This window comes from Xiphophorus couchianus, chromosome 7, assembly GCF_001444195.1.
Source record: "Xiphophorus couchianus chromosome 7, X_couchianus-1.0, whole genome shotgun sequence".
In the NCBI taxonomy this organism is placed as follows: domain Eukaryota; kingdom Metazoa; phylum Chordata; class Actinopteri; order Cyprinodontiformes; family Poeciliidae; genus Xiphophorus; species Xiphophorus couchianus.
In genome coordinates this window covers 34568399-34856756 of record NC_040234.1, presented here as the reverse complement: position 1 = coordinate 34856756, position 288358 = coordinate 34568399, and the positions used below count along the sequence as shown (strand labels likewise).

The following is a 288358-nucleotide window of genomic DNA, read 5'->3' as shown; positions in this document are numbered from 1 at the left end:
AGACGGATGCCTCTCTGTGAACAAAACGACGCAGTTTTCGTCAAGCGTCATGACAAATGATTTTGGCCCTTTAGATGGAGAATATTGAGACCTTAAACGGACAGTATCATGTAAAATAGACTTTTTTAGCTTTACATCATGTTATAATGTTGTTCCCTCATCAGAAACAAAGCTGGAGTGTTGCCTTGATTATTTTATACATGTTTGAGAATCTCCATAGTAACCATTCAGCCTTGCAAAACGCCTGGATGGACTTAGCCCCGCCTTCCAGACGCAGCTCCTCCTCTGAGCTTCACACTCTGCTCCTTCAGACTAGCCAGCAGCACTTAGCATCTGCTGAGCTCATTATAGGAGCTACTTCTCACTTCAGTGCTGTTAAAAATGTTGTTTAAGGGATAACGAAGGAGCCATGTTGGGATGACTTCCTGGAGGCGGAGCTTCAAAAAGAGCAGGAGTTCCTTAAAGAGACAGAGGCTCAATTTCTAGATGTAAAATCAGGAAATAATTTTTTAAAAATGTATTTCCTGTGTTTGATACATACCGAATTTTTAACAACTGAAGGTAATGTAGTTACTTCATTATAATATAAAACTATAATATCCATCCATCCATCCATTTTCTGTTCACCCTTGTCCCTAATGGGGTCGGGAGGGTTGCTGGTGCCTATCTCCAGCTACGTTCCGGGCGAGAGGCGGGGTTCACCCTGGACAGGTCGCCAGTCTGTCGCAGGGCAACACAAAGACATACAGGACAAACAACCATGCACACACACACTCACACCTAGGGAGAATTTAGATAGACCAATTAACCTAACAGTCATGTTTTTGGACTGTGGGAGGAAGCCGGAGTACCCGGAGAGAACCCACGCATGCACAGGGAGAACATGCAAACTCCATGCAGAAAGACCCCGGGCTGGGAATCGAACCCAGGACCTTCTTGCTGCAAGGCAACAGTGCTACCAACTGCGCCACTGAGCAGCCCAAAACTATAATATGTGCCTGGAAAATACAGAATACTGCCCTTTAAATGTTAGTGGATTTTTTTGTAATATGAACTCTGTTTTGGATTAACTTGTAAGTAAATCCTTGTAGAGTAAAAGAATGAAGGTCGTGATCTTTAAAAGTACTACAAAGTATAAAAGCACTGACTGTTGAACAGGAGATGTTCAGGCTCCTTGAAGGACTCACCTTCCCCCATCTGCCGCTCTGCGGATGGCCGGGGTCCAGGCTTGTTCTGGTTCAGGTTCGCCAGCTGTGAGCCCTTTTAAATGGCACAAGGAGCACCATCTGCACCTGCTAATAGGGATGAGATGGGATGTAATGTAGTGCTAAATAATGGTGCTGGGATATCTGGCATCCTCACCTCCCACCGCATTAAAGCGCCATCACTTCCTGGAAGCCAGAGACGGCGCGGCCTCTTCGCCGCGTTCACGCTCCTGTGGAAATATCGATTTTTTCTTCTTTAATCAGCCTTTCAGTCATTTTCTCTGTGGAGGAATCTGCAGTAATCTGTTGTCACATTTCACTTTGCCTCCTTTGTTATGCAGATGTTGTTCTGCTGGGAACCGCTCCAGTTCCCCCGAGACCCGGACCAGGCAGGAATCACACGGAGATTGGGTTTTTATCCTCGTCTTGTAACATGTGTCGGATGCTGCAGCTCCTCTGGTCGGGACATCAGTTTACATGTTTAGTTCTCGTTTCGCTTGGTGAACTGATTACTGTCACTGTGTTGTGTTACGCTGTCAGAATCATTATTTAAACTGCAGTTTAATCTGAAAAACCATCAAAAAGTCTCTATTTTACCAAAACATTAGAGATGAAATCCAGTTAGATATGGATTTACTGTTATAAAACTCAATTATATTAAAACTAACAAGTAGGGCTGGGCGATTTGGACTTAGAATTATATCAAATATTTTGTGGTACTTTTGTGATAATGATAAAAAATGATAATAAGAAACAATTTATTGCGTTTTTTATGGTTGTGAACGGATGGCACAGCACTCATGGAGCCACAAACACAAATACTGATCATTTAATTTGACTTCTTCAGGATTTATTTCACAAAACTGCATAAACTCACTAATATGTGGAATCATATTTCCACATTCAACTACATTTATTGATCCTCTTTGGAACAAATAGTAAAAATAAAATTTCCAATAATATCAAATTTAGTTTTTTAACATAATTAATGGAAATGTATTGAAATGATGAATCAAAATTATCATGAAAAGAAATTTTGAAAATAAATGCATTGATTGGCCCAATTCAATTGTGTCAAACATGAGGCCCAGGGGCCAAATCCGGCCCACAATAGTTTATCATGTGGCCCACTAGACTTTAGAGGGAAGCATAAATAGAACTGTCAAAATAACAGTGTGCTTAAATATTATTTTATTGATCAAATAAAATAATTTTTTTTCTACTTCCTGCCAGATTACATCAGATTATATCAGATTACATCTCCAGTTTCTTCCAAATTTTTGTGGAAAACATTTCAGACATTAAAGGAAACCATAAAACTGAACAATAAAAGACGTGTAATAAAACACGCCGGAGGTTTCCATGTTGTTTCCTGTAGTGACTCTTGGCGCAGCGCCCCCACAGGTCTGGAGGGGAACAGGCTGCTGAAAGGGTTTTGGTTGGTTTGACTCAGTGCAGTGAGAAATAGAATCTGAAAATGTAACAAATGCTGTAATTTTGGTCCAAACACCCCAAATCTCAGGTTTCCCACGTTCACACGCAAATACAGGGTTTTCTCAAAGCTCCACTTTGTTTTATATAAATAATCATTTTTAGTGGTCTAAAGCAGACTTTTCATCCTACAATGCATTTTGACCTTTGGATGAAAGGTCAAAATGCATAAAAATATTTATGTTTTCCCGGATTAGACTAGAGCTGAGTCAGCCAAAAGTGTCCTGATCTCTAAACAGGTGAGTATTTTGTTGTCACTTATCGTACTTGCAGCCACTCCAGCTGTGAATCCTCAACTCTCCTCGTCTCCATCTTTCCACTTCCTGTCGGCCATCAGACCCAGTGCCATGCGAGGTCTGATCCATGGCGCGCGAGGTCGCGGGTTTACGAGTCCTGATGACCCGAGCGGACCTGCAATGGTAAACAAGGGGATGGACACTTCTACATGACATTGGGAAGAGGCAGCCAGTGGCCCGTAGCAGCTTCATTATCGCTGGAACATTAACTGTAAATCCAGGCGACGCCGGAAAGAGGCCTCAACGGCAGCTCGTGAGGGTCAATCTGCAATAAAAGGCGTCTCTTTTCATAGCCTGCGGCAGGAAGACTGGAGACCTCCCTCCACTCTCCGAGCCATTAACTTCACCCTTTCACGCCGGGCAGAGCGGCCGGTAACTGAGCTCCCATAATCCCGAGCGTTACCTTCACCTGACCTTCGTATGCCCAAGGAAAGAGCAAGGATGGATGAAATGATGGGACAGCTGAAGAGAGGCAGCAGCTGTTGGGAGATAATTCAGTGGAGCCGAGGTAAAAACAGAGCTAGCTTGAGTATTTTCCAATTTAAGGGAAGTCGTCTGAAGGACGAGGATTAGTGCATCAAACGGCGACCCCTATCAATCCTGGAATTTTAATCATGCTGGAGTTTTGGACCACAGTATTTTCAGAATAATGCCCGGGCTTTTCACTGCAAAGAAAAGTGTTTTACGTAAGAAAAATGCACTGAAGTATTAAAATAAACATGTGGACGGTCCAGTTGTGACGTAGATCCTAAGTTGTGCCTATTGTGTGTGTAGTTCAGGGGCAGCCGCCTGTTTCCTGCTTCTTTTCTTCTGCATTTAGCTGCACGTCTTTGAGACGAATTGAAATTGGTTTGATATGGAGCTGGTTAGAAGGGCGCCGCATCAAGAGCCACTGAAGGAAACGACACAAAAACCTCTGAAGAAGAAACCGAGAGCAACATCCTTCTTTATGAAATGGGAACAAAAATGGAGTGGAGTCAGATTTTCTCTTTTGTCATAAGTCATTTCTCCTGCTAGCGTCAGGCTGCCATGTTTGTTTTGGTTGTATTTACCCAGAATGCCCTGCGCTGTAGTCCACTTCCTGCTTTTGGAGCAGCCTCTGGTCCGCTTGGCGTTCACATAGACATTCAAACCGCACCAGAGTTCACTTCAACCGAATCCACCGTGAGGTTTTTAGTCGAACCAGAATTTAGTGTTTTGGTCCTATTAGCGTTCACACTTGCACTAACAAAACCGACTTTCTAGTGAAACGGACTGGAGTGGGATTAAAGTGGATTAAGCTTTAATCCACTTTAATCCAAGTTTTACTGGGCGATATATTGTCCCAGACCATATTCAATCAATCAATCAATCACTTTTATTTATATAGCACATTTCAGCAACCTGGCAGCTCGAAGTCTTTTACATGATAAAACCTTCATACAGTCACCAATTATGAAACTATTGTTTACTGTGATAAGCAATAATATTGTTGCTTTGAGACCATTTTCCAGTAATATGATGGTAATATTGGCATAATAATGCAAGAACACATTCTCAAAGATCAATAAACTTGAAATCCTCACAAACATGTAACACTGGAACTGGAAGACATTTTAAATATCCAAAATAAATCAATACAAAAACAACAAATAAAATGAATCCTGAAGTCTCTGGAAACAAACTTGTCCTTCAAAAAAGACCAAATCACCAGATTGAAAACGTTTGTCATCTAGTTTTTGGTAAAAAATAAAAATAAAAAAAATATCATAAATCCTGCAAATAATTATATTTATCTTGTGATGAACTGGTTTCTGTCGCTGGATTTTCTCTAAACTTCTTCCTGTTTGAGCCTTGAGTTTGGGTCTGTAATATCGCATGTTTCCCTGCATGCGGTCCCGACTCGAGACGCAGCGGGCCGCCGCGGCACTTAGTTTGATCCTGAACGCTCCGAAGGGAAGGTGCAGGAAAAAGCAGCCAGAAAGAGAATATAATTCAGCCTTAAGGAAGAATATGGCCGTCCTGCAGGGAGGACCGACCGGAGGCTCTCTGCTCACCTCGTGTTGTTGCTCTCACAAACAGAAATGCATTAGAGAGACGCTGAGTTTGCTATTGAGCCGTGTGAGAACAAAGTCCTGCTGCTCTGCAGAATAAGGAAAAATCTCCACCGCGTGTTTTGACCTTTTATTTTTGAACAATTGTTTTCTAATTATGTTTGGGATTTCAGTTAAAGCTCCACTATTATGCAAAATTCAAGTTTTGCATGTTTGGGTGTCCCCGAGTCCAGCCCCTGACCTGGCAACCCAAGTGAAGCTCCACCCACTTCATTGCAAGCTACCGCTGCATAATGGCTGCTGGAAAAGGAAAATCCAGTGTTTGTGGAAACATGTTAGACCCTGGGACATTAACGACACTGTTTTCATTTGTTTTTTACATGTTGAGAGAAGTGCTTCTCCTCTAAGCTCACAAATATGTTTTTTTAAAAAGTTGGCATTTTGTGGTTTTCTGGCAACTCCAAGTTGACATATGAAGTTTTCACTAATAATTATTTTGATTGGATAATTTCCTTTCTCCCAATTCATGAAAAAATAAATAATTAAAGACACAGTATGTAACTTTTATGAGAAAATTACATTCTTATTGAAACCAAATATAACAAAAGGTAAATATTGTTTCATTGTTTTACCAATTTATGTATAAAATTATTTATTTTACTTTGTAGATTGCAATACAATGACGTCAATATTGTCCCTGTCTGGTTTATTATTTTTATTCCGACATTTCTCATTGTGTTGAAGATTCTCTAACTAATGTTCTAAAGAGCCCAGATTTCACAATAAAAGCCCAGATTTAAATGCATTTGGCCATATTAACCCCCTTCTTCGTTAGCTGTAATGATTGATCGTAACCATGGCAACAAGGTGTTTGCTGAAGCAATCGAGGTGGATTAGCATATGATATGTAGCTGTTAGCATATCATGACTCTCATACAGCAACAGCTTCAGTCAGAGGCGTCTTCAGATTCACTGCAAGACTGACTGCTACTGGAGATGCTTCCTGCCCGCAGGAATATTTCTGACCTGCTGCGGGAACCAACTGCTGTGACATTTAGGAGGTTTTTTAAAACAACTTTCCACGGAAGTGAAGAAGAAAACTCACATTTTTCATGAGCTTTCGGTTTCAGATGAAATATTTTTTCCCCTCCAGTCTACTTAGCTCGACGTCACGCCGGAGAGCAGAGAGAACAGAAGTGATGATTTAATGATCAGAAACGCAGTTAAGTGGATCCAACTGCAGAACATGAGATGCTTTATGGGCTGCAGCGGATCTGTGGAGGTGCAGGGATGTGCTGAAACGCTGAAAGGGGGAAATATTGTTTTTATTGTCGTGGGAACACAGTCGTCTCACAGTATTAACATTCATTTCTGTGACATGAACACGGAGGATAATTTGGGCCGCAGTGAATCACTTAAAATCATTATGTTCGTAGGAATGGCGGAGCTGAACAGCAGAGCCACGGCGCCCTCTGCAGGTGGAGAGAAGAAGCGTTTTTATCTCCCAGATTCTAAAAGAGAAATTCACCTTCAGCAGCTCTTAAATGTTTTTGTTGATGTTGTTAGGAAGGACTGCTGGAACATTTTCTCTCCATCAGCTCTGTTGAGACATAAACTCCAGGTGTAGAAACTGGCTCCCAAACCTGCACAGATGCCCGTCTGTGGTGGCGAACAGCAGCTTCACAGCAAACACCGTCATTAAAATCCCTGAAAGAGACACAAGTCTCATTTCCTATCAGGAGAAAAACAGAGAACATCTTTTTAAACCCAACACTTCCAGGTGTTTAAATGAATTTGGGCTTAAAGAAAGTTAATACCAAACAATAATGTCAGCAGCCTGTGGCGTTCTGTTTGTAAAGGCACACTGTCAAAAATTAACAGCAATAATTATTCAAATTATTGCTGTTAATTTCAGAAGAGAAAATGAGGGTTCATCTTTCAAAGTCATATTTTCACCATGTTATTCAATCATTTATAAATGCCACAGTTTCAAACTAATTAAATAGAAAACTAATTATCTTGCTAAGTAGCAAGCTATCTAGTTAACTTTATAAATAAACAATTTAGTTAGTTTGGTAGCTACATAGCTTACTATTTAGTTTGTTAAATAGTAAGCTATTTAGTTAGCTTGCTAAATAAACTGTTTAGTTAGCTTAGTAGCTACATAGCAAACTAATTAGCTTGTGTTGTGGAAAAAATACTATTTCCAATCACTGTTCAGGTGAAATCACTCAGTCAGGTTTATTCATATATTGAGCACAATACAGAGAAGCTTGTAGGACAATCAGTAATGAAGCAGGTCTGGATGAAAAGCTGCCAGGCAGAGAAACACATGAGTTTTATACCAAAGATAAAGAATTAACAACAAAGGCGAGACAGTCTGGTTCTGGTTCTGATGCAGCTGCAGAAAACAACTTCCAACCTTCTACATGGAACCCAAATAGTTCTTTTGGTGAGAGTTCACAAGCATTCATTTAACATGACTAGCAGATGTGACCGTATTGTAATTTTTTCATCACACTTGATAAATAGCAAGCAATTTAGTAAGCAGTAATTTGCATACTAGCTTAAATATTTAGCTAATATGCAAATTACTGCTTACTAAATATTCGAATTTGACCAAATTAAGTTTAATCTAAAAACTTAAACTAACAAAGACGATTCAAAATATTTAAAAAACTGTTAAAATATAAATAAAAATGTTTAAATTACTCTGACCTTGAACACATTTTTGTTTTTCAGATCTCGAGTTCAAAATCTGACATTCAGTTTCAAATAGTTTTTTAGAAAAATGCCGTAATTATGACCCTATTTTGGCTCCATAGTGTTGATCTTCACAGAAAACCTCCAGCTGAATAAAAATCTGCACATTTCAACACTAAAGATGATCTTCCATGTGAGAGGAAGTAAACTAACTCAAAGAGATGCAGAGGATCCACTTCCACAGAGGGGCTCTTTCTCACATACTCTGTAATCAATCACATTTTTTCCCCTTTCATTCACACAACCTTCACTGCAGCTTTACACTAAAACCTCTGCGCCATAAAAATCCAATAAAGGTTATCGTCTGAGCAAACCCTGATGAGTGGGAACCTGAATGCACCACGAGAGGCTTTTCACTGACGACTAAATGTGCACAGAAAGTGTCTGTAAATTAGAGGAAGCAAAAACACACAAAGAGATTGAGAGGGAATTATTTTTGCTCCTGGAGTGAACGAAGCTCCAACAGAATAAGAGGAAAAAAAATCTGAAAAATATCTTCAGTTTGGCTTTTAACTGTTTCTTGAATGCATTTTGATAAACTAACAGATGTTTGTTTTCAAATAATCTAAAAAGAAGCAAGAAAGCAAATGTATGTGGATGTAAAAGTAGGACAGAAAGCGAGAGTTTTCTTTAAAATGCTAATGTTGTTCCATATATCAATGTGACTGAGTGCATGTCCGGTTCAAATAGGACACAGGTGTTTCTGTTCACCTCAAACAGCTCAGATTCTGTGAACTGTGCAGCCGCAACACGAGTTTTCCTGGATTTTACCCCTGAATTCATGAAAAGGTTCTAAAAACACAAAGGCATCTCCTCGTGTGCTGCTGCTTTTTCACTTTCTGGATCCAACTGAAGCTAAATTCACGGCAGCTAAACGCAAACTGACTCTGATTTATGATCCATATGAACTGGTTCACTGCAGTCTGAGCGGTCCATTTCCAATCTTTTTACCCACCAAAAAATCCAGTTTATGCCACTTCCATCTGCACAACTAAACCGGATACGTGCATTGTGTTTCTTTAAGTTTCACCAACTCAAATTTAAGACTTTTTAAGACCTTTAAACACCACAATAGGTGAAATTTGAGGCCTGTATTTCCACAGAAATGTACCGACTTTTTCCATTTAGTTGTTGACACATTACCCATGATAACCCATGATAGACACAGAAAAGTTAGCTGGCTATCTGGCTAGCATTAATATGTTAGCAGTTAATTAGCAGAAGCCTCAAACTGCTAACTCCTTCCCTATGCGACCCTAAACTGGATACATACGTAGGATTTTTTTAGGTTTCACCAACTCAAATTTAAAACCTTTTACGGTCTTTAAACACCATTAGGAATTAAATTTAAGACCCTCATCTCCACAGAAATGTACAAACTTTGTCCATCTAACTTCTGATAACTAGCTAACCTACCTGCTAACTATGTATGTTAGCAGCTAGTTAGCGGGAGCCTCAAACAGCTAACTGCTTCCATGTGCGAACCTAAACTGGATACATACGTTGGGTTTCTTTAGGATTCACCAACTCAAATGTAAAACTTTTTAAGGTCTTTAAACATTGTCCATCTAACTGATTGTCCATCCAACTGCTGATAACTAGCTAACGTACCTCTAACTATGTATGTTAGCAGCTAGTTAGCAGGAGCCTCAAGCTACCGCTAACCGCAAACTGCTTCCATACGCAGATCTAAACCAGATGTTTATGTCAGGTTTCTTTACATTTCAGATTTAAAACTTTTTAAGACCTTCTAGAGGCTATTAGGGATAATAAAGTCAGAAATTAGAAAGAAACGCAACAGAAATCCTCTCGATTGATGTGGTTGAATTATGAGATGCACATCTGGATATTTTTTTATTTAATTGTTATTTTACCACAATAAAAACCCACTGAGATTAAAAACATCTTTTGCAAAGGAGGCCTGGCCAAGAAGCAGCGAGAAACAAACCACAAAAAAATTATACATTTAAAAGAAAATGAAGGGAAGGCGGAATAACTGTTTATTTTCTTGCAAATTTCCAACTTTACAACTAATGAGATTTACTCAATTACTTTTACTTGAGTGGTTTTATTTCAAAGTATTTCTACTCTTAATTGAGGAACATTTCTGGGTTTCCTACCCACTGAATGGAAAACAAACATGTTTTAACCACAAATCCACCTGCAGCTTCTGTTAAAGTTTCATCAGTTTTCTATTGAAAGAAGAAACTTTTTCTTGTTTTTTAAATATTAACTGATTGATTATATGATCAGTTCCTCGGTACTTGAGTAAACTTGTTACCAGACACTTTGTACCTGAGTAACTTCTTGGATGGATACTTGAAGTATTTCGACCTTTACTTGAGTATAAGTTTTGGACACTCTGCCAACCTCTGATTTCTTCTTGAAATTAAACTACAAATTTCTCAGTTTTTTGCAGAAATTTGCTCCTTTTATCTAGAATCAATGACCCTATTACTCCGTTAAAGTATAAAGTTAAATATTAAACATCTGAGCAGCTCCAAAGTGTCTCGGTTTTGTTGTGTGAGAAACTTCAGTACTGAAGTCGGATCCGTAGCTCGGCTTGTCCTCCGTCTCCCGTCTCCGTTCTTCACTCAGTTTATTCACAAACCATTTGTTTGTCAGCGTGCAACAAAAACTTCTCTTTCATGTCAGTGTCATAAATCCTCTTTCTTTTGCTTTTTTCCCTCCCCTGACAAAAAGAGAAAAACCTCAGGTTTTTGGATAGTCTGCTAGCAGTATGTTTTTTATTTTTTGTGCCATAAAGGTAGCTTTATATTCACAACAAAGGCGAGTGTCGCAGTCTCCAGAAGCCCTGAAGGATCTGTGGCGTTTTATTGTTTGTGTTTTTACACGACATACCAGCGGGGTTCGCCGAGACTGGAAAGGCGGTAACGTCAGGGAGTCGGAAGTGGCAGCAGCAAACACTCCAAACCAAAGAGAAAAGGCCTCGGGGGGAAACAGGGAGGCTTTTTCCAGCCAGCGTCTGATATCTAACAAACTCAGGTAACCAAATATTAAAATCAGCCACTCTGACACTTCAGACAGGAACAAAACTCTGATTCGGTTTCCACGCCGCATAATAGTTCCTTTTGAAGAGCACTCAGAAATCCCTCTCTGCTCCGGAAGTTTCTATATCCACTTTTCAAACTTGTTCAAAGCTTTTTTTTTCCAGCTTTAAAGTCGCTTTAGAGCATTTTCTGAGATTCATCACAGGAGTTGAATCATATTTATAAATAATGTGACCATAAATACGATCATTAATTATTTAAATTTCACTAAAAAGCAAAACTAATAACAACAACAACAATATATATATATATATATATATATTTATGTTAATTTATTTTGGAATTTATAAAAACAACAACAAAAACAGAAATAATCTACCGTCAGCGCTTCGTCTGGGATTTCCCCGGTAGAATCTCTACCCGGCCAATCAGCGAAGAGAATGACACGTCCTGAACGATGACGTCGATTTCCTGCGCTGTTTTGGATTTGTAGTCTGCTTGTAGTTTTAACACTGCCAGCGGAGGAAGTGAACGAAGCCGTTCAGTCCGAGTTTTTAAACGCTTTTAAATACTGAATTACAACATTAACCGCCGCCTCGTTCGGCTCGGCGCTTCTCTCTTCGCAGTGGAGGACGGTTTTTCCGGTAACAACGGCAACTTCCGGTAAGCTTATTAGCGTCAAGCTAGCGCAGCCGCTACGTAAGGCAAAGTTTTAAACGTTAACAGACTGTCTGTACGAAGCAAAGCGTTTTTACCAGACTGATTATTTCCTAACACAAAATTAAAATATGTAATTCCTCATTCTGTAACTATATGGACCACTGGGTATTTGAGATAAAAGAATGATAAAGATAAGGAAAAAAGATGCTAGAAAAAAAACCATACATTTTTTTTCTTGCCGATTTCCCTGAAAGGCAAGAGGACTTTTTAATTAAGATGTCTGATAATTTTGTGTATTTGAATAGTTACAAATATTATCGTATAGAAAGTAGCTTAAAGATCTCTGTAGTTATTTACTTTTCACTTCTTTTACATTGGAAAGCTAAACAGTTTTATTGGGAGGTTAGAGACCTGGGTAATTAATTTTAGCCTAAATTAATTCAAATTATTCTGATGGATTCAGAAAGAAAACATCTCTTAAGAAGTTCTCTCTCAATTCAGATGTAAGAATTAAGGTTTTGTTTGGTTTGTTTGATTTTGGACAAACTCATTTGTAGTTTCATACTGAAAACTGCACCGAAATCATCCAAATGACGACCTTTTTTTATTCTTAAGGGTTTAAAATCACAAATTGTTGCTTTGGGCTTTTTTCGGCAGCATATTTGATTTCTGTGTTTTAAATTGTGCTTTTATTTGATATTTATAAATTTGCATTGCTATTAAAACATGGATGTTAAATATTCAGGGCTAATCTGTTGACTATTTTTGGATTGACGGCTCAATAATTTGACATATTTTGGAACATATTTATAGACAAAGAAGTTTTATTTTTTTACTTTTAAATACAAAATCTTTTTTTTTTTTTTTGTACAGTTTTGGTTTAATTACTGCTCTGGCTGTGTTGTTCTTTCAGCAAATCACCTGTTTTTGAGTCTGTATGCTCCAGTTAACAATTAATGAATGACTAAATTAGTTTAGTCATTATTTCGATTAATCATGATTAATCTAAATTGTTTCAGCCCTACAAGATATAAGAGCCTGTTTCAAGTCAATTATTCCTTAAATTTGTAATTTATTTTATGAAATATAGTCTTTATCACTGAAGGTTGTGTTGTAGCCTTTCATATATTAAGTTTTTGCTCTGTTTATTGAATCAGAATTCAAATAATTCACATTAAATATGGTCAGTTTCCAGCTGGCAGCAAATCCTCTGAATATGAATGAAGCATTGAAATGTTCACACCGCTGTAAGTCTTCTGGAAGGACAGTAAGGATTGATGAAACTGGAACCAAACGAGCACATAAAGCAGCATTAACGTCGCTCCCCGCTCCCCGCCGCCTTCCATCACCCACCCCGTCTGTGGCATATTTACTGTACCTCATCTTATATGCACTTTAATAAACACGCACTTCATCACGCTCACACGTCCATATGCAGCCGACAGCCTGCGAACGCCACATTGTTCCACCAGCTAACGGAGCGGGAATGGCTGACACCATGTTGACAGCGAAGGAAAGAAATAAAGATGTCAATATGTTGAGTTTGACTTCATTGAACATAGTGTAATAAAAGAAAACAAAGAAAATGTATACATGTGTAATGTATACAAAAGAAGATCAGTAGTAACTTATACTTACATCCACTATATTACTATTAAGGTCAATTTAGTTATAATGTTCCTTCTTACACTAAAAATGATTGTGACATTTACATAAAAACTAAAATCACAACAGAAAAATACTGTGGAAAACAAAATGTTTATGCTGTTTTTACATCAACAATATGAGAGTAATCAAATGTGTTTGTTGAAATAAATCAGTAAATTAGAAAATGTGATTAAATGCAGTTACTTTGTTTAGTTTACTTTTAAAAAATTAAAATAATGTTTTTCAATGCAATATTTATGTCACAGCCATAAAGTTACCTTAAAAATAAGTAATAGTTTCTTTTGTTTTCATTTTTTAACATGATCACAATAGTAGTACAGATAAAACGATAAAGTTTTATTGCCCAAAAGAACCCATCCAATGTTTATGCAAAATTCACTTTTTAGACGTTTATGTACTTGTGTTTGTTTCTCTACTGCTTCCAGAAACAGTCCAACCGCTTTACAAAAAAAAACATTCAGCTATTTCCTGGCAATAAGTTAATGTTCAAAAACCTTCTAATATTGATGTAGCATTTGGCAGGCAGTGCCCCGTTACCTAGCAACCGAAGCCCTGCCCAGCCCATCACCTAGCAACCCAAGCCCAGCTCAGGCTATCACCTAGCAACCTCAGCAGAGTTCCGCCCACTTTGTTAATAGAATGGTGTGTACCTCATGGTTTTTAAAGATTAACGCATGAAAAACACACTTTTATTAGTATTTGAATGATATTTTGTCAGTTTGCTTCCAAATATTCTTTTATTTTCTTGATCTATGACTGTGAATCTTTGCCTGTCTTAAAATAAATCTCAGTTGAAATGAGAAATGTCACATTTTAAACTGAAATTTCTTGATTAACCAGAGAAATGCAGGTGTATTTTTTAGGTTTTGTGTTTTTATTGGATAAAAGTAGCAAAAACAATGTAAAGTCTCGTAGCAATTAGCTTGTAGCATGCCTCTAAAAAAATTTGTTTTGAGCTGAGAATCTGTAAAAAGCTGGAAAAAAAATAATTATGAATCCATTTAGTTTAACTCGTCCTCCTTTTGCGGCTTTCACATGAAATTCTGGAAGTTTGTAGGTTAAAAACATTCCTTTGGGTTTAGGAAACGTTTTTGAGTTCTTAAGTGTTTTAAAAATGTCAAAAAGACAGCACTGGGATTCTTTATTAAGCAGCAGGAAACAAATGAGGATGGAGAAAAGCTAAACTGCTGGGAATATCAGCGTTTCACTATGATGAATGAGGAATGATTCCTATATGTAAATTGGGAAGTACATTAATAAGAGGTGTGAGGTTCGTTAAAGAAAATGTTTTGTTTTTTTTATGGTTTGACTTAACCCAGTTTCAGCCCGCAGCATGACGGATGCTGCAGTTAGCGCTGCCAGAAGACGCTAATCAGCTGGAACTGCAATATAACAGCTATGCTGGAAAAAATGGTGCTGCTGCTTGTGTTCAAAAATAAAAACTGTTTGGCAGGATATTTTTTACCCCTTGTAGCTCAATAATAAAAATAAATGCGCAATGCAACACATTTTTGATAACCAGGCCTGCAGAGACTTTATTAGATAAACACATTATAACCAGAAATATTTAAGCATTTGTTTATTAACAACTAAACAATGTGAGGTGTGGACATTTACCTCATGTTTGGTTTTAGTTTAGGGAATGAAACTGAAGAATCAGGCAACAAATAATAAACAACTGTAGGAGCTTAAATGCTGCTAGCCCGCTAATAGCAGAGCTAACTTATCGCTTTTGCTAACTTTAAAAACGCTTGGCGCACTCAGCTTCCCCTAAATGACTTTTTTTTCAGAGAAAGTCTAAAGCGATATTTTACGTGGCTGTTTTGTAAACTTTCAGTTGAATAAATTTCAATTATTTGTCCGTTTACATTCATGCTCTTACTTTGAAGGGGGCGAAGACTGTTTACCAGGACTATAATAGTTTTGGGTTTTTCAGTATAGTTTAGCTTTATTTCGTTGTGACTTTTTGTTTGTCTAATTCAGTTAGTTTTAACTAGTTTCAGAATGTTTTTATTAATGAAATATTGTTTAGTTTTTATTACTTACAGTAGTACTTAATTTGTATGTGCAGAAAACTGTGATGATTGGCATTGACATTGATTGGATAATGAATACTGAACAGAAGATACCATTTTCAAAAGCTGCAGGTGTGTGTCTGGGAGATTTTTGGTTAAAACATGTTTTTCATTCAGTGGGTAAAAAACCCAGAAGTTTTACTTAAATAAAAGTAGAAATACTTCATAACAAAATGACTCAAGTAAAAGTAAAAAATAAGATACTCCAAAAGTACTTTTAAAAAGTTACTAAAGTAAATGTAATTGAGTTAATGTAACTAATTGTTTTTAGTACAATAACTCTGGTAGTGGTAGGAATGGGTGACGCTGCCCTTTGACCTTCTGAAATGACACATTTCCTTCTTCTCCTTTCTGTGTGGCATCATGCCAGAATCACAGCAGAACGATGGCTTTAAAGAAATAGTTGGAGCAAAACTTTCCCCACTGATGTGCTTCTGCCCCAGTTTCCATGGCAGAGAAATATTTCAGCGACTCAGAGCTCAAAGAGAATCTTTAAGGTTTTATCTTTTTCTTGTTCAGATCTACGAAGGAATCCGTCTCTTTTCTTTTGGCATGAAGACACAGAAACATGAAAACTCAACATGGGCATTTGAATGGGGTATAAATAATGATAATTACGCCTCCAGGATCTTTGCATGTGCCGTTTCTCCAGGACGTGTCGTACAGTAGAGCGAAGGGCAGACTGAGACGTTGCTCCTCAACGACTCGTTACGCAGACAGCCATCCATCTCCGGCGGAGGATGAGTTGAGCTGGAGGACACTGCGGGGCCATTTCCCTCATTACCCAAAATCCTCGGCTGGTCTCAGAGGAACCGCGTCCATTTTAATAACTGGTTGTCAGACAAGTTTCCAAAGGCTTTTAATGCATCTGCTGTAACGAATGACAGCTGTGACCTTCTGACTGCTGCGAGCGCCGAGAAAAAGTGAGCAGCAATTAGAGCAAATTTACCTTCCTATTGTCCACTTTTATAATGACAGCATGATTTATTCTTATGTTGCTAATATTTTCTACTGAATAAAGTTTAAATGAGGCTACAGAGGAAGATTAGAGTCTGATTCTTATTGCGTATTATTGTTTTCCTAAATTTAGGAGTTTTTTCAATCATTTTTCATTGATGATGTAAAACTAGGTCAGTAAAAGCACCACTAGACAAATTTTCCCATTTTCCCCATGGTGATGTTGTCTACCATTGGAGTCCTTCTTTATCAATATTAAAGCTGCAGTATGTAACTTTTATAATTAAAATAAAATCTGCATTGGTCCCAACAAAAAACAACCAATCAGAGCCAGGAGGAGGGATGTAGCGCTGTCAATCATCCTCATGAACACATTGCTAAATGTGCTAATGACTGAGAAACAATTTACAGTTACAGGAAAACAGTTTATCCACCACTGTTGGCAGCTATGCTAACTGGCCTTAGCATTTACAGTGTGCTATATGGAGGGTGATTGGCAGCACTAAGCCCTGTCTCCTGGCTCTGATTGGTTGTTTCTAGTTAGCACTTCGAGCATTAGGAAATGGCAGACAATCTTTTTTTTCCCTGGTTATACTGTATGTCTCATTCCATACAATCACAGCATAATGAGTTTAAACAAATTTGTAAAAAAATATATTGTTATATATATATAAAAGTTGGATACTGCAGCTTTAAGAAATTATTGACTTAAAACAACTTCATATATCTTGTAGGGCTGAAACAATTAATCACAATTAATCAATTACTGAAATAATCATCAGCTGATTTTGTTGTTGACTGCGGTATACAGATTTAAAAACAACATATTCTGATTAGTAATTAAAACTGCACAACTATATATTTAACATTTAAGATGAAAACATCTTTCTAGCGTTAGCTCTGCTAGCATCTGGTTGGAAAAGCAGCTACATAAACCTACGGCTGCTTTACTCAAAAACTCCCTGGACTTTTTATGATGTTTTTATTATTTTTTGCTAGAATGACCCAAACACAAAGTTATAGTGGTGACTGTGTTCTGAGGGTTTTACTGCTGGCTTACTCATTTATTTTTATCTTAATCCTCGTTGTGTTGTTTTTATGTGATAGAATAAAATCAGTCTGATCTGCCACAGAGAGAATAACTACATTTTGTAAAAAATATCTCACTAATGACCAAGTTTCGCAAAGCTGAGTTATTATTTTTGCTGCATTTTATGGTAAGTGCCTCCCCGCCACTAATTAAAACAAATAAATCTATAATATTCATATACTTTTAAGCTGTTGTGTATTTTTATTGCCGGAAATAAAAATCAGCCTGTTTTGATTTGGTGCGAAGAGATACATTAGAAACCAGCTGACTGCGCCCGACTCTCTGCTGTCACAGGAATAAAAGCAATATTTAATAACACTGAGTAATAACATTTGTTTTCCTGACATGCGAGTCATTAAAGCGAGCTGGGGAGCGCTCTTTGCCTGGCCAGAAACGATCAGGATGCATCATGAAACGACATTAGAGCCATATTGATGCCAGCCATTACCAACTAATCCAGGCTTTGCTTGTGTGTGCTTTTTGTGGCCTCTGTAGAGCAGAGAGAACGCAATAAAGAGCCATCTCAGAGATCTATGCTCACAATTTCAATTATTTTATATTTGTCCATTCTAAGTGCTCAGGGATAAAATGCAATTTTTCTGAAAAGACACCAAACAAATTTCTCTTCAACCTCTAAATGAGTCTGGAACGTTTGGCACTGAGTGCTGCCAGCATTGATTTCACGTATCTCTGATTAAGTTTTAATTTCCACGTGTTTGTGGCTGTGTGTCAAACGTGAGCATTGATACAAAGTCAAGACCTTTTAAGAGCATTATGAATTAAATTTAAAACTTGTATCACATCAGAAATGTACTAAAGAAGAAAGGCAAAGCTAGCTGGCTTGTTCACACATTTTTAAAGCTTGCTAGCTAGCTGCAGGTTTTACCAACTCAAATTTAAGGTTTTTAAAAGATATTTTTAAGGCCATTTTGAATTAAATGTCAGACCTGTATCGTGACAGAAATGCACTAAACCTTGTAAATAAATCATAGAGTTTGGCTAGTTAGCTTTATCCTTGATAGTTACCAAAGGTATATTAGCTCACATGGTTTCTACAGTGTTTCACTCAAAACATTGAGTGTTTTAAGTGCAGAGGAAGATTAGAGTTAAAAATCTCTGATGTAAAATTTTTAAGAAATTTGTAAATGAAATGTAAGACCTGTATCACAACAGAAATAAGTTGTATGGCTTGGCAACAGACACTCACATTTAAGACTTTTTAAGACCACTATGAATGAATTTTAAGACCTGTATCACAACAGAAACATACTTAAGAAAATCAGAAATAAATAAATCGTGTGGTTTGGTAGCAGACATGAGTCAATGGCTAAGAACATTATCACCCAGCCAACTAGCGATACATTTGAATTTACTCATGATGAACATAAAAAAGCTAGCTAGCTTTAGCTTTGCTAGCTAGCAAGTGTAAATCAGCTCACAGGGTTTCTGGAGGATTCACCAACTCAAATTTAGGACTTTTTAAAAGACTTTTTAAGATAACTGAATAAAAATATACGGCCTACAGTATATCACAGCAGAAATGCACAAAAGAGCAGCGAGAGTGAGTCTGGGGTTGCCTTCTCCCGGCAAACCAATTTCAGATGGATGGATGTGTCATTCTGAAAGGTGTTACACCTTTAAAATTTATGCCATTGCTTATGATAAAGCTAATCTCAATCTGCTTCTTCACAACACTTTGTTTCTTCTTTTCTTTGCTGAAATTCACTCAAGCAGTCAGCTAAAACTTGATTTAGGAGACCTGGGTCCCGACAAAAGACAATAAGACACAAAATATTCAGAGCTTAATTAAAATACTGTTTACATGCATATATTTAACCCAGTTCATCATCAGTCTGGATGAGTAAATGACATTAGGATCTTTAAGTACCGCATTAATCCCATTTATAGCACCGACCAGATGCTACGTGAAGTTAAACAGCATTTGAACCTACAAGCCCCTGCAGAGACGAACATCTGACCGACACCCACCCACAGTTTTAAGGAGGATTCCCATCAGATCTTCCAGCTCGTTCCTGCTGGATTTTATAAAGAATGACATCAGAGAGGCAGTATACAGCAGTGTGCATCAGATCTAAGCAAATCTTACTTTTTCTTGAGCAAAATGGATTAACTTGAACGCAATGATGCTTGAAGATAGAGCCTACAACACTCCATGGCTCATTTAATTTGTAATAAGATAAGGCAAATATTTAATATTTTTACAAACCTCAACACTGAAAAAGGTTAACATTATTCTGCTCAGCTCTGCATCTAAATCTGATTAAACACCATATTCACGCGATACCTCCACTGCACTGAAAGCAACAAGAATCCACGAAAATAAAACGTTTCACCAGTCAGAGTTTCAACCTGTGTTTCCATTACAAATGTACGCAAAACTGTTGAAATTCTTCTGCCTGATGTCTTACCAGAAGTTTGTCCTGTTGGTGGAAGTGGGTTGTATGAATTATTAACAGATAGGGAGCCAATAAACTTGGATTTTCCTTTTCTTTGTAGTTTCCTGCTGAATTATTTCACTGACACTGTTGCTACAGTGATCCACTTCCCCCCAGGGCCCAAATTAACTTTCATAATATCTGTTCTGTCACACCTCATCTCATTTGTTAAACCCACGTGTCACCTCTGGCTGTGCAATGATATGCAACATAAGCACAATACCACTTCAATTTGCTTTCTCTAAAGAGAAATCCATCAGTTTTTCACGATCTGAAACAATGATTGCTTTTAATGCGAGGCGTAGCGTCGCCAACGTGAGTCAAATCAAGGGCAACAAAAGGGGCTTTTTCAAAAAGAAGCTCTATTGTTCCACACAACGGCGTGAGCTTTGGGTTTGTGATTAATCACTGTGGCAACACTATTAATAGTGGCATTACAGCCCGGGTCAGCTGGGAGGCATCATCTGGCGAACAGAGACGGCGTGGAGGACTGAAACGGAGGAAAATGAGGTCTCCAGACAGTCGGCCGTAACGTTTTATGGGAGCCCCGGACACCGGGCGAGGCCAGGCCAGGCATTAATCAAAGACTTGCCAGAAACCAGAAGAGCGCTTATTGTTGCCACACATGCCCAGCTTACCTACAAGTGATTGATTGGTTTTCATTATCCAATGATTGGAGCTTTTTCCCAGTAATATGTCATCTGTGGATCCGTCATGGCCTGATTGTTTTCGTGTGAGGGGACGGGAGCTGTAAGAATAAAACACGAGGGACTCGGCAGCAAGCTGCTCACCAATCACTGACATGCAGACGACTGCGGGAATAATTCAGTTTGGACAGCAAGCAACTTCATCTGAGCATTAATGCCACAAAATACGTTAAAAAAAGCGTTTTTATTTATTACTTAATAATTATTCCATTCATATACCATAAATTTTGTCTCATACCATCCGATTTTAGATCTCCACGATTTCTGTGGCAAAAAGTTTTGACTTTACTAAATAATAAAATTTTTCATCACAATCAGCTATTTTGATTACAAGAAAATAAGATTTTATTTTTATCACTTTAAATTTTATTTTGTTCCCACAGTTCTTGTGGTTTTTTACAAGCAAATGATAATGTAAATAAATAAGCATTAGCATAGCAAGCAAATGCTAGCATAGCAAAGAAGTGATCGAAATTGTAGCAAATGGTAGCAAAGCTCTGATAGCAATGCTTCATGTGCTACCAAATGCTAGCTCGCTATGCTAGCTTCAGGAGTAAAGTAGATGAATTTTACTGGCAGCCAATCACAAAATCAACATCAGAAATAACATTTAAACCAATTTGAACTTATATTTTATTTTTAGCAATAGCACTGCATCACAGCTAGCTGCCATAACTAGCTAACTTCAAACAAACTCCAATAATTTTTGATTTATTGTATTGGTTTGTGTTGCAACAGAGCAGCCATTAACCAGATCACTTTATACTGATTACTTTGCAAACTGGGTGTAGTGGGAGGTGATTAAGAGATACTATAGATGACATTTCTTCCAGAAATCTTTTCTTTATTTAAATTTGTACGAGTTTCAGCAGTTTTGATGAAATTGCACTTTATATCTGAGTCAGGAAAGCAGTAAATAATGAAAAGCAAACCTTTACTATTCATCCATCTGACGTCATTACCTTCACATTGTAATGTTTGTGTTATGATAATAATAATCTGCTGCCTTTTTTAGTTTATTAAACTAAATGTTCATGCTGTGTTATAATTTAACTTCATTTTCAAGACATGCGATAATGAACTTTTCAAAGCTTTAATAACAAAAAGCTAATTTTCCTTTCATTGACAACATCACTAAAAAAGGTTAAACATTTTTGTAAGAAAGGTTAATTAAAGCTCTAAGAACAGGAAGAAGCTTCGGTTTTACAGTAAAACCAGCTGTAAGAATCGGCGCCGAGTTTCATCCGACTGATGAAAATGGCAAAAATATCTTTGCCTCCAATCTCACATGAAGATTAAGCCGAACAGATTGTCCTCTTGTTTCTCTGGCTGCTTCTTGTGAGAGTTTTCAGAGAAAATCATTTAAAATGTGCTGTGAACTTGTTAATTAAATGCGGGCGAAAGTTTTATCTTTCCATACCAATTTAAAACATATAAAAAAGAAAATTTAATTTAGTTTCATAAAATTTTGATTATGTTTTTTTTGAGTAGTTGTATTTATGGAGCTGCTCCTTCTGGCTGCATATCAATCCAAAGTTTCAGATTTATTCCCCAATCACAAATATGATTAAACAAAATTCAGGATTAGTTCAGGAGATATTTTGACTTTATTGCGTCTTTTATTTTCTGATTAGTTCAGATCTCGCCTCCCTGAAACTAGTTATTTACAGAGTGTCGCCTCTTTCTGCTGGTTTATTATCATTTTTATTGCCAGAGGAATCCTCCCTCTTTCCAACCCGGAGTCCGCCATGAGTCGCTGTCTGTTTAGCCGTGTTCTCACTGCATGAATGAACGAGCTGCGTTTGAAACTGACGGTTTTTATGGCTCTACGCTCCATTTATCTCACGTCCAACGGCTCCAGAAAAACGAGCGCAGATGAGAAAAGCTTGTTTTATAGGAAATCTCTGCACTCCAGAGCAGAAAGGAGGAACGCATGTGTGTCCTTCATTACCAGCATTTTAAATTGCATGAGTAGGCTTTTGAACTTTATAGTGGTGTTTGATATTTATATGTCATAAATATTAAAGTATTGCTCAGTGAATGCTTTTGCGACATGCATCAAATGGGACCTGTTATGAAAAATTCACCTTTTACTTGCTTTTAAACGTTTATTTGGGTTTCTACATCTTCTAAAAACAGCTAAAAAACAGCCGTTGTTTTTTGGTGATGCTTAGTTCTCATGTGATGTCACACTTAACTGGCATCCATGTTGGTAGGTATCCCTAACTATCAAGGCAGTTGCTTTGACAACAACAAACAAGCTACAAGTTTAGAACAAGCTCTCTAACTTACAAACAATGTAAGTCCATTCCACCTGTTTTGAGGAAAACCCTTTGAGATGTAGCATTTCATTTCCTTGCAAAACATAAAATACACAACAATAACACAAATAGTAATAAATAAATCTAAAATCTGAAAAACAAAACATTTAAACACAAGTCTTAAACTGTTTTTGTTTCTTTTTGTTGGTCTGGAAGCCATGGTTCATCTACTTTGTGCGCTGCGTTTCCTACCAAGATGGCGGTTCAGTGACGCGGATCCCTTCCGCTTCAGACATGTGGCAAGGTTTAAGTTAATGTGTTTTAGTGTCTGGAAAATGAGCTGTTTCAAAAGCTTTTCAATTGTTGAGTCACATTCTGCTGTTACTATAGCAACCCCAGCGGAACTCAACCCGTTACCTAGCAACCCCAGCGGTACTCAACCCATTACCTAGCAACTCCAGCGGAGTTCCAGCCCATTTGGCTGGAAAAGACAAGTGTTTTGTTGTTGACTTTCCATCCAGAAACCACTTTCTGCTTGGTTGTGCAGGAGGCTCCACTTCTGCTTTTCAAAGATGTACGGTTGCATAATTGCGCACTTGTCTGCAGCCATTTTCATGTGTAAACGTTGAGTTGGGGAGTTTTTGGATTTAAAGTGACAAAACACCCTGAAACAGGTACAATCTCATTACCAAAAATAATTTTGAATGTGGTTTGTGTCGACCACAAACCAACCTGTTCAAGAAAACATCATCAGTCACCATTCAGGGTTCTCCTTGGCATTAGTACTGATTGTTTTATCAGTACTACATCGATAAAGGAAGCCATGATGTTTTTGTATCCAGCTAGAGGAACCAAATTCAGAATAAAATGCAGGAAGGAGCAGTTGGAAAATAAACTTTATCTCTCTGCAGAAAAAGGAAGAGACGGAAAATGAAATGACAAAGAGCCGAGTAAAAATAATCCGAAATTTATGAAAGTTATGAAGGAACAAAAATAACACCCAAGGGCAAACGGAGAACATAATGTATGCAAATATGCATATTAACAGGGATGTGAATAATCAGCAAAAATAACCAAGAGTTGAAAAAGATAAATAATAAAACCCACAACAGTAGAGAAATTCACAGGTTTGCTTACTTCTCTTCATTTCAGCCTCCATTTGTTTAAAAATCCTCTTCATTATCCTGGAGCGGTACAGTCTGAACTTAAGACTCTTAGACTGCAGAAAAGGTTTATTTAGTCTCTCCCAGTGCTGCAAACACATTTTTGTATTCTGTTAGCGCCGTTTTTTTCAGGTCTTCTCTAATTCCTGTTATGTTTTCTGAACTATTATGTCACAGAATTTACTGCTAAACATGTCATAAACTTCTGCCTAACCGATTCCTCAAATCCGCCATCTTTACTTCTGCTAGCGGTCAGAGAGAGTTGTTGACTTTTACATTTGTGATCAGCTTGGAGTTGTAAAGAAAGTTTGTTATCCACAACTGTAGTCATTGTGAATTATTGAGTTGCTCCACTTCTCGGCCGTTTGTTGGTCTGAATCCAGACCCAGATGCAGCGTCTTCCAGCCTCCGTCCCAGACACGGCTCTTTGGCTGGAGAGCCTTCAGGGCTGCTCCTCCTGCACTCTGCAACAGTCTGCCAGTGTATATCAGAGCAGCATCTTGTAAATCTTTAAAGACTTATTAATTCTCCTCGGCTTTTGATCTGGGTTCTATCTATGTATCTTTTATTATTTGTGTCTATTTTGATAGTTCAAACTCAAAATATACTTTTATATGCATTAGTATGCACAGTAGAAACCAACTTAGCACCACTACAGAAGCTAACATCTACAGTAAATTATCTCACTCAATCATCAGAAAGGAAGATTAATTTCCAAACACCAACCAATAGAGTTAAAGGGACAGTATGATGTATGTTCCAGACACATAGTGTCATTTTATAGCACAATCAAGTAACAATGTTGCATTTAATTGTTATGAAAACAATGTACAAATCAAAAACAGATTAAAATAAACATGGCTTTACTTCATAGCGTTATCTGAGGCCTTGAAATTGGTCTTTGTCTCTTTAAGAACTGACACTCTCCCTTCATGATATCATCACAACAGTGCTCCTCCGTGATGCTATTTACAACCGTTCTTTGGAGGTCAGCAGACATGCAGTTCCTCCAGGTGTTTGCTAACTGCTGCTGCCACTAGTCTGAAGGGATATAAGCAGAATTGTTCCTTAGTATTTCAGCTTCTCAAACTGCACTTTATTTAGAATAATTTAGATGAGCTCTATGAAAAAATCTACAAATAGGCAAATAGATGTGCAATTACTCAACCATACATTTTTGAAAAGCAGAAGTGGAGCCTCCTTCACGACCCACAAGAATGCATTAAGTGGTTTCTGGATGGTAAATCAAGAGCAAAACACTTGTTTTTTCTAGCAGTGCATACAGCTGTTAAACCAGCTGACCAACGTGCTCGAGTTCCTCTTGGGTTGCTAGGTAACAGGCTGGGCTTCTGGTGTTGCTAGGTAACGCCTCATGGAATGTGAGTCAACAATTGTGATGTTTTTCAAATGGCTCATTTTCCAGACAGTAAAAAACCTTAACTTATTGTTTTTTTAATACATAGACTGTTGAGACAAAAATTGAAGTTAACAAATATGCAAAAAGTGAATTTTCCATAACAGGTTTCCCTTGAATTCATGGATTATCCAGCAAAATGAAGCCATCTTTTCATTTTTAAGACACTGAGAGAAACATATCACTGGAAATCTTCTAAAAGTAGCACAAAATAAATCTATGGAACTAATTCTGTAACTCCTTGGACACCCTATTCTTTATATTTCTGAATCATCAATATCATTGTACGGCAAATTGTCTCCCTCTATCCATTTGGTAATAAAAGCATTCCACATTGTTAGCCCGCTCTAATCTGTTTTCCTTATAATTTAATACTTTCCGAGATGGCAGGCGGTGAAATATAGCAGAGGCGTCAAGGCAAAGTGCGTTCCACAAGCCCTGGGTGGCGATTTGTTGCCTAATGAAGCCATTAACCTCACACTACCAAACCTGATACAAGCAAAGTAATGGCTTCATTAGAGGGAGAAATTGCGGCCGCGTAACAGAATTTCAATGCACGTGTTGGTGGTGCGAAATGATCCGGCACCCAGGAGAACGGCGCCGACAAACACAAATCTTAGTAGTAGTTAATGACGAGCCGTGCATGAGTTTCTGCAGCTGCGAGCGGCGTTCAGGAGCAGCTGCTGCACGCGGCGGCCCAAACTCTCACTCATTCATTTCTGGATGCTGTAATTATTTTGAAGTGACTTTACCCGATAATCTGGTTCATCTTCGGAGAAAATTGCATCAGGGTATTTGCTCACGATGCTCATTACAGATGCAGCTGTTGTGCGTGGCTGTAGAAGAACCGCTGATGGAGTAGCAAGCCTGCGAAAAGTGTGGGAGAAAAATTACTTTGACTCTAAAACTATGAAATATTTAGCTAAAAAATATAAAAACATTAACGGAAAAGGATTCATAGACCACACAACGTGAACCTTCAAAATGTTACGAGGTGAAAATAGTTTTTAGAGTATGTTTGCTAGTTTTATGAGTTATTATTAGTAAAATATTGTTTAGTTTTTAATTTGTTTTAATTTTTTCATACGTGGTAAATTTCTAAGTGCAGAATTCAAAAAAGGATAAACTATCCTTTTTTGTTTATCCTTGTTTTTTGTTTTTGTGCGATAACCACTTTGTGGTTATCATACTGTGATATACATAATCACAGTATGATAAACTATCATACAGTGATTATGTATAAATTGATTGGGTAATGAATACTCAGCAGAAGATGCCATTTTCAAAACCAAAAATTCAATTGTTTTGAATGATTAGCCTGAGCAAAAGCATTTTTTTCACATTTCAGAAGATGTTTGTAAAATTGTGTAGAAAAAAAATTGTCTTTAGAATGGATTTTTGCTGGTTTTTATGTAAAAACAATCTGTAAAAGTCATTTTTTGCAATGTTTTTTTTTTTTACTTACCTTTTTAAAAGTGGCACTTTTGACCTGCCATAGGCAAAGATGAGTTTGAAGACTTGAGCGCGTGCCAGATCATGGTTTGAGTGAGATTTAATATGTTTAATCATCCCAGAGGGAAAAGTGTTAAAACAATCGCATTCCTCCTGGGAGCGGCGGCCAGGTGATGGCCTCAGCTGGCAGCCATCTTCCCGCTCTGCATGGACCATCAGCTTGGTCGTTAGCATTAAGACGTGTTAATTAGCAGGAGAAGAGTCGGCCTTTGCTTTCAGAAGACAGCCAATCACAAAAAGCGCATTAGGATCTGTTGGGGTCACCATTAGTGCAGCAGATAATTGAATGTTTCAGCAAAATCTTTCACATGTGGATACAAGAATGTTCACTCTTTTGAAAAGTAAACCCATTACAAAATTCAAGATGGCCACCAAGGTCGTAAAGGAAATTTTATTTATTCACTGAAACTGCCAATATTAATCACAAATGAATACTTTTGGTGTTAAATCATAAAAAACTGGACCCATACACAATCATATTTATCAATAATGTTTTGATCTTGAACTTAGTTTTGCTGGCAGACAATTTTTCAAGATGGACGCCATGCTTGTGCTGGAATGTAATGTGTTTGTTGTCAAACCATGCATATTTATAAAGGTTTTGAATCATAGAAATCTTGTTTTCTTTATTTGGTAGCCATAATTCAAAATGGCCGCCATGGTTGTAATGGCAGTTGATGTTACTATTGGTGGGCAAAGCTAACCAGCAAGAATCTTAGCTCTGCTAACGTTAAACTGCTAAATACATAAAAACAACTAGGAGAAGCAAATGCAAACTATGAAGATGATTGTTGCTCAACTTGTAAAACGCTACATTATCACTTCAAAGTTTTATAAATACAATGACCAAAGTTAAAAACATATGATGTGACATAAAGTTCATCCAAACTGTGAAAATGAGTGACATTTTATGCCAATAAATCCTTTAAAATTAGCAGAAGCTAACGCTAACAATGAAGACAACTGTTGCTCAGCCTGTAAAATGCTACATATTGTCACTTTAAAGTTATGGTGTGACAAAATTCCTCCAAGCAGTGAAAATTAATAACATTTTCTGCTAATAATTATCTTAAAATGCTTGAAAATGGCAGCCATTTTGAAATATGACTGTCATGCTGAAATTTAAGTGGCAAAAGGGAAATATGAAGAACATACATGATTGGTGAGCATGGAAACTTTAATGCATGTTTCTACATTTAAAATATTTTTACAGTATTTAGATACAAGAACCTAAATTTGTACTAAAAAATTCAAGATGGCTGCCATTTTTGTAAAGGAAAATTTATTTTTGCACTAAAACCGCCTTTTTTTTTTAATCACTCAAATCATGCATAATTGGACCCATACAAAATCATATTTATGGATAATTTTTTGATTTCAAACGTATTTTTGTTGGGAGACAATCTTTCAAGATGGACCTCATGGTTGTCCTGTTCGTCCTCTTGTCCTCTGTCCGTCACGCAGGTCAACAGTTCCCGCAGTAAATTACTTCTGTTCGTCTCTCCCCGCTCGTCCCCTTTCTCTCCAAGGTTCCCGACTCCGTGTAATACATCATTCATTAAATTATGGAAAAGCCATTAGAGGAGAGATTGGGAACTTGCAAACTCTTTGTGGCATTTCGCTTAGCATATAAAGCAGAACGCAGCGGCTTTTATGCCCAACTAAATACCAACGACGGTCCTTGTTACGCTTGATGGATGAGCTTCATAATTAGATGGTGCCACCGCTTTCGACTATTAATGAGGGTCGCGAATGGAGCCCTCCTCTTTGTGCTGCACATAGCTCATGTTTGGCAGCCAGACCTGTGAACAACAGCCCGTCTGCAGCATCACAGCCTCCAGGAAGGCAACAGGTTTTCCCGCAGGAAAATTTGATTGGAGATGACATGACCTGGAAAAAGGCCTCACAAATACTGAGTCACTAACAAAGGCAAAGATTTATACTGTTACATAACATGTATATCCTGTGAACTGTATTATTACCAAATATACAGATTATGGTGACTCCTGTACTTAAAAAAAAACTTTCCAAACAACTTCACTTTTCTACACAATATATTACAACAATAAATGATATTATAAAAATAGATATATCAGAATAAATTCCTAATATTATGAGAATAAAGTAAAAATATTGCTAGAATAATCACAATATTTTCAAAATAAAGTCATAATATTATGACAGTAAAGTCTTCTTCATCATTTCCGCCAGTAGTAAACGTCCTGTTGTTGATCATGTGACTCGTGATGTGAAAAAAAGGGTTTCCATTCCATTTTTATGAAATAAATAATTTTAGAAATGGCTGAAAAATCACCTCATCCGAGCTCAAAACTCTTTTCTTTTTCCCACCCAAAATTTGTGTTTTCTTTAAGCAAATTTATTTCTGTAATTCCAGTTTGTGAAATTTTGTGGTCATTATCTGAGTTTCCACCACAAATGTGCACAAAACTTTGTCAGTATTATTCTGTCAAAAAAACCCTCACATTTTCGTAATTGTAGTTTACATTAAAGACATGCAAATAAAATCACACATTAACAAGTTTAACACGATAAGTCAACAAAAAACCATGCCACACCATCACCTTCCTACCACTTCCTGTCGTCTTCTTTGTCGTTTCTGACAGGAGTAACATCCTGTTTTAGAAAAATCACCGTTTTTTTATTGTCGTGTTTCCATTATTTTTTAATTCCAAATTAATTAAAAATTAATTTAATTAATTAATTTTTAATTAATTAAATTAAATTAAGTAATTAATTTGTGTTCCATTATTGTCAATGGAAACACAACTAAACTGTGTAAAGTAAACTACTCAGAACTAAAGATGCTTACCGTAATTTTCAAACTACAGTTGTCACTGAAAACATGTTGAATTTAGAGAAATCACTTCTGTTACTCGTGTTGAAGCATTTAAACTTGTTTTCCTGTTTGTGCATTTTGGGTAAAAAAATAAATAAATAAAAAAATTACTTCTCAGCTGAAGATTGGACAATTTTTGTTGCAACTTTAAAGAGTCAAACTGAGCACAAACAACGTCTGGAGTTAAATCGTTAAAGTGGAAACAAGTTTATTTATTGCATTGTTATGTTGGAGCCACTGCTGCTGCTAGACTGGAGATTTTGGGTCGCAGCGCAGGACTGGAGGGATGAAATATTTAAAAGCTTGCTCTTGCTGTTACTTGGTGTTTCATTACTTATTCATGTTGGCCTAAAACGCTTCCACAATATGCACAGAGGAGAAATGCATCCCTAACGGCCCAAACATGCCGCGCTGAGGGTTACAGGAGGTTTCTGCTCTCTGGGTTCACTTCTGGAACTGGTTCCCGCCCAAAACCATTCATAAGCATGGAAAATATCAGAGATTACAGTTTACTCAGCAATATGTGCTCTGGTTAACGTACATGTTAGGTAAAAACACAAACATTTTAATTAAACTGTCCAATTTCTATTTCTTATTTTGACATGAAACAAAACTAACTTACAAGAAATTTTCAAAAAGGTGCATAGGAGCTTTTTTTAATGTCAGTTATTCTTTAATATTGTTAAAAAATATTAGTCCCACTGGCAGTTTATTTCACTTATGACCTTTTTTTGTTTTAAAGAAAAAAATCAACTAGTATTTTAAGTCAATAATTAAAGTCAATAAGTATTGACTTAAATGATTTATGTAAGTCTCAAATAAAAAATAAGTCATTTATTTATTTCACTTAAGAAATTATTATTAAGTATGTCAAATAACCGACTTATTTAAGTCAATTAATTGACTTAAATAATTATTTACTTAAAAGTTTCATATTTTGAAATGTCTGTCAAAACACCAATAAAAAAATCCCCAATTTCAATAACTTTTATAAGATTTAAAATAACCTTTATTTCGGTTACAAAGATACAAAAGTAATGAAGCCATTAGGAATAATAAATATTTATTACGTTGCACCAATCCTGCTTTAACACAATAAAGTTACAAAAGAAAATTATTTTCTTTTATAAATGCCTTGAGATGAAAAATGTTGTGAAGTCACAGTCACATGTACATATTTAAATTACTTTTTCAGAAACATCTAATATTATAAATCTACATTTTCAGCAGACAGACCCTCAGTCTTTCAGATTCAGACATTCAGACACAAGTGAGGCATTCAAGTGTTCTCTGTAAATATCAGCGCCCTGGTGTGAAGGGAAATCATCTGACCCAGAGACTGTAAAAAACTCGCTTCTGTTTCCGTCGCAGTCAGGATGTCTGCTGTGGGCGGGGGGCCGTTTACTGTCCCTGGAATGATGTCATGCGGCCCCCAAAGCACGATTCAAGATGGCCGCTTCTTTAAATTCATACCAACCATTTACACACTTATATTTCTTTAGTTTAATTTTACAATAAGTAGGACCAGAAACATTCAGTCACTTTAAAGGTGACCTGTTAAGCTTCCTTGAACAGATCAGGATCGATACAAAACATGTTTGTTACATTTTCCCACAAAATGATTCTTAGATAATCAGATTTTCACTGTTTTAGAACCTCTTGTCACTTTAAATCTACATAACCTTCTGCTGGCCACGTCTCCCTACTTGGCATTTAAAAAATGGCTGCAAACAGACGCGCAATTAAACAACCATTCATCTTTAAAAAGCAGAAGTGGAGCCTCCTGCACAACCAACAAGAATCCAGCAAGTGGTTTCTGGATGGTAAGTCAACAACAAAACTCTTATCTTTACCAGCAGCATACAGCGGGAAAACTAGCTGACCAAATACACTGGAGGTTGCTAGGTAACGCGCTGGAGGTTGCTCGGTAACGCGCTGGAGGTTGCTAGGTAACGATGGAATGTTACATAACAATCCAGAGGTTTTTAAAACAGCTTATTTTCCAGAAACATCAACGTATTATCAAAAAAACAACTGGATGGTTTGTTTTAAGCGCTTTTGTTGTTTTTAGAAGCAGTTGAACCAACATCGAAGAACAAAAACTTTGCAAAGATTTTTGCACAATTATCCATAAAATTATGATAAATTAGATTCAGTTGCAGTTTCTGTTTCTCAACTAATTGGATAAAAGTCAAATAAAATAAAATCAAACCATAAAAATATTAGGAACTTTTGATCTTTCTTTTGATGAGGCATTTGTCCTTAATTTTCAGATAAATGTGATTATTATGAATATAGCAGACTACTTTGTTTATTTCATGAAAACATAGCATGTCTAGTGTTTTTGTAGCCAAACCAAACTCAATAAAAACACATTTTTAATTAAAAACTAAGAATTTTGTTGCCCTCGATTAATTTTAACTTGACAATTTTGCCCCAGAAGTCATTAAAACATTTGGATACTTCTCATCTGTGTTGTATATTCTGGAAAATATTCATGTATGGAGTATAAATGTCACTATGATTTTTTAAGTAGCTGTGTTTTCATGATGTTGAAGAATCACAAGGATTTATGAGCAGCATTTTGTTGCACTTTATCTATAATTTACTACTTTCTGTTCCAAGTACACTTCTTACAGTCGTTTTTCTGCCTTCCAGCATGTAGGAAAGCTTTTTTCTTGACTTGATTCTGGTGCATTTTAGATTTTTCCATCCACTTGGTAATTGCATGAGCTTCTCTTGACCTTTTCCAGGAGATAACTTCAACTTATCTGCCTTCACTTTGAGTTTCAGACTTTATTATGTACTCGAACAGAGAGCCCTTTGCCTCTTATCTAAATGTCATCAAGCCTGGAGAAATACTGGAGAAGCTATTCCACTCTGGAGGAGTTTAAAACAACTTCTGTGTCCTTTTCTGCAGTTTTGTTCTTCCTCTGTTCGGAGAAGATTTTACTTTGGGGGATATTCTCTGTCTGCTTGAGGAGTGAAGCAACCAAACTGCAGTACAAACAACCTCTGTGCAGTCCTCCATCTGTACTGGTCATTTAATCATTTAAAGGGACAGTATTTTATATTTTACATAAAGTCATTTTATAGCACAATCAAGCAACTGTTATCTTCAGCTGTTATAAAAAATGCTACATATATCAAATATGAATTTTACTTCCTGATTTAACGAGTTGAAATTGGGTCTCTGTCTCTTTAAGAACTCCTGCTCTTTCTGAAGCTCTGCCTCCAGGAAGTCATCACCTCTGTTAACCTTTTAGCAAAGTTTCCACCAGCAAAGTTTCTCACTGAGAAGTAGCTCCTATGATAAGCTCAGCAGATGCTAATTGCTGCTGGCTAGTCTGATGGAGCTGAGTGGGGGAGGAGCTGCATTTTGAAGGCGGAGCTACATCCAACCAGGCGTTTTGCACAGCTGAATAGTTGCTATCGAGATTAATAGGTAAATCAAGAATATAAAGGCAACACATCAGAAATGTTTTTTGATGAGAATATCATCATAACATGATGGAAAGCTCAAAAAAGTAAATATTACCTGATCCTGCCCCTTTAAAAGATTTTGATAAATGTTTCCAGAGGTCAATTTAGTTCACAAAATCAGACCAGATTGACCTGAGTGAAGTTGGCCCCCCCACCTTCTTCAAATTAGACAAAATTGGTGTCAATCAACTTTCTCTGAATTTTTGCAATCCTGACTTTTCCGCAGTTTTTCTCGGAATTTTTTTGCAGAATTCTGAAGATTAACACCAGAAGAGGAAAAAGTCCAAATTATTTTTTCTTCTCCGTCATGTTAGTGGGTTCCGGTGCCGGACGGCTGCGTTTAGCAGCTGAGTTTTGGGTTGGAAGAGAAGATGTTTTCGTCTTGCTCTGCTGCGTGACATCTGAAGAACCAAACATGGCCGCCTTATTGAATAATTGCAGCGATGCTTGTGGCTAAGTATGCTGGTGATCTCTCAAATTAAACTGAAGGATGGTGACAGCGTTAGAAAAAAAAACAGATTTGTGTTGTCAGCGTGGAGCCGCCGTTCGGTCATCAGACGACCGCTTTCCAGAACGGATGTGACAGAAAACTCATAAAATTATGATAATGATTGGGAAGCGTAATAAAATCTGTATATGTGTGAAAGTGAAGCTGAGCTGCAGGCTGTCTGGAAAACACAGAGGAATTGGAGAGAAAGGCGAGAGCGTTGCTTCGCTTTTCTTCAGCAGAATAAAGGACGCAGATATCTGCAGCGTGTGAAATCAGCCTGTCAGCTTTATTTTCTGTTATGGCTTGTAAAACACCATCTGTCCTTTTTCACTGACAGAGATATGAAAGGCAGGAAAAGTTTTTCAAATTAAGATTTTCCACAGTTTCTGTGAATCGCTGATAGAAAAGGAGTCGAGATCATAATCTCACGTTTGGCTGAGCAAATAAAAAAAAAAAGTTAAAAGAATAAGAGGCAAAGAATCCTGAATCTGAGGAGAATCTCGTTAATGTTTCTCTCTGATCTCTGCCGAAGAGCAAGGTGTCCAAATTCTGCTGCATCAGCACAAAAAAACCAGCCAGGTGTCAGAAACGTGTTCAGGGCGCTTCCTGGCTCAGATTATTTAATGAGCGGAGGAAAACTCACTGCAGCACAGCAGATTGTAAAAGAGGTCCAGGGATTTTCATTTTTTACTTTTTAAAAAAAAATAAAAATCTGGTAACTAGGAAAAAGATTTGGGCCACTGAAAATAAATAATTTACGTTTTTCAGAATTCTGACATTTTATTATCAGAAATTTTAGTTTAATCCAACTTTTCTGACTTTAATTTCAGAATTCTGACTTTTCCTAATGTGACTTTTTACTTTAATCCCACATTTCTGACTTCTTATAAGCACAAATTTGAAATTAATCCCAAATGTCAGACTTTTTAAATCAGAATTCTGAGATTAAAGTCAATATACTGAATTTTATTTGATGGTTAAATAACTTCAAACTGTGTGGTTTCTCTTTTGGATTTCTTTAATTCTATGTTTCTGTTTAGTGATTTATATATAACTGATATACGTATTTTGGCCTTTTTTCCATTTTGTAAAGATTTGTGAAGGGATCATTTAGTTTAATTTGATGAGTAGATTAGACATAAATATTAGTTTGCTCCTTTCCAGTCAGGTTATGTAATTTGGTGACTGATTGAGTGAATAAATAAATAAAATAATCAATTACTGCAAAGCAGCAGGATTGAAATGTTCCTCTGACTAAAGAATTAGTCTATTTCCTGCTTTCTATGAAAATACCCAACATAATCTGAGTATTTTATCTTTTAGCATCACATTTATGTACTACAGTCTGTGTAATGGCTCCAGTTCATTTCATTTCTATCGTTAAAATGAATTATATTTTACTTTGAAATGACTCTGCTCTGCAGGAACTTTTGAACATGTTGCTTTTATTTGATTATTTTCTCAGCCCTCAGAAATGAGAGACGCTGCCCTTGAGCTGGATTTAGAAAATGTCAGAAGTGAAAGGACTCCTGTGGGTTGAAGGAATTAAACTCTCTTACTGTGAACAATGGACCGGGTCTCGACTGGACAGGTCACCAGTCCGTCACAAAGCAGAGAATCATGATGCAGATATTCACATTGGTTTTGGACCTGGGGGACACAGAGAGAAAGGACCCTGCTCCTCTCTGCTGCTGCCGGTAGCGAGCTGATAACACATTCACCTGGAGGCTGAACAGCAGCAAACGTCTGAAATTCCTGCGTGAAAAACTCATGTGACGCTGAAATTCCTTGATGCTCTGACTTGACTTTGCCCAAGTTTGGATGTAAAAACAGCAGAAATTAGAGCCAGAACGATGTTGGCTTACTGGTTTCTTCTGGAAAAGTATCTAAGGGTCTATTCACATCAGCCATGTTTGATCCGCTTTAATCCAACTCCAGTCCATTTGCCTAGAAAGACCAGTTTGTTTGGGGAGGTGTGAATGCTAAACGACCAAAAACCCAACTGGTCCGCCTAGAAATCCCCGGTCTCGGTTCGATTGAAGTGAACTCTGGTTCGGTTAAGATACATATGTGAACACCAGGCGGACCAAAGCCAGGAAGTGGACCACAGCGCAGGGCATTCTGGGTAAATACAACCAAAGTCTACCGGACAGTCAGGGACCTAAAAGCTCAACAGCTTGATGAAGGCTGGTTCTATTCTGGGGACGACTTTGGAACCTCAGGAGACGAAGAGGCAAAGAAGGATTCTTCATAAAATCTAGAACCACATTTAATTTCCTTTTGGCATCAATAAAGTATTTTTGAATTTGAAAACAGTCAAAGTATCACCTAGTGATGACATCTTACGAAAATTCTTAGAATTTGTGGAATTCTGTAATTTTTTGTTAGCTCTTGTGTGACTTCTCTCTTCTGGGAACTTTGCAGCTGGCAGCCATCTTGGTAGGTATCCGTAGCTAACCATCATGACAGTTGCCACGGAGTTGCTATGACAACAATAAACAAGCCACATTTTCTGTCTCATTTGGGTTTTGTTGATATGTCTTTCACTACCTCATCGGTGAAGCGTGTCAATATATTTTAATTTTGCCATGGTTCATCTTGCCTACCAAGATGGCGGCTCAGTGGCGCGAATCACTTCTGGTTCAGATTTGTGGGAACTATGTATTTCACCTCAGCTAATGCTGTAGTAAAAGTTTTGCACTGTTCATTTCCACACAGAAACACTTTATAGCGCCTGGACGCTCCCTGCTGGTCACATCGATCCAGGGTGTGTGAGCTGAAACTCAACACCCGGTGTTGGCTGGTGGGGGTGGACGTGTGTGTGTGTGTGTGTGTGTGTGTGTGTGTGTGTGCACGTGTGTGTGTGTGTGTGCACGTGTGTGTGTGTGTGTGCACTACTGCTTTGGCAGGTACAACAGACCTGAGGTGAAAACAAGCAGTTACACTCGGTTTTTCTTTTCTTCTTTTTTTATATATATCAAGCTCCACCTGATTGCAGTGAATGAAAAATCCATGAGCGCTCATTACAGAGGTCTACAGGTGGCTAATGAGACGATATTTAAAACGTCTTGCATGCTGGATTTCTCCCTGTCCTCCTTTTGTCCCTTTTCTTCTGTCTGTCTTTGGCCGCCCTCCAGGCCACGGTGCCGGTGTTGTGCCAGAACGGCTGTGTCTCAGCAAACTGTGCGCCAGGAACATGAACAACGACACACAAGTTCCACATTACAAGTCCCTGATGCACATTTCCTCCGGCAAAAGCACCCATTCAGGATGGATGAGCAGCTCTGACTCGAGTAATGTGGCTTCCTAATTAAGAAGGAGAGTGAAATAAAACTGTTTCCTCTTGTGTCTCCAACCATTGAAAGATCATAAAACATTAGGTTGCCGTCAATGCAGCAAAGTACTGTTAAAATCTGTCAAATGTGAAAACAAGCATAAAAGTTAGCATGGTCACTCCTCATATTTCCCTTTAGCCACTTAATTTTCAGGATGACAACCAGTTTACAAAATGGCTGCTGTTTGTGAGCTTTTTAAAGCAATTATTGACATAAATTGTGAATAATTTTTGCAACTTGGGTTAACTTTATGCCACACTATATGTTTTTAACGGTGGTTACCATTTTTATTCAACTTTAAAGTAATGATATGTAACAGGTGGAGCATCAGTTGTCTTCATGATTAGCGTTAGCTTCTGCTAATTTTAAAGCAATTATTGGCATAAAATTTTACTTATTTTCACAGTTTGGATTAACTTTATGTCACATCATATTTATTTGACTTTGGTAATCATATTTATACAACTTTAAAGCAATAATATTTAGCATTTTACAGAATGAGCAACAGCCATTGTACTGATTAGCGTTAGCTTCTTCTACTTTTTTATGTGTTTAGAAGTTTAGCGTTAGCAGAGCTAAGATTCTTGCCAGCTGGCTGTGCCCATCACTTCTTAGTACAAATATGTTTTCTCCATTACAACCATGACGGCCATTTTGAAAATGGTCACCAGATAAGTTTGCCAAACTTTATTTACATTTGTTTAACATGACAACTTAATATTTTTACTTCATTAGTTCTAATAAATTAATGAATGATTTTTTAAGTTAGATCACCTGTTTCAGTGTTTGGCTCAAAAAATTAATAAATATGCATGATTCGACACCAAACACATTCATCTAATTCCAGGACAACCATGGAGTCCATCTTGAAAAACCCATGTTTGGTTCTTGTGTCCACATCTCCTGCACTAAGTGAATACTTCCAATTGTTATTCTTGTTAAAAAATTGCCCTTAATTACAAACTGTGTGATTTTAAAAAGGCAGGAATCAATACGGTAGTCAGAGATTCATTGGTGAAAGCCTCACCAGACCATAACCGCTTTGGTTGCAGAGTAGGAAATATTACATCTGTAATCTCTACAAGAGCCACTCTAGCAGGAAATGGCTCCCTGTGTATATATGGTCAGGCCTGAGTGTGGCTCATAACTCAAAGTGGTCATTGGCGCTATTCATCGTCTGTCTGCTGAGGCAGGGTACCGCCTAAATGACAGTAAAAGCCACAGTGGCACTTTCAGCATTGCTTTACGGCTGGCAGGAACCCTGGGGCATCATGACTGGAGCGCTGAGTGAGAACATGGCTGCCAATCACTTGGTATTAATCTCCCTGAGATCAGGAGAAATGTGTCGGGAGGAAGCAGGAAGGAGGCCCAGCTGGACAGAAATTAACTCGGTGTTTGGTCTCCTGGTGTCCCACTGCTTCACACACACACACACACACACACACACACACGCGGTGAAAGTCAGCTCCTCTCACTGCAGTCTGAACCATAACACATAATTCATTCAGACACAAAGTTTCAGAGCAGATCGTCTCGATGGATCCCTGGGAGCATTGTGGATGAAATTACTGATTGCTCTGACACTCTGCTAAAAGTTCAGACGCCCACTGAAAGAACAATTACGGAAAATGTGAAGAAGAAACAGGAGATGTATTATAAAAGCAGTGACAGTTACAAGTAGGAATATTTTCCTTATTTTTTTACACTTCAGAAGGCGCTTAAGGCTGATTTTACACATGATAGTCCAGTAGATGTGGTTTGATTTGGGACCAAAACGGCAACATTTCATTTTTACATTTTCAGCTGCACTGAGTCAAATCAACCAAATCCTTTGAGCAACTTGTTCCTCTGCTCGCCTGTGGGGGCGCTGCACCAAGATCCACTGCAGAAGACACTTCCTTCTTCACAAAATTTGAACAAAAATGGATTAGCGTCAGCTTTTAGCAGTTGTACGATTTCTCTTTGGTCTTTAGTAAAAGACCACAAGCCATTTCTAATGCTAGCACCAAGCTATTGCATCTGTTTTGGTTGTATTTACCCAGAATGCCCTGTGCTGCAGTCTGCTTCCAGCTCATTCCCACCAACTCCAGTCCATTTGTCTAGAAAGTCCAGTTCATTGGTGGAAGTGCGAATGAGTAATCAAACATTTCTGACTGAAAAGTGAACTGTGGTCGGCCAACAAACCTCGTTCTCAGTTGAAGTGAACTGACAAACAGACTGGAGACACTCTAAAAGCGGGAAGCTGACTACAATGCATTCTGGGTAAATACAACCAAAGCTAACATCCTTCAACCACTGAAATCTGATCCACTCCATTTTTGTTTACATTTTGTGAAGAAGATCTTAAGAGGTTTTCATGTTGTTTCCCTTAGTGGTTTGTGGTGTAGCGCCCCCACAGGCGAGGAGGGAAACGGGTTGCTCAAATGGTTTGGATCGTTTGACTCAGTGCAGTGAGAACGAGAACCACACCAGCTGGAAATGGAACAAATGTTGCAATTTTTGCCCCAAATTGAACCAAATCTACCAGACTATCAGGTGTGAAAACATCCTAATGGTGCGTTCACACCAACCATTTATGACACAAAATCAAACTCTGTTTCCTGTTTGGAATGAACACATCCCCACAACATGATGCTATTTGTCCTTCCACAGTTTGATTTGTCACCTGTTTGTTTTCAGTGGCTGATATTACTCACGTCCTACTGTTATTATCTAAATGTAACACATATTTAAAGATTTGGTAGCAGGTTTTAGAGGCTTTAAACGCCTTTACTCAACACTTGACACACCTTAGCCACAACAACATGTTTTTTCCTCTTCAGTTTCAGCAGATACAGCACCTTATAGTGCTTGTTTCTTCCTGTTAAAACATAGTTTTTCCTCTCCACTGTCACCACAGGCTTGCTAAGGGTAATTTATTGCAAATTCAATTGGAGAAGATGGAGAACAAAGTATTTTACATAAAATCAAAAAGATTATGGACAGCCCCGAGTGTGCTCTTTATGTAAAACAGTGTTTTCAGTCAGAGGTTTATCCACTTTTGCTGTAACACAGACTGCTACAGGAGAATCTTGAATAATTTGAGGCACAACATTTAAATTTTCCTTTGCGATCAGTAAAGTAATTTTGAATTTGAAACATAAAATACCTGAACTAAAAAACAAATCTGAACAAGAATTACTCTTAACTATTATTGTACAATTAACCTAAATCAAGTTTTATATATATATTTCTGATTAATTTATGTAAGCATACAGAACGGTTATAAGCTGAAATGTCTGAGTAGTTGAACAAAGATTTATCACCAGTGTAAATAACTATATTTTCAATAAAACCAATGTATATGTTTGTTTTGCTGTGCTCAGAATTTCTGTATTTGTTATTTATTTATTTATACAAAATATGTACAACAAATTACAAAGATGAATATATGATTGTGTGCTGAGGATTAAGGCAGGCAAAATAAAGATTACAAACACAAAACTAAACCAAGTTTTGGCAAATTACATTATAAATATGATGATGACATATTAAGGTAGGCTATCATAATAAAACGGAGTACATTTATTCCAAAAAACCTTTGGAGATTAATCTCAGAAAGTTTCTGGGAAAAATTCGAAAATTTTATACTTTTGAAACTCATAAATTTCCAAGATGTTTTAAAGAAAATTTCTATGTACAATGTCCTTAACACGCCGTCGTAGTGAAACTACATGTCCATTTTAAATGTACTTTTTTTCTCCTGTAACGCTGCTGCGGTTTCAACACTACTTCCTCATTTCAATCACGTGACGTCTCAGACAGTCAGGCGGAAGAGAGTTTCTACTTCTGCGAAGACTGCGCAGGCTAACGGCGCACTCCCGCCATCTTTCTCGGAAACAGCGTAAGTGCGGTTCGTGAAGGGGCTGAGCTGTAGTTCCCGAACGTAAACCCTGCGCAGGATTTTTTTGGTACCGAGCGGAGAGGAGATGCACACGGCACTCGAGTGAGGTAAAGCGTTTGTTTTCATTCACTCCCCCAACATGGACTCTGGTAGCCGGAGTCACGGAGCTCTGTTAAGCACATTTGGAGCGAAACAGAGGGCCGTAAATGACTCGCCATTCCCCGCGGACACCGGGTTGATTCCCCGGCGGTCATATGCTAGCTAGCGTTAGCTGGTTTAGCTGTTGTTGGTGAAGGTTAGCGTTAGCATGAGGCGAGCCATGAGGTTTGCTGCTTCCTTTGGTTCATAGGAAGCTGAGAAACTAACCGGCGATGAAATGAGGTCAAATATGACTATTTATCTGTGTTTATGTTACTCTGCGTCCGCTGTAATTTTGTGTTTTATCTGCTGGGATGTGTGGGAGTTTTTTTTTTTTTTAGTTTGAAGCGGAAGAGATTTGCTCAGTTATGCGCACCACGTGTCGCTCCTCTGTTGGTCCATTGATCATTGATTGGCTGAGTTGATTGGAGGGAATGCCTGCAGTTGGTTTACTGTGATTTCTCTGTCATGTTTCACTGGGACAACAAACCATCCGAACTGGTTTGTGTTCATTGAACCGATGGAGCTCCACCTCCTGATACAAACACCGTCACCGTGCAGAGGCGGCGCCTGTGGAGGAGTTCAATTATCCACAGGCTGTTAAAGCTCAATATCCCGACATAAGAGTAATAATTAATATTTAAGTGAATAATAATAAAAAAACATGTCCGTGAGTCGACTATAACTGAGATTGTACAAATAAACACATTAAAACCATATATTTAAAAAATATATTTATTTATATCTGTTGCATAAAGATACATTTTTATCTATTTGCATATATATCTATGTATGTATAGGTATAGATATAAATGTGTATGTATGTGTGAGAGAAATAGGTTATATATATTTTTTTCTTTATACATATATAACTAATTTCAACCGTATATATATATATATATATATACTGTATATATACATATATATATATATAAAAGCTGAAAAATACTGACTTATGCCATTTGCTGAAAGAATAACACCCTGAGAGCAGCACTTAAGCCGGGACTGCACAAAAAATATAAAATTAAGATCAAAATGATTTTTGTTTCTGTAAATATATGCACCATTACACAAATAATATTGTAAAAAAGAAGTAATTGCTTTTCTTTTGGTGAATCATAACAAGCCTTTCAGTTAAGGTCAGAGTTTATGGTTCATCAGTAAGTAAGAGGCTGGCCTAAATCGTTCTAATGTTCTGCGGACCTTCAGTGATGGTGTGATTTCTGCTGGTTCTCCTCCTGTGGTTCTGGCATAAATCACACCCTGAAGCACAGCTAGCTAGCTCCATAAAGGGTTTCATTTGATGCTACCCAGTTTCATGGTGTGAGATCTGGGTTGGTTCAGATCTACATGAACACCCGTGTTTTTCTTACTGCAGCGTTCTTGCCAGTCGGAACCGTTCTGGACGTTTCTGCTTGGAGGTAGGAATTTCAAAGGAGTGTGTGCAGGTGGGAAATCACTGAGCGTGCAGAGCAACAGCTGCACACACGTATGAACAGCTGCTGGGAGAACGTCTATATATACAGAGAGGCGTATGGAAAGAAAATACAACAATAGATCTGATGTTTCTCTTTGTAGTTTCTCCTTTCATCTTGTTGAGCGGTCCCCAAGAAAAAGTTTGAATTCAATCCAATAATCTCAACTGCAACAATAACAAAATTTTGCCAGACAATAAATTGTCCCAGTAATTGTTGCGATAAACGATAATATTGTTCTTTTGAGACCATTTTCAAGTAATATATTGATAATAGCAATACAATATAAGTTCACCCTTTCTGAAGACCAATAAACTCTAATTTTGTAACTGGAAGATATTTTATATAACGTGAGGAAAAAAAACGCACTTACAACCAAAACCTTAAATGAAATGGATTCTGAAGTTTCTGTAAACAAATTTACCTTTAAAAAATATTAATAATCAAAATAGAAATTGAGCTCAATTTACTTTATTATGTGATTTGAATAATTATAAGAATAATAATGTGACAGGATTAGTAACAGAATACTCTGACAAGTAATCGATTGATTGGATAAAAAACAGGCTGATTCTACAGATTGTTCATTTAACCACTTAAGCCTTTTTATATAACATTAAAAATACATTAAGATACAAATAAACAAATGAATTATGTTTTGAAATAAGAAAATAAGTTTTTTATTGCCTCCAATACAATAACATAGCATTCCTTTAGCAAATCTAAAGGAGTGTTTACAGATGGTGTTTTTCAATCTTAAATACAAAATTTACATAATTTTTGTACATTATTGGCTTAATTGCTTCTCTGAATATGTTGTTTTTCACCAAATGGCTTTTTTAATTCACTCCAGTTAACGATTAATTGGTGATTAATCGATCCAGCCTAAAGTTGTTCACTTGGTAAATATGGGCGACGATGTAGATCGTTTTAAAAGAAAACTACTCACTATTAACATTGATTTTAGAAAATGTGACAAAACTTAATGAAAGGGCTCTGATTTCTTTCATTCAAGATTTTAATAATTATTTTTGCTCTTGTTTTCTGAAAAGAAAATATTTTCAAAAAGTAATTTTTTCCTCCCCAAAGTTACTTTTGTTCGCCTTGAAAGTTCGGTTAATTTGGGGGAAGTTGACAATTATTTCAATAATCGATTAATTGTGATTAATCGTTTGAGCCATAATCTCAGCTGTAACCAGCGTCGGGACGGTGAATAATTCAAATCTTTCCTCACATCCTGCTTTGCTGAGTTTCCTGTGAACTTGCAGGAGTTGGGCTCTGCTTGCAGCTTTTCACTGATGTAAAATGGATGAGCTGAAGGTTTGCTTCACTTCTTGCTCACTTCCTGCTAAGTCGACTGACAAGGCAACCGAACCCGGAGTTTTACACATTACAAACCTCCAACACCAAACTTGTGTCAGTGCCTGCTTACTGACAGCTCTTCTTACATGAGTAAAGCCTGTTTCTTGTTCTGAAATGCCACCAAGCTTTGAATAATAGATCAGTGTTGTTTGAGGAGGAGTGGATTCATGTTTAAAAATGAAACATCTTGTGTAAATGAGACTCTGTGAAAGGAAAACTCCCATATCTCACTTTAACATCGATTTCAGTTCCTGTAGATTTATGCTACAGTTCGCATTATTGCTTTTGGTAATTGTTATCATACAGAGAAATTTATGGTGTATTCACACCAGCTCTGTTTAGTTTGCTTTAATCCAACTCCAGTCCATGTGTCTAGAAAGTCTGGTTCAGTTGGGGAGGCGTGAATACGTAATCGAACCAAAAAAAGTGAACTCTCGTTTGTCTACAAAACCTCGGTTTGGTTCAGTTGAAGTGAACTCTGGTGCAGTTCGAATGTATATGTGAATGCCAAGTGGACCAGAGGCCGCTCCAAAAGCAGGAAGTGGACAGTGCAGGGCATTCTGGGTGAATACAACCAAAACAAATGTGCTAGCCTAGCACTGGCGGGAGAAATGGCTTTGGTTCATTTGACAAAGTGCAGTGAGAAACAGAACCACAGCAGCTGAAAATGTACCAAATGGTGCAACTTCGGGCCCTAATCGAAACGAGTCTACCGGACTACCAATATTGTCATAACTTGTATCATCCATGTATCTTCAGAGTTGCTGTTGATGGGACAGATCTCTGGTTGCAGTCAATCTGACTGAGGCTTCTGATTTATTGTGCTTCCATTGCAAACATGAGCAAAACTTTGTCAAAGAAAAAAGACAATTTCGCAATTGCAGTGTTTCCATTAAATAAAAAACAATTAAAATCAGATTAAAATCATGCCACCACACTCTTACTACTTCCTGTCGTCTTCTTCATCTTTGACACAATTGGTTGTTGGCAAGCACTGCTAATCCACTTCTTTTGCTTTTTCCACTCCTTTTTGATTCTCCTTCTGGCTGTACGGTTAGAGATGCTGGAGTAGGGGATATGATGCTTGCCCATTATGATTGATGGAAGACATGACATATTTTATTTAAAATGGCTTACAGTTATTACTATTGTCTTTTCTAAAGAGGATATAATGGAAATCCTATAATTTCATGTCATACATTTTTATCGTTTTATGATTTATTTAAACCTTTCTGTTTCCATAAAGAAGTGATTGTAAAACACAGAACTGTAAATGTTTTTAAAAACAAGAAATAGGAGCTAGTTTATGATCTATAGATGGTTAAAATGATACATATGGATTGAAATGAATATTAATAAGGATAAAAGAAGGATATTAATAATTAATAATAATCTGAATCTGTTAAGTGGTTCTGAAGATTTTAGAACAGGGTCTTGAGAGACTTTACTAGCAAAATTGTAACTACGTCATTAAAATATCTTAACATTTTTCATATAAAAAGCCCCCCAAAAAAACTATTGACCATTTTGGATGGAAAAAGCAGGAGAAACTGTCCACATTCGCCAACCTCACCCCAGATCAGAGGACAGTTTCACTTCGTGGACTCTAGAAAACAACATTAAATTCCTCCGTTAACTGAATTTATTTAGTTTTTCTCCAGTTATATTGACCACTAAAAGCATTTTTACACTCTGTGTGTCACATTCACCTCGGACTGCAGATGTTATTACTGCCTTGGCAGAAATCTCCACAGCCGTAAACGTTACAAGGGCAGACTGCTCTCTATTAATAAAATATACACACTAATATTTCATTTAAATTCTGAGGTTTCACATCATTATAAAGCAAAGAAAAACATCTTCATATCTGTCTTAAAATGAAGCGAATATAACATTTGGTGAACAAATTTAAGCTAAAAAATTGCATTGCAAAATAGCAATTTAAATTAGCATTTTGATAACTTACTTTCTTTTTCTGTGGTTTACAATGTTTTTTTTTAGATTAATTTGCAGTTTTTTCTCTAATATTCAATTAATATTACAATAATTAAAGAGGACGACAGAAAACTGAAGACTGGGATCCTTATGTAGGAAGAAGGTAAATGATTATCAACAAAAATAGACATTCCTGCAAGAACACAGAGTAAAATTAATGTAGAAATAAACAATTTTGTAGTTTATCAATTCAGATTCGAACCTTAACACACTTTTGCTTTCAAGAGTTTATTTGTTGCACTTTGGAGGCGTGTTCCCCGGGGGGTAGCATGACGTTTGTGTTAATTTAGGGGTAGAAAAACAGTACAACTGGATATCAAGACCATTGCAGCTAGAAAACATGAGCTAATTTTTACATTAAGTTCAGACATTTTCTAGGAAAAAAACATGGAAATTTCTGATTTCCAAAAGTCAGACATTTTCAAGAAAAAACTTGAGATTAATTACTTGAAATAAAATTTTTATTTTGACTTTTGAAAACAAGGTTTCCAAAAGTAGAAAATTTTTAACCTTAGAAACTCAGAAATAGAAAAATTTCGAGATTAATCTAAAACTTTCTGAGTATTTTAGCAGAAATTTACTGGCCCTAATAAACTGTCAAACAAACAGAAGAATAGTCGGGATTATTTCCTTTGATTTGAGAAATTCCTATAAATCCCAATAGAAATTGATATTTTGATTTATTAAAACAAAGCGTTTTGTTACAGGATGAAACAGTTGGAAGTGTGCTTTTACATGAAATAACCGTAAATCTTCATCATCAGATGGTATTTACTGCCTCAGCTATAAACACCTACAGGACTGAATGAAGTAGCGATTCCTTTGTAAAGCAGGAAAATACCTCAGTTTAAAGACATAAATCTTAACAAGTACGACGCTGTGACTGGAAGCGCTGGGAACCAGCATCTGGGTTCAGCAAACACAGATGGGACCCCATGAGTTCATCTGTTGCTCTCACACTCCTGTTTGCTATAGCTCCACATTATGCTCACGGTAAGATGATTAAGAATAGATATGTGGGTATAGAACAGCTTCCCAGATGGTTTTATGGTGCTTTTTGTTTATTGATTGCAGCAATATGATCTAATATTGGAGAATTTATCAGAATTGAGCCAGGACTGTTATGAGATTATAATGATCTTCAGCGAAAATATCATTTTTGTCATACATTTAAGCAGAAAAGTAACACAAATTTCTACTTCTGCTTATTTTGTCTTTAGCATTTATTTATTGTTTCTTGATTTTCATACTGAAATTTGATCAGGAAATAAAATTCTTGATTTTCTGATGCAGTGTTGAAGTAGTGATATCTTCATCAGAGGGATAGGTGGCGCTCTTTTAGTTTTCACTTCCTGACAGTCTATTTGTTTTATGGGTTTTCTCATTCAGAGAGCAAGATAAAAGTGTAGCTAGTCAGTAGCTTTCAGCCAGCTGACTAGCAGTGAGTAGCTGCAGGTGAAAGAGGGTGTCCAGTTTAAAAAAGCTAAAGTAGTGTGAAGGTTTTTAAACCAGAGCTTTTAAAAACCTGATTAACCAATCGAACTATAGATGATCTATTGATTTTGGGTCCTTGTTTGATCAAAACTCTCCCCTGTTTCCCAAAAATAAGAGATTATGATCCCACATATTAACAAAAATACTCAAATTGTCACTGTGTTTGAAGAGGAAAACAAAACTTTGATAAATTAAAGATACTGTTGTCTTAGTATCTAGTTAAAACCTGTATTTTAATGAGTCAAACCCAGTTTAAAATCAGTGTTGGTGACAGCAGCTGGTTCCTAATGAGCTCACCGCTAACAGAGCTGTTTGGTATATTTGTTGTTCTGCTGCTAATGGTCCCAATCTGCTCTCCATGTAACACCATCCCACACTAATGCTGCTTATGAGACAGTCATTTATGCAGCTGCACAGTGAGGCAGTGTGATATTTATATCTGCAAGGCTTTATGGGGTAATACTCCAAATGGTCAGGTCAAAGCCACTGATTTGGTTTTAGATGGCTGCCTGCAGCAGAAGCAGCTTCAGGTGAGTCAACCTGTTTCACTTTGAGCTAAAGTTGAGATCACTGGCTCAGCCATCTTCTGTTTTTATTTAGAAACAGCCTTTATATTCTGATGTCTGAAAAATACACAAACAGTATTAAGTGAATGTTTGTTCTGGTCTTTATTGGGTGTTTGTGTCTGCATTGAAGTTGGCAAAAATCACATTTGGTGTTCCACAAGGCCCCTTATTGGGGCCACTTCTATTTACATAGTGCTATCAGTTCAGATTGTAACAGATGATGAGATAAGCTACCATAGTTATGCAGATGATGGACAACTTTACATTACAATGTCACCTGGTGACAATGTTAAAGCCAATCAGTGCGTGGAGGTGCCATTACTTTCTTCAGCTGAACAAAAGCAAATTGAAGTAATTATTTTTAGACATAAAGAGGAACAATCAAGAGTAGGGGTGATGAGTTATTTATTTATCGCAGCAGTCTCTCTACAGATTGGAGAATAGACTTTAAAATACTTTTGTTAGTTTTATAAATCACCGAATGGCTTAGCGGTAAAATACATTGAAGATCTGCTGTTGTTGTTTCAACCTTCCAGACCTCTCAGATCTTCTGGTTCTGGTCTGCATCAGAACCAGAACCAAACATGGAGAAGCAGCACTCAGCTTCTATGCATCACAAACCAGGAACAAACTTTCAGAAAACTGCAAAGCAGCTGAAACACTGAAATCCTTTAGCTTTAGATTATTAATAACAGTAACATCAATAATTTCAGTCTGTAGTCAAACTTTCCTTTTCTTTATTAACCTCTACAATGTACTCTTTTATGTTTTCATCAGCACTTTGAACTGAGTTGTTGCTGAAATATTGTTTTGTTAGCGCTTAGTACTAAGAGCTAAAGTTTGATCTTCAGGCTCATCCATATATTTCAGTAAACTGTGTTTGACTATTCCTAACTTTTTAAGCTGAATATAGTCTGATAGTAGGAGGTGTGGAAAGAAAACAAGTTGAAAGTGGTCTCCAGGAAAGTCTGTTCTTGTGAATAAGTTGGTTGAAACGTTCCCACATTGTTAACATTTGGGTAAAACACAATAATGCGCAGTAAACGCTGAAACTGCCTGAGCCTGATGAGTCTGGTCAGGTGGTTTCTGCTCAGCCCGCCTCCCTCTGCAGATGAGTTCACCCTCCAGACATCCAACCTGTTAGTCTGCCCTGATCGCTCACTCAGGTTTAGCTTCACTTCTTCTTTTTCCTGATTAGAGGTAAGCATCACATTCGCTCTGCTCCAGCGTGTTAGAAGTTTGCATCTACGTTGGATCTGCTCAAGGTAACTCTTGTGGTTGTCGTGTCCTGTGATCTTAAGCTGTTGTGTGCTGCCATGGACGTGTTTCCAGGCCACAGAGCATCAGGCCTGCAGCTGGGACTTCACACAGCCGTCTAACAACATGTCACACCGCAGATCTCTCTGTCTGAGGGCTGAGAACCTTTAAAGTCAGAGCAGGAACCCTGGACCTGGTGTGGCATTTGATGTTATAGAGAAGTCTAATCATTGGTACTTGAATAAAAGCCAGAGGAACGTGTTGAGTCTTCAATAGATAGATGTGTCCTGTGTTTGTTGTAGTTGTGATTCACCAGTTGGACGTCTGCCTCTAGCCTGGCTGTCCACAGATATAGATCTTTGGTACCAAGTCAAAGAATTGGATGTCAACACATTATGTGCTAACATTTGCGTACTTGAGGTCTCTCCTGTGGCATTGGGACTGATTTTGACCAGGTCATGACAAAAAGAAAACCTTTAACAATATTTGCCCACGAATAGCTGGAATCTGTGAATGTTTGTGACTCCATCTAAAAACCTTTAAAACCGTCTATTCTGACAGTTCAAACACAAAATATAGCTTAATAATCATTAGTATGCACAATGGAAACCGTCTTAGCAGCATCACTGAAGCTAACATTGATGTTCTTCCCTATTTACACACTTGTAGGTTACAGCCAATCAGTGGCAAGGAAAATTAATGCCACTTCTGAATTGGCTGCTTTGCGAATGCCAGCCAATAGCATTTCTCGTATCATTGTGTCTTGCTGTTCCAGCTTCAAAGTTGTAATTTCTACCGAACAACTTGCAAATATTTTGGGGGGTCCACTGTACTTTAGGTCTGTGCTGCACATTGGGATACAGATGGTTCCCATGACATGATTTATTGCTTGCAAAGGAAAATACTGAATATATTCAGTATTTTCTTTTTGTGGGACATTTCTGTCAGGCAAAAATCTGAGTCTGTCAAACTTCTTCATTGCCTTCTGTGACTTGAGACGTTTGAGGCTATAGCTAACTCATTGCTAACTTCCTTGGGCTAGCCAACTAGATAGCTTTGTCTATCCTGGTAAGTGGAAACTTATCGCCGATTGGATGGACGAAGTTTGTATATTTCTGTGGAGATGCAGGTGTTAGAAAGTCTTACATCTGAGTTATTTTTTAAGTTTCTTAACATTTGTTAAGACAAAAACATGGCCGCTGATGAAGTGCCCTAACCTTCCTGTAGCTGAGCTTAGCTCATTTTAACCCTGCCTGAAAACTTGCATCTTCTTCAGTGAATCTGTTTTTATTGAAGTAAAAACAGATTCAAGCAGATCAGTAGTTGTTGGAGATCCACTAATTGCTGTTCTGAGCAGACAAAGTGACGGACCACCGCTGACTTTGTGTGTTCTGCAGTAGCTAGTCAGCCCAACCTTCAATCATCTGTGGATAATCACATGCAGCAACATCATGTCTGTTCAGAAAGATGTAATTTTCCAACTTGTTGTGATTATCGTTGAACTCGAGTCAGACGACTCGTGCTTGTTGCTCTCCTGAACTTCGCCTTTCGTCAGCAGATTGCAGTCTTTGCAGATTTCTAGACCATCTGTTAGGAGTTGGGTCCATGTGGCGGCCGGCATCTGCCCTCCCTTCGGCCCTTTCTAAGAAAAAACACTCCTCTGACACTTTTCTCAGAGATGCAAACTGTTGCAGGCGTCGGGTTTATGTGGATCACAAACTCCAACTTTAATTGTTATTGATCTTAGATAGTTTATTCAGTTTATTCCAACTTGAATTGTTGAAACAACCAAAGTTATTTTATTAACAGAATGAAATAACATCAAATTTTTACTCCTTTTTTAATATAAATCAAAATACAGAAGGTTTTACTTTACTTTGTTTGAATTTCGACAAGACAGCTTAATTATATTTTATTTTTTAACATCCAAAGGCTAAAAAGTAATTAATATCAGCCGGTACTAATGTGCAACGGAGTTTTGGGGCCTTATAGGAAAATAAAAAAAAACTATATAATGAGCATAAAGTAAATGTTTCGAGAATAAAGTCTAAATAATATGTGAATAAAATTGTCGCATTATGATTTTATTCTCGCAATATTACAACTGTATCCTTGTATTATTTTGATTTTATTCTCATATTAGTTTATTCTCATAATATTATTCCTGCAATCTTATATCTTTATTCTCGTATTTACTTTTTTGTATTTGATCTTTTTCTTAGTGTTGCCGTAACACTCTGCCGATGTAAATCATCCAAAAAATAAAAGAATAGTTGATGATCAAAATTCCCTCTCATGTTTTAGTAAAACATGAATCTTGTGCTGAGGTTTCAGCTCCTGACTTGTGATGAAGAGTCGGTGCAGGATGAAGATGAGGAAAGAACGACTCCTCACATTTACGCCGAGGGGAAGTGATGCGAGTTTCCTTGGCTGATAATTTATAACTTCTTCCAGAGCAGCGGAGTCGAGAGTCAGCGCTCACGATGCCGCTCAGCGCTTCTTCTGGACGACTTGCTGTTTCCACAAACCGACGGGCTAATTCAGAAAAAGGGGCACACCTAAAACATTCAGGGCCCCGAGTCGAGTCGGACACCTTTCAGAAAATATCTTTAGTTCATTGGATACTGTTTTCCTTTTTGGTGTGTTTGTGAGCGGCGCTTCCTGAGTTGTGCGTTTGCCTCAGAGTTTGGCTTCGATCCTCAGCGCGCGCCCTGCAAACAGCCGCCTGCTGCGGAGATGGGAGGGATGTTTTCACCGTGTGAGAATCATATGAAGCAGCTTAGAGGTCAAAGCCGTTGTTTTTCTGCTTCTGCGAAGGAATGCCAGCCTTCCTTCTCATGTCGAATACCTAGAAACAATGCTGAAAAAAACTTTCCTCTAACAAAATGAGCAGAATTTGAGCTTTATTAGTGTGGTAATTAATTTTGTTACATTTAACAGCAGCTGTTTAAAGAGGGTTTCTAGAATAAAATTATGTTTTTATCTTTAACTGCTGTCTTCCATGTTATTCAGTAAGAGTTAACATATTTTACTCAAGTAAAGTAAAATAAAAAAGCAAGTCCAAGAAATTACTCAAGTACGAATAAAAAACGTATTTGGTAAAAAGTCTAATCAAATACTGATCAAATTATCAATCATTTGGTATTTAAAAATTACCTAATCAGACAGACCAATAACAATTAATATTGTTCCAGTAATATTAATTAATAAATTACAATACTGTTGTTGTTTTGAGATCATTTTAAAGTAATATATTGTTAATGTTGAGATTAATAAACTTGAATTTTCTAAAGAACACTTTACGTTTGAACTAGAAAAAATAAAACAACCAAAGACAGCAATAAATTAAATAGAATAAAACCTGGAATCATAAGGAAAATTAAAAAAAAATATGATTGAGCTCATTTTAATTTAATTAATTGAGCTTTATAGAAAGTCTTTTGTGGTTTTCAGCCTGATGACGGGATTATTGTCTCGTCTTAATCAGCCCTCAGTGTCGTTGTGGTGATTGCATCTCTTAACTTCCATCTCAATTAGCATAAAGCGAGTTAAAACGCTGTAAAACTGCTGCAGAATAATATTTTACAGTCAAACCAGTTGAACTCGGAGTGAATAAAGATTTTCTTGTTCATTAAATACCAAACTCTACAACAAAGAGTCGTGTCAGGAAGTGGCTGCAGGGTGCTGCTAAGAGGGTGTGTTCTTAAAAATAGGCCCTGGTTGGGTTCAAAGGTCAGTGCCGCCTGGCCTATAAACACAGAGCAGTCTGCAGCGGTGAAGAAGCTCCTGTGTTCCAGCAGCTGAGGTTTGTTTTTGGTCGGAGTGAGTTTCACTCATTCCTGGGGTTCAGGTAGGTCCATCCCATTTTATTTTAATCAGAATTAGGTTTGTTTTTAATAACTAAAGTTTTTATTTTTAAATATTTGCAACAGATCAAATCTTTTGAACCAGATTATGTGATAATAATTATCAGAAATTGTCTGTATCTAATGTGAAAATTGTTTTAAAGAAGTCAAACTGTAGAGAGGAAGGAAGTCCTGGATGATCTGATCAGCTCTGATTTAATTGGGTCAATGATCGATCAGTCAACAAGGTGGCCGTTTCCTACCCTGTTGATGGGAATGAAACGCCGGTTTCCATCTTATGTTTATTCACTGGCTGATGTTAGCTGTTCTTCTGCACGAAGTGAATTTTGTAGCCACACCAGAAAGTATTCATATCACATATTTACATCAGAAACTTTTATTAGACCAATTTGAGCACATATGTGGTACAATGTGAAAACACACTTTAGGACATGAAAAGTTATTTAAAAATGTAAGTTATGTATATAAATATTCACATCTAGGTCTGTCACAATAACAAACTCTGCTGGATGATAAATTGTCCCAGAAACAATATTATTGTTCTGAAAATATTATCAAGTTGTTTAATTGTGTAATAATGTAATAATGTAAGCCAATAAACTTAAAGATCAATAAACTTTTAATTCTAGTGAACATTTAACACTGGAACTGGAGGACAATTTAAATTTCCAAAATAAATGAACAAAACAGAAAAAAAAGTTTTTTAGTCTCTGAAAATGAAATTGTCCTTCAAAAAAGACCAAAGCAGCAGACTGAACACTCTTATTGTCCAGTCTTTGGTAGAAAAGAGAAAAACAATAAATCAGGCAAATGGAAATGATTCAACTCGATTTAATTTATTTTGCAATTAATTTTTTTTTTGCATATTGCGATAAGCATAACCACAGGTCTGGTATAGCCAGTTTTTCTCCCTCATGGGAAAAAATGTTTATCTGGCAAAAGTTTAAGTCGCACTCAAACTTCTTCACTGCGTTCTGTAACTTTAGACGGTTGAGGCTACCGCTAACTTATTGCTAACATACCTTTGCTAGCTAGCTAGCTAGCTTTTTTGCATCTGTCATGGTTAAGTGGAAATTCATCGCCTGTTGGATGGATGAAGTTCATGTTTTTCTGTGGAGATACAGGTCTTAGAAAGTTTTAAATTTATATGTTCAAATTTCATGTCAACATTTTTCTAAGACAAGAACACAGATGGCCGCTGGTGAAGTGCCCTAACCTCCCTACTCCTAGACTTGGTACAACATTGTTGCGTGTGATGATGGGTTGTGATGTTGCAGTCGTTGCCCAGTGTTTGGTTTCTGAATGTTTGTCCAGATTCAGATTTATTTGTTAGTTTGTGTAGAGTGAGAAATCGATGCTGCTAAATATTGATGGTCTAGTTGGTGTTGAAACTTGACTGTGAGATGAGGATGAAACATCTTCCTCTTTGTTTTTAACAGTCCTGAGGCAGGAGAGCTCCGCGATAAACTTAGTTAACAAGCTGGCGGCCTAAAAGTGTGTGTGTGTGAGTGTGTGTGTGTGTGCTGCCTCACCTCTTCATCTAACCTCCCTTTATTTCCCTCTCTCCATGCCACCCACGGGCCTCGGCAGAGACCTTATGAGGATCATTTGACTGGAATCATATTGCTGCTTCAGGCTTTTTAAAGTGGGAGAAAACAAGCAATTTGTTTCTCAATCCTCTGTGGAGTTTGTTGGGCTGCAGAACGTTGGATCTGTTATTCCAACATGAGAGGTGCTGCAGCTTTGAAAGTACTGTTTGTCTACAAGCTTGTTATCTTAATTCTCCTGCTGGATCCATGAAATTTTGCTTTGGAGACTCACCATCCTGCAGTGCGTTGGAGTTAAGTGCAGCACTGGATCAGTGTGTCACTGCATTAGTGTGTCAGTGTTTCAGCGAGTCACTTTATCAGGGAGGCGATTTATTACTGAGTTAGCGTGTCAGCGATTCATTGAGTAGCTACATCAGTGAGTAATAGTTTGGTGAGTCAGCTGTGTTTGCTCTGCTTTAATCCAACGCCAGTTTGTTTGTCTAGAACACAGGTGTCAAACTCCAGGCCTCGAGGGCCGATGTCCTGCAGGTTTTAGATGTGCCACAGGTACAAACCACTGGAATGAAATGGCTTAATTGCCTCCTCCTGTGTAGATAAGTTTTCCAGAGCCTTGCTAATGACCTAATTATTCTATTCAGGTGTGGTGCAGCAGAGGCACGTCTAAAAGTTGCAGGACAGCGGCCCTCGAGGACTGGAGTTTGACACCCCTGGTTTAGAAAGTCTGGTGTGAACCCGTAATGGGACCAAATAAGTGAACTCTGGTCCGCCTATAAGCCTTGGTGGATGTTTGGTTGAAGTGAACTCTGGTGCCGTTTGAATGAGTATGTGAACACTCCAAAAGCAGAAATCTGTGACAGCATGTTGGGGCCATAGTGGATAGAAAAATAAAGAATGAGTAGAAGATTTCTGCCAAAAAACTCAGAAATTTTCAGGAAAAAAATCTGAAATTTCTGAGCCCCAAAAGCTGGAAATTTGCTAGGAAAAGAACTCAGAAATTTTGAGATTAATCTTGGAAATTTTAATTTGTAAAGTCAAAACATTTGCTAGAATAAACACAGAAATTTGTAAGCTCAGACATTTTCTAGAAAAAGCTTGGAAATTTGGAGTTTATTTTAAAAGTTTAGCATTTTTTACTTTTAAAACCTTGAACATTTCTCCTTTTTTTCTTGAAAATTTCTCAGATTAATATAAAAAAAGTTTTTTGGTGGAAGTTTTTTTCCCCATCTACAATGGCGCTAATACTCCGTTGTAGAAAGCGAACTTTGGCTCAAGGCATTCTGGGTAAATACAACCAAACCAAATGCTCATGTCAAGCGCTTGCTCAAGACTTGGCTCATGGCTTTTTACCAAAGACGATCGCTAAAATCTTACAAATTAATTTTTGATTACATTTTGTGATGAAGGAAGTTTCACTCAGCGTTTTCTTCAGACTGTCGTTTCCTTCAGTGGTTCTTGGTGCAGCGCCCCCACAGGTGAGGAGGGGAATAGATTTTTCAAAATATTTTGTTGGTTTCACTCAGTTTATTGTGAAAGAGAACCAAGCAGCCGAAAATGTAACAAATGTTGCAACTTTGGTCCCTAATTGAACCGAGTCTACCTGACGATCAGGTGTGAACCAGTTTTCAGTGTTCCAGTGAGTCTGTAGCTCTGTAGTTCATTGTTTTGGTGTGAAGCGTGTCATCGTGTCTGTCCCTGAATAAACATTTCAGTGACTTGGTGTTTTAGCTTGTTGGTGTTTTAGTGAATTATTACCTCTGAATTTAATTTCAGTTTTGCCTCGTTAGGCGCCTCTGTGGTTATTAAGTGACTCTGTTTTTGTTGCAGGGGACCAATAACGAGGACACAATGCGAGTGCACGTACACACCAAATTCTGCTTCCTGTGCGTTCTCACCTTCATCTTCCATCACTGCAACCATTGCCACGCGGACGGACATGACCACCCAGCCGTCGGACATCAGCACAACGACCGGCAGATCTCCGAGGCTCCGTATGTCCGAGCCACCACCAAGTCCGACGCTCAAGAAGGGGGACCTCTAGAGGAAGAGCAGCATTTCTACATCCAGAAGCTGTTCAGTCACTACGGACAGAAAGACCGCTTGGACTTCCAGGGCTTCCAGAGTCTCCTGATGAGTCTGGGTTTAGGTGAAGTGAAGTTGGTAGGTGTGGATCATGAAGATCTGGGTCATGACCATGTAACCCACCTTGACCTGCTGGACGTTCAGGAAGGGCTTCACTCACACTCATCCTCTAGCGACGGCCACAATCATGACCATCACAATCATGACCATCACAATCATGACCATCACAGTCATGACCATCACAGTCATGACCATCACAGTCATGACCATCACAGTCATGATCATCACAGTCATGATCATCACAGTCATGACCATCATGACCACAAGTCCCGTCCTCCACAAACAGAACAGGTTCCCACACGATGCAGCCACACCACTCCTTCCAGTGCGCCTACTGGTGAGCCGAGTCGGAACCAGGAACAGTCTGATCATGATAGGCGTGGTTACAACCGGGATGAGGACCACCCACACCAGCAAACAGAGGTACAGGCCAGCCGCAAACATCTGACCTCTGTGCATCGTGACCACAGAAACCACAGCCATGACCGACACAATCACACCGATGGACAGCTGGAGCCGCCTGTCGGTCCGACGCAAAATCCAGCCAGGAGGACCAGGAGGCCGGGAAAGGTCAGAGGCCAGCGGAGGCCCAACAAGTTACCGACACCTGAAACACCCCAATCTGGTGGTCATGACCACGCTCATAAAGACAAGAGAGAGGCTCCAGGTGTGGCTGCTGCAGTTCCAGCTTCACCAGTGCTTACAGAACATCCAGGTGGAATGACACACCAGCATGAGAAGGTAGGACCTCACCTGATTGATTTACTGATCACTAATTATTCAGAAATCATTTTTGGATGCTCCTGTTTTTGTCTTTCTACTCCCTAAAACGTTAGCTGATATGATTCTGGTATTTAGGGCTGAAACGATTAATCATGAATAATCATGAATAATCGTGATTGGTCGATTATTAAAATAATCAAATTAAGTCAGCAAATTATTTAAATACTTGATTAATCCAGATTAATTTGATTAAATAAGTTGACAATTATTTAAATAATTGATTAATCATTATTAATTTGATTACCTCTGATTAATCATGAATGATCATGATTAATTGATGATTAAAATAATCAAATCACTGAAATACTTGATTAATCAATTACTAAAATTAGTTGATTATTTCAGTGATTGATTAATCATGATTGAACATGATTAATCAATTATTCAAATAATCGTCAACTCATTTAGTAATCGATTAATTGTTAACTGGAGTATTAATTGGTTACTCAGTTAGTTGGTAATTTAGATTATGAATATTATTATGTTTTCTTTCATGATGCATTTCCTTACCAGTGATGTCACTCACCATCACCAAAACTACATTTTAATGGTGTATAATTCATTAGTATAGTATCATATGTATCTATGCTTTTCAGTTATGAATAAAACTATATTTAGTATTTCTATTAAGGGTATTTTGCAAGATAAACGATGAACACTTCACCAGGTTCAAATTCTGTTAAAAATAATCTATTAATCGATTTAATTAGATTACTAAAGTAGTCATTAGTTTTCTTCCTTTTTAACTCTTTCCACCTGCCCAGTGTTTGAACCTGACTCAGCTCCTCACCGACTACGGCCTGCATCCCGACTCGGTCATCTCCCCCAGCGAGTTCACCTACCTGTGCCCCGCCCTGCTCTACCAGATAGACAGGCGCCTCTGCATCCGCCATTTCCATCAGGTGGAGGTGGAGCAGGAAGCCCTGGAGCCCATCAGTTCTGGTAAGCAGCCAATCATCGACCCGGCCCACTGAGGAGGCAACAGCCGACCTCTGAGGAGAACAGTAAAGGAGCTCTGATTAATGCTGATCGGATGGTCCGATGTGCAAAAAAACAATCAGGCATAAAATTACACTTGAAAAATCCAGAAGAAATTCTTCTGGATCATAATGAAAGTTTTGTTTCACGGTTTGCTCCTTTATTAAAAGATTTAGCTGTAATGGCGGTTTCTGTGTTTACATTGTGGCAGAAGGAGCAGATATAAGGAAAGTGACTTGGAGTGGTGACCTTCTTTGGGGATTTATTAGCCTTTAAAACAGGAAAGTTCAGCGTTACACAGTTAATGAGTAACAAGTTCCAGAAATAAGACCATAAACATTTTATACCGATAAGACCAGTACCAGTAATCACCTGATTAAGCCATTTATTAAGAACGTACGCAGCCTACAGTTGCGTTAAATGAAATGTTTCTGGTATTATCCTGGAAGTTGTGAAACCGTCACTGTAAACACTGAGCAGCTTGGTGAGTGGAGGGGTCAGAAAATGTCCCGCTCAGACTAATTCAATGAGAATTAGTGCTTAAAAGGTCTGCTTCCTCCATTTCAGCTGCAATAATTTAACTTTAAAGATGTTTTTCTTCTTCCCGGACGGAATAAAGTTCAATTATTAAACATGGAGGAACCTGCGTCACATGAGCCCCATGCTGCCGCTCATAATAGTCATAAAAATGGAAATGATGACGGTAAAACAAGTCAAAAGGGCAGCGATGGCTCCTCATTAGAGGGAAACTAGAGGCGCTAGACATCAGGAAGCGCTGCGGCGCTGCCTCTCATCTACCTCCTGCTGGCCTTCATGGGGAGCTTCCCCCCCCTGCCGCCGCCGCCGCTCACACCTTCTCTTCGCCGAGCCAATTAGGACGCCGTCGGCCATTTCTATGTGTAATTGGAGAGAAGCCTTCGTCTTCTCTCCTTTGTTGCTGCGCCGCAGCGCCACACCTGCATTAAGGTAACGAGCTGCGTGAGCGTGAGGGAGCGGCGGCGACGCACCGCCCGGCTGATGTACAGCCGCCGCTCAGGGCGGCGAAGCTCCAACAGCGACAAATGGGAACGCAGCGAGCTGTGAAACCGTTTCCCTGTACGGCGCGGGAAAACAGGAAAACATGAGAGAGAAGGTTATCTGTGATGTTTGTCCTCCATAATGATTCGTCTGCATGATATTTACATCCTGAAAACTGCAGCTTAGACTGACAACACTATGTCTCTTTTCTTTCTTTGTTTTTTGTTTCTTCTGATTGTTTTCTTTTATTTACTTTTTTTTAGCTTATTTTTTTCTTGCATCATTTTCTTTTTCCTTTTTTATTTTTCTTTCTTTCTGTCTTTCTTTTCCTCTTTTTCTCTCTTTTCCAATGTTTCTTTTTCTTTTTTCCCCCTTTTTTTGTTTTGTTCTTTTTGTCTGTTTTCTTTATCTCATATTCTTTCTTTCTTTTAGATTTCTATTGTTTCTTTAGCTTTCTTTGTTTGTTCTCTCGCTCTCTTCCTGCCGCCAGGCTCTAAACCAGGGGTCTCAAACTCCAGTCCTGCAACTTTTAGATGTGCCTCTGCTGCACCACACCTGAACAGAATAATTAGGTCATTAGGCTCTGGAAAACTTATCTACACAAGAAGGAGGTCATTAAGTCATTTCATTCCAGTGTTTTGTACCTGTGCCACATCACAACTGAAGTTAACATAATTACTTTATTGTGCTATCAAATGCCACTATGTTACTGGAAAATACATAATATTGCCCCTTTAAAAACTTGTGGGAATTGATAAAAATTAACCAACGTATGATAAACACTACTATAACTAACAAAAACTAAACTGAAACTAAACAGTATCTAACTAATAATATCTAATTGATAGTAGCAAACACACAAAAAAACTAATTAAAACTAATTGAACAAAACAACACTAAACTATAATGAAAAACCCAGAATTATTGTAACCCTGGGGAGGAGCCGTCATGCAGAACTGATCAGCCAATCAGATGCTGACTTAATGCCACACTAAGAAAAATGTATGCTATTATTTCTTCTAGTGTTTTTAATAAGAAAGGGAGAGCAGGTATGTCAGCAAAAACTACTTCCAGTGTTTGTGTTAGTATTTTCAGCCATCAAATGCAACATTAAATATAAACTTAATAAGCATTATTTTCTAACGCTGTGCGGTTTTAAGCTGTGATTCAGGTTTTCTTTGCCTCTAGGTAAAGTTTAACTCACCATCAAAATGTTTGTAGTTAAATCTGAGAATAATCCTTTGCTGAAGCAGACGGAGCTGCAGTCTGTTTTAGTTTTGGTTAAAGCTGATTCTAAAGGACGAACTCCTGCGCTGGTTTTTACGACGCTGCGTCTGGAGTTACGGCCGCAGCGCTCCGCCGGGTTTATGAGCTTCAGCTGAGCCGCCTGGGACTCCACGCGCCTCCAGAACTCACCTGTCCTCGGCGCCGCTCTCATTTACTGCAGTACAGATGAACGTAACGGGAATCCAGAACAAACGTTGGACCGAGTGTGAACCAGTAAAACTGCTGCAGTAACTGGTTTAAATGGTTTAACTGGTTTGGATTTGAGATTCGAGTTAATTCCAGTTCCTCGGGTGAATGTGAGCGTTGCTATGGCAACCAGCATAGACTCGCCGTGACGTTCAATTTCATCCGACATTAAACTTTTGGTCGTCTCCGAGGAGAGGGTCACAAACGTTTCTCACCCACGACTCGGTCGGCATGGCAACAGCCGACAGGCGGGGGACACGTTAAATAATATTGTCTTTCTTTTTTTCTCTCTCGCTTTCTTTCTTTCCTTCTTTCTTTGTCTTTGTCTCTGTTTGCTTCTCTCTTTCTTTCTGTATGTCTTTTGTTTCTTTGTTTCTGCCACTGCAGTGACTCCCCCCAGAGGGGGGCCAAAGGGGACCATTGCCCCAATCAGAAAATCATGTTCAATTCATACAAAGGCATAAAGAGTCATATTCAATCAAAACATAAATGTAGAACCCAATAAATTATATATAATGAATTAATTACATACACATTAACATGTTACAAATTTTAGTGCACTTTATTTATTTATTTATTTTTTTTACATCCAAAAGTCTGGAGCCAGAACCTTCGTTTTGTGTTGCTCTTAGACACATAAATCTGACGCACAAAATACCTGCTGAAAGCTTGTCAATTTTCAAAACCCACTTTTAATCTGATAAATGAGTTTTATTGGAGCACATATTACAGTTTATCTGCAGTTGGTAGAGTTGATGATTTAATGACCTAAATAACATTGAAAACAATAAATATCTCTGTTGTTGAGCTGACGTGTCTATTTATCCGATAATTTAGCAGCAAAAAGTGTTTTCTGAGTTGAAAATGTTGCTTATTTTGTTGATGTATTGATAATATGTGAATGTTTACAGCCGGTGTTTTCTGATTGGTGGTCTGTGCAGTGTGGGTGTGGATCTGGGGCTTCGTCTCCATCACCATCATCAGCCTGCTGTCCCTTCTGGGGGTCGTTCTCGTCCCCATCCTCAAGCAGTCCTGCTTCAAGTTCCTGCTCACCTTCCTGGTGGCGCTGGCGGTGGGAACGCTCAGCGGAGACGCTCTCCTTCATCTGCTGCCTCACGTGAGTTCAGCCCGACCCGAAAACTCACGACATCCGGCTGGAATGAAAACCTTCTGGGTCACAAAGACTGGATCCAAACAGCAGCTGAATAAAATTAAAAGGCTCAGAGCTTTTAGTGGAGCTGCTAATAGTGGAGCTAATTTTTGACTTAGCGCTTTTACCAACTAATATTTAGCAAAATGTTAGGCTCTTAGCATTGCTAAATGTTAGTTAGGGTTAGTAACCTTGTGATTATGACTTTTATTCTCATAATTCTACTTTAAAATGCCTAAGAATGAATTTAAAACCCATAATTCAGACTTATTTTCATAATTATTACTTTAAAATTTTAATTAAAACATAAATTTTTTATTTAAAACTTTAATTATTATGATTATCACTTTAAAGCTCATAATTATGACTTCCTTTGGCGTTTTTTTAACTTGTCTTTTCTGCTTGAAATGGGCTTTACTGTTATTGTGACCTCATAACTGTTGACAGAGTATATTCTGCATAGAAAACATTGGTATCATTTGGACCAAACTCTGGAACAACCTGCAGGATATTTAAAAGTTTATTTTCTGGAACTTTTTTAGTCATTTTTTTCATCTAAAAATAGAAAAATAACGCCAACGCCGTGTAATCCGTCTGGTCTTCTCTCTGCAGTCTCAGGGCCATCACGACCACGACCACAGCCAGCACGACCACAGCCAGCACGGCGCCGGCGCCGATACCGATCTGCTCACGGCCTTCGACGGCGTGTGGAAGGGCCTGACTGCGCTGGCCGGCATCTACCTCCTCTTCATCATTGAGCATTGCATCGGGATGTTCAAGCATCACAGAGACAAGAGGGTGAGATGGGTCGGCCAATCAGAACCGACGATCAGAACCGCCCATCAGAACCGCCTCATACCCGCTGTCGTTTCCCCGCAGGAGCTGAGGAGGCAGCACCAGGAGAGGAACATCGGCAGGAAGCTGTCGGACCATCAGCTGAGCCGCCGCTCCGACGCAGAATGGCTGAACCTGAAGCCGCTGGCAGAAGGTGAGAACGGGGTGTACAAACTTTATCACATCGGCCAAAAGGCGAGAACGGGGTGTACAAACTTTATCACAGTGGCCAAAAGGCAAGAACGGGGTGTACAAACTTTATCACAGCAGCCAAAAGGCAAGAACGGGGTGTACAAACTTTATCACGGCGGCCAAAAGGCAAGAACGGGGTGTACAAACTTTATCACGGCGGCCAAAAGGCAAGAACGGGGTGTACAAACTTTATCACAGCGGCCAAAAGGCAAGAACGGGGTGTACAAACTTTATCACGGCGGCCAAAAGGCAAGAACAGGGTGTACAAACTTTATCACAGCGGCCAAAATGAGGAGTCAGGATTACTTCAGCGTAAAAGTAATGTAATTACTAAGCAAATAAAAACAAGGAAATTATGAGATGTAATAATATGAGAATAAAGTCGGAATAATAAAACTTTGTTTACATATGATTTCAACTTTATGTTCATACTTTTACGACTTTATTCTCGTTATATTATGACATTATGTCTCATAGTTGAACTTTATACATGTAATTCAGTTTATTTTTTATTAGCGTAGCTTAATTCTCCGTCGTAGTAAATCGTGTTATAGCTAAAATTTGAATGTGTTTTGAATGGTTGTCTGATTAAGTGATTTAAAACTAAACACTCTCAGCTGAGGTGCCACATATGGCCCACGCGCCCCAGGTTTAGACACTCAGGTCCATGTTTCTGCTTCCTGGTTGTAACGTTTCCTCCTCTGTCGTTCAGACCCGGAGAGCTCCGCCGTTTCCTGCGACAACGCGCACAACGACACGCAGCTCAGCGAGCTGCAGCCGCCCGACTCCCCCACCACCAAAAAGCCGCTGGCGCCCGCGGGCGCCAGGCAGGACCGGCCGGCGCCCGGCACGGACGGAGGCCGCAAGGCCCGCAAACACGGACACGGACACTCCCACGGAGGGAACTGCCACTCGGACCAGGAGATGAAGGACGCCGGCATCGCCAGCATCGCCTGGATGGTCATCATGGGAGACGGGATGCACAACTTCAGCGACGGCCTGGCGATCGGTGGGAGACGCAGAGACACCATCAAAACAAACAAACGCACAGCTGGCAGCGCCAACATTTTAACACATCATCCTCACACTATTACAACTTTATTTTCATATTATTATGACTTTATTCTTGTAATATTAGACTTTTTCCACATATTATTTTAACTTTATTCTTGCTTTAGGTTTATTTAAAATCTTTTGACTTTATTCTTTTAACACCAAGACTTTATTGTCCTTTTATAACGTCATTCACATATCATTAAGACTTTTTTTCTTTTCTCGTCACTTACTTTTTGTACTATTATTTTGTCACGATATTATGACTTTTATTCTTATAATACAATTTTCTGACTTTTTTCACGTATTATTGCGACTTTTCTCGTATTGAGGTGCCGACAGCGGCTTGTTTTTAAAGCACTTTAAATAGCAGCAAAACATAAAGTTTAAATGGAAATAACAGATTATTGACTCAGTAGACTGAAATGATGAAAATTGTAAATTTTTTTGTTGGTTTTGGTGATTTTTATTTTTTCTTTATGTGAAGTTTGACTGAAACTTGTGTTTTGCGGTGCAGGCGCGGCGTTCAGCTCCAACATAACGGGAGGCATCAGCACGTCTGTGGCCGTCTTCTGCCATGAACTACCTCATGAACTCGGTGAGTTCAAAATAATCAGAAATGATCGATTAGATATTCCTGCTGGGAGATCAATCGATTTCACCCACTAATCAGATTTTTGGTTGTTGGAGATTTATTTTTTGGAAAATCTGGATTTTGTCTCACCAAGAACTGCTTGGGTTCATCTTGTTTTACAGCTTCTACTAAAGACATAAAATTATGAGAAAATAGTGGTAATATTGAAACAAAAGGTCATACAGGAAATGTAATATTATGAGAATAAGTGGTAGAGCAGCAATTTGAAATAATGTGAGAATAAAGTTGTTTAACAAAAAGTCAAAATATAAGAATAAAATTGTTATAATACAAGAAATAAGTCAGAATAATACAAGAAGTCATAATATTGCAACAAAAAAATTATATAAAAATTGTCATATGATGAGAATAATAAGTTGTACAATAGTAAGTTGATATAATGCAAGAATAAAGTTGTAAGATAAAAAGTCATAATATAAGAACAAAGTTGTAATAATATGAGAATAAACTCATAATATTAGAATAAAGTAATTAATTTATGATAACTTCAACACAAAAAATAAAATTAAAAACAAGAAATGTTGAGTGTTTTGTGAATCTTTCCTTTGCTTTTTTTCTTGTAACTTTAAAATGTTTTTTTTTTTCCTGGTAAAATTACATCGTTATTCTGGTACTCTGGTCGCATAACTCAGAATAGGAACGATTAAAAAAATGTTTAAAATATGTAATTCCTATTTTAGAAAAGAAAGCAACAAATAGAAACCTTAGAGGAGCTGATGTGTGTTTCTCATCGCCTTTATCTGCTTTTAGTCAGTAAATATGATCTGGACGCCGTAGAAACGTGTTGAGCTTCCAGACGTCCAGAATTCGCTCTTCGGTTTCCTGTAGAGGCTCATCAGACGCGTCGCTTCGAGAGCGGCTCGTCTTCCCGCGTCTGGGCGGGAAGACGCCATCACGGCGCTGAGGGCTCTTCAGCCGCACATGGAGAAGCTAATTTGGCAGTGACGGGTGTGTTAATTGCGGTAGACGATGCGGCGGCGGCGTGTCTGAGGCAGGAGGAAGTGGAAGTGAGGAAGAGCGCGAGCCGGCGCTCTTCCTCCTGATTGATGAACGAGAGCAGAGCGATAATGTATTCATCGCGGTAATTAGCGAGGAAAAGAGGACGCTGTTACAGGAAATGTAGGCCAACCCCCCACCTCCAAATCCAGGGCGTTTCCACGGAAACTCGGCCGCTCCTCGCGTTTGGGCCGGCGATGATTGAAGAGGCTAGACGCTGCGGCGGCGCGCAATCACAGAATCACAGAGAAAAACTCCAGACGGATCCAAATATCAGAAATACCAGAACCTTCCCGGGTTTTAGTGATTTTGCTGCCTAAAATCACCTTTTAAAGTTTTATTTTCGCTTTAAAGAAGTTGAAATTGTTGCATATAAACTTCCCAAAAATATAGGATTTTAACATAATTCATATTTAAAGGGGAAATAATATTTCTTAGTAGCTTCTTGATATAGCTGCCATAACTTACAACAAATCAGATCCTGAGGAGATATTAAGTGCCAAAGATTAACTCCATGTTGGTCATTCATGTTAGCATAGGGCTGAACAAGATGGCTGAAAAACTTATAGCAATATAAACGTTTCATATTAGCTGGTATTAATAATTATTGATTATTTTTTGTTTTAATGATCTGAAATTCTGCCAAACTGAAAACAGTTTTATCCAGTTTTTACTCCACTAAGCTGTTTTTTATTTTTAAGCCGTCTTAAGGCGCAATGGGGAAACTTTGCCAAGTTACCCAGCAGGTCGTTGCTAGGTAACCAAAGTTAGGGGGAACTTGAAACTGCTTATTACCCAGCAGGTCGTTGCTAGGCAACCAGAGACTGAGTTGATTCCACCCACTTAGCTTAGCCAGCCGCTGATCGGTTGAGTTTCCTCTGCCCACATCTCCCAGAATGCCTTGCGGTTCTGGATCTGAACTTTTTGAAACGGCTGAATATGTTATCACAAGTATTATCTATTGATATTGATCAACTATTGATCACGATAGATATTTTTATTGATTTATTGCCCAGCAGTAAATTAGCATGAACTGTTTTCGCAGTGTAAGTAAATCCCACCAGGAAGTTGCCGCGTTGCAATCGCAACTATTGGTGCTACTTCACTCATCATTTGCTAACTTTCCATGGACTTGCAATTTTCACAAGTCAGTGCAACTTTTCCACAAATCTGATCTAGTCTAAGCTGATCTAATATCACCCAGGACAAAAGATCAGGGCCACTGAAAGAAAAAAAAATTAATTTGGACTTCAGTCTCAGAATGTCTGAAATGTTTAGTCTGATTTAGCTTCAGACAGCGAGGAAAAAATGTGTTTATGTTTTTATTTGGTCTATATAAATATCTGGTTTCAACCGTGTATAAATGTTCACAGAAAGTGACATATTTTCAGCTGTGACTGGTAGTTTATCTGGTAGTTTGACTGGTTATTTGTGGTTCCAGGGGACTTTGCGGTCCTGCTGAAGGCCGGCATGTCGGTGAAACAGGCCATCGTCTACAACCTGCTGTCCGCCCTCATGGCGTACGTCGGCATGGTGATCGGCACCGCCGTGGGCCAGTACACGCACAGCGTCACCAACTGGATCTTCGCCGTCACCGCCGGCATGTTCCTCTATGTGGCGCTGGTGGACATGGTAAGGTCACTCTGACCTCTGACCTCGAACCGGGGTTATTATAGTTTTCATTAGAGTTTAGTTTTATTTATTTGTGACATTTTGATTGTCTAATTTTGTTTGTTTTTATAAATGTTTTGAGTGTGTTTTCTAGTTTTTATTAGTTATTGCTTAGTTACGGTTTAGTTATTAGTTAAGTATTACTTAGTTTCAGTTTAGTTTTTTAGTTTAGTTAAATATTGTAAATAATAGATTCATAAACACAAATATGAAGGATGTTATACCTATAATTTTAGTATGTTTTTAGTTTGATAAAGACACAATATAGTTCCAGTTAGTTATAGTTTTATTTATTTCAGTTAATAAAATTGGTTTCATTATTTCATTAGTTAGCTATAATAATCCTGGAGAGGAGCCGTCATGCAGAACTCATCAGCCAATCAGATGCTGAGTTACTGAGAGTATCTGATTGGTTGATTAGAGTAGCAGAATGTAGCTATATGCTGTTACATGATGCTATATGCTGCAATGTGATGCTACATGATGCTACACGATGCTACGTGTTGCTATATGCTGTTACATGATGCTATATGCTGCAATGTGATGTTACATGCTGCTACACGATGCTACGTGTTGCTACATGATGCTACGTGTTGCTACACAATGTTACATGCTGCTACGTGTTGCTACGTGATGTATAAAATGGATGCCATCATTCTGACGGTTGTTGTCGTCCCCAGCTGCCGGAGATGCTGCACGGTGACAGCGAGGAGCACAAGCGCTGCCACCTGGGCCACTTCGTCCTGCAGAACGTCGGCATGCTGACCGGCTTCGCCATTATGCTGCTAATCGCCATCTTTGAGGACCGCATCGTGTTCGACTTCGGCTTCTAGCGGCCGGACGAGCCTGCGTCCATCCTGCATGCGCTCCGTTCGTCTGCGTGTCGCGTCGTGCTGCTAGCGATGTTTACGAAGCACGTCTTGTCCTTCGTCGAGTCCCACCTGCTGATGTCATCACTGCGTCCTGACGGGAACAGAAACATTCCTCCGCACAATATGTCGTGTTTTTACGTCGTCTGGGTTTGTAGGGAACCTGGATCGGTAGAGTAGCCGCCAAACAGGGCTGGGCGATAAATTCAATTCACCCTTGAGTCGGTTTCTTGGTTTATGAAGAGTATTTTTTGGAAAATCTGGATTTTTTTCCACCAATACATCCTTTGCTTCCAGAGTTCAGTGGACATTTTGTTTCGAAATCATTTTTTACAGCTTCTGTTTTTCTGGACTACACTTGATTTTAGTTTTAAATTATGAGAATAAGTATGTACAACAATAGTTAAATAATACATTAAAGACGCAAGAATAACGTTGTAAAATTACCAGAATATGTTTGTGATATTAGGAAAATAAAGTCGTAATTTTATGAGAACTCCAATTTGAGGAATAAACAAACATAATATTTGCTGAGCATCTTGTGAAGTTATACTTTTGTATCAGTAAAAGAAACATTTTTCAACTCATCAGCATCAAATTATTATCAGTAGCAGGACTTTGAAACAATTGTGCAACTGAGTTTATTTCAAATAAAGGACAAAATAAACTGAACTTGATCATGTTAAAACCTTTTTCCTTGAAATTTTAACAAGTTTTTCTGGTAAAATTGCGTCTTTATCTGCTATTATGACTTTATTCTCAAAGCCCAGCTCTCACAGAAAAAATTAACTTTTTGAAAATATTTTCTTCTGTCCTTCAGAAAAAAAAGGGAGCAAAAAAATCTGTTAAACTTGGATCTGGTATGAAGAAATAATCACTTTTATTTTGGCTTTGTGTCGCCCAGCCCTGCTGCCAGAGCCTGTTAGCTTTAGCATGTCCAGCTGTCCGCCATGTTTCTGAAAGGATTCAATGATCTGGAGCCAAACTGCAATGATTTCCACGTCAGACATTTGTGTTTTAATGAGATCTACGGAGATACATAAGAGCCATAAAGTTTGCACCAAAAAAGTAAAAATAAAAAAATTGAAGCCAGAAAAAAAAATATAGAAAACTGAAAAATTAAACCAATAAAACCAAAAATTTATTTGAAATCAAAAATACATTTTGATACAAAAAAAATTTAATGGAAAAAAATAGATTTAAAACTAAAAAATTTATTTTGAAACGGAACAAAGAATAGAACCTAAAAAAAATCAAAACCAAAAAGAATTTAAACTAAAAATTATTTTGGAACTGAAAAATAATTCAAACTAAAGAACAATTTTGAAATTGGAAAATGAAGGTATACTTCTCAGATTAAACTGTTTGATTATTCTTTTGTTTTTCAGCTAAAATAAAACATTTTTGGTCAAACTTTGTGGCACCAATTTATCTCCATAGAGAACCAACCTGAAGCTGTGAACTTGTCTCTGCTGCGGTTCTGATCTATGCAGATTTTTTGCGTTTCTGTTGGACGCTGAAGCCGCCAAGAAACGTTTTGTTCATTCCAGGCTCTTCTGTTGGAGAGCTTCGCCGGCTGGCGCCGCCATCTTCATCACATTCCACTAGCGCGTAAGCTAACGCGGCGTTCATGACCGTATCCTGTCACTGTGTGACATCAGCGTCTGGTCCCGCCCGGCGGCGAATCATCCTCATGCTGTTTGAATCATGGAGCGTGAGACGTTAACGAGGTCCGACTGGACTCGTCATGTGAAGGCATTTTTTAATAATTTCATCAAACGTTCATGTAGTTTCAGCAACGGCCTTTTCATCCTTTCATCAGTTTTTTTTTTTTTTAATTATAAATTTACAGTGGCTCTCAAATCAACACAACTAATTTAAAGTATCAGATTAATGATTTTTATGACTAATCTGCACAATTCAATTAAAAAACAGAAAAACATCATGCACACAAGTGAACACGGTGGTGGCAGCATCATGCTGTGTTGTTGCTTTTCCACAGATGGAGCTGGAAATTAAAACCCAGAGGGAGTTTGTTTCTCAGATTCCTACTGATAAACAAAATGTGGATTTAAAAAGAGGAAAATTTATTTTTTCAAGATAGTTCTGGATGAAAACTCAAAAATGTTGAAAATTTTAGGTCAATTTGACCAAGACAAAAAGAGAATGTGAATTCTGTGAATTCTCATTTTTACATCAAAGTGTAAAATAAAAATAAAAAAGGGTGTGTAAACATTTGAAAGCCACTGTAAAACTGAATGAAAATATGTAACAGACTTTGCTTTATGGAAGCCAATTGCTGCCATGAAAAACATAAATGCCCAATAATGAGTTTTAAAGTCATAGATACAAGAATAAGTCAAAATTATGACTTTATTTCAAAATTGTTTCAGAAAGTTGAAAGTATGACTTTTAAAGTTGAAATTGACTTAAAATCTCAAAATTGACTTTCAAAGTCAAAATTATGACTTTTTCTCCCCAAACTGGCTTTAAATCTCAAAAATTATGACTTTGACTTTTGAAATTCAGAATTTTTTTTTTACCCCTCCAGGGGGGCTTTTGTGGGCTCTAGTGTCCCTTATATGACAGTAGGCTGACAGGAAACGGGGCAAATATCGTCGGGTCCGGGAGTCAAAGCCGCGACGGCCGCGTTGAGGACTCGAGGCCTCCAAATATGCGTCGCGCTGACCGCTACGCCACCACGGCACGCCCCGAAATTCTGAATTTTTATATCAAACTTTTGAGCTCCTGTTGGGCTTTTATTTTGTCATTCATGACAGAAATGGCCTTCCATAAGAAATACATTAAAATAGGTAAACAGCCGCAGTATGGGTTAAATACTTGGGTCCAAAATGGAGGTAAGGAGCGACTGAAGTGACGGTGTGAATTAGTGAACCGACCCGGATCCGTTCCAGCAGAACCTGAATGTTTTACTGTAATCTGGAATCGATTCATTTCGTCTCATTCTGTTGGACAAACATGGACTCCGCTCCAGGGATTCCTCGCTGCTGATTGGCCGTAAGAAGAAAACGCTTTGATCATTATTATTATTTTTATTATGTGTATTTTTGTTTTTGTAAGGTATAAAATGTAACATGTCGCTGTTAGTCTGTTGGTGCATTTTCCTGAAGAAGAATAAAGAGAAGGGAAGATGCTGAATTACGCAGGTTCTGTTTTATGACGTTAAATATAAATCAGTGTTTTTGAAAGATACGCCTCCTAAAATATTCACAACCCTTCAACTTTTTCTCACATTCCAACCACAGACTTTATTATAAGGGGATTTGATGACCGACAAACAGAATTGAAAGGAAAATTGTGAATTAAAAAAAATAAAGATCTGAAAAGTATGGCATGCTTTTTTATTTGGCCTTTTTATTCTGATATCACTAAATTAAATATTTAATGCTGCCAGAAGTCACCAATTGACAGAGACCTTGTACAAACTTACCCTGTGGGTTTGGCATATTTATAGTAACGCTGAGGGCCAGATTTGCTTCATGTGGACGAAAACGTTTCTGAAAACGATCCTGTATGTATGATATTATTTTTTAAAACGACAGTGGAGTTATTTCATAAGTTTGTACAAGGTTTGGTCTTCATGAATGCCTTTGTTTTCTGCCAACTGGTGATTCTGACAGCATTAAATATTTAATAGACTTAGACTTAGACTTGTACTTTATTGATCCTTTGGGAAGACTCCCTCAGGAAATTGAAGTTACCAGCAGCTCCCAGGCAAAAAACAAAGATAACACACAGTAAGTTAAGTGCAAAAGAATACAAAATACAAATTAAATACTAAGGTACACACCAAATGTGAGTAACCAAAACCTTAAATTATGCAAGAAACAAGGAATAAGAATATAGAATATAAGAATATAAGTAAATATAAATACAACACAAAAAAGTATATATATAAGAATTTGGCGGATAGATTGACCAGTGATATCGTATTGCACTATGTGGTTTGACCTGATAAGTATGGAGAAAAATACAAGGGGTCACTACTCCTTCCACCCTCTGTCCTGTGTCACCTCCCCCCCCCCAGTGAGGAATTGTACAGTCTGACGGCATGGGGGACAAAAGAGTTCTTAAATCTATTGGTCCGGCACTTGGGAAGCAGCAGTCTGGCACTGAACCGGCTCCTCTGGCTGCTGATGACGGCGTGTAGAGGGTGGCTGCTATCGTTCATGATGTCCAGCAGTTTGTTCAGTGTCCTCGCCTCTGCCACCGTCACCAGAGAGTCCAGCTTCATGCCGACCACAGAGCCGGCACGCCTGGTCAGTTTGTCCAGTCTGGACGTGTCCTTCTTGGATATGCTGCCTCCCCAGCACACCACGGTGTAGAAGAGGACACTGGCAATCACAGACTGGAAGAACATCCAGAGCAGTTTGCTGCAGATGTTAAAGGACCGCAGTCTCCTCAGGAAGTACATCCTGCTCTGCACTTTCCCATACAGGTGGCTAGTGTGTTTTGACCAATCCAGTTTACTGTCCAGCCACAACCCGAGGTATTTGTAGGCGTCCACGACCTCAACCTCAGTTCCCTCTAATGCAGGGGTGTCCAAAGTCGGTCCTCAAGGGCCGGCATCCTGCATGTTTTTGTTCTCTCCCTGGTTGTAGTAACAACCTTCTCAGCTTGTCAATGTTCTCCTAAGGCCTCTAATGAGCCATCATTGGATCCAGGTGCGTTAAACCAGGGAGAGAACTAAAACACACAGGATGGCGGCCCTCCAGGACCGACTTTGGACACCCCTGCTCTAATGTGACTGGTCTCGGCTTTGGTCTGGACCTCTCAAAGTCTATAACCAGCTCCTTCGTCTTAGCGGTGTTGAGTTCCAGGTGGTTTGTGTGGCACCAGAGAGCAAAGTCCCTCACCAGACAGCGATACTCCTTCTCTCTGTCGTCCCTGATACATCCGACTATGGCTGTGTCATCAGCATACTTCTGTATGTGACACAGCTCCGAGTTGTAGTGGAAGTCAGAGGAGTACAGGGTGAAGAGAAGAGGGGCCAGCACTGTGCCCTGGGGGGCTCCTGTGTTGCTGACCACAGTGTCAGACACGGTGTCCTTCAGCTTGACATACTGCGGCCTGTTGGTGAGGTAACTATGGATCCAGTTGACCAGGTGCGGGTCTACTCCCATGCTGTTTAGTTTATCCTGGAGCAGAAGGGGCTGGATTGTATTAAAGGCACTGGAGAAGTCCAAAAATAGGATCCTCACCGTGCCGCTGCCCTTATCCAGGTGGGAGTGGGCCCGGTGCAGCAGGTAGAGGATGGCATCCTCCACACCAACATCTGACTGGTAGGCGAATTGCAGGAGATCCTGGGCATGTTCCACCTGGGGTCTGAGGAGGCCGAGGAAGAGCCGCTCCAACGTCTTCATCAGGTGTGAAGTAAGTGCCACGGGCCGAAAGTCATTCAGCTCGCTGGGCCTGTTCTTCTTGGGCACTGGGACGATGCAGGATGTCTTCCAGAGGGTGGGCACTTCCCTTAGCTGCAGGCTGAGGTTGAAGATCCGCTGTAGTGGCTCTCCCAGTTCAGTAGTGCAGGTCTTCAGCAGCCTTGGACACACCTGGTCCGGCCCTGCTGCTTTCCTGGGCTTGAGCTTCCTCAGCTGTTCTCTGAATTTGAAATTATTCTGATAATTTGGTGATATCAGAATAAAAGAAGCCAAATAAAAAAGCATGCCATACTTTTACATATTTCTTTTGCTTGATTTTGTTACTGGGTTGCACATTGGTGCAGCCCACTGTTGCCTTGCAGCAAGAAGGTCCTGGTTTCGATTCCCGGCCCGCCGTCTTTCTGTTTGGAGTTTGCACGTTCTCCCTGTGCTTGATGGTTTCTCTCCGGCTTCCTGCCAGGCCAAAAACATGACTGTCAGGTTAATTGGTCTGTATAAACTCTGAGGTGAGAGTTGCCCTGTGATGGACTGGCGACCTGTCTAGGGTGACCCCGCCTCTCGCCCAAAACGAGACAGGCACCAGCACCTCTCCGTCTTAGCCAGTAGATAAAAGCTACATATGCTAAGCTAGTTTGGCAGGAAGTACTACAGTAAATATCCAAGATATTTATCTTAGTTTTACACAGAGGTCAGTAGAGAACTCAAAAATAATCAAGTAATAATTGTACTCGTATTGTTTACAAGTTAGATAGGAATGAGGTGAGCTAGTGCTAAGCTTGTTTATTGTTGTCATAGCAACTCCTTAACTTTTGTACGTTTTTAAGTCTGCTCTGGTGTGGGGGGAACACTGAACACATCCATGGGGAGACGGTCTGGGTTTGTTTCTAAGTTAGCCATTTCCAACTAGGTTTGCTACTTTCTCACAAAAATTAGCTTGACTTCATGGATATATTGACAAAAACAACTTGGGGAAATAATCGCAATACTCCCGTCCTTCACTTCCGACATCATGGCGCCTCAATGTGACTAACAGTTGCAAAGGGTCGATACTGTGAATCCCGTCTTCAATAAAGACAAAGACCAGATGGATCTGATTAACTGGATTTATTCAACTTTTATTTACACATTGGAACTGAAACAAAGCTGCAGCTACGCGTTGAGCTGGCAGAGCAGAGCGACGCCTCGTCTGATCCAGTGCTCTGCGGGGACGTCGGTGTTCAGCGTCATGGCGATGACGTAGTTGGTGGAGTGTCCGGTGGTGGACAGAGTGCCGCGCCGCTCGCTCGTCTTGTAGACAGGAGACAGGTAGCACATCCTCTCAGGAATCTCCACTCGCTTCATGGGCTTCAGCCACATCTACAGAGCAGAAGACGAAGACGTGAGGAGTGCGCTAACGAGGGGCGTGGCTAAAGGGGGCGGGGACCGGCTAGCCTTGAAATCTGGTGACAGAAATGCTGCCGTTCATAATGGAGAAAAAGGGGTAATTAAACTGTTGTTTACAAGTTATAGTTTGTAACAGCTCAACATGTTTCACTTTAAGTTGAGTTGAATAGAGTTAGCATAATGGTGCTAACAAAGTTTTATACAGTTAGGCTAATTGTTAGACTATAAACATTAGCATGTAACCAAAGATCTACAGCAGTTCTCACTATGACTGTGTGACGCCATCGCAGGCAGAAAAAAAATTAAGAAATTTATGCCAAAAACCTGAAATTTTGAGATTAATTTAAGACATTTTCAAGAAAAAAGTGGAAATTTCTGAGCCTGCAAAGTCAAAAATTTACGCCGTCGAACTAAACAGATTCATGGATTTTGTTCTTAAATTACAAAGAACATTCGGCCAAAACTTGAGTAACAAATCTAAGACTGCAGTGCTTTCAGATGAAATTGATTTCAGTGTGACACCACGCTGCAATTTGTGCCCCATGTGGGGTTTATTTCCAGTCGTATTTGCCTGGTGGGGTAATTCAGTGAACCTCGGGGTCTGGACGGAGCAGCAGGGACTAACCTGAATCTCTTTGTTATCCAAACACAAACAAATTGAAACTTTGGGGACGTGAACTTGTAAAAGCACAAACCCCCTGGAGTTATTATGAAGTTCTGCTTATGCAAAAGAGATAAACTGGGCCAGTGAAGAAAAAAAACATCTTAAAGAGAGTAAAACAAAAGTGGTTTGTTGAGCAGTGCAGAGCGGGGGCCTTGGCGCACATTTACATTTCAAAGTCTCTGTTCCTCTTTTTTTTTTTTCACCCGCACAAATAATAAACACATTTTAATGAAGTTCTGTTCTTGTTAATAAGACGCCCTGAAATGCCTGAATATTTAACAAGGGAGGCTGGTGCATTATTCATATTCAGAGAAAGGAGAGAGAGGAAAGAAGAAGTTCTAAGCTTCGTCTTTCCGCTCTGATGATCCATGTCGGGCTGAACCGCGAAGGGATGGCCGGCTTCCCACAGGCTGGGAGACAAACTGTAGAGAATCAGGAGACGCAGCGCTGCAGGTCCAGACTCGGCGCCGAACCCAGGGACACTAAGAACAGCAGAAAAATAGACGTCCATCCTGCAGCTTCATGCAACGTCAAGCTGAACTGCTTTTGTTTCAGCGTTTCTTTTCAGTAACACTGAAACACCTGGGGTGTAAAAACTTTTCCCACAGTAAAATTCTAACACCTTACAAGCTTTAACCCTAAACAAACCGTATCACCAACCACAGTTATATTTCCCACTACCAATCTTACAACAAACTCCATTTCCAACTTCATCATGATCAACAAAATGTGGCTTTTTTGACAAACAAAAATACAGAAAATAATTTTAATGTCAAACCTAAAACTAATTGAGCATAACCTAAACCTGGAAAATATGCAATAAACTCAAACATGAATTAGCAGGAAAAAATGTGAGGTAATGTTGATTTTCTGTGAACGTCTGAGGTTGTAGAATCACGTGAACCTGGAGGGCCTGAACGCCACCCGGTGAAAACACGCTGCTAACAACACGACCACAACGCGGCGACAACACAAGATGACAATTGCTAAGAGCATTCTTTGCAAACCGGTGTGATAAATTCAGAAGTTTGTTGATCTGCAGAACCTCAGCAACCTTAACTCGGATTCAGGTGTGTGTGTGTGTGTGTGTGTGTGTGTGTGTGTGTGTGTGTGTGTGTGTGTGTGTGTGTGTGTGAGCTCCTCACCACTGGCATGGAGTCGTGCAGCACTTTGGGGAAGGACTCTGCCAAAAGGTTGGTGTCCCTGTTCCAGCGAGCGCCGTCGAGAAACAGACCGTGGACGTAAACACCTGACATCAGATCAGATCAGATTCTACGTTCACACAGCAGGAAAATGTGACCTAAATCCACATTGTTTACCCAGGTGTGACTTTTTCACGCCAGTCTAAAAAGATCAATTCCAAAAAAAATCTAATTATTGATGGACAATAATCATCTGTCATCATTGGTGGCCATGCTAACTAGACTGAGCATTCATCACAGGCTATCCTAGCAGTGCTACAGGAGGGTGATTGACAGCTCTAAGGCCCGCCTCCTGGTTCTGATTGGTTGTTTCTAGTTAGCTTTGGGAGCATTGGGAGAAGGCAGAGGAGCAAAAACTTTTCACGGGTGACCCGTCTCATTACACGGTGGCAGCTTAAGAATATTTTTTGTAAAAGTTGCAGCTTTGCGGAGGCCTTCAGCCTGCGTCTAGCCGTCCTACCGTCCTCTGGGGGGTTGGTGTATTGACTGTCGTCCAGGACCTGGAAGTCGAAGCCCAGCAGGTCGATGGGAATCGTGTGTTTCCTGGCATAGTTCTGCTGGCTGCCGGTGAGGAAGGCCTGGGTGAAGTAGAACCCGGAAATCCAGAAAACAGGAGGCGTACCATGATCATACCAGTCCTGAGAAACAAGGAGAGGAAACGCAGTTACACGTTGGATGGACTCACCGATCAGCACTGCTCAGGGTTTAACCGCCCAGTTCAGGGGCGACGAAAATCATTTTCATTTCAGGCCGCATCGAGATCAAAGGCTGTGGCAGAATGTTTAATTAAAAATACTTATTAACAAACTGCTAAGAGATTACAGCTTTCTCTGCATTAGATTTGTATTTAAGATTAAATACTCAAAATCTGTTCTCAATAATGTAATTTGGTTTAACTGATAAATTAATTTAAGGATAAAACTTGAGTCTGCAGTAGGCAGAAGGCATGACGGTTTAAGTGTTTCATATCAGTTGATATCGATTATTATTGATTCAATTTAAAAAAATGTTTAAATACTGAAACTGTTGGTGTAACATTTACTGCTTTCTCCAGTTTTCTCTTCACAGCGTTTTTCATTTTTTAGCCGTTATGAGGCTCTGTGAGGAAACTTGAAACTGCTGCTGCGCCAGTTACTCAACAGCTTGTTGCCAGGCAACCAAACTTAAGAGGGAGAAAGAGTTAGTTGATTCCACCAACTTTTCTAAGCTAGCTGTGACCATCTAACGTCTTTCTTCTGCCTACATCTCCCAGAATGCTGTGCGGTTCTGGATCGGACTTCAGTGAATATTTCAAATATTGAATATTCTATCAGATGTTCTGACCAGGCATCTATTCAGATGTATATTGACCTTTACCCTCCACAAAGAAGTTTAATAGCTTTGATTAAAAACAATAAAGAAACAAAATTTTAAAACTACATATAAAAATTAATTTCAATTAAACCACATTTAACTCCACAATGAAATTACACTGAAAGTACTTTTATTTTTTGTCATTAAACTGGAAACTGTGCAAATAACATCTTTGTGAAAACATTTTTTCTTCTTTACTTTAAAGCCTAAAAATAGGAATAAAATAATTATTATTTAAAAACAGATTTTCTGTAGTAGATATTTATAAAAACATTTGTTCTTCAAATGGTCGGGTAATATTTGCAGCTCTAAATCAATTTTATTCAGCTGTTCTGTAAATAATCAGTAAGTTTATCTTGATCTTCGGACACATTTGTCCAGCCTTTCACCCAAGCGAAGGCGTATGTAAACTTCTGACCCCGCTCAGCTGAGGCATCAGATCCTGATCTCCCTCATTGTCCCCCCGACGGCGGCAGCAGCAGCGGTTCTGTTCGAGGTAAGGAACTCGTGACTCTGCAGTTCAGCGGGTCAGGAGTCACGCAGACATTCCTGTTAGCTAACACACACAGGAATCCTTTCAGCGTAACGGTCCCAGATGGAAGCAGGGAGGATTTCTGCTGTGGGAATGAAGCGATGAACCGGCTCATTCCTGGTCATGTGGCTTCCTGAATGGTACATTCCCCTCTTTCATAACGGCTCATGTGTTGCATCCTTAAGCAGGTTCAGCTTAGTGCAGCATTTTACTGTAAAAATAATTTCCCGTCTGGATACAAACACAAAACGTTTTTTCATTATTCCCATTATGAATTTAAGTATGATGGCCGTTTTTTGACCCTTTTAAATCAGTTATTGCAATAAAATGTTCCCTGTTTTCATGACTTGGTTGAACTTTATGTCACATTGTATGTTTTCAACTATGATCTTTGTTTTTAAAGAAACAAGATGTAGTAAAATCTGCTTTTGAATCTCACACCAGTCGATAACTGGATTCAGATGAAGATGTGTGACAGAACGAGCGACAGTCGTCTGAAGACACCTTTTTTTATACGGTTAGCGGTTTAGCATTAGCAGAGCTAAGATTCTTGTTTACAAAATTAGTGGAACATTTTGGCTAGTTGTGCCCACCACTGGATGCAACCATAGAGTCTTCATTACAACCACGGCGGCCATCTTAAAAAACCCAAACATCACCAGTAAATATGATTTCTATTTGTCCAGTCATGCATGATTTGACTTTAAAAGTATTCATGTGTGATAAAAATGGGCAAATTTGGCGTAAAAATAAATCTTCCTTGACGTCCATCTTGAAAAATGGTGGCCATCTTGAATTTTTCAGTGGCTAATATTTTCTTTTTGTTTTGGTGAACATCTGAACCAAGGTATGTTCTTGTATCTGCATGTGAAAAATTTCATTATCATGCATCAGAAGAAGCTCTACAGTAAATATGAAACAACATTATTCCCAGAGTCGAGTACAAACGCCTCACACTGCTGTTCCTCATTCATTATTAACACAGAGAAAATGTTTTGCCTCTGCTGATGCCCCGGGGTCATCTGTTTATGCTGATATCACAACTCTATAAAAAATATTCCTCCTGTTAACAGAAATAGTTGTTGAGCTTTCAGGCACCTGTAAGAACTTGAGTCTCTGGAGGAAGTCGTTGACGTAGCCGCCTAGTGGCTTCAGGCTGGGGTACGACTTGTTCATCCACATGCCGGGAATTTTACCTTTCAAGATGCTGTTCACGACTTCCTCCAGCTCTGCTGACATCACCACCAGACCCTGCAGGACGACACACACACACACACACATACGGTTCTGCTGTGGAGCTACTAATAAACTAGCAGCAGAGCTAATGTTTCTCTTAGCGTGGCAGCATCTTTGCTAACTTTTGTAGCTTCCCCCAGATTCATGTTTTCCAGATAAATTCTAACACAATAATTTACTTTGGTATTTAGTAAACTTTCAGTTAAATAAAGTTCAACATATGTGTTGAAGTTTTGGTTAAGAATTCTTCAAGTGATTAGACGTTTATGTTCATGCTCTTATTTTGGCGTTCCATTTCCTCTCCAAAAAGGTTAATGCACTGCTGTAGATCTACAGTAAAGAGATTTAAATGTTTCTGACCGAAACCCTACTGTGGTCAGTTAGGCAAAATCTGCAACAAAGTTAGCGATAATCAATAAATATAAAACTGAAACCAGGGGTGAAAGGTCAAGCCCAACCGTTCAGGTAGGTACGAACTAACAAATTTGACCCAGTTGAGAACGATGTACTACGTTACAACACATGTTGTGTGATTGATGTGGTCGTATTCAACGCTATAGCATTAGCCTCCACTAAATCCTATGTTGATGTACCTTTTAGCATTAGCCTCCCATGCATACAATGTTGCTGTAGCGGTTCAGTGTTATCGTCCGCTAAACACAATGTTGGTGTACCGACATTTTGTATACTATGTGCTACAGCAACATCCATCCATCCATCCATCCATCTTCTTCCGCTTATCCGAGGTCGGGTCGCGGGGGTAGCAGCTTCAGAAGGGAGGCCCAGACTTCCCTCTCCCCAGCCACTTCTGCTAGCTCCTCCGGGGGAATCCCGAGGCGTTCCCAGGCCAGCCGAGAGACATAGTCCCTCCAGCGTGTCCTGGGTCTTCCCCGGGGCCTCCTCCTGGTGGGACGTGCCCGGAACACCTCACCAGGGAGGCGTCCAGGAGGCATCCTGACCAGATGCCCGAGCCACCTCAACTGGCTCCTCTCGATGTGAAGGAGCAGCGGCTCTACTCTGAGTCCCTCCCGGATGACTGAGCTTCTCACCCTATCTCTAAGGGAGAGCCCAGCCCCCCTACGGAGAAAACCCATTTCGGCCGCTTGTATCCGCGATCTCGTTCTTTCGGTCATGACCCAAAGCTCATGACCATAGATGAGGGTGGGAACGTAGATCGACCGGTAAATCGAGAGCTTCGCTTTTTGGCTCAGCTCTCTCTTCACCACGACGGACCGGTACAGCGCCCGCTTGACAGCAGACGCTGCGCCAATCCGCCTGTCGATCTCCCGCTCCCTTCTTCCCCCATTCGTGAACAAGATCCCGAGATACTTAAACTCCTCCACTTGGGGCAGGACACCCCCCCTGACCCGGAGAAGGCACTCTACCCTTTTCCGGCTCAAGACCATGGCCTCGGATTTGGAGGCACTGATCCCCATCCCGGCCGCTTCACACTCGGCTGCGAACCGATCCAGCGAGAGCTGCAGATCACGATCTGATGAAGCCAAAAGGACCACATCGTCTGCGAAAAGCAGAGATGAGATCCTAAGGCCACCAAATCGGATCCCCTCAACACCTTGGCTGCGCCTAGAAATTCTGTCCATGAAAGTGATGAACAGAATCGGTGAGTCCAACTCTCACCGGAAACGAGCCCGACTTACTGCCGGCAATGCGGACCAGACTCTGACACCGGTCATACAGGGACCTGACAGCCCGTATCAAAGGGCCCGGTACCCCATACTCCCGGAGAACCCCCCACAGGGCTCCCCGAGGGACACGGTCGAACGTCTTCTCCAAGTCCACTCCCCATCTCAGCGCCTGTACGTTGGGGTTTACCCCGGTGAACGAGAGGGTAGCATCCCTCCGCCTACGGGTGGGGGGACGGGTTCTGACTGTCGTTTGTGCTTACGGGCCGAACGACAGTTCAGATTACCCACCCTTTTTGGAGTCCTTAGAGGGGGTACTGGAGAGTGCTCCTCCTGGGGACTCCCTTGTTCTGCTGGGGGACTTCAACGCTCACGTGGGCAACGACAGTGAGACCTGGAGGGGCGTGGTTGGGAGGAACGGCCCACCCGACCTGAACTCGAGCGGTGTTCTGTTGCTGGACTTCTGTGCTCGCCATGGATTGTCCATAACGAACACCATGTTCAAGCATAAGGGTGTCCATATGTGCACTTGGCACCAGGACACCCTAGGCCGCAGTTCGATGATCGACTTTGTCATCATTTCATCGGATCTGCGGCCGTATGTCTTGGACACTCGGGTGAAGAGAGGTGCGGAGCTGTCCACTGACCACTACCTGGTGGTGAGTTGGCTCCGGTGGTGGGGGCGAAAGCCGGTCAGACCTGGCAGGCCCAAACGTGTTGTGAGGGTCTGCTGGGAACGTCTGGCGGAATCCCCTGTGAGACGGAGCTTTAACTCCCATCTCCGGCAAAACTTCAAACACGTCCCGGGGGAGGTGGGGGACATGGAGTCTGAGTGGACCGTGTTCCGTGCCTCCATTGTCGAGGCAGCCGATCGGAGCTGTGGCCGCAAGGTTGTCGGTGCCTGTCGCGGCGGCAACCCTCGAACCCGTTGGTGGACACCTCCGGTGAGGGATGCCGTCAGGCTGAAGAAGGAGTCCTATCGAGCCTTTTTGGCCTGTGGGACTCCGGAAGCAGCTGATGGGTACCGGCGGGCGAAGCGGCATGCGGCTCGGGCGGTTGCTGAGGCAAAAACTCGGGCGTGGGAGGAGTTTGGAGAGGCCATGGAGAAAGACTTCCGCACGGCTTCGAGGCGATTCTGGTCCACCATCCGGCGTCTCAGGGGGGGGAAGCGGTGCAGCACCAACACTGTTTATAGTGGGGATGGTGTGCTGCTGACCTCTACTCGGGACGTTGTGGGCCGGTGGGCAGAGTACTTCGAAGACCTCCTCAATCCCACCAACATGCCTTCCACTGAGGAAGCGGAGCCTGGGGACTCTGGGTTGGGCTCTCCAATCTCTGGGGGCGAGGTCGCCGAGGTGGTTAAAAAGCTCCTCGGTGGCAAGGCCCCGGGGGTGGATGAGATCCGCCCGGAGTTCCTTAAGGCTCTGGATGTTGTAGGGTTGTGTTGGTTGACGCGACTCTGCAATATCGCATGGACATCGGGGGCAGTTCCCCTGGATTGGCAGACTGGGGTGGTGGTCCCCCTGTTCAAAAAGGGGGACCGGAGGGTGTGCTCCAATTATAGAGGGGTCACACTCTTAAGCCTCCCTAGCAAGGTCTATTCAGGGGTCCTGGAGAGGAGGGTCCGTCGGATAGTCGAACCTCGGATTCAGGAAGAGCAGTGTGGTTTTCGTCCTGGTCGTGGAACACTGGACCAGCTCTACACCCTCAGCAGGGTCCTGGAGGGTGCATGGGAGTTCGCCCAACCAGTCTACAGCAACATAGTATTCAATTAAATAAAATGTTGCTGTAACACTTTAGAGTTAGTTTCTGCTAAATACTATGTTGTTGTAGCACTTCAGTGTTTCCACTACATGCTATCTTGGTGTAGCGTTTAGCATTAGCTTCCACAAAATAATCTGCAATAAATGAATAAACTGCAGCATTTTCTTTGTTTGCAGTGTTTTTGTGTTGCATTTGTTTCATATTTGTCTGTTTTTGTGGAGTTCTCATCATTCATGAGTTTTCCTCCGATACATCAGTGGTGGACAACTTCAGGCCTGAAGAGTCTGGGTCCTACATGTTTTAGATGTTTTTACCAGGTGATCTGATAAACACGCCTCAATCAGATCAATGGATAACTTGCAGAACCTGATACATTAAAGAAGAAATTCAGTATTTGGATTGCCAGTGTTGGATAAAGCTGAGACATGCAGGACTCTAAAGCAGGGGTGTCAAACTCCAGTCCTCAAGGGCCGGTGTCCTGCAGTTTTTATAAGTGCCACAGGTACAAAACACTGGAATGAAATGACTTAATGACCTCCTCCTTGTGTAGATCAGTTCTCCAGAGCCTTAATGACCTAATTATTCCATTCAGGTGTGGTGAAGCAAAGGCACAACTAAAAGTTGCAGGACACCGGCCCTTGAGGACTGGAGTTTGACACCTGTGCTCTAAAGGATTGCAGTTGGTCACCCTTGTAATTTTTTAGCTTGAATGCTTTTTAATTTTATTAGCTTTTGGATAAAAATGTTATTTCTATAGAGGAATTTGCAGCTAAAGTTTCATAATTATATTTTAGGATAAATGAAGTATAATTTAGCTTCTGTATGTTCCAACCTTAATCCTGTTGGAAATGAACTGAACTCTCCCAGTGAAGAGTCCAACCCAATATTAGCCAGAATGACGGCAAAAACTCACTAACGGCTAAAAAAATAAAGCTTGTGGTTGAGGAGCAACTTGTTATTAGACATCTAACCAGATCAGGTTTCCTGCTTCACTTCAACATGTTTGCTCTGTAAATACAAAAGTAGCTTTTCATATTTAAATATGAAAAGCACGCTATATGATAAACATGCTCATATGTAGTGTAAATAACAAGGCAAAGAGAGATGACAGAAAAACCCACTGATGACTTTCTGTCGGCTCGTTTAATAGCATAACTCTGATGTCTAAAGCATCCTCTGTTCAAATCTTTATTTCGTAGCTTTTGGCTTTCAGAGACATTTTGAAAGCAAACAAAAGGCCTGATTAAAATGACGGATCCGCTAAATTAATTAAGCATTGGAGCAGCTGTCAGTTCTAACTTATTTCTGAACAATATGCTGATTATAATCACAGATGCTGAAGTATTCACACAATAGTTAATGCAGAAGTTGAACCAGAATCACAACATAATAGGACAAACAAGCAAACCTGATGACGTTTGTTCACCTTTCATTCCCAACAGGACAGATGTTGCTTATTATTTACAGAGCGGCGCACATGGAGACTCTGCTTTCTGTTTATTAGACATTAATAAGCTTTTCAGGGAGGTCCAATGTCTTTGTAGCATCTGTCTTAATCAGCAAACTAAGCGTACAAAACTGCAGCAAAAATCACATTTCTTTAATCTAAACAGTTAAACTGTAAATAATTACTAATAAAATGCGATTTCTCCTTCACTAGCTGCCACTGCTGACTTCAACTGAAACTGATTGTAGATGATTGAATGTGTTTACAGAATCTGATTTTCAGCAGAAGTGTTGAAATAATGAGAAAATGTTAGCTTAGTGGTTCACAAATTTAAAATCAATAAGACGTAATATTTGGAGCCACTGTTTATACGGACAACAAGAATCTTAGCTATGCTAATGCTAAACAGTTGAACAAATAAAAATATTAGCAGAAGCTAATGCTAACTACTAACGTTTTAAAAATGACTGCGATGGCTGTAATGGAGTATGTTTGTACTAAAATCTGCAGCATTGGGCACAGCTAACCATAACGTTCCCCTAATTTGATCAACAAAAATCTTAGCTATGCTAATGCTAACCATTAAGATAGCTGCCAACCAGTCTGTGTCACAGCTTCATCTCCTTCCAGTTGACAACGGGTGTGAGACTCGCAAACCACAAAGTCCTCAGTTTCAGTTTTTGCTTCATATTATCACTTTAAAGAGATCAACATGTCACACAGCCATGCTAATGGGTAACATTTCATGACAATAATTGGCTTAAAAGGGTCAAAATGGCAAAAGTCATCCTGGAATCCACGTGGCTAATGGGAAATATGAATAACATGCGACCTGAGGAGTGACCAAGCTAATTTTCATGCTTGTATCCACACTTGAAAGATTTCCACAGCAATAAGCTGGAGTGCTGTGTACCTTTATGGCCTTCTGGATGTTGATGCAGGAGCTCCGGATGGTGCAGAGCAGGTTGTTGAAGCGGCCCATCTCCTGCACCAGCACGGTGTTCATGCTCTGCTTGTAGCTGGTGGGGTAGCTCCGCAGCGCCGCCTCCAGGTCGAAGTCCGGAGGCAGCTTGCTCAGGATGTCGGCTGCCACTTCAAACACCATGTCGTCTGTGGATTTGGCGTCTCCGCCTCCGGAGCGCGACTGATCAGAGACACAGAGCAGCGATCAGAACAAGGAGGCGTCTCATTAAAAATGACAGCTTCCTGGGAAAAATGATCATTTTTCGCTTCTCCTGTGTCACACCATGCATTTCTCTTCAAATACTCCAAGGTCTAACTTCTATTTCATCACAGTGATGATTGATTTAATCTAAGACATCTCAAAAAGAAACAGACTGGGGATGCAAGTTATTGATTAATGAGTTAATCTAAAATTGATTCATCTTATTGCTAAGCGGCTATTTTCTTAAAAACCTGACTTTTGTTTTGTATCAAGAAATAATCACCTTTGCAGGACAATAAATTGTCCCAGAAGTTATTTTTATTCTAGTTTCTAGACCATTTTCAAATGTTTTAATGGTATTATCATGAAAAAAATTACTTTTTCTAAGAACAATAACCTTTAAATTCTAATGAACATTTAACACTGGAACTGGAACACATTTTAAATATCGCAAAAAAGAAAGAAAGAAAACAAAAGAGACAATAAATAAAATGAATTATGAAGACTCTGTAAACAATTGTCCTTAAATAAAAGGACTTGTTGAGACCAAAGCACCAAACTGAAGGCTTTTGTCATCCAGTTTTTGATAGAAAGAGAGAGAAGAGAAAAACAATAAATCATACAAATGGAATTTAACTTGTTTTAATTTCTCGTATGATTAATTGACTTATTACTTATTGCAATAGATAAAGGCTGGCAGTCTTTCCATAATATAAAGAGTTACATTTTTCATAATATGCTGAATTTAAGAAAAATCATCACATTTCAACATTATTTTGTGTCAGCTGTACTAAAAACTGATTGAATAAACAGAAAATATAACAGGAACCTCTTAAGCTGCTGAACAGAAAAATAAAATATGTGAAACAAGCAGAAAGATATTAATACTGAAATATTGTCTGTGGTTGGTTTTGAAGTAATATTAAAACTTTACTCGTTCAAAATCTGCCGGTTTTTATTCCCCCATCATTAGTTTTTTTGTAATCCTCACCTTCGTAGCACATCGGTAATTTTCGGTTGATAAAGTTGATGCTGCTCCGCTACGTATCACAGCTAAATGACGCGTTATTCAGGTAAAACTTCAGCACTTTGTTGAATGTTTATATTTCTAAACAGAACCGCATAAAGTGCGGTTTTTTGCATCCCAAACCGGACTCATTTTGGACCGTTACTCTTTACCATTCAAGAATCTCTCCGCCATCTTTGTTTCTGGCTCCGCTTAAGGATGAGCAGCGGCGCCCCATGCTGGATACCATACCATACCAACTTCATTTATAAAGCACTTTAAAACAACCACAGCTGATACAAAGTGCTGTACACCAAAACACAACATAACAATAAAAAAGCATTAAAATAAAAACTTACAGTTTAAAAACAAAAAACATACAATTTAAAACTAGATCCCGCTAGAGTTGAAAGCCAAATAAAATAGATGGGTTTTAAGACGAGCTTTAAAAGTGGCGGCCAAACTACAGCACTGCAGGTCTACGGTTTCTGTTCCGCCTTTGACAGAAGGTCTAAGGTTAGACCTTCTCTAAACCAACAAGCAGTAAAGAACTCCGATTTTATAAAATTTACTAAATAGATATTTATTGTAGATCAAAGATTTTAAATGGATTTTTTAGGCGGCGTATTAAGGCCATTGTATATTTAAAAAAGGAATACATTTTCTGAAATTCAGAAATGTTCTGGAAAAAAAAAAACTAGGAAATTTCTCAGTTGGGAAAAGTTAAAAATTTACTAGAAATTTTTAGATTAATCTCTGAAATTTTCTAGAAAAAATATTTTTTTTAAATCGACTTTTGGAATTTTTTTGAGTTTCAAAAGTTGATAAATTCCAAGTTTAGCAAATTTTGGGCGTTTGCTGTATTTAAAGAAAAACGTTTAGGTTTTAGTTTTTCTTGGGCTCAATTGAACAAATTTATTTTCAGTAATATGTACAGGATTTGGGTCAATTTCTTTTCAAAACGCATGCTACATTTAGTTTAGTGAATTAAATCAAAGCTGATTTGAATCAAAGTTGTCTTTCCAGTATAAATCTCTGGTTGAACTTGGTTCTACCTTTTGTTAAAGCTTGGTTATAAAAACACTTTGTGTTATTCTTTACATTTTCCATTGTTAGAAAATTATATCTGGGGTAATTTTTCCTTTTGTATCATTTTTGAATTGCAGCTGAGGGCCCGGCTAAATCAGTCTAAAGGCCACAAACGGCCCCTGGGCCGCACTTTTGGTCACCCTTAGTGCAAGAAGACGTTATTAGTTAATCAATTTAAAGAAATTTTAATCTAATAATAAATTGATTAATTGTTTGCATCCTAAAACAGATATATTATGAGATTCTTCCTAATTTTAACTTTATTTTCTATATTTACAGACGGAAGTCGGAGCAGAACGGCTTCACATTTTCTGTCCAATTTCTCCCACACACCAATTTGACACACTCTCGTCAGCCGTTCTGAAGCTCATTCAAGCTGATAATTATTCACTCTAATCTGCGATTCTTCCGCTTTTCGTCTTATCCATTCACCTACACGATGTTCAGCCAGCGGTAATGGATAATCACCGGCTAATGGCGGCCGCGTTACAGTAGCAGAATGACAAATAGCTACCTCATTCCGCTTTAAGTGCGTCGCTGTTTATCGATCATTGAGACTGATGAGAGCGTATTAGATGCTAATGAAGTCCACACATGACTGACGCCAATATTAATCTTGCTGAATAATATTAATAGGAATAAATCCCGGAGTCTGTGGAGCTCTAAATTTAACTTTTAATGTGGGAGTCGCGGTGTGTCTGGAGATAATTGTCTATTTATCTGTTGCAACCAAAAAAAGTCTGACGCTTTGGAAGTAAGCTGCTACTGTATAGACAGAGCTGAGAAACACACACACACACATACAAACACACACTCAGCTGTGAGTCTGAACACATGGATGTAGAAATAAATCAGCTAGAAGTGCACAGGAGGAGCAGCGACTCTTTCATCTAGAAGTAGGCGTTGATGTGAAATCTTTGGATTTGATTTGCAGTGAAAGGTTTAAGAGTTCAGAGCTGCGGTATCATGATGTGGGATCACAGGAACCACCAGAGCCAAAAATACTGAAAAAGTCAACTGAAATATTTATGTTTGGTTTAATGAGGTTTATTTTAATGTAGTGGAATGAAACTAAAGGGGAGGAAATGATTGGCGATTAATCGGATTAATCAAAAAAAGTATAAACTATGAATTAAATCCTGAACACAACTCGACCAGTTTTGCCAAGAATTTCCAGCCAGAATAAAAAAGAAAGAAGATCTATATAATTTGACCTTTATTATATAATCACACTACAAAACCACAGAATCTCACCAAGTACTTTTGGTCTAGTTTGGTGCAAATATCTTATTACACTTAAAATAAAACAAATCTAACAAGTAACTTTTCAGAAAGAAATATGAGCTTTTTTAAAGTAAATAATTCCTTATTATTCCTTAGTATTGTAAAGTTCTAGATCTACTGGTTTAGGTGATCTGACCCTCAGCGGGCCGTGGCGTTACCTGTGTGAGCAGGATGCTGTCAAACAGCAGCTGCGTCTCGGCCTGATCCTTGGTGATGTCCGCGTTCGCGTTCATGCCGAAAATCTCCGGCGACGGGTTGAGGGGAAGCGACTTGGTGAACTCCAAGTAGCTGTTGTACTGCGGCAGAAACGACGGCGGGGCGGGGGGCGAGAGGTTAGACATTTTTAACGTAACATCGGAAAACATCTGCAGTAATAACCCTCACTGAAAAACAACTGTGCTCCAAAGATTGCTGGCATTTGTTTTAATGAATATGTAAATGTGACTTCATGAATAAAAGATGTGATTAGAGGGGGGTGAAGTACGGCGGAACAAAATGCCAAATAAAATGCTGCTCGCCGCAGAACGCGCTGCGTTAACAAATCCATCAGCAGTCGGTGACAGCGGCCGCCTGCTGCGCCTTATTACACACATTTTATCTGCTGATGACTTTTTAAAGGTAGCTCATCAACAGTTAGAGCGAACTCTGGGTCAGGGACTGCGGGTGCTGGGGAACTCCAGAGTTTATGGAGTTTTTAAAGCGCCGGCGCAGCCTGAAGCGCCGCTTACCCGATGGTCATTAACTGGCTTTCTAACATGCTTCAAACTGGGATCCAAAAATTCAGCAAAATGCAAGGTTTTATAAATGTAAAAACAACAAAATCCACCTTTAATTTAGTCATTTAACCTTCACAATTTAATAGAAATATAAACAAATGTGATATAGGGTAAAAAAATGTTACAAAATCAAGTTACATCCTTAATCTGTTACTTTACTGAATTATCTTTTTCTATAAAACATATGAAATATTAGAGGAGTTATTGTCAGGAAGGAGCTGAACAACAGACCATTACGCTAAGGCTAAGATCGTTTTGTTTTTGTAATTACAATAAAACAGTCTTTAAATTACAAGGAAAAAGTTGCAAAAAATAAATTTGTAAAATTAATAGAATAAAGTTGTGAAAATACAAGAATAAATTTTTTAAAATTCCAAGAATAAAACCTTAAAAATGTAAGAATAAAGTTGTATTATTACGAAAAAAAAGTCGTAAAAAATCTGACAATAAAGTTGTAATTCTCTGAGAACACCTACATTTAAAACAGTCTGCGCTAAAATGAGGATTATGGAGCAATTTAAAAAGTTATATTTTGATATCAGTTTTTCAAATAATCAAATACTTCAGCTATTAACACATCGGCATTAAAACATTATCAGCATTCAGACAGACTCTGAAACGATGATGCTAACAACTGAGTCAACAGAACCAGACGGAGGTACGAAGTGGGTCTGACTTACATCGCCATCTGGTGGCACGTAGTAAAGCCCGCTGGAGTCAAACATGTAGTCGGGGTTATCGATTAGTTGTGTCGTGTAGAAGATGGAAAGGATGGTGCGCAGAGTTCGTCTGTCCCAGTCGTCTGTGACGCGTCCTCCGTAGTTACACTCTCCAGTCATGTAGCGCAAGGCATCAAACGGGACTTCCTGGAAACACAAGTCAGTAAAAGGTTTTAAATTTAAAAATATATAAGATAAGATAAATCTTTATTGTGACAATGACAATAAAGATTTATCTTATCTTATATATTGAGAAAATAGAAAGTAGGTCAGCTAGCTTGACTATGACAGATCTAACATGTAGATGTGCTGTGGAATTCGACGTGTTTTGCTTTATTTAACTTTAAAATAAAGTGAACCACACACCAACTCTCTGAGAGATGATCAGTTGCACAGGTTTAAATGACCTAATTTACCACTGTGTTCACTTTATCACTTATTAAGAAATTGCAAAATAAATATCAACCCTGAAAACGTGAAACTGCAACAAACTGAATGTTCTGTTCTTTGTGTGGGAAGTTTTTCTGTGTTGATTTCTGATACACTTCTACATAATCTCTGCTGTATTGCCTGGTATTGGTTGGTTTTCAGCCTTATGTTTCCCCTCTATTGATGAGATCTTCAGCTTGTGAATGTTCAATAGACGACATAAACTGGACTAACTGCCTCATTTCTTTGTATAACGCTGAGATATTCACAACAATCATCAAACCCCATAATAAACTTCGAAAATGCAATCATTGGAAAATTTTATCAACTTTGAAAATATGAAAAAAAAACAGACAAAGTCCAAATTTTCTGGGTCATGGATTGTTTTCTCTTTTGTTTACCATTCCTCACTCGAGCTCAGGGGCCAAACAAGTTCATTTCAAGGGCAACAAATGGCCTCCAGGCCATATTTTGGACATTCTTGCTTTAGCGGCTTACAGAGAGACTCGAGGAGAGTTTCACTGACATGCTGAAAATGTCACCATCTACAAAAAAAAGATCTCCCCGGCTCTCGATTTCCGCCGTGAATGTTGGAGTGTTTGTGGAAAAATGTCAAGAGGAGCTTGGAAAATGTCTCATGAAAGAGAATACTTCATTAAATCAGAACCAGAGGCGTCGAGATAATAAAATGAGTGTAGGACCTGGTACTGCTCCAGGAACATGTTCAGCTGCTGCACGGAGATGCGCAGGTCCGTCTCGTTGAACTCGTACGGGATGTTCCAGCCTAACGGGCCGAACTTCCTCCTCTCCTGCGTCAGGGCGTGGAAGAAACACAAACCGAACAGCAGCTTCTTGAACACAACCTGGGATGAACACAAACAAAAGAATGACGGTTATTATGGAGCCCCTGCATGTTACTGTTTACATCCGGAAATTTTGCACATGCGCACATCACTGGAGGGCAGAAAGACGATTTGTTTTACATGCCGCTCCGCCGCGGTAGAACAATTACATTAGCCAAATGAAACCTGGAGATGTAGGTACTATTAACTTGCGCCACAGCAAAGGGAAAAACAACTCAAAACCTGGTATTCTTTCTCACTGCATGCAGGCTCGTTGCCATAGCAACTGACAACAATGCCACTCTATGTATCAGGATTCAACGCCAAAAAACAATCAAACATGTCCCACACAAAGAACAGAACATTCAGTTTGTTACAGTTTTATGTTTTTAGGTTTGATGTTTATTTCGCGATTATTAATTAGTGATCGCTGTAGTTGATTAGCCACCGCTGTTATTAGCTAAGCTACGACAACGGCGGTTGATTAGCTAATTTAAACATCTGAGCTATGGATGATCTGTCAAAGTCAATGTGTATTTTATAAATGAACCAAAACACAGAATCCTGCAGCACATCTACATGTTAAGGTTGTCATAGTCAAGCTAGCATAACGAAGCTACTTCCAGCCCCCTTGCTATTTTTTTCTTAATTAAAACTTTTTCCTGCCCTTGTTATCTGGTTGTTATAGTGTATCAAAGCACTGCGTCCTTTTTTCTTCAATATGTCAGGTGTAGATTTCAGATTTAGATTGTTACATTGATAACTTAACAGCTAATGCTAGTCCTCGTCGGCTAGCAGCTTTTTGCCCTCCAGCAGGTAGATGGGGACGTGACGTCATGCTGCAACTAGTTTATAATAGAAAAACTAAGCTAAAGCTAAATAATATTTAACTAGTAGTAAGTAATAAAAACCAACAAACACTCTAAAAACTAATTAAAACTAATTCAATCAGACAAACAACAAGTCACAACGAAAAGAAGCAAAACTGTAATGAAAAAGTCAGAACTATTATAACCCTGATAAACACCAACGAACTGACCGGCTTGTTGGAGCTGTTGAAGAACTCTGGGTCAGAGATGGGGTCCATCAAGTAGGAGCGGCCGATGTTGGAGCGGAGGCCCTTGGGAGCCTCGTTCGTCATCTTCACGCCGTTCTGCAGCACGGTGACGGGGAAGGTGGGCGACGGGTAGCTGGTCAGCCATAGCCTGAAGTCTGGGTGGGTGGTGTCAGGCAGCAGGCCCTGCTCAGTGACAACACACCAACATCCCACCATCAGCTGGTTCGGAATACAACTACGTCAGAGACGCGATTGGTTGTTTCTACCTCACAGACTCTCTCCAGTATCGGCATCCAGGAAGTTGCTAAGTGGCAGTTCTGCAGGACGACCCAGGTGCCGTCGTTGACGCCTGTCTGAATCATTTTCATGGCTATTGGACCCTGACCTTGGCCCAGAGACAGGGAGGTGAGCTTGCCGCCTGAAAAGCCCTGAGAGAGCAAACCAGCAACACATTTCATGGCTCTGTTGCAGAGGAAGGGGTTAAAATTATTCTACTAATAGTGTACAACGATCTGCAAAAACACAAAATCTTACCAAGGATTTTTGGTTTAGCTTCTAAATATAACAAAACTAACTGATAAATCATTTTTCAATAAGACACAGAAGCTTGTTTTAAGTCAATAATTTCTTAATATTGATGAAAGGAATGCTACTATAAGTGAAAAAATCCTCCACTGGAAAAATACAAATTTGGGAGCAAATTGTATCATCCCAACTTATGGAGCTAAATTGGTGCCACAAAGTTTGCTCAATTTTTTTTAATTGAGAAAAATAATTTAAATTGAAAAGAAAAGATTTTAAACAAAAAATATCTTAAAGCTGATAAAATATATTTGAAGCTGAAAAAGTTTCCACCTGAAATAAATTCTAACTGAAAAACAAACAGAAAAAAAGTGAAAAATAAATGTTAAACTGAAAGTAAATATTTGAATCTGAAAAACTAAGAAAATTGTAAAACTCAGAAAAAAATCTAGTGAAAATGATTTTGCAATTGAAAAAAAAAAATTTGAAGTAAAAAAAAAAAAAGATTTGAAACTGAAAAATAATTTTAAAACTGAGAAAAAAAATAGAAACTGAAAGCAGTTCAAAATTAATTTTAATTTTGAAGTTCTGTTTCTTCTTCAGTTTTAAAAAAATTTAAGCAAATATTATGGCCCCCATTTAGCTCCGTACATTAATTTTAGATCATTTGGGGCAAAACTGTGTAAGATATATTTTTTAAGTGTGTCTTTTATCTACAAATTTGACTAAATGATTTGTCACCCTGACTTGAACTTCAGTTATTTTTGCACCAAATGTGGCTCCAAATGAGGTTCCCTCATCAAAACGAGTGCTTGTTGAGACTTTCCCAGTGTGGTTATACCATTTCGTCTCCGAATTTCAGCAGAGCCGCCATGGGGTCGGAGCCGGGGGACAGGATGAAGATGAGGGGAGCGCAGCAGTGGCTGTCTGAGAAGGCCGTGCTCAGGTTGAAGGGCGGCGGTTCGATGAAGGGTTGGCCAACGCTCTCTGAAACAAACTCCTGCACCATCGGGACAATCTGGGGCAGAGCAACGTCTTCAGTGTTCGTCACTGTGAAACAAACTCACAGTAATCACCGTCGGACAGACCTTGTCGGGTCGGAGACATCGGATCACCATCATCTTCTGAAACTGGGACAGGTGATCCTGCCACATGCCTGGGAATGGAGTCTGATGGGGGTTCTGCAAACATTCACAGCAAAAAAACCAAAAACACTAATTTAAAAGATATCAAAATATCGTACAGACTCTGAACACTATAGTCTAGATTCTGAACACTAGCAAATGGACACTAGGGACTAAACTCCAGACTCTAAAGATTGGACACTGGAGACAAGACACTCTGCACTAGAGATTGGAGATCAGAGACTCTTGGCACTGGACACTAAAGGCTGAACAGATGATAAACTTTTGTGTGTGAAAAGTATAAAGTCTGTACATGTCAAACAGAAATAACAGAAGGTAGGCTGTAGAAAACTGAGAATGTTAATGCCGTACCATGGGAATAATGGTCCATCCATGGTGGGGATGGACATATTTTTATTCTAATCTCCTAGGATTTCTGTAAAACTATCCATGTGTGTGTGTGTGTGTGTGTGTGTGTGTGTGTGTGTGTGTGTGTGTGTGTGTGTGTGTGTGTGTGTGTGTGTGTGTGTGCGTGTGTGTGTGTGTGTTGAATTGAACAGCTGCTCTCACATCGAGATTGAATAAATGTGAATTTTACAACTGGAACAAACTAGAACTAATTAGACAGAAGTGTTGTGGCTGATTGTGTTGATTATACATCAAACCTGGAGTGTGTAAGGATGCATGTGGGTGCGTGTGTGTGTGTGTGTGTGTGTGGGTGTGTGAGTGTGCATGTGCAGCAGCAAAAGATAAGTTGGTGTGCACCAAACATTGATTTAACAGCTGTTCTCTCCTCTAAACTGCATAGATGTGACTGGCACAACTGAGCGAAGAACATTTAATGAGATAAAAATTCAATTTTAGCTCTTTTGTATTTCAAAGACATGTCTATGAGCATCATGTCCTCTGAATCTGGCAGCAGATCTTCTTCTCTTACTGCCTGAACTCAGCCATTTAAAACAAAACATGATAATACAAAAACAGATCCTCGCTTAATTAGTACTCAGATACACAACATACATAATTAAATTTAGTCATACCCTGAAATAACACAGTAAGAAACAAATTTGGCGGCACTGTGAAGGGCCTGGGTGTAGAAACAGGAAGTAGCAGGCAGATCACAGAATAAGAGACAAACGACTCTACGAATGACAAACATTAGAAACTAGAAACTGGACATTAGAGACTAGACCAAAATACATACTTTTTTGGCACTACTGGAGCTCCATACAATGGCTTTTTGTTGAAGGTTCCTGGTCATTCATGTCTGTCCTGCAGCGCTTAGACATAAATTCAACTACTAAAATGTTTTTTATCAACTTCCAGCCTAGAGTCTGGCGTTTCCATGGATACCAAACCTGTCTCTGTTTAACCCATGTGACGTGCTATAATGAACGTAGGGGCAAAAAGTACCGGGCTGATTAAACCAAGACCGAGCTGGGCCTCACCGGGCTGTCGTAAACCTTCTTCCACTCTGGGAGGAGTCCCTTAAAGTCCTGCCGGAAGCTGTGGAAATGTTCGATCTCATCCAAACGGCAGAGTTCATCCCAGGACGTCTTAGGAAGCCAGCTGCAGGGGTTGGGGTGAGGGTTGTCCAGGCCCACGCCGCCTGTGAGCAGGAAGCGCCAGTCCACCTCATCCACCTGAAACATTCACATCTATTCAGGCATTTAAAGAGTAAAAATGTCGGAGCTCATCATACGAAGTTATGTCGTCCATAAAATGAGGATAACTTGCTCGTCTGGTTGCCTAATCACTCAGTGAAAAACATGATAGGAAAAGCCATCAGAGACGTTATGCTCATGTCACAGATGTATGCGCGTGTGAGCGTGCACCCACCAGCTTGTCGTGCATGAGCAGACTGACACTGAGGCAGAAGGAGAAAAGCAGCTTGTCCTTCTCAAACAGGGAGCGGCACACGTTGACATACAGCGCGTAGGTAAAGTGGTCCCTCAGGATCTGCAATCTGAGGCAGGGACATGTGTCACAGTTTTAATCAGCACGATTATTCCAGCAGAAACCAAACCGAGCGGCGCTGCAAACCCAACCTCATGCATTAAAATCACTTCAGATGTGTTTTTAAAGGAGATCTATTATGAAAAAAAATCACATTTTTTTGCTTCCATTTGGGTCTCTACTGCTTCTAAGAACTTAAAAAAAAACACCCGGATGTTTTTGAGGAATAAGTTAAAACTTCAGTGTGTAATTTTTATTTAAAAATATATTTTTTTACATATTTGATAAAACTGCCACCATGTCATGACAGTTTGGTATGAGACAGACAACCTGAACTTCTACTGCTGTCCGAAGAAATGCACTGCTCCCAACCAAAATCAGCCAATCAAAGCCAGGAGGAGGGTGCTGGCGCTGTCAATCAACCTCACATATGCGCTGCTAAATGTGCTAATGGTGGAGAAACAGAAAAACCATTTATCTGCCGTCATTGGTGGCCATGTTTGAAAAAATCTTCCGAAAATAATGTAACCATCTACAATAATTCTTTAACTAAATGAGTTACAACAACATTTAATTTCTCTTTAGGATCAATAAAGTACTTTTGAATTTGAATAAGCAGGCAATGCCCGTTAACTAGAAATCCCAGCCTGTTACCTAGCAACCAAAGCAGAGCTCCAGCACATTTGATCAACTGGTTTTTCCTCTGTATGCCCTGTACAACATGTTGGTTATGCAGGAGGCTCCACTTCTGCTTTTCAAAGATGTATGGTTGTATAATTGTGCATCTGTTGTCGGCCATTTTCATGTGCGAGTGTAAACGTTACGTGGCCAGCAGCAGCTTATTTGGCTTTAAAATGGCAAGAGGCCCTAAAACATCTCATTTTAAAAGAAAACCTCATTATGTAAGAATAATTTAAAAATATAATGAACATGTTTTGTTTTGCCCATAGATCCTATTCTAAGCATAATATGTCACCTTGAAGCTACGCGGCAGAGTTGGAGCGGCTTACCTCTTGTCCACCTCCTCACTCTTCTCTGAGCTGTCGATGGAGTTGATGAAGAGGTTGATGAACCAGGTCAGGGAGTACTGGTACATCGGCTCGATGTTTGCCAGGTCAGCAATGGAGAAGAACAGGATGGCAGAGTGAATGGCGATGGGTTTGTAGCCCATCCGGGTCTCGTCGATCTTCTGCTCTGTCACCTCAGCCACCGCCTGCTTCTCAGAGATTTCATTGGCTAACACCTTGGAGCAGGACAGGATCTTGATGGCCGTTTCGTCCTCCAGAATGTTGCCCTCGGAGGAGGAGAGCACCTCCAAGATTTTATCCTCGATCTCCTTCAGTTGTCTGACAGAGAACCACAGTTTGGTTTAGGGTTGGAGTCTCCAGGCAGCTGGTTGGACGGGACACCGTGGAGGAAAACCACACCTTTTGTTTTCTGCACCCTGTAGGATGAGGGCTTGCTTCTCCTCCTCCAGATCGGGCCGTTCCCGAGCCACCACGATGCCCAGCAGCTGGTCCTCGATGCCCTCAGGCGTGATCATGAAGTTCAGCAGTGTGACCTAAACAGTGCAGCACATAATTTAATATTACAGCAAAATCTTTCTCATGTAGGAACCTAATGAGGCACCGATGTTCTAAAGGGCTTGCTGTTTAAAAAACAAAATTCAAGACAACCATCTTGGCAGCCATCTTGAAAAATGGGCGCCAAGATGGTCGTCAAGGAAGATTTAATTTTGCACTAAATTTGCCCATTTTTATCAGAAATGAAAAGTTTTAGAGTCAAATCACACATGATTGAACCAACAAAAATCATATTTACTAATAATGTTTTGAGTTTTCAAGATGGCCACCGTGGTTGACATGGAAGGTGAATTATTATTGACATGTCTAACTGACAATAAAATTGTCAATTAGATGAATGTCTGTGGAGTCAGATCATGGTTACATATCTCAAACCATAGAAATCAGATTTATTTTATTAATTTTGTCTCTTTTTTTCTTGTGAACGTTTTTCAAAATGGCCGCCATGGCTGTAATGGAGAAAATATGTTTGAATTAAATCAGTAAGTAGTTATTGTCAGTAGTGGCAACAGATAAACAAAAAGTTCCACTAATTCACGAAACAAGAATCTGAATATGCTGATGCTAAACCACTAAACACAAACAATTAGCCAAAGCTAAAGCTAACATTAACATTTTTGATAATGGCTGCCATGGTTGTAATGGAAAATATGTTTGTACTAACATCAGCAGTTGTCATTGCCGACGGTGCGCGTTCCACTAAACTGCCGAACAAGAATCTTGGCTATGCTAATGCTAACCGCTAAAGACATAATAAAATTAGCACAAGCTAATGCTAACCACTAAAATGACTGTCAGTCTGCATCAACCATCTTGAGGTCCTTCCCATTGACGAGTGGTGTGAGACTCAAAAACAGCTCAGTTTCAGTTTTGAATTTTTTGAGTTTCAAAAGTAAAAATTTTTCTACTTTTGAAATTTTTAAATTCCCACGTTTTTCTAGAAATTTTCTGACATTAATCTCAAAATTTCTGAGTCTTGTGGAGTAAATTTATTCCTTCTTTTGTCTATTAACAATGTTCCTAATGCGCCATCGTAGTTTAAACTCATTAAAACTGAAAGCAGAATAACTGGCATTGAACAGCGCCCCCTGTCAGACATCTGGGGCAGATTGTGGAAAAGCCAGAACCACTGCAGTCAGCAGAAGCCGTCGTCTCTTTGAGGAATTTGCAGGTTTCCATCCATAAGGTGAAATTGATACAAATATTGCTTCATCCCAAACGCCACTACAGATCTCAACCAACTTTAACCAAACGTGTCACATTTTGAAGATTTTTGAACATTTGTTTTCTATTTTTTTGTCATTGAATGTCGTATTTGTGTTGTCTGCAGCTGTGGAATCATAAAGTACTGAACTGAAGAGTTACTATTGCTTTTGTAAATTGCTGTGCTTATCTCAACATGACATTTCCTGTGTAATCACTAAAGTTTGTTGGTTTTCTCTGTTATAAATCAGTTGCAATGATCAGATTGCCTCTAATAAAGCAGCCGTGTGGTGAACTCGCTCTTTTAGTGTGAAAAGGTGTTGCAGTTTCTTAGCTTTTACCTGGAGGTTGTTCTCTATAACCTAAATAAGAAGTGTGCTTCTCTGGGGTTTAATTTTATTTCCATTGATGCACTGAGGCCCACTCTGCTGGTGGTAACAGCTTGGATCTCATATAAATCTTCAGTTTGTCCTTTTCACACATTCACATTGGAAAAGAGCCGCTTCTCCAGCGGATCAGCCCTCTTTTGCATTTCGAAAAGCGGTTTAATGGGCGTAATGGAAACCCTCACATAATACACTGTATGCCAAAAAAAGATTTAGACAAAAATGGAAGAGAAAGGGACTGAGCCAGTTGTGAAAAATGAGCTGAATCAATCTAATAGCCGGCCATAAAGCGGCGAGCTGCTACAAATAGATGCTGGAAATGTGATCTTCTGAAATGCTTTCCAACCTCTTCCTTCTCTGTAATGTGATTTACTTTAATGCTCCTTTTCCTGAAATACTTTTTCAGATTATGGAGGGTGGGAGAACAATGATCCACTGTGTGATTGGGGTAAAAATGATCGGTGTAATCGAATAACAAACATCTTCCTAAAAGGAAAAAAATATTCAAGCTGTGAGACAGAAAGAACAGAGACTTTCTGACAGAATCGCCTGTTTTGTCGTCAAAATAACCCACTAACACGAGGTTTTTCACTTACTAATGAAACGTTTAAACAGAATATCATGTTTCTCTGATATTATGAACATAAATGAAACATTTTCCAGATAAAGATTTGAAAGGAGAGGCATGAACACTGCAAAATCACAAAATCTCACCAAGTATTTTTGGTCTCCGTTCCAGTGCAAATATCTTATTACATTTGAAATAAGACAAAACTTACTTATAAGTAACTTTTCGTCATCCAACCATTTGGGTAATTTGTGGTTGCCTAGCAACAACGTCTTGCTAGGTAGCCACCTAGCAACATTTCTCTAGTCAGATAAATTTACTTACAACACAGGAACAATTTCCTGTTAAATAATCTGCCAATGAAGCTCCTACTTTTTAAATCAAATTATTAACTTAAAACAAGCCTCCATGTTTGCATGTAAGTTAGTCTTGTCTTATATTTGCATTAGAAACTGGACCAAAATTACTTGGAAATAGACTTTGTGTTTTTGCAGTGCAACAACCTGTGCGGTAGCCGTGGTCTTTTGCCGCTACTCCAGTGGACCAACCACAAGTTGCGTAACTTGTGGTTGCCTAGCAACGACCTGTTGCGTAGCTAACGCAGCAGCAGTTTCAGGTTTCGCCTCGTAAGTGGTTAAAAATTTTTTAAAAAACGGCATGGAGTGAAAACTGGATAAAACAGGAAAGGTCACGCCATCAGTTTGGAAGCATTTCAGATATTTAAAACAAAAGCAATCAGTAATGATCAATATCGACTGTTATGAAAACCTTGCGTCATGCTAGGTTTTTCGGCCTTATCGTCTGGTCCTACAGGAAAGATTTTAAATCCAGAGTTTTACCTTCACTGAGATCTTGGGTAAGTAGTGAGGGTTACGCAGCTTGGTGGTGATGTAGAAGCGGAAGTCGGGCGCGTACTCGATGGTGGAGTCTCCCAGGCGGATGCACAGCGCCCCGCCCTGCTTGAAGGTCTGCTTCAGCAGCAGAGGCTCCAGGATGGGGTCCAGATCCTCGCCGATGTTCTCCAGCAGCACTGGAACACAAAACCCGCCTCATCTTTACAAACCATCATCATCATCATCATCCGGGTGTCAGCCGCTACAACGGTGAAGCTGCACCGTTTTAAATGGTTCCAGTCAAAGCGAATTGTTTTCCTCCACAACATGTCAGCGTTATCGCTGAACTGATTTCCAAAATGACTCTCACTCAGAGACAGAGCAGCGTAACGCTGCCAGGTCAACGGAGAGAAAAACATCCAGGAAAAGCTCAGAGGCTTTTGTCCCTCATTTCACTCAAACTCATATAGATTCATTACACAGAGAAAAACATACATAACTTTTATTTTCTGTATTTTTGACTTACAAGAACAAACATTTAAAATTCAGCATTTCAGATCACTAGAAATTAAAGGATTTTTTACTGGGTTGGGGCTCCTTTTGCATTAATTACTGACCAGTCCTGAATACTCCAGAAGGAAAATCTGGACTATTTGAAGCAGCCTCTGACAAGCTAATAGTTCGCTTAGCAATTTACCCAGATAATAATTTAATTTAATGCTTAAGATCAAGTATGTCCTATTTGCATCTTGGTAGAACAAGATGCTCAACATTCCTCATTTTGATTTCTTATTATTTTTCATGAAGGATTAAAAAAATTCTTACTAATATTACAAGTTAATTTTTTTAGCAACATTCCAACTTCATTTACGTATCATTACAATTTTATTCTCATAATTTTATCAGTTTATTCTCGTATTATTCCAACTTTTTTCCATATTACTTCAAGTTTATTCTCATAAGATTATGACTATTTATTACGACCTTTTCCTGTATTATTATAACACTTTTGTTGTTTTATTGTGACTCTTTTTTTCTCGTATTATTACAACTTTATTCCCAGATCATTCCAACTTTTCTTCCATATTATCACCTTTTTCTCACATTGTTACAACTCTATAAGCGTTTTAGCATTAGCTTCTGCTACTGTGCTGATGTAGTGCTTTAGTGTTAGCGCAGCTAGTGTTTTCGTTAGCGGTGCCTACCACTGGCAGCTACTTCCTTATTTTAGTTATCAGGACGAATAAATCGACCAACATTAACTCTTCCTCTGTGGAGCTCATGTGAATGACCAGGAAACCACTGAGGCTACAAACGCCGGACTCCCCTAACATCACAGCTAATGTGATTTCACATTAAGTCTGATAATGCTGCTCTCATGTTTCCAACGCTGGCCCGTTTGTAATTGATGTTGCTCTGTCAGGAGGCAACTTGGCTCCCAGAGGCAACTGGGAGCGGCGACCTTTTCCAAACACAAACCAGCAGCAACTTGCTAATGATTACGTAAGAGAAACAACAGCTCCGTCCGGCCGGAGGAGCGAACAGCGGCACATCGTTACGGACTGCGACACAAACACATAGAAAGTGCAAAAGTGTGAAATAAGAAAAGAGGCCATCAGGGAAGGAGCTGTTCCCTCTGGGGACAATTTTACAGAGACGTTGCTCTGCCAGTCTGCTGGTGAGCGAAGAGTCAGGTCGTTACTCAGATGTCCTTTTAATGCCTCTGTTTCTCACTTTAAATACGTTGCCTCTGAATCCAGTCAAATGGACGTTTTTTTACTGTTTTTCCTCCTCAGAGCAGCTTGTTCTGCTGTTTGGTGGATCATTAGGCCACATCCACTAAGAAGGTTCTACTTTAGCGCTTCAGCATCACAAGTCATCCCACACACTTCAATCATACCCGTCTCCCGTTTTGTTGGGGAAAACTACCGTATTTCACCCGATTCCTGAGATCAGCTCATTCAGCCCGACTGAGAGTCTCGTCGAGTCGTTTTGAACGACTTTCTCTGTCGTTTACTTCTTTTAGGCAAATTATGTTAAAACCACTAGCATAAAAGCTTTACGCTCAAAGGTACATTAAGGGTTCGTCTCGTTTATCATTTCTTGCCCAATGAAAAGCATGAAATGATAGATAGATAGATAGATAGATAGATAGATAGATAGATAGATAGATAGATAGATAGATAGATAGATAGATAGATAGATAGATAGATAGATAGATAGATAGATAGATAGATAGATAGATAGATAGCATTTATTGTCATTGAACAGAATTCAACGAAATTTCCATTGCAGCTCCCGTGCAAAAGGTCAAATATATACAGTAAAAATAAGCAAACACACAATAATAATAATAACAATATATACAACTAAATTAACTAAAGGCACTCAACCACACCAAAGAAGTAGCAGCAGGTCCAATTATGGCAAAGTACAGATGATGTGACAGTGCAAAGTGCAGAACAATATGGCTGTGTGGGGGTGGGGCTCCACCACGCTCAATGAATGACGCTCAAAGGAATTATTTCACATAAATATGGTTGTGTAACAGGTAACAAAAAGTTGTTTCTCCAGACATTGTTGACGTATTAAGTTCTGTTAGGCTGGTTACCGTAGCAACCGGTAACTGTCAGCTCCGCCCCTTTTTTTCTTTCTGTTGCCGTTTGAAACTGGATTGTATCAGGATCAGCTCTGTTTTTTCTTTTCAAGTATTACAAGTATTATAGTTCAACATATATTTTATACAAATGTAATTATATACAGTGTTTTATGAGTAATATTGCTATGTTTTGTATGTGTTTTTATCTGTTATTATTAATGTCCATTTTAGCTGTTTAAATTTACAAATATCAACTCCTGCTATTGTTTTGTTTAGGGTTATTTATTATATTTTATTTAATGTTTAGGGGCAGAAGCTGCTGGACTGATATTAACCATAAACATGATTTCCTCTTTTGTTAGAATAAATAAAGTGGATCCGAGTTTTTCTCTACAGTTGATGAAAATGTAAATAAATGTGCTTCAGTGGCTTTTTGTGTTTTTATTTAGGCTGTTTAATGGAAATTACACTGGAATTTCCTCAGCACTTCAGTGTTAAAGGCCGGCCAGATTCTGAGTGGCTGATGGTAGTTTGTGGTTAAATGGTAGTTTCTTTTTTTTTTAAAGATTTCTTGTCTTATAATTTAGGGAATACTGGACCGAGGTTGGGCTGGTGGGACGGCTCGCATCAGGCAGCGGAAAATGTCCCTTTATTTTAAATCCAAAACTTGACTTCAATCTGACTGCTGAGGACGCTAGCAGCTGTTAGCAGATGCTAACAGCTGCTAGCAGATGCTAACAAATGTAGCTCTCTCTCTGCGGCGTTAATGTGATTCTCTGCTGTTTTAAACACAGCAGCCAGAATCAAAGCCCATCTGAAACAAAACATCTCAGTGATGTGGCTGATTTCAGTTTCCCTCTGCAGAGACCAGAACAAAGGAGAGCAGCAGTCTGGGAGGTGAAGAGTGACACCGTGTGGCCGGGGCTGGAACTGCAGATATAAATGAGGGGAAGGAGAGACCTGGGTTCCCGAACTGGATGCAGTTCTCCAGAGTGCGGACGAAGTCAGAGTCGCTCAGCTTGATGACATGGAGGCTGTTGGCTTTCTCCATGTTCTTCACCCACTTGTTGGCCTGACCCTGGGGGTCGATCATCAGCGGCCATCGCCTGGCGTTACTGGAGGCAGGGAGGGAGAAAGAGAGAGAGAGAACAAGAGAGAGGAGCAGAACAAAACAGAGAGAAAACAAGACAGAGAGAACAAAAAAAGAGAGAGAGAAAGATAGATTCATACACAGGACAATGTCTTGCAAAAATATTCGCATGCCTTTATGAAATAATCCAAAAATGCATTTTTATTGGGATTTTACGAGTTACATGAATACAAAATATTGCGTCCGTCGCTTTAAAATAATATGTGAACAAGATGGCTCCTCAAAACAAAGACAACCAATCAGCTACTGGAAGACAAACTGAGCACTTCCACTCACTCTGCAAGACGATTAATCGTGATTAATCGCAGTAGTGGCTTCTGGATTAATCACAATTAATCGTGATTAATCGTCTCACTGAAATAATTGTCAATTAATTTAGCAATCAATTAACCATTAATTGGAGTAAACAGGCTCATAAAACTGGCCTTTGCTGCCAGAATAACACACTCAGAGCAGTAATTAGACCCAAATAAAAAACTGTCTTTAAATATTAGCTTAACTAACCTCCTAAAAAAAATTCCTATTAAGCAGTTATTATTTTCCAAAGATTGATCAATTAATAAAAAAGTAATCACTGGATTAAGTGAAGCAGAAATGGCTCCGATTTTCACATGTAGATTTTGGTAGAATTATTTCAGCTGCAGATGAATCGTTTACATAAAAATATCTGGAAAAAAGTGCAAATTGCTTTACCCGATTAACTGATTAATCATCAGAATAATAACTGTCAGATGCAGCCTTAATTTGAATAATAATCCAACCTAATTGCACTGTTTGATAACTAACAACAGTTGGAATTTAAAATTGATTGTATTGATATTAGTACTTCGTAAAATGCTTTAAGACAATATTTGTAGTAATTTAAATAAACTGAATTGTTTAGAACCAGAAAAATTGACATTATTTCCTAAAGGAAGAACCTGGACTAGACGCACCCTGCAAAAGTCTGTTTCATTTTGCTTTTATCTGCCTTCCAAAGTTTGTAAACTATTAAAAAGAAAATCCCATCCACAGATTTGTTTTGCATTTCAGGTTTATCAGTTGTTTCTTGTCACAATTGTTTCTCCGCCTCCGTTATCAAACTTGAATATTGCTAAGATACAACCTGGTGTGTTTTTCCTCCAGACTCAGATAATATCTGTGGGTTTTTTTTGGGGGTTTTTTTGCAGAATTTAAGCTTCTCTCACAGTTTGCTAATAGCAGCAAACAGCAGGCGTCCAGCAGAAAAGTCTTCATCTCTGTACTGCTGCAGCTTTAACGTTTTTGGAAGTCAGGAGCAATGAAGATCCACGTTTTGATTTCTCCAAGTCTAAAGGAGCTGAGTATTTACATCTTCATTGTTTTTATTTCACTTTATATGCTTGAAACAAAAACCAAAAATGATTGAATTGAGATTTTATGAGGAAGAACACAAACTAACATAAGGAGGAAGGAAAATTATCCAGTAGACCGAAAATTTTCCATCAGTTCTTTCAGAATTTTAGATTTTGTTTATTTTTATTGTTGAATCTTTTGTATAATTTGCTTCCACTTTACATTTCCACTTTACTTTGAGTTGATCTGGGACATTACCCAAAAACAGCATTAGCTTGCAGCTAACGCTACAAAATATGTCAAGAAACATCGACTTCTAGAAAGTTTTAGCGTTGAGCTCTTAGGGGTTTCTTTGCAGTAGTGGCTTCTGGACAGTTCTTTCTACAATTTTGAAATTAATTTCAGAAACAAACCCTCAAACCTGAATTTGAAAACTCAAAAAATTGCTAGAATTTTTTTTTTTTGGATTAATCTAAAAAAAAAATTCTAGAAAAAACCCCCAACTTTTCAGAGCTCCAAGTCAGATTTTCTAGAAAAAACTTTCTGAGTTTGAAAAGTCAAAAATTTGCTTGAAAAGAAATTTGATTATTCTCAGACATGTTCCAGATTTTCTTTTTTATTTCTATGCTTAAAAAGTGAAAAAAAAATCTCAGTTCTTTCTAGCAAATTTCCAATTTTTAAACTCTTATATTTCCTTGGTTTCATTTTGGCGGAAATTTAATTTAAGCAGGAAGATGAGCATGCCAAATAATATTTCAACGAATCATTGTAAATGATATTTTAGATTTTGTAATAATTTTTATTTTAAAGAATTTAAAAAATTCTAATCTTCCCTGCAGCTTTCCGCAGGCCTCTAACGCCCTCTGGTGGCTGATGTATGACATAAAATCCCAGTAATTTGTGTGTTCAGTGTGTTGAAATAATGTGACTAGAGGTGGGAATGTCTTTGTCTGCTGAACTCACGATATCATGATGCCGTTTTCTATGGAGAAGCTGTCTGACGGCAGGCCGGCGATGTTCCACGCCTGGATCTTTACCGGTTCGCCCAGAGAGCTGGTGAGCGACATGTTGGAGGAACACGGGATCTCCATGGCCCTACACATTTCCAGCCACTTCTCCGTCTGATCCTGGAGGAAACGTTTCAACAATAAAAAAAACCACACACAAAAAAAACAACAAAGATTTGAGCTGGACGCAGAATGCTACGCTAGCATTTAGCATATGGAAGCACTTTAAGCTCAAAAGTAGAGTTAGCTGCAGCAGGCAGGCGGATATCTTGGCTGCCTCCACCTGTCTGTATTTGGAGGTGAAGGCTCCCAGGTAAGCCACGATGCCTGATGAGATTAGCATGTCCCCAGTTAGATTGTTGTAGAGCAGGCCCAGATTAAAGGCCATTTCACTCCAACGGGTTTTCTCTCCGCCCAGGCCTCCGATCAGCTGCTCGGCTCGCTCCAGTTTCTTACTGCACAGATCCACCTGCAGGCCAAACCAACCAGTCAAAGTTTGGAAACGTTTATTGCAACAAGGACAATAGTTTCAGCACAATTCTATAAAGTCTGTGCCCTAAAACATTTTTTGAAACAAAAAAGCAAACCTGAATTTGAAGAACTTTTATTTTCAGTTCCATTTTTTTCTTTGCTTCATTTTGAATTGCTTTTTAGTTTCAAAATTATTTTTCAGCTTCAAATCTTTTCTTTTAGTTTCCATTTTTTCAGTCTCAAAATGACTTTTCAGCTTCTAAATATATTTTTTGAGCTACTTTTATTACCCCAACGTGGCTCCATACGATTCCCAGTTTCTATGCAGCTCAAACTGCTCAGTGCTGTTAGCTTAACACTTTAAAGTGAGAGTTGTTACGGACCTGGAACTCCAGATCAGCTTTCTTGTTCTTGTTTGCCTCCAGAGTCTCTTCCAGCTTCGCCAGTTTATCCTGGACTTCTTTGAGCGCCGCCTGCTTGATGTGCAGAGCGTCCATGGCGATCTTCAGCTCTCCTTCAGCTTCTGCAAGTTTGGCTTTCTTTGGCGCAACCACCTTGGCCACTCTGTATGCATATTCACGAGACAAAAAAACAATTTACACAGAATTGTATGGAGTCAGATTGCTCCAAAACATTTTTTTAGAAACTGAAAAAAAAGATGTAAGATTGACAAATAAATTTGAAACTGATAGAAAATTTGAAACTAAAGAAAAGATTTGAAGCTGAAAAAAGATCTCAAACTGAAAAAGAAAATAAACAGAAAAAAAATTTCAAAATTACTTTTCATATTGAATTTGTTTTACTAAAAAATAAAAAACTGGGGCAAACCTTTTGGCCCCAATTCAGCTCCATACATTTTTAAAAATAAAGTTTCTTCAAATTATTTTTGAAATTAAAAGAAAAATTAAAACTGAAAGGAAAAGATTTGAAACTGAAAAATAATTTAGAAACTAGAAAATGAGTTTGAAACAAATAAAAAAGTTCAAAACTTTCAATAAAACAAAAACAATTTGCAGCAAACTTTATGGCCCCAATTTAGCTCTATAAATTGCGGCCACAAATTTAAAAATCTGGAATTATATTTTTAATTATACAAATTATTATTTTATTATATAATTTTAAACTGACAAAGTTTAAAACTAATATTAAGGTTGAAGGGTTTTTTTTTAGTAAAAAGAAGTTGGAGCAAATGTTTTAAAAGTTATTTTTACCTGAAAAAAATGAAACTGAAAAGAAAAGATTTGATACTGAAAAATAAATAAATACATTTTAAGATGAAAAAAAAATTAAAAACTCCTTTTAAGATTCAAGTTTATTTTTCAATTTATCTCCATAGAATTTAATCTCAGATGGAAATAAATACTACAAAAATAAAGGCAAATGTTGGTAAAGATTTGGACCAAACTTTATGGCCACAATTGAGCTCCATAAAATTCAAGCAAAACAGGAAATAAACACTGTAAAAACCTTGGGTAAAAATAGGTGTTTATAAATACAGATAAGATTCAGTCAAATGTGAATGAGACAAAGTGGTAAGAAGGGAGCAGAAGGGAAACTCTTACTTGTCGTACTTGTCCATGGCACAGACCCACTTACACATTCCCTCCGCCGCAGTGGACGCCGTTCTGATCTTCTCCGGCACAAAGTCCGGGTTGGTGATGTACTTCTGGCGGATGACGGTGATCAGGTTGAGAGGGATGTTGTCCTTGTTGTACTCATGCAGACTCTGCAGGAAGCGCATGTCTCCCAGCAGCTTCTTGGCCGGACCCCAGTAGTCCTCCACCTTCTTCAGAGAGCCGCCCGGGTCCGGGATTCGGTCCGGCTTGACGGCCTTCAGGATGCAGATGGCCTCCATCACCAGCTTCACCCCTGCAGGCGGGTTCTTCATGGACTTCACCAGCGAGATGTCCTGCACATTTCAGCACACAAATCAGAGAAGATGGGAAAAATTTAACAGAATAAAAATTCAAACTCATTTTTGAACAAATATGGCAGCTTATGTTACACTGCAAAAACAACAAAAAATTTTGGTATTGTTTCTAGTGCAAACATCTCAGTACATTTGTAAGGCAAATCTAAATTTTTAGGAGGAAATATGAGTTTGTTTCAAGTCAATGATTTTTACAATCGATACAAAATATTATTACCGGTAGTTCCACAAGATTATATAAGAGATATATTAAGGGAAATAATCAGCCAGTGAAACTACAAATTTTCACCTGTATTCAAGCATTAATTACCTAAAACAAACTCCTACATATAGGTAAAAAGTTACTAATTACTCAGTTTTGCCTTATTTCAAATGTACGAAGATATTTCCACTACAAACTAGACAAAAATATTTGGCAATATATGTAACTTATGTTTTTGCAGTGAGAAGCGAAGGAAGGGTTCCCTACACTGCAAAAACACAAAAGTCTTACCAAGTATTTTTGGTTTAGTTTAGTACAAATATCTCAGCACAATTGAAATAAGAGAAAACCAATTAATAACTTTTCAGCAAAGAAAAATGAGCTTATTGTAAGTAAATAATTCTTCAGTACTCATGGGAAATACGTCTTGTTACACAGTAACTGAAATAATCTACCAGTGGAACTAGAACTTTTTCATAAATATTAAGGAATTATTAACTTAAAACAAGCTCTTATATTTTACCGAAAAATTATAACGGCTTGTTTAAGTCAATAATATCTCAATATTGATGGAAAAGTTCTGGTTCCATTGGCAGATTAATTTACTTATAGGAAAAAAGTCTTGTTAGAAGTTAAATAATCTAGTACTAGTACTAATTATTGACTTAAATAAACTCCTGTGAATTACTGAAAATTACTTGTAAGTTATTTTCGTCTTATTTTAAGTATAGTAAGACATTTGCATTAGAAACTTTACAAAAATACTAGGAAAATGTTGTGATTTTGCAGTGCAACAACCTGTTTCCTGCTCCTAGTGTTCCCTCGTTGTCCCCTAGTGTTCCCTCGTTGTCCCCTAGTGTTCCCTCGTTGTGCCCTAGTGTTCCCTCGTTGTCCCCTAGTGTTCCCTCGTTGTCCCCTAGTGTTCCCTCGTTGTCCCTTAGTGTTCCCTCGTTGTCCCCTAGTGCGCTTCCAATGGTTCTCTACAGCAAAATGTCAAGTGCCTGAATTCTATTGTGCGTTCACACGCGATTCAAAAACGCGTCCGACGCTTCAAGTTCGACGCGTGTTCACTTTGAATGCAGACGCTTAACGTATTTCGCGTGTCTGCTGTACATTCAAAGACTATGCGGAAGAGCGTCAAGGGTGCATCAGCTCTAGTCGTTTTTTTACGTTGGATGCTCTTGACGCGTCAAACGCTCGAAACGCTTCGCAACGGCCCTCCACGCGCCTCCACATAGAGTTTGACTGTAAACCAGAAGCGCCTGACGCTCAAAACGCGTTTGATGTGAATGGAGCAAAGTGGACACGCGTCGAACTTGAAGCGTCGGACACGTTCTTGATGCGCGTAACGCGTTTGGTGTGAACGCACCATTAGACAACACCAAACCTTGACATTACCAGAATACAAAACTACTCCTAACCTCAGTCTAAACTTAATCTACACCTTAACCCAGATACTAAATATAATGTTTTACAGCATTAGGATCAGGCTTCAACAACATAAATAAGTGAACAATAGAGACTATATAGACACCTTTATGTCAAAATGTAACCGTTGGAGTGATTTATGACCTTAATAATTAATTGCCTTTAATTTCCAGTGACCGGATAGAAGATGTAACTAAGTCTCCGTGAGAAAGGGTATTTAAGAAATAAACACAGATTCACTGATTGAATTTGTGTTTGATATGCAGCATATCAAACATGCTGCATGGTGCTGTTGCGTAACTTGTGGGTTACCTTCGCAGTGAGCAAAACATTGTTGTTTATGTACGTATATGTATTCTTGTTTTGTTTTTTATTGACCTTTTCAATTTAAAGAAAGCATATTATCATATAAAATCCATTGAATTTTGCTATTTAAACAGTAGTAGGGTTCCTTTTGGCGCCTCCTACCTGCGGGGTGAGCGTATTCAGCGCGTCCAGAGCCGACTGCAGGATGGGCGTGGCTTCGGCCAGGTCGGCGTCGCATTCGTCCTTTATGGCCTTGGCGGCCATGGCTTGCTCGTTGGACACCGCCTCGTCCTCCTTCACCACCTTCTCCGTGGCGGCCACCTCCTTGGATTCGCGCTCGATCACCACCATCATCTCGTCCACCTGTTTGCTGGCCACCATCAGCTGCGGCTGCAGCGCCTCCAGCTCCACCTGCATGATGGCCACCTGGTCTGCGGCCGACTGCAGCTTTTCCAGACCAACTTTGTAGCGATACTTCAGCTGCATCACCTCGCTGGACGGAGAGGCAAGAAAAAATAGCTGATGTCCAGATGGATTGAGATGAAATGTTGCCTAATCGCTTAAAGTCAGTGGAGGGCACATTTCTGCTAATATGCTAATAGTATAGCTAAGTTAGCATTTTAGCGCTACACCATTTTTACTAAAGTTCAACAACAGCATTGAAGTTTTAGCAATCAACTGTTTCCTCTTTTGTGTTCTTTAGAAATAGCTTAGTCTAAATACCATGTTGGTATAGCGCTTTAGCATTTTTGCTAACTTTGAAAACATTTAGCACACATTCTGTTGCATGAGCTTCCACTAAACACAATATTGGTGTAGCGCTTTAGCGTTAGCTTCTGCTGAATACCTTGTTAGTATAGCGCTTTAGCATAATGCAACTAATCTTTGACTAATGCTTTAGTGTTAGCTTCTGCTAACTTTTTCTTGTTAGCAGTGCCCACCACTGCTGTAACATTAACATTAACGATGTGATTGTCTCACGTTCTTTTCGTCCTCAGCAGGTTTTTGAAAGTGGAAATGAGCTCCAGGTAGGAAGTGGGTGTGACGTAGTTGTGGCGCTGCAGCTCGTCCAGAAAGCGAGCCGACAGCTCCATAGTGGACGTGTGAAACCTCTTGCACATGTGGATGCAGCCCTGCCGGTACTGATCCGTCATCTCAACGTCCTCCAGGAAGCGATCGGCCACGGCTTGCAGGGCGTCTTCAGGCCAAGGCTGAAGGATGCAGAAATGTGTCCAGTTTATTATCAAGAAACGTTTTTTTAGACCAGGTACGATTGAGATTATCAAAATGGAAGTACATGCTATTTTGATCTGAAGATTATTAAAGTTTGCCTCCACCAGAGTAGTAAAATTTTTAAAATATCATTGGATTATCAAATGTTCTGTTAGGAAATGTTTCAGCCAACCTACACAGTTTTAAAGCTCATCATCCCAATAACACAGAATATCACAGCAAAAATATTTCAAGTGTTGATACAAGCATAAAAATGTGTATGAACACCACTCAGGTTGTATGGTTTTCATATTTCCCATCAGGCATGTGAATCTCAGGATGACGGCCATTTTTAAAGATGGCTACCATCTCACAAATGTTGCTGTTTGAGAGACTTACACCAGTCGTCAACTGGAAGGAGATGAAGATGTGTGATACAGACTTACAGGCAGCCATCTTAATGGTTAGCATTAGCTTCTACTAATTTTGTATTTGCTTAGCAGTTTAGCGCTATCGGTGCTAAGATTTAAGATTCTTGTTCAGCGAATTAGTGGAACATTTTGGTTAGCTGTTCTCACCACTGCCAATAACTACTGTCGATTTTAGTGCAAACATTTATTCTCCATTACTACCATGGTGGCCATTTTGAAAAATGTTGATGGTTATTGTTAGCTCCTGCTAATTTTTAAATTATTAAGTGGTTTAGTGTTAGCGGAGTTAAGATTCTTATTAGCGAATTAGAGGAATTGTTTGGTTAGCTTTGGAAATATCATATATTGTCCAGTATAAAAATGGCTGCCATTGTGGAAAAGAAAACAGAGGGACAACATCAAGAAAATTTATATGATATCTATCATTCAAAATATGTAGCTGCGATTTGTCTCCAAACAAATTCCTTTAATTGATGATTTCAAGGAAAAATAAATTTTTCATAACAACCATGGTGGCCATCTTGAAAAATCAAAACAGTATCAGTAAATATGATTTGTACTGGTCCAAGTATGTTTGATTTGACGCCAAATGCCAATAAAAATGGGCAAATTAAGTGAAAAAAAAACTTTGTTGATGACCATCTAGGTGGTTTGAAAAATGGCCGCCATCTTGAATTTTTCTATGGCTAATGTTTATTAGTCTTAGTGTGGCTTAGGTCGTATTTGACGGATAGGTCTTTCTGTGTTGACATAGATGATTTTAGATCATCGTCTGCTCCTTCATTGTGTGGAGTACCGCAGGGCTCGATACTTGGACCTCTTTTGTTTTCTTTATATTTGCTTCCCCTTGGGTCAATATGTAGGAAACATAATATTGCTTTTCATTGCTATGCGGATGATACACAAATTTATGTGCCTCTCAATCGTAAGGGAGTCAATACAGTACCAATTTTAATGGAGTGCCTTGATGACATAAAAACTTGGATGGCTCTGAATTTTTTGAATTTTAATGAAAGAAAGACGGAAGTTATTATTTTTGACCCTGGTACTACCTGCAAATCCACTCCTGTGGATTTGGGTCCGCTATCGCATTACGTAAAGCCATTTGTTACAAATTTGGGCTTTGTAATGGATGCAAATTTTAAGTTGGATAAACAAATCAGTGCCGTTGTGAAAACGAGCTTTTTCCATTTGAGGCGACTTGCTAAGATTAGGAATATTGTACCAGTGGATTATTTTGAAATATTAATCCATGCTTTTATTACAACACGACTGGATTACTGTAACTCCTTATATGTGGGTGTCAGCCAGTCTTCTTTGTCCCGTCTTCAGCTGGTCCAGAATGCGGCTGCTCGGCTCTTAACTGGATCGCGGAAGAGAGAACATGTTACCCCGATTTTATATTCTCTGCATTGGCTGCCGGTACATTTCAGAGTGCATTTTAAGATTCTTTTATTTGTATTTAAATCTTTAAATGGCCTTGCTCCCTCCTATCTCTCTGAGCTGCTACATATACACTGTCCTCCTCGAGCTCTTAGATCAGCGAGCCAAATGAACCTGGAGGTGCCGAGGACTTCCAGGAGGCAGAGAGGAGACAGGGCGTTTGCTGTTGCAGCTCCCAAACTTTGGAATTCTTTACCTATGTTGGTAAAACAGGCCCCCTCTTTAGCAATTTTTAAATCTGCTCTTAAGACTTACCTTTTTCGGTTGGCCTTTGATTCAGTTTGAGATGCTGCTTTTCTGTAATTATCTGGGTATGTTTATGTATTATATGGAGTGTTTTATGTCACTGCACTGTTGGTTTTTATGTGTTTTAATTTTAATTTTGATCTTTATTTGTTTAATCTTGTGATTGTACAGCACTTTGGTCAGTGGTACTGTTTTAAAGTGCTATATAAATAAACTTGCCTTGCCTTGCCTTGCCTTACCTCTGGGATCCAAGTTAGATTCTTGTATCCACATATGAAAGATTCAACAATCTGCTGCACTATAAAACTTCAGACCAGACCTGCAAACTCAATAGATCCCATTGTACCCAAACATTGAAAATCTATCAGAGCCCCCATCCAAGCTCGGAAAGTTCTGGTACCAAAGTCATGAAATCGGGTTACTCGGCCCACCTGGAACCAGTTAATGGTGCAGCAGTTAATGAGGGCGGGGAATCGGCGCAGGCGGTCCCTGAAGGCGTCGCCGATGGGACTCATGGCCAGCACCACGTGCAGCTGTGTGCGGCAGCGCTCCAGGAACATGTTGAACAGGGCGAGCGGCGAGCCGTCCGTCTGCTTGTCACGATCGCGCTGCCGGTCCAGAACCCGCATCTTCTCACAGATTTCCTGCTTCTCGTCCACGGCGAACAGGTTGGGAACCTGGAGAAAAACATCAACATGTCAACCTTCCAGCCAAAGTTTTAGTCATTTTAAAATGAATCCAACGACTTTCAACTCATCCGTTCCTATTTCTATGGGTGTTATTTGTAAAGTCACTCAATAAAAAATTAAGAGCAATATTTTTGTTTATTTAGTCAATCATAAGAAAAAAGGGTGTTCATTTTTCAAAACTATATTTTTACCATATTTAGCTAACAATCTAAATATTTAGTTTCCTAGGTAATGATTTGAAATGCTTAGTTTGAAAAATAATACTTAGTTTGGAAATTAAATTCTAATTTGGAAATGTTTTTTTTCAATATTCAAAATTGCAAGATAAATATTTAATTTGCTGTTAAATATTATAATTACTATTTTTCAAACTAAATATTTAGCTGCCAAGCTATTTATGTCCGAGCTAGACCTTTAATTTGGAAATTAAATGTTTAGCGTAGAAAGTAAATATTTTCTATGTAACTAAATATATACAAACTAAACATTAATCATTAAATTCCCAACTAAATATTTAGCTATCTATCTATCAATCTATTTTGCTTGCTAGCTAGCTATTTGGAAATTAAACTAAATGTCTAATTTCCAAACATTTATTTTGGAAATTAAATGTTTATCCTAGAAAATAAATATTTAGTTTGGAACTACACATTTACTTTAAAAACTAAATATATAAATTGCAACAAAATATTTAGTTGATGAAGGAAATATTAGCTCAGATCTAAACATTTAGTTGGGGAGCCAAATATTTTGCTTCCCAAGTAAATATTTAACTTGCGAATTAAATATGTAGTTTGAAACTGTGACATTTAAAAATGAATAACATCATTTAGTTTTTTTTTTACTTCATGACTAAATAAACTAAAACGTTGCTGTAAATTTTAACAGCTCTCTTCTGGTCTCACCTCTCCGGTGTTCAGCAGGTTGCCGATGTCCTCCAGGAAGGATTCCTTCTTGATCTGCGTGTCGGTGAAGAGGAAGACGCCGTGTGCCTCGCCCTGCGTCGACTTCCTCATCACCATCTTCAGGTCTTCGTGCCACTCGTTGCTGCCGTACGTCTTGCTGATTTCCACCTGGAAGAGCTCCGAGTCGGCCATGTAGGCGGCCAGCCGGGTGAGCGACTGGCGCCCACTGCCGCCGACGCCCACCAGCAGCGCGTGGCCGCTCGGCTGCTTGATGATGCGCGAGATGCGGCAGACGTGCTCGATGGCGAAGCGGAACAGCACCAGGTTCATGGGCGCCTTGCTGACGTTGTTGTACTCGTCCAGGTGCGCCTCCACCACCAGGCGCAGCTGCTCCAGGTCCGGCACCTCGCGGTAGTTCTGGTCCTCGCCCTTCGGGTCGTGGAAGTCGCAGAACATGAGGCTGCGCAGGTCGTCCTCCGTCACCACGCCGTCCTGGTCCTGGTCCAGGTGCTGGAACAGCTGGTGGAAGTTCTCCTGCATCTGCTCCGCGAACACCACCTGCAGGTGGCCGACGAGCCAGGAGCGGTCCAAGTCCTGCACCAGCCGGTCGCAGTACACCCTCAGAACCTGACCGGGCCCAGCAGAACTGTGTTATAGCAGAACGTTTCAGCAACAAGGCAGATCAAACAAAAAAACAGCAAACCAGCAACAAACATCACATTTAATCAAAAATCATTAGAAAGCTGCTTTTCTAATGAAATTTGTAAATTTTCTTACAAATACGGGAAAATTTCTGTCTACACTGCAAAAACTCAACATTTTACCAAATATTCATGTCTAATTTCCAGTGCAAATGTCTTAGTACACTTGAAATAAGACAAAATGATTTAGAAAGATGTAAGTTTGTTTTAAGTCAATAACTATTTTATATTGATGTAAAGGTACTAGTTCCACTGGTAGATTATTTACCTGATAAAAGGACATTTTTCCATGTTACAAGTGAAATAATCTGCCAGTGAAACCAATAATTTTTATCTATATTCCAGCATTATTTACCTAAAACAAGCTCCTATTTCTTGCTGAAAAGTTACCAGTAAGTCAATTTTGTCTTATTTAAAATGTACTAAGATATTTCCACTAGAAACTAGACAAAAATATTTGGTAAAATTTTGTGATTTTGTAGTGAGGGAATAAGGAAGGGTTCCCTACACTGCAAAAACACAAAATAGTATTTTTGGTTTAGTTTAGTGCAAATATATCACTACAGTTGAAATGAGACAAAAAGCTGAATGACCAGAATGTTTTCAGCTTGGTAGAGGAGCTTGATTTAGGTAAAGAATTATTTTATACTGATGAAAAAGTTCTGGTTCCATTGGTGGATTATGAACCGGACTTTCCAGGCAAACGGACTGGAGTCTGATTAAAGCGGCCTGAACGGGTCTGTGTGACTCTGAAGGTTCGGGTCATGGCCCGATGGACGGCCCGGTTCTCCTGTTCTCCTCTGTTACCTCGTGGACCCAGAGCCGTTTGATGACAGACGGCTCCTCTGCGGATTCGGGCCGGGACAGGCAGATGCCCTGGATGACCCGGGAAACGTCGCGCAGGTTGAACAGGTAGTGGGACTTGGCTGGTGTTGGCAGCAGGTTCTTGGTCGCTTCCCGGTACACGGACAGAGTGCTGTTGACGATGTCAGAGGTCAGGGACGCGATGTAACTCGGGAAGGGAAACCTGGAGGTAAAAACGGGTCAGAACTTAGACAGGAAACCTCTGCTCAAGTATGGGATTAAAATCTTGTCTGAACTTTTCATTTCAATTAATGAATGAATGAATGAACTGAGGGATTTCAGTCCAATTATAGATGCCATTAGCACTGCAAAACACTAAATCTTATCAAGTATTTTTGTCTAGTTTCGAATCTAAATATTTTGGTTCACTTGAAATAAAACAAAACTATCTCACATGTAACTTTTAAGCAAAACATAGGAGCTTGTTTTATGTCAATAATCCTTGAACAGTGATGGAAAAAAGAAATGGTTCAACCGGCAAATTGTTTCACTTTATGACAAGAATTTTCTTCCATATTATATGTGAAATAATCTGTCAATTGAACTGGTATGTTTTCATCAATAATAAGGAATTATTGACTTAAAACAAGCTCATAAATCTTACTGAAATGTTTCCTATAAGTCTGGTGTGTCTTATTTCAAGTGAAGATATTTTCAGTAGAAAATGAACAAAAATACTTGATTTTGTGTTTTTGCAGTGCATTTGTCTCTTTAGGCCCTCCATTTTGAGTTTTTAAATAACTTTGTCCAAAAGAGTTGAGCAACGTTTTAAAATGTAAAAGTATTTTTTTTACATGTGAAAATACTTTTGAAGATGCACACCACACTTTTCAGATTTTTGTTTCTAAAATGTGGAAACTGCTGTTACCTTATGGTGAAATGCCAATCTGTGATCCTGGAGAAGATCGTAAACATTGTCTTCTCGTCGAATTCGTTGATGGTTGCCACGTTAAAATGGCGGAGGAAACGAGGAGTGACAGGATTCCTTCCACCGCCTGAAAAACAAATAATTTAATCGTTTGGTCTTTCTCGTCTAAAAATATGAGTTACATACGAAGAATATTTTCAAAATGTGTTTTTTATTTCATTCATAGTGTTGGAGTATTAGAACCAGGCTACACAATTATTTGTTTAATTAGAAGAATACAGACACGATATTAGGAGAACAAAAACATAATTTTACCAGAAAAACATCTTTAAAATTTAACTTTATTTATTTTTGTCCGCCTGGTGATGTAATTTTTAAATATTCAATGATTGATGTTTTGATCAGTTACTCTGTGCTTCAAATGCCTTTTTACCAAAAATGTTTTTACTTTTGCTTGAGTAATTTCTTGGGTGGATACTTTTTACTTTTAGTTGATTAAAAATATATTGGAGTGATGCTGCTCTTACTTGAGTAAAATTTTTGGGTTATCAATGTTTTGCTGCTTTAGGACATCTTGTCACTTTAAATCCAAAGAAGCTGCTGCTGGCCACATCTCCAAAGTCAATGTTTACAACAATACATCTTTGAAAAGCAGAAGTGGAGCCTCCTGCACACCCAACACGAATGCAGCAAGTGGTTTCTGGATGGTAAGTTGACAAAAGTCTTGTCTTTTCCAGAAGCCATTGTACAGCTAACTAGACATGCTGGAACTCAGCTTATGTTGCTAGGTAACCGGCAGCAGAAGCAGTTGAGACCAAAACGGAAGAACAAAAGCAACCAAAATGTGAATTTTTGCACAACAGGTCTCCTTCAACTGCCAGTAGATGCGGAGGAAGAGGATGAATTGCTTCCTGTGACACAGGGCTGCTGCTCACCTGGTGGCCCCATGGCACACATGATCTGAATGTCCATCAGGCGGATCATGGAGCAGTCCTTCATGTCGTACCAGTTCCAGTGGTCCAGCCACTGGCGCAGCAGCTCCACAGGAGGCTGAGCACCGTAAACCTCCCTGGCTGGCATGTTGACGTCGTCTACAAACACCACCTGAGAGGAACCCAGCAGATGAGGTCACACACGACGACTGGCAGGTGTTTAAGCATTGAAAGTGTTGAAAGCCGTACCATTTTCTTTCCCATCGGAGGTCCGAAAATGCCTTTTCGCCGCTTATCGAGCTTGGATATGATGAGGTTTTGAGTCTGGGCCGCTGTGGTCTGGGCCGAGAAGCTGATGAATAACGGGCTGTATGCATCCTTCTGCAGCCTGGTCAACAGGAAGTCCTTCAGAACACAAACAGGAAGTGGAAACATCAGATTTTAGATGGTGGGCGTGTCCAGTGGAGAGAACATAAACGTTACTGACTCATGGATGTGAAACAAAGTATTATTGTTTAGATTATAATAGGTGCAGAAACAACTTGTAAACAAACCTGATCCAAACAAATGAGAAGATTAATTGTGATTAATCGGTTAACGAAATAATCACCAAATAATTTAGCAATAAATTTATTTTCGGATTTAAAATGAAAAAAAAAGAATTTAATTATTTGTTTATTTTATTTTAATGTATTTCTAATATTGTCTAAAAGAGGCATAAATGGTTAAATGAAAAACATGAAGAATGGCTTATTTTTAACAGATTAATTGATTAATTGTCAGAATAATCTATTAATACAATCAATTACTATAATAATCATTAGTTGCAGCCTTAGTTGAATGTTTTATCCCCGAACTGGATTATTTGTTTATTTGCATTTTTAATATATTTCTACTATTGTTTAAAATAGGCTTAAGTGGTTAAATGAAAAATCTGAAGAATGTGTACATTTTTATCGATTAATCTATAAATTGTCAGAATAATCGATTGCTAAAATGTCATTCCCATCTAATCGGGTGATCAGACCATCATAATTACAGAAGCTATGTGACTGAGACGATGAGAGGATGCAACCCAACTGGTCCCAGTCTGATTCTGGACCAGAGCAGAGGAAGTGTGCAGGTAGCGGGAAGGGCATCGTGTCGTTTGTTTTCTCATGCTGTCCTCCTCTATCACGCCTGCCAGGTTTGGGATTCAGTCACGGTCTGCTGCCTGCGGCGCGGGATGGAGGCGCGCCGCCATGCAGGCAGGCGGGGGCCTCAGGGCCGAGCAGCGGGCTCCCCGGTGAGATGAGCTCCGTTTACCCGCCAGCCCAAAGTTTGAGCAAACTAATGGATGAAGCTACAAGGGCAGGAAGAGAGTCCTCTATCCAAACACAGAACGATCCACTGAGAAATACTCCGTATTCTTTCAAGAAATTCTGTTAACTCTGTCACAGAATCTAAGAGAGAAAGTAGCAGCCAAGAGCTGCTAATCAGTTTTAGCATCTCTAATCCAGACAGTTCGCTGCTCTGGATTACACTGGTGTGTGTAAACGAGGCACCAATTAACTAATTAGTTACATAAATCTTAACATAATTAATTACATTATTTGTATTTTATATACAAAAGACCCTAGCCGGAACATTTGTTTGTGTTTCCGGTACATCCCTAAAACTGACGCACAACCTGCGTTCGCGTTAATAAATCCGCTTCTTTCGGCCCTTCGGGTTAATTTTTGCTTCAAAAAAACAATCAGACCGGACGCTGGTAAAGACAAATGTGTTCAAGATGTGCTAAAAGCAGTTAGCTTCTCAGCGAAGCTTTTCAAGGCTAAAATAACATCTGAATGCTAAACATGTAGCAGCTAGCTTGTTCCATGAACGGTCAGGCTGAACATAATAGCACTTTGCACCAATCTGATAGTTGAATAACATGGATAACAGATTAAAAACAATAAATATATTTCTTGTTGAGCTCATATGTCTATTTATTCAATATTATTCAACTTTAAAAACCACTCAAAAAATTGAGAGATGGCTACTTATTAATTTTACAACAGTTTAAGAGCTACATTGTGGCACAACCGACCTGTGAGGACACATCATTTTTTATAAGGCCCAAAATGAAAATGAGCTTGACAACTATGTTGCATAGAGAGAACTGTTAATCTCAAATATTAAAAAAATTAAGACAGCTGCTAATCTTTTCAGGAGTGTATGTCCCAAAAATTCAGAGCATACAAGCGCTGCAAAAACCAAAATATTACCAACTATTTTTGTCTAGTTTTTCTTGTGCAAATACCTCAGTACACTTAAAATAAGACAACACTAACATCGGTGTAACTGTTCAGCAAGAAATATGAGTTTTTTAAGTCAATATTTCCTAAATATTGATGAAAAAGTTGCAAGTTAAATAATCTGTCAATAAAACTAGTACTTTTTCATCAATATTAAGTAATTATTTAATTAAAACAAGCTCTTATTTTGCTGATACGCTACATATAAGTTATTTTTTTCTTATTTCAAGTGTATTAATCTATTTGCACTAGAAGCTAAACCAAAAACACTTGGTAATATTTTGTGTTTTCCTAGAGCACTTTAGAAGGTCGGCCATTTTGGCTTCACCTTGGTGCTTTAAAATCCACCGTATGGACTCACAGTGATGTAGGCGCTCTTCCCGGTGCCGGTGGGCCCGATGAAGATGGTCGGCTTCTGGTGAGTAACGAGGAGCTGCATGAGAGCTATGTAGCGCACGGTGTTCTCCGTCGGCACGATGATCTCGTTGAACTCCATGTCTCTGCTGATGGCGGGCGCAGTCTTTAGCTCGTCCGTCCAAAGCTCCCACCGGCCCGGACCCTGAGGAACCAGAAGTTAGGCGGCTCAGATTTAGGATCACTCTGCTCTGCGGTAAACATGGAGACAGTTGATGAGAAGAGAAACACACCGATCTGGGGATTTAATCGCATTATAAGCTGGATGTTTGCTGAAACGGATTAGTTTTTAAGTTTTGTATCGTCTGTAAAGTGAAACAGAGTCAACCGTTTCTGTCAGAATAGTACAGAAGAGGATTGGAGACACTGAAGACAAAATTTTAATTTTGACATCAATTTGCTGATCTTAAAGTCAGAATTTAAAAAAAACAAAAAAAAAACATCAGAATTCTGAAAGAAAAGTCAGAATTTTTTTTTCTCAGATTAAATTCTGAGATTAAATTTAAGTGGGAGTTAGCATCACTTTAACCCAAAGCTTTTAAATATTTTTGAGGAAAATTTGCAATAAGCTTACAATTTTTCATTAGTGTGAAAAAATGTGTGAATCTGTTTATTTTGAGTGAATTTCCATAAAAAACTGGAGCCGCTGGCTGATGTAATTTGGCAGCATAAACTAAAAAAATTTGATTTGATTTGATATTTGATCACACACTGTTCTTCTTATGTGTCTCTACCAATTTACTGTTATTTAGTACGTAAACATTTGATCTTGAAATAAGTTAAAAACAATTTTAACTGACCCGAAACAGGAGCCTTTAATATCAGACGTTAAGAAAAGATTGTGTCTCCTCAAAAGTAAATATTTGGTATCAGCTGCAGGTGCTGATTGGGTATCATCCAATCAGACGTTGCTTTGCGGTCGTACCTCTTTAATGAAGCGGTACTGGTAGACCGTCCCGTCGGAGGGCAAAGGAACCGTCAGCAGTTTCGGCGGCTTTTCGACTTCTCCCAGAATGCCATGAAGGCTCATCGTCTCTTTGCTCAAAGGTCCGCTCAGGATCTCTCTCACCACGGAGTCAAACTTCTCTCGACCCAAATCGTCGCAGGTGGCGCCGACCGACCACACCAGGCAGAACACAAAGATGCCCTTCAAACAAGAAAAGAACAGAATCTGACACTGATTTCTTTTTTAAATTATAGCTGAATATCACTTCCTGTTTATGAGATTTTTGACAGAAAAATCTCATAAATTTTCTCTAAAAGAGTCAAGAAAATTTCTAAATCTAAAAAGTCTAAAATTAGCTAAAAAAAACCCTCAAAAATGTTGAAATTAATAAAAAAATTCCTACTTCGGTTTAGTTGTAAGCAGTAAGAAACAGTTTTAAATGGGAAAATACTGTTTCATACGACGGCGTTAGTCATTGTAGATGTCAAAATGAAAAAAAGAAAAGCAAATTTGTTCCAAAAAATTCTGAAATCTGGAGATTATTTGAAGAAATTTTCTATAAAAGAATAAAAAAATTCTAAATTTCAAAACTTAAAAAAATTACTAGAAAAAACTCAGAAACTGTTAGATTTAAAAAATTCTCTAAAAAAAACAACAAGAAAAAACAAGAAAATGTTATTGATAATTTGCACAAAAAAAACAACTCAGAAACTTTGAGAATAATGATTGACATTTTTGAGGGGAAAAAAACTTGGAAATTTCAGAGAATTTGACTTTAGGAAATTTCTGAGTTTTTTCCAGAACATGTTTGACTTGTCTCTTCAACCTTAGGAATGTCCTTGTTTCTTCTGATTCTTTCTAGCAATTTTTCACATTTTTAAACTGAAAAATTCCTTGTTTTTTGTAGAAAATTTCTAAACATTAACCCCAAAATCTCTGAGTTTTTTCTAGCAAGTGTTCAACCTTTCAGGTTCTAGAAGATTTCAGAGATTAATCTCAAAATTTTAGATGTTCTTTGGAACAAATTTCTTCCTCTTTCTTTCTGTCTGCAACGCCTCTAACGTGGTCGTGTAAGACAGGATGATGGAGTGTTTTCCCATTTTAAACTCTTTCCTGCTGCTGCAGCTACACCTGAGCGGGAGGTTAAACCAAACAGGATTTATTCTTATGAAAGCGTCTTAATCACCGTGGAGCACCAACACCTTCAGTGGTTAAATCCTCTTAGAGCCGCCATTTAGAGCTGGAACAGCAGGTTAGCTGCCTCCATTTTTAGTTGTTAAGTTTTCTGAGGTTTCAACAAAATGCTTGGAATACATTGCAGGAAAATTGCAGGAATACAGATCAGTTATGATTAAAGACAAAAGGCTGTGTGATTTAGTGGCTCCAGATTTCATCTGGTGTAAGATTATTTAAATCAGGAATTTTGAACGAGATGACAGGTCCTCTCAGAATAGGACTCAGTACTCTGAGTAGTACTACTCAGAGTACTACTCAGAGTACTACTCAGAGTACTTGCTGAATAGGACTCTGAAACTATTCAGGTGATTCAACACAGAAACTCAGTGTAGCAGCCAGCTGGACCATTAAAGCTCATATCTGTGAGAAATGTCAGCGCCATGACCCGACCTGTTCTATGAGGCCATTCCTCTGGGTTTCTAGGTCAAAATAAAGCTTCTGAATTTATGGGTTCGTTAAAAAACGGATGGCAGCACATTGTAACTGAAGCTATCCTTGTTGCTCATCAAATAGACTCTAACACCTCCACATGTTCAGCTCCAGCAGTTTTAGCAACACTCCGAGTTTCAGGCTCCACACCTTAAGGGACAAACGTTCCTCGCTCTAAAAGGGAAAAAATACATTTTTCACACAAATGTATAATTACTAAAAATACTTTTTTTTTATTACTAAAAACAAATAAGAACTTTAACTACATATCTCAACAATAAAAATATTTATTCTACTTGCAATTATAATAATTTTATGCTTTGTTAAATTAAATAAGTACCTATAATTTTAGGTAACTCGACTGGTAGGTAGCTAGATAAATTGGTATCAAGCTTGACTCTAGCTAGCTAGATACCTAGCTACTAATCTAACTAGCTACACTAATCTAACTAGCTAAATATTTAGATTAGTAGAAATTTTGATAGCTGGCTAGATATATAGAGATCAAGTTTGATCAATTGCTTGATGACCAGCTATGTAGTACATAGTATCATAGCTAATGATAGATGACAGATAATATGCATAATATTGTGCTTTCAAAATTAGTGAATGTTATTTCTGTCCAATGTTATGTCTTTATGGTCGCACCGATCTGTTAAATTTAAACTTATTCTGGAATTAAAGATGTAATTTATTGATGTTTCATAAAGATGCTGTGGTTCTATGTTATTTCTGCATGTCACAAACATTTTATTTGGACCTGAAATCGAGTCAGCCTCTGAACAGAGGGCAGCACATGTCTCCCTAATGAGCAGAACAACAGGTACAGTGGCTGCAAATAAAGGTTATTCTGTCAAACATCTCACTGTGTAAGAAAAGTTTGTTATTACTAGTCGGAGTTAAGTCTGCACAAATAAAAAGCCTTGGCCAGTGTGTGTATTATTGCATGAGACATGAAACAAAACCCATAAGAAAGAGATGTCTCTGTTGCAATCAAAAAAGGAAAACTAAAACAACACAAATCAGCAGGGATTCTGTAGAGATTGTAAATGAGGCTTAGCAGCCTCATGATGGCTCCTGCTGCTAAAAAGCTGATTAATTCAACACTTTGATAATGACTGGCGGGGAAACATAGCAGAGAAGGTTGAAAGGCATTCATCAGTGCCGTTTGCCACGGGAAGATAATAGCAGCGTTCCTCCTTGCAGGAGGCAACAAAACAGGTCTCAGAAAAATTTATTTTTCTGTTCCCTCTGTGGGGGAGCAAATCTTAATAATTAAAGCAATCTAATATTTAGATGTTATTTAGGTTAAAAAAATATGTTAGGACGAGCCGTTTTCCCAGGATGATGTGAATACCACCATTCAATCTCAGCTCCACTGTACGTACTTGTTGTTTTAAATAATCGCGTAAAATCAAAAAATGTTAATATTATTCTCCTCAGAAACAAACCTGGAGTGTTGCCTTGATTATTTTATGCATGTTTGAGAAATCCTTTAATCTCCATAGCAACCATTCAAATCTGAAAAACGCCTGGTTGGACTTAGCTCCTCCCCCACTCAGCTCCTTCAGACTAGCCAACAGCAGTTAGCAAACACCTGCTGGAACTGCTGAGGTCATTATAGCAGCTGGTAAAAACATTGTTAAAGCGATAATAGAGGAGCCATGTTGTGATGACTTCTTGAAGGCAGAGCTTCAGAAAGAGCAGCAGTTTTTAAAGAGACAGAACCACAATTTCAAGGAGTCAATTTTCTTTTGAGTCATATTTAATGTATAAAGACTTTTTATAACAACTGAAGGTGAAATAGTTACTTGATTATGCTATAATATGGAATTATGTGCCTTGAAAATACATAATACTGGCCCTTTAAAGTATTTGTCTTTGACAAATGAAGTAACTGGAAAACCTTTTTCTGTTTCTATCAGTAAAATAAAACCTGTCCTTCAGTCTTCATCAGGATATTAAATACTGAATCTGAATGTTAACTAAGGCCAATCCGTCACCTTAAGGGTAACAGTTCTCAAATTATTCATCAAGGTCTCGTCTTTTTACAAATAAAAAATTCTAACACTTTTGAGTCGTTCTGCATAAAGCTGATTAAAGCAGAGCTCATTTCAAAATATGCTGTATAAGATGTTTAATATCCAATAGGCTATAATGTAATTGATGATATAAATAGTACTTAAAATAATTTTGTATAGTTATACATGATGGAAAAATGGAAAAAATTTTCTTTTTGATGTTATAACAGTTCATTGTAAATACATTGACAAGTAGGAAAGGGGCAGGACATTATAAGATGTATCTTCTACCTGCTCCTTTTCGAACAGAAAAATTTTGCATGTCACATGGGCATAATAATTTGTTTCATATTTTATTTCTTAAGTTGTTTCATTCCATTTTATTTTATTTTCTTTTTGATTGTTTTAAAGTCTGTTCGAAATAAATAAATAAAATAAATAAAACAGGAAGCTGATTAAGTTCAGTTTATCAGGCTGCTTTGTGAAACTTTAAAGAAAATCTGAGACATCGACACAAACCTCCAACCAGGAGCGAACGTCGTCTTGGCTTATGGTCTTCATTTTTCCCGGGTCGTGAAACTCATCCATCATGCAGTCCATCAGATTCATCAGGGACTTGACCAGGTTGGTGTCAGAGGTCGGGGACAGCTCCTGTAGTCAGACAACACAATTAGAAACCGCCAACACGCTCTGCTGCCTGAGCATCCGGTGAGACCTGGAGCTCGTTACAAAGCCTGGATGTCTGACCAAACTCAGAAACCAACTCAGATTTCAGCCTGCAGCTGAACACAGCAGCACATTCCTGCAACAATCGTTCAAGTGTGGATACAAGGATAAAAATCAGCTTTTCATTTTTCCCACTTGACTTTGAGGGTGATGGACAGTTTTCAAGATGGACGCCTTGTTTGAGCTTTTGAAACTAATTACTTCCAGAAGGAGGGAAAGACGTGTGAGAGACTGAGAAACATCATCTTACTGGTTAGTGTTAGCTTCTGCAAAATTTTAATTGTGTTTAGTGCAAATTTTGTATGTGCTCGGAAATAGTGGAAGCTAATGCTTCCACTATTTACACTTGTGTGTTTAGAGGATTAGCATTAGCTTCCACTATTTATTTTTTGTGTTTAGAGGATTAGCATTAGCTTCCACTATTTATTTTTTGTGTTTAGAGGATTAGCATTAGCTTCCAGTAATGTTTTTAGTGGAACGTTTTAGCAGTTTAGCTTTATCTTCTGCAACTTTTTTACGTACTTAGCAGGTTAGCAATAATTTCTGCTAACTTGCTAAATGGTTTAGCAATAACTACCACTAACTCTTTTATGTGTTTAGCTGATTGGCATTAGCTTCCACCAAAGTTTTTGTAAAATGTTTCAGCGCTTTAGCTGTGATTTCTTCACTTTTTGTATTTAGCAATTCAGCTGTAACTACCACTAATTTGTTTATATGTTTAGCAGATTAGCATTAGCTTCCACTAATATGTTTAGAGGTGAAAAATCTCCACCAGAAAAAGGAAACACAAAATCAAGAAAATAAGAAATGTTTTATATGACTGAAAATATGATTTGATGCCAAACACATTCATATAATTTTGATTTTAATCAAGAAGTTAATTTTACATGTGAACCACAGCGGCCATCTTGAAAAATCAAAACATTGTCAGTGAAAATGATTCCAATCAGTCCTATTATCTTTGATCTGACAATAAAAATATAAATCTGTGGTGCAAAAGTACATTTTCTTTGACGACCACCTTGAATTTTTCAGCGGCCGAGTTAGGTTCTTGTGATGAAATATTCAGTCACCTGCTGCACTAGAAGTTAACTTTCAGTAGATTTAAACAAATTTGCTTGTGAGAAAAGGTTTTTGTTTGTTGGGTTGCAGCTGCAGCACCTTGGTGGACTTCCGGATGAGCTGCAGGCAGGCCGGCAGGATGCGGTCGAAGAGGCCGGTGATCAGCGCTTTGTGCTCATCGTTGAGCAAAGCCGGCAGAGTGTTGAGCCAAGACAGGAGGTGAGGTCTCCAGCCGAGCATGTGGGGCTCCAGGTAGATCATCCCGCAGCGAGACACCTGTCAGTAACACAGCAGGTAAAAACACTTTGGTTGCATTTGTTTACAGGAGAGAGTTTACGGATTAAAAACTCTGCAGTGAGACGGATAAAATGAATCGATTCCAGACTTTAAAAAAAACACAAATGTCTAATAAAAACCCAGTTATCTTCAGGAAGAAACAGACTGAAGAGCAAAGTTATGTAACTTGTATTGGAAATGTTGTTTTCAGCTTATGAAGTCTTTGGTTGTGATAAGACAGATTATATTGGAGATGATTTATTGAGAAAAATATAAAAATCTATAGATGGAGGATCCAAGGAGAGGGAATGAAATGAGTTAAAGTGAAAGAAAAATCAGTACGGTAGCCCTGAAGGAACACCAAGACCTTTGATCAATTAAAATAAGGCTAACAGTAACTAAAGGTTTTAGTTGGGAACTGACCCATATTTTTATAATTTTAAAAATATAATATCCTAATTATATTTTTATATTTGTAATAATAGGATTTTCTTTTCCTCTCAACTTTAAAAGTCGTGTGAAAGTTTAAAAAAAAGAATCTAGACTGAAATGTTGTCAAATTTATATTTTGTTTTTTTGCACATCACTAACAAACAGCAACTCTGACTATAAAAATATATTTATTTCAATTCTATAGGAACAAAATGGAAAATATTTTTTCATTTTAAGTTAGAAAAATTACAGAACTTTTCCATTTGTTATCCAGGACACAATTTTTAAAAAATGTTGGATGGGAATAAAAAAAAGACTGAAAAACATACAACTGATATTTATTTTTTTTGCTCGTCTTTCAGGACTCAAGCGAGAAAAAACCCCAGAACATTTTCTTTTCCACTATGTTGGTTCTTTGCTGCAGTAATGAAAGAAATATATATATATTTTAATTCAGAAATATTTAACAAAAAAATGAATTTTGCACATCGCATTTTTAAAATTATTCCCTTTAGAAAAAATATTGAAAAGAAGAAAAAAAAAACTCTATAAAGGTCAGACTTAGAAAATGGGTTTTCACAAAAAAAGAAAAAGATTTTGGCTTCCAGGATCAACAACCAAACACCAAGCTTAAAGGTGACAACAAAATAAAGAGTAACAAGAAAACAGGAAGTACATAGAACCCAGATCACCAAAATAAAACCAGAACTATTACCGGTTAAAAGTCCTGCAGCTCGTCTAACAGCTGGGCGGTTCTCTCTGATGTTTTACTCTGTGTTTTAGAGATGATTTGCAGTATTTTTTGTTTTATTTGGGAGTCATCCGTTAGCTTTTTGTCCCTGCATTCTCACCGTAGCCGGGGACGCCACCTCCAGGTCCATGGGCTCAAAGATGAGGCTCATCTGCGGCGACATCTGGATGATTTCGCCGCTCATCAGGCACAGCTTCTTGTTGTCGTCCAGCACGGTGTTCATGTTCTCGATCCACACGGCGTCAACCGGACCGTCAAAGATCAGCCACTTCCTGTCAGGACTCTGCCAGACAGGAAGTCAGAGGTCCTGAGCTTCATTTCCATCATAAAGGCTCAAATATGTTCATACATTCAACTACATTTCAGTTATGACATGGAAAAAATGTTACGAGTGAAATAATCTGCCAATGAACTAATATTTTTTTGATCAATATTAGGGAATTATTTACTTAAAACAAGCTCCCATATCTTCCTGAAAAGTTATTTGTAAGTTAGTTTTGTTGTAATGCAAGTGTAATAAAATCTTTGCAATAGAAACTAGTAAAAAATATGGGGTCAAATTTTGTGTTTTTGCAGTAAAATTACTGATTCAGCGTTTAGAATCGTAGCAGAACTAGGACAGGCTTTAAAAATCGTTCAGCCTGATCTGATATCTACAACAGTCTAAAAGAGGAGCAGTAAAGAAAACAGGAAATTTTCTTAAGAAATCTTGGAAATATTTTTTCTAGCAAATTTCTGAATTTGCAAGAAAAAACAAATTAATTTTGAAATTAATCTCAAAATTTCAGATTTTTGACTTTTTGAGATCAGAAAAGTTCTAGTTTTTTGGAAACTTTCTGAGATTAATCTAAAGGTTTCCTTGTCAAAATGTTTTTGTAGTTTTTTGACTTGGAGCTAAGAAATGTTTTTGGTATTTTTTTCTATAAACTTTCTGAGATCAATCTCACAATTAGATTTTTTTTTCTAGCATGTTTTTGGACTTTTTGAGCTCAGAGATTTTATTTTTTTCTAGAAAATTTCAGAAATTAAATAGGCTTTTTTATAGAATGGCCATAATACTTTGTCATAGATATAAATGTTTGATGAAAGTGAGATTTTTCAGCCATAAAGTCGTTGCTGGTTCAGAGTTTAGAGTCGTAGTTTTCGGTCTTTAAATGTCCATCAGAGCGCCGCCTGTCCAACATCCTTCATTATCCACCAACTGCATTCGCTTCTTTTCTCTTCCTCAAACAGCGATGCCCAGACGTCCAAACACTCGTTTTAGCTCCTGAGAATTGGTGACGGACAGAAACACACACCTAAGGTGATTTGAAGGAAGCTGACGGGAGCCGTTGATCCTCCAGAACCTTAAATTAATGCGTTATCATGCAGACAAATGGGCCGGGCAGCGCCGGCGCCATCTGGGGCAGCACAGGGACGTGATTATGTTGTAATGATTATGTTGTAATCTTGCAAGAAAATAAATAAAATAAAAATGTGAGCATGAGAAATTTAATCCAAACAGCTGCTTCTGACTCCAAATAAAAAGAAAGAAAAGCAGTTATCAGTTATGAAATCCTATCATTTCTAAAATATATATAATTTTTTTTCTTCACTGGTTTTGTTGAATTGTCTCTCTTAATCCCGCCTGAAACAAAGAGCAATTTGCAAAGAAAAAAAATGACAACTTCATAAAACAAGTTTCTTTTGAGCTGACAAGTTCAATCGCAAACAATTCAAGAACAAGACGAGGAAATGATTTTCCTTCAGCGCGTCTGCAAACTGCCTGCAGATCTGGAAACAGAGTTATTAAGATCAAATTTTAACAAGACAACCAAATGTTTCTATTGTTCGGCCGTCAGCGCGGCCGTTCTTCCCGCTCGCTTTTAATTGAAATGTCAACTCTTTTAAGCAATAATCCGTCCAGAAGTGCTGCTCTGACGTGGAGGAGGCGATGCTGCGTATCAGCGGCGCTGCTCAGGCTCTGTGTGATTCACTACTGAGTTGCTCATTATAAAGGACTCATACTGAGTGCTGCATCGACTGATTCTTCATCACCGCTGAACTCTGCCAGGCAGAGTCGCTGCCCGAGCGTTTCAGCGCCAGAAAACGTTGCCTTCAGGCATCAGCTGATCACAAAAAACAGGGAAACTGTTTCCTCAGTCCGTCTGTGAGGAGAACTGAATACTGACACTGATTTAGATGGAAACCGTTAAGGACTTTAATAACAACTGAAACTGATGCTTTTGTGAGTTTTATCTGTGAAAGTTGCTACATAAACAAATTTATCTTACTTATACATTGAATTATCAATAAGTCCTATCAAAACACAGCAGACATGCTAACTTTAGCTCAGCCGATCAGCTAATGGACGCCTTGCAGCATGACGTCTCACGCGTAAGATCCAGCCTCCATCTCCCTTCTGAAGCTGCTCGCTAATCATGATTAGCAATAGCAGCATTAGCTAATCTATCACAGCGATCACTTATTAGTAATCATAAAATAAACATCAAGCCTAGAAACAAAAAAACTGTAACAGACTGAATGTTCTGTTCTTTGTGTGGGAAATGTTTGAATGATTTCTTGGGTCAAATCCCGAAACATAAAACAGTGTTGTTGTCAGTTGCTATGGCAACGAGTCTGTGTGTAGCTCAGCCGACACAGAGAGCTAAAAAAAGTGGGTTTGAGTTGTTTTGCGGTCTTTATGCGTTATTTTTCCATTTGCTTTGGTGAACTGATCTAAATTAATAATATCTACATCTCCAGGTTGCTTATCCGCTAGGTACCATGTAGGTGCAACGCTTTAGCATTAGCTTCCGATAGATGGTGTAGCACTTTAGCATCAGCAGAACCAAAGTTTACTATTAGTTCTTTAGGGTTAGCGCAGCTAGCTTTTTCGTTCAGTGTGCACCACTGAAAGTTTTTGATTCTCCAGCGTTTTTATGGTATTGATTGTTGCTAACACAAGCTGACTGACATCATTTCTGAGGCTGCAGGTTTTAGCTAACATGGCAGGCGATGGTTTTACCTTGGAGGAGGCGAAGACCCTGAAGCTGACAGCCAGGATGCCATCGGACCACTCATGGGAAACCGGGTCAAACTGGCCGTACAGTTGGCCCATGGTGATAGATTTGGGGTTGATGACTGTGATCTGGACCTGGTTCTCCTCCATCAGACCCTAAAGCGATGACACGTTTTCACAGACATGAAAAGCCAACCAACGGAAAGACGAACAACTACAGACACTAAAGTGGAATAAAACCAACATGTAAATAAAACACCAAGACAGAGCAAACTGCTTCTAAACAATGAGAGACGGAGGAGAGCAGAGCTGAACAGCCACAGGGAGGATGATGATTCTCCTCATCTTCCTCTGCATCACCATGTAAATCCAGCGAGCCGGTTCTGGTCGGCTCTGTGGGATCGATAACAGCTGGACGGAGACCGCAGCACTCCCAAACAGGATGTGATTTTTAAAAATAACATCTCTGGGTGTTAACTTTACCTCAACAAGAAGGTTCCAGAGTAATACAGATGAGGATTAGGGAATCTGAAAGAAATTATGAAAGAATTCTGACTTTTCTCAGAATTCTAACTTTAATTCTAAGTTTTTCTCAGAATTTTGACCTTTTTCTTAAAATTCTTACTTTTCTCAGATACATTTTTTTTTCTCAGAATTCTGGCTTTTCTCCAAATTTAGACTTTTTCTCAGAAATCTCTTTTTCCTCAGAGTTTCAACTTTAATCTCAAAACTGACGTTTTTTCTCAGAATTTCAACTTTAATCTCAAAGTTACATTTTTTTTCTCAAAATAACTTTTTTCTTTGAATTCTGAGTCAGAATTATAAGGTTGAAGACAAAATTCAGAAAAAACTTTGGAAAAAAGTCAGAATTCTTTTTTTTTTGTGGCCCTAATTGTCTTCCATAGAATAGATCCGTTAGCTATAGATAGATCCTCATGCTTGCAGGGTTCGGGAACCTTCTTAAAATCTTGGTTGGACCTGCAGTTTGTGTCCCGCTGCTGCACAGACGGCCTCCCACCTGGTTGAAGATGTCATGAAGCGCTGCAGCCAGCACGCGGTAGGCCGAGGTTTTCCCTCCGAAGGGTTCGCCCACCACCATGAAGCCGTGCCGCACGATCATCATCTCATAGATCTGCAAGATTTTCTCAGCAAAGAAGTTGGTGACCTGCAGGTTCATGGTCTGGCAGTTTTCTGTGATGGCGTTCAGGAGAATGTTGTAGTCTCGATCCGGGAGCATCACACCCGGGAAGAGATCGGAGGTGATACCCTGCAACAGTAAGGTCAGTTATTTAATTACTAACTATGGAATGAAGCACAACACTGTAAACACACCGACAATTATTGGCATCCCTGCAACAGATGGGTAAAAATAACATAGTGTTAATTTTCTATAATTAACACTACTAAGGATTATTTCAGTAATCGCTTATTTTGACGATAAATTGAATATAAATTTGCCAAATTCAGATTTGTCATCAAACAACTTAATCTTTTTTTATGCAATGACAGAAATATATTTAAAAAATGCAAATAAGCCTCTAATTTATTTCCTTTTCTAAATAAGAAAATAAACACTTTATTACTTATTGCTGGAGCAAAACTCTGTCTGTAAAATGATGCAGCGTCTTTACGAGAGGCTCTGCTTCAACATACATTTGGCTTTTTTAACGCTTAGTTAAGAATCCCAGGAAACAGTTGGGAGATAAATCCTGATGGATGGACGTCGTGAATGGAGATTACGGATGAGAAAAGCAGGACTGACAGGGAACTTCTCCGTTAATCAGGAGAACTGTGAGCTCAACAAACCTCAAAAAGCTGCAGATCTTGGGCCAGGAACTTGGGCAGATTGACGTCGATGATGGATCTCAGCAGCAGAGTGTCTTCGTTGTCATCTGGGAAAGCCAGCTGCAGAGGACGGAGGGAGCGGGATGAGAAAAACAGCAGCGAGAAACCAAATGAAGGGCAAAACAAAACCAGAGAAATGGGAAACGAAACAGGAGCACATAACACTGAGTGTTTGTATAATATGGTGATATATACACATGTATCAAGAATGAGAAATATGCCATACACTATAGCTACGGGAAAAAAAGGGGGAGAAAATTTCTGCCGAAAAATCTAAAAAAGTTTCTGGAAATTTCTGAGTTTGAAAAGTCAAAAATTTGCTAGGCAAAAAATAAAAAACTTTCTGGCAAAAACATGGAAAATTTCCAAAAGTAAAATATTTTTGACATTTGAAACGTAGAAATTTCCATGTTTTTTCTAGAATTTTTAAAAAATATTTTTCGTAGCAAATTTTAGACTTCTCAAACTCAGAAAATTACAAGTTTTTCTTCTCAAGAATCTCAAAAAAGAGTTTTTGTAGTACATTTTAAATTTTTCAAACTCAAAAATTTCCAAATTTGTTTCTAGAAAATTCCTGAGATTAGTCTCAATATTTGTCAGCAGAGATTTGCTTTTGAAAAATGTCACTAAAGGTGTCTTAAAAGTTGCTAAATATATCAATAAAGTCACTGAGGTATCTGCTTAACCCCCTGCGCTCCGTCCCAACATTAGCCACGCCCCCTCCGCGTCTTTAGGCTCCGCCCACTTTGTTGGAAATTTTTGGCATTTGCTTTCACAAAAGGACCAAAATAAAGAAAAATTACACAAATAGCATAATTACAAAATAAATTAAGAGAGGAAAAAAACTTAAAAGACAAAATTTTCTAACACAAATCTTGAAACCAAGATTTATCGGGGAGGATCATCAGTATTAGTCTTTTTGCTCATATAAAACAGAAACTTCTGAAAAAAATTAATGTTTGTGTTAATAAACCCACATCACTATAATCTAACTTAACATTTCAGCTGTTTTTCAGAGCTGTTTAAATGTTTTATGTGGACTAACCAACCTTCAGGTTTCCTGCCGCGGTCAGCACAGATTTGACGGCTCTCATGCCGTAGTCGTAGTGGCTCTGGGAGGACAGCTGCTCCGAACACAGCCGATATGTGGCCACGATTTTCACCGAAAGAGGCCGAGCCGTCACAAAACCGCAGGAGTACAGCACGATCTCCGCGATCATGGCGTAATCCGGCACCATCATGGCCACCGTCCTGAACAGAGCCTGGAGGGAAGCGGCGGTTTGGGTTACAGAAAGAGTCCAGATTCAACTTAATAACACTCCAACACTGCAGCCACATCAGAATATACACCGAATTACTCTAAATGATCGATTAATGGTTTGTTAGATTAAAATGAGATTAAATTAGTTCCAATCGAAGGTCCGCTTAAACCTTCTTTTAGAGTTGTAGTTTGGCCACCGTCCAGCAGAGGGCGCCGCTGGTCATCCTGAAGCGGAGCCAGAAACAAACAAACAAAATTTTATGAGTTTATGTTTAGAAATATGAACACTGAAATATCGCCTTAAATTATATTAATAGTGCTTTATTCAGCACATCTACAGCTTCAACTTCTCATTCAAGAATTACTGATTTACTATAATGACAGAAAAACTCAAAGCATTGCAGAGAACAAATACATAAAGGTAAAAACATACAACAGCGTATCAGGGTCCCTGGAGACAGAAAAGAAGAAGCAACTTCCACCAAAAAAATTTAGAGATTTGAGAGTAATCTCAGAAAAAATTTAAGAAAAAAACTTTCTAAGTTTCAAAAGTAAAAAAATTTTACCTTTGAAACTCAGAAATGTCCAAATATTTTCTAGAAAATTTTGGAGAATCTCAAAATGTGTTTTTCTAGCAAATTTTCGAATTTTGAAACTCAGAAATTTCAACATTTTTTATCACGGAGATCAATCTCAAACTTCTACAATTGTTACTCAAAATATACTCCTTTTTTCTTTCTACAGTGGCACAAAGTGATGTAAAAACAACTAAATAAATGTCAGTTACGTGAAAAAAAGTCTGTTCATTCAGTCAATATGTAATGTTTCAGACACAAAATAATGTTAAAATTTAATTTTGTGTGCTTTTTTATTATTAGAAAAAAAGTAACCCTTCATGTTATGAAGAAATGGTCGAACCTCCTGATAGAAGAGAAATCTCAGGATTGGCAGCTTATCTATTGATCATTAGCAGATTGATAAAGTCATCCTTAGATTGACTCATTAATCGCTAAGTGCTGGAAGTCAGTGTGTTTGGTAAAGTCTGGGCCGGCGGCGCACCTTGAGGTTGTCTGGCAGCTCTGAGCGACCAGCATAGCCAGGATTCATGGTGATGAAGACGGCGCAGGACGGGTCCAGTTTCAGCTCCGTCCCCTCAAACATCAGGATGTCAGTGTGAGCGGCGATCCCTGCACAAACGCACGCAATCAGACCGAGGGACGGTTTTACCCGACATGGTGCAAACCCAAAATACAATACCTGGAAAACTGCTGAAATACTAAAACATAACGAAGTCCAAACATGTTTACTCTGTCAAAACTGTGAAACACTAAAGACAAAAATAAGCTAAACTAAGATAAGATAAGTGATTTAGTGAGCACTCATCCAGGAAAAAGATAATTGTATGCGTTTTCTTAGATTATTTTACTTATATAATGTGCTTCATGTGAAAAGAAATCATTTTTCCACTTTATTAAAAACATCTGCATATTTGTACCTTTACGAAACCTAAACTTGTCAAATCGAAAATGAAGACTTGTCTCTAAAGGATAAAAACATGCAGAATGTGTTTTAGTTCTCTTTAAACAGTTGTAATAACTGTAAGGTTAGAGAAGTCAGAGTAAATAAAACATTAATAAACATTTAAAAAGCAGCTGCAGGATCTTTAAAATGATCAAAAACCCGAAGCAGACTCAGCAGAGGACATTTTTCCTGGCCTTTCCTAACAGTTACCTTTCTTTGTAGTTTAAAACCGATTCTTTTTTAATTTTTTTTTCACTCCTGAATCTTTGCCATGCCTTTGTTTTCTGGTCCACTGCCAGTTTCCTTCAGCATCAGACGGGAAAAGGGAAGCCGAGTTTTGAGAACGAACCTCTCTGGATGGTGAGAATCTGCTGCGCCACAACGGACAAAACCTCCAGGTCGATGCGGTTAAACTCATCAAAGCAGGCCCAGGCGCCGCACGACAACAGGCCCTGAGCACACACACACACACACATCCAGTAAGATTCGCCCCAAAATAACAACAACAGAAAATATCCGGTCTGAATTTTTAAAGCCATCTTTTATTTATCAGGTGATGAGAGCGGAGAGATGCACCTTTGCGCAGTAATTCAAGGTGAGGCGGATCGAAAGATGCGCTAGGAGCAAACTGAAAACAAACCTGGCATAAAACAAGATATTCTCATGTTGATGCGTTTTGGGATTTTTGAATTTGATATCTCTGCCCACGCCAGAGGTTACTAGTAATTCATATAAATAACATAAATACAAAATAACAAAAGCAGGCAAAAGAAAAAAAACATTTCCAAATCAATTTCTTCAATTTCTTTATTCTTAATTCAGTAATTTCCTGGACGGCAACTTTTGAGTAAAAATATGTTGAAGTGCTACTTTTACCTGAGTATAACTTTTGGACAGTCTGCCTGTGTTTATAATGTTTTGGGTTCTGTATAATCATCCAAAGGTGATAAAGTAAAAACAGGAGAAGGTTCTGGATTGACAGCATGTTGCTATGACAACAGGGGCAGGTCTGAATGTAAACACTGAATCTGTGTTTTAAAAAGCTTTAGAGGCGATCTATTATGAAACATTCACACCTTGGAGGTTTTTGTTCTTCCGTTTTGGTTTCTACTGCTTCTAAAAACAGACCAAGAGTTTAAAAAAAGAAAACAAAAAAACATCCAGCTGTTTTTTGGCAGTAAGTGAGAAATCAGAAGGGGATGTACTGACTTTGAAGAATTTTCCCAGCGCGATGTAGTCCAGTCCGTCAGAGCAGTTGAAAACCACGCACTGCTTCGCCACAGCTTTGGCCAGGTCCTTGGTGGTTTCTGTTTTTCCTGTGCCTGCGGGGCCCTCAGGGGCCCCACCCAGGTGGAGGTGGAGGGCGCCAAACAGGGTGCTGAAAATCACCACAGAACAGCAAAACCACAACATTTACAACTGACTGCTGGGGTTTGGAAACGTATTTTTTTATATAAAGCGAAGATTTTAGTGGACAGATAAATAGTCAAGCAGGACGACGGAGTGTTGGGGCCGAAAGAAGAAACACGAAGGGACACATCTAGACCTCATCACAGGTTCGAGTCCCGGCAGGTTGACCTTACATCTCCTTCCTCCTTTCCCATAAACCACCTTCCTGTCAATCTACTGTCAAATAAAGACCATGACAAAATCCTAAAACATAAATAAGTTAATAATTAAATAAATAAATAACATTCAGACAATAAATTCATAATATTACAAGAATATTATGAGAATAAAGTTGAAACAATAGAAGAATAAAGTCACATTTTTAAAATAAAATCATAATATTATGAGCGTATTGCAGTAATTTTATAATATTTTTCATTTCTTAGCGTGGCCCTAACACTCCGTTAAAAACCAGAGAGTTTTCCTGATCTATTTTTACCGGTAGCAGCGGTCAGTCAGCGGAGTAATGACCAGCCTCGGTGTGTTGCCCAGGTATTCGTAGCCGTACGGTAAACCAGCATTGATCATCTTGGTGTAAAGGTTATTCTCCTGCACAGATTGGAAATCGGAACCACTGAGTTTCTCCCATGAGCCAATCAGAAAGCCCCTGCTGTGCTTAACGTACCACCCAGTAGTAGCGCAGCTGGCTCAGCCACTCAAAGTCATTTTCGTCACGCACGCCTTTCTGCACCAGCGTGGCCAGAACGTCGCGGGCGTGGACGTCCAGCACCACCAGGGCTCCCAGGGTCACCCGGATCTGTTTGGACAGCTTCCCCCGAACCAGAGCCACGATGTCGTCGATCTGCCTGTTGTTCTGCTGCAGGTAGGCCTCCAGGGCCTGGACAGAGGAGCAGGAAAAACGTCACCAAGACAGATTCACAAAGGAAAAATGATTCACAAAGCTTTTCACTCATGTTCATGTCATGTTGCAGCTCCATCTACACACTACAACATAGGCAGAGTTTATTACTAATAGTGTTAAGAAGACAAAATTCATCCATATCAGCAGTGCTGGGCATCAGCTAATGTGCTATTAGCACAGCTAATTTGTCACTTTGATCTTAGCCCTTTTTTCACACCTCGTAGTCCCATAGATTCTGTTCGATTCGGGAACAAAGTTGAAACATTTTTTACATTTTCAGCTGCTGTGGTTTTCTTTCACACTGCACTGTCAGATTATTCAAACTTCGGCCTCGGACTCGGATGGTTGGATCATTTTTGTTCTGCAACCCCAGCAGAGTTATACCCGTTACCTAGCAACCCAAGGGGAGCTCCAGCACTTTTGGTCAGCTATATGTGCTCTACAACGGCTGCTGGAAAAGACAAGTTTTTAGACATGTGCAGGATGCTCCACTTCTGCTTTTCAAAGATGTACGGTTGTATAATTGCACGTCTGTTTGCAGCCATTTTCACATGTGTGTAAACATTGAGTTAGTGGCCAGCAGCAACATTTTAGGATTTAAAGTGACAAGACGCCCTAAAACAGCTAAAAATGTAATTATCTAAGAATAATTATGTGAAAAAAAGTTTTATGAACTTGTTCTGTATCGCCCATGGATTTACCCTAAACTTTTTCAAGGAAGCATAATCGGTCTCCTGTAAAGCTATCGCAGCTAGCCTTCTAGCTAGCAGTGCCCACCACAGGTAAACTTGAAGCTAACATTTGGGAACAAAAACAGAACGGAGCGGATCACCTCCGGTCCTGAAGCCAGAGCTTCGTGGATGTCTTTGGTCCAGTAGACCTGTGAGACACACAGCACCGTCTGACCCGGCCAGGCACGGACCCAGTCGGTCCTCTTCTCATTTTGGTAGGCCGTGATTGCGTCTCCGATAACCTTCCGCAGAGACACGGTCATGCCGTTCTCCAGCTCCAGCAGCCATTTTTCCACCTGGCCCCTGGTTTTGGAGGTGGAGATGGTGTCCAGGAGCTTCACCGTTTCTCCCTCGCTGCTCTTCATGTGGGTTATGTCCAGAACCTCGGTGAACACAACACTGGCAATGCCTTCAAAGCACTTCTTCAGATGGGGCTGCACTCTGGTACAGGAAGCATAACGACACAGAGAGGCGACGGGTCAGAGCAACATCACCGGCGTTACAGAGACAGACACTCATAACAATCAGTCATTTACGTTTTAGTGATTTTTTGTTTAACTTGACTAAGCACATTGAAACATCAGTGGAAGAAAAATAAATAAAGTGAAATTAGATAATTTCACAAAATCAGGTGTTACACTGCAAAAACAAGATCTTGCCAAGTATTTTTGGTCTATTTTCTATATAAGGCATATATCTTATTACACTTGAAATAAGACAAAACTAAATTACTAGTTAGTTTTCAGCAAGAAATACTGTAGGAGCTGGTTTATGTCAGTAACTCCTTAATATTGATGAAAAAGTTCTGGCAGTTTATTTCACTTAAAAACAAGGGAAATTGTCTTGTTTTAAGTGTAAAAATCTTAAACTTTTTTTTTAATCAATCAATCAATCAATCAATCAATTCTTTATGTAAAACAACCTCTTATATTGCTGAACACTTATTTATAAACTGGTTTGTGCTACTTCAAGTGCACTAAGATATTTGCCATAGAAAATACACTAAAAATACTTGGTAAGATTATTTGCTGATTTTTTCACTTGTAACATGAGAAAATGTCTTGGTCTAAGTTAAATAATCTACCGGTGGAACCAGAACATTTGCATTTTTAAGAAGGAATTATTTTTTAAATCAAGCTCCTGTATGTTGCAGAAAAGTTACTTCTAAATTAGTTTTGTTTTATTTCAAGCGTTCTCAGATATTTGCATTAGAAAATAGACCAAAAATAAAATAAAGATTTGGTGTTTTTTCAGTGTGAACAGGTTTTTTCAAAAGGTCCAAGTGCAGAACCACAGCAACTATATAACAAATGTTGCAATTTTAACTCCCAATTCTGGATTACCGGGTGTTAAAACCCCCTAAATTTAACATATTTCTCTGCTTTTTTAACATAATTTACATCCCTGTTTGTGTTGCAGGAGTTTGCAGAACACTGATGGTATAAAACTGCAACCTGTGACCAATCCGACAAACATCTGCCCAAAACTAATACAGTCCTTCTAATATTAACCACCATCTGTGTGCGACACAAACACAAACGGCAGAAATCCACGTCTTGCAGAGCGGACTGCTGGCTTTGTGTCGGCGCTGACATAATGAAAACTTCCTGCCAGTCGCACAGAGATTGAGGAACTGCAGAGTGAAAAGGAAGCGAAAATTGAAATAGCACGGAGAGTATGAAAGGTTAAAGCATCTTTTGTTTGGAGTCACAATCTACTAAATGGAATTCCCCTGTGAAATTAGATAAGCGTGGATTATTGTGGAGAGTTTATGGAGAAGCATTATGGAGATAGAGGAGGTTTTATACCCGCCGTGTTTCCAGTTCCACACTCCACACCTTTCAATTCTGTTTTTGCTTCTATTTTTTCTGCACCTCCGATCATCTTAATAAAAATAACCAAAAGTAAATACAAAAAGCTGCTCTTTCAATTATAATTTCATTTATTAAAGGTGAAAGCTATTACACAAATATGGTACCGTGTGAAAAACATAATTACTTTTTGGTAAACCGCATTTGTTTGGTTCAGTTTTATGAACCACACTGTATAGTTCCGTCTAGTTTCTAGTGCAAATATCTTAGCACACCTGAAATAAGACAAAACTAACTTACAAGTAACTTGTCAGTAAGAAACAGAAGCTAGTTTTAAGTAAATGAATTCTTAATATTTATGAAAAATTACTAGCTCCACTGGCAGATTGTTTCATTTATGGGAAAAATGGATTGCTATTTCTTGCTGAAAAGTTACTTATAAGCTAGTTTTTCTTCTTTGTACTAAACTATTTGAACTAGAAACTAAATAAAAAAATACTTGGTAAGATTTTGTGTCTTTGCATGCTGAGGTCTCATCACTAACAGACTTGTGAAACTGGGAAATATCCTAAATAAAACCTGTTTGACAACTGGAAGTAGGCTATCACCACGCCCTGCTTTAGAGCTCTACAAAACTCAGTCAGGGTCAAAGTTCATTACTTTTTGCACATTTTTGTACTTTCTTTGGCCTCTATTGCTCCTACAAACAGCCCAAGTATTGGAAAATAAACACCAAAACATTTTTTTGCCAAAAAGTTCATCATTTTGGTGTCTGGAAAATGAGCCATTTCAAAAACTTCCTGATCGTTAAGTAACATTCCACCGGTTACCTAGCAACCTCAGCTGAGCTCCAGCCCATTTGGTCAGCTGGTGTACCGCTGTATGCACTGTACAATGGCTGCTAGAAAAGACAAGAGTTTAGTTGTTGACTTAGCATCCAAAAACCACTTGCTGCATTCTTGTTGGTTGTGCAGGAGGCTCCACTAATGTTTTTCAAAGATGAGCAGTTGCCTAATTGGGCATCTGTTCATAGCCATTTCAATGTGTGTGAGTCTAAACATTGAGTCAGGGGGCGCGGTCAGCAGCAGCTTATTTGAGTTTAAAGTGAAAAGATGCCCTAAAACAGCTAAAACTTCATTATCTAATAATGATTTTGTGCAAAGAAAATGTTATGAATGTTTTGTATAGACCATAGACCTATCCTAACTTGTTCAGGGAAGCATAAAAGGTCACTTTTAGGCAGGATTTGTCTGCCTACACACCTATACTGATGTCATTAATAAAATTAAAGCTACAACAGGTTACCTTGTGGGGTCTTTGGTCTCTGAGAGGATCTCCAGAAGTTCTTCATTGGACAGGAAGAAAAATCGAGGGAAAAAGAGACGTTTCTTCTCCAGGTAGTTATTCAGGCCTTTGAGGATACTTTCCAGGAACTCGTTTGACTGTTTCAGCTTCTCCAGCATTTTCTCAAACTCCACCACAGCCAAAACATGTTTGTTCTGCAACAGAAGCAGCAGAGACCATGACTTTCTTCAACCAGAGTCTGTGAAGTCTTTGTTAACGTTCCAGGGTGAAATGTAAAGGATTTTATGTCGCAGGTCAAATGATCCAAGTTAAAAAGAACCAGAAACAGGAGTTTTTACACTGCAGTTTCAGATTTGATCAATTGTTTTGATTTTTCAAGATTTATGTTTTGGAAAATTTTGATTTTTTTCACTGAAAATAAATGTCAGCGCATCCAGGGAGGCCATCTTGTTTGACACGCGTGTTTTACAACTTCTATTTATTTGGACTTTGAATTCAGATCAGCTCTACAAGGAGCAGCCAGGATACAATGTTTCATTTGTTTTAATTACAAGAATGAAGTTAAAATATTACCACAGTACAGTCATTATATTAGGAGGATGATGTAGTGATTTTATAAGAACTCCAACATGAAAAACAACAGCAACAAAAAAACACATTAATTGATGAATGTTGTGAAGGTATAGACTGGTACAAATAAGGAAATACTTCATCTTTTAACAGATGCAGGACTCTATATTTCCAAGAAAAACACTGCACAAACTCAGTTGGTTACATCAGAATCTTTTTTCTCATTAAAACGACTTTCTTTCTTCTTTTCTTTTTTTTAACAGTTAGGTGCAGCCCAACTTTATTCTCCTATTAATCAAAACATGTTCTAGCCTGGACCCAATACTCCATCGTACAACTCACAGAAAGAATGATTCAAATAAAAGCCACTGTTTGAAAATACGTTTTGTACATAATTGTACAAAAAAACAGAAGTTGGATCTTTTCTGAAAAGCTCAGATTTCTCATGTTCATGTTGTGTCGGCCCAGTGGCCTAATGGATAAGGCATCAGCCTCCGGAGCTGGGGATTGTGGGTTCAAGTCCCACCTGGGTCGCAGTGAGACAGCCATTGTTTTATGAAGGAGTGTCATCTGTAGGGTGAAAGGTCAAGTTAGTGAGAATGTTAATGAGGCCGTGTGTGTTGTAGTCGCGTAATCTACTGAAGACCGATTTTATTTAAAGTCACAAATAAAAAAAGATGCTACCAACATCTGCATACAGAGAGCTGTGTTGTGTTTCATTTTGGCTGTTAGAATTTAACATCAACAAATTTCAGTTTCTGCTCAACTAAATTATCCATTTACAGGATTTAAATTAAAATTCACCACACTTATGCAACTAGAAACGTCCGTCAAAATGTGGGTGTAGTGATGAACTCTGACCTGAACCTTCAGAGTCACATAAAGACAGTTACAAAGTCGGCCTCCTATCACCTGAAGAACATTTTCTAAGATTAAAGGACTAATCCACCTGTTTAGAGCCGCCTTTGATTTATATTAACTGGAACACTAATCAATAAATTTTATATGTATTTGCTTGATGATAGCCTTAGACAAAATGAAATGTTTATTGCTTGTTTATATTATATTCTATGGTATAAAACACTTTGCCTTATTGCTGAAATGTGCAACACAAATAAACTTGACTTACATCATATCTACAATTAAAACCAGAATAAAAAGACAGATCCATTTATTTCTCACAGTCTGAAGATAAATCAGATTAAACTTCTATTGTTTTAGGTTACTTAGAATTACTACAATTATTTCTATTTGCTAAATGCAACAATAGCTGGAGAGAGAATGTCAGAAATGTATTTATGAATGTCTTCAAAAGTAGAAATTTACATACAAAATTATTACTGTGTCTTTAAGCAATGAGACAGCTTGTTTTAAACCAGTTATTGAATACTGATAAAAGTACTTGCTCCACTGACAAGTTATTTCACTTATAACATGAGAAAACATCTTGTTATAAGTGAAAAAGTCTGCCAGTGAAACTAGTACTTCTTATCAATATTCAAAAATTATTTACTTATTATTTTGCTGAAAAGTTACTTGCCTTATTCCAATTGTTCTAAGATATTTACACTAGAAACGATAAATTGTGTTTTTGTAGTGCAGCAGATAAAAATCTGATATTAGCTCTCCTGCCGCCCCTAACAGGATACCACCCTGGGCAGTTGCCCATTTTGGACAGAAATCGTCACTGGTGGAACTAGAACTTTTTTCATCAACATAAAGGAATTATTTACTGACAACAAACTCCAATATCTTGCTGAAAAGTTACATGAAAGTTAGTTTTGTCTTATTTAAAGTGTACATTTTCACCAGAAACTAGACTAAAATACTTGGTAAGATTTTATTTTTTTGCAGTGTATTGAGTGAATGACATTAAAAAAGAAATGAAATCTTTGGGGGGTTTTGTCAGTAATGTTTTCTTTTAATGGTAAAATAATATATAATGTAATTATAATATGACTGCTCTTGTTTCCTTACAGTCACAAAATATAACAATACAATCGATAATAAAAGTAAGAAGATTAAAACCAGAGAATAGGAGGTTTTTGTCTTTAATCAGACAATAATCAGAGAAAGAGTCGGATGTCTTAAAGGCTAAATGAAGCGATCCGGCTCAGGCGCCAACACCACAAAAAAAAAGAAAGAGTGATTTGATTGGGCTTCAAAGGCCAGACCATTATTCCAGCAAAGTGTGTCTGATTGATGAAGTATGATTCCATCTTTTCATAAATCTCATCATGCTTATGATTTTGGCCCATTCTTTGAGAGGACAATGTAATAATGGGTCTAATTTTATATTCAGGGAGCCAGCGGGAGCTATTCATGAGCACACTGAATGGATAACATGGTATTATGTGTGATAATGTCGTTTTTATGCACCGAACAGATGGCTTTGGTGGAGGACAGAGAGTGGGAAACTCTGAGGTAAAAGCATTTCAACAGATATGCAAACCACATATGGGACAAATGTGGCTTATTAATTCAGGGAGCAGAGAAACTGTTTCACTAAATATCCTTTGCTGCTGTGCATGAATATGCTCTGAAACGATTTGTCGCTTATTTCCTATAAGCTGAGAGGAGAAAACAGGGAGGTGAGCATAACACCATAAAACAACCAGCTGAAAATTACATAAAAATGTTACAGAAAGCAAAGAAACATCTAATGATCTGTGGATCTTGAGCTCCTCCTGGTGGCCGAGCTGAAGATGGCAGTTTAGGAAAAATCAGGTTTTGATGATGATGTTGTTGGATGAAGCTGGGATTATTTTTAATTTTATGGTCTGGATTCTGCTGGTCTTTGCATCATGATTTGAACAATAAAAAGATAAATACATTTTAGAAAAAACTGACTTAAGGTCACACCGAGCGCTAGTCTAATTTCATTTGGTATTTTTGAGCCTCTGATTTTTTCTAGAAATGTAAAAAAAAAAAAAATATTATAGCAAATTTTCAAATTAAAAAAAAAAAAAGATTTTTTTGGCAGAAATTTACTCCTCTTTTTTCCTGTGTACAATGGCCCAAATATGGCTCTGTCATTTGAAAAGTTATACAAATTTCCACGTTTGTTTTATAAAAAGTATTTGAAATTGATGTAAAAATTTCTGAGTTTTTTCTAGAATTTTTTAATTTTTAAAATTCATAAATGTCCATATGTTTTCATTGAAAGTTTCTGAGATTAATGTAAAATAAAAATTATGAATTTTTTTCTAGCTATTTTTTGACTTTTCTAATTCTGAGATTTCCAAGTTGTTTTCTCAAGAATTTCTGAGATAAATCTCAAAATTTCAGCTTTTTGTAGAACTTTTCTTTACTTTTCAAACTTTTCTAACTCTGAAATTTCCATATTTTTTTCTGAAAAACTTCTGAGATTAATGTAAAAATTTCATATTTCTTGACAGAAATGTACTGCTTTTTTTTTTTCTTCCTACCTACAATGTCCCAAATACTCATTTGTACATAACAGTACAAATGTTTCATTTGGTTTCTTTTTTAAATAAACGCAGTTTTCTTGCTGAAAGACATGAAACTGTGGGTCCTGGTCCAGATTTCTGCTGTAGTTCTGTGTGGAACTCATCTGTTAGCTTGTGTTCTCCACAGAGCTCTAAAAAGTGAAACACAGGAAGGAAGAGCTCACCTGGGAAACCTGCATCATGGTTTCCCTCCATGTCCTGTCCACGGCCGTGAAGCGCCGGCCCTCCTCAGGCATCTGCACCATGATGTCCGGGGAGCTGAAGATGGGCTCCAGGTACAGCCAGACGAACTGCACCTTCAGCCACTCATCCAGGATCTCCTGCAGGAGCAGCAGCTTTCCTTCCCACGCACTGAAATGAAGCAGAAAAACGGGACTTACACCTCGGGATGCTAATTAATCAACTTACGATTAATTGTCGATTAGATTAGAATTAGTTCCAATTGATGAGATAAAATCGTCACATTAGATCTTCCTTTAAAGTTGTAGTTTGGCCACCATCCAGCAGAGGGCACCACTGGTCACCCATAAGCGGAGCCAGAAACAAAGATGGCGGCGTTGTACCAGAACAGTAAAGCGTAATGGTTCATGTGAAATGTTCTTTATGTGGAACTTAATTTTAAACTTTATTTTTCAAAAGCAAACGCCGCATTTAATTAGTTCAGTTTAGAGTTGCAGGCGCTACATGTAGCACTGATTTCAGATTTTTTGTCTTATAAAATTAACATGTCTCCATCACATCTTACTGCACCTGATGTGAGGAGCGGCCATATTGAAATGCAAAGTTGGCCTTGTAAGTTGTAACTGGGAATAGTCTGAGTTGCTCCCAGTTTTATGGTGGGAAATCCGACTTCGTAAGGCGCCACTTTTGACTTTTTCAGCTTTGAAGTTGGAATTTCCCAGTTTTGATCACAACTGAAACGCAGCACTAGACCAACAGGGATTTTCTTCAGAAGTGGGGGGCAGCCATTTTGTTTCTTACTGTATCTGTGCCTCAAAGGGCTTGATGAAGGGTGAGCCTTTCATGGTTTGCGTCTTCACGATGTGGTCGTCCAGCAGCAGCTGGACCTCCTCCACGGACGACAGGATGAAGGTGCCCGTCTCCCGATAGGCCAGCAGGGTGAACTCTACGTCCAACCACTCTCCGGCCATCTTCTCCAGGGCCTTCTCCAGAGAGTACTCCTTGCTGGCCGCCTCGCTGATGCTGTCGAAGCTGGGCAGGTGTTCCTCCAGCTTCAGGGACAGGTACTGAGCCACGCAGGCCTGTTCGTCGGCCGGGTGCAGGGAGAAGCCGGCCAGCTCCGACATGGCGTCCCAGTGGCGGGCCCGCAGCCCCGGGTTGCACAGCACCTACACACAAATGTAAGCTATTTAGGCTACGACACAGTAAATATTAGGTCCTAATCCCATCAAAATGGGATTAGGGCCACTGTATATGGGAAATAAAAAGGAGGAGTAAATTTCCCCCCCAAAAAAGTTTAAATTCTGAGATTAATCTTAGAAATTCTGTAGAGAAAAGAAATTTCGGAGCTCCAAAAGTCGAATTTTTGCTAAAAAACTAAAGTGACCCTTGAATGGGGTCACTTTAATGCAAGTAACTTGAAAATTTGTGAGTTCCTAAAGTAAATAATTTGCAAGAAAATATTTAGAAATTCTTAGATTAAGCTGTAAAAAAATGTTTAAATCTGAGGTTTCAAAACATGAACATTTTCATCTCAAAATTTTATTTTCAGATTAAGTTTTGCAATTTTTTTCTTGCAATGTTTAAACTTTTTGAACTCAAATCTCCACATTATTCCTCAACATTTTTTAAAATTGTTCGCAAAATTTCATTTTTCTCTTGCACATTTTCAACTTTTGAACTCAGAAATTAAGATGTTTTTATAAGAAATTTATGAGATTATGCTCAAAATTTAAGTTTTATTTCCCGCAATTTTTTTTTACTTTTCAAACTCAGTAATTTCTATGTTTTTCTTGAAAATGTCTGAAATTAATCTCAGCATTTGTTTTTTCCTGCAAATTTTTGACATTTTAATCTCAGAAATTTCCATGTTTTTCTAAAAAAAAAAATTGAGATTAATCTCAAAATGTTATTTATTTTCTCACAAATATTTGACTTTTCAAAGTCATAAATTTCCACGTTTTTGTCTTTATTTAATTCTTTTGTGGGGAAACATTTTCAGGAATTTTGGCGGAAACTTACTCCTTATTCTTCTGTCTATAATTCTGTCTATTAATCTGGCCGTAATCCACGTCATAAATACCAGAGGACAAATTGTTTTTTACGGTCTCTACCTGCACCATGGGGATGTGCGACTTGAAACTCTCCACTTTAGTCTTTACGAGCTTGGCTATTTTCAGGGCATTGGGAACTTGAGAGAAACCTTTCTCCAGCTTGTACAACGTGCGCCAGTAGTTCCCAACATCGCCCTCCACCTGCAGGAAAACAGTTTTTATTGGGCATGAAAATATTAAAATACTAAAATCATGTTATTTTGTGCGTTTGGTGCCTTGTCTGGAGGGACCCCGGACAGGGGCCCGTGGAGCCACTTCTCATTGTCCTGCAGGAATTCAAACGATGTTTCATACAGGCGCAGAAACGGCGTGAGCCCGTCCTGGATCTGTTTCCGCTGCGGAAACTGGGACACGGGCCAGCCGAAGGCCTCCTCTTCCATGTTGATGTCATTAATCTTCTCAAAGAGAGACGAAGGAAACGGACAAACCAGAAATTATTAAACTTTTAGAAAATAAAGTGACAAAACTGATAAATAAAATGACTTCTGGAATATTTTTGGAAGATAAATTAAAACAAAAATGATTAAAACGCTGTTTCACATCCAATGCTGCCCTCTGGTGGTAAAATATTAAGCATGTGAATCCACTTGGAGGCACTTTGCAATTATCAGCGTAAAAACACCAAATCTTACCCAGTATTTTTGTCTAGTTTCTAGTGGAAATATGTTATTACACTTTAAATAAAGCAAAACTAACTTACAAGTAATTTCTATTGAAGATATAAGAGCTTGTTTTAAGTCAGTAATTCTAGTATATTGATTTAAAAAATGACTAGTTCCATTGGCAGATTAAGACATTTGTCTCATGCTATAAGGGAGTAAAATCTGCAAACATTTTTATCATCATTCAAGGATTACTGACATAAAATAAGCTCATATATCTTGCTGAAAACTTACTTTTAATTTAGTTTTGTCTCATTCAAGATATTTGCAGCAGAAACTAGACAAAAATACTTGGTAAAAATGTGGGATTTTGCAGTGATGAGTTGATAGAGCTATAAAACCTCCATCCTTGGTCCTACTGCACCTTGTCACTGGCCATGTCCAGCCTGGTGTTGAGCGTCTGCGCTTTCTTCAGGTACTTGCCGAGATCCGCTATCTCACCCAAACCAAGAAACTCCTTCAACTGCATGTTGTAGCCCACCAGCTCATCCAGGAAACGCTCCCGTTGCAGCTGCAACCATTAAACCAGACAGCTTTTTATCGTTTCCCCTTCAGTAAATCTGTCATTAATCCTCGGTAGCTCCTCCGCTTCAAGCAGACCTTGAGTGCGTTCTGGTAAAGCTCCGTCTTCTCATCGATTATCTGCTGGTGTTCCTCAAACACGGCCGGCATGCGCTGGAACCAGTGGACGGTTCGGGCGTTGAGCTCCAGGTCGTCCGGCGACAGGGTGACGAAGTCCATCAGGTCGCAGAGCTGCTTGTTGGAGTCAGCCAGCCGCTGCTCCAGCTCAGGCATCTCTGTTTCTATGACCTTCTGGACGTAGACCTGCAGAGAGACGCAGGGGAACCATCGGCACAGTTAGTCAGGTCATATGTTAGAAACTAACTGATAGATTTCTGTTACCGTTTTGAGACACTAGCATGGAATTAGTTAAAGGCGGCCTCTTATGCTTCCTTGAATGGGTTAGGATTGATCTATGGTCTAAACAAAACATGTTCATTACATTTCTTTAATTATTTTTAGGTAATGAGATTTTAGCTGTTTTTGGACTCTGTCACTTTAATGCAAGTAAGTTGCTGCTGACCACACCCCCCAACTCAATGATTACATGGCCGCAAACAGATGCACAGTTATGAAACTGCACATCTTTGAAAAGCATTAGTAGAACCTCCTGCACAACCAACAAGAATGTAGCAAATCATTTATGGATGGTAAGTCAACAACAAAACACTTTGTCTTTTCCAGCAGCCATTGTACATGCACATAGCATACCAAACATACTGGACTTTGCTAGGGTTGCTAGGTAACGGGGCAGTGCCTTCTGATTTGTTACATTCTGAAGGTTTTTGAAACGACTCATTTTCCAGCCACCATTGCTAAAAAGCAGCTGAGTGTTTTTTTTTGCTTGGACTATTTTTAGAGGCAGAAGAAACACAAATGGAAGCATAAAAACATGCAAAAAATGAAAATCTCCGAAAACAATATTAAAACAAAATAAAGTATACTTTTACAAGCTAAAAAGCCAATATTTTGACATAAGGTAACTATTAAATAAAAAAACCCTGAATTTACTGACTGGACAGTGTAATTATTGCTGTGTGACTGGAAACAAAAAGTCACCTTTAGCTCCACCATTTTCAGAGTATCAGGCGGCGTACTCAGGGCCGTCTCTGAAATCTTCTCAAACTCTTTGCAGAGCCTGTCAGAGAGAAAAGATTGTTATTCTGGTAAAAGTGTCTGAAACCAGAAACATCACTGCTTCAAATTCTCCAGACAAACAGAGCCTGGAGGTTTTATTTTCTCCAAACGCCTCCTTGAGCTAATAGCTACACAACACAGCAAAAAACCCTAAATCTTAGCAAGTTTTTTTTTTTTTAGTTTCTGGTGAAATATCTTAGCACGCTTGAAATACAGCTAAACTAACTTACACGTAACTTTTCAGCAAGATATGGCAGCTTGTTTTAAGTCAATAATTCCCCTGTATTGATGAGAAAGTATTATTTCCACTGGTAGATTATTCTACTTGTATCACAATCAACGGTCACTGCGCTGTTACCTAGCAACCCCAGCCAAGCTCAGCCCGTTGCCTAGCAACTCAGTTGTAGTTCCGCTGGAACATTATTGTACTTGTAACATAGGAAATATCTCTTGATATAAATTAAATAACCTGCCAGTGGAAATAGTACTTTTTTATTTACTTACCTGCTTGTTTTAACTCCTTCAGACTTTTTGTCTAATGGAATGAATATGATACATTTCTGGGTTTAAACCAATAAAGAAATATGGATTTTGTCATTTGAGTGATTCTTATTACTGACTAGTATTTTATTTTTTGGTCATTGACATCAGAGAAGACAAGCAATGATCTGAAAGAGCATCAAAAATATAAATTTAAGTTCAACAGAATGGCTCTCATAATGTTTAATATCTCCACAGATAGCATTTGAAGTTATTTTGAAAATATTTTCCATTATTAAATTTATCCCAATGGACAAATGTAATGAGTTGCGATACATTAGCCAAGTGTTGCCATGCAGAGTAAAAAACGTATCTGTAAGCATTTTATTGCTTATTTGTGGTTTCATTATAAACTCTCGGACTTTCTTAAACTGCTTTTAAAAGATCTTAAATGTATTTTTTCACTTTATTTCAATGCTGACATGGAGTAAAAATGTGTTGGCTAAAAATGTAAGTAAATGAAAAGTACTACTATCAGATTATTTCACTTTTAACAAGACATTTTACCTGTTATAAGTGAAATATCTGCAAATGGAACTAAAACCTTTTTTAAAATTAAGGAATTATTGACTTGAGCCTAACTCATATCTTGCTTAAAAGTTTCATGTAAGCTATTTTTAATTCCCAGAGTGCTGAGATGTTTCCACTAGAAACTAGACCAACTATATTTGGTAATATTTGGTGTTCAAAGACAAAGGATGAGGCAGGAAAGCAGTGAAACCCTTTAAGGAACCTTTCATTAATTTGCTGATGATCGTGTAACATCTGCACAGCCAGTTTCTCCTTGAGCTCCAGCGCACGTTCGGCCAGAGAGCTGAGGAGTTTGTGGGCCTGGACCTCAAACATGCCGAGTTGCGCCACCTGAAGTCCAAAATATGATTAATCAACTCTCAAAGACCGGAGTGAATCTTTTAGAAGAAATATCTCTATTTGCTACTAATAGGACGACCGATACCAGTGATCTACTGAGTAAAAGGCGGCTCATGTTCCAGATCTTACCCTGCACGATGCGTACTGAATCTCATCGGCAAGCTCCTGGTAGTAGATGGCCTCGTCCTTGATTTCCTGGAAGGGTTTCGGTTGACTGAGGAACTTCTGGACCTTCTCCTCCGCCTCCTTGGACACCAGCATGGCGTACTTGTCGAACAGGTGGACGTGCTCTTTGGGGCTTTCCGTCTCAGCCCAGAACGCCCGGCGTACTTCCTCCTGCTGGACCTCGATGATCTCTGGGAGGATGATGGGTCTCAAGGTTTTCCCAACACTGTATTCTTCCTGAGAGAAGGTGAAATTAGGGAAGAACTCAGGCTAGACTCAAACTGTTCCCCTGAGACATCAATAGGTAGGGCTGGACAATAAATCAATAACATGTATAACGCTAGACACATGATCAATATGATATATGAACTCTTTGTGTGAATAACAAGGTTCTGGTGACTGGCAGAGTGAGTACATGTAGCAACAAACACCTAGGCTACATGTCCCTCTTAGCAGGCAGATAAAAGCTACATTAGCTAAGCTAATTTTTGCTGGTTCAGCTTGTACTACTACAGTAAATATCACTGATATCCGTCTTAATATTACAGAGGTGTGATACTATAAAAAAGTGTGATCAAATTGCAATGTACTTACACTGTTTATAAGTTAGATGGGAACAAGGCTAATTCTAAGCTTGTGGCTTTATTGTTGTCATAGCCACTCCATAGCAACTGCCTACCAAGATGGCTGTCAATTACACAGTTTCCGACGTCACAAGAGAACCATGTAGATCAATAGATAATAAATCTTATAGAATATTTAGCAATTTCACTGAACTCCGATCCAGAACTGCACGGCATTCTGGGGGATGTAGGCAGAGGAAAGGCTTTAGCTGATAAACCGCTCTCCACCAGCTAGCTAAGCTGGTGGAATCAACTCACTCACTCACTCTTTGGTTGCCTAGTAACGACTTGTTGCGTAACTTGCAGTTTTCTGTTTTTTAACTGTGCTGTATAACTTCTTAAAAATAAGAAAACAACATGATGGAGTGAAAACTGCGGATAAAACAGGAAAGGTCACACCGCCCAGAAACAAATAAAATATTTTCTAAAACAGAAATCACTTTACATGTGGGGGAAACTCAAAAAACAACCTGTCTACATTCTCTGGAAGAATTTAAACATTGTTTATTTCTCATGTGTTTGTTTTTTTTTTGTCAGAATTGTGTATGAAAAAGTTAAAAATGAAAAATAAATAAATAAATAGAAAACGAATGAATAATTATCTACATCGACCGATATGAAACGTTTATATCGTCCAGCCCCAGTAGTGTGTGAAAACTAAGCACCATATCAGGTTTTACTGATGACCCGGCTTCGTGGTTTTATTCTTACCCATTCGGGGAGCAGGGTGGATTCGACCCGTGGAATATCGCTGGTGGACTTCAGCATCAGCTCAAACACATTGATGAGCGCCTCCTCGTACGTCTCGAAGTCCGGCTCAAACTTGATCTCAGTACCGTCTAAGATCAGATGCAGAATAAAGCCTGATGTGCCTCTGGCTCTGTCTGAATGCTGAGCGACAGAGGGCAGGAATTAAAACTAAATTCATCAGCTAGATTTATTCTTTAGAGTAAGCCAGGATAAAAAGTAAAATTGTACCATATTTGTAGAAATGAGTTTTGTGTAGTCGCTCAGTGAGTTGAGCATAAGTTTCTGCAGATGCAGCGTCATCAGAGCTGCCGCAGAGTTTAAGAAAGACTCGAGTTTTCCTTTCTTGCTCAGAGAAGCCAGCAGATTTGGAATGCAGAAAACCTTGTGCACGTCAGAAAGCCAACTAAAAAAAAATTCAAACAAAAAAATAACGTGTTAATTGTTTAAAACCATGCAACAAACATGCAAACGTTTGGATGTTTTCAAACTCAGAAATGTACATGGTTTTTTTTTATTGCTGAGATTACTCTCAAAAACTCAAAGATTTGCAAGAAAAAAATTAATTGCTGAAATTTTCTACAAAAAACAAATACATTTTAATTTAAACTTTCTCTGAGTTTCAAATGTCAAAAATGTTCGATGTTTGAAACTCTGAAAATTGAAATTTCCAAGGTTTTTTTCTAGAACATTTCTGAGATTAATCTCCAAAGTTAAAAAATTGTAAGAAAAAACAGAATCTCAGAAATCTTTTAGAAAAACCTTGGAAATTTCTATGAATAATCGAAGGGACTGATTGGTGTAATTTGGCCGTATGCAGGTGAAAAACTGCTCTGATAACACAACAGTTGAGCACAAAGCTACCTAAAACATACGAATCCACGGCGGGCCGGATGAGGCCACAAAAGGGATAAACATGGAGTTTTGCTGCATTCTTCCTTGTGTTGGAAATCACTGTGATTTATTCCACTGCTGCTGGATGGGATGAGTTATCTAACTTTGCGTCACAGGGACGTCTTGCTTACTTTTCCAGGAGGAAATCTTTGCAGAACTCAATATGTTTAGCAACAACCTGCTGAAACTCAGAGAGCTCCAGGAACTTCTTATTGAAGCAGATCGCTGCCACGTCGATCAGTCGGATGTCTCTGAAAGCAGATTGTTGAGGAAAGCACCGATTACACAGAGTCTGCGTTGGCATGCTAAGGGCCACCACCTCCACCACAAAACTTGGTAGATTTTGTGTTGTTTTTTAAGAAAGCTGTGCTTCATTTACTCAAAAACACCACTGTTTAGAGTTTAAAACACATGCAGATAACTGTATGAGATATCACATAAATCCTGTTTGTGCTTTCAGTTTGTTGTACCTACTTGTACAAGTCGTACCACAGAAGCACCACTTGCAGCAAAGGGCGGGTGACACAGTGAAGGTTTAGGCTGATCTTCCTCCTCGCGTGGATAAAGGATCGATTCCACGGCTTCGGCACTACTTTCATCCTGACAGGGAACGACATCAGAGGGACGGTCAAGAAAATACTTTCATTTCCATACAAATATCACCACATTTCTAATGTTTTCAGTTGATTCTTGTTGTTTGAATGCAACAGAAAGCAGTCAAGGTAAAGCTACCTAGCATTTTGTAAGCTACGCTAAATATTTCACTTTCTTTCTAAGTATTTAGCTCTAAACTAAATATCTGATTAGCATCTTAGAAGGTTAAACAGACTGACTCCAGTCTGTGAGAGGGCAGCTCCTCCTCGGCGCCCGCCTCCTTTCCACTCTGATCTTGGAGCGTTTTCATTACTGCAGTCAAACACAGCAGACATTAAGTCATTACTTAAAAACAAAATCATGATTTTTCTTAATGGATTATAATCAAAACACATTCAGCCATTCATCCATTTAGTCCATATGAATCTGAGAGGATCAGCGAACCTCTGTCATTTGTTTACATTATCTTTTGGAAATAATTGGGTTCATACGGATTGCAGTCCTGATGCTCTGCAGATATTCCTCCTTGGTCTCAACATCCAGCTCCTCCAGCGATGTGCTCAGGCGCCTCAGCTTGGGGGGGATCAGCGCATGGATGTTGTCCATCCAGGAGTCCTGCAGACGCGCCAGGTTCACCAGGCCGATGCCCCTCTGGATGTAGTAGTCAAACATCTGGCAGGACACAGCGCAGCGTTCAGGAGCAGGGAGACGCTTTCAGGCGGCACACAGGGAACTCAGGAAGAGTTCATTTGGTTTTTATAAGATGTTTGTTTATTGAGAATAAAAATAAATCGAATGACAGATTAAAACGAGCTCAGTAATTTTCATTTGCATGATTTATATCAAACATGGGATGACAAAAACAAATGTGGCTGGTCTCAACTACACTGCAAAAACACAAAGTCTGACCTTTTGGGGTTTAGTTTCTAGCGTAAATGAAAAAAGACAAAACTGACTTAAGTAACTGTTCAGCAAAATATAAGGGCTATTTTAAGTAAATAATTTCTTAATATTGACAAAAAAGTAGATTATTTCATTAATAATAAGGGAAAGATATCTTTTTACAAGTGAAATAATCTGCCAGTTGAATCAGCACGTTTTTATCGTTTTATGTTTTCTCTCCATTATTCGGCCCTAAAATCGTCTCAAAGCAACAATGTCATCATTTATCTGGGACAATTTATCGTCCAGAAAATTTGTTATATTCAAAGTAAGCAGCTTTAATCACAACGCTCCTTTACACACTATTGGCTTATAAATCAGCCAATCCAGGAGCAGCATTCACTTCCCTTGATGCTGATTGGCTGAAGAGCAGAGATAAGGACGACTGCAGATGTTGGATCAGTAATTATTTCCGCTGTTGGCACAAGCAGAGCAGGTACACTGATATACTTGTATGTTTTTTGGTTTTTTTTACCAATTTACGTTTGGCATCCTCTGTAAACCTGAAGGTTCCAGTTTCTGTGGCGCCGCCCTCAGCAACCCGCTGGCTGAAATCAGACAACATGATTTAATTACTGGCATATTTCACAAGCAGGAAGTGTGATTAACTTGTTATGTACTAGAAATGCTACGGAAGAGGATTAAGGCCACTGAAAAAATTAAATGTAACTTTTATTTCCTCAGATTTAGAATTGCTTAAATTGTTTTTGCACCATCAAGCAAATAGATTCTTTAAACGACAATCTACCAAATAAATTTGGGGTTTTCAGTTTTGGATAAGGTACAGATTTAGAAATCCTATAGCAAGGAAGGAACAGCTAGGTGATTATTTTCATTTGCTAACTACTTAACTGACATACACCCATAATGTCTGGATATTTATTTGGATTTTGACAATAATAGAATTCTGAGATTATAGTCTGAATTCTAAGGGGGAAAAAAGTCAGAAATCTGAGATTAAAATACCAATTCTAAGATTAAAATTGAAATTTTTAGAAAACATGAATTCTGAGGAAAAAGTAAAAAATTCTTAGAAAAAATTAATCTGAGATTAAAGTCCAAATTTTGAGATTAAAGCCAGAATTCTGAGTAAAATGTCAAAATTTGAAGAAAAAAAATTTCAGATAAAAAGAAATCTGAGATTAAAGCTGGAATCTAGAGGAAAAAAAGTCAAAATTCTGAGAAATAATATTGTGACCTTAAAATACTAATTCTAAAATTACATTTGGAATTCTGGGAAAAATTTATTCTGAGATTAAAGTTCGAATTCTGAGAAAAATTCTGAATTCTTCAAAAAACAAATTCTGAGAAATATAAATCTGAGATCTAAGTCGGAATATAGACAAAAAAATGTCAAACTTTTGAGAAAAAGTCAAAATCCTGAAAGAAAAAATATCAGAATTTTGAAATAAAAATCATTAATCTTAGAAAAATGTCAACATTACATTTTCCATCATAATACAAATATTCTTAATCGTTGAAATCCTCTTCCGTAGTAGAAATAATCGGACATGTTTTCATGGGAGCCTGATGAAAAGTCACCTCAAGGTTTCCACGACACTTTCTGTCAGTTTCCGGTCCTGCTCCCTCTGATCCGCCCGGCTCGCCCTGGAGCTGCGCTGCTTCATCGGGGTCGGTTTGCGGTAAAGCCCAATTCCAGTTTTGCTGGTGGTTCCGCTGGGTCTGCCTTCGCCTCCATGTCCTGCAGCCAAACAGTGTAGCTAAATGCACCAACAGTTTCACACGGAGCTACAAGAATTATAAATATATTTTATTTACTTTCCGGAGCTGCTGCTTCGGTCGTTTCATCCGCGCCTTCAAACAGAGAAAATGAAGGTTTTGCTTCAATCCACGGCTCCTGGCTGCCGGACTAAACAAGGGATGTTAGTGAATAACTTAATACAACAAATTACAAAACCATAGCAACGATATGTAATATTAAAGATAACACCAGGCTGCTTGTTCAGCGTCAGAATCAAATGAACTTGAGAAAATAAATTAAATAAATGAACATTTTCTAAATAATTCAGTTTTCTCCAGCTTACCCGTACATCTGGGGTATGTACATACACATCTGGGATATCAGAAAAATCGGGTTTCTTCCTTTTTAAACTCATCGTGGTTAAAAACTTTCCGCGATCAACGGAAACATTTATTCCGTTGCCAGGGCGGTTGCTAGGCGACGCGGAAACACCTGAGCGCAGCGGGGACTGAGATTTATGAGCACAGATGCATTTCTCCCACCGATAAACGGCTTTTTAAAACCTTTTCTGTGCTTCTTTACAAAAGAAACATAAATAAAACGGAATCTCACATCTATCGGAACCAACTGGGTCGATTTAAGACACATTGTGCAGCCAAAAGGTGCGTGATTACATTAAAAAACGACGTAAGAGAAACTTGACTCAACTACAAACGTTCCTGTTTACATTGCCCCCATATTTCAATTGATCGTTTCCGTTCAGTTATTTAGCGAATATGATAATAAAAAGAAACAACATTTCTGTTCTATTCCACTTTTATGTGTTTTTCTATATTGAAAGAGTCTGTACAGAACAACACGTATCGTCTTTATTTGTAAGTAGAAAAAAAGAAGTAAATTTCCACCCAAATACAGACAATATGAGATTAAATTCAGAATTTTTATAAATGAAAAAAAAAGAGTATCAAAAGTCGAACATTTTTGACTTCTGGAAATGTTCTGACTTTCAACTTTTGGACCTAAAAGATTTCTTTCTTTTTTCTTAGAATATTTCTTGAGATTAATCTCAAAGTTTCAGATATTTTTGGTGGAAATTTACTCATTACTCATTACTCATTTACTCATTTAGTTCATTTCCACCAATAAACTAAAAAACAAAGATTTTAATATCCGAAGTTTGAGAAAAAATGTGGAAGTTTCTAAAGCTAAAAATTTACGAGAAAAATGTTTAATTGAAATGAATCACAAAATCAGTTTTTTTTCTCGCAAATGTTCAACTTTTCAAACAGAAATTTTTAAAAAAAACTATTTTCTGGAGATTAATGTCAAATTTCTGAATGTTTTTTCAGCAATGTTTATGTTTTTTGGTGGAAATGTTCCATCCATCACCCTGATTCAACATCGTAGTAAAAATATCGCTCATATTTAAAAAACTGTCACACTTTTTTATTTCATGAACTTTAACATGTAGAGTCATAAGTTTACAGTAAAAACAAATAATTCCACAGTGTGTCTTTTTGAATAGGTTTATTTTTTAATAAATATCTGAAAACAAGATTCAGTTTTACTTCACCAACAAACTTTAAAACAATTCTCCTTTGTAACTTAAAAATAACAGAAAAACTTTAAAAGAAATTAGTGCATAAATTTCTCAGAGAAATCCTAAAATAATTAAATTATTTATTATCAATCAGTTATTTGCCATAAAGCGGATGTTTTCAACCAATAAATGTGACTTTTCTGTTTAATAAAATGTAATTTTGGAACTCTATCATGTAAAAATGTGTTAAAGTGAAACGCTTCGATGACAGAAATTATTAAACAAGAAATGCAGTTTGTGGTAAAACTGCAAAGAAAACAGAAAACATGATTAAAAACTTTCTGAAACATTAAAAGCTCTGAAAGTTTCCACCCAAAGCTTCAGAAAAACAACCCGGCTGCATGGACACTTTTTAAATTTCCTCAATTTAAAATGATTCTCTTGACTTCAGTGCAACAAATATTTGCATTTTTAAGTTGTTTCTGATTTGGATTATTTCCAACTCCAGCACAGATGAAGTGAAAAAACGAATTCTTTTGGTCTCTGTGGAATGAATCAGCATTTTTAAAATATATTTTCAATAAAATAATACAAACAGCTTTATCAAAAATATGTAATATGAGCCCACACTGCTCACATTACAGAACAAAATATTTGCACATTCACTTGGTGCTGCAACATTCAGGGAAGAGACAACGTCGACTCAACAGAATTTCAAAATAAGAGTTTTAGAAGCTGCTGGAAAGGAGTCACTTCCTCTAAAAGTGACTCTGCCTCGTCGATCTCGACAGTCCAGGTATTGTAAGTTCAAACCTTAAAAAGAAAAAAAGAGAAAATGTCATTATGGACAAAAATAGGTTTATTGTCATACAAACAGGTTTCTGTAGAGCAACCAAACCATCAATCAGGGCACGAAAGGGAGCATGTTGCTCAAAACTATGGGAATTAAATCTAAAAATATTCAGAATATTATAAGACATTTTCATCCAGTTTCAAGTTAGTTGCATCTTGTTATGCTTTTGTTAAAAAAGAAAATAGAGCAAAGAGTACATTTCAGCAAAAACAGAAAAAAACCCAGAAATTTTGGGATTAAAGTTTTTTTTAGAAAAACTGTTGGATATTTCTGACCTCCAAAAGTTGAAAAATTGCAAGAAGTAAAAATCCGAAATTTTGAGATTCATCTCAGAAATTTTCTATAAAAAACTTTCAGAGTTTGAAGAGTCAAAAATTTGCTAGAAAAAAACTCAGAAATTTTGAGATTAATCTAAAAACATAATAGATAAATTAGTCTAAAACATTTTTCTAAAATATTTATGAGCTGTAAAAGCTGAAAATTAGTGACAAAAAACCCGTCAGAAATTGAGATTAATTTCAGCAAATTCTTAAAGAAAACTTGGAAACTTTTGAGTTTGAAAAGTTGAACATTTGCTAGAAAAGAGTCTAGTGAGATTAATCTCAGAATTATTCTAGAAAAGAATGTGAAAATTTCCAACTCAGAAATTTTAAAATTTTTCTAGATGATTTCTGAGATTAATCTAAAATTTCTGATGTTTTTCCATTAACTTTTAAACTCAGATATGTTCGTTTTTTTTTTCTGGAAAATTTGAGTTTAATGTCAAAATTTCAGAAAAATGTCAAGCAAATCTTTCACTTTTCAAACTCTGAATTTTCAATTTTTTTCTGGAAAATTTGAGATTAGTCTCAAAATTTCAGAGAATTTTCAAACAAAATTTTTTACTTTTGAAAGAGAAATTTTCATGTATTTTCCTAAAAAAATTCAGAGTTTACTGGTGGAAATTTATTTTATTTAAATACATTTTTCTTAATTTTTTTCTATTTGCAATGACCCTGGTCGTAATCTAAAGCCAATTACAGAAGGAAAAATTAACCTCCTAATTTCAGTTTTAGAATAAATTTTGCAATAGAAACTACATTATATGACATTATTGTATGTTTTTCTGTTGATGCAACATGTGATTAAAGAGATAAATTTTGCTCCATACCAGTCTGAGGTGCCTTTGACTAGGTCGATCTGTGAGAGATCCAACGTCAACTGTTGAAAAAAGCAGATTGTTAAAATCCATTTGTTCAAAATGCAAAAACAAAGAAAGATGTGCCAAATTTAAGCTATTAGTTTATGAATTATTCATTTGTAAACCAAACTCAAAGTACCATTCCAATGTCTGGTCTCTCCTTTTTACGGAACATCTTGTTATTTTTGACCGACACGTCCAACTGCCTGGTTTGAGCTTCTTCAAGCGGCACATCAAACTCAAACCTGTATTTTTTTTAAAAAAAGGAGAATCTTCATGATTTTCTGTGTTTCAGATTATTAGTCTGTGCTTCACAGGATAACTGAGTTGTCTTACTTTTCTTCAAAAACAGGCTTGACTGTCTTCTTCTTGACGTGCGTCTTCTTGCGGTGTCTCCAGGAGACGTCTGGGAGGAGATATATTCGGACGTAGGAGTCTGTGCCGCTGTCGCTGCAGGGAAACAGGTCTCTGCAGGGAAACATTCCAGTTTTTAATTCTGGTTTTGCACATTTTCAAGTCCTGAGGATTTGTATCGACTCTCTGCCCATGACGGACGTCAAAACAACCAATGGATGTCGCTCTGTTCCGACATCCATCATGGCGCCTCAATGTGATTAAGTGCAAAAGGTCAATAATATCAATAAATGATGTTGATGCTGGAGGATCATAAAAGGGTGAAAGCTGTAACAAACCTGCAGGAATGAACCAGGACCATGAGTTTGTTCCTCATGGTGGCATAGCGAACAGTCAGGTTGATCTCCCCAAACGAGCCCTGATGGTCCCTGATGGCCCTGAAAGGGTTAAAAAATAACAAAAAGTTTAAGTTTTTACAGCTTCCTACATTCAGAGGAGGAAATTTCTGCCAAAATCTCTCAAATTTCCTAGGAAAAGCAAGTTTTGCGTTTGAAAATGTGCCAAGAGAATTATTTAAATCAATCTCAGAGTTTTCCAAGTTTGTTTTTCTAGAAAATTTCTGAGTTTCAAAAGTCAAACATTTTGGACTTTTTGTAATTCTGACATTTGGAGCTTTTTGACTTTTGAGACATTTTCCAAAAGTTTAAAATTTGTGACTTTTGGAAAATTTAAAAAAATCTGACAGTTTGTGATTTATGAAACTCAGAAACGTCCTTGTTTTTTCTAAGAAATTTCTTAGATTCATCTCAAAATTTCTCTGTTTTTTTGGCAGAAATGTAATTTTTTCCTATGTAATGCACTGCCATACCACCGTACCACGCCGGCATTACAGGTTTCAGAAGCAGAAAATCGTCTCCACTCACTGTGGAAAGGACGCGCCGTCTGTGAGGTCGAAGCGCGACGAGGCGATGGAGTTCTCCGACAGCAGGCTGTGGGAATCGTACCGACGCATGTTTAGGTTGGAGGGCTTGCTGGTTTCAGAAGCCAGGAAGGAGTTGCGCCGCGGCTGAGGTGAAGCTGCTTTGTTCGTCCCATCCAGCGGGACTCCAGGCAGACCCGGAGAGGAAGCTGCAGGCGCACCGTTGGAGGGAACCGATGTGGCGGCGGCAGCGGTGAAGGCAGCGGGTGTGGCGGCGGTAGCCGAGGCGGCGGTAGCCTTGGTGGCGGTAGCCTTGGTGGCGGTAGCCTTGGTGGCGGTAGCCGTGGCGGCAGAGTTTCCTCCTGCTTTCACCTGCTGGTTCTGCTGTTTGACGTTCGATGGAGAACTGACGGGGATTTTAGGCGGTGGCCGTTCCTCGGTAAGAATCTGTAATCAGTTAAACATCTTTATTTGTTTTTGCATTTGGAGTAACTGGATTTTAACATTCTGGTTTTTTCAACAGTCGATTTTGGATTTGTCACAAATGGATCTAGTCAAAGGCGCCTCAGACGAAGATTTATCTCTTTTTATCACTCACATGTCACATTGACAGAAAAACATACATCGCTGTCATATAATGTTTCTTTTGCAAAAACTGATGGTGTATTTAATCTGTTCTTGAGATGATATTCATTTCTCCTCCTATTTAAAAATGTAATTATGACGGCATATTGTTGGTAGAAATAAAAATAAATAAATGAATTCCAACCAGTAAATTCTGAAAATTTCTGAAACTTTTTTTGAAATTGTGCTAGAATAAAGCCCAGACATTTAGAGATTAATCTCAGAAATTTTCTAGAAAAAATTTGGAAATTTATTACTTTGAAAAGTAAAGCATTAAAAAAAAAAGTCTTAAATTTTCTAGAAAAAAAACTTGTGAATCTCTGATTTTGAAAAGTCTAAAATTTGCCAGGAATAATTCAGAAATTTTTAGATTAATCTCAGAAATTTTCAAGAAATACAAAAAAATACAACTTTCTGATATTGAAATGTCAAAAATTTGCTAGAAAAAAAAAACAAATCTTGAGTTTAATCTCAGCAGTTTTCTAGATTTTTAAAAAATATTACTGAGTTTGAAAAGTCAAACATTTGTCAGAAATTTTCCAAGGAAAAAATTGGAAATATCTGAGTGTTAAAAGTATAAAATTGCTAGAAAAAAAACTTTCTGGAAAAAACTCACCCTGAGAGTGACTTTCAGTTTGATCTGGCTGTTGGGTCCGGAGCGCTCCAGCAGGAAGTTCTGGTCCAGACACATGGAGGAGATGGTGTAGAGGCGATAGAGGGGAATGTTGAGAGAACCGAGAACAGATTTCTTCTCCTGGTCTTTGACCTAAATCAAGCAAGAATGCAAGTTATCAGTTAATACGTTAAATTAAATTGGTTGATCTTTTTGATAAACTGATCATTTTCCTGTATGTTTGGCATTGAGATGCTTTAGCACAACAATAGTCTTTTCCAGCGTCCGTTTTTTGAAGCATAATTAACCCCGTGTGGGCCGAGAGAAGCAGCTTTGCTTGTTGCTCGTGTGTCAGATGTATGGAAGTTGCCTTAGGGCCGTTGTAGAATAAAGGTAGTAAATTTCAGTCAAAAAACTCAGAAATGTGGAGATCATCTCAGAAATTTTCTAGAAAATAACAGACATTTCGGAGTTTGAAAAGTTTAACATTTTCTGAAAAAAAAAAGAGACAAATTTTTAGGTTAATGTCTGAAATTTCAGAGGAAAAAAGAGGAAATTTAAAAGTCTCAAAAGTTGAACATTTTTGACTTGTGGAAATTTTCTGAATTTAAAAAGTTTAAAATGTTTTACAAAATAAATGCTGAAATTTTGAGATTCATATCATAAATATCCATTTCAAAACTGGGAAATTTTCAGCTTTTGGAAATTTTTGAAGTTTTAAAAGTTTAAAATTTTTGACTTTAGGACATTTTCTGAGTTTAAAAAGTGGAAAATATACTAGAAAAAAACCTGAAATGTTGAGTTTGACTTTAGAAATTTTCAAGGAAAAGAAAACTTGGAAATGTTCTGAGTTTCAAAAGTCTAAAAGTTTAGACTTCTGAAAATCAAACATCTGTTTTTTCCTTAAAAGATTTCTGAGATTTTTTGGTGGAAATTTATTCTTTTTCTCCCCCTATCCACCTTAATATCTACCTGGCCTTAATATGCTAATATAACCTTTTCCTCTTAATAAAACTGAATTTTTAAATGTACTTTTTTAATTTAATATGTGGTTGATGATTTCAAATATTTAAGTGGGACAAAAAAAAGAACAACAGCAGAACTCTGTAGGGAAGTTAAGTAATTTTCCCATCATGCCAGCAGCTCCTGTGTTTCCCGACTGACCTGAAGTGTGAGCTGCTGAGTTTTTACGTTCTGCACAAAGAAGTTGAAGCCCTGCTCCCACACTGGGTTTTTATTCAAATATGCAACCTGTAAAAACAAAATGGCAGGTTGGAAAACAATTAAACACCAACAGCCAACATAAAACATTCATAAGCAGATAAGTTAATTAGAAAATGTGTGCCGATTCCTACTTTGCTCTTCTGAACATCCTTATCAAGAGTAAATTCCACGTAGGAGTTGGGGCCCACATTCTTCTTCGTGAGCTGAAAACAAACCAGAGAAGAAGTCGGTAAATTCCCCAGCGCAGCCACGCCCCCCAACACCAGGCATTTACTCCAAACATCATCGCTCTGGAACGCTGCTGCTGGTTAAATTTCATTTTTAACATTCCAGAAATATCAAAACAAGCAATTATTATGTTTGAAGTCCCTGCTTTGTCCAGCAGAGGGCGCTCAGCAGCTACTGCAGCCACTATAAAGCTTATGGACCAATAGAAACTGCAGGTGTGTGTCCTGTCTGGTGAAAAATGTTTTCTTCATTCACTAAAGTTATTCATAGTGGGTCAAATATCAGAAATTATTCAAGTAAGAGTAACTGATCAGTATTTAATAATTACATCATCAGATGTATAAAATGAAATGGAAAACTGAATAAACAAAAGAAATCTACAACTCTACAGAAAAATAGATTTTTTTGTAGCTGTTTCCACTCAGAAAACCGAGTTAAAAATAGACTGAAATCCCTTCAGATCAGCTGATTAAATACTAAGCAAACAGGAAAAACCAGTTGTGCACGCGGCACTGATGCAGAAACTATCTGATCTGCCCGAGCCGTTGGGCCAAACATCACAACGCCGAGGTCGAATCCCGCTTCGAAGGGGTGACCCCACGACCTCTGGCACAAAATACTGGAACGTTTTCAGATAATTCACTGAGAAGTGAGGCACTCCTTCAACCTGCATGACTAAGCCTCACTTCATTAGTAGGTGGAGTCGCTAAAAGGCCCCGTGCAGGAAGATAAACAAGCGTAACCATGGCAACACAGGCAAAAACACATGAGAAAGCCAGAAGCATTTTCAATTGTGTTCGATACAAACTATGTAAAGACTGTTTTCAACAGTTTGTAAAAAATATTCAGACTTCAAATATTTCTGCAGTTTGCGAATGAAAATAAAACAGCAAATAATTATATTCCCTACAATCCAAAAAATATTTAGTTCACCTTTAAATCAGAGTTTATAATGACGACAGAGGCCAGGTTAACAAAAAATAATTAACTAGAGCAGTCAAAATATTACAAGAATAAAGTGATACAAACAAATTCAGAATTTAAAGTTGTAAAACTATGAGAAAAGTCGTAATATTGCAGAGTTGTACAAAAAAAATCAGATTAAAGAATAAATTCAGAATAATACGAGAAAAGTTATTTTATCACAAGAAAAAAATTGTAAAAATAAAACAAGTCTCAATATTATCAGATTAGAGTCAAAATAATACAAGGATAAACTCCTTTTACGAGAAAAAATATATACTGATATATATATATATATATATTATATTTATCATATTACGTTAATATGATAAAGAAGTAGTAATTTTATGAAAACTTCTACACCAAAAAGTATTTAAAAATATAAATGAGGAATGTTGAGCATTTTATGAAGTTACACTTTGGTATCAATTTTATAAATACGGAAAAACTTTATCTTTGAACACATGAGCATTAAATTATAATCAGAAGCAGGAATCAATAATGAGATGAAACTTTGGTCTTACCCGGGCCTCTTTGTTGTGTTTCCCATGTTTTTGATGTACGGTTAACTCCTTTTGGTCTTTCTGTGGGCAACATGAAAAAAACCTGTAAAAACTCGACTTATTGTCATAAATGTTTGGAAAATGAACTGCATCAGATCCAGGCGTCTTACTGGAAGGTTGGAAGCGTTGTCCAGATAAACAGCGAGCATCGCGCAGGACAGGCCGGCGTTGGACTGGAAAAGAGACGGGACGTTACTCACAGCCCCGATGTTAACGAGGGAGCCCTAATCTGACAGAAATGTCCCTGCCAGGCTGCCGTACCTCGTTCAGCAGAGAGGGATCGGTGCTCAGAGCGAGCCACTGCAGCTTCAGGTGAATCTCTCCATGAGGAACGTTTTCCAGAGGAAACCACTTCAACAACATGACCGGTGGTTAAAATAAACAAAGTTTAAAATTTAAATGGATAAGCCTTTGGGTTGTTACACTGCAAAAATTTTTATATTTGGCCTACAAATAACTCTCCAGGAAAATATAAGCTTTTTAAGTTCATAATTCCATAATTGATGCCAAATGTCTCATTTTTTATAATTTAAAAAAATAGATTTTCCTCAACAATTTGCTGCATTTAAAGAATATGTTGCACACATGCACATTTATAATTTTTAAATTGGTAAAAGCAATAAATGCTTTTGAAGAATCATATAAAGTTTTCATAATGGTTACTAAATGGATACATTTAGTTATGACGTAAAAGCCTGATGCATTAATTACAATACAAACAAATTTAGTTAAAGGCGACGAGTCAAAAATGTTTCATTTTTTGCCTAATGAAACACATTCAATGTTTAATTTAAAAGAAAATTCAGAATTTTCTGATAATTGTTCATGTTTAATATTGATTTAAAAAATATACTTGTGCCATTGGCAGATTATTACCAATGACGACATTTTTTCCATCCAATAAAGGAAATAATCTGCCAATGTAACCCATACTTTTAAATCATTATTAAGGAATCATTGATGTAAAACATATGTTGAGGAAAAGTTACTTGTAAGTTAGTTTTGCTTTACAAATATATTTGTTTACAACTATATCTGCAGTAGGAGCCAGAAAAAAAATACTTAGTAAGATTTAGTATTTTTGCAGTGTACCAACTTTATTCTGGATTTTCTCACCTGATCCATTTCTTTCTCCCGTTTCACTTCTCCGAAATCCAGGTCATATCTAAAGTAAGAGAAAAATGTCTTTATTTTGAACATGATAGACGTATAAAATCACACACATGAACAAGGAAAGCAAAAGACACATATTTTTGCACCACAATAACCATAATATTGCTTTTACACGCGTCAGATGATTCTTCCTCCTGGTTTATTCAGAATTTTGTAGAAGGAACCTTAGAATTACAGGTTCCCGAAGATTTCTGTCCACATTTCAGCTCTGGCTGCTTTTATGCTGCATTTGGTGAATATGTTGGAGTTATTCATAGCCAAAACCAGACTCCTATGTGGCATGACGTCGTGAGTCATGAAAATCTACAGCCATGTAACACATGCAAAAATGAAATCAGGTCCAGGATTTAAACACACGCGTCGCATTAACAGCCTCCTTCGCTTTCGTTCCACACAACTGAGGTTAAGACATTTTAACAGATGTCTTGCTGTAATCTTAATAAACAAAATATCCATGTTAAAAACATGGAAGTGTTTCCACAAATATGATAATATTTATAACAGCATAGTATTCAAAAACGTATCCAGCGGCACACTTCTGTAGGACTGGCTCTTACCTTCCCAGGAAATCATCTTTGTCTCTGTCCTCGTCATATAGCTCCATCTCCAGCTCTTGTCCAGGCGCCTCGTGAATAACAAACTGCAAAGAAAAGATTTTTCTGTTCATAATTTCAGAGACTATAAAGTTGAGTAAATTTCTTAAAGAAAGAAATGTGTGATTGTAATTAAGCTTTAAATCCTAATGGGTGTAGAGGTGAGCAAATTAGAGTGGGTGACCGTTTAACAAAGCACACACATAAAGGAAAATGCAAATCAGTCGTGTACGTTTTAGAACAGATGGAATGACGGCATAATTCCTCAAAAATCATCAAATGAGTCAAAGCGTGTAGACGTTTTGTTACCGACCTCATAAACTTCATTCCATTTCGGATGCAGGTTTTCTTTGATGGTCTTGGTTTTGAAGAGTCGGTTGCCGACTCGGAGCGTGACGTAAGGGTCCGACTTGCCTTTCACCATGCCCATCATGTAGGTGTCCTTGGCCACCAGGTCCCTGGCCTCCAACACGTGGACCCTGACCACACCCTGAAGGGGGCAGCAGTCAGGAGGTTTCACATCAGAACGTTTTGGATTAAACTCCTGTCCTCTAAACTCCAGATTAACACATAATCAGAACCTTCAAGATAACAGTTGTGTGCTCAAATATGAAATTCTAAATCAAATTAAAACGGTTTTCAAGCGTTTACTGCAAAATTTCTTATAAATATTTCTAAATTAGCGCCACAAATATCAGTGATTTTGATTGCATATATATATATATATATATATATATCCTAGAGGGACTGATCAATGTGAGAAGATGTTCAATATTTAGTATTAAGAGATTCTTATTAAATGAGGATACAGCTATTTATTAATATTTTATCAGTTTCTGAATGGATTTTATCAATACATTCTGGCACAATCTGTCCTTTGAGGACATTCATACTCTTGACGCGTTTGACAGATTTAAAGTGTCAGTAGCTCTTCAGGTTTTATCTTATACACACCCGAGGAAGAGGAAATCTCATCTGATCTACTTTGAGTTGGTCAATCAGAGGAATGCACATGCGGTTTGGCAAAACCAGGAGGGACGCAATGATGTCTATAATGGTCTCCTCAGACAGGGAGCTGGAAAGAGGACAGATCAGATTAAAGAGGATGTCTAAACCTCAACAGGTGTGAGTGAATAAGAAGACTCCATCAGTCAGACCTAAACGCAGGACTGTCCAACAAATTGGTCATGCCGGTCCAGTTGATCTGCAGAGTCTGAGGATAAAAACATGAGTTCTGATCTTACAGCTGCTCTTTACTAGTCACTTAAATATGTGTGTGTGGACTTACAGGGCGGCGAATGAAGAAAAAAGTGACTCCTCCCACCAGCGGCACCTGACTAATCAAAGGCTCTAAGACGACTCTGAGCATTCCTCGGAACTGGCAGAGTCAGGAGGTTTTTACAGCAGCAGTTAACAGAAACAGGAGAAGCAGAAATGAAACATGAACACCAACCTTCAGTCCTTTAATGCCAACTTTGATCGCTGTGTTCACATCCGCGTCGATGTCCACGTCACTGTCGTAACTGTGCAGGAAAACGCAGCAGATTAGAGATTACAGAGCTCACTCTGAAACTAAAATGTGTTTAATTTCACTGACTCGATGTTCATGTCCAGAATCACTTCCCTTTGGTCCACTTCATGGGTGTATGCTCTCATCCCAGTGATCCTGAGAGGCTGAACGACGTCAAAAAGAGTCAAAACAGGAGGCACAAAGTCATCTCCAGCTATGTTTAGCTTGCATGTTAAAAACTAGTGATCCACCAAACCAATATTAAAATCTGTATCGGTTCCTATATTGAAAAAATAACCTATTCTTATCAGTGGCAATGTACCTGATCCATACGGGCAGATCTGTTCAGTCTAATTCTACACTTTATTATTTATTTTACATCACATTTATAATTCCTAGTTGCTCTTTATGAACCATTTGAAAGGCTTATTGCAGTTTATTATTACATGTTTGACCAAGGTAGTCAACCTATAGTTTCTGTCTGTTTCAGTTTCTTTTATAATTTAATTAGCATTGGCTGTTATACTCCTAATTATACTTGACTTAACAAGTTAGAGTTGTGTCGTTTTTACATATTTGACCAAACTTGCTGCACTGGTACAGAGTTATCAAATAAATGTATAATTCATAACTTTTTATCTATGTTTAACATCTTAAGTCAATTCAGCAGTGTGTTTCTGTATTGGATCGGTATCGGCCGACACTAAACAGTATCGGAAGTAAAAAATGAGGATCGGTGCATCCATATTAAAAACAAAGTACACCCTTTTTCAATTCTAGGGTTTAGCATGTAGAGAAATCATAAAATAATCTGTTTTTCACAGGTTCTAAAAATATTTCAAGTAACAGCACAGATTCCAAATTCTGATAGTTTGTGATAAAAAGAGGAAAAAATCTTATCTACGTTGTTTCATTCTTGAACAAAAAAAAGCAGGAAATACCGCTGTGTTCACCTGGACAACAGACTGGACTAGAGGCGCAGCAGTGAACGGACAGAGCTGATTTTACTCGTTGAGGAAGAAGCAGCATCAGAGTCGGGGGCTTAAACAGGCTAACATACAATAAAATGGCGGACATTACTGAAAACCTTGAGCATATCATCAGACAACAGTAGAGGCTTCATTACAGTATAATACCGACCACAAATGCTGTAATGATTCATTGAATGACTGCAGAACATCGAGTATAAAATTCCTCGAGGCAAATTATCCATGTCGAAGCTTCGTTAAATTATCTTTTACCATTTAGCGCGCTGTGTTCCGGTCGGACCGTTATTTGCGTTGCACTAAGCTTTCACTTTCCGCCAACGAGCCGTTGACGAACGTTGACGATTGCTAAGTGCTATTAGCAGCTATGGAGGACAACGGCGAGTGACGTAAAGAGATGCCGCCAAAAAAGAGACAAAAAGTGTCAAAATTATGGCATGAATTTAAATTAAGTATAAATATATGTTTTAAAAAATATAGTTCAGAGTCTGTACTGCCAAACGGAATTGACATTTCACAATAACACGTCCTCGATGCTGCAACACCTCCGCTGGAAACGTCCACTTTCGTGGCTGCTAAAAGGTAACGGTTTTTTTAAAATATATATATTACATAATAGTACATAATCTGGCATGCTACATATGTACAAGAAAATACATTTTAACTAATTACATGTACTTGCCTATCAAGAAGAATAACGATGTAAAAATAGATATTTTTGTTTTAAAAATGTTTTTTATGCTTCAAACTTGAGACTAAAGGTAATATTTAAATTGTATTTAATTTTAGGTAATACAACTTAAATACAAGAAACAAAATAGTTTTTTTTTACTAGCCTATTTTTTTTGAATACTCGATTAATTGTCAAAATAATTGATAGATTATGCTAGTACTGAAATAAAACGGGAGATACAACTACTTGTTCTGTTGGCAGATTATTTCACTTATAAGAAGACATTGTTCCTATGTTTAAGTTTAATATTGTCCCATCAAAATTAAGGAGTTATTGACTTAAAAAGACTATTTTCTTGCAAAAAGGTTACTTATAGTTAATTTTTGTCTTATTTCAAGTTTACCAAGAAAGTTGCACTGGAAACTAGACAAAAATACTTGGTGAGATTTTGTGTTTTTGAAGAGTATGGGTGGACGTTTATCGTATCGATTATGATAAATATCTTATTGAAATTTATTTATCAATGTTGTGATAAATTTCAATAAACAATGCATAGAAATGTCAGTATTATCAGGATTCTAATTTTTAATATTATTTCCACTGTTCATTCAAGGTAGGTATAAAAATATTTTAAAAATATGATTAAATGCAGTTACTATGTGCAGTTTACTGACACCAGTATTTGTTTGTGTGGCTATGAATGCAGTCACAGCCATACATTAACCTAAAGAAGTAGTAATAATAGTTGTTATTGTTACTTTTATTGTTATTACAATAGTACCAGAGAATTTTGTGATAAATCTTTTAAGTCAATATTGCAAACCACTACTTTTCACATGATTTAAAATTAAACTTTCAGCAGAAAAAGAGAAAGAAGCAATAACCAGGTGTAAAGTAGTTAACCAGCTGCTAATCTACCCAGTAGTGGACAGTTCAAAGTCAATCTGAAGTGTGTTTTATACATAAAACTCTAGAATTAGAGTTTTATGTATTTTCTTTTTACGTTACATTTTATGTACTTTCTTTTTTACATTAAGTTTAAACTTGCTTACGAATCAGACTCACTTTGTGTCCGAAGTGGATCTTGGTAAACGTGAACATTTTGAGCGCAGAGTTGGATATCCTGACCGTCGGCTGGATGTTTTCTCTCAGAAGTTTCTCCATGTACATCCCGAAGAAGGGCCAAGCCTGCTCCAACACCTGATCACATGACCAAACCCAAGGCACAACCAATCAGAACCCAATGGTTCAATAATCACCTTGACAGAAGAACCCAACAAAAAAAAAGCAAAGAATAACTTTATTATGATCAGTATCGTACCTTGTTCACCCACTGAACTTTCTCAACGTCGGTGAAGTTAATCTTTAGAGGAAGCAAATGAAAGATTTTTAAAGTGATTTGTGATCAAATCTGGGAGGAAAACAGTCAATGCAGATGTAATGCTGGATTAAACAATAAATCTGCGGGTAAACTGATTAAAAGAAAGTCATAATTTTCCATTGCTGTAATTAAAGATACATTGGTTTGGGGGTTTTAAGGCCTCTTTGAAGCAGCAACATTGGAAACAAAATTAGAAATCATATTCTGATGCTTATTAACAAATTCTGAAATTTTTCTAAGAATTCTGACTTTGATCTCAGATTGTGAAAGACAAAATTCTTAGAAAAAAAAAAAGAAAAATTGGACAAAAAAAATCTGAGGTTAAAGTTTGAATTTTGAAAAAAAAACAAACAAGAATCCAAATTTCGATTAAAAAAAAAGTCAGAATTCTGAAATTAAAGTCAGAAGAAAAATGATAAAAGGAGTTTGAATTCTGCAATGGCATATTAGATAGAAAAAAAGAGTAAACTTCTGCCAAAATAGCTCAGAATTTGAGATTAATTTCAGAAATTTTCTTGAAAAAGTGAAAGATCCTGATCTAAAAAGGTTGTAGATTTTCAGAAATGTTTTAATTAATCTCTGAAATTTCCTGGAAAAAAGGTAGAAATTTCAGAGTTTCAGAAGTCAGATTCTGAGTTTCAGCTTTTGAAACTTTCCATGTGTTTTTTTTCTGGAAGATTTCTGAGTTTAATCTCTAATTTTCTGATTTGATTTTCTTGCAATTTTTTTTGACTTTTGGAGCTCAGAAATGTTCAAATTTTTCTAGAAATTTTATGAGATTAATCTAAAAATTTCTTATTTGTTTAACTTGCAAATTCTTGACTTTTGGAACTCAGAAATGTCTGTGTTTTTCTAGAAGATTCATTCCTGATGTGAATCTAAACATTTCTGACTTGGTGGCAGAAATATACTCATTTTTTTTCTATTTACAGTGGCTCCAATATGCTGCAGTAGAATTTGGAGGAAATGTCAGATTTAATTGTTTTTCCAGTGGCTCTAGTCCTGTTCTGTATCTTATGTGTCAGAAACAAACTGTGCTCTGCAGGTGGATACTGTGTTTTGACTTTAAAACCAGTAAGCACTTTGCTACAATCCACTGATAAACCCCAGACTGTGATCACACACATTCCTCCGACACTGAAACAAGTTTTGTTCTTCTCCAGTTACATGAGTCACTGCGTTTCTGGGTGTGGTGCAGTTAAATGTGCAGAGGTAAAACTCCTGCAACAAAACTGAGCACCAATCCGTGGGTCAGGCTCCTGGTTGGTTATGCAAATAAAGAACAAAAACAGCATTCATGGAGTCCTGAACTTGTGTTATTTTTTTACTACGTTGGTGCATTAAATGAGTAAAAAACACCATTCCAGACATGCAGAATGTCAGAAATGTTGCTCCCAGCCTGTAAAGTGAAACCATCTGCTGACATTAAACCTCTAAAGTTATGAAAATTAGATTCCTCCTCACCCACGAAGCCATCTGTAAGGACTTCTTCAGCTCGCTGCTGATAATATTCGCCTCGTTATCCACTAAGTCGATCGCAGAATCGATCCGGACGTCCTTCCACCGCCGGTTCTTCTGCCACCAGGTGAACATGAGCATGCAGAGCAGGATCCAGCTGATGCTGAGGCCCAGGTACCCGGTCAGGTACACCGGGTAGAAGACCACCACGGCTCGGCCGAAGTAAATCAGGAACTCCATCAGAATGTGGTTGACAGCGGACGGCGTCAGGCTCTCCGTGCCGCCTGGCTGCTTCTGCGCGGCGGATGACATTTCACCAAAAAGATCCGCTCAGAAAGCGTTCAGGTTCGGAGTCTGGACAGATTTATGCGCTGGATGACAGCATGAAGTGTTGCCTCACTCCGCAGGAGAACCTCCCTCAGCCTCAAAACTTCCGTGTTTTTAACTGACGAAAAGCGAGGTGTAGCGTAGACACACCTGCGGAGCGACACACCTGGAAAAACCGGATTCCGGTTAAAAAACAATGGAAAACCCAACAAACCTTCACTGATTATTAACTTCAGAAGTTATATAAAAAGATACCAGGAACGAAACTGTGGTGACGTGGATGTAAGTGGGCGCCTTGGGAGGATTTATTGCAAAATGAAAGAGAAATAATCCAGTAATGTATTTCGGCAATAACAAAATGTGACCTGCAGGTGGCGCCAAAGACGGATAATTGTCTTCCAGTTTCTCTTTATTATTACTCCGACTATTTTATATCTGTCCTATCTACTTTTGCTCATCAGAAACATTCATCTCATTAAGGACATTATGACTGTGACCTTTGGTTTGAATACTCATTATACTCTTTAAAATATTAAGCTTTTCGTGACAGTTTTTGCTTCATTGAAATGTATTGAAGATGTAAAAATTCAGCAAAATTACTCTTTGAAAACTAACTACTTCTGCCTACTTTAAGCTAGAAACTCCATTCAAAGTTTAGGTGAATCACAAAGCTTTGGGCTATCTGAAAATTATTAATCTTTTTCCTGTCTGCTACAATTTTTCTAAAATTGCAATTTAAGTTTTATTCAAAAGTTTTCACATTTTCAATTTTACAATGTAATCCAATTACATTGCTTCAATCAATCAATCTATCACATTTTATTTGTATAGCACATTTCAGCAGCAAGGCATTTCAAAGTGCTTTACATCATATCAAACACAGAAACACAATGCAGCATAGAATCAACAATCAAAACACGACATTAAGTCAAATTCCATCAATAAATTTGTAATTGATTAAGTTTCAAATACAATCCTAAACAGGTAGAATAGAATAGAATAGATTTCAACTTTATTGTCATTGCACTGTCACAAGTACAAGCAACGAGATGTAGTTTGCATCTATGCAGAAGTGCTCTACGATATATAAATATTTATTTACAGATGTACAAGACTATGTATGTATGGACTATAAGGGGTTATAGCAAGAGATATAGATATTGGGTATAAATATAAATATGGGAGCTATATGCACAGGTGGGATTTTAGTTGAGTTTGCATCCATAAAAGGTTTATTTGTTACACTCCTACTGTGTTATATGGAACAAAATACCTGTTGCTATTATTATTCCCACTCACGCTCACAATCACAGTTTAAAACCATGTAGAGGCATTTTAATGGGCTTCCAGCATCAGGCTCCGTACACGTCTTTCATGGAATTTCGCTCTGGGACTTCGCTGTCCTTCACGGATTTTTGTGCAATTCTATGGTACCTGTTAGTTTAGTAACTGAGTATTTTTGAAGTTTGATGCTTTTTCACAAACAAAATGCTGCTGTTCATACACATTCCACTCTACAGAAATAACTTTTGCATCAAACATAGCTAGGAGTGGCTGCTTTGAGTAAATATCAGCATCACTGCATCAGATTCACTTTAGCACTTCTAAACTAAAGTTTAGAAGCGTTTATTTTCAGCATCCCCTGATGCTGAATCACAGACCTTAAAACCAACTAAAGCATCACAAACAAACTCTTGTGGAAATTATCTTCTGAATAAAATATTTCCAAATAGAATACATTTATTTTTCACAACACAAACATTGTATTGTCTGTTAAGATGTAAATAATAAAGACTTTCAATTACAGTCCATCCAGAATCCATAAAAAAAATCTCAAATAAATGTTCCAAATTCTCATCGTGAGTTATAAAAATGGATACTAAGCATTTTAAATTGCATCTCATTCATGGTATTGGGGAGAAACAAGAAAATGTAACCTCCCCAGAATATGCCTTATTATCGCCACCTACTGGTTTGTTTGTCCCTACAAACTGTCACCATTTACAGTTTTGCTCTACACAACCTTTTTTTTTTTTGTTGTAAATCTTTATTGAAGGTTGAAGAATAAACAGTATACATCAGATTAAAAAAACATTTTGACATATAAAGAAAAGGAATACATAAAAAGAATAGTCTATAAAAATAATACACAAAATAACACAGTGTGAGGAAAATAAAGTAGAAAATATTACAAACCCAAGAGAAATCAAATCTTCCACTACTCACATATTGGTATACAGATTGTTTTTTTGTGTGTGTTATTGTAATGTTTAAGCATTTCCTCAAATAAAATTAGCCATATAAAATGTTGAAAATTGGGGTGATTTTTAAATTTGCAAATAAAAAATGTAGCCACAAGGATTAAATTATTACAGTAGTTTGACTCTTCATGCTCTGTTAGAAGACCACATTTTAAATATTAAGACAATATTATGACATCGACATCAAATAAAGTCATAATGAATTACCTGATAATAAAATTTTCCACCATGATCAATTAAAACCAGAACGCAGGAGGCGGCACTTATGCTAAGACTAATTAGTTAATAGTGAATAAAAGTGAGAAAAGTCAATATTTCTTCACATATTTTGTAGCATTGGTGATCTTTGGCCAGAAGCTACTGCTGTTAGTGGGGCCGTGGCATAGAACACCTGTTATAGTTGTTTATTTTTAACCAGTTTGTTTTATTCAGCTGTAGGAGTGTCAAGTCAAGTGTAGTTTGTTGCCATGTTGATATGTTGTATTTTCATGGCAATGGGTTCTTTGCACGTCAGCTTCTGCGTTTGGGGAAAAGCGGCTCAGACTATTGAAAATGGCATTTTATACTAGGTGCTTGCAGAACTTGCCCAAGGTAACAATTAATGATCCGAAGCTCTAAAAGTACATCGATCCGAAGCTCTAAAAGTAAGCTGAAGAAAGGTTTTAAGATGTTCGCCTCATTATACATTCACAGATACAAAGGTGAGTTAAACTTTCTTTAAACTTTGTGGCTAACGTTAACTCTTGCTTATGCTAGTAGGCAATATTCTCGGACATTTTTCTTATAAAAATGTGCTATTTAAGTATCTAAACATTTTAATCCATTCTAACGGACAATGTTTTTACCCTATTTTGTACTTATTGTCAAGTATATTATATGTGTCAAACAGAGACCAAGTAACGGGGATTTTACGGTTTGGGCTTTTTGCTTCTGAAGCCTGAGGAAGCCTGACAACCCCATAGCTTAAAAGTAGGGCAGCATTGATATCAACAGTTTGAGTTCAGCTGTCTGTTCAGATACAAAGTTGTTGCTTTTAGAAAAATATGGCCGTGTTCCTTAAGGTCTCTGTGTTATTTCGCTTTATTAGTTTTGCATGCTTGTTGTGAGGTGCTCAAATAAGACGGTGTTTACAGCGGTGTGTACAGGCGGATCAGTAGCTCGGCTGTCTGGCTCTGGTCTGATCTCTGGTTCCCATAAACTCTTTCAGGCTGAATAGAGAAAGTGATTCCATGGAAATAACAGGACAGCTCCTTTATTTACTTTCTTCTTTAGGCTGAAGAAGTTGATCCGGAGTGAAGTGAAGGCTGTAAACTTTGCTGTGCAGCGTTAGCTTTAACTGGTAGCGACAAATATTTACAAGCCACCGTCTTCTTAATTCAGGATCGTTTGGAAATCCATGAAAACTTAAAAGCCCATTATATTAGGAAGACAATAATGTTCATGCTTTATTTGCATCTGAAATACGACTTTGTCTTTTCTAGCTGTCATGGTAACTCAAAGCGGAAACAAAGCCGCATTTGCTCATGCAGATGTGACGTCAAAGTCGTACATGCAAAGAGCCCATTTCTTTCACTTTCTGACAGTAAATCAGACTCTCTGCTTTATGTCAACAAGAATTAACTAAATCATTTCTGTCTACAAAACGGCAGAATAATGAGAGAGAACTTGTTCAAAAATGTTTTATTACTTCAAGTATAGAAGAAAAGTGAACAGTGAAATCACCTGTGCTTGTTCATAACTCATTCTTGAGTTTTCATTAAGGTTTGTTTCATTTTTAAATGTAGAAATTATTGTTAGTCTTAAACTTCTACAATTGCATGGTTTTATAGAACAGGAGTGAGATAGTGTAAATAGTTCATAGGCAACAACATGTTTTGGAAGCTCTTAATTTGAAGGAACTGATTTTAAAATATTTATGAGACATTAAGGCATCACTTTAAGGCACTAAATGGGCCAGAACGCACAAAGTACTAATTAAGTGAACTTAAGGCAAGTTAAAATAAGTATTTCAGGAAGAAAATTAGATTTTCCTTGGTTATTAGATGTTACATTTGTATTTAACATTTTCTGGCTGTTGCTACTTGAAGGTGATCAGATACTCAGGATAGGCCTGGGTGTCATGAAACACTACAAACATGCTGGGGGTGGCCATATCGTCCACCACACTGTCATACATGTGGACACTGGAGCTTCCTTTGGATGGTGGAGCGACCATTTTTTTTTCTCCCAGGGTGTAGTCTCCTGTCAGCACTCTGCAGACGTACATAAACTTTTCTCCATTCGCATTGGGCTTAGAGTATGTGTCTTGTGCAGAATAATCAGCTTTAACTGCGAAGTAGGAACCGTTTCCATAACAGGCAGCTGAAAATAGATCAGTCAGTGTGTAAATATGTGACATAGTTACAGAAGTTCTCCATTTTAGATAAAGAAGATGTCAAAAGCTAACACAGTATTTAATTATGCTGCAAATACATAATACAGTGCTGCTTACAGGTCTTGAGTCAGTCTCCATTTTCTTAAGTTTTGCCTTAAAGGACAATTTACAGACTAATTTACACCTTTAGGTAATAGCACTACAATATATCATTTAAAACTAGATCAGATTTCAAAAACTAGAATAAAACTATAGAGATTTTTGGTTAAAAGTTACTGAATCAGCAGACAGATCTTTTAAAGACAAAAAAATCTCTGAAAGTCTCACCATTTTTTCCTGCATAGCTTCTGTTGAAGCCAGATTAATTGATGATGGGGACAGTGTCTTCACTGGTGCCATGGAAGAGACGTTTGTCATTGTTCTGATGATTATTTCTCAGCTCCATTTCCTGTTTTTTGATCTGAAGACTTTTCCACAGTCCAGGGTTCTGGATCCTTTCAATCTAAGAGCAGAGAGTGCATTATTTTAGTGCTTTATCCAACTTCTTTGTGATCAGATCTTTCCTCGTGTTTGTGCTGAACATGTTTCTCCATGTAAGGCAGAGTAGGGCTGTGCGGAGACCTTTGAAGGGGCAGAGGCTCAAAGTTAAAAAAGGGCACATTGAACAGGATCTTAAAACTCTGTGCAACAACATAGCAACAACCCATATTAATCAAGAATCTAATTGGATCCTACTATGTCATTGCCATCATGTGGGGACAATGCAAAGCAAATATAGTCTATATTTTCCCCAACAGGTATAAAGTTTCTGTTTCTGCTGCTGACAGTCGTGGAGGGCTGATCTGATCTGAAACTGTAGCTGTTAAACAGATCAGAGGAGAGAAGGTCTCTGGTTACAAAGTTATGAAATAAGCAAATTTGCTGCCATTTTACTAATTAAACCCTAATAATATCTATTTAACCTCTAGAACAACTTGGCTGCAGACTGATTTATAGATCAAAAAAGCTCAAAGGGGTTAACTCTATATAATTTTTGATGTAAGCACTTCTGAGATCTAGAATTATAAGGCTGGGATATCAAGGCAAAGAAAATTCAGTAGCTGTTGGTAGGGGCCATTCAGACATTTAGGGGCCTCCAGACATTCAGAGGCCCTAGAAATGGTTTAATTGTAACACAGACCACGTTACATGCAATTCTCTATAATAACAATTATAGAGAATTGTCATTCTCTATAAATGACAATAAATAACATTGACAATTGCATGTTAATTTAATAACATTAACATTGACAATGTTATGACATTTTATTTAATGCATTATGCTGAGAAAAAAAAGTGCATTTAGGATTTAATTAGGAAGTTTACTTTGTAAAACTTTAAAGCAGTGGTTCCCAAAGATTTTCTTCTGGGCCCCCCTATGTATTACAATAACCCCCCCATAAGAAAAAAGAATCAACTGGGCCCACACATCGTTCAACCAGACATAAACCTGTACACATATTTTGTTTTCAAACTCCACTGAAATTTATTTCACACTTCAGGTTGCAACAAAACAAACTACAAACCATCTTTACAGGGAAACACTTTTGTGTAACTGTTTTGTTTTTTCATTTATATCGTTTCCCGCGCCGCCCCACACACCTCCATCCCCCCTGCAATGGCACTGCGCCCTCACCACACCACTGGTGTAAAGAATCATCTTGATAGTTTGATTGTTGTGTTACCATGGCTACAATATAGTGTAATGTGTGTGTTTGAGTTGGGTTTGTTCACAAATACATCACAGCAAATAACAAATAATCAGTGATTGATTTTAAACTTGGCCAATAAACCTGGTCTCCTTCTCACAGATTCACCTGATCTATATTTAAACACTGATAGTAATGCTGAGGTTCTTAGAACCCCCCGCCCCCCTGAAGCCCTTCCTACTGTCTAAGGCCCCATATTACCTTGGGCCGGCCCTGCATGAACAGCCGCTAGATGCGCCACTCTAGAATCTACCTGGAATCTACCTGGAATCCCCTGGTGGCTCCTGTCAGTCCCCCGATGCTTTGGAGACATTTTGATTCATTTCATTGTGGCATGTTTGGCTTTTTGCTGCGGTTCTGATTATTGCTACAATATTTTCTCTGATGTTTATTTTGTGACTTTAATTGGGCTGAATCTTCCTTTAACACTTGAGGTTCTGCAATAACTTCAATTTACAGCCGCGAACCTCCAGCCCAGATCCCGTCAGCAGCGGCTTTAACCCGCCTGGTAGTGACATTAAGGAGAAGCAAAGCGAACAGTCAGCAGGTGGTACCGGGGCTTTGAGGTGCGTCGCGACTCGTGGTGACAGTTGCAGTACCATGTCTTATATCAGGACATCAGATATAAAGACAGACATTCTTTATATCTGTCGGCTCAGACTGCCTGTAGCGAACTGGGCATTTAGCAGCCTGATTAAGTTAAAGTCAAATCAAATCAAATTTTATCATATTTCAGCAGCAAGGCATTTCAAAGTGCTTTACATCATATCAAACACAGAAACACAAAGTCATCAAGTGGGAGGTTCTTACTTTTGCATCCATAAAGGTTTATCTGTTACACTCCTACTGTGTTATATGGAACAAAATACCTGTTGCTATAATTATTCCCCCTCACGCTCACAATCACACAGTTTAAAACCATGTAAACAGCCTTTCAACGGGGGTCCGGCACGGGGCTCTGTACACCTCTTTCACGGAATTTTGAGCAGGGACTCCGCCGTCCCTCATGGATTTTTGTGCAATTCTATGGTACCTGTTAGTGTCTAGAATTTACAGGTTTTGTGTTACGCGCAGTGACCCTCAGTCACTCGCCGTTTTTTTTCCCGGCACTAGGCTCCGTACACCTCTCATGGAATTTCGCTCTGGGACTCCGTCGTCCTTCACGGATTTTTGTGCAATTGCAACATAGAATCAACAATCAAAACATGACATTAAGTCAGGTTCCATCATTAAATGTGTAATTGATTGCATTTCAAATACAGTTCTAAATAGGTGCGTTTAGAAGAGTCAAGATTTAAAGGAAGTCAGTGTTTCAGCTGTTTTACAGTTTTCTGGAAGTTTGTTCCAAATTTGTGGTGCATAGATGCTGAAAGCTGCTTCTCCTCGTTTGGTTCTGGTTCTGGGGATGCAGAGCAGAACCAGAACCGGAAGACCTGAGAGGTCTGGAAGGTTGAAACAACAACAGCAGATCTTTAATGTATTGTGGTGCTAAGCCGTTCAGTGATTTATAAACTAACAACAGTATTTTAAAGTCTATTCTTTGAGCTACAGGGAGCCAGTGGAGGGACTTTAAAACTGGTGTGATGCGCTCTATCTTCCTGGTTTTAGTGAGAACGCGAGCAGCAGCATTCTGGATCAGCTGCAGCTGTTTGATTGATTTGTTGGACAGACCTGTGAAGACGCTGTTGCAATAATCAATACGACTGAAGATGAACGCATGGATGAGTTTCTCTAGATCTGGCTGAGACATTAGTCCTTTAATCCTGGAAATGTTCTTCAGGTGATAGAAGGCCGACTTTGTAACTATCTTTATGTGGCTCTGGAGGTTCAGGTCAGAGTCCATCACTACTCCCAGGTTTCGGGCTGATCGCTGGTTTTCAGTTGTAATAACTGAAGCTGTGCATTGAGTCAGAAGTTTTCTCTGCAGCCGAAGCATTTCTGTGTTTAAGGGTGAGGCGGGTTTTTTCCAGCTATTGCGAAGACAGTTATGAAAATATAAATAGAAGCAGTTTTTCTAACGTCAATATCAGACCTACGTTTTTATTCACAAACCAGTGTATGAAAAAAATATTATTGCCCATAATTTGATAGTTAGAGGGCACAGATCCAGCCCCCTCCTCCTCACCATGGACCCGGTGTCTGAACAAAATGGCGGCAGAGGAACTGAGTCATTATTAGACGGAGGGCAGCCGTCTAAAAATGCTGCCTAACTAATGTTTAGTTAGTTAATAACTAAATATTAACTAATATTTAGTTAAATTATTATATTTAGCTAAACATTATTGCTTAGGGGCATAAGCAGGCCTTCTGACATACAGATTTAAAAAAATAAAAAATTGAGAAACAAATCTTTTGAAAAAAAAAAAACAACAACTCAAAATGGGCATTGGGGCATCAAGGATAAAAGACAAAATCATTTACAAAAAATCACAATAAAAAAAGAACCCTACAAATTATGTTACCTTGGTGACGGTTTGATTACATGTGGCTTTGAAGAGATTGACGACTTCTGTGTACTCTGAAGAAGTAGCAAGGATGGGGACGGCATGACATGTTTTTCCAGCCGGCATGGCATCCCAAAACTCAGGAACATCGTCACCTATAAAAATGAAAAACATATTATTGTGGGCGTGCTGTGGTGGCGTAGGGGTTAGCACGGCCCACGTTTGGAGGCCTTGGGTCCTCGTCGCAGGTTCCCGACCCGGTGATATTTGCCGCGTGTCTTCCCCCCTCTCCTTCCCCCTTTCCTGTCAGCCTACTATAATATAGGGGACACTAGAGCCCACGAAAGACCCCCTGGAGGGGAGAAAAAGTAAATAAAAACATATTATTGTCATTTCTTCAAATACTTTTGGAAAAGGAAAAATGTTGTAATTTGTAGCACACAAATTAAACACCAGTAAGATCAGGTATTACTCTTTTTTTCTTTTTTTTCAAACACATATATTTATATATGTATATGTGAATTCTTACTAATTCTTACTAGAAATTGCATTGGGTTTATTTCAAATGCAATAGACAGAAACAGAGAAGAAAAGGAGAAAGGTGGGGAAAATATTTAAACTAAATAAAAGGGGAGGATAAAAAGAAGCCTGGAGCAGTGGCGGCTGGTGCTAAAAAAACTGAGGGGGGCGCACACAAACAAACAAATGAAAAACAAACAAAACAAATCTTAAAAAATAGCACTATTTGAACATGAATTTTGCCCTCCTTTCCTTCTGCCCTGCAAATTTCTCAATTACATTCTTGTTAAAGTCAGTCATCTCTGTGACTAGTCTTTTCTCCATTGACAACATGGCCAATGCATTCAGCCTGTCCTGAGTCATTGAGTTTCTCAGAAAAGTCTTGATTCTTTTCAGAGTTGAAAAGCACCTTTCAGCTTCTGCTGTGGTCATGGGTGTGGTGATGAGGATCTTCAAGAGCGTGACAGTTTCTGAAAAGACTTCTTCTAGATTGTTTTCCATAAACAGCTGGAGTAGGCCCACAGCACCACAACAGGCTTTGAACTCTTCCTTGCTGTAGATGAGAGTAAGCTCTGTCTTCAGCTTACCTCGATTGAGCACTGGATAGGCTTTTAAGGTGTTGCTCAGTGCATCTTCAGGAAATGCTGTGTTGTATTGTTCAAATCTGTCCCCCTGCAGGACTGTGGCACTAACAAGGTGGTTTGTGAAAGAAAAGCGAACAGAAAACATACAGTCCAGTAGCTCATTCTGCACAGTTTTCGAAGTTCCCTTAAACACAGTAGCGTTCTCAAGGTGCTCTTTTAGTACTCCATCAAGAGAAGCAACAAAATCAACCAACCCACGAAAGATCCCGGGATTTTCAGAGCTGTTACTTTCGTCATGACCACGCAAGGCCAGCTCAAAGGCTCCACAAAACTTAACACAGTCTATTATTCTAGAAAGGATGTGCCGATAGCAATCCTGTAGCCTTCATCTAGCTGTTGAGCAATGCTAAGTTTCCCCCAAAAACTTAGCTTCATTGCATTGTCTAGGTGGCTGCGGCTGTTTTCGTGCCGTTTGCATTTTTCTGAAAGATGTTTTAAGTCTCTTACCCCAGTTGTTGTCCACATTGCCTCCGTGCCAGAACTTTGAAATAGCAAACACGGAAAGCAGTAAAATGCATTGCTTACATCACATCCAGCTAGCCAACTCCTTGTCATAAGAAGAGCTGGAAAAAGCCCGCGTGTAGGATCGTCCACGATCACTTGCCTGCTGCTGAATTTGTAAATTGGGACGATCCGGTCCAAGCTCCTTTATCCTGTTTTTTTTCTTCAAGTGAACGCTTTGTAAAAGCATTTTTTTGTAAAGACAAAACAGAATTTTCTCTCATTTTGAAACTACTCCACTTTGCAAACGTAAACGTGAATCGACCTAACGAACTGCAGCTGCGCTAATGAGTCAAATCGGGGATTGTCCAATCACACAATGTTTTAAAAACAATTAGCCAGTACTGACGCTCTACCAGTAATGACACAACAGAATGGGTGTGTCCGGGACGCAGAGCGCTGCGCCCTGTGGAAAAACCTTAAACAACCAATTAAAAGTCAGCCTCAGATCACCTGCTTGCCAAAAGTTGATGCGCCTACATACACACTCATTAGGACGGCGCCCTGCACATAGGAAGTGTGCACAATGTGAGCAATTAGAATTATGTATTTACTATTTTAATAAATTCTAACATGTCTATTGGACACACAGTATGAATAAATACATTTCTAAGTATTTTGCAGTTCAGAATAGAAATCATTTATTATCTAAACAATTTAAAGGGGGCGGCGCCCAAGCGCCCCCTACTGGCCAGCCGCCACTGGCCTGGAGAAAACTCAACACCCTAGAAGTCTGCCTCTACAACTGCAGAAAGAAAAAAATAAAACCTAGAAACCACAGCAACAACAGCATATAATAGAAACAGTTATAACATCACTAAGAAATACACAGCACAAGTTAATACAAGACATGTTTAGTGTATCAGAAAACACCTGAATCTTTGACTTCTAAAGCTTTTTTGCACTGGAATGACTAGGCTGGACCAGTCTGACCACGGTAGCCCCAGCCCTGTTGTCCCTGGTTTTATTTGCATTGAGCAGAGAGCCACATAGAAAGTAAGTGGGAATCGTCATATCAAGCAAATTCCTGCAGAAGCTGCAGAGGTTCTCCCAGAGTCCTGAGAAGAATTTTCTCAGCTTCACCTTTGACCTCAGTCAATAATAAAATCTCATCTGAACAGGGGTTGTGTTAACGGGATATTTTCTGACTTTGACCAATTTTTTTAAAAACAGTGACAGGAAAACCTGTAAGTCAGGCATCATTTTGACAGATTACAATTCACACATGACCACCTTGTGACAGAAGCACCAACATTTTCAACTTTATGCATAGAGTACATAGGGCGGAAAGAGCTAAATCAATCAGTTAAAGTACTATCTCTGACCTGGACTCTGAAGAAAATGCCTCTTGAATCTGGGAGCTCACGGTGCGTTGAGGAATTATGGAGGCGTTTTAGTGCCCCTGATGCAGCTGAACCGTTGCTGCAGGATGTTTTCCTACTGCCCCTTGTTTTTGAGTTTTGTCGACTTTTAATCACTTCCATTAGAGAAATGTTTGCTGATTTGAAAACTTTGGCTGAAGTGGTGTTTGTCATCATTATCATTATAAAACTGATGGATCAAAATAAATTATGATGGGGATTTCTTTGATGCCCCAAGTCAAAATGACAGACATTCACAAGTTTTGCAACGAATCTGAAAAAATAGGCCACCACAACAGCAAATGAACCAATGATTGGTTGACTTCAAACTATTCCTGTTTGGCCGGACCAAATGGAACCACTCTCTCTGGGTTCCAAAGAGTGGGGTGGGAAGAGGCTCTAAGTGTTAGTGCAAAATCACCGAACCCAGCCCAGCCCTCCAGTGCAAAACGGCCTTTTACATACTTTGGGGGCAGAATGTGAAACAACATCCTAGTTATGGCTCTAATACCTTGTAGTTTGTCAATTCGTCTTATCTGCAGCTTGGTTCCCTTGCTGTCAGTGGCTGGTCCTTTAGGCATCTGGACTGTATAGTCTGAGCCATGGATGGTAACTTTTAGAGTGGGTGTTGCTCTCTCCAACGCATGTTCAAGCTCATAGTTGGTCATCTGATCAAAACTCTGATATGAAAGCCCATGTTGCTGATACTGCCACTCTGCCACAGTGGCTACCAGCTCCAATTTCTTTTTCAGCTCCTGCTCTCGTCTCACCTTCTTCAGCATATTATCTATCTCCCGACTGGCTCGGAGCACGTCTTTACTGAGACCCTCAATGATGAAAGAGGTTTGGCCATTAGTGCTTTGTTTTTTGATGCTCACACTCATCTTCATCTGGATGTCAACAATGCGCTGACAGTCTGCAGAAGATAAGTTCAAGATGTCGTTGTCTATAATCTCTTCGCGGCATTGTTCATTAGACATCAGGTCATTTATCTTCTTCTTGGCTGCATCTACTTTGGCCTGTGAGGAACCACAGATATGGAAGACGGCAGGCTCCACTTTGACAGTCTTGATATCATACACCTCGTTTTCCTGTTTGTTGTCAGCACTTTCTGATACAAACATAGCTGTAAGAATAAGAATATTTTGAAATAGAACTTCAGATAAGAACATTCATTATAAAGGCAAAACTAGTTTTCTTGCTATACTTACATTTTAACTTGTGGGTAACATTGGACCAGAATCCTCCTTTCTCCTTTGGGTCAGTGGCTTCTCTTTCTTGCATGCTGCTGTGGAAATCTTTCAGCATCTGTTGCTGGAAGATGACTATCCTGATCAAAGTCAGGGAGCTGGAGGTGTTTTGGCTGAAAACATCAATCACAGCATCCAACATGGAGTCTGCCACTTGTTTCGCCTGCACACCGCCTTGATCTGGAAACAGGCAACACAAGTGGTTGATGGCTCAAATCTGCAAATACAAAGTGTTCCGTCCCACCTATAAAGGGTTAATTTAAGACTCATCCTTGAGTGCATTAGAAAAAGTTTAACATGTTAATCCAATCCAATCTATACAGTCAAATACTTTTGATCCAAACAAATACAAATGATGAAATGTAATGAGAAGTCTCTCTGTTGGTCCCTTAATACCAGGGTTATCTGGTATCTAAGCACTAAATCTACAATAAGCCAGATCTCCATATGTCATCAAAACGAGATGAACTCATTTTGGTGTATGCAACAAACTCTTTGTATCAACAAATTCTTGAATCTCTTAGTAAGTCTTACCTGTGCCCAGGGCAGGAAATGAAATAGAAGTGTAGGATTTCTTCACACACATTTGGAGTGCTTCCTTTACAGAACTGTGGATGTCTGGCTGAACGACCAGGTGGAGAATCTTTTTGCACTTTAGGTTTCCTGGTACAGTCATTATAATGCCTGGATTGGGCTGGGAACCTGGTGGGGTTCACAATCACAATCTAGTTACAGAACTAAATTAACTATAAACTAAGCATGCATGCTATAAACAGGCAAGTGTTAATGTTCTTACCAAGATATTGGCATTCTTCTAAAACAGCTACACCAGCTGCATCCAGAATAGCCTTGGATACTCCTGGGAAGGTAGAGGAAGTGAAAGGTTTGAAGGTTTTGACAACCAATGTTTATCTTCATAATATAGTTAATCCAAAACTATGTCTCCTATACTGCTGTATCTGAACTCCACTGAAAAAATTAATCAAAACATCAAGCTAGGTACCGTACATCTCTATTGAGTACTAAAACAGCAGATTATACCTCATCCTCACCAACTCCAATCTACATACCTAACATCCGATATGGTGGTCCGGACATTAGTTCTAAACCTGTAACTAGACTTAATGTTATATTGATATACCATCAGTCTACCAGGTTTTAGGAGAATATTGATATTCCTCCTCCTAAAGCCTGAGGAAGAATTGGGTTGGAGACCTCTGGTGTAACTAGATTTGACTGAATAGTCAAGTCTAGTTGACTATTCAACTAGACTTGAATAGTTTTACTTGCTTTATTTTACAAAATATTTATAGTACCACCTATTTGTGGTTTAGTAAATGCAAATCTTTTGTGGAACATAATTCGATCAATGGGCTGCTCAGTGGCGCAGTTGGTAGAGCTGTTGCATTGCAGCAAGAAGGTCCTGGGTTCGATTCCCAGCCCGACGTCTTTCTGCATGGAGTTTGCATGTTCTCCCTGATCATGGTGGGTTCTCTCCGGGTACTCCGGCTTCCTCCCACAGTCCAAAAACATGACTGTTAGGTAAACTTGTCTCTACATTCTCCCTAGGTGTGAGGGCGTGTGTATGGTTGTGTGTCCTGTATGTCTCTGTGTTGCCCTGCGATGGACTGGCGACCTGTCCAGGGTGACCCCGCCTCTCGCCCGGAACATTAACTGGAGAGGCACCAGCACCCCTCCTGACCTCACTAGGGACAAGGGTGTTAGAAGATGGATGGATAATTCAATTATTTGGAGAAAAATTGCATCTTTGTGTATTTTTTTCAGGGGTGTTTCTCAAGTATGTGAAAGAAAATGCGGCTTGGGAAGCTGAAATAGCAAGGCACGATGCTACTGCTGGTATTTGCAAAGCAGCCAATCCAGGAAAGCCATTTATTTTCCTTGGTGCTGATTAGTGTGTACGATATGGCATAAAATTTATATCACAATACATATTGTGATATAATGTATCACAATGTACATTGGGTGTGGTGGTAACGACATATATCACAATATTATTTGTTTAAATCTTTCAATAGAAACAAAAAAATCATACACTAATTGAGTGGAATATGAATATTTGTAGGTGTTTAACACTTGTTTTTGTGAATGTTACTTGTATGTAATGTTTGTAACTGTTTTGTTTTATGATGCTGACTTTCATTGCCATGTTTCCCTTAAAATGATACCTTTTAAAGGAAGCCTGGCAATGATGGGCATCAGCACAATCTCAATGGTGGCTACCTGGTTGAATCAAAGTTAAATAAATAAATGAAAATATATCTCTAGATAGAAACACAATAACTTTAATGTCATGGATGTCTGTGCCAAATCCTGTTTTTTGTCCCCAGTGTTCTTGTAGTCAGCTGCATTGCATTTTATGTTGGTAAAACAAATAACTTGTATATCTTCTCATCCACATACCCTGCAGATTACATTTTTCTGCTCCTGGTATGATTGTTTAAGCCTCCTGCGGACTTAACTTAAACTGTGTCATTTAAACCCAATGAGTTTTTCTCTCTATGAGTTCAGGGTTGCGCTGTGCACTTTTACAAGTATTGCGCATTCCTAGTGCTGATTGGTTGTACACTAAAGAGCAGTAAAAAGGAAGATCGTGAAAGTTAGCTTCTGTGGTCGTGCCAAGACGGTTTCCACTGTACTCTGCTGGAGCTGAGAGTCCTGTAGGAAGATCATTTGGAAGAAGCCTTTGAGAAAAAGCTCTCCAAGTATGCAGGGTTGGTCAGTGGCTGTAAGCAGGCAGGTCAGAGAGCGAGGTGCTTCCCAGTTGAGGTTGGTTGCAGAGGTTTTGTGGCTCGCTCTTTGGCCAAAGCCATGAGTAGCCTTGGCATCAAGGGAGAATCCAGGAGGAGAGTCATACTTAGCAACATCTGAAGTGTGGTGGCTTAAGAGAAGACAACCATGGTGTCAATGTAGCAAGTTAGCCATCATGACAAAATGTGGACTGAGCAGTCCTGGGTGGGTCACCTGGAATATTGTGTACGATGTTGAAAGACCTGAAACACCCAGTGATTCCAGGAACATCACTGGTGATGTGTTCAGTAGCATCAGTGGATGAATTTGCACATCATGTTTGAACTGTAAGGACAGGGGTGGGCAACTCCAGGCCTCGAGGGCCAGTCTCCTGCAACTTTTAGATGTATCTCTACTTCAACATACCTGCAGGACTCTGGAGAACTTGACTGCACTTAGGAGGTAATTCAGCTATTGGATTCAAGTGTTTGATCAGGGAGACATCTAAGAGTTACAGGACACCGGCCCTCGAGGATCAGGATTGCCCAACCCAGTGTAAGGAGATTTTGATCATTTTTTAGAAGGAACCTATAGTATTCATGGAATTGAGCTATTTGTTGGGGGCTGCATACCAGGGTTTCACTATATCTCTGACAATTAATTAATATTATTATGGAAGTGTACAGTATATGTTTCATGCATTCTGGCTATTCATATTTTGTATGACAGATAAAATCACATATAAACTGATTTACCTGAGGTGAGAGTGAAGCTGTTATCTGAAGAGTTAACAATGACATCAGTCGTCTCCTTTGTTATATCTCCAGTTTCTACCTGAATCGTCACATTTCCCAGTTTAGTCTCGTGCTTTCCTGAACTGGAGACAACTTTAGAAAATTTGCCTGCCAGTAAACCAGACAGAATAACAAATTAACCTTGAAATTAGGCAACTACTCAAGACTTGTGGAAGTTAAACTACATTAAACTGCCTACTTGTACTTTGTGAAGAGTCTGCAGATGCAGGAACTGTTGTTGAAAGACCCGTGGCACTGGGAAACTTCGTCTTAAATTCATCTGTAAATATCTGCAAAATTTGTTTGATACTTTATTATAATAGTCATTTCTCATGTGAGTTACAAATGAATTACAATAGATAGAACAAATCTTTAAGTTCTGCTATTAATCCACTGATTCACTTCAGAGAGGACAGTATAGTAGAAAGAAGCACCTACAGATGATACTTCAGAGAAATGCTACAGTATTCTTCATAAATTCCCAAGTATCCATGAGAACGTACAGTACATGATTAACTCAAATTAACACATGTAAGTTCAATTTACTAGATCCCGAAGCAAAAAAATGTTGTAACTCTGAAGAAATACTATAGCTATAGTACTAGGATATTGTAACATTCCTCTTGATCATTTCTGCATTTGATCTTGCTGTTCAGTATATTCTAAACTGCTGCTTAGCAAGTTAATATGACATTGATTGTTATTGTTTGTTTACCTGAATAGTCTCTGCATCTCCAGGATAAAGAACAACTGCAATCTTCTTAAGGTTCTTGGATTGTCTCTGGCTGCTGAACTCCAAGAATTTATCCAGCATCAAAGTGGCAACAAGATTTTTTGGAAAACCCAGGTTTCCGGTACCAACAGCTGGGAAAGTTATAGACGACAAACGAGTTTTCTCTGCCAAATCCAAGCAATCTTGAAAGATCCCAGCTAGAGTCTGAAAGACATTTTGTAAACCAGATTACCTGGTAGTTTCATTGATTCAAAAAGAAATTTAAAACGTTTTACACTATGAATATGATGTACCTTTTCAGCTGCGCCTTGGCCTTTGTCCCAGCTTGAAGCAATTGCATGGAAAACATGTTTGCTCTTCAGCTTGCAGCCGTCTGTAACAACAATTTCGCCTGGTGATCCACTGGTTTTCTGGCTGTGTACCAGCTGTTGAAGTTTGGGTCCAGCCGCACTGAAGATGGCGTTTGAAATCGCCCCTTTGTGCAATAAAAGATCTTCTGACACAGTGTTGACAATTACCTCTGTCTGAAAATATGGCACAACTTAATTAAGATGTGCAATTTAATTTTATTTTGTATGAAAAGAAAAAAAACAATAAATTGTAATGGAATTGGTCAAGATAATATTTCTGTCCTCACATATTATCTACTTCTTTAAGTCTGTAAAACTAGAGAGGTAGGCTGAGTAGTGAGGCTGTGAGGCTCTCATACTTTACTAACAGCGTAAAGTACAGAACAGTGAGTTTAGACAAAGAAGAAGAAATTCTGACAGGATCCTAAGCCTAATTAAAAAACTTAAAAAAGCTAAATAGTGGTCTTTCATAAAAGAATAAAGACTATCTGCTAAAAGAGCACTGAATCACACAGAGTAATGAAATTAGCGTTATTAGGTGCCACCATCAGGACTAGAGAAGCCTCTTTCTGCTTTCAGAATATCTTTCTACAAATGACAGACATAAGGAGGACACACTCAATTTTAACCCTTCATCTCTAAATTAAATACTGAAAACCATGTATATTTACCTTGGCAGCCTCAATGTTTCCCTTTTTAAGAACAATGTTCAAGCCCTCTTTGGTCTGCCCTCGGCACAAGCTTGGGTCAGGTGGAACTAGCTTGAGCAATGAAGATTTCTGACTAACTTTAGGGATAGCATTTTGAGATGAAACACTAACTCCATGATTTCCAAACTCCTGCTTCACAGCATTTTCCATACCAAGAGCAACACTGTCCTCTTTGTCCACCAGATGAATCTTCTTCAAGGTGTCATCGTACTTCTCCTCACAGTATTCCTTCACTGCTCTAGCAATGGTAGCTAGGCACAGATTGAGTGGGAAGCCACGATTTCTGCTGATGGCAGGAAGGGCCACAGACACACAGCCACACTTTTCAGCAAGTTCTAAGCTTTCTTTAACAGTTCTTTTCAACTGGGCCTCAGCCTTCTTTGGCTTTGCTTGATCAAAATAGGGTCCTACGGCATGGATCACCTTTTTGCAACGAAGCATTCCTCCAGCATCTGTTACGACACAATCTCCAGGTCGGAGTTTTCCTTTTACAGAAATTATTTGGTCACATTCAGTCTGCAACTGAGGACCTGCAGCTTTAGAAAGTGCCAAAGCAAGACCAGAGGTATGTTTCAAGTCCTCAGTAGAAGGATTGACGACAGCATCCACAGAGTAACTGCACATGTCTGCCTTGGAGACCACTATTTCCACTCCATCACTTGTCTGGACTTTGTAAATGGGTTGTTGTACCTGTACTTAGGCAAAGTCGTCTTCTTCATTCGATTTATCAGCCAGCTGAACCAGGCAGTCAGTGTTACTCTTAATCAAGGAAGTATAAAGTTGTTCTTTCTCCTTAAAGAACTTCTTGACTCCAGGTTTTGTGACTTTAAAACTATCAAAGCACACAGAAGCTAGTAAAGCTTTGACTATGGTCTTGCAATCTTTCACAGCAGATCTACAGCCACTTAAGATGATTTCCTCATTTCCAAAGGACACTTCCACCCCTTCTAGTTGCTTCAACAAGGTTGTCTGACCTTTCAGGTACTCAATGATGACATTTGCATCAACAGCAACAAATTCTTCAACATGAGCATTTTCTGTTATAAAGTCTTCTAGTTCACTGCTAACTTTGTCCACACTGTCCTTGTGACCGGACACCACCACTTGCTGTTGATGAGTTATGATCTGAACTCTCATTCCTGACCCACTGTTTGCTTTTTCCTGCTGATGGACCAGCTGCTGCCACTCCGGCTTCTTCAGGACTTCAAGGTCTTCAACTTCGACGTATTCAGATTTCAGAATTTGTCTTAGATGGTCCTGAGCATTCATTAGGTCCTTGTCAGAAACAGCAACAAGCTGCACCCTCTGTGGACTGATCTCCAAGGCTGCTTTTATGCCATAGGCTGTTAGAAATATATCGGTGGCCTCCTCTTGTTGTTCGTCCTTCAACATGTCAAGCAAAAACTCATCTACTTCTAAATTCTGTCGCTTTAATCCTAATGTTACGTTGCTTATCACCTGGGTTGCATTAATAATCTCGTCCACAAAGCCAGTTACTTTCAGAGCTTGCTTGTTTTGGTCGTATGACATTTTGAGTTCTGGGTACACTTGCAGGAGTTTGTCCTGAAGACCATCTTGAGAAAGGATGTGGAACATTGATGGTGACACATTGATCTCTTGGGTTTTACTTAATTTCTCCCTTCGGACACTTTCCTTGATCCTGTCAAGAACGTCTGAAATAGGTTTCTTGAGTGTGTTGACATCATTCTCAAGGCCGGCCACTGAAAGGACACCACTGGTTTTATCAGAAACTACAACAACATCTTCCTTCTGCAGTTTCTCTTTAATCTTCTGCTCAGATTCCTCCCACAAATCTGACTCCAGGGAGAACTTTAGTGTTTTGAATTTTGACACAACCTGAGAAAAGGTTGCTTTCACAGTGTTTGCCCACTCTTTGATGATGACTTTGGCATCTTTTTGCTTCAATAATGAGGGCGAGGCACTGAGGCGGATGGCAGACTGCTCCAGGGTTATGTTGCAGAAATGTTTTTCCAAGTCACAGCCAACGGTGTCCAGAGCCGCTTTGTGGTTAGCTAGGTATCTGAGGACAGCGTTGTCAATGGGCTCAGAGATGGCAGCAGGAAGCTTTGGCGACAGCTTATCTTTCCCATAAAGTGCTACTCCCAACGATTTGTAGAACGGGTAGACTTTGACTTCTTCCTTTTTTATCTCATGCTTCTTACCCAAGACTTTCTTAAAATCTGTGGATTAAAACATAAAGTTACACTCCTTGACTCACTATTGGTATCAGCCGATTTTGTGAATCATAGAGCATGTAGTTAGGATAAACTGTAATAGGCAATGTTCACACCACAGCCTGAAGTGACCGAAATTAAAAATGTTTGCTCTTATGTGACCTGTTTCTGATCTTTTCATGATTGTCTGAACAACACAGATCTGATTTTTACAAATGACCCAGGACACTTGGATATATGGTCCTAAATCTGATACGTAGGTGATATTTTGAAATGTGATCTGAGTGTACAGCCAGGTAGCATTCTTCCTTCATTGATACTTGATAAACATCAACATTCTGCATCCTCAAACGAGGAAGGCTGAAGAAAAACAACTGTGGTGCATGCTCATGTGGATTAAGTTGTTAATGTGCTGGCCATTCATGTTTACTTTCGCTAACATTGAGCATGCTCACTGTGTGTGACGTTATTGCGCCCTCTAAAGTGCATGTGGGACACTTTTAGTTTGTTTGCAGTTCACACAGATAATCACATACAAGTCGCATACATCTGGAAATGTGACCTAACGCAAAGAAGAAAATCAGATTTCACAAAAAGTTGGAATTGAACATCAAGGTCTGCAGTGTGAATGTAGCCATGTGGGGCAAGTGAACTACCTTGGTGCTTTTTAAACGTGACAACAGCAGACTGTTCAGCTTCATTCAGCTGAACATCTTCCACCTCTCCACCTTGATCTTCAAAGTAGAGGCAGAGGATGTCTTCGCTGCAGTCCGCAACTCCGTCAACCACAATCTTCTTTGTGGTCTCAAGGGGTCGGACTGATAACTCCTTCTTTGTAAACATCCGGATTTGCGGACATCTTTCTATGAAGTCAGTGGTATCTGTGAAACAGTTCCAAGCTAAAATAAGCAAAAGTTCCAAGTTGTTCATTTTACATTCATGAACTAAGTGGGTACCTTTTCCACTCTGGAAAGTGACAACAGCAGATGAGATGTCAGGGATCAGTTCCAGGTTGTAGTCCTGGGAGGCAGTCGGAGAGCTTATGTCTCTCAAAATGGACTCCACCAGCATTTCCAGGAATTCTGAGTTTACAGAATCTGGAATATTCCCTAAAACAGCCGACTTGGAGCACTGCTCCTCATCATCTGAATCACCATCTTTGCCTTTTGGGCCTGTCTCACCACCATCCACAGGTTCTTGAATTGTTGACCGTCTGTCAATCCCTGCATGATCCGCTGTCATTGAAATATAAAAGATGATATAGTAAAAACCTGCTACAATGAAAAGTATTATTGTATTATTATTTTGGTATTGTAATGACTCTTGGTGATTGTTTTTTGTGATTCACACACATCAATTTAGCATGAAGACAAGACAAATGGGTTCATGGAATCACAAAATACAAATGTTTATTTATAGGCTATTTAAAGCCCGGGTATAATTTTCTCAGCAATCAGAGTGTTATGAGATCATTTCATTTAATGAAAATTAGGTGAGATCATTTCATTTTTCTATATATTGGATTTTTGAAAAATTTCTAATCAAAGCTTAACACTGCTGTCTCTCTGCATAACAATAATGTAAAGCCCAAGTCAAAGGACACACATTAATATCGTTTGCTTTTCTCATTTCTGAATGAAGCTGTACTGACCCTTGCAAAACCTTACTGATTTAAAGAAGCATATACATTCTTAGAGAATGACGGACATTCAAGTATTGTGTTATTGTGGTTTAAATCTTCTTAAATAGTCGTATAATAATCTTAGTGACAGGTTTGCAAATTTATGGGAAGTGTTAGATTATTTGCACAACATCCATGGGACTCCATATGAGTCACTAAAACATACATGGATCAGAAACTAGAACCAGTTGTAATGGAGGAATAGTGGCTGTAGACTGATCTGTGGAACTGAGTTGATTGTGAGGCTATTCAGTCCGTCTAATTCATGGAAAGGAAAGAAACACTCTGGTTTGTTGTTAGAATGTCACAGAGTTTTCCCCAAATAACCAGTTTAATAGATTCAATATGAATCTATTAACTGGGTAATACCCAGTAGGGTTAAGCATCTCAGTACTTGTGGGGTGGAGAGTCCTGTTTTAAGATCAAGCTGGAAAATGTTTGGAGTAAAACATAATTACACCTCCAAACCTTAATATCAAAAACCAAAACGGCCTCTTTCTGGCAAACTGAAAATAACACCCAGTATGAACAGCTGCAAGTACTTTAAATCATCAGTGAATATTTCCTGTCCATCCAGAAAGTAGGTTTCATGTTAATAACTAATACACATGTTTACTCTGTTACATGTTTATCCAGCTTCACGCTCACTTGGATTTAGTTACGGTACATCGTGCTTCATGTACTTGCATGCAGGTACACATATAAAAAAGGTTTGTTTGCATTTTAATTAAAGCATAATAATTAATAGACAGTTCTATATATTATTTGTTTGTAGACTTTTAATTATATCTCAAGTACAGATGCAGAAGATGTCTAAATTATAAAGTTAATTCCATCATTATTTATTGTTAATTAATTTCACATCAAAGAACAGATATTTCCTCCACGGATACTTACACTTTTTGTTGCCTTCATCAGATGATTCCCCCTGTTTAAAATAAATTTTACAAATATTTCAGACTTTTATGTGCTGGACAATAATGATGAATTTTACATTTAGTGTCTGAAATGTCAATGGGTAAAACTTTAGCGAGGTCATAAAAAGAGAAGTTTATCCGCTTACACACAAAATGAAAGAACAGCAGCATGAATGAAATCAGGCAGAACCTTCTTGGATTCTGATCATTCATATGATTTCCAGTAAACAATAAAAACCCTGCAGGGCCAGATCTTCTTTATTAGGAGCTTGGAGTTTAAACAGAAAGCAAAGAAAGAGTTCAAAGGTCAGGGGCAAATCAGGTCAGCGTCATTATACATGAATGGATCAGATAATCAAAGTCATAAAAGTAAACATAAAATGAGCTTACCGACTGACAGACAAAAAATAAATCAATAAATCATAACCACAAAGAGAAATATGTCACAAACATGTTTACAGAAGCTATGAGTTTGTTCTCTGACGCTGCCAGGTCTTTCATACGAAATTCAGGTTAGATAAACTTGCTAACAATTATTTCAATAATAATTAGTAAAGCAATATGTTGGGTCTATTTTAGCTCTCAACCTGCATGGAATCAACCAGAGACATAAATTGCTTTTCTGCAGAAGGTGAAGCAGAGCAAGACGCAGAGAACCACCGTCAAACACTGTCTGGGGTCAACTCCGCCCGGCTCTCAGTCTTAAACTGCCTTTTATTTTGATTACAAGGAAAGAGGTTGTGCTTTTTCACACAGTCACACAAACAATTGTTCAAAGACCTTAACCACAGGATGTTCTGGAACCTTCTGTGGGCATGCCCTTACAAGGGCACAAGGCTGTTATAAATCAGCTTCACAGGCAGCTAATGACACAAACATGTGTAAACGTTTCTAACCGGCAAGCAAACATCCAAAAAACATTTACCACAAAAGAAAGGAGCCAAGTAAACAACACACAGAATAATAATATTTTAATGACGCCAACACCACAGATGTTGTCCCGCCAACAGGTTTATTAGAAATAAGTACAAGCTGCTATTTCTGAGGCTGCAGATCACACCTCTAACAAACTAGCACACTCAACTGATAGCTTCACTGCTAACTCCCCTCTGAACCCTCCCCCACTTCCGGTCCTGGTACTGCCGCTCCACCGATCCCCCACCCACATGACAGACCTATCACATGTGAGCGGGAGCCAGCAGAGTCAGACAGGAAGCCCATTACAGTACTTATAACAAAAAGGATCACATTGCAACTTATAACAAATACAAATAACCATAGGAACCCCAGCAGAACTAAAACAGAGAATCGTTACAATATGAAAACATAACCTTTCAAATAAACTCATACGTAAATGAACTTAGATAATTTTTCTAACACAATACTCCTATGATAGCACAGAAACTTGTCTATGAGTCAGATTATTAACTAACTTCCACTTTTTAGCTCTCACCTCTTTCTGTTTTCCGTCTGAAGGAAGGCGGACTGTCATCTTTAGCACTCCTTCATCCAAACTGATCTGATGCTTCTTCTTGCCCAGGACATTTTTCTGGTCTGAGAGAGAAAACGGGGTAAATCCAGCAGGTTTTTACTCAGGACTGATCAGAAATCTGACAGTCTGGGACTCACCCTCCTCTCTGCGGAAGCGCAGCAGCGCAGTTGAGCTCCCGGACTCATAGTCCACCTCGCAGTCTCCTCCGTTGGACTTTTTACTCTGAAAATATTTCACCAACTTATTTTTCAGTCTCGGTGTTTTACTTTCTTCCAACTCCACCAGAACAGGGAAGGTGTATTCCTCCGCCATGGTGCTGGCCTCTCTCCTTTTTGATCTGACTGAACTCTTTCGGTTTTGTTTCTGGTGAAACTACGGGAGGCAGACGCAGCTGTGGAGCTTCACGGGATTGGCGCAGAAGGAGTCAAAACAGGAAGAGCGACATGTTTTCTTCGTTTATTTTGGAGACTTATTAACTCGAACTAGCAATTCAACCAGTTAGAACTGGTCCACACCCAGTCCCAGTTTACTTTCAGTTATTCACTCGGGACTTTCCACGCCAGGAAAGGTAACTTATTGGGGCCTGTCACAGCAATGCATAGGGAGAGTAGTGACTGACGTGAAGCCAAGTTGGTGGACTCTTTGGGAAGTTCTCTCTCCATGATGCTGGGTGGCTGCAGTCACCAAATTCCTGGCTGACCCTGGGGTGGGGGGGATGTGGCAGTGAGGCTTGGTGGATCTTCTGCATATCGTTGTGTGCCTGCTGTCGGCCTATTTCCATGTTGGACAGATAGATGGTCTGGGTGGCTGCTCAGGAAGTCAAAGCTGTGTGCTGCTGTAGGGTGCTGAGTGCTACAAAGTGCATGCTCTGCTCAACATTATAATCTCTTATGAATTCCAGGTGACAAATTAGTACACGCGTCACCACTAGATGTCCTTTTTGTAGAGCAAGAGATTTCTTGACACGTTGGCAACCAGCTTCATATTCTGTGCCTGGAGTGCTGAGGCATGACTATACAACATCAAGACCTGTGATAAAAGTAGCAGGTAGTTTTTTCTTTAGACACTTTAGGAAATTGAAAACTTGATAATTTGTAGCAGAATAATTAAAGACCAGTGACATCAAGTATGAAATTATTAAGATGCTTCAGAGGCAGATTGTGGAATAAATCCCAACATATGGTTGTAAGACCTTTATTCTGTCAATTTGTCTTATCTGCAGGATGTTTCCCTTGCTGTCAGTGATTCGTCCTTCAGGCATATTCACAATATAGTCTGAGCCATGGATGGTAACTTTTACACTGGCTGCTGCGCTTTTCAATGCATCCTCAAGCTTGTAGTTAATCTTCTGATCAAAACTCTGAAACTGAAGTCCTTGTCTGTTCAACTCTGACACATGCAGATATTCTCTGTGACACTGCATTAAGGAGAGTGAGGAGGGCGAGTTCAGGAACCTGGTGAAGGATTTTGTTGGGTGCTCCTATCAGAACAAACTTTTGCTGAATGCAAAACTAAAGGGGTAGTGCTGGATTTCCACAAACACCGCTTATGCTGCATCATTATTGATGGATCAGAGAACCTGTGATCACAGCAACCTGCAGATCCCTCCTGCAACTGACTTGCAATATAGTTTAGTGACAACCGTCTGCATGAATCAGTCTACCAGCAAACTGTTGCCTCCTGGTGACAGAACAGTGTTAAAACTGCAATTAAGTTGGAGGAGAGACTTGATTAAAGTACAGTCAAATATTTTGGCGGCTTTCATTCAAGAAAATATTCAAGCAGTGAACCTAAACAGATTTATGTGCTGGTGACTAAATGAAAAACACGAAGCATGGAGAAATGCTCAGCCTGAAAACTTTTATGGTTTTAAGTGACGACAAAAAGCAGGTAGACACACCTTTTCTCCATGGCTGGAAAAACCAGATTCCCGTCGAAAGGAATGGAAATCACTAGCAAGCATCAAAGATGAATGATTGTTTACTTCCTTCATCATATAAAAGGATGTTTTAAAAGTAAACTGCATTGATCCGAGAACATTTTTTGGAAGATAGCAGCGTACATCAGTCACTTTCAGGGTTCAGGGGTTCCTGTCTTGATCTGCAGGTTTTCGTTTCACTTGTGTTTCTGATTTTGATAGTTTTGTATTTACTTAAGTCTGGTTATTGTATATCCATCCATGCTAGTTATGTTTTTCTTTATTTATGTTGAGATTCTTTAGATCAGTGTTCCTATGTTTACTGCAGCTCTTTTCCCTTTAGTTCTATGTTCTCCCATTCTCAGCTCTTAGCTCCGTTTCTTTCTCCATTCCTCAACTTATCAGAATATGTTGAGGAACTTATTCCTTAACTTGAAATTTGAAAACTTATATGGGTTGAAGTGACAAAACCACATAAGCTGGAAAAACCAGATTCCAATTAAGAACAAAGGAAAACCCCAGCAAACACTGAAGATTAATGATTGTTTACTTCCTTCGTTATGTAAAAGGCTGTTTGAAACAAAACTGTCTTGACATAGGACAATGTTTTTGTAAAATGAAGTACAGTATAACGCCAGTCGAAGTTTTCTGCATTAAATGTTTCCTACAAGTGAAGCCAAAGCAGTATAATTTTTGTAGAGCTTTTAAATTGGACCTATTGCAGGGATTACCTGACAAATTAAAGCCAACAGAGAACAACAAACTTCCATGGAAACTCCTTTCTGGATAAAATATTTCCCAAATAGAACAAATTAATTTTTCATGAATCATTTACTTTATACTTAAACCGGTTCAATATAGGTCTAAGTAAATAAGCATGAAAAACTGAGTGAATCTTCAAATTTGGGGATAAGATGTTGTACCAAAGTGGGGATAATGATGGACTGGATCTCAAATGGAGAGTTTTCTGGAGGAAGCCTTGATATTGATATCTTTAGTGGAAAGCCAGACCAGATGGGCTGCAGAGAGTCTTTTGCTGCAGTCTACCATGTGAAGGTTCTGTTCAGCAGTATGGTTGAGTACAGTGATGATATTGCTCCAGGTTTGTTTACCTTTATGGATGTGATGTCGGATTGAAGTTACTGCAACCTCCATTTCTTCGGAGCGGAACATGGGCAGTATCCAGGAGAAGCCACAAAAGGAAAATAAGAAATGTGTATTTTGGGCATCGTCAATCCAGGAGAGTTGTGAACTCAAGGAACTGGGGTCAGAATAACACAGGCAGCGTAATGTGTACCGGTACTCTAGCTCCTTGCTCATCCATTCTGTTTGTTTGTTTGAGGGTGAAAATCAGAGCTAGAGCTAGAGAGTGCATCTGGTTTTGTGTTTTTTCAGCATGGACAATAGGAGATGAAGTTAAACCTTGCAACAGAGACCATTGAGACAGGCGTGGGTGAAGTCCTTCCGCTCCTTGAAGATGTCAAGTTCTTATAATCAGAGCAGACAATAACTGCGTGTACCATCTCCTCAAGCCAATGCCACCGTTCCTCAAAGGCTACTTTTATAGCTAGGAGCTCTTGTGAGTACTATTAGGTAGGAGTTTAGCATCAAGAGAAGAAACCTTTATACACTCCTGATGTAAATTTTAGACCAGCTGAATAGTAGCAAGAATTTACATTTGGCACTGTTGGATATAATTCAAAAAGAAGAAATGGGAGTGAAACCAAAAAATGAAAAAAAATATTTTGAGTAAGTAATTTCCTGCAAACGATGATTAAACTGAAAGAGGCTGCTCTGGTGGTAAAGCTGTTCACTCTTCTTGGAAACAAGCCGTCCATTCTTGCATGAATGGTGCTGTTGAGATCTCCCTAGAGTGGCTTGATGATATTAAAGTCAGGAGGCTGAGACGGCCACTCCAAAGCCTTCACTTTGTTCTGCTGTAGACAATGACATGTCGACTTGGCGTTGTGTCTTGGATCATTGACATGTTGGAACGTCCCAATCACTCCTTCAGGGCTGATGAGTGCAAGTTTTCCTCCAGTACTTTCTAATAACATTGCATTCCTCCTGTAACTATTTTTGACCATGTTTCCTGTGTTTTTGTGACTCACATATCCCTACAACCTGTAATCCACCTCCGTGTTTCACAATAGGAGCGGTCTACCTTTCATCATAGGCCATGTTGACTCCTCTCCAAATGTAATGGTTATTGTTGTGGCCAAAACATTACATGTTCAATTTTGTTTTCATCAATTCAAATGATTGTTCCAGAAATGTTTGAGGCCTTTCTGCACTGATTGTAAATTATAGTCTGGATATTTTGTGAAATTTGTGTAGTAATAACTTTATTCCACCTTGTGGCGCATTTTGAAAGTCACACCAGTCCAGTGGTTCCTAAAGTGTGGGGCGCGCCCCCTGTGGAGGGCGCAGTGCCATTGCAGGGGGGCCACAGGAAGCAATTTGGATGAATAAAAATTTTTTTTAAAAGTTACACAAAAGTGTTTCACTGTAAAGATGGTTTGTAGTTTGTTTTGTTGCAACCTGAAGTGTGAAATAAACTTCAGTGGAGTTTTAAAACAAAATATGTGTTTAGGTTTATGTCTGGTTGAACGATGTGTGAGCCCAGTTGATATTATTTTCTTTTTGGGGGGGATTTTATTGTAATCCCAGGAAATCGTTGGGAACCACTGCACCAGTCCAATATTTAAGTGAGGATTTTTGTAGGTTTTTCTTTGCATCCTGAACAATTTTCAGCTTTGTTGCAGACTTTCTTTTTCGTCTACCTGACCATGTTTTGGTTTCGACAGAAAGCCACGGCTTTGTGCCAAGGTTGTCACAGAATACTTTTTCAGCGCTGTAGCAATATTCCCAGGTTCACAAATTACCTTAGTCGCTATCTGCAACTCCAAATTTGTCCAAACAAATCTATCATTATCTGTCATTGTCCTAATATTTTTTCAGACGTTAGCATTTCCTTTAACTTTACTTATGTAAAAAAAAATTGCTTTCACATTTCTTAATTCATTAAGAACGTGATTTCCAAAGAAGGTAAAAATGACTCCAGCATTTACTCATTTTGATGTCAGTCATTGTAGAGTATGGGGATTTGTTAAACAACAAAGTCCAAATACTTTATTGTACTTAAACTGTGTTAAACCAGTTTAACACAGTTTAAAAGACAGATAAGCACAATCTACGTCACATATCAAATCAGACAAGCCTCTACCTGCTTTTTTTAGGATTTCTGTTCACTAAACATTAGAATAATGAGAGAAAAGAGTTTTTCAACAATATTTTCTTTTATTTAAGTATAGAAATTTACTGAGAGCTTGTACAGTGAAATCACCTGTGCTTGTTTACTATACATTCTGGAGTTTTACTTTGGACTGTTAACTTTTACTTTAATTTTTAAATCTAGAACTGATTGTTAGTTTATAAGAGTGTGAAACTTAGAACAGAGGAGGTTCTTGTCGCAAGTCGTAAACTGTAAATAGTAAATAGGCGACATGTTTTAGAAGCTCTTGGTTTGATCTTTCCCTTGATCTCTCACAAGTGAAAGATCAAGGGAACGTGATCTTTCACTTATAAAGTGAAAGATCACTTTCACTTTATAAGTGAAAGATCATCTGTAATGATCTTTCATCACTTACAAAAAGTGATGAAAGATCAGTAAACATTCATTGAGAACTTCATTAACTTAACTTCATTGAGAAGTTAAGGCAACAATTTAAGGCACTAAATGGGCCTGAATAAAACTACTAAGTGAGCTTAAGGTGAAACAAATAAAAAAATTATTAGTATGATTATCATATCTTCTATTTGTATTTAATGTTTTCTGGGTGTTGCTACTTGAAGGTGATCAGATACTCAGGATAGGCCTGGGTGTCATGAAACACTACAAACATGCTGGGGGTGGCCGTGTTGTCCACCACACTGTCATATATGCCCAGAGTCCCTTTGGTTGGTGGAGCGATCATGGTTTGCTGTCCCAGGGTGTAGTCTCCTGTCAGCACTTTGCACAGGTACATGAACTTCTCTCCCTTCGCATTGGGCCTGGAGTAGGTGTCTTGTGCAGAGTAATTGGAATTAACGGCAAAGTAGGAACCGTTTCCATAACAGGCAGCTGAAAACAGATCAGTCAGAGTTAATTTTTGACTTATAGAAGTTATCAATAATCTTATTTAACGTCTAAAAGCTGCAGTATGTAACTTTGACAAAAGTATGTTTTTCCATAGATTTTAAAACTGTTACTATGTCGTGACAATTTGCCATCACAGATAATCTGTTAAATAATTAATTTCCTCCACCTCCTTAAAGCAAAGGGGAGGATGTGTACATGAGGGTGATTGACAGCACCAATAAGACCCTTCTCCTGGCTCTGATTGGTTGTTTCTGATTATATTTTATTGTATTTCTGCAGTTAGTACTGGGAGAAGTGGGAGAAGACACAGTAGGAACATTTTTTCACAGATTATTTGTCTCATATTATTATACTGTCATGACATGGTGCGAGTAAACACATCTTTTTAATAAAAGGTATATACTGCAGCTTCAACAATATTTAAAAATTAAACATATTTAATTTTACAACAAATAAATAATCACAGTACTGCTTAAAAATCTCTAGAATTAACCCACGATCTTCTGAACCATTTACATATCTGAGCAAAAGTGCTGCAACATCACAATTAAAATTAGATCCAACCTCAAAAACTAGGATAAAACTACAGAGATGTTTGTTAAAAGTTACTGATTCAGCAGACAGATCTTTTAAAGACAAAAAATTGCTGAAAGTCTCACCATTTTTTCCTGCATAGCTTCTGTTGAAGCCACGTTCATTGATGATGGGGACAGTGTTTTCACTGGTGCCGTGGAAGAGACGTTTCTCATTGTTCTGATGATTATTTCTCACCTCCATTTCATGTTTTTTGATCTGAAGACTTTTCCACAGTGTAGGGTTCTGGATCCTTTCGATCTTAAAGCATAAATAGATCGTCAAACATATTTTATCTCATTAAGAAATAATGAGTCTTTCCTTATTTCCTTTGCCTAATGTAAAGGTATTGTTTCTTTTTTAATAAAAGAAAAAATATTTCAAATTTCCAGCTGATGACAGGACAACACTACTCGTTTTGAGAGGGCCAGTCCTATGCCCCAATTTTAATTTAAGGGGTATAGGACCTTCTGAGGTGCAGAAGGTTCTGCTGTCAGCAGGGACTGTTCGGCAGGAGGTGGCAGCATGGCTCTTCTCTGTTCTCATTGTGCTGTCGGCCTATATCCATGTTGGGTGGATAACTGGGAAGCTATTCCAGGTGACAAATCATACCTAAATGTCTTTTTTGTATAGAAATTATTCCCTGGCACATGCTAGCAACTAGCTTCTTCAAATTGTGTGCCAGGAATGAACAACACTACTAATGATATTACCTTGATGACGGCTCGATTGCATGTGGCTTTGAAGAGATTGAGGACTTCTGCGTACTCTGATGACGCAGTTTGGAGGGTGACAGAATGACACGTTTTACCAGCTGGCATAGCATCCCAAAACTCAGGAACATCTTCATCTGTTAAAATAGAAAAAAGATGTAGTTGTTTCATTACACAGTTTAGGAAATAGAACATTTTAATTTCCTGCAGACAAATTAAAGATCAGTAGCATTGGGTATGACTTTTAGATACTTTGGAGGCAGAATATGAAAAAAAAAACAATATAAGGATGAAATACCTTTTAGTTTGTCAATTCGTCTTATCTGCAGCTTGGTTCCCTTGCTGTCAGTGGCTGGTCCTTTAGGCATCTGGACTGTATAGTCTGAGCCATGGATGGTAACTTTTAGAGTGGGTGTTGCTCTCTCCAACGCATGTTCAAGCTCATAGTTGGTCATCTGATCAAAACTCTGATATGAAAGCCCATGTTGCTGATACTGCCACTCTGCCACAGTGGCTACCAGCTCCAATTTCTTTTTCAGCTCCTGCTCTCGTCTCACCTTCTTCAGCATATTATCTATCTCCCGACTGGCTCGGAGCACGTCTTTACTGAGACCCTCAATGATGAAAGAGGTTTGGCCATTAGTGCTTTGTTTTTTGATGCTCACACTCATCTTCATCTGGATGTCAACAATGCGCTGACAGTCTGCAGAAGATAAGTTCAAGATGTCGTTGTCTATAATCTCTTCACGGCATTGTTCATTAGACATCAGGTCATTTATCTTCTTCTTGGCTGCATCTACTTTGGCCTGTGAGGAACCACAGATATGGAAGACAGCAGGCTCCACTTCCTTGGTCTCAATATCAAACACCTCATCCTCCTCTTTGTAATCAAAACTTTCAGATCCAAATAAAGCTGCGAGAATAAACAAAGCAACTTAAATTAGGATTTCATCTAAAAACGATTCTTATGAAAGCAACAACTATTTTTCTCTCTATGCTTACATTTTAACCTGTGGGTAACATTGGACCAGAATCCTCCTTTCTCCTTTGGATCAGTGGCTTCTCTTTCTTGCATGCTGCTGTAGAAATCTTTCAGCATCGGTTGCTGGAAGATGACTATCCTGATCAAAGTCAGGGAGCTGGAGGTGTTTTGGCTGAAAACATCAATCACAGCATCCAACATGGAGTCTGCCACCTGTTTAGCCTGCACGTTGCCTTGACCTGGAAACAGGCAACACAAGTGGTTGATGGCTCAAATCTGCAAATTCAAAAAGTTTCTTTCCACCCACAAAGTGCTAATTTAAGACTCATCCTTGAGTGCAGCAGAAAAAAAATTATGTTTATTCAATCCAAATTTATACAGTCAAAACCTTTGGATCCAAAAAATGAAAATGGTCAATTAAAGTGAAATGACCATTTTCATTTGGTCACTTCAAGACTACACATCTTCAGAATCGGTTAGCCAACATCTGAAACTGCAGTAATCTGGATTTACATTAGCAGACAAGCTAAGGCTACGTTCACAAAGCAGGCAAATGCTTCCCAAATCTGGTTTTATGGCCATAACATAGACATGGCATAGCATAGACCTGATAGAGCATGCTGTAGCATAGACGGTCTATGCTATAATCTTTTCACCTCCAAAAAAATTTCAATCTATGTCACTTTCATATGTACAACTAATTCAAATACGTATCCGATAGTTTTCAAAGCATCTGCAGACTGAATGTTTGTGTCGCATTCAATAAGAGTTTTACATCATTGATGTCAGACATGCATCATAAATCTGCACCAGAAAATACCAGGTGTGGTAAATCAGGATGAAAACAATGGTACAAAATTATAATTATGAAATTATGAAAGAAGTTTGTGTCACTGAAGTACATCACATCACAATCCCACCACTCTTAGCCAGGGTTAGGGTTAGGTTAGCCCTAATCCTGACTACAGTACACATCCACACAGACTTCTGTACAGAAGTTGCAGTCAAGGAGGTTTTTTAGCTTCCTTCGTCTTGCTATGATCTTGTGACAATACTGTTGGCTCCCATTGCTGAATAAACTTTAAAATTAACGGCAGTGTCCATTACTGCTTTCTTAAACAGTGCGCTGTAGTTTGTCTGTTATTCTTCTGTGCAGGTGGGTCGCTTTGGGGTTGTAAACCGTTCACACATAAGTCTCATTTCAGCTGGGTTTAATTAATAATATAAACAATCATGTGAAGAAAATCCTATTTCAGCAAAAATTCAGAATTGAGCACTAAATCTGCAGCCTACAATGAGCTCATTATGTTGGCAATCCTCACCTGTACCAATGGCAGGAAATGAAACAGAAGTGTAGGAGTTCTTCACACACATTTGGAGTGCTTCCTTCACAGTGCTGTGGATTTTCACTGGGTCCGTCTGTCCGACAAGGTGAAGAATCTTTTTGCACTTTAGGTTTCCTGGTACCGTCATTATAATGCCTGGATTGGGCTGGGAACCTGGTGGGGTGTTTTAATCAGAATCACAACCTAGTTATAGAACTAAATTAACCATAAACTAAGAATGCATGTTACAACAAAGCAAAAGTTAATGTTCTTACCAAGATGTTGGCATTCTTCAAAAACAACTACACCAGCTGCATCCAGAATAGCTTTGGATACTCCTGGGGAGGTAGATGAAGTGAAAGGTTTGATAGTTCTGATATTGACAACCAATGTTTGTCTTTATTTCATCTTTTTAAATTAGTAAATCTAACTAGATCTTATAGTACACTCATATTTACTTGTTTAACCTCACTAAACATGTATGTCCCACAAATCGATATCATTAGGAAGCTTAAAGTGTGCATTTAGTGCATTCTGGTGATTTACACTATACATTACAAATATATCACATATAGATTGATTTACCAGACTTGAGAGTGAAGTTATCATTTGAAGAGTTAACGATGACATCAGTAGTTTCCTTAGTTATATCTCCAGTTACTACCTGAATCGTCACGTTTCCCAGTTTAGTCTCATGAGTTTCTGAACTGGAGACAACCTTAGAGAATTTGCCTGTTGGTAAAACATAAATCAGACAAAAATATCACTTTAACCTTGAAATTAGGCAACTACTCAAGTCTTGTGTAAGTTGAGCAAATGGCAACTGAAAAGATCTGCCTACCAGTACCTTTTGAAGAATCTGCAGAAGCTGGACCTGCAGCTGCTGAAGAACCAGTGGCACTTGGAAACTTATTCTGAAATTCATCAGTGAATACCTGCAAAATGAATTTGATACTTGTACTTTCATATAAAAAGATCATGAGATTTCACTACAAATTTCTGCATTTATAGTGAGCTTTACCAACTGATAATGTTGTTCAATAAGTTCTAAACTAAGAGCTTACCACTCTAATATTACAATGATTCTTATTTTTCATTACCTTAATAGTCTGTGCATCTCCAGGATAAAGAACAACTGCAATCTTCTTAAGGTTCTTGGATTGTCTCTGGCTGCTGAACTCCAAGAATTTATCCAGCATCAAAGTGGCAACAAGATTTTTTGGAAAACCCAGGTTTCCGGTACCAACAGCTGGGAAAGTTATAGACGACAAACGAGTTTTCTCTGCCAAATCCAAGCAATCTTTAAAGATCCCAGCCAGAGTCTGAAAGACATTTTGTAAACCAGATTACCTGGTAGTTTCATTGATTCAGAAAGAAATTTAAAATGTTTTACACTATGAATATGATGTACCTTTTCAGCTGCGCCTTGGCCATTGTTCCAGTGTGGAGCAATTGCATGGAAAACCTGTTTGCTCTTCAGCTTGCAGTTATCTGTAACAACAATCTCGCCTGGTGATCCTTTCGTTTTCTGGCTGTGTACCAGCTGTTGAAGTTTGGGTCCAGCTGCACTGAAGATAGCTTTAGAAATTGCCCCTCTGTCCAATACAAGATCTTCTGTCACTGTGTTTACAATTACCTCTGTCTGAAAATATGGTACAGCATTATTAAGATATGTAATTTCACTTTAGTTTGTATTGTAACACAACAAAAGTCAACAGTGAGTGGAAGCAGAATCAGTCAAGAAAATTTCTATCCTGATATATCTACTTTTCTACTTTTGCATAATTCTATAGAGACAGATTGAGTAGGGTTATCTGAGGTTCTTGTCCTTCACCCTATAGCAGAAAAAACTCGCAGTGCTGAGTTAAACATAAAAAACTGAGCTGATGTCTTGAGGTTTCTTGTCTCGTAAAACAACTTTGGATCGCACCAGTAATGAAATTAGCTTTCTGGGGGGCCTCTACGGCTCTACTCATTACCCTTGCCCTACTTTCAGAATATCTTCCTCTTTCCATAGACAAAGGGCAATCCACGTTGAAGAATATTTCAGTTTAAAAACCTTTATATTTAAATTAGTTTTTCAAAACCATGTATATTTACCTTGGCAGCCTCAATGTTTCCCTTTTTAAGAACAATGTTCAAGCCCTCTTTGGTCTGCCCTCGGCACAAGCTTGGGTCAGGTGGAACTAGCTTGAGCAATGGAGATTTCTGACTAACTTTAGGGATAGCATTTTGAGACGAAACACTAACTCCATGATTTCCAAACTCCTGCTTCACAGCATTTTCCATACCAAGAGCAACACTGTCCTCTTTGTCCACCAGATGAATCTTCTTCAAGGTGTTGTCATCATACTTCTCATCACAGTATTCCTTCACTGCTCTAGCAATGGTAGCTAGGCACAGATTGAGTGGGAAGCCAAGACTTCTGCTGATGGCAGGAAGGGCCACAGACACACAGCCACACTTTTCAGCAAGTTCTAAGCTTTCTTTAACAGTTCTTTTCAACTGGGCCTCAGCCTTCTTTGGCTTTGCTTGATCAAAATAGGGTCCTACGGCATGGATCACCTTTTTGCAACGAAGCATTCCTCCAGCATCTGTTACGACACAATCTCCAGGTCGGAGTTTTCCTTTTACAGAAATTATTTGGTCACATTCAGTCTGCAACTGAGGACCTGCAGCTTTAGAAAGTGCCAAAGCAAGACCAGAGGTATGTTTCAAGTCCTCAGTAGAAGGATTGACGACAGCATCCACAGAGTAACTGCACATGTCTGCCTTGGAGACCACTATTTCCACTCCATCACTTGTCTGGACTTTGTAAATGGGTTGTTGTACCTGTACTAAGGCAAAGTCGTCTTCTTCATTCGATTTATCAGCCAGCTGAACCAGGCAGTCAGTGTCACTCTTAATAGAAGAAGCAAAAAACAATTCTTTTTCCTGAAAACATTTCTTGACTCCAGGTTTTGTGACTTTAAAACTATCAAAGCACACAGAAGCTAGTAAATCTTTGACTATGGTCTTGCAATCTTTCACAGCAGATCTACAGCCACTTAGGATGATTTCCTCATTTCCAAAGGACACTTCCACCCCTTCTAGTTGCTTCAACAAGGTTGTCTGACCTTTCAGGTACTCAATGATGACATTTGCATCAACAGCAACAAATTCTTCAACATGAGCATTTTCTGTTATAAAGTCTTCTAGTTCACTGCTAACTTTGTCCACACTGTCCTTGTGACCGGACACCACCACTTGCTGTTGATGAGTTATGATCTGAACTCTCATTCCTGACCCACTGTTTGCTTTTTCCTGCTGATGGACCAGCTGCTGCCACTCCGGTTTCTTCAGGACTTCAAGGTCTTCAACTTCGACGTATTCAGATTTCAGAATTTGTCTTAGATGGTCTTGAGCATTCATTAGGTCCTTGTCAGAAACAGCAACAAGCTGCACCCTCTGTGGACTGATCTCCAAGGCTGCTTTTATGCCATAGGCTGTTAGAAGTATATCGGTGGCCTCCTCTTGTTGTTCGTCCTTCAGCATGTCAAGCAAAAACTCATCTACTTCTAAATTCTGTCGCTTTAATCCTAATGTTGCGTTGCTTATCACCTGGGTTGCATTAATAATCTCGTCCACAAAGCCAGTTACTTTCAGAGCTTGCTTGTTTTGGTCGTATGACATTTTGAGTTCTGGGTACACTTGCAGGAGTTTGTCCTGAAGACCATCTTGAGAAAGGATGTGGAACATTGATGGTGACACATTGATCTCTTGAGTTTTACTTAATTTCTCCCTTCGGACCCTTTTCTCGATCCTGTCAAGAACGTCTGAAATAGGTTTCTTGAGTGTGTTGACATAATTCTCAAGGCCGGCCACTGAAAGGACACCACTGGTTTTATCAGAAACTACAACAACATCTTCCTTCTGCAGTTTCTCTTTAATCTTCTGCTCAGATTCCTCCCATACATCTGACTCCAGGGAGAACTTTAGTGTTTTGAATTTTGACACAGCCTGAGAAAAGGTTGCTTTCACAGTGTTTGCCCACTCTTTGATGATGACTTTGGCATCTTTTTGCTTCAATAATGAGGGCGAGGCACTGAGGCGGACGGCAGACTGCTCCAGGGTTATGTTGCAGAAATGTTTTTCCAAGTCACAGCCAACGGTGTCCAGAGCCGCTTTGTGGTTAGCTAGGTATCTGAGGACAGCGTTGTCAATGGGCTCAGAGATGGCAGCAGGAAGCTTTGGCGACAGCTTATCTTTCCCATAAAGTGCTACTCCCAACGATTTGTAGAACGGGTAGACTTTGACTTCTTCCTTTTTTATCTCATGCTTCTTACCCAAGACTTTCTTAACATCTGTGGATTAAAACACAAAGTTACACTCCACATTTCTAAGTTGGTAGTCACTTCAGTTGAACATAGAGCATACTATCAGAATAAACTGCAGTAATCAGGAAGTAGGGCAGGTTAACTACCTTGATGGTTCTTAAATATGACGACAGCAGACTGTTCAGCTTCATTTAGTTGAACATCTTCCACATCTCCCCCTTTACTCTCAAAGTAGAGACACAGCATGTCTTCACTGCAGTCTGAAACCCCTTCAACCATAACCTTCTTTGTGGTCTCAAGGGGTCGGACTGATAACTCCTTCTTTGTAAACATCCGATTTTGAGGACATCTTTCTATGAAGTAAGTGTTGTCTGTGAAGTTAAAATAAAAACATCAAATTTCAAGTTGTTCTAAATATAATTGAACATGAACTAAGTGGGTACCTTTTCCACTCTGGAAAGTGACAACAGCAGATGAAATGTCAGGGATCAGTTCCAGGTTGTAGTCCTGGGAGGCAGTCGGAGAGCTTAGGTCTCTCAAAATGTTCTCCACAATCATTTCCAGAAATTCTGAGGTTAAAGAATCTGGAATATTCCCTAAAACAGCCGACTTGGAGCACTGCTCCTCATCATCTGAATCACCATCTTTGCCTTTTGCCCCCGTCTGACCTTCATCCACAGGTTTGGGTTCTTGAACTTTGGACTGTTTGTTGGTCCCTTCATGGTCCGCTGTTATTGAAATATGAAAGATGAATGAGTAAAACCTGTTTTTTACTTACCACTGAAACAAGTCAATCAGAAGCAAAGTATAAGTATAGACTGTATTATTATGAGCTAAAGAAAAGCTTCTATTAGATGATCCATCTAATTATGACCTTAATGTGGACATATCATATTTACTTCTGTTTTATTTTTATTTAACTGAAGGAAGTTATGAACATCCACACATTGATTGGTTTTAAGTATCTTGAGAAAGGATGCTTCAGTCGGTTTATAATTACCTGGTGACATGGGCTGTGTATCATCTGCATAATTACGGGAACTTATCTTGTTATTTATTATAATCTAAGTTAATGTTAGCATGTTGATATTTAATTGGAGAGACCCCAACATGGAACCTTGGGGAATGCCACATGTGATTTTTGTCAGCTCCAATGAAAACTTAACTATTGGCACAAAGAGTCGAGTACTGTACCAGAAAGTCTGACAAATCTCCAGTTCTAATAAAAACGCAAAATAAAGCCATGCAACTCAACAGGTTTTTAAAAATGTGGAAAGTACTTTTTGTCAATGATAACTGTAAAATTTAAACTTATAGAAGAGTAAAAAAAAGTCCCATTTCAGCAAAAAGCTTTGGTACAATAGTTGCCATCAAACACCATAAATATTTTAAACCTCTAAAGCTTAAAACCAAAACTGAAACTATTTCGGACAATCAAAACGCAAAGTATCACTCAGTATGACCAGCAGCAAAAACCTCGAAGCAACCATGAAGATTTACTGTCCAGCAAGGAAGCAGCTTTTATGCAACTGGTAATCACTGTTTTTATTGTTATATACAGGCTTATTGTTGTTCAAGAGATTTAGTAATAATTTTATGTGCATGGATACAGACACGCCTTTAAAACAAGGTTATTCTTACATCTTTGTCAAAACATAATACTTTAGTAATTTATAGTAAGGTCATTATTATCCATTATTGTTTTTGTTTGAAAGATTATATTAGATCCCAAGAAACATCTTTTGAGTACAGAAAGAAAGACGTGGAACTTATAAAGTAAATCCCATCATTATTCATAATTCCCTTTAAATATGTTTTACTAATTTAATGCAGACAGATTAGTAAAACGTATTTAAACCATATCCAGCCTGTTGTTTTGGTAAAAACAGACGGTCACAACCTTGTAGTTTGAAAATCTCTGTCTCCCTCTGCTGCAACAAACTTAACACAGCATTTCAGTTTGTACAGGAGAGTACAGAGGAATGTAGAGTTCCAGGGACTGTAATGACTATTTGTTAGTTAGTCTAAAGGGCTCTTCCTTAATTTGCAAAATGATTCAGTCCCCTTTTCTCTAAGCTCAACAATTACCTTCAGAAGCTGCCTAATGACTGCTGATGAATCTACTAGAAATTATATGACTGTGTGTCATTTAATCTCAGTATAAATCCAGCTGCTCCTTGACGGCCTCAGATGTTGGTTAAGAGAATATCATGAAGTCAAAGATTTGTCTTTGTCCCAGACAGATCTGGGATAAAGTTGTGGAGAAGTTTAAAGCAGGTTTAGGCTACAAAAAGATTTCCAAAAGCTTTGAACATCTCGTGGAAATGATTGAACATCAATCCATCATCCGCTAATGGAAAGAGTACGGTGCAACTGTAAACCTACCAAGACAAGGCCGTCCACCTAAACTTCCTGAACGAGGAGAGGCCTGATCAGAGATGCAGCCACGAGGCCCCTGGTGTCTCTGGACCAAATTCAGAGATCCACAGCTCAGGTGGAGGAATCTGTCCACAGGGCAACTATTAGTCATCACTGCATAAACATGGACTTTATGGAAGACTGGCAAGAAGAAAGCTATTATTAAAAGAAAACCATCATAAGTCCCATTTGCAGTTTGCCAGAAGCCATGTTGGGGCATGTGGAAGGTTTAAAACATTCCGTCAGAATGGCTCAGTCAAAGTCCAGAATGTGTGGCAAGATCTGAAAACTGCTGCTCACAAACGCTTTGCATCTAATTTGAGTTGTTTGGCAAAGAACAGGCAAAAGTTTCAGTCACTAGACGATCGAAGCTGGTAGAGACAAACAAAACACTAAAAGACTTTCAGCTGGATTTGCATCAAAAGATGGTTTTACACACCACACTTTTCAGTTTTTTAATTGTACAAAATGTTTTGAATCATGTATACTTTTCTTTCCATTTCACAATTGTGCGCCACTTTTTGTTGGTCTTTCACACTAAACTCCAATGAAATATATATATTGTGTTTGTGAAAGGTTTGTGGGGTGTGAATACTTCTGCAATAAATGTCACATCAGTGGCAGATATTTCCTTCATGGATACTTACACTTTTTGCTGCCTTTATCAGTTGAATCCCCCTGTTTAAAACAGATTGGAGACATTTTAGACATTTTTGTTGGGCAATGCTGATGAATTACACATTCAAGAACTGGCTAGAAAAAGATAAGCAGGTTTATTCTGTGAAATATCCTCAAACACAGAAAGTGAAAGGATAAAAGCAGGAATGAAATCAGACAGCATCTTGGATTCTGATGGGTCATATGACTTGCAGTAAACAATGAAAGGCCAGCAGGGCCAGGTCTTCATTAGCAGCTCAGAGTTTAAACAAAAGTGTTCAAAGATCCGGAGGTGATCAGCTCAGCATCATACATGATAAAAGCCATAAAAGTAAACATGAAATGAGTTTACCGCTTAATAGACATAAAATAAATCACACCCACAAAGACAAATATGAACATGTTTACAGCAGCTGGAGGTGAGTGTTATGTCACTGCCAGGCATTTTATGAGATTACAGGAAGTAACTCAGGTTAGATCAGTATTCCATTAAATATTCCAAATAATATTCCAATAATCATAAGCGAAGGAATTCTAATCCGATAGCATGTAAATAAGTCTAACTTCCACTTTTTAGCTCTCACCTCTTTCTGTTTTCCGTCTGAAGGAAGGCGGACTGTCATCTTTAACACTCCTTTATCCAAACTGATCTGGTGCGACTCTTTGCCCAGGACATTTTTCTGGTCTGAGAGAGAAAACGGGGTAAATCCAGCAGGTTTTTACTCAGGACTGATCAGAAATCTGACAGTCTGGGACTCACCCTCCTCTCTGAGGAAGCGCAGCAGCGCAGTTGAGCTCCCGGACTCATAGTCCACCTCGCAGTCTCCTCCGTTGGACTTTTTACTCTGAAAATATTTCACCAACTTATTTTTCAGTCTCGGTGTGTTGGTTTCTTCCAACTCCACCAGAACATGGAAGGTGTATTCCTCTGCCATGGTGCTGGCCTCTCTCCTTTCTGATCTGACTGAACTCTTTCGGTTTTGTTTCTGGTGAAACTACGGGAGGCGGGAGGCGCTCTTACTGACGCAGCTGCGGAGCTTTGCGGGATTGGCGCAGAAGGAGTCGCAGCAGGAAGAGCGACACGTTTTCTTCGTTTATTTTGAAGACTTATTAACTCGAACTAGCAGTTCAACCAGTTAGAACTGGTCTACACCCAGTCCCAGTTTACTTTCAGTTTTTCACTGGGGACTTTCCACGCCAGGCAAGGTAAGCGATTCGCCTCTTTATTTCTTCTCTTTTAAACGAAAGTACTCTATTATGGTTAAAGCCACTACTTTTTATTTAACGTTAACGAGAAGCTGGACTGAAAATAGTTTAGTTGTTCATAATTTGCATTTGGATGTGACTTAAAGTGATCGCTGGTGTTAAGATTTGACTTCACTAACAGAGAGGAGGATGATCGGCAACATGGCGACGAGAATCTGAAACCATTAAGTTAATATGCGTTAGGTCAACTTATTAAGATTAAATTATGCTGCATTTGCATAAAGGAAAGCATAAACATGCAACACTAAAATGTGGAAAAATTAGAGCAAATATTAAATGTAATAATGAAATTAGAAATAAGTGTGATTACTTCATAGTTGAGGTAGGGAAGGTGTTTCTGTTCAGGCTGTGCTAAACCAAATTAATGATTATATGATCTGAAGATCTTTTATTTTAGTAATCTGTCTCCCTCTGCTGGAACTAAATTAAAATTGCAATTTAGTTTCATTACTAAAGTCCTGAAAATGTATTTATTCCTTTGAGCAAGAGTGATCATTTTAGACCTAAAGCAAAAATAAAGAGCCAGAATTTTAATCTATAACATTAAAATTCATAAAAACTTTCTTGATCCAAGAGGGAAGCAAATCATGCAGATTGCATGAATGTGTTTTCAATTCAAGCTGTTCTGCTGTTATGTGCTTCATTGTTGATGTTTTTATTGTTCTGTTCAGCACTGAGGTTAAAGCATATAATTTTGTTTCATCACTAAAGTCCAAAACAAAAGCTGGAATTTTTGGATATATCATCTACTTTAACAATTCCAGCTCACATAACTCACGAATAAAATATTACTGTAACAATTTCTTGTGATTATTTTAAACTAACAAACATTTCATTTCAGCTTTACTTCAAAATATCCGTTGATATGTCAGTATTTCTAAATTGGTAGTACTGGACATTTACTATTCAGGTTAGGTTTTAACCAGTCCGTGAAGAACCATTACATTTTACTTAAAAAAATGTCATGAATTAACACCATTTGCAGGAATATGGTGTTGTTTTGGTGCCAAAAACTGAATCTTTGGCACAAACCCAAAACCTTTTTGGCTGGTATAGTGGGGAAATAATCAGAAACCTGATTTAATATCAGAAAACAGATGAGGACCTCCTGAAAGGATCGTTAGAAATCTCATTTAATTGAGTCTTCATGATGTTACGTATAATCTTTCCACAGGTTTGCTAAGAAACGATGGCCAGTAAACTGGACATTCCTCTATATGAGGCGTCACTCAGCATTGTGAGAAGATGTGGAGCCGATCTGTGTGAAATCATCAACACTAAATTCGGATGTGTGGCCGCCATCAAGGGTGTGGAGAATGAGAGCAGGAGTTCATACCAGCGACCGCCAGCAATCATTAAGCCAGAGAGAAGATTTGAGTTCATGATGCGTTCAGGTGTAAAGGTTTCTGTGTGGAAGGCTGATCTCACCAATTTCCCTGCTGATGCTGTTGTGAATGCTGCTAATGAAGATTTAAAGCATTATGGAGGCCTTGCTCTGGCTCTGTCTACAGCTGGTGGTCCTCAAATCCAACTGGAGTCTGATGATTATATTAAAAAGAATGATAAATTACAAACAGGGGAGGCAGTTGCTTTGGGTCCAGGGTCACTACCGTACAAAAAGATAATTCATGCTGTGGGTCCATATCTGTCGTCAAGTCCTTCCCAACATGATGTAAATAAAGCTAAGCCTTTCCTAGAGAAAGCCATCTGGAATATTCTCTACACAGTTGAGAAATACCGTCTGGCAACTGTTGCCATTCCTGCCATTAGCTCCGGGTTGTTCAACTACCCACTGCGAGAATGTGCCGACACCATAGTGTCAACTATAAGAGCCTTCTGTGACAAGCTGCCTCACCAGAACCATTATCCAAAAGAAATCTTCCTTGCCAACCATGATGAGCCCACAGTGCAGGAAATGGAGAGAGCATGCAAGCAGATATTCAAGCCTCAGCAGAAGCAAACTTACAGCAGTGCTGCAGCACAAAATACCCAAAGGGCCGGGAACGCCCCACAATCTTCAGTCAAGATCGGTAATGTCCTTCTCACTCTGCAGAAGGGGAAAATTGAAGAACAAAATGTAAGAATTAATTCAACATTTATTTTCAATAATGCCAAGTAGAGGACACATCAGTTTCAATTACTTTAAGGGGCAGTATTGTGTAAAATCAGCTTTTTTCAGCTTTACATCATGTTATAATGTTATTCATTTATCTAAAACAAACCTGGAGTGTTGCCTTGATTCTTTCATGCATGTTTGAGAAATCCTTTAATCGTCATGGCAACCATTCAGCTGTGAAAAATGGCTGAGTGGACCTAGCCCCGCCTTCGATATGCAGCTCCTCCTTGCGCTGCAGTTTCCACGTTTCTGTCTCACAGAGCAGCTCTTCCCCACGACTCTGCTCCTTCAGACTAGCAGAAGCAATTAGCAAACGTCTGACAAACTGAGCATCTGCTGAGCTCAGGATATGAGCTACTTTTCAGAGCAATTCTGGTAAAAAAAAAAAAAGGTTGTTAAAGGGTTAATAGAGGAGCCATGTTGTGATGACTTCCTGGAGGTGGAGCTTCAGAAAAGGAAGGAGTTTTTAAAGTGGCATGAGCTGTGTCCAAATTCAGGGGCTGCATCCTTCGAAGGACGGATTTATTACACCGACTACATCACAGTGCGATGACATGGCCTGTCCAAATTCAAAGACTCCTTCAAATGCGTCCTCATTTTTTCCCCAGATTTGAAGGATGGGTCAGGTGTATCCTTCACAGCCCACCATATCCCATAATTCATTGCAGGTGCAAACCGAGTGTTCAGGCAGAGCGTCAATGGCGGTGAAGAGCAGCAAATTATTTTGTTATATTACACTTTAAGTGACACAACATGATTTTTTACAATGTTTTTAGGCAAGAATGTGGCTTTGTACATCTGAAATATCTGCTTGGCTCACCAATACGTCACCTAATTGCAATTTTGCTGTGACATTTTCGGACATGTCTGCTGCGTTAACAGCCAGCTCCCCTGGCCAGCTGTCAGCTGGCCGGGCGCTTCAGGTTCGGTATACCGGAGGAGAACGCCTGACTCCCAGCGCATTGTTATAAAAACTCCCGCTAGCTTTCCCCAATGAGTGGAAGTTAAACACCGATATTATTCAGACAGGTAATATCTAGCTTTAAAATGTTTGGTTTACTAATGTATCTAATTTATTCCTGAGCAGTAAAGTTAAGCCTTCAAACATACTAGTTTCATTTAACTGTAATGGCTTATCTGAGATCTGGAGAGTATTATATTTGAAAATGAATAATTTGCTTATATTTATTCCTTGTAGAAATGTGCAATACATGTTTGAACATTTTAGAATCAAACTAACAGATTTACTATGGAACAGCATTTACTATCAAGGTGAAGAATAATACAGAAATCAAGAGTAATACATGACTGAAAAACAAACATCAGCTCCATTGTTTTTTTTTTCTTCAACGCTGTCACGGTTGCTAGGCAACATGAGTTACGCTGAGGTGGGGACAGGGACAGTTGGTGAAGGCTAGACCTGTCCGAATTCACTGCTTTTCTCTTCCGGTCTTTATTTCTATGCAAGGATGCAGCTCCTGAATTAGGACACAGCTAGAGGCCCAATTTCAAAGCTTTAAATTAAGTAAAATTTCTTTTAAGTCATATCTGATAGAGCATTTTTATAACAACCGAAGGTAACATAGTTAAGTAATTGTGCTATAAAATGGCACGATGTGCCTTGAAAACACATAATACTGCCCCTTAAACACTTAATTATTGAAACTCTGCCACAAAGTTCATGGTGGTCTGAATTAAATTCACTCCTGTTTTTGTTCTTTGTTTCTTTAGACAGATGTCATTGTAAACACTGCATCAGAGGACCGAAAACTGAACCAAGGCCAAATTTCCAAAGCAATATTGCACAAAGCTGGCCATGAAATCCAAAATGAAATGTACAAAGCTTTTAAGAAGGGCAATATCTACTGCACAAAAGGTTATCACCTGAACTGCAAACAGGTGTATCATGCGATTTGCACTGGACAGAGCAGGAATCCTGCAGAATGGGCAGTACCTCAAGGGGTACGTCTCTCATTCCTTGATATTTGACTCCAAATAAAAATCTCTTTTTCTGCTTTGATTTGAGTTCCTGTCTTTGTATCCCAATAATACAGTTACTCTACAGTTCGGTGTATGAGTGTTTGGTAGAAGCCACAAAAAACCAACACCGCTCAATCTCCTTTCCTGCAATCGGCACTGGAAACCTCGGATTCCCTAAAAAAGAATCTGCCTCCATCATGTCAAAAGCTGTGGCTGAATTTGCTGAACGGAGTCAGAGCAAGTTGGATGTTTATTTTGTAATTTTTCCATTGGATTATGATACATACCAGGTATTTCTGTAAAACTTCATCTGCATGATATAAGTATTATACATTTACTGTTGCATAAAATATTTCAGAAATGTTACAGTAGAAATAATCATTTGGAAGATGGTTCTCTTGCTTTAAAATCATGTGGATGTCTTCTGTATGAATTAATTGTAAATAACATGAAAACTATTGGACTCATTCTTTCTAGGCTTTTGAAGCTGAAATACAAGCTCTTCAGCAAGGAGTATCAAACTTCATGTTGGCAACAGGTAACTAAACATAACATTTTACATAAATCAATTTCTTGACATCTGTGTTTTGATACTCTGTGGATTTGATGGGTTGTTACCAATCCCTGGTGAGACTTCAGTGTCAGCTCCATCTTCAGAAACATTGCATCTTAAATCTCAATACAGAAAATGCTACTACTAGTTTAAAAGCTTATTATTGTGAAGACTGAATTCATCTTCTCAACTGATCTGTTTCAAGGTGACCTAACATGCTTCCTTAAACAGGTCAGGATAGATTCATGGTTTGTACAAAACATGTATCATTCTTAGATAATGAGATTTTAGATGCTTTAGGGCATCTTGTCACTTTAAATCCTAATAATCTGCTGCTTGCCGCGCCCCCCAACTCAACATTTACACTCGCATGTGAAAATGGCTGCAAACACATGTGCAATTATACAGCCGCACAGCTTTGAAAAGCATTAGTAGAGCCTCCTGCACAACCAGCAAGAATGCAGTAAGTTTTTTCTGGGAGGTAAGTCAACAACAAGACACTTGACTTTTCCAGCAGCCATTGTAGACAGCATACAGCGATAAAACCACATGACCAGAAGTGCTGGGGCTCAGCTGGGGTTGCTAGGTAACGGGGCAGAACTCTGCCGATTTGTGACGTTACATTCTTCAAAAAATATTAACTTATTGCCAGAGAGGCGGCTGGGTGTTGTTGTTTTTTTTTACTTTGGTTTGCTTTTAGAAGCAGTTGAGACCTAAAAGGAAGTACAAAAATATGCAAAATGTGAATTTTACATAATGGATCCCATTTAAAGTAATTTGTTGTGCTGTTGTCCATTAAAATCCATCTGAGCTGCACAAAGGCTATGATTTCCTGATCAACATAATGCATCCAAATTACTCATAAAATGATCTTTTATGTGTTTATAACTTGTTCACCAGCATCTGGGCCAGAAGACTTCCACACCACAAGAGCTTCAATCCCAAAGATCACCCTGCTTGGTCCCTCCGATGAATCAAAACGTGAGGCTAAGAAGTGGCTCACTGACCTTCTTTATAGGCATAAGCCCATTGAGATCAACAACAACTTCATCTCACACTTCAGTGAGGGAGACCACCAGGTTCTGGCCCATTTAGCTGATGGAGGGTTGAGCATTGAGGAGTTTTTCTCACAAGGTCATGCATGTCTAACAGTAAAGGGGAAACTGGAGGAAAACGCCGTCATTGCCGCCCTGCAGCTGGAGGCCTTGCTCTGCAAAATCCACAAAGATTTTATAGCAGAAGAAGAACATCAGCTGAAGATGCTGACACACATGAAAGTTTCTGGAGAGAAGAAAACAGTTGATGAAAAAAGCTCGTTCTTTTCAGAGCGAATACAGCTTTTCAGACCTGGGGGTCTGTGGGTAGTAAAGGTACAGTACATAAAAACGTCTAAAGATATTACAGAGATTTATCAGATTTTTGATTACAAATGTTTATGAAGACTATAGTAAACTAAGAGCACTGCAGATTCACAGTGAAGTATTTTATGTTTAGGTGGACAAAGTGGAGAATGATGCTCTGAAGGAGATGTTCGACCGGAAGAAAAAGCAGCTTCATAAATCCTCTACTAAAAAGATGTTCCAACGCATCCCTGCTCAGTTCTGTGAGATGGTCAGCAGAATTGGATTCCATGCAGAGTGCGCACCGCCTGAAGGTATGCTACGCTAACACCAATGCTAATGTGAAAAGATATAGTCAGAATAGCATAATAACCAGAATTACAGAAGCAGGACAAAAGCAAAATATGACATACAAAAAAAATGTTTAAATTCATTTGGAAACATGAAAGTCTTAAAACAGCAGCATTATGTAAAATATACTTTGTTTTAGCTTTTCATCATGTTCTAATGTTATTCCCTCATCAAAGAAAACTGGAGTGTTGCCTTGAATCTTTCAGGCTTGTTTGAGAAATCCTTTAATCTCCATGGCAACCATTCAGCTGAGCAAAGAGCCTGGGTGGACTTAGCTCCACCCTTGAGATGCAGCTTCCCATCCCCCCCCTCAGCTCCTTCAGACTAGCCAGCAGCAATTAGCAAACACCTGGTGGATCTGTTGAGGTCATTATAGGAGCCACTGCTCAGAGCAATGCTAGTGAAAACATTAGAGGGTTAACAGAGAAGCCATGTTGTGATGACTTCCTGAAGTCGGAGGTCCAGAAAACGCAGGAGTTTTTAAAGAGGCAGAGACCCAATTTTAAGGTGTCATAAATAAGGAAGTAAAATTTCTGTTAAGTCATATTTGAGATGTATAGCATTTTTATAACAACATTTCAAAAATACAAAATCTTAAGTAGTTTTGATATAATTTCTAGTGCAATTATTTTGGTACTCTTGAAATAAGACAAAACTAACTAAAACTACTCGTGAAATTGGCAGATAAATTCTCAACTTATGGAAAACTTTTTTTCCCATAAGTTAACTAATTTGCCACTGGAACTTTCCATCAATATTAAGGAATTGTTGACTCAAAATAAGATCCTGTATTTTGCTGTAAAGTTACTTATAAGTTCGTTTTGTCTTCTTTCAAGTGTACAAAGATATTACTACCAAGACAAAAATCTTGGTACAATTTTGTGTTTTTGCAGTGTATGTGCCTGAAAAACACAACACTGCCCCTTTAAGACTAGTTTCTGTTATAGTCTTTGTCGAATGAAATTGTTACCAGCATGATTTAAAACAAGAGCTAATTCTGTAATCAGAGCCACTGGGATCATGTTGCTGTTGAAGTGAAGAAGCCTGAGGACACAACCCTGCAGAACTCCGTGTCTAATTAGTAAACATGTGACACATTAACAGCACAATGAATCTCCTTCTGGTTACAGACCCAAAGTATGGAGAGGGAATCTACTTCTCAAGCAGCATAGGAACAGCGTTGGAGCTGTGGAGGGAGAAAGGTGAGGAGTACCTGTACTTTGTGGAGGCTGAAGTCCTGCTGGGAAACTCGGCTAAAGGTGAACGAGGATTTATTCTTCCTCCTCCGGTTGGAAAAGATCCCAACATTCTCTGTGACAGCGTGTATGGAGGATCTGACGTCTCTGTTATCTTCAGCGGTTATCAAGCTTTGCCAAAGTACATTATCACCTGTAAGAAGAATTCACGTTAGGGTGATCTTTCTGAAATCAGAATCTGATTACAGAAAGATTGATCAAAAAGAATCTCCAGAGAAGTAAACTAGAGTTTTCTATAAATTCACTTTTAGCCTCAGAGAAAGAAGTTCAAAAATAAAATTGCATGCTGACTCAGAAACTAAAAAGTTTTTGTTATATTAGAAACTTTGATTTTCACATTGGCACATTATAAACAGAACAAATATGTTAGTCTTATTATATCTTTGTGTATAACCGTTAAACAATGATAATGATGAGCATAATAAAGGCATCAGTTTATTTGACTTTACTTTGTAAATCTAGCATCAATCTTTCTATGCTCTATATAAAGCAGGTGCCTGGCAGCACATCTGGATGTATATTTCTAAGGGATCGTTGCCTAAATTTGTGTGTGAACATGTAAACATTGTACTAATGCTGCTGTAAGTAAATCAATATTAATAAAGGAAGTTGGACATAAGCAACAGCAGTGTGAGCAGTTTCTGTTTATCTGAACATCTGAAGATGAAACTACAATTAATTAAACTCTCAGCTTCCTGTAATCTAACAAATGAGGACATTTAGCATCATTCTGGTCCAAAATGTGTGAATTAATCTCAAACCAAAAAACAAAAACCTACTGAAGGTTCTGCTGAAGCTGGTAAGACGTGTTGACTTATTTATAATGTAAATTATGTTAGCATAATTTAATTTACATTATTATTTATTGAATGTAGCATGATTGTACATACGGTAATTACAAAAAGGTGAAGTGAAATATTTAAGTGCAAAGCTAGATTTATTTTGGGGAGAGGAAGTCTTATTTTGAAGGATCTGGTGTCTTTTGTTGCCATCTTGCCTTATATTGACTTTGGTTGCTAGGATACCATCAGCTGTTGCTGTTTGTTCAGTAAAAAACTGAACAGAAAATGTTCAGGAGAGACATCTGAGCCTCCGTTATGATTGCAGAAGCTTCCGGTCCTGGAGCCAAACGGGCTGAAAGGCCGTTCAGCAAGCAAGAGGCCAGAACTCTGAAAGAAGCAGAAAAAGACAGATGGTAGCTAGAGACAAAGATTTTCATTTTTAGAGATATGAAGAAAGAAAAGTGGAAATATCTGGGCATAACGACCATCCGGAGGAAGAACGGGGATGCTTGTACCATCCTGTCTGCGGTGGCAGCATCATGTTGTGTTGCTGTCCTGCTGCAGGAGGAACTGGTGACCTTCCTAAACGGCATCATGAGGAAAAACATCGTACAGAAATATGGCAGCAACATCTAAAGGCAGGAAAAAGCTTTGGTCTTTGAAATGGACAATAACAGAGAATACAGAGAAAGTACAACGTGACTTAACAGAGTCAATGTTTCATGAGGCGGCGTACAAACCTGACCCAGTTACACCGGTTCTGTCAGGAGCAACAGACCAGAACTCCAGCAAACCCGAAATGTTTGACCCGATTCATCCAGTTCAAAGAAAATGTTTCCCCTGAAGACATATTGAAATACATCTGACATATTCTCTCTCTCATTGTTGTCATATTTATCAGTTAGACATAATTTTTTATGATTTTGACCTCAATCAAGTTTGGTTTGATTTAACTTCAGACATGGAGGGAAAAATGTGAATTTGTGTAAAATTCTGGTTTCATTTGTAAATTTTATCACCATGTTCTATGTGAGAAACACAAAACAAGTTTTTTTTGTCTGAATTTGTACTTTTATTAGCGCTTTGAGGTTTTTGTGCATTAAATCTGTTCTATAAATACAGTTTGTAACATCAGAAAACACAGGATGTGGCCTTTAACTAGACCGCTTCCATCAGGGAAGGCTTTTACTGGCGTCTTTCCTCCAAGAACCACGACTAACATCCAAACAGTACCGACAAAACGAAAAACAGCTCTGACTGGGTTTCTCCATGAATATGAAGAGAAATTTAAACTAAAAGTTTGAGCAGCCACAATAAAACAAAAGTTTCACAGTTCTCTAAGGACAAACAGGAAGTTTACACAGAATAACAGGAGAGATTACAGCAGCTGTACAGCCTGCACTGCAAAAACACAAAATCCTACCAAGGATTTCTGATTAGTTCCTACTACAAATATCTTGGTACATTTAAAATAAGAAAAGTAACTTACAAGTAACTTTTTGGCAAGAAATAGGAGCTCGTTTCAATAATTCTAAAAAGTACAAGTTATAAGTGGAACAAGATATTTTTCCCATATTATAAATTATAGACACAAGTTATAAATATATTACTATAATAATTCTTCCAACTTCAAGTGACAGAATATTAGATTCAAACAAAAAGGCGTACATTTCCACCGTTGGACCAGGAGACATTTCTGAGTTTGAAATGTCAAAGATTTGCTAGAAAAAAAAAACTAAATTTTGAGATTAATTTCATAAATGTTATTTTTAAACAGCTTGGAATTTTCAAAAGTTGAACATTTTAAATTTTTGGAAATTTTTAAAATTTCAAAATCTAAGATTTTTGACTTTTAAAACTCAGAAATTTCCACGTTTTTTTCCCAAGAAAGTTTCTGGGATTTTTTTTCTGAGTTTGAAAAGTTGACAACTTGCTAGAAAAAAAAAATCAGATTAATCTCAAAATTATTTCTAGAAAAACCTTAGAAATTTCAAAGTTTAAAAAAAATATATATTTTACTTTTCAAATTCAGAAATGTCCTTTTCTAGATATTTTCTGATAATAACAATATATATAATAGTTACCGTGATTATACAAACAGTTATATTATTATAACTTTACAGTATGGGAAAAATGCTTTTCCTCACAAATTTACTGTTGATTTTTTATTTTTTTTTTACAATGATCCTAAAACGATATCTGACATTCTGCCACTAGAAACAAGCTCAGTAAACTAGCTGGTGTTATTTTCTGTTTTTGCAGTGTAACTAATCAGTATGATTGTCTGAACGGTTGCAGCGATCAGCAGGAGATGGAGCCTTGATTTCTTCTTCTACAGCAGCTGCTTGGTCCGATAAATAAAGCAGATAATAACTCACAACATGAAACCACACAGGTTCCTGGTTTCCACCAGAAAGGCTGAAGCAGAACCGTTTCTAACTTATAAATTACATTTTAAGTCTAAAAAACCTCATTAATATTAATGTAAACCTTTAGAGACGCTGAATCTTCTGACTGATGTTTCTAGCAGCTCCGTCTGCCACTAAACAGACTCTATGGCGTTGATATCTGAACAGTGTGGACCGGCCGCGCCGCGGCAGCCATTTTAAAGGAAACGTTTCCAGTCTGACAGACCGAGTCCAGGCCGAACCTGGTCACTCGGTGCACTCGGCGACCTCTGTGCCGTCCACCAGCAGCGTGTGAATGATGCCGTCTCGCCGCTTCCCGCTGCTCACGGCTTTCACGCAGCAGCTGTGGTCTCCCAGGGAGAAATGCGTCTCCGTGCCGTCGTCCACGAACTCGCCCTGCGGACGCAGAGCGCAGCGTCAGCGCGGCGAAACTCGACTTCTCTTTGGGCAACAATGAGATCATGAATGCTCTTAAAGGGCCGGTTGGGCCAGAATGTATTTATAAAACCCAATAAACTGCTAAAATGTAAAGAAGAAGCTCTTCCGCTTTCGATAAGTTCTTACAATTATCTTTTAAGATGGATCTATGGAAAAGGATCAGGGCCATTGAAAAAAAAAAATCTCTAAATTTCCTCAGAATTCTGACTTTAATTCAAGATTTTTTTTCCAGTGGCTCTAATCTTCTCCCATACTGATCAGTCCCTCCAAGATTTGAAATTATTTTGTGACATTTTTGCAGTGAAACTGATTTGCAGAAATAATTTAGACATATTTCCTGGGAATTTTGCAATATTTGCTTTTTTGTATTACAGTAAATGTGACGTTTTGTTACCCATTACATCCACCACAGACTATAACTTGACTTTAAGTAAGGCTGAAGCAGCAGTGTAGTAAAACTAAGTTATACTGCCACCTGCAGGTGGGAGTTAGCATCACAAACCCAGTTGACCATTTTTGAGGAAAATTTGCAATAAAATAATTATGCCTTAGCATGAAAAACTACAGAAATCTGTTGATCTTGAGTGAATATTCATGCAGAACTGAAGGGACTGGTTGATGTAATTTGGTTGTATACAGGTAAAAACTACTTTTATTTGATTGATAAAATAATATTTGGAGAGAAAACATAAAACTCTATAACCTGTGACGGATTATTTTTTGATTAATTAAAAAAAATACTTACAGCAGTTTCAATCTTCTCTCCATTGCACCAAACGTCCATGGTGTCTTTCTCTGGAAGTGAAAACAGTGAAAACATTCAGGAAGTTCGAGGAGTTTAACTGATCACTGACTTTATTATTTCACTCAGTTAATCAGGACTTCAGAAATCTGTTCACAGTTATTTCATCTTAAAACCTGATTTATTTTTACAGAAATAAGAATGTCTGCTGAGACTACAGCAGCAAATATGTCGGTCTCCATCTGGTTTCTCCTTTGTTTTCATCAAAATCGACATGAAACATAAAAGAAAAATGTCTTGTTAAAAGTAAAACAACCTGCCAGCAAAACTGGAACTTTTTCATCAATATTTAGGAGTCATTTACCTAAAACAAGCTTCTATATCCTACTTAAAAGGTGCTTAATTTTGATGACTTTAGAGTCTTAAGGTTTAGAATAATCAGAAACTAATGATTTAATATGTCTAACTGCGGTTTAACTGTTTCAAATGAAGCTAAAGCAGCTAACTATGACAATTTCTCTTGATTTTCCTGTAGTTTAGAGAAAGCAGCACGTTTTTTAGATTTTAAATGTTACGTAAGGATTACTGCAGAGCGTCACCTGATGAGCTGCAAGCAGAGAGATTATGAAAGGGATTAACCTGTCCAGTCAGGAGAGGTGGCGCTGTGGAGCTTAAAGCCGATAAACAGATTAGCTTCAGCATTAATGTGAGAGCGCAGCTCTGAGGAGCACAAGTCACGACTCCCAATATCAGATCAATAATAATAATTACCAGAGATGGGAAGTAATTAGTTACAGTTACCAGAGTTACTTTTTGGGGAAAACAAATTACTTTTAGGAGTACTTTAGTGCTGTAGACCTTAATTAAGACAAAACTAACTTACTAACTTTTAACTTTTCCTCAAGACATATGAGCTTTTTTATGTCAATAATTCCTGAAGGATAAAAAAATGACTGATTTTTTAATTTATAACAAAAAAATGTCTTGTGAATTTATCTGCCAGTGGAACAAGTTATTTATATCAAAATTAAGACATTGTTGACTTAAATGAGTTCTTATTTCTTGCCAAAAATTACTTATGAGTTAGTTTTGTTTTATATCCAGTGTATTAAGATGTTTGTAATAGAAACTAAACAAAAATACTTGGTAAGATTTGGTGTTTTTACAGTGCATTCTTACTTAAGTAAAGTTTCTGAATCCACTGTGAGTAACTTCACCAAATGCTTCAACACACACACACACACACACACACACACACACACACACACACACACACAGGTTTGTTAAAGTCTCCTAAGTTTTAAAAATTGATTTGAGAAAATTATTTATTTTATTTTGTAAATGTGAATTATTTTCATTTTGGTCCATAAAATTCCAAAATTTCCACTTAAATTTAAATTTTGGTCCATTTGTTGATGTCATTTTGTAATTTTAAATGATTGATGTTTGGGTCAGTTACTCTTGAGTCAAATACTTTTTACTCTTAATAGTCTAATATTTGGCTACTCTAATCAATCTGATCATTATTGATAATATGAATGAACCAATAAATCCAGGTACGATTAATATTTAGCACAACCTCTGACTCAGACATTAAAAGAGGTGGAACTGAGCTCACCCAGAACCACCCTGCAGTCGATGCCGTCCAGGTTGAGCAGCCAGGTGCTGGTGACCTTTGACCTGTTCTCCATGTACTGCTTCAAGCTCTTCCCGTTGATCTCCAGCGTGTATTCGTAGGCGAAGCCGCTGACCGCGTCGATGTTGATGGTGGCCTTGGTGTCCGCCTGGCCCACGCTGAACGTCTCCTTCCCGACCAGTTTGAACATCCAGTCCCGCCTCAGAACCTCCTGGAAACCCAAACTCAAGGTCAACTGCAAACTGCAAAGACACTCTTACCAAGTAGATTTAGTTTCTAGTGCAAATGTCTCAGTACACCTGAAATAAGACAAAACTAACGTACATGTAACTGTTCAGCAAGAAACAGGAGTTTGTTTTAAGTCAATAATTCCTTAATATTGATGAAAAAGTACCAGCTCCACTGAGCCGCCATCTTGGTAGGCAAATCAGCACCAAGCATAAACGAATCATGAATTCAGGACCAACAAAAAGAAAGTATATCGACACTCTTAACCAATGTGCAAGAGAAAGATATGTCAACATAATGTCTGCTGTTGGGATCGACTCGTATCAACACAGAATGTGGGTTGTTTATTGTTGTCATAGCAACCAGAGGTGCGTATAGTTCCTAAAGATTTTACTGCAGTAAAAAAGTTACTCAAGTAAATGTAACAAGTAACTACCCAACTCTGATAGCAACTCCATAGCTACTGTTATGACAGTTAGTTAGGATACCTACCAAGATGGCTGTCAGCTGCAAAGTTTCCGGAAGTGCAACATCAGATGAGAACTCTGCATAGCGGAGCTACATTTTCATTTCAGCGTTTTTTTGCTAACTCTGAAAACGCTTAACGCAGTTAGTTTCCCCTAAATTAGTTTTTCTGTGCCCAAATTTTCACATCGGTGCTTTTAAGAAGAAAAGTAAGTGCAGGTACAGCACAGATATCAGTACAGAAATGAGAACCAAGCAGGCAGGAACTGTAACTGGGACCAGTTCCTTCATTAGACACTGAACTGGTTGTGCTGACCTTTCCGTCCACATAGATGACTCTTTTCCCGGTGGTTGTCCCATGTTCAAACTCGATCCTGTGGACTCCGTCGCTCAGCGCCACCTCCCACACACCAGCGAGGTCACTGGACATCCCGACTGGTTCCGAACCTGCGCAGGTCCAACAGAATCGGGTTTAAATGGCAGCTGCCGACACCGGTGTCAACCTGCAGGTTCTCATGAAGAGTTTCATAAAGATGGTCCCCAATCTGCGGCAAAAAAAAATAAATATTTACTGTAAAACATCAACCGAGCGGAACATGTTGATGAATGAAGTGATCAACTCAGAGGAAACGCGGCTAAAGATAGCATGCTAAGCTACCGCTGTTTCAGGTGATTGACTTCCGGTGCCAGGGATACATTTTCATAATAAAAGAGTTTTTCCTCAAAGAGGTTTGGTGTACTAACAACCTGTTCCACAATACACATTTTTATTAATATATAAATTTATTAATAAAAACAGTTGATTTTAGATAAATTTATGCAACTTCTGAACTAAAATGAATGTTCAGAGAAACATTTATTTTCACACTAACGTATCTCGTTATTTAGTATGAATTAGAAATATTCTCATTTACATGATTTAAATGGAAAGATTTTCTGTTTTTCAAAGGGGTGCAGTCTCTATGGAACAACAGCGTATTATAAATTAAATACACTTCCACCAAAAAACTCAGAAATTTTTTATTTAATCTCAGCAATTTTCTTAAAAACAAAACAAAATTTCTGAGCTTGAAAAGTCAAACATTTCCTAGAAGAAACTCAGAAATTCTGAAATTTATCTCAGAAATATTGTACAAAAAACATTGAAATTTCAGAGTTTCAAAAGTCAAAACTGAGTTTTTGCCAGAAATGTAATTTATTTTTGTACAACGGCCCTAATACACATAGTAGAAGTATTTCTACTGTAAATTGCATAAACTATTTATACCTAGTTTTATCTTCACTAATGAAACGCTCAGTTCAGTTCTTAGACTGGCACTTTTCCCACAACAACACAGTGCAAAGACCAAGTATTTTTATCTAGTTTCTAGTGCAAATATTAATGGACTTGAAATAAAACAAAACCAACTTACAAGTAGCTTTTCAACAAGATAAAAGAGGCTGTTTTAAGTAAATAATTCTTGAATATCAATATTTATAAAGTAAAAGGTCCAATGGCAAATGCTTTAAATGTCTTGTTAACTTATAACAAGACATTTTTTCTGTTTTGTAAGTGAAATAATCTTCCAGTCGAACTGGTACTTTTTTTTATTATCAATATTAAAGAACTATTTACTTCAAATAAGCATCTTGTCAATGAGTTACTTGTAACTTAGATTTGTGTTATTTCAAGTGTTCTACGATATTTTCTAGAAAATAGACCAAAAATACTTGGCAAGAAGTGTTACGTCTTTAAGAGATAGTTTGAAGCTGACATAAAAAATAAAAAAAATCATCCTACTGCAGAAACCTGGTGACAAACATTACTTCACAAATTACAAGCCTTCACATCTGCTGCCAAAAACAAATTAAATATGTTAGAAAAACATCTGAAAAAAATTAACTGAAAGAAACACGAATTTACATGGTAATCAATTAGCTTCAGATTTCATTGTTTTATTTTGAAGCACAAGCGGAAGTAGACGCGGATCAGCTTGTACACGTTGACAATGTTTTGAGCCCAACCAACTCCGACCGCCAGCTTCCCGTTCGGTCCGGTCCGATTAAAACCTGCAAGCTGAACTCGGGACCGTCATCCACTAGTTTACAGCTGAATTACCTCGGTGGTGGTGAAATGTCCTCGACAACAAACCTCCGGCCGGATACTTTAGACGCAGTTTATCCTTCCCCCAGCAGCTACACAGGTTTAGCCGAGCTGTTTTTATGCTGTTACCATGGCAGCGTAGAACGGCCCTACGCACGAGCGTGTCTCCGCCCCCCGTGAGGGTCAAACAGCTGAAAACCAGAAGCAGTTAAACCCAAAAACTGAAACATCTGCTGCGTATCTCCTTAAGGAACATCTTAAAAACGGTGTTTTTGTTGCTTTAATTCACAAAAAACATTTATAATTATTGAAGGATAAAAAAATTAAAAAAAAGTTCTACTTTGTAATGATCAAAAATATTAGAAGTTTAAATTGAAGAAAAAAAAATAATAATAATGACTTTCTAAATACCAGAAGAAGTTTGAAAATGTACTTACTGTAACTTTTTGGAAAGTTTTTCTTGCCGTTTGTTTGAATCCTCCTGTTTCAGTTTTTTGTCAGTTTTTGTAGAAATAATTGCTTTTTCTGCACAATAACGTGAGAATCTGATCATGTTGATGCATATTTTCCAACTACAAAGTGTATAAAAGGGAATGTTTTTGTGTTTTTTTCAATCATACACATTGACGTGTGTTCTGGCTTAAGGGCATAAACACACTGCATGTAAATTATTAAATTGCTTCTGTTTTTACTCAAAATTAGACAAAAATTAGCTTGACAGACTACGAAAAGTCAAGATTTTAAAATAAATGATGTTCAGAAGAATGCAGCAATGGTAAAATTCACATAACCAAACAATTTGGCACTTAGTTTGCACTGATGAAGCTGAAGTAGTGAAACATCTGGAGTTCAAGATGGACGAAAATGTAAGAGTTTGTTTCACAGTTGGTGACCAACGTGTTTTCAGTTCAGCTTTTTCACGCTGGAGGAACTGAGAAGAATCGGAGATCCTGATTTCGGTTTTTGGGTCGTCCAGAGAGACTTCTGTATCAGATTCTGTTGTTTTGTAAAGACAAATGTGTGTTTATGGAAGAAAAAAAAAACATTTTCTAACTAGATAAAGATGACTAAAGGTTTGATTGCACATAAATACCCCACTAGATGGCGCCGGTAGTTCCCAGGTCCCACATGTTTTAGATGCACCTGTTCCAGCTCACCTATTAAAACCTCAAGGAATAATAAATCATTACTACAGCTTCAAAGTGTTGGTTTCAATTTGAAGCTACATGGACGTTTGTACACTGTATGATAGAGGAGGACTTTACTACGATATTATTAGAAAGTAGTTGTAGTTTATTTAGTAAAACAACAAGCAAAACACAAAATCTTACCAAATAATTTTGGTCTTCTTTCTTGTGCAAATATCTTAGTACACTTGAAATAAGACAAACTAATTTAAAAGAAACTTTTTAGCAAGATATAGAAGCTTGTTTTAAGTTAAAAAAAAAAAACAAACAAGCTTCTTCTAATTGTTTAAATGACTTTTTAAACAAGCTGATTAAAAAGTGCTGGTTCCATTGGCAGATAAATGAACTTATAAAATGTGAAAAATGTTTTGTTAAAAGTGAAATAATCTGCCAATGTAACTCACTTTTTCATCAGTAGTAAGGAATTAAACAAGCCTCTATATCTTGCTAAAAAGTTTCTTTTAAATTCGTTTGTCTTATTTCAAGTGTAATATTGAAACTGGACCAAAATTAATTGGCAAGATTTTGTGTTTTTGCAGTGAATAAGTTTCTCAAGCATCTTTACTTCATTGTCATAAGTCAGGATTTTTCTAAAGTTTATCTGATTATAGTTGATTTAAGGTGTAAAATAGTCACTGGTTACTCAGGTTTATGATGATAACTTGTAGATTTGCCAGGATATACAGCCTTTGGTAAAACATAAGAGTAAATAATATTTTGTGGTAAAAGTACAGGATGATGTAATTAAGAGAAACACATGTTGCTTGATGTGTAAAAAGAAAAAACAATGAAGGTTGTAAAAGTTTCAGATTCAACTCAAAGTTTCAGTTTAAATGCTGGTTGTGAGTCAGCGTTCAACCTTTAAAGCAATCTATAGTTGTTTTATTAATCTCAAGAATTTTGTAATTTTTTTTTCCAATTTCCTTTATACTGCAGGGTTTTTATTCTGTTGCGAATTCATCAAATTGTTATCTGTTAGATTTTTTTGTGTGGGTTTATTTAAATTCGCAGGTAGATTTAGATAAATGCGCAGGAGGTACAATAAAAATATTTTTTTCCACCTGAACGCACGCCACCGCGCTCAGATATCCAGATTAGACTTTTGATGCCACTTTGATCCGTTATACGTTAAAATAAGCACAAACTTCCTAATTTCTGAGGCTATGTTCATATTTTATGATGGGATTTGGATTGTTTGTCTTGTAAAGCCTCTTGAGATTAGAGCTGTGAATCAGAGGAAACATATAAAAAAAAAACAATAAAATTAGCAAATAGTAAATCTTCTGCATAGTTATGGACACGATGTACAGTTGGATCATTGCTCCGATAAATTAAATATTTTCTCTGGCACCAATCTGCTGCAATCAACTTTTTCCCTTTAAATTAAGAACTAAAAAACTAAAGAATATTGCCAACTTCCAGAAGATCAGAAAATTTGCTGGTTAACTTCATCCTTCCTCCATTCATTTCTCCTTTTTTTAATCAGCTGTAGCGCAGGCCTGGGTACATATTTTATTTCCCATCATGCATGACGACATCTGTTTTCTTCTCTTTTCTACACCAGAATTAATTTGTTCCAGGTAGTAATGATATGTTCATTACGAGACATAAATAAAGAATGAGTTTGATCTAAAGTTTGCATGTTTTGTCTCTGTGGTTATTTTTCACCTGAGGTTTTAACATGTCAAGTGCAGAGTAAGTCCGACAGCAGCATCACCTCCAAACCGCAAAGAAAAACAGGAACTTGGCCGAAACCTTTAGGATGAAGCAGCTTTTAATCAAATGTCGGTAACAAGCTGCAACTTATCTTCAGGTTAAGATCCTGCATAAGATAAACAGAGCAACCGCTTTGCAAGTAAACCAGACTGATACAGAAAAATATATTTATTGTGCATGAAACCTGGATCTGTACAGATTAGATCCTGAAAGCTGCTTTCCGTTTATAAAAAACATTCATTTCATTCAGAAAAATAGACCTCAGCATCTATCTTGTAATTTACAACAATTAAAACCAGAACAACTCTCCTGTATAAATGCAGAAACATTACTACAATACCGAAAAATAAGCTTGAGATGATAATACTGATAAGGAGACGCAGCAGTTTCCACAGAATGTTGTATAAATGAAAGTCATTCATCAAAGAGCACATGCTGTTCCTCGGTTGTGAAAACAAACGAGTTTCACCACCTCTTCCTGTTCTCAAGATTTTTTACCTTCCTGGTAAGATTTTTTTTTTCTGTCAAACAAAAGTCACGATCAATAGGAAACATTCTATCAGCAAAACAACTAAAAACACAGGATATTCAAATGGGTCATTTACATTCAGAAAGTTTCAACTGTAAAGTCTTGATAACTAACTGCGTAGTTTTGCACATTTGTCAATGAGTTGACTTCTCCTTTTCAAACTCATTGACATTTGATGCGTTCTCAGAATTTAAAGAGTGTGATGAGGTTGACTCAAAAGTCAAACATCGCTTAATGAAATCGAGAACAGCTGCAGAAGCCGGACGCTTTGACGTTAGACGCCAACGGGAACTTCGAGGGGGTTTTAGGAGAAAGGAACAGAGACATTTCAGAACCTCTAAGAATGACTGGGTTATATAAGACTCTACGTCAAAAGAAACAAAACTGCATCATATTTACTGCTTCAGCTTATTGAGGTCTGCAAGCATCCAGCTTCTTCTTGCCCAACATTGGGCCAATAATGGGCTATGCAGGAGCAGATACCTTGATAACCCAATGTTGGTCAAGATTCAGCAGCCAGAATCAGGGCCTCACATCTGATTCTTCAACATTTGGTTGTAAAACAAGCCCAGATCACCATTCCTCCACCACCATGCTTTACTGGAGTCTGTGTTTGGATGTCCTCAAACATGGACAACCATTTCTACTTTGGCTTCATCGGTCAAAAGGTCGTTGCATCTGTTGTCTTATGTTTCATTAAGGCACAAATATGTTTTTTTCTTTTATCACTGCTCTCAACCTTTGACCTTCTAACCTTGGGGTGAATTTTTCTGGGATTTCAGGGAATGGGGATGTTTTAATACCTGGGAGGTTTTCCCAGAAGTTCTTGGTTTTTGAAAATGGCTTTACGATGTTTTACAGATTGCTGCTTATGAACCTTTGCAGACACGGTGGTTTCACACTCCTGTACGTTTCAAAGCACCAAACTAAAACTCCTGTTGCTACGGAGACGCTTCCTGATGATCAGAGATAAAGTGTTTGTCTCAAACTATTTTCTCCAGGAGAATCACCATCAGTTTCTAATAGTTCGGACCACATTGTAAGTCTTGAGGTGACATATTTACTGATGGCAGCACGCCGTCACTATCCTTTCTTTTTGAAGAGATGAAGTAATTGATGATGCATCGACAAAAAATAGTAAAGATTTTAAGCCAAATCAGGAACCATCGCTTCCACTCATGAACTCCATCTTGGAACAGTTTTTGTTTCAGGATTTGAAAAGACTAAACATCTTAAAATATCTCTCTCTCTGAATAATTGTCTTTCCGTTTGACTTCATAGTTCTTCAGAGATCTTATCAACGTTAGACCTGAGGAAACGTCCTGTGACATTAAAAGTCTGCTGAGAACAGGATGTAATTTTTTTTTTGTTTTTTTGTTCGTTTTGAAAGTAGCTGAAGTTTCCTTGCTTTGTAACATCTGTGTGTTTTAACTTGAGACTAACAAGTATTTTAAAAATAACAGGTAAACCCCCAGGACCAAGGCTGCCCCTCAAAAGCTGAGGCTCCCTCTAAAAATGATTATAATTTCCTATTTAAAACTTTAAACACCAAATATACCTGAATATCCACTAATACGTCCAATGGAAACCATCTTGGCACTACTGCTGAAGTTCACTAATGTCTACAGTCGGACTCATCTCCATTATTTGGCGTACAACCGATCATTCCTGGATTGGCTGCTTTGCAAACACCAGCCAATAGGATGTCACGTAGCATGGTGAATAGGTCAAAGGTCGCAAAATCTACTTTTAATATCTATAACAGGCTTTTAAAAAACACCCAGCTTCAAACTATGCTACCCATATTTCTCCTTTTCCATATTTATAGAAAAGACTCACCCCATTCTGCTAAATTGTCATTTTATCCAATGTAATATTTGTTCTAAAATCTCAAAACTTAAATACATTTTAGCTTAATTTTGTTAACTTTCATAATTAAACATTTTACGTAAAAATGTACTTCATACATTTTTAAAAATAGTTTTTTGTGACACTAGGCGAGTTTTATTTTTGTAGCAGAAGGGGAAAAGTGGCTCTGTGAATGGAAAAGGTCGCTGACCCCTGACCTTACACATTTGCGAATACCGAACTGCGAATATCAGGAGGTTTCTGCAATTTCAGTAGAAACCTCCTGCAAAACTTACAGTTTTGTAAGTTAGAAATACAAAACCAGAGATAGATTTTAAGACTTCTGCTAGATGCTTACACTTTTCTGGATTTTCTAGATACTTCTAAATATTTCACTTGTACATATTTGCATCAGTAATGATATTTATGGCTATGTTCACACAGCAGGGAAATGCGACCCAAGCCTGTTTCTTTTTTTTTACCCGTATGGGACCCATACCCAACTTCTTTCACTGAAACAGCAAAATGTTTTCACCCCCCCCAAAAAAATCAGATTTCTGGACGTAAACAACGGCTGAAAATAATCATGACATGATGAAAGAAGCGCATCACATCACATTCCCTCCACTCTTTGCTCCAACTCCGCATCCAGACTGACTGTTTTACAGAAGTCATAATCACAAAAAGCCATTGCCGTTGGTTACGCTGTCTTTTTATCAGCCTTCTTCGTCTTGTGATGATACCGTTGGCTCTTGTTGCTGAATAAACTATGACATCGGTGCATAAATGACTGTCAAACACCGAGCTGCTGCTGTGTGACGTCAAAGTAAGGCGGGACAATATGGCTAAAAAGTGTAACAATACAAGGGTTTCATATCAGTCATATTGATAGTTACTGTTAGTTTATTGTTTTAAATGTCTGAAATACTGATAAAACTGGTGGTGTGACTTTTCCTCTCAAACTGTTGTACTCATGTTTTCCCTTCACTCTATGCTGTTTTTTATTTTTAAACAGTTATAATAAAACCTGAAACTGCTGCTGCACAGGTTACTCAACAGGTTGTTGCTAGGTAACCAAAGAGTGGGTGAGTTACTTGATGGCACCAACCTTGCTTAGCTGGTTGCTAAAGCCTTTTCTGTGCCTACATCTCCCAGAATGCTGTGCGGTTCCGGACCGGAGTTGAGTGAAATTATTGAATATTCTATCGGACGTATTGTCTACTGATATTGCTCACATCTTTACTGCTTTATATATTGTTACTGATTTATCGTCCAGGTTTCTTCTGCACAAGCAGGTCGCTTTGGGGACATAAACCGTTTGCACAGAAATCTCATTGAAGTCGGGTTTACTATTATGAATGACCATGAAAAACCCCAAAAATATTGGAACTGAGCATCAAGACGTGCTGTGTGAACATAGCCCATGAGACGGCGTTAGCTTACACCGATATGGAGGTGTTTCTGGACCTGAGACTGAGCACGCTGGCCGCAGAACCCTTCCTGTAAGACACCCAGAGCTTCTTGCTGATGATGCCCTGTTTGTAGAGAGCTGTCAGCAGCTCGTTCCGAAACTTCTCCCCGATGAAGGCGTACAGCACCGGGTTCACCATGCAGTGCAGGAAGGCGATAATCTTGGTCACCTCCAGCAGGGCCTCCACTATGTAGCGGGTGTCGCAGGTTTCTTCGAGCGACCCGCCTCGAAAGAGCGTGTCTATCAGAACGGTGACGTTGTAAGGCAGCCAGCAAAAAATGAACGCCAGGACCACTGCCAGGATGACGCGCATGGCCTTGTGCTTCTGTTGACTGCGCATGCTGAACAGCGTCACCACCGTCCAACCGTAGCAGAACGCCATCACCACCAGGGGGAGGAAGAAGCCCAGAGTGTGCCGCAGAACTCGGAGGCCGACCCGCCACTGGTCGCTACTCTCCCCGGTTAGGTTCTCGTAGCAAATGGGTTGATCCAGTCCCGGCAGAATGATGTCCTCCCTTTGAACCGCCACGGGTATAGACAGAAACCCGGACACCAGCCACACAACGGCGCAGATCCCCTTCACCAGCAGGTGGTGGGAGGACAACACTCGCGTCGCTCTTACGATGGCAAAGTAGCGGTCCACACTGATGCACGCCAGCAGGAAGACGCCGCTGTACACAGACGCCTCCTGGAAGCTGGATATGAACTTGCAGGGGAGCGTGCCGAAGATCCAACCGTAGTGAGACTCAACGGCCCAGAAGGGGAGAGTGAAACAGAAGAGGAGGTCAGCCAGGGCAAGGTGCATCAAGTAGATATCTGTGCTGGCTCTGCCTTTGCTCATAGAGCAGACCACGAAGACCACCAGACTGTTGCCCAAGAGGCTGAACACAAACACGATGCTGTAGATGACCAGAAGGGCGAGGGAGTTAAATTCCGGCACGTGCGATTCGCAGGGGGTAGAATCGCCATAGTAATCAGGATAAACATAAGTGTTGTTATCAGGTGAACTCCATGAAGTCTGATTCACTTCCTAAAATGAAAACAGAATTGTGGTAATTGGTGACAGAAATAACCCCTGATGTGAACACAGAGAAGATAAAGTTTCTTCTACAGTACCATAGACTACAGTCAAATTCTAAGCAGTCGTGGTGAAAAGAAATGACATCCTGTTGTATTTCCACTGCTTCACGCCCTGACTGCTCTTTAACAGTTCCTTTGATTTCAATCAAACCTCAAGGGAACAAAAATACAGAAAAAGTTGCAAGTTAAGGAACTTTAAGAGTTTTGTTTGCCAAAATAGACATCAGCAATAAACTTGGAGATGAAACTGTTGCTGTCCATCAATCTGTGAAGGATGTTCAGCTCATTTCCAAGCTAAAGTTCATTACTTTACCAAAAGAAAGTAGGCCTGTAGCAATAAGAAATTTTCCTGAACAATAAATTGTCCCTGGAGTAACTGCGATAAATGATAATGTTGTTTTGATACCATTTTGAAGTAGTATAATGGAAATGCATAAAAATGCAAGAACACCTTCTTTAAATTCTGATAAACATTTAACACCCGAACTTAAAGACATTTTAAATATCCAAAATAAATAAACAAAAAGAACAGAAACAACAAATAAAATGAATTATGGAGACAAGTTGAGAACAAAACACCAGACTAAACACTTTTATCCCCCAGTTTTGGGTAGAAAGAGAGAAAAAAAAGATAAATTATGCAAATGGAAGTTATTGAGCTTGTTTTAAATTATCGTGCGATTAATGGATTTATTGATTATTGCGACAGGCTTATTTCCAAGTGGAAATCTTTTAAGATGTTTGCCAATATTCCCAGGAGAGAATATCCCAACAAATTCACTCCAAGGTCAGAGAAATTATGGTTTGCAAAGCTGCACATGAATGAATCACGAAACGTCTGATGTGATTCTAGAGACTTCTGAAGTTCTTCAAGAGATGAGACAAAGATACAGATCTTTGGCCGTAATGCACAGCATCGTTTTCAGAGAAAACCAAACAAAGCATTTCAGGGTAAATATTTAGTACCAGGCGGATGGCTGATTGTTTGGGTTTGCTTTGCAGCAAGAGAACCTTCAAACCTTGCAGCCACTGAGCATCAGACCATCAACATGAAATATTTTAGAGTCAAATATGAACCAATTCTTTGTTGAAGCTTTGTAGGGGCAATATCGTCTGGAGATGATGTGGTAGGTTGATAAAAATCAGACTGAAAATGACTTCTGAGAGCTTCTGCTACTAAAGGTGGTTTCAGGAAGCTGCTGGATCAGAGAGTTTACTTAAATTTCAACCCACAGCTTTTCCACTTTGGTGTCATTTTCATGAAAGCATGTTTGAAGTTTTTTGTTCTCTTGAGGTTGGATTAAAAACTATCATTTCTCGACACCTTTGACTTTCCGGAAGGTTATATCGTCTTTTTACCCTGACTGCCTCACTTGTCAGCTGGATGTCTGCTCTTCTTACTTAAAGCAAAATAAATGCATAAATAATGAGCATTCTTCCATAATTGTTTCAGTTTGATGTTTACATCTTACAATGCATGTAGCTCACACCACAAACACACAGATTCTGCAGTAACCGCTGCAATTTCCTGACTATGTGATGAAATGACTCACTACTGGTTTAAATGGATGAAAAACTTAAATACCAATTCAATTATTTCACACAACATTTTTCTTATATGCATTGAAAGAAATATGTTAATTGTATAAATGCTTAATGAGACATAAAACTATTATGAAGACTAAAAATATTTGCAAAAGCACAAGCAGACAAATATAAAATGTTATTTTTCTTTATCAAATGCTCACATTAAGGAAATCAAGTTTAATAAAAATGGAGAAAATGCAAATATTCCATACCGATTTCTGCTCCTCTTGATTTGTCAACAGCAAATAATTCATGATACACATTAAAAAAGCGTGTAGCTTCATTGCTCCCGACTTGTTGTGTACAGATACAAGTAATAAAGCTGCAGGTGTAAAGAGGTGCACTCTTTCCTTCAGGCCGAAGTCCTGCTGAATGTCTGCAAACCGAGAAGTGAGATAGCTGCTATTAGCAAACTGAGAGAGCTCCAATTGTGCAAAAAAAAAAACCAAACCACAGATATTATCTGAATCTGGGGGAAAAACACACCAGGTTGTATCATAAAAAGTTTCAAGTTTGATCACAAAGGAGGGGAAACAAATATGATAATAATAATTTAAAAAGTCTAACTTGCAAATCAAATCTGCATACATGATTTTTATTTTTTATAGTTTCTTCTGCTACTTCCCTTTTGAAATAATGTTATTTATGATTTATTCTAACCAATCCTCTCACATAAGCATTAAAGTTGTAATGTTGGTAGTAAGAATGCAAATAATAAATTAATGGATTAATCTCACGTTAATCGATCTTATTGATCGATGAACGATTAAATGATAAGTGGCAAGTTTCTTAAAATCTTGAGTTTTCTCTTATGTCAAGTGAGTCGACCATCTTTCCATAGCAGGAAGGGCAACATTTTTCACAACACGCTAAATTAAACAAGAAATCAATAAATGTTAGCATTATTTTATCATCTGTATTATATACAGCAATTTGTGGTTTTCTTACGTCATTATTCACACATATTTAAAAGACAAAACATGAACTAAAATATGTGAAACATTTAAATCCCCATGAACAGAGAAATATTCATGCAGAAAAAATACTTACCGTCTGTGGTTGCTCTTAAATGAAAGATAAAACTTATATTCATAAAGTGCATTAACTGAGGATAGCCCTGAAAATCAATCTTGCTTATTGGCATTATGTTTTTTTCTCCATTGTCTCTTCCGCTTTTCTGACGTACCGTCACCTTCGGTTGACAAGTTGACGCCTCTCCGCCATGCAGCTCGCCTGACGTGATAACTTACGGAGTTTGTTGAATGTTTATATTTTAAAACAAACCGTATAAATTGCATCCGTATAAATTGCATTCTCTTTCCCGTACTGAAATAGCCGCCATCTTTAATCCTATACGAACGATTCCAGGTGAGGATGGCCAGGGAGAGACGCCCTCTGCTGGATGGCGGCCGAACTGCAACACGACAAAAAGCAGACATTATTAGTTAATCGATTAGAACTAATTTTAATCGCGGCCTGAAATCTATGAATCAATCAGTGTTTCATCGGATTTGTAAACCTTCATGTGAATAAAAGGGCTCAGGTGACTGGCAGAGTAAGTACAAATAACAGGCTACATGTCTTAGCTGCAGCTGAAAGCTACATTAGCGAAGCTAATTTTGCTAGTTCTAATGCTAGTAGATGCTAATGATAATGCTAGCAGGCTAAGTACTACAGTAAATATCACTGATATTTGTCTTAGTATTACTGAAAGGTGGGCAGAGAACTAAAAAATTGTGATGGGGTAACAGTTGTAAGTTAGCTAGGAACGAGACGAGCTAGTTCTAAGCTTGTGGCTTGTTTATTGTTGTCATAGCAACTCCATAGCAACTGCCTGCCAAGACTGCTGCCAGAAACAAGTTCAAGGGAGTGTGACGTCACATGACTGTATTGTTGGAGCTATTTATTCTTTATTTTTATTATTTTGAATTTTGGTCATATTTATTCTTAGTTTACTTCATATTTTGGGGATTACGTATAAGGTTTATTTGTACGTTAATTCATTTTTTGTTTCTTTGTTTGTGTTATTTACTTTTATAAGTTAGGTAGGAAGAACTGTGGGTCTGTTTCCTATGAGCATAGAGACTGGTATGGGACCAGCGCGCACTGGGCTGACCAGCGCGCACTGGGCTGGGCCTGTGTGTGTTTTCAACCAGAACAGAAGAGGCAACAGGAAGCAATGGAAAGTTTGATCTTTGTTTATTCCTTTCCAAACTGGAAAAAGAAACCAAAAAATTGTATTTCCTTTGCCTCTGCACAGAACATCATCGCAGTGCAGCAGTGACTCATTGAACTTTTGATGTTTGGTTGACAAACAATCACCAACAATTACTTGTATTGTTTGCATGTTGGATGCATGGAGCCATCCTGGCGTACCACCACAACAGAAACCTAATTAGGTTTGTGCAGCAGGATGTTATTTTCCACTTCTTTCCCTTGTCTTTCAATTTTCTTAATCAAGAATCGAAACATTATTTTTAAGATTTGGATACAGTTTGATATCGTTATGTAGTTGTGCAGCTTCAGGATGGAGGTTTGAAGTCTTCCTGTAATACCGATCACCTCTCTTCACCTCCTGCTGCTGCTAAAGGTCTTGCAGATAAAGGTTTATTGATTAGATCTACCTGGAGGAAGTTTGCAAATGTGCATGTTCACCTTGCATGCATGGCTGCAGAAACAAAACTGAAGCTTTCGCTGACAAACTTGAGCCAGTCCAGTCGGTTTCTGAAGTCGGCCTGTTGCATTCGATCGGGCATGACCGTCCATCCTGAAATTATTTATTTTGGGAGAGAAACTGAAGTGAGAACATGAGGCTGTGTGGGTTGAGCTGATTCAATGCGGTTAACACAAAACAGCTCAAATGAGAGATTGACATTTCCTGCGCCATTAGCCCTTTAAAAAAAATCCTTCTGCAAAATGTGAAAATGTATTTTCCAAGAAGAAGCAGCCCTTTGTTCTCTGAATGAACTCAGTGGGTTGAAATTATAACAGGATTGTCTGGAGTAGGTGGAAACTTAATCTGACTTCAGATGAAAAGCATTATGCAGTGAAAACAGATCTGGTTTTCCCCCTTTTTAAGGCTTTCATGAAGCTAACACTGGGAAAGTGTTGAATTTACTGAGTAAAAATACATTTTCATTTAAAAAAACAGCAGCATCAAATTGAATTTTCTGAAACTGTTCTCTATTCTGAAATTAGCCAAGCATGCTAAATAAAAGTTCAACATCTGCCATGTCGGTTTTGGCTTATTTTCAGTTAAATTGTAGTTTCAGGCTCTGCCGCAAACACTGTTGTTTCCTTGATTTTGGTTTCATTTCCTTTTTCCTGTTCTTAAGAAAACAATTTAAAGTTCTGTCCTCAAGTTCAAAGTTTTACAAATCTTAACATTTTTACCTTCCAACATTACAGTTTAGTGGTCAATGTCTCCTGGACTTTTGGTTTTTCAGCATTTCTGTTGTTTTAATTTGAATTGGCCTTCAAATAAGATAAAAATAAATTAGCACAGCTACGGAAGAAACACAGTTTGCATGATGCAGCACGTAGAACCTTCTGAAAGTCCCATCACAACATTTTGGTCAGGTTGAGGTGTGGAGTTTTATTTTTCAGGTTCAGACTTTCTGTTTCTGTAGATTAAGTAAAGCGACTTCTGGTATTTGTGGTATTTAAAGCTGCAGTGTGTACCTTTTAGAACATTTTTCCCTTATCTGTTGAAGTTGTCAACATGTTGTGACAGTCTGGTATGAGATAATCTGTTGCAAAAAAAAATAAATCAAGGTATTCTGCCCCCTCCAGTGCTAATAATAAAAACACAGTAAGAGCAGCAAGAGTCTTCCTGGCAGCAGAGCCTTTTATGAATGCTAAGCTAGTTTGCAGAGCCACTGATAACAGCAGATAAATGGTTTTCCTGTCTGAGTTGTTTCTGCACTATTAGTACATTTAGGTTACACAAGGTTGATTGACAGCTCTAAGACCCTCATCCTGGCTCTGATTGGGTGTTTTTCTTCAACCGGCAATAGTGGTTGAAGAAAAACACGAGGAGATCAATCTCCTCCTCAAGGAGGAGATTGATCTTTTCACAATTTATCTGTCTCATAAACCGTCACGGCATAGTGACGGTTTGAACGTGTTTTTCAAGAACTTTGCTAAAAATGCTAGTAATGCCTCTTTCAAACACCAAATATACCTTAATAAGCCTCAATATGCACAGTGGAAACAGAAGCTAACATCTACGGTTTTCCTTTTTTCCACTCTTCAGGGTACAGCCAATCAGTGACCGGAAACATCAATGGCACTTCTGGATTAGCTTTGCAGCAGTGACGTGCGGTGAAGTTCATAGCTGGTGAGGCACCGACTCAATCATAATCAGATTTATATAAATATAGACCCCCTGCATGTTATTGTTTGCATAAGGACATTTTGCGCATGGGGGGCAAAAAGACAATTCTTTAACATGCCATCCATCGCCGCGCTGCCGCCGTGGAATAATTACAAACTTGGACATTTAGATATTATTAATTTTGTGCTGGGCTCCATAGCAAAGGGAAAAACCATTAAAGTACAACTCAAAACCACGTCTTTCTCTCTGTGTCAGCGCGGAGACTTGTTGCCATAGCAACTGACAACAACAACAAAAAACATTCATATTTCTCACACAGAGAGCAGAACATTCAGTCTGTTGCAGTAGTATGGTTTTAGGCTTAATGTTTATTTTGCGATTATTAATAAGTGATTGCTGTGGTAAGAGGAGAAAACTATAAATATATCGCTGCACTTTACTGTATGGCTAGCTCTATGGCTAGCTCCATGGCTAGCTCGCTGTTACTGTCTCTTACTCTGCAGTTGTGAGGTCACAATATCTGGGATCATGAGCGCCCCCTGCCATGAGGCAAGAGAACTGCCTGCCTCACCTGACCGCATGTCACTGCTTTGCAGATGCTAGCCATTAACATGTCAAGTACCATTGCAGTTCCCAAGCTGCCTTTTTAAAAAAATATTTTAGATGAACTCTACAAATAATTTTGAGTTAGGTTACAGAGAAAAAGCCATGAATAGGTGGACGTCCACTGGACTGGGCTTGGTATTATTGTCCATTTGACAACACAGTTTTAGCCAAACTTTCGCTAGCGGACCATCAGTCTGCTGTCCTTTCAGTGATTGCTAGGTGCCCAGGTTGTCTGGCTACACACCCTCACCCCTCCTCCACTGTACTTGACAGGTTTTAGGGAAATCAAAAATCAAAAACGATGTTTGTGCATCTTGTTCAAACATCGCTGTTCCAGAAGTCTTGATCTTCATACAGATGCAACTTTCTTGCCACTTTCTGCCTAGAGAAAAGCGATTTTCCCACCAAAACAAGCCAGTCTTTTTGTAATTGTCCCTTCCATGAACTTAAACATTTGACATGCTAGCTGAGGTTTGTAGAGTCTGAGACTGAGCTCTTGGGTTTTTTCCATATCTCTAATCATAACTCTTTGACCTCGGATTGACTTCTGGGACATCCACTGATGCCCTGATTACCAGCGGTCTGACATGTTTTCCAGTCGTGAAGAATTTTCTCTTTGTAGAATGATGGACTTCAGACAGGTTGACTTTGTAACCTTCCATTATGACATCTTTCCATCTCACTCGAACTGAACGAATCTTTAGAAAACTAGCAGAATTTATAAATTACTTCACATTACCCCATGAAATCACACAACCCAAAAGTATTTTAAAGTTATCCAAAATAAAATGTTTTCACTGAGAAGCCGTCAGTAAGTTTACAGACAAGTGTCCACTAGAGGGCAGCACCAGTCTTAAGTTTCTTTAGCAACAGTTTTCTTGTAATGTATAGGAAGTTATAAAGTCTTTTGTTCACAAGAACTTTTCAGCCTTTAAAAATCAGCTTTAAAATGTTTTCTGTATTAAAGTAACTTTTCCTAAATGTGTGAAAAAGAAATGATCAAGTTTGACAGCTTGAGATAAATATGTTTCAACTTAAAGGTGACTGATTATGCTTTCTTGAACAGGTTAGGATAGATCTATGGGCGATACAAAACATGTTCATATATTCAACATGTCAATCTTAGATAATGAGATTTTAGCTGCTTTAGGGCCTCCTGTCACTTTAAATCAATAATCTGCTGCTGGCCATGCCCCCCAACTCAATATTTACACTTGCTGCAAACTGATGCAGCAACCATACAACCATACATATTTGAAAAGCAGAAGTGGAGCCTCCTGCACAACCAACAAGAATGCAGGAAGTGGTTTGTGGAAGTAAAGAACAGATCCCTTGTTGTTTCCAGCAGCCATTGTACAGTGTAGACAATGGTAAACCCAGCTGACCAAACATGTAGGTGACAGATTAAGCTATACTGGGGTTGCTACGAAACGACACACTGCCTGTCAATTGTGAGTCAACGTTTGAGAGGTTTTTGAAAGGACTCATTTTCCAAAAAACTTTAACTTATTGCTAAAATAAATGTCTGGATATTTTTGTAAGCACTGAAGCTGTTCTTAGAAGCAGTTGTAGATGGAATAAAATTTTTTTTTAAAAAGAGTAAATTTTTGCGGGCATCGGCGGAGCAGCCTCGGCCAAGGGCGGCAGCGGACCCCTCGGTGGAGGTCTGGCGGGCGACGGCAGAGCAGCTCGGGCCTAGGAAGGCAGCAGACCCCACGGAGGAGGTCCTTCGGCAGGCGATGGAGCTGGGGGCGGACCCCTGGGGACCGGCGCAGGGGGCCGACAGATGGCGACGAGGAGGCACTAGGAGGCGGAGACTCGGAGGGAGCACTGGGGGGCTGCAAGCAGTCACCAGGAGAGGGCAATGAGGAGGCACTGGGAGAGGCAGAGAACCCACTAACTGGGGCAGATAGCCCACTAACTGGGGTAGATGGCTCACTAACTGGGGCAGATAACCCACTAACTGGGGTAGATAACCCACTAACTGGGGCAGACCATGCCACCAGCCGCAGACGCAGTGGACCCAGTAGCTGAGAAGAACGATGATGATTTAATGAAAGAACAATGCACAAATAATCCAAAATCCAGGCAGCACAGCTGAGAGGAAGGCTAAAGCTCAACACTGGTAAACTAATGGACAACGCAGACAGACTCGAACAACACATTTGACAAAGACACAGAAACACAGCTGACATTAAATACACAGGAGGTAATCAGGGAGCGAGACACACCTGGGAACAATCAAGGGGAAGACAGGACAACACGGAGACTCAGAAGACACAGAAACTTAAAATAGACACACAAAAAAACTCAAATCATGACAATTTTAAATAACCATAAAATTAAATATAAATATTTTCCTTCTCCCTCTCATACTGGTCGATCCTCACAGCAGCCATTTTGTTCATGTATCTTTCTCTCGCACTTTGGTCAATAGTGTCAATATATTTTTCCTTTTGTTTGTCTGGAAGCCATATGTCTGCTATGCATTGCGCGGCCTACCAAGATGGCGCCGATTACCTCCAGTTCAGACTTATGGGAAATTTTATGAAGAAAGGGAAGCATAAGTCAGGCTTAAGCTGTTGCATCTACAAATATTAAATTGTTTTAATTTTAAACAAGATGCCATAAGACAAGTGGAAGTGTTTCAGGCTTATCAATCAGCAGAAGGTACTACTTCCAGTTTTCCCAACTTGAGTCCCATTAGGATCACTGACTGATGATTGCCTGTGATCACTGAGCAATCTCCTGGCTGCTCTCAGCACTCACTTAATGGACACATTTCTTAACATATCTGGACACGGCCCTTTTAAAGACTGCAGTCTTTGTCCATCGTTGGACTGCCTGCTACTTTCATCAGCAGTTTGTGACACAGAGCTCTGGCAAGAAACCAAATGCGCTCTTTAGTCTCATTACTCAGTGTGCTCTGACTCAAACCTTCTCGAGCTGCGACACAGAAACTGCACAAATGATGGTTTTGAGGTTGACCTTTGGTGGTAGTGAGTTAAAATGAAGGTATGAAAAGCTGACGAAGTAAATTCAAAACAAACTACCTGTGGTATAGAGATGGTATGTGGGGAAAAAATGAGCTAATAACAAATAAAACCTTTACTTCAAACAGAAACTATTCAAAAGTACTAAACCAAACAAGAGAAAAATACTGTGGGATGAACGAGGGACAACTTGACAAACTAACCAGGCAAGATCTGCACTACTAATAGACACATAACAAGTGAAACGACTGGAACATTTCCACACACGAAAACAATTAAATAATTATTACGAAACATAAAACAAGTCAAGACACAAACAAACTCCTAAGTAACGTTATTAATCTAGAAAGTTCCAAGAAACAAATTCGTTCAACAGTTCAACTCGACGCTCCGTCGTTTCTTTCCTAACATCACAAACGTAAACATGGAGTTCGTTGAACTTTACTGGGATTCAACTGGAACTGTGAGTAAATCTAAGTGTAGATTTGGTGAAAAAAAATATATTTATAACCACTTAAGTTTTTACCTCTGGCTTAAATGTTTTAATTCCTTAAATTATCCGCAGCAAAATGACTGAAAAGTTAAAAAACTTTTAATGAGCGCTATAAATATACAACAAACTAGTTTTTATTTGGGGTCACATCAAGATCACAAACAACCTTTTTACAAACTGTTAAGATATTAATAAACAGCGATTCAGTGACAATTTCTTAAAATTAAATAAAAATAATATTTAATATTAATGTAATTTGGTAGTAAACAGAACAAACTGCTTTGATGGATAAAATAATATTTCAGCCCATAACTGTTAGCACTAAGGTTCTGTTTAAGAGTCTGGAGGGCCACAGAAAAACTCCTGGCAGCATAATCTTCATGGAGGACCAAAACTGGCAATTAAATAAAATCAGAAATATATATATATTGTTTTTTCTTTTTCTTATGCAATTTCTAGAAAAAAGTAAATATTCTGAGAAAAAAATGTCAGAATTTTTAGAAAATCGTCACAAATCTAAGAAAGTCAAAATTATTAGAATGTCAGAGGGTTTTTTTTAGAAAAAAGGTAAGAATTTTTAGAAAAAAGTTTTAATTTTTTTCTAGATAAATATCAGACTTTAAAAAATAAAGTCTGATTATTATTTTTTTTTCTTAGAAAAAATTAAAAAATCTGAGAAAGTTAGAAGTTGTAGTTAAAAGAAGTTCTAGGAAAAAAATCATAAGTGTTTTTGCCATGACATGTATATGGAAAATTAAATATATCTGTGAGTAAATCTAAGTGTAGATTTAGTGAAAAAACAGGGACATCAAAAATATTTATATTTCTGCTTTTATTTAAATTATGTCACTTTTGATCCTCCATAAATTTTGCACTGAATGAGATAAAAATATATTTTTTAGGTAAGGCTTACAGCAGTGAACGCTTCCTTGTTGCTTCATCGCCCCCTAGTGGAAGGTAGAAGGAATGCAGGCTCAAAATACTAAAATAAAACAGTAATCAGTTTATTATTAGTATTATACGTGACACCAGTTTGTGCTTTTAAACTGTGTTTACGTGATAAACATCCAGTTTGAGTTGTGATCTATCAGTCTGTAACATGAGGACGATCCTCCGTTTCCCGCCATGTTTGCGTTTGTTTAGCTGGACGGCAGGAGGTTAAGCTGCGGACTCACGAGTTAAAGGTCCTGTTTCTTTAAACTGGAGTCAAAGTGGATTTAAAACCAGAAGCATGTGTACTCTGTTAATCAGTGGAGATCTTCACTGTTCCAGCAGCGACAGCAGGAAGAGTTCAGCCAGTTTAGCTGGGATTCCTCTTACACTTTTAGTTTTTTTAGTTATTTTTTTAATTCCAGAGGAAGTTTTTTTTTTAATTCAAGTTTCTGTTGAGAGTTTGGATCTTTTCAGAAAGAGGAGTTACATGAAGGAATGAAGAGGCAGTTATTTCCATCTGCTGTTCATTTCTTTTTGTTTGTTTGAGTCATATTTAAAAAAAAAACATAAAACAAAATTATGAGAATAAAGTAATGGTATTGCATCTTTATGGGTCACATTAAGTGATTAAAGATGACAATATGGGTGTGAGCAGCCATGTTCAGAAGATTTTAAAGCCTATTTAGCTTTTCTCTTGGCTAAAAATGATTTATTAGCTAAATAATTTTCCATTTATTGTCAAATGATTCATCAGTCTACTGGTGGTTAGGCTCCATTTTTTCTTTCCAGTTCATCTTTTGAAATCAGAAAAATCATTTAGAGGATAAGAAACGCTACATATTGGAAGTTTCAGGCAGTAAAATGTTATTTTTCTACTTATTGTTTCATTTTTGACAGATTTTCATCTGAAAGGAGGCTGAAAAGGTTGCTTGAGTTGATATACTTTCATTCTGGAAGACCACTTATATATTCAACGTGATTGCCGCACACACCTCCAAATTGCACCTATGCTTCCATTTTACTGGGAGTGACTCTGACTTTAAATGTATGAAATTATAGCATTTTAACCAGCTTGAGTTTGTTCTGCTTTATGTTAGAGAGACATGTGAGTGTTGGATGGTGATCTTGTTGCTTGTTGTTGTTGGAGTAACAGAGGATTAACGATGCATTCATCTCCCAGTTGTTTCAGGAATGAAAAGCATTTCTCCGTATCAGACTTGTTGCTGACAAATCTCTGCGGTCCCCTTCCTGGAAAAGGCTCCTATCTGTTCACTGATTTCAGTCCAGGTATCGACTGCTGTTCTGTCAGGATGCAGTTTTTTCCTTTACTCTCGCTCCCTGTCACAAATAATCCAGCAGACGCATCAAACTGAGGCAGATTTACGTCCAGAAAGCGTTTTTCTTTCTGAGCTGGAGCCGTTTAAAAGATGTTCTGGAAGCTGCATGTGAATATTTCCAACAGATGAATAGATTAATGACTCTGGGACATTTTAGAAAAATGTTCCCCTTCATAGGTGGTAAAAATTAGAAACTTAAATATTTTTTTTTCACTTTTTCCAGAAGAGGAATCGGGCCACTGAAAAAAATATTATTCTGATTTTTTTCTCCTGACTTTAACAAAAGTCAGAATTATGAGGAAAAAATAATTCTGTGATTAAAATCAAAATTGTAAATTAGGGCAAACTCTCAAATTAAATTTAAAATTCAGAGATTAAGTCAGAATTCTACATTAAAGTCAAAGTTTTGAGAAAAAAGTAAAAATTCTGAGATTAAAGACAAAATTCTGCAGACCAAAAAATAGATTTTTTTATTTTATTTCCCTAATCCTCTTTTTTGCCCAGTTATATAAATTTTTACCTTGACTTTTATTTGCAGGACAGATCTGTGGATTATTTAGTGTGTTTGCTGGAATGTGTCAGTTAACCTCAATCAAAATCACCTGTGGGATCCCTCAGGGGCGTGTTCTTGAGCCGCTCCTGTTTTTTAAAAAATGTATTCTTAGATATGATCAACAGACATGGATGATTTCCAACCGTTTATCTCTTTTAATCCGTGAAACGCTCTTAGACTGAGCGCCATAAATGACAGCATCAGAAAATGTCCTGTGGCTGAATGCAAATAAAATTGAGGTAATCTTTTTTTGGCGCAGAAAAAGGCTCACTAACATGTACACACCTGAGATCCCCGCCCGTTAATTTGAGGCCAGAACCCAAAAAATTCCAGCATGGCTGTTAAGGAGCTTCACCTCGGCCAAGCATGTCAGTTCAGCTGCTCAGACATGTTTCATCAGGAAACTCAGTCCAGCTCAGCAAGACCTGAAAGAGGAGTGGAGAAAGTCACTTCTGCTTTTACATTAATGCAAAACTCTGCAGATTTTACGTCACATTTCTGTTCTTCTTGTGTTTTTATTCTGGACTTTTAGTTTTTGTACGTTTTTCAATGTCCCTTTTTTAAGTTCTGTCTGTTTCCTGTGTTTGCATGGAAGAAATATAATCTCATTACAAACAGACTTTTTTTTAAAATACTAAATTTATAAGACTGAATTTTTAGCCTATGTATGATTTTTTTTGTTGCTTAAAAAAATCATACATACGCTTACCATACAAATTTGTATGACTTTTTTTGTTGTCTAAATTCACCTGCTAAAATTCTTCTGTAAATGTAATGACTCAATCAGCTTTTAGCCAATCAAATCACGCTCCTCTGATCACGTGACAGACAGCGAGTTAGCGCAGCAAAGGTTACGCAAAGGAAGTCGTTTGATTGGCTAAAAACTGCGTGACATCATCTAGTGAGCGCTGCTTTGTGATCGCAACATTTACAGGCGAATGTCTGCAGCTGAACTTTGGCGAGTGAAATTTCGAAGGCGAATTTTTTTCAGGTGACATTTTTCACTTTCTGCAGTTGAACTTTTGGAGTTTGATTTCTGCTTGTGAAATTTTCGCTGGCAAATTTGAGCAGTTGAATTTTGCAGGTAAAATTTTTTCAGGGGAAACTTTAAAGGTGGGTTTATGCAGTTGAACTTTTGCAGGCAAATTTCTGACGCTCAATGTTTGGAGGTAAATTTCTGCTTGCGAGTCTTTTTGTGGCAAATTTAAATAAAAAAAATGATATACATAATGACATGGGATAAAAATTCAGATGTATAAATTAAACGTCTTAAAAAAAGTCTGATTCTTAAACTGTTCGCCATTACCTGACTGACAGATAAAAACAGATTAAGACTGAGATCCAGGAGATTTTTACAGAAATGGAAGCTTAAATAAAACAAACTTTTGAAAGTACAGCATGTCTCTACTTTAACTCCATCATCAGGCTGTTCTTTAGAGAAAAACTAAGCAGCGGATGTCAGCTGAGAACAATGAGGACATTATGAGGAGTTAAGAGAAGACAGAGTGATCACTTCAGCGTCGTCACACAGCCAAGTTCACACATGAACAATGGCTGCAGTTATGCATGTAATCTGCTGACGAAGCACTTTTTGCACAGGTTTGATTATAATTTAATGGATCATCCATGAAATGTATAGATTAAGTGTAGAAATGTACATGAATATTTGCATCATGTCACCATAAGTTCAGTTAGAGATTACCAAAGTGTCAATGTACACATGAACAAAAATAATCTACAATCTTTAGTTGTAGTTCTTAGCCTTCCATTCCTGAGATGTATTAACTTTAGTTTAATTGCTACATTTATGAACCCTAACAATTATATTTTACTTTTTGTTTTGTTTTCCTTTGGTGTTTGGTAGCTTTTTTCTCATCACACGAGTCACATGATCAACAACAGGATGTTACTACTGGCAGAAACCACAAAGTAGTCAGTTAGAGGATGATGGTGCTGCATGTTTTTCATGACTTATCGAGCGAACAAACTAATTCACATATGATTTTAATTGTGTTTTATATTTAATTGAAACACTGCAGTTGGGTAATAGTTGTTTTTTTTTTAAATTAGTGGAATATTGAGAAAGTTCTGCTCATATTTGCAATGGGTTAAAAATGAGCAGCCTGCCGTTCTTCATTATTTCTTGTATTAATTTGGTGTGGACTGCTTTAGAAAGAAGCTGAATTTTCTCATTTTCTGAGTTTCAGAAGGATGAAAAGTGACATTATGAACATGTTAAAAAGACCAACACACATCCTGTAGTTTCTATCAACTGTTTAAGTGTTAGCAGCTGATTTATTACATTTACTAAGCTGATTTTTGTTTCTACTTTTACTTTTTTTTTAAACAATGGACAACAGACTTTTACTTGTAGCTCATTGTTGCTTCTTCTTATTGTTGGGATAAGAATAAGAAAGTCACTATGTAACGCTAATGTAATGTCTGTTGTTTCTTGCTGACGTGCTGAAACTTTATAAAACGAGATTATTTAACTTTATTCTGAAAGTCTTGTGTCCTATAGAGTGGTGTAACAAAACCCACTCAGTTGGTATTAAATATTACAGCTAAATGTTGTAAGAAAACCCCTGTTAGCCACTCAAACTGCAGCAGTGTTTTTTCTTATGCAACTCACAATCCTTGAGGCAACATAATGTGACTGATCAGATCACACAGATTACCTGGGAAGGTGATAGAAGTTGTTATCACACCATCTAACTCTGGAGAAATGTTTTCTGGTTCCCAAAGCAGTGCTTGAAGGGGCCATATTATGCAAAATTCACATTTTCAACATGTTTGTACTACTTCTAAAAACAGCCACCCAAAAATCTTAAACCCCCCACCCAGTTCGCTTTTTGGTGTCTGGAAAATTAGCCATTTCAATAAACACCAAAATGCTACGTCAAAAATCAGGTACTTACCGTTACCTAGCAACCCCAGCAGAGTTCCGCCTGTTACCTAGTAACCAAAGCTGAGTTCCAGCACATTTGGTCAGCTGGAGAAGACTAAATGTTTTATTGTTGACTTACCACCCAGGAACCACTTGCTGTATTCTTGTTGATTGTACAGGAGGCTCCACATCTGCTTTTCAAAGATGTACAGTGGTATAACAGCATGTCTGTTTGCGGCCATTTAAACATTTAGTTGGGGGAGTGAGGCAAGCAGCGGTTTCTTTGGATTTAAAGTGACAGGAGGCCCTAAACCAGATCAAATCTCATTATTTCAGAATGATTTTATGCAAAAAGTGTGATGAACGTTTATTCACATTCAAGGAAGCATAACAGGTTGAACATGAGAATACATCTAATTTTGATTCAGAACAGGGACTATCACTTTAATAAAAAGTACTACCACGCTGCGGCGCCGACGCCAGTTTGCATTCCAGAGCAAGGAAGTTGAAAGAGACGCAGCATGATCTTATCAGAGGAGGAACCAACATGTCTGCAACAGGAGAGGTGCAGCAGATAAAAAAATTATAAAATCTGTACTGGATTTAAAGACAGGAGGAGAATTACATGTCAATGTGAAAACTGCTGCAGTAAAAAGCTCAATTTGTGTTGGAAAAACAAAGTCAACGCTCCAGATTCTGTTTTTATGGGCTGTTGTGCAATCAGGGTTTGGACCTTGCCGTTGTAAACCCGGAAGCTGTTCTGTTGCCTGGCTGTAAGGATGAGAAACATTCTTGGGCAAAATGATGCAGCTGTTATGACAAATCCATTCCCCAAGTTTGGAACAACAATCCGTTGTATTCAGAGTTACGTAAAAACCTCCGGACAGAGGAAAACCTCAGCAGCAAACAGAAACAGGAAGTTTTGGAAACAGTTTGTAACGTTGAAGAGAAATGAGGAGTTCTCTTTGTAAAGGGGGAAAACATCTGGATCGCATCCAGCCCGGATTCAACAGAGAAAGAAACGAGATGAGAACATTTGTACTGCTCTTTATAAAGCAGTGTTGACCTCTACAGATGTGCAGAATACATAAAAATATGTAAGAAGGTCCCTATTATAGCCACAATGATTGAATAGTGAAGGCAAAATAGTAACAAAAGGAGTTATTATCTGCAGAAAAAGTAGAAACATGAAATATTTAAAAATAGTAAACTAAAATATTTAATATTTTAATAAACTGTTCATGTAGTGTTTTGGGCGGCAAATTAAAGAAATAACATGCATCATAAAATTATTAAGAAACATTATTAAAATATTTAATTTACCATAAAATAATCAGATGTATCATTAAATTGTTAAATAATTAAACAAGTTTAAGTTTGATGGTTTCAATTATTCTATGACAACAGCGCATGAAATAAATACACAATGAAATAATTCAATATATTTTATCTAAATGAAAGTTTTCTTTAAAAAGACATTTTGTAATTTAAAGTCGTCATTTAAAAAGCAACATTTAATTATTTCAAGAGATATTTATTTATTTAATTGCATATTTTATAATTTCATTATATAGTTATTTATAATGTAATTACACATTTAATAAATTAATATTATATATATATATTACTAAGCTTTAGGATGCAAAGTTTAGGTTGGAAACTAAGAACAGATAGACAAATAACTAGGCTGATAACTAGTTAGCTAGATTGTTAGCTTATCTAGGTAGCTATGTAGCTAGCTAGCTAGATTTATTTATTTTTTATTAAAACACAAACTGGCTGCTTCTTCGTTTAACTTTATTTAGGATGCAAATTTTAAGATGAAAAATAACAGTAGATAGACGAATAGCTAGTTAGCTAGTTGTTAGCTTATCTATATAGCTAGCTAGCTAGATTTTTATTCAAACACAAGTTAGGTGCGTCACCATTTAGCTTTGTTTTAAAAAGTTTAGGGTGGAAACAAAGAGTAGATAGACGAATAGCTAAGTTGCTTGCAAGTTAGCATGACTGACAGACACAGGATCAGAACCGTAGACATGAATACGATCAGAACAGCCTCATTCACTAATCTGTAACCATGAATTGTTAATAAAATGGTTGACCTGATCTTTCAGAACGACTCTGTGATGAGACATTTAAATGTACATAAGTTTGCTTTAAATATCTTATTTTTGGTAATTTTACCAACAATGAGGAGCTAACAACAAGCCATCACTTTGAAAGCTCTACTCAACCAGATCGTCTTTTTTAAAGCTTTGAATTCCAGTCTGACTCAAGGCAGCATGTGTTTTATTTCCGCCAGGAAAAATAACTTTAAATAAATCTGCAGCCTGTAATTGTAGGGTCGGTTTTTTGGTCCAGAATAACTCTGACCGTGGGGACAGTTTGTGTAATTCGTCCCGCCCAGACCGCGCATACGTACAGTCTCTCCAAAGACTAAGTTTTTGTGTTGTGGTTCAGCGAGCGGGGATATGGGAAACTTGTTTTCCTGACATCACCGCTCAGACATGAGAGGGCAAAACCCAATGGAGTTAACACATGTGCATTACCCCGACTGTAATAAATTTAAACTGGATTAAATCCAATCAGTGCTGATGCTTAACTTCATTCTTCATATTACATTCTCGTGCCGAGGAGGAAACAAATCACGCTCTCCTCCAGTCTCCTCTGTGATTTATGGCCTCATTTTCCCGTCATCCAGCCGAGCGGCGCTGAATCAATGGTGACGCTTGCACTTTTACGCAGCCGGTAATTCCTCCTAGTCAAACCTGATTCAAACACTTCTGGTCGGCTGCCAGCTCCTTTTGAATCTTTTGGCACAATCATGCTGACATAACTAGAGGAACAACAGGTTCAGGAGTTTAACAGGATGAATGAGGCGGTTACAGTTTCTGCATTGTGGGATTTATTTAATGCTGACTGTGCAAAGAGGGCAAGATAGAGAAGTACTCTCGGTGAAAGGCAAAGGAACAAAACGTGATGGAGGTTTAAAGGGCCGGGTCATGAGTTGGCTTTTTACAGTGCAGCAACATGGAGATGACTCAGCATTAATTCTCTCTGCAACTCAGAAACGACTAAATATAATTGATAAACTGCAGCTTGAAGTGACCCAAGTTAAAGTTTTTGGTTGTTTCAGTGATTGGTTGATTGGCAGTTTCAGAGCCCAATATCTTTATTTTCAAAATAATTCACTAAAGAAAGATATTTTCTTGAAGGCCTTGCAATAATGCAATATTATGGGTGCAATATTTTATGGCCTTGCTCACTGCTGCCACCACCTGTTTTGGAGGGGAACTGTTCTGCTGGTGAGTTTTTCTCTACAGTAAATAATCTGTAAATCCATATTGATCAATTAGTTTAGAGTAAACATTTCAACTCTTAATGTTTCTGATTATTAGTTTGGGTTGTGTTGTCTTTAGTTGTGTATTTTCTGCTATGTTAAACGTGAAATGTACTAATTTGTAGGCCTGTCACAATAACAAATTTTGCTGGACAATAAATTGCCCCCAAAATTATTGTGATAAATGATAAAAATGTCATTTTGAAACCATTTTCAACTGATTTAATGGTGGAACATTAATGCAAGCACATCCTCACAAAGATATAAAAAAAACAACTAAAATGATGAAGAACATTTAACAGTGGAGCTGGAAAACATTTTAAATATTCCAAATAAATTACTGAAACTACAGTAATTAAAATAGATTATGATGTCTCCTAGCTAAAAAAAATAATCCTTCAACCTAGACAGGGAAAACAGGCAAAAGTGGGAGGTGGTGCAAACTTCGTTCTGGGTTCTCAAAATGGCCGCTCTTCAATGACTCTAAATGGGAGCGTCTCTATAGCGACCGTTGTCCAAATGGAAATGATAGTACTCAAGAAATCATGTTAGATTTGATATAAATGAATGATTTATATCATTCATTTTCTAACTCATTTTTATTTTGTCCTTTTGTAAGGGAGTGGCAGCTGGAAATGGGCGGACATGATTTTTTCTGAGCAGGCAGGAGCCATCTCAGCGAATCTCCTGCCCCGTGAAAAGCTTCTTTCTTCCTCTTTCAAAGACTTGCCTTTTGGCCCTTAAGCTGCTTTCCCCTCAGGCATCAGATTCCTTCCTTTCATTCTGGGGAATGTTGCTCCAGGCAAGACTGGTCTTGGATTTCTCCCCCATTCCAGGGGAAAGACCGGATTGTGTAGCAGCTAAATAAGAGACATCGCTTATGAAATACGATATCATAAAACTCTGATTAAAAAGTTAGTTTGGTATTCAAATTCATAAAAATATAAATTTTCTAAAATTGATTTAGAGAGAATAGCTGAAAGCATGAATACAACTGGACAGGATGTAATGTGCATGCTAGGCCTTTTGGGGGCGATAAAACATTGTGATCGGAGGTTAAAACGCATTTTTACATTTTACTGACACCTAAAGGTTTTTGTGTCTGAATGGATTCTATATTCAGGTATGCTGAAATTAATTCTTAAGAGACATTCTGCGATAAATAAGATCTTGCGGAAGAGGATTAGAACCACTGAAAAAAAGACTTTAATCTCAGATTTCAGACTCTACTAGTCTACTATTAACAGATATATTCCTAAAAAACAAAATATCTTTTAAAAGATCCTTATGTCTTTACTTAAATTTTATCATTGTGGGGGCGTGCCGTGGTGGCGTAGCGGTTAGCGTGACCCGTATTTGGAGGCCTTGAGTCCTCGACGCGGCCGTCGCGGGTTCGACTCCCGGACCCGACAACATTTGCCTCATGTCTTCCCCCCTCTCCTTCCCCATTTCCTGTCAGCCTACTGTCATATAAGGGACACTAGAGCCCACAAAAATACCCCCTGGAGGGGTAAAAAAACAACAACAAAACTTTATCATTGTGGATATGAATCTGAGGTTGAACAAAAGTTTGAGTAAATCCAATATGAAAATCAAGAAACGAGTAACATAATCCATAAATGTTTTTTAAACATTAAAACAAAAATCTTGTGAGATGGTAAATATTGTTTTTCACCCAGCAGCTAGCGTAGCTGCTATGCTAACACTAGCTCTGCAGCCAAATTACACCTCCATGTTGGCTCCTAACACCTTTAATGTTACAGAACTACTGTTCCCATAATGCCTCCAACATGCAGAATGTTTTACCTGTACATGTTCCATGGTGGGGAGAGGAACCTGCTCTGAACGAGAGAACATGGCGTCCTCATCATACAGCGTTCATGTAAAATATGCAAAGAATTTCAACCCGACAATGACAACGACGCCACACGGGATATTCTCTTGGTTTAGATAATGATTATGTGTGACAATAATATGCTTTTGTAATCATTTTCTCATTCTGATGTTTTTGTAAACCAAACCTTCTCAGTATTTTTTATTCCCATTTAATTTTGATGTTTCTCTTGTTATTTCTGCTGCAGTGGCGTCCAAACATTTTGATACATGAATCAAAATCTTTAACTTTAATGTACTTGTGGACCAAAATTATGAAAATACTTTTATTTTTTCCCGTTAAATAATAAACATGATGTAATAATTTAATTAAACAAATACGGTTTTGTTTGAAATTAATTTAGATTATTCAAAACTGAAAAAGGGTTTGCAGGTTTACTTTGTTATTAAAAGTAAGGCGCCCAGTTTGCAAATCCCCAAAAAGACACAAGAACAACAACAAAAACGCGGTTTTAAAAGATAAAAACTGTCTTAAAATAAAAATCAAAGATGATTGTAAGAATATTTAAAGTTGTTACTAATAATTTTGCCCAAACAATATTAACGAGATGCAGAAAATGATTGCATTTTGCTTGTGAGGCCGCCATATTGGATTTTGTTTCCAGAAAACTGCCGTGGAACATTGATTTAATTTGGTCATTTCAATGTTTCTTTTATTGTTTCTATAGAACTACATCCAGCATTTCTTGACTAAAAATGAGTTTTTTGGGGGTAGAAATCTCAATAAATTCAGCCAAAATTCACAGCATTTCCCGTTTGAACCAAACTGGATTTAATATTTGATGGGAATTAGTTTCCAGTTTCCAGAACAAATCCCGCCTCCCCAGCAGAAAAAAGCCACCTGTTTAGCGAAGAAGACTCAAACAGTCTTCATCTCCGGAGGGTCCCGCCGTCCTGACACCCAGCCCCCGTTATCCTAACATCCACCATCTGCTCGGGGGGGTCAGCGCTGTCTGTTTCTATGGCAACGGTGTACCCCTCCTCCCCTCTGTAAGACGTGGGCGTCTTTTGTGTGGCTCCAACCGTAAACCAAGCGATTGGTTTTTAATGACAGTAGCAAGTTTCTTTGAGTATTTTCAGTTTTCTTAGGCCCTGGTTTTTGAAGATCAGAGGTTGTTTTTGCAGAGATTGCACCAAAAAAAACTGCTGATCTGTGGTGGAAACCATCAGTAGGATGTAGATAAGAACCCCTCCCCCCAAACACAAGAAGGTGACCTCGCAATTTAGTCCCAGCTACCCCCTTTTATGCAATGCCTAGTCACCCTTCCTCCGGAGGTGAGGGTGACTGGGAGGAAACGGCAGCAGTAAACTTGCAAGCAAACATTAAGCACAAAGACGACGACTCGCTCTCAGGTTTTATTCTATATCTCATCTAAATAAGGCGCTAAAACAAATCAAGTTTCTCTTGAAGTGTTTTAATTATGTTGACTTTCACTCCTCAGACTTGTGTTGTAACATTTGGAATGGCATGTTTATCCGCTAATAAAGCTTTCTCCTTTTGACTTTGCAGGCATGCGAGACTTTTAAAAACACCCGACAACGGTTAATCAGTCTAATCTGCCTGTTTTCTATATAACGCAGGGTCACATTAAAGTGAGTCCCTTTGATCTGACGCAGAACCTTATTAGGCAGACCGACTCCACAGCAGCGCACAGATGGAAAGCATTAGCCCTGCTGGCAAGAAACTCAGCCTCTCTGTTGCATTGTCAATGGATATCTTGCAGTAGGAAGGAGGTTTTTTATTGCTAAATTTAGCTAATTTGTTCTCAAAGTGAACAAATTGCCCGTGACGCCACATGTGCAGGTAGATTTGCTGCGCAAACATTACCGTTTCGTGCGCTTACAGTTGAAACCAGATGTTTACGGAAATGGAAAAAAACAAACTGCCTTTTTTGTGGTTTGACAAAAGGATTAGCCGAATTGTTTCTACTCAACCAAATCACCGGGGTAGTGAGAGATTTTTTTTAAAGAATTGGTTTTAACTTTATTCAAAAAGTAGAATTGACTTTTAAAGTGTTTGACTTGGATCCAACACTTTGGGTTTCCTTCGACAAGCTTCTCACAATAAAAATTGTGTAACTGATTGTGTTTCCATTCACCATAAAATTGCGCAAATTGAAATTAAAATTAAATTTGCTTAAAGGAAACGCACCAATTTTGAAAAAGGAATTTACTTTTCTATAAAAAGGTTTTCAGCTAGCTGGATGAAGTGATTTTTCAGCCGCATCAAGATTTGCATATTTCACAAAACTGCAATAGAAATACTCTTTTCTCATCACGCAAGTCACATGATCACCAACAGGATGTTACTACTGGCGAAAATGACAAAGAAGGCAACAGGAAATGGTAAGAGGATGTTTTTTTAATTACTTATTGTGTAAACAAATTTATTCACGTTTGATTTTAGTTGCATTTCTTATTTAATGCAAACATGGCAATTACAAAACTGCGTTGTTTTTTCAACATTTAGTGAAATATTGATATATATCTTGGGCACATTTGTAATAGAAACGCAGCTACTGAGTCAGGTGTTTCAGTTGCTAGACACTTTTTCACCTCTAACTTCAATTTTTCTCTTGGACTGAGCCCAGGGTTTTGAAATAACTCCAAATAGCTGACTGTGTCCTCAGGATCATCGTCTTTTTGCAAGACCCATTTGTGCACGAGCATGAACTTCTTGGCTCATCTCTGGAAATATTGCACCAATATTTCCACATATTTCACAACTGTAATGGCGGTGTCAACTTTCTCCTATTTTTCTGCAAATATAATGTCTAAATGAGTCATTTTGACCAAACGGTTTAAGCTTAGCGTCATCAGACTACAGGACACGCCTCCACGTTGCTCTCGTTTCTGCTTCTGGTACTTTGGCTGATTTCTGTACATTTTTCCATGAAGTCACGGTTTGTTTAAGGTGTGGCTTCGATTGCATTCATGGGTGTGCCTCTACTGAACTCAAATGTTCTGAATTTATGTAGCGTTTTCCAAGAAGAAACTCAAGACATTTAGTATATCATTGATTTGTGTGTACAAGCCTTGTGAGCAAAACCCTGCAGAACATAAAATCTACAAACATATAAACACCAGATTTATAGATCTTTCTTTCTAATGACATTTTAATCTGTCAAGAATTATATCTCTGGGTTTTTTTTTAATTCCTCAATTCAGACTCTTAGTTTGGGATTTAAAGTCACTTATTAAACCTTGTAAGTTTTCCTGCTCTGGATCCATTACATATTTCAGTAAATTTATTCTCATTGTAAGACTTTGAACATAAATGCAGCATTAAGTCTTGTGTTAAAGGTATTTTAGGATTTCTCTCGTGTTTTGAGCGTTTTTGCAAATTTACACACCAATATTGTGTTTTCTTGCTATTTTATGTTCTAAAGAAGCAGATAAAATTGGAAAATTATTGATTAAACTGTTGTTTCTCATTGACTGAGATTTTGATCCCTCTTCTGGACTCTTAGCAAACACCTACTTGTTGATATTATAGACATTAAATCTGTGAATCTAGGAAATCAAATCTTGCAAAACTATGTTTAAATACTTTGATTAAAATACAAGAAATTAAATGCATATTTTACAGCCTTTGTCTTTCTATAATTAGTTTGAAGATGTTGATTTGTTTCCGTCTATTGTGTTCAATCTGTGCACACATTGTGTAACCACTACTGAGACTTCTGCCTAGGAAAAAGAGAAAAAGAAAGCTCATCCTGGTTCAAAGCATGGACACAGCTGGTATTTTACATTCTTGTTTTGGAGATTTGACCTCGCTCTAATGCAACTTAATGAAAAGATTTGCACACTTCTGCATTTTTCTGGGCTTGTTGGCATAAAAACTGCTTCAAGAATGTGATACAACCTTAAAATAGAGCCTGTTGCAAAACCTTCTGCTACCACAAATACACTGAAATCCCTGTAGATTTGCACTTGTTTACATGCAACCTGCAATAGTGACGTTATTCAGAAGATTCCCAACTCCATAGTTATATTTGAAACAAAGGATAGTTGAGGAAAAACAATGTCCAAGGTCTTTTTATAGTTTCATGGGCCTTTTTCTGCCTATAGTTTTTTAAAAAGCTGACCACAGCTGAACAAAAGAGGAAACGTCAAGGCCTTTCTTGCTGCAACTACTTTTTAAAAGAACTACAATCTGGACAGTCGCAGATTTACAGGCCGATCCTCAAACTTCTATTCATCTGTAAAAAAAGTGAAAAGTTGTTTCTTAACAATGACCAGTCGCTTTGATGTCTTTCAGTCTGGTTCCCATGGTTACCACAGTACTGAGACCGCCCTCATCAAAGCGTCCAATCGTATCCATATAAACATAGCACATGGAAGAACCACAATACCGGTTCTGTTGGACCTGAACGCATCATTCCACGCCATGTTACATTACTAGAGAGTTGGGTCGGACTCTCCGGTACCATACTCCACTGGGTTTACCTACAGAACAGGAACGTCTTTGTGTCAACAGGTAACTTTCAATCAGAGTGGACAGACGTCACAGATGGGGTACAGCAAGGCCCAAACCTGGGGCCCCTCCTGTTTAATATCTACATGCTTCCACTGACTCAGATTATAACAAGTGATTGGATTGGTTACTGTAACTCTACATTACAATATCGTTAGTTGACTCTGAACCCGTCCAAGCACTGATCAGATGTTTGGATGGTGCCAAAACTTTCTCCAGCTAAACAGAACAAAACAGAAGTTATTATCTTTGGACCTAAAGAGGAGCGATCTAGAGTCTGAACAGCTTCAGTTACTACAGCTGGAAACTAGAAGTCAGAGCTGAACATCCAGAGCAACATAAAGACAGTTACAAAGCCAGTCTTCTATCACCTGAAGGACTTTTTATTTTTTTAGAATTAAAGGACTAATGTCCCAGTAAGATCCAGATAAACTCATTTGTGTTTAACTTTAGTTGAATCAATGAAACTGAGAACCGAACCAAACATGGAGAAGTAGCATTCAGTTTTGAAGTTCCTCTAATGTGGAACAAACTTCCAGAAAACTAAAAAACAGCAGAAAAACTCAGTTTTTTAAAAATTTAGATTAACAGTTATATTTCATTAACAATAACTGGAACATTGATTGATTACAACTTTGCATTGTTTATCTTTATTTTGCTACTGCAATGTAATGTTTCCGTTTTGTTTGTTGTAATGTAAAAGAAGTTTGAACTGCCGTGTTGCTGAAATGTGAAATACAAATATACTTGACCTGAGTTGATAGTTGCTCCAGAAACAGGTCTGGGCTGAATCCTTCATCACGAGAGAAACATCACAATAGGATGATTCACTGTGGGTTGGGAAGCAAACAACAGGACAACTCTCCACCAGCGGCTTTTCACCTCTTACGCTCAACAGGATTTTGCAATTTCAGATCTGCGTTGCAGAGATTTCTTTATCTGTCTGTGGAAAGACACGGAAAACACCAAAGTATTGGGTAAGAATAGGAGAAAACAACTGGTGTCACACTGTTGAAGTTGACTCATGACATCCAGTTCTAAGAAAAACTGAAGTCTTCACTTTAACACCAACAGCAGAGTTTCTATTATTACAATTTCACAGGTAAAACTGGGTGTTGGAAGCCGTTTGTGTTTGGTTAAAAAAAATCCACAATTAGTCGCAACAATAGGCATCAATTTAGGAATTTAATTTTAGAAGAAACAATGCAGGAAACATACTAAAATATTGCCACACAGACGTCGCCATGTTGTTTACGCTGCAATGCATTCTGGGTTAATGACATGCTAGGTATGGTAGTGCTAGCTCCGTCCAGCCAACGAGTAACGTTGTTACGCCTTTTCAATTTGAACCGAAGCGTTGAAATCGATGGGAATGTAGAAATCACAACGAGTAGAGAGGATGAGGAGGACCAAACGGAGGAAGAGGAAGGTTTTGGTGGGATCGATTTACATGCATTACAGTTTTGGGCCGCTGTGATCGGAGATCTGTTTGTGGTACCAGTTTCATAGTTTCATCGCAAAAGCCTTTTGCTTCAGTACACAGTAGCTGCAGACTCAACATTTCTATCGGTCATTTGAAGGTTTGTAGAGCCGACACTGCAAAAACACAAAATATTACAGAGTATTTTTGGCCGAGTTTCTAGTACAAATATCTTGCTATACTTGGTATAAAAAACTAATAAATGACATTTCACCAAGATATAGGAGCTTGTTTTAACTCAATAATTCCTTAAAATTGGTTTAAAAAAACTGTTTCATTGGCAGATAACTTCACTTTTAACATGGGAAAAATATCTTGTTAAAAGTGAAATAATCTGCTAATAGAACTGGAACTTTTTCATCAATAATAAGGAATTATTGACTTAAAACAAGCTCCTACAACTTTCTAAGAATTCACTTGAAAGTTAGTTTTGTCTTATTTCATGTGCACTAAGATATTTACAGAACTAGACCAATAATGCTTTTTTGCAGTGGACGAGTTTCCTGCAGGTCTCTCTCTGCCTGGTCACACTGCCAAAGGTCACTGCTGGTCTTATGCATGGAAAATAATCAGCAGAAGTGGTTCTGGAATCAGATTAGTTTGCCGTCTTTTGGACGTTTTCTAAGAAGTCAGTTCAAAAGCAAACAGAAACTGCTTCACGTCCATCAGAGACTTAAGCAAATCCAAAGAGTAGTTCTGAAAAACCTAAATGATCACAAAGGAAGTACAGGATAAATTACAGGAAGTTCCAAAGATAAATACTCCAAACGATGACGTGAAGTTAAACTCGGCCTAAAGGAAGAGTCTGCAGCAGAACAACAAGCCCTCCGTTCTTGTGTAACGCGCTGATTCAGGAAGTAAGCAGGGCAGAGAATGAACTTCTGCACCAAAGTACATCTGGTTTGTAGATGAATTAATGGTCCTCATTGTATTTGGATTGATATCATGAAAATCAGCATGTCAGCTCTGGGAAGGGCTTTTATATGAAAAGTCTCCTGCTTTTACTGCAAAGACACCAAATCTTACCAAATATTTTTAGTGTCATTTCTAGAGCAAATACACTTGAAATAAGACAAAACTAACTTACAAGTTAGTTTTTCAGGTATAGAAGCTTGTTTTAGGTAAATAATTCCTTAATATAGGAGAAAAAGTACCGATGAATTTACTTATAACATGACAATTTCCCCATGTTATATGTGAAATAATATGCTGATGTAAAAAGTACTTTTTCACTTATGTTAAGGAATTATTTACTTGAAACAAGCTTTTATATCTTGCTGGTAAGTTACTTTTAAATTACTTTTGTCATAATTCAGGATTACTAAGATATTTGCACTAGAAACTAGACCAAAATTCTTGGTAAGATTGTGTGTTTTTGCAGCTTTTCTTTGTCTAACATGTCGGATTAGGTATCGGTTTGGTGGGTGTGACGCCACATGGTTTATCAAATCAAGCAACGATTCGAGAGCCACTAACAATGGGAGCAATGTCGCCTCGATATGCATGATCAAACTCTGCTTACAGAACTAATCGATGAAAAATCAAGCAAAGCGGTTGTTTTCAGCTCCCAGTCTGCAGGGCAGCTCGTCATATTTCTCTGTCACTTAGACAGTGGATACCCCAGATCACACCCCATGAATGAGAGCATGCTTGTGCTTCACAATGGAGCTGTAGCTGCACCCTGAGGAGGGGGAAGGGCAATGCATTCCTCCACTGACCTCCTGTTTGCAGCAGATATTTAACAATAACTGCTCCCCTTTGTGTGCTTTCACCAATAACGGCCACTGATGAGGAAGGTGAGGCTTCCCAGACAGTGTGTGAAGGAGAAGCTGATGTGTTTTGTTCCACAGAGGTGAAGTGATGAAGACTTGTCATCTGAAGAGATCCGGGAGGGAAAATGTGATTGTTTGTCCCGAGAGATTCCCTGGAGACAAGGAAGCCGACTGAACGGTTGCAACGTTTTTAATCTGTGTGCGGCTCATTTTGAGTCACCTTCAGGGAAAACGCTGCATCAGCTGGCCGCAAAATTAGTTTCCTGTTTGGTTTAATGCAAGAGTAAATATCTTTAGGAAGACAGGACTTGGAAGAGTATTCCTATCCCTCCAGGTTGTTTATTTTCTGCCACACATTTAGATTTTATGTGAAAGACCATCTCAAAGGAGACCATTATGATATAAATTCAACAAAGTGTGTAGGTGTTTGGCAATTTTAGAGACATCTTTGCAGATTCAGTTGCAGTTCTGTACATCTAAAAACATTTTTTTACCATTTTTCTTTGCAAATTAGCTCAAGTGCAGTCAGATTGGATGGAGAGTGTTTCTCAGAATTGTTTTTTTCACATCTAGAGTCTGAATATTGACTGGGCCAGTCTAAGCACTGATCTAAGCCAAGTGTCTTCAACTCCAGTCCTTAACGCTTGGTGTCCCACCGTGTTTAGATTTGTCCACTTCCTGCTGCTGGAGTTCAACAGAACCCAGACCGAGGTTTGTAGGCAGAACAGAGTTTGCTCTTTTGGAAAGCATCAGAGTTTGATTGAATGTTCACACCTCCAAAAACAAATCCGACTTGGTTTAGGCTTCACACCCAGCTGCTCTTCCTGGGGTCCATCATTAAAGCACACATACAGCAGAAGTCATTCCAACACATCACAAATGACAGATTTAACATACATAGCAAAATAAAAAACATAATTACAGATAAATTCTTAAAAAGTACAATAATTAACCATTTGCATGGTGTTTATACTAGCAGCTCAGCGCTAAGCAGACAGCCTCTCTAGGCAAACAACTAGTTTGACTAAAGCAGACAGAACAGACTTGGTGTGAATCTAAAAGTTGCACAACGCCGTTTCCAAAGGTTTGGAAGATTCATAAAGTTTAAAAGTGTCCAAAAATTGTACTCAAGTAAAAGTAAAACAGTATTTGGTAAAAAGTCTACTGAAGTACTGAGTAACTGATCATGTTATTAATCATTTAATATTAAAAATGACATCAAACGGACCAAATTATGAAGTGGAAATTTGTGTACTCTACGGACCACAATGATAATAATTTACATAACAAAAATATAACAAAATCAGGCAAAAGAAAATTTTTCCAAATCAGTTTCTTTCAATAAAAAAACGTATGAAACTTGAACAGAAACTGCTGTGTGTGTGTGTGTGTGTGTGTGTAACTGTATCTGTGGTTAATTTTTGGTTAAAACATGTTTGTTTTTCATTCAGTGGGTAGAAAATCCAGAAATTTGACTCAAATAAGAGAAGAGATGCTTCATAATAAATACAGTGTGGAAAATAGACTCCTAAAAGTAATAATAATAAAAAAGTTATTCAACGTAATTGAGTCAATGTAAATAGTAACTATGCAAATGTGATCCCCAAAGCAGTGAAGATATTTCATAAAATCTTAGAAAGATAAACCACAAAGAAAATGGTGCGCAGAACTGAACCCTGTGGAACTCCATGGCTAATAGTGACCGAACCAGCCGGACTTTATGGCTCCGTGACGCGCAGAGTCTCATGAATCCCCCTTCTCAGGAAGCCCATTTGTTCCTTTTGCTGTGACACAAGTTTGGGGATTTAGCAACGACTTCCGAATATTGTTGTGAGCAGGAAGAGGCGCAGACTTCACGAGTCACATCCCAGAACAAAGATTTAAAGACCCGACTGCAGCTTCTGTCGGTTCATTTTCATTACTACCTGCAGAATTAATCGGGATAATAAACCAGTTTGTGCGCCAAGCATGACGCAATCTGATCTGAAATCAAATCGCTGCGATGAGTTTTGTAAGGAGCGCGGATAAAGGGCGGTCCAGAAAAGCTGCAGATTCCTCGCTGCGCAGACGAGGGGGTGGGGAGCTGAAACTGGGAGGAGAAAACCGGGATTTGGGAATATTCTTTGTCCTCGCCCAGTTAGCGCAGCACCACTGGAGAAGCAGCTGTCTCCTCGAAGCAAAAGAAGGAAAAAGAAACAACTTGAAGGGCTTCAAATTTGGCGCAAAAGGGGCTTAAGATCCAGACATCCAACTGAAGACAACTTTCAGGAACCAGAAGAGATTCTGAAGGTAAAAGAAAAATCCCAGACAAAGCGAGGCGGCATCCTCACCGGTCCGCTCCTCATCTGTTAACAAACGCTTCTGTGACTTTAGGTTTCATCTCGCTGCTTTGGGATCTGTTTATAAAACTGGCTTTTAAACTATATATGCTGGGAAAGTGGATCAAATCGGGTTAATGGGGCGTTTAAAACCCAGTTTGAGTTGAAGCGCACAAACTGATGGGATGGAGCGCTAATTAGAAACTGGAAATCAGCCGCAATACTTGAAATTACCTGAGCATTGGCAATAAAATGGGTTTAATTAAATTAACGTGTTGCGTATTGTATTATATATAACGCCAGTTTGGGTTTATTATCATTACAGGGAAATCTACCAGGGTCGTCTTGTGTTTTTCGTTCTTGTGAAAATCTATCCAGCCCCAGATTTGCTGTAATTTTGCACTAATTGGGGCTTAAAATGATTCAGTTGGTCAGTCTGGACAGATTGATGACCCGGTTCCCATTCGGGTCCTGCGAGGTTCCGCCGTGACGTCGTTTGCCACGAGGAGGATTTTTTCCCCTCCTCTCCGCAAACGGGATTAGTTTCCAGTTCACGTTGCGCTGCTTCATGTTGAGATTCCTGGCTTTATTAAACCCAAACATGCGTCTAATCCTGTTAGTTTTCTGGTTCCGTCGCATATCTGGGTTTTTCCAGGGTTGAGCACATTCCTCCAAAACTTTTTTCTTTTTTTTTTAAGTTTAATTTTTTTCCCCTCAAGCCCTTTCCCTGCCCCCGTTAGGCTAAAGGGGTGGGATGCACGAGGATCAACTTTAACCCTTCTCCCAGATGTTGGGGCCACAAAAGCGTCTCTGTTCTGCAGAACCGAGATCCTCCGCTGCTTGAAAATGGCCAGAAATCCCTTAAATACCCGCATCAGCTCAGCGCAGATGGTTCTCTGATTCAGACACTGATTTAAAGGTAGAGATAAAATGTTCCTGATGGCACCAAAACGGCTAAATCCTGCTGAAACGCACACAACTGTGATTTCAGATGAAACCGGTAGAATCAAGTCAGAGTCAAATAAATGAACTAAAACTCCAACTTTGGCCTCCAGGTTAAATAATAATAATAATAAACTCTTTTGAGGAAAAAAAAGGATTACAAAGTGAGTAAAATAAGAACAGAGTGTAAAAATGTGAGCAGACTGAGGGTCACTGAGTTCTGGTTCACATCGGGCTCTGGATCAGGCAGCAGCTCTGAGCCGATCTGGCAGTGACTTACGGATATTAAAAAGTTATGAGATTTATGATGGCGGAGCTTTTTATTTTGTTAAACTGCGTTCTGTAGTGAACAGGTAGCCAATGTGAAAAGATCCATAAAAATGCAACTTCGAGAAGACCTGGTGAAAAGTTTTGGAGCTGGAGATGATTTTATTGAGTGGGATGAAAACGGATCAGAATTTTTAAAAAGATTTTATATATATGAACATTTTCAACTGGAGCTTAGTGTCCCAATGTCTAAGCTTAACTGGAAATAAAAAAAGAGACATCGTTTAAAAGTTAAACCGACATAAAGAGGATTAGGTCCATTAAAACAAATTAATGATGAATCAATTTCTGACAAATTTTGACTTCATTTTGTCAACCTTCATGTAAATCCAAATATTGAACCAATCCAATCAATGTTGCCGTTTTATGAAAACAGTTTGTTATATTTGTAAAACTGGACTTTATGTCTCCAGTTTCTTTGGTAAATTTGAGTTTTAAGACTAGATTTGCCTGAACAATTTAAACAAATCTGAGATGAAAGAGATTAAAACCTTTTTTAATGGCACTAGTCCTCCTTCATAGACATGTGATGTCATTGCAAAGCCCCTCCTCCTTCAAAATCATTTATCAAGAGATTAATACAAGTTTTTAATTATCGCAGCTCATTTTGTCATTAAGTCTTAAAACTATTTCCAAGTTTAGGTTTATTAACCCAGTTTGCAACATTTACCCCAAACTGCTCAGTGCATTTAATTCTCAAAAGGGTAAAAGTGAAAATTATTCACTGCATGTTGTGCATTTTTAGTAGCAATAAAAACATAAAACTGTAAATATGAGTTACTTGTCAGCTTAATCAATATATTCCTGTTCAAAAACGTACAATCGCAAACCCTTTTTTGTGCAAAATTTGCACCAATTTTGGTTAGATTTTAAATAATCAGAAAACAATTGTGTATAACATTTTGCGTTCACAGTAAACTCAAAGGCATGAAGACTTTGTCATATTTTTGGACTCTATCTCCTCACTTTTATTGTCACAAGCTGTGACAATAAAAGTCACAGGCTTTGTATGCCCGTTTCAACTTCTATCGAGTTAAAAAAAAAGCCTTTTTTCTTTTAGCACTGCTGCCACCTAGTGGCTGGAGGCTTGTTTACCATTCAAGCATGAATAAAGACACTAATATTGCACCTCAATACTTCTGAAGTACTTCATGGAGTCACAACTATCTGTTCAAGTTAAATCAGATTTTTGCTGATTCACAGTTGGAAACATTATATTCAAGAGAAACATTGAATAATATAAATGCAAATAATTCAAAAATCTTTCTGTAAGGATACAATTGTTGCTATCAAAAATATATATTATCTCCACTTCAATAAGTTTTTGTAGAACTTGGGCTGTAATGTTCTGTACATTTTATAAGACTGGTGAAAACACTTGAAACGTGGGCCTTTAATAAAAATTACGAAACAACTAAAAGGTCCTGCTGGATCTGGTTTACTCTTGCATCCAGTCGTAAAGCAGAGCCAGATGTTTCCATACTTGCCTTTCTCTCTCTGATCTTACAACAGAAGCTGTAGTGTACGTTTGTTTTATGCTTTTTTTAAAATGGTAAACAGATGAAGGAACCTGCAGGCAAGAACAAAGATTAGAGGGGAAATAAAACGTCTCTAGGTAGCTTTTCTGTTGCGCAAACTTAATGCTGGTGTGGCTACTGTTCCCACCAAATACTCCAGTAATTTTGATAACTTCTAAGGAAAAATGTTTGGCAGAATAAAAACTACTCTGCCCACTGAGTCGCCATGTAATTAGGAGACAGAACTGCACCAGTCATTAGAAATGCCACAAATCATGACTATATATAACATAATTCAGCTGGATGACCTTTGGACAACCTTTTCTGTTGAGCTGTAATGACTTTAAGACCAAAACTGATGTTAAAATATTCACTTAAGAAATGGCTAAAAATAAACTGCAACTCATTTTTAAATGTTGTAATAGTTTTTAAAAAGTAGACAAAAGTTTTGAAAAACATGTTCAATCTTGTTTTGATCATTTTATGTTAATTTTCACTTTCCATTTAATTATTTGTCCTTTCTAGGGGTTGGTGTTAGTTAGCCATGACTAGAAACATTTTCTGAGATGACGGTTTATGTTTGTATCTGTGTTAAACAAAAAAAGTATAATCTGCATCTGGTTTTAGCATCAGAACTGGAAAATAATTAAATAAAACCATGTGTGCAATTAGTTGATAAAATACATACTTTTTTTAGCTATAAGTTGTGAAACGGATACAGAAATACCAGAAAAAGCAACTCTGAGTGAAAACACAAACTGATCAAAGACAGATTTCCGTTTCTTGTCATTTACAGCCTTGTCTGCGTTTGTACCTAAACACGAGTTGTTTTCATGCACTTAATTTAAAAAAAAAGAAAAATCTTCTACTTGTCTCACTTTGCAGCAAAAGCAAGATGTCTGACATTTCGGATGTTGCAGATGTAGTGAGTAGGGTTATCAAAATGAACAGTGGACCAAAACCTCAACCACAAAATTATTTATTTACCCAAACAAAACACATTAATCTGCAGTAGATTTGTTTGTTACAGTGGCTAGTCACACAATTAGCCCAGCTAGCTTAACCAGGCTTAGTTTAGCTTAACCTAACTAAAACTAGCCTTATCTTAAAGTAGCTTAACTAGCTAGGCTAGTACACAACTCTACTTTTACCATCGTTACACTAACTTTATTCAACTTATCTACTTAAGATCTCAATTATTGAACCATTGCAGACTACAGATTGCAAACAACTGTTTAATTACCATCGAGAGATAGAAATCCTCCCGTTAGCTATAATATCAAACGTTTACATGTAAATATTCATAATGTCCCATTTCTAAAAACCAAACAACAAAAGAAATTATGAATGGTGGTTATGAAACAACAAAAGGAGAATTTCTGTTATCTACTGACATGGACTGTGGACAAAATGCTAATGTATGTACCATACGATACGAGGAAACTGATTGACAGATAATTAGAGTTCAAGGATAGCAGGTGTCACCGCCGCACCCCTGGGTGTAACGGTCTGTAAACGGCCGTAAACAAGGACGGCAATCTAACAGTGACTCAAGGCTACAGTAACGTTTTCTAAAGAAACACCCAGAAACAGTTGGAATCAGCAGGTTGTCATGCATTGTTCAGTAAGTTTGTCTGTTCACACAGCAGATCAACAGGTCTGGAGGGATTTTCTTTCCTTTGTATTCATTGGGAAAGATTTCATATCCTGTTCAAACATAAAAGAAATGCTCATTATTCATCGTAACAGGTTCTTGAACTGGTCTACATCAAGTCAAACTGGACTGTTTCTTTTCTGTTCAAGACTTTGTGTTTGCTCAGTCGGGCTACCATATTTGGACTTCCTGTGGAGACGGATGTCCCACATTCACATAGTTTTGTTGGTGATATTAATGTAAGATATGGTTTTAAAATGACTCATTAATTTATGTGTAGATTTGGTCAATTTGTGGAACTGCTGCATCTGCATTTTGGCAAACAATTGCATAAAAAATGTGAAATATAATTTAACGGGTTTACTCGTCCGTATGTATTTAGGTTTTAAGTCAAATTTAGTAAACGGTATGTTAGACAACATAAAAATAGGTTTGATTTGCTAAATTTAATAAAAATATTTATCACTTTTAAATACTTTAAATGCCAGAAGAGGTGGAAAAAAAACCTCATCGTGACTAATTAAAATATTTCTAAGTGTTCAGAAATAAACTAATTTAAAAAATTTGGGAATAAGCTGAACTGAGTGTGAATGCAGAACAATCAGATTTCCAGACACGTGAAGGAATTTAATTTCCAAGTATTTCATCTGCACTAAATGCCTTAAGGCTTTTTCAGCTACAGTATCTGTTCTCAAAGGGATAGTCCCTTCTTTTAAGAGGTTATCTGAGGTTGTATAACTCTGCAAATTGCTGAAAAAAACAAGCTAGTCAGGTGTACGAAGTAATTTAGTCCAAATCAAACTAATTGGTCACATCAGTGGGATAGAACGGCGTGTTTTGCGGTTTAGAAGTCGTTTCTGCTAAGTTTAGTGCTGTTTCTCCATCTTAATGTCTTTGCAGCCAATCAGATGGCTGGCAAAATCAGATCTTGTAGATTAAGACGAGACAAATGTAATAAACCGTGTTACTCAAACGCTTTTAGAAAGAGCTTTGTGTTTTTTTGTTTGGTTTCCTAAGTGAGATCAAGAGTCTACAGACATTGAGGTTTGTTAGATTCTGTGAAACCACAACAGCATATTAGTCATTGTGAGACCCTATTAAACTTCAATCAGCAGCATCTGGATGGGACGGTGTGTGTGTGTGTGTGTGTGTCTTGGAGAACTGACTGTTTAGTGGGACACTGGAAAATAGCATAACAAACAACCCAGTCAGAGTTTGTGGACCTAAATGGGAACATGACTGAGATCTTTATTATCCTCAACAATAAAACTTCTGGAACATTCTGGAAAACTACAGTTTTGACCTTTTACGACTTCAGCTGACGACTTGTGTGCTGCAGGGTTGTTATGGTTGGACGGTTCTGGATTTTAGGCCTTTGCCTGAGCATGTTAGCCTCATTGCTGCAGGCGAGCAGGGAGATGCATCTGGTTATGATTTTGCGCCACACTGTGGCCGATTGTTTTAATGCAGGCAACATCTGGCTTGAAATTAAGGTGAGCATATCTGAGTTTCACAAGTTGACTATTTCCAACTTTGAGTTTCTTTAAACTCAAGAATTTTCAAAAGTGGAAAATTTTTACTTTAGAAACTGAGAAATTTCCTCCTTTTTTCAAACTTTTGACATTAATTTAAATTTTCTTTCCTAGAAAATGTTTGACTTTTCAAACTCAGAAATTTCACTTTTTTTCTAGAAAAGTTCTCTGTCATTTTTTGATGGACATGTACATTTTTCCCTCCACAGTGGTTATAGTATACCATCATAGGTTGGTGATATGAACTTAAACTTTTATCACAATAGTTTAGAGTACCATTGTGATACAATTAAAGTAATAAGGACTATTTATTGCTATGTTTTAAGGTAACTGACTGGCAGAGCAACACAAATACCGCTCTAAAAATGGTAATGCTCTTCTTTTGGAGAAAAGCCACATAAGGAAATGTGATTTGTGTTCTTAAACTGCTCACAGTAACTGCATCTAATCCTATTTTTCAAATGCATTGATGCTCTTAATGAAAAAAAGAGAAAGTAAAATTAACAAGTCCAACAATACATACAGTTTTGTTTTTTTAAACATTAATTGAAATTCATTGTGACAATAAATCAAAATTCTAAGAAATTTATCATAAGCGATACAATAAATATTTCAGCGTTTTTCCTTGTAATTGTGTGTTTTTCAGGGCACGTTCTTATGGAAATTTTCCTTTTTTCCTCTTCACAGGATTTATAACTTCCTTCATCTGGCAGCAAAATGAGCTGGAGCTTCCTCACTCGTCTGCTGGATGAGATTTCCAATCACTCGACCTTCGTGGGCAAAATCTGGCTCACCTTCCTCATCGTCTTCCGGATCGTGCTGACGGCGGTTGGCGGCGAGTCGATCTACTACGATGAACAGAGTAAATTTGTGTGCAACACACAGCAACCCGGTTGTGAGAACGTTTGCTACGACGCCTTTGCTCCTCTTTCGCACATTCGCTTCTGGGTGTTTCAGGTGATCATGATCACCACGCCCACCATCTTGTACCTCGGGTTTGCCATGCACAAGATCGCCCGCATGGACGACGACGAATACAGGCCACAGGGCAGAAAGAAGATGCCGATAGTGAGTCGGGGCGCCAACCGGGATTACGAAGAGGCGGAGGATAACGGGGAGGAGGACCCCATGATCCTTGAGGAGATCGAGCCGGATAAGGAGAAGGAAGTTGCAGAGAAGCCAAAAAAGAAGCACGACGGCCGACGTCGCATCAAGAGAGACGGACTGATGAAGGTCTATGTCTTCCAGCTGCTGTCCCGCGCTGTCTTTGAGGCGGCATTTTTGTTCGGGCAGTACGTCCTCTATGGGCTGGAGGTGGCACCATCCTACGTCTGCACGCGCTCTCCTTGCCCGCACACGGTGGATTGCTTCATTTCTCGTCCCACTGAGAAAACCATCTTCCTGCTCATCATGTATGGCGTCAGCGCGTTGTGCCTCTTCTTCACCATGCTGGAGATCTTTCATCTTGGCCTCAGCGGGATTCGGGACTGCTTTTGCCGGCCGCGGCCTCGCTCTCGAGCCCCTCGCCCCCCGCCGCCGGCCAGCCAGAGGTCCTCGATCTGCCGCCAGCCCTCTGCACCTCCAGGATACCACACCGCCCTGAAGAAGGACCCGAATGGGAAGATGAGCTTCAGGGATAACTTCGGAGACTCGGGTCGCGAATCTTTTGCTGATGAAGCATCATCTCGGGAGCTGGAGAGGCTGCGCCGACACCTGAAACTGGCTCAGCAGCACCTGGATTTGGCATACCAAAACGAGGAGAACAGCCCGCCCCGCAGCAGCAGCCCAGAGTCCAACGGCATTGCAGTGGAGCAGAACAGACTAAACTTTGCCCAGGAGAAGCAAAGCAGCACCTGTGACAAAGGTAAGCCATTCCTCTTCTCTCATTTCATAAATCGTGGCTTTTATCCAAGGAAACTGACCAATAGATGTCTTCACAGGTCTGCGTGCGTAAACTCGAACGATGAGAACAAAAAGGGAAGTGATGGACTTGCTTGAGGTGGATAAAGTCCCCAAGCCCTCCAGTATTACATCCCACTGTGCAGAACTCCACGTGGCAGACCCAAAGTGCTTATTAACTGCCGTCATGCAACAGAAGTGGTAAAGGTTGACATGTACATCTCCCTCAGGGCAGCTAACTGTTAGATACTATATGGATATTTTATTAAGAAACTTGGAGCTTCTTGTCACTTCTATCTTTTTTATTATTATTATTGTTTTGGTCGGTGTGTAAATCTCAAGTTTGCCTTTAGACTTGAACTGGAATTTTGTTACGGAAAGGCCAAGCCAGTCGTTTTGTAATGTTTGTACTTAGTGAGAGTGAGTTGGTTGATTGTAGAAGCGAGCAAAAGGTTGAACAGGGCGCCTCAAATCAAACACCGGTACTGGGAGTTGTGATCTTATGAAGACTGTACAAGATGTTGATCATCACACAACAAGGGCTTCTCTCGAGTGTCTTTTTTATAAACGTCAGTGTTGATCCAGAACTGGTCAACACTTCCAATCCTGGAACCTGTGGCCTGTACTGCGCAGCTGTAGTTCTGTTTCTTCACAGATTTCAGGACTTCAGATTTCCAAGATCAAAGTGAAACTTCTGAGCAAATGATCAAACTCCTTAAGGCTTTGGTGTTATTCTTTACAGTGTAGAATATTTTGATTTCTGTGCTGTCCAGAATTGGTCTTCAGTATCAATTCTGTCTTCCTTGCATCCTTTCCTTTCCTGTGATGTTGCTACTTTCCCTCGTCTTTGCAGGCTTTCAATCAGTCCCTTCTTGTTTTGGTTGAATTTACGGTAAATGGTTTTACAGTGGATAGAGCTAACTACAGAGGCTGCATGAAAAGGGAAGAAAACTAGGAAGCAATAACGGAAGGACAAAATGTAGTAAAACCACAAAGGACAAGAATGATGCAAGGAACGATTGAAAGAAGCAAGGACTGATGGGCAGACGGCAATCATCAAGGAAAGTAGTAACATAACAGGCGAGAGGAAGCAAGGAAGATTGTATGGGAGACAATCTAGGAAATACTGAAGACCAATTCAAGCTGGGACAAGAATCCAACGAATCTAATCTACTTAAATTCTTTGGACATAGATTATTTGGATTCCTGAGCTATCTAGAATTAGTCTTCAGTATTTCAATGGCCTTACCTGTATTGTGTAAATTTTCCATAATGTCTTCCTCGTATCATTCCCTTTCTTTCCTGGGCTGTTACTGCTTTATCTCGTCGTTGCAATCTTACCATGGGCTCCGTCTTTCTGTCCTTGTGTCCTTCGATTGTTGAATCTTTGCTCAATCTTGTGCTCTGGAAAGCGTCACGGTTCCGGCGGCATTGGGTAAGCTCTCGCTAGTCTTTGAAAATCCGGGGGAGAAGGTGTAAATCTCACGCCACGCCGTACCTGTATCCACAGCAGGTCTCCAAGGTGAACAGTCTTTAGCATGTTGAATCCAGGGGGTTAAGGGAAGTCAGCAAGTCAAATCTGTAACTTCGGTATAAAGACAGTTATTTAGTTCTACCCTTTGTAAAACCATTTGCTGTAAATTCAGTGACCTTGAGTTCAACAATCCTCTTAGTTGTTTACGTTCAATAAAGTTTTTCTGTGCATCCATGTCTGTATCTTGTAACTCAGTTGGTTTTTCTGTGTGCTCTCTTAGCGTGGAGCTATTTCTGTTTTGCTGCTCTGTATATTCTCAGTCAGGATGAAGGAATCTTGAAGCGATGAACCTTGTTCGCAGTACAGGCCTCTTTTATAGGTAACTGGATACCTTTGTCCAAAGGAACAAACAAACCTGGGTAATGCTTGAAATAAAAGAACCATGTAACTCTTGATATTGCCATGTATTGTTTTGAAATGTTTGATACTGTTCTTTATTTTTGTATTCTGAGTATTGTTGTTAAACGTTCACTACTGTCTCTGCTTTCCGTGGCTGGATTCTGAGAGTGAACCTGTTCGGTACAGTTTGAAAGATAAAGTGCAGCAGTTTTTTGTTTTTCTTTTGTTTTCTTTTTGGATCAGCCTGTTGCTTCTTTTCTTCGGTACATGTTTTTTGTGACCATGAAATGTTTACTTCTGCCACACCTGCCTGTTCAGTTGTCTGTTAGTTTAATAATAGAAGAAGCTGTGTGCCACTTCACCATCTGCTAAGTGCTAATTTTCTGGAGCTTGTTGTTCCAGACCTGAGAGGATGGTTGCAAAAAAAAAACTGCTACAATGTGAATTTCTTCTTTGATTGCACCAACTTTTGTATTCAGATTCATAACCACAGTGCCATTAGTACACCTTAAATGTCGTCATCTCAGATATTTTCTGACCAACTTTTTTTGTACTTTTATACGTTTTTGTATTGACTAGTACTTTGTGGTTTCTAAAATAAACATTTTTACAATCAGTTTTCTAAGTTGTCTCAATGGAAGGGGGGGGGGTTGGTAAGGCTTATCTTACAAAATTTGGCAGCAAAAAAATTACAAAGTTAACTTTGCAAAACTTTTAAGCAGTTTCAATATTTACATCTTTGGGTTGAGTCAGTTTGAAGAAATTTAAGTAAGCCGAGTAACAATCAAGGGCCTTTTACTTCTGGGAGATATTTAATGAGGACTGAATGATGGTTTTGAAGCAAGAGAATGACATCCAGAGAGAGTCCTTTGGCTAAAAGTTGGCATCTAGAGAGTCCAAAAGCCAGAGAGAGTCCAGAGGCTAATCGTCGGCCTCCAGAGAGAGTCCAGAGGCTAATCGTCGGCCTCCAGAGAGAGTCCAGAGGCTGATCGGTCCAGAGGCTAATCGGTCCAGAGGCTAATCGTCGGCCTCCAGAGAGAGTCCAGAGGCTGATCGGTCCAGAGGCTAATCGGTCCAGAGGCTAATCGTCGGCCTCCAGAGAGAGTCCAGAGGCTAATCATTGGCCTCCAGAGAGAGTCCAGAGGCTAATCATTTTAACGTCCAGAGATCAGGGGAGAGAGGAGGCCCACAGGAGATGAGACTAAAGGTACTGAGATCTAAGGGCAGAGCTTATCAATCCTCCACCTGAGATTAACTGAGTTTGGCTTTTCTGTCACCATGTCTGATCCGTTTGAGCCAACCATCATGTGATGTTATGTGAGTTTTCCTGCTGAAAATATTTTCAATATTTAAATCACAGAGTAATGGCGGTGAATTGTGAGATTATCAGTGTGAAGCAATTAAAAAAAACTAAAGTAATAATTTGTCTGTAATAAGTTGGTAAATATAAACATGCAATGGATCAATTAATAGTTCTAAGAGGATTTTTTAGATTGTATACAGAAAGGCATTTAATATTTTTAACAGTTTGTTAGTGGGTTTTATCAGTACTTTCCAGCACGACCGGGTCTTTAAGAACATTCATGATCTTGATTTGACCCAAAACGAAAATGAGCGACAGCCCTGTTCTAAATTAAAGTGCATCTTTCACCTTAACCGCACGTTTAAAGTGAAAGACTTAAAAGACCTTGTACCGTAAAAGGTCTTAAATTCACATTTTAGGAGCAAAAATGGCCCATGTTTCAAAATAAAAGGTAACAGTACCTCCTCTACCCAGCGGCCCTAACGACAACCGTTAATGAAATTGTATAAGACCTGGAGGAGGTGAGCATTAAACTGGCTCACAGGTTAGCCAGAAGTTACAACAGACATAGCAAACAAAGATCATTTAAATGGTATTAGAGTTTGTACTGGCATGGAAAACAACATGCTAACAGGCCTGGGAATGCTAACTGCAGTGCTAACTGCTAAGGAAATGTTGGAATGTAACTTACATTTACACATCTTTAGATCTTTTTATGGGAATATATCTATCAAGATAAGGTAGATAAATAATAAGGATACAATTAGGCTAAAAAATATTCATACCTCTGGAAAATGGTATAATTCTCTTCCAGGTCAAAGCTGGGTCTTGTGGTCGTTTCTGCTCCCCGTCGCTCCAGCTGCTGTGTTATGGTGCCGCTGCTGCGGGTTTCAGGCTGATTTTTTGCCACCTTTTCTGGGTCCCATCTAATAAAAATATTCAATCGGGTCAGTTTCGTTGAAAGCCTCTTGGCGTGTCGCCATGCTGACATACTGCTGGTGGTGAAATCTTGCCTTCCCAGCTGGATGAATCTCACCCAAGGCTAAAATAAGCTGTTTTTTCTGTTATTGTTTTTGTCCAGACCAATTGGACCCTGAATATTCGCACATAAACACGTTTTAAGCACACCTGAGGGAACCCAACCTCCTTGCGCTGGGCAATCAGCCTGCAGCCGTTGGGCTCCGTTCTCCTCTCCATGCAAAACGCGCTTTTTTTCTGGAGCTTTTTGGTTGATTTGACACTTTAAAAACATTCACTAATTAATTATGTACAAAATACAGCAACCAGATTTACAGTTTGACCTCAAAGATATTTTTCTACCATTAAAAAGAACCTTAAATATGCACTTTATCTCTATCTGAGTTTGTTTTTCAGTTTTATCCCCTTTTTATGGATTTCATATGCTATTATTCTGCCTGTTGGTAAACACATATTTTACTGTCTTTGTGAGCCTGCTGCTTTATTATTTATGTTTTTTTTAAAATTACATTTACTACAATTAGAAGTTTTTGCGTATTTTGTTGTGGAGGTTGACTTAAAGAGCTATGAAAATGTGTGCCGATATAGATGCCTGATATTAATACTGT

General features: G+C 38.4%; 9 protein-coding genes, 1 long non-coding RNA gene and 1 other non-coding gene across 18 annotated transcripts; 4 read left to right on the top strand and 7 right to left on the bottom strand.

Annotated features, from left to right (window-relative positions):
• Positions 1-12607: 12607 nt before the first annotated feature.
• LOC114147798 (uncharacterized) lies at positions 12608-13625 on the bottom strand. Its single transcript, XR_003596138.1, has 3 exons — positions 13526-13625; positions 12838-12949; positions 12608-12742 (listed from the first exon to the last, which is right to left on the bottom strand). It is a non-coding gene; the product is annotated as an uncharacterized LOC114147798 (long non-coding RNA).
• Positions 13626-40768: 27143 nt separating this feature from the next.
• On the top strand, positions 40769-68858 carry slc39a10 (solute carrier family 39 member 10). 3 transcript variants are annotated; one of them, XM_028023435.1, is made up of 10 exons: positions 40769-40917; positions 56338-57393; positions 58200-58377; positions 61845-62020; positions 62666-62851; positions 62933-63041; positions 63792-64088; positions 64650-64730; positions 67225-67415; positions 68135-68858. In XM_028023435.1, the coding sequence occupies exons 2-10, from the start codon at positions 56359-56361 to the stop codon at positions 68285-68287; spliced, it is 2406 nt and encodes an 801-aa protein (XP_027879236.1). In that variant the 5' UTR covers positions 40769-40917; positions 56338-56358; the 3' UTR covers positions 68288-68858. The 3 variants fall into 3 exon arrangements, with proteins under 3 accessions (XP_027879236.1, XP_027879235.1, XP_027879234.1); XM_028023434.1 differs by lacking the exon at positions 40769-40917 and adding an exon at positions 52816-52947; XM_028023433.1 differs by lacking the exon at positions 40769-40917 and adding an exon at positions 55896-55985.
• A 5956-nt stretch (positions 68859-74814) lies between these two features.
• Positions 74815-160991, bottom strand: dnah7 (dynein, axonemal, heavy chain 7). 3 transcript variants are annotated; one of them, XM_028024079.1, is made up of 65 exons: positions 160662-160988; positions 160396-160486; positions 160159-160318; positions 159092-159164; positions 158166-158346; positions 157914-157986; positions 157555-157680; positions 157212-157331; positions 156418-156592; positions 156151-156330; positions 154781-155053; positions 154515-154642; positions 153164-153242; positions 152144-152368; positions 151908-152054; positions 151097-151276; positions 150882-151022; positions 149569-149936; positions 148752-148938; positions 144548-144741; positions 141533-141872; positions 140464-140676; positions 140278-140387; positions 139599-139767; positions 138739-138841; positions 137928-138055; positions 136657-136869; positions 135569-135667; positions 134781-135029; positions 133769-133918; positions 130862-131044; positions 129402-129578; positions 128034-128165; positions 123808-124029; positions 122830-123027; positions 120439-120594; positions 120193-120361; positions 119258-119384; positions 118333-118552; positions 116825-117451; positions 115662-115907; positions 112880-113109; positions 112061-112391; positions 109595-109941; positions 108416-108596; positions 107845-108030; positions 107518-107681; positions 105051-105205; positions 101498-101688; positions 98346-98479; positions 97929-98264; positions 96802-96928; positions 96411-96605; positions 94927-95019; positions 94680-94856; positions 93583-93744; positions 93299-93499; positions 92119-92280; positions 90950-91135; positions 89652-89789; positions 85863-86093; positions 79958-80110; positions 77435-77612; positions 76918-77021; positions 74815-75081 (listed from the first exon to the last, which is right to left on the bottom strand). In XM_028024079.1, the coding sequence occupies exons 1-65, from the start codon at positions 160731-160733 to the stop codon at positions 74875-74877; spliced, it is 11973 nt and encodes a 3990-aa protein (XP_027879880.1). In that variant the 5' UTR covers positions 160734-160988; the 3' UTR covers positions 74815-74874. The 3 variants fall into 3 exon arrangements, with proteins under 3 accessions (XP_027879880.1, XP_027879881.1, XP_027879882.1); XM_028024080.1 differs by lacking the exon at positions 79958-80110 and having other exon boundaries at positions 160662-160989; XM_028024081.1 differs by lacking the exons at positions 74815-75081; positions 76918-77021 and having other exon boundaries at positions 77470-77612; positions 80056-80110; positions 160662-160991.
• On the top strand, positions 145579-145651 carry trnar-ccg (transfer RNA arginine (anticodon CCG)). The gene has a single exon. It is a non-coding gene; the product is annotated as a tRNA-Arg (tRNA).
• An 837-nt stretch (positions 160992-161828) lies between the features above and the next one.
• Positions 161829-177590, bottom strand: esyt3 (extended synaptotagmin-like protein 3). Of its 2 annotated transcripts, XM_028024109.1 has the most exons (23): positions 177160-177588; positions 175636-175677; positions 175380-175514; positions 172743-172819; positions 172599-172668; positions 172434-172523; positions 172303-172358; positions 172100-172220; positions 171459-171635; positions 171110-171192; positions 170496-170544; positions 169641-169730; positions 169490-169552; positions 169341-169400; positions 167757-167828; positions 167566-167652; positions 166405-166554; positions 165169-165611; positions 164584-164682; positions 164228-164359; positions 164031-164136; positions 163862-163911; positions 161829-162671 (listed from the first exon to the last, which is right to left on the bottom strand). In XM_028024109.1, the coding sequence occupies exons 1-23, from the start codon at positions 177463-177465 to the stop codon at positions 162617-162619; spliced, it is 2613 nt and encodes an 870-aa protein (XP_027879910.1). In that variant the 5' UTR covers positions 177466-177588; the 3' UTR covers positions 161829-162616. The 2 variants fall into 2 exon arrangements, with proteins under 2 accessions (XP_027879910.1, XP_027879909.1); XM_028024108.1 differs by lacking the exon at positions 161829-162671 and having other exon boundaries at positions 163692-163911; positions 177160-177590.
• A 3815-nt stretch (positions 177591-181405) lies between these two features.
• Positions 181406-196608, bottom strand: LOC114148384 (protein mono-ADP-ribosyltransferase PARP15-like). The gene is given in 12 exon segments (XM_028023618.1): positions 181406-182102; positions 182443-182617; positions 186326-186462; positions 189844-190458; positions 190544-190762; positions 191117-191284; positions 191379-191441; positions 194086-194232; positions 194324-194414; positions 194840-195061; positions 195151-195381; positions 195879-196608. Coding segments are annotated over 12 exon segments (3015 nt in total). The 5' UTR covers positions 196542-196608; the 3' UTR covers positions 181406-181818.
• An 11085-nt stretch (positions 196609-207693) lies between these two features.
• Positions 207694-220216, bottom strand: parp14rs1 (poly(ADP-ribose) polymerase family member 14-related sequence 1). 2 transcript variants are annotated; one of them, XM_028023616.1, is made up of 17 exons: positions 220006-220216; positions 219830-219930; positions 219236-219266; positions 216614-216898; positions 216317-216541; positions 213955-216197; positions 213266-213496; positions 212955-213176; positions 212696-212789; positions 212440-212586; positions 212130-212192; positions 211852-212028; positions 210550-210768; positions 209846-210460; positions 209548-209684; positions 208921-209095; positions 207694-208243 (listed from the first exon to the last, which is right to left on the bottom strand). In XM_028023616.1, the coding sequence occupies exons 1-17, from the start codon at positions 220178-220180 to the stop codon at positions 207966-207968; spliced, it is 5418 nt and encodes a 1805-aa protein (XP_027879417.1). In that variant the 5' UTR covers positions 220181-220216; the 3' UTR covers positions 207694-207965. The 2 variants fall into 2 exon arrangements, with proteins under 2 accessions (XP_027879417.1, XP_027879418.1); XM_028023617.1 differs by having other exon boundaries at positions 212702-212789.
• Positions 220217-220316: 100 nt separating this feature from the next.
• parp9 (poly(ADP-ribose) polymerase family member 9) lies at positions 220317-228460 on the top strand. Its single transcript, XM_028023619.1, has 8 exons — positions 220317-220451; positions 221686-222588; positions 224359-224589; positions 224682-224897; positions 225085-225145; positions 226061-226530; positions 226655-226814; positions 227982-228460. Exons 2-8 carry the CDS (start codon positions 221701-221703, stop codon positions 228260-228262), a joined length of 2307 nt encoding a protein of 768 aa, XP_027879420.1. The 5' UTR covers positions 220317-220451; positions 221686-221700; the 3' UTR covers positions 228263-228460.
• A 2474-nt stretch (positions 228461-230934) lies between these two features.
• faima (Fas apoptotic inhibitory molecule a) lies at positions 230935-237055 on the bottom strand. Of its 2 annotated transcripts, none has more exons than XM_028022003.1 (5): positions 236905-237055; positions 235123-235253; positions 234096-234324; positions 232481-232530; positions 230935-231693 (listed from the first exon to the last, which is right to left on the bottom strand). In XM_028022003.1, the coding sequence occupies exons 2-5, from the start codon at positions 235234-235236 to the stop codon at positions 231544-231546; spliced, it is 543 nt and encodes a 180-aa protein (XP_027877804.1). In that variant the 5' UTR covers positions 235237-235253; positions 236905-237055; the 3' UTR covers positions 230935-231543. The 2 variants fall into 2 exon arrangements, with proteins under 2 accessions (XP_027877804.1, XP_027877803.1); XM_028022002.1 differs by having other exon boundaries at positions 235123-235351; positions 236905-237041.
• A 2777-nt stretch (positions 237056-239832) lies between these two features.
• On the bottom strand, positions 239833-247466 carry cxcr2 (chemokine (C-X-C motif) receptor 2). The gene is made up of 3 exons (XM_028024088.1): positions 247358-247466; positions 246520-246683; positions 239833-244670 (listed from the first exon to the last, which is right to left on the bottom strand). Exons 1-3 carry the CDS (start codon positions 247449-247451, stop codon positions 243609-243611), a joined length of 1320 nt encoding a protein of 439 aa, XP_027879889.1. The 5' UTR covers positions 247452-247466; the 3' UTR covers positions 239833-243608.
• Positions 247467-275372: 27906 nt separating this feature from the next.
• On the top strand, positions 275373-286086 carry LOC114148260 (gap junction gamma-1 protein-like). Its single transcript, XM_028023409.1, has 3 exons — positions 275373-275696; positions 282385-283561; positions 283638-286086. Exons 2-3 carry the CDS (start codon positions 282415-282417, stop codon positions 283649-283651), a joined length of 1161 nt encoding a protein of 386 aa, XP_027879210.1. The 5' UTR covers positions 275373-275696; positions 282385-282414; the 3' UTR covers positions 283652-286086.
• The last annotated feature ends 2272 nt before the right edge of the window (positions 286087-288358 follow it).

Excerpts from the sequence above, each read along its gene's own strand:
- slc39a10 (XM_028023433.1), top strand. The coding sequence starts at position 55,911 with ATGAAGGAAGTTTCACTCAGCGTTTTCTTCAGACTGTCGTTTCCTTCA. Across the intron at positions 55,986-56,337 it reads TTGGTGCAGCGCCCCCACAG|GGGACCAATAACGAGGACAC; the intron begins GTGAGGAGGGGA and ends TTTTTGTTGCAG. Across the intron at positions 57,394-58,199 it reads TGACACACCAGCATGAGAAG|TGTTTGAACCTGACTCAGCT; the intron begins GTAGGACCTCAC and ends CCACCTGCCCAG.
- LOC114148260 (XM_028023409.1), top strand. The coding sequence starts at position 282,415 with ATGAGCTGGAGCTTCCTCACTCGTCTGCTGGATGAGATTTCCAATCAC.
- esyt3 (XM_028024108.1), bottom strand. The coding sequence starts at position 177,465 with ATGTCATCCGCCGCGCAGAAGCAGCCAGGCGGCACGGAGAGCCTGACG. Across the intron at positions 175,515-175,635 it reads AAGTTCAGTGGGTGAACAAG|GTGTTGGAGCAGGCTTGGCC; the intron begins GTACGATACTGA and ends TCATGTGATCAG. Across the intron at positions 172,524-172,598 it reads TTGGCATTAAAGGACTGAAG|TTCCGAGGAATGCTCAGAGT; the intron begins GTTGGTGTTCAT and ends TGACTCTGCCAG.
- parp9 (XM_028023619.1), top strand. The coding sequence starts at position 221,701 with ATGGCCAGTAAACTGGACATTCCTCTATATGAGGCGTCACTCAGCATT. Across the intron at positions 224,898-225,084 it reads TGGATTATGATACATACCAG|GCTTTTGAAGCTGAAATACA; the intron begins GTATTTCTGTAA and ends CATTCTTTCTAG. Across the intron at positions 226,815-227,981 it reads AGAGTGCGCACCGCCTGAAG|ACCCAAAGTATGGAGAGGGA; the intron begins GTATGCTACGCT and ends TTCTGGTTACAG.
- faima (XM_028022003.1), bottom strand. The coding sequence starts at position 235,236 with ATGTCCAGTGACCTCGCTGGTGTGTGGGAGGTGGCGCTGAGCGACGGA. Across the intron at positions 234,325-235,122 it reads TCATCTATGTGGACGGAAAG|GAGGTTCTGAGGCGGGACTG; the intron begins GTCAGCACAACC and ends TTGGGTTTCCAG. Across the intron at positions 231,694-232,480 it reads GAGAGAAGATTGAAACTGCT|GGCGAGTTCGTGGACGACGG; the intron begins GTAAGTATTTTT and ends CTGCGTCCGCAG.
- cxcr2 (XM_028024088.1), bottom strand. The coding sequence starts at position 247,451 with ATGCCAATAAGCAAGATTGATTTTCAGGGCTATCCTCAGTTAATGCAC. Across the intron at positions 246,684-247,357 it reads TTTAAGAGCAACCACAGACG|ACATTCAGCAGGACTTCGGC; the intron begins GTAAGTATTTTT and ends CTCGGTTTGCAG. Across the intron at positions 244,671-246,519 it reads ATCAAGAGGAGCAGAAATCG|GAAGTGAATCAGACTTCATG; the intron begins GTATGGAATATT and ends TTTTCATTTTAG.
- parp14rs1 (XM_028023616.1), bottom strand. The coding sequence starts at position 220,180 with ATGGCAGAGGAATACACCTTCCATGTTCTGGTGGAGTTGGAAGAAACC. Across the intron at positions 210,461-210,549 it reads TGTTACCCACAGGTTAAAAT|CTTTATTTGGATCTGAAAGT; the intron begins GTAAGCATAGAG and ends TTATTCTCGCAG. Across the intron at positions 209,096-209,547 it reads GCAATCGAGCCGTCATCAAG|ATCGAAAGGATCCAGAACCC; the intron begins GTAATATCATTA and ends TTATGCTTTAAG.
- dnah7 (XM_028024079.1), bottom strand. The coding sequence starts at position 160,733 with ATGAGTTTAAAAAGGAAGAAACCCGATTTTTCTGATATCCCAGATGTG. Across the intron at positions 131,045-133,768 it reads GGGTCTTCGCCTCCTCCAAG|AGTCCTGACAGGAAGTGGCT; the intron begins GTAAAACCATCG and ends CCTGTCTGGCAG. Across the intron at positions 95,020-96,410 it reads AGAAGGTTTACGACAGCCCG|AACCCCCATCAGACTCCATT; the intron begins GTGAGGCCCAGC and ends GAATGTTTGCAG.